Source organism: Lissotriton helveticus, chromosome 8 (assembly GCF_964261635.1).
Source record: "Lissotriton helveticus chromosome 8, aLisHel1.1, whole genome shotgun sequence".
In the NCBI taxonomy this organism is placed as follows: Eukaryota; Metazoa; Chordata; class Amphibia; order Caudata; family Salamandridae; genus Lissotriton; species Lissotriton helveticus.
The window spans coordinates 1453754744-1454043101 of NC_136069.1; positions in this window are offsets into that span (position 1 = coordinate 1453754744).

Genomic DNA, 288358 nt, shown 5'->3' on the forward strand with positions numbered 1-288358 from the left:
GGGACATGAGGAAGAGGCGAAGGTAACTGATGTGAAATCTGTAGAAACGCTTACACCCACTGTTGCTGGTGAGAAAAGGGAAAACACTCAAGAGAAAGCGTTATTAGCTGCAGAAGCCCGCAGGTTACACGTAGATGAGTCCCAAGGAGACTTTAGGTCAAATGCTTATGCTAAACTCTTATATGAATACGTGGATGCCATGGAGGTTAAGGACTGTTACGTCTGCATGCAGTTGCCGGCGTCTGTAGATGAAGGCATTAGATATCATCACCTCCCGCTGACATATGGCATTACATGTAGCTTATTGCTTAGTATATTTTATGGGAGAGATAGTTTTGAATACTATTTCTCCAATTATGATTCAGTGTTGCCAGAAGTCCCAAATTATAAGCAGATGAACAAATGGGACTACTGGAAAAGTGAAGACAGATTGGCCAAGTTCTTCATTCCTTGGATTACCTTAGATACTTCACATGCCCGTAGAAATAACCTGACATGCAAAGTGTCAGAAGTCGAGAAGAAGTTCATAGGGCAGGTGGATGATCGTTACAGGAGACAAAAGATTTTGAAAAAATCAGGACAATGGAAAACAGATTGGACCGAGGAAGAGAAGGCACACAAGAGAAAGGGTAGTAGTGGTCCAATAGCTTTAGATAAGACGCAGAGAGGAAAGCTATGTCTTCACCGAGCCAAAACGTATTACGAAAATGTATACGTGGGAGAAGTCAGCTGTGAACATGCTTTCAATATAGAGTACTATACTAAAGATTTCCTGAAGGGAATGCAAGTGATTCCAAATGTGTATTTTGTATGTGGAAGAAATGCCTACGTGAGACTACCTGACAACTGGTATGGATCATGTTACCTAGCAATTGTCTTCCCCAAAATATATCATGCACAAGACTTAGAGATCATCGAGGGCAAGACATCATCGAGGGGAAGGAGAGATATAGGAGATGCAGAAATGGTTGGAGATGTCTTTGGAGCTGTGTTCCCTCTTTTGGGACTAATCCTTAATGATGTTAAAATTAGACGACTGGCAACAGTCGTCGACAGGTTGTCTGCCAGCACTGCTCAGTCCTTAATGCTGGTAGAAGGAGAGATGCAATCGATAAGGGCTATGGTTCTTCAGAACCGTCTTGCGTTAGACGTCCTACTAGCAAAAGAGGGCGGAGTCTGTAAGGCTTTGAAGGTCCAGGAATGTTGTACTTATATTCCAGACAATTCAAAGCCCCTTGAGAAAGTTATTAGGAACATAACTGATATTCACAAGGAGATCGAAGACTTGAGTAGAGAAAATGTCTGGGAAAAGGTGGGCCACGGAATGAGTGAAGTTGGAGGGTGGATCTCCACCCTAGGCAAAAGCTTTGTGTGGTATATACTAAAACCTATCATCATAATATTGATCTGTGGGATCATATTGTGGGGATTGGTGAGGGTATTCAAATGGTACAGAGCAAAAAGGTCAGAAAGGGCCCAAAGAGAGCAGCTGCAGAGATTGGCTGCCATACAAGATAATCAGTACAGGAGTCTGAGGGCTCTGGAAGCGCAGAGACAAGTTATGCTAGCAATAACTGCAGTTTAAATGTTAGTGATGACCCCGAGAGGTCATCAAAGGGGGGAACTGAGAGAGCGCAAACTGACCTAAATGTATGAGTGCATCACACTTACCCGTAGTAAGCACAAATCATGAGGAGAAATGCCATGAGTGCTAGTAGTATCTGCAATTATATTCTGAATGTATAGCTAATGTAGAGATTTAAGTAGAAGTGGAACTAATACAGAAATGTGTGACACTATATGATTTTATTAGATGTGATTATTCCTGAATCCATGTCGTGTAGCTGTTAAAATGTAAGATGGCATGTGGTTAAACGCAGAATGTGGTAGGCCTCAGGGCCAGAGCTAGAAGGGAAGGTGTTTCTTTTCACGACATAGATTGCACTAATGTTTTGGTCATTGCATTAATGGGCCATGATTTATAGATGTGTTTACTGAATAATAGAATAAGAGTATTAACATGCTTTAATTAATGAAGAAGTTGAATGCTATAATTATTATGAGAAATGCTGTAGGCCTGAAATGTTTTAACATTGATTTACACGTACTGGTCTGGGCCGAGAAATGTTGCGAAACTTTTTGGAAGTCTATGAGAGTTGGGATCTTGGCTGCAGATGTCTGTCTGCAAGAGAGAAGGGGGGATCCAATTATAAATAATATGAATAGAGGTCTGTTCAGAAGACGGCCCAGACATGGAGGAGGGTTCCGGAATGTTTTAAGGGGTATCAGCGGGCCGGAGAAGAGTCTGAGAAGCAAGGTCAACTCCAACGTATGAGGCCCAATACAAAGCAGCATGGAAAAAGCCAGAAGCTACACCACGTGAGGGGCGTCTCACGAGGGGCGTCTCAAATTTTGTTGACTGTTTTGTATTAGGGACAGCACCCCTGGGTGGAGTTAGAGCAGATGCCTGAGGACCCTTTAGAGAGCGGATGGGTAGGCAGAGAGGGGTCATGACTGGAGAACTATAGGTTTTCACCAAGAGACTAAGAGTGAGTGACTTCCCTTGGGGGTCATTCACTGCTGACACCTTTTGTTAGGTTGAGACTTGGTTAAGTAGGGATACCATCTAGAGCAGGGTAGGGACAGCCTAACCTGTGTGTTTTTCCTCCAACTTAAATGAAGGAGAGATCTCAATATGCGTCAATGCTGATAGCTTTATTATTCTTAGAACTTGTGCTGGTAATTTCCGTTGCTCGTCTGAGGGCTTTCAGAGAGCACATGTATGTAGTTGGACCTGTGTATCTCGTGAATCTCATTCTGAGATGCCTGTATTTGCAGCTTATCCTAACCTTACAATAAACTTTTGAAAGCTAGAAGTTGTTTGTGATCCTTTGGAGCGGAGTCCTTTATTGGGTGAACTAACTTGGTAAGAGATGCACTTTCTTCCCTCAATGACAGGCAACAAAGGTTCAGTCGACCAGATCGAGGTTTAGATCAATAGTGATAAGGTATCGATCAAAATCTCGCCCTTCCACTAGGATGCTTGTTTCCAGTCCAGGGAGGACCTGGCCTTGGAGTTTGGGCTGGACTGTTCCCATTGGGTGCAGTGTCAAGATTGATTTGCATATGACTTGGTCCAAACTGGAATGGCATGGTGAGCGAGGACCTGGCCTTGCAGTTTGTGCTGAACTGTTCCTATTGGGTGCAGTGTCAAAACTGATTTGCATATGGCTGGGTCCAAACTGTAATGGCATGATGAGCAAAATAACTATGGATTTAGGCCCAGATCTCTGTACTGGGGAGAATGTATGACATTGCATTTGTCACCCCGAGTGGAACGGGGATGCCAGACGTGGGACCCGTCCTCTCCATGCCACTGGAGTCAAGCTATCCTGGCTGATGAGGGTTGAAAGTCTGAAACCGGTCCTAGGATGCTTGTTTCCAGTCCAGGGAGGACCTGGCAGTTCGGCTGGACAGTTCCCATTGGGCGCCGGGTCAAGACTGATTTGCATCAGGCTGGGTACAAACTGGAATGGCATGGTGAGCAAAAAAATGATGGATTTAGGCCCAGATCTCTTTACTGGGGTGAATGTATGACATTGTTCTGCAGTCTGTCCATCAATTGTTCTTTTTGCATTTGTCACCCCGAGTGGGACAGGTATGCCCAGACGTGGGTCCTGTGCTCTCCATGCCGCTGGAGTCAAGCTTTCCTGGCTGATGAGGGCTGAAAGCCCAAAATCGGTCCTAGGATGCTTGTTTCCAGTCCATGGAGGACCTGGATTGGTAGTTTGGGCTGGCCTGTTCCCATTGGGCGCAGGGTCAAGACTGATTTGCATATGTCTGGGTCCAAACTGGAATGGCGTGGTGAGCCAAAAAACAATGGATTCAGGCCCAGATCTCTGTCCTGGGGGGAATGTATGACATTGTTCTGCATTCTGTACATTAATTGTTCTGTTTTCCTATCCCGAATCTGCACGCTACACAGATCCAAATAATACCTAGCTCATAACATTTTAGAGACCTTAACAGACAGCCAGACAAAGCCTTCAAATGAACATCTCACATGTTTACAGTTTTTCAGCGGATACAACTACTCATAAGTGTTTATTTATTTATTTTATTTTATTTATTTGAAAGGTTTTATGTAGCGTGAACATGACCCAAAAGGGTATCAGAGCGCTGTATATAAAGTATGTAAGATGAAAAAGTAAAGGTAGTACATTAATACATGTAGGTAGGGGAGCAGTGACGCGAGAAAGAACAAATCAGGCAAAATTAATGAACAAAACATTACAAAAGCATCAATGACCGTTAGAAGAAGCAACTGTAGCTCAGTAACTCCAGGACTATCTTTGCAGGTAACTGTTCAGGAGCAACCCTTTGAGTTCTTTTTTGAATGTGACAATCGAGGTGTTGGATCTAATTTTAGGAGGAAGCGCGTGCCAAATTCTTGGAGCAAGACCAGAGAAGGCTCTGTTACAAGTTCTTTTCTTGTTGAATTTTGAAAGTTGTCAGCAGTAGGTTGTTAGAATTTCTAAGGGTTCAATTCAAGCCGGATAGTTCAACTTTTTTTGCCAGGTAAACTGGAGTGTTGTAATGAAGTGCTTTGTGTGTTAAGCAGGCTATCTTGAGAGCAATCCTTTCTTTGAAGGGGAGCAAATTGAGTTGAATTAGGTCTGGTGTGATGTGCTCAACTTTTATTGAGTCCATGATGAATCTGGCAGCCAAGTTCAAAGTAACCTTTAAAGGGGCCAGTCTAGAATTGGGAAGGCCAGCTAGGGTTGCAATTCCGTAGACTAAACGAGAGATAACTAGGGATTGGACTGCAAGCTGTTGTCAGGAGGTATGAAGGGTTTTGATTTTCCTTAATGTGCTGAGTTGGTGATTAGCTCCTCTAGTTGTTGTGCTGGTTTGGTCTTCCATATTCAGGTGTTTATCCAGAGTTATGTCTAATGATCTAGCGGAGTTCACTATAGTGGAGTGCAACTGAGGGCCGTTAGTTGTTTGAACCATTCCTGGATGGGTGTAGGAAGATTGTGTGCGGAAATCAGGAGGAATTCGTTTTTTATAGTATTTAACATAAGGTGATGTTGAGTTAACCAGTGTTGACTTTTCACAAGGGCTGAGTTAAGAGTTTTGATGTCATCAGGTGTAGAAATGTTCATTTACAATTGAGTATATTCTGCAGACATGTGGTAGTGTCCAGAGGTACAGTATTCTGGTGAGATGCTCCATGAACAGGTTGAAGAGCGTGGGTGATATAGCTGATCCTTAGGGCACCCCAATTGAGACTGGGGTAGTCTTAAAAAGGGAGTGGTGAACTTTAATTCTATGAGTTCTATTATGTAGGAACAATGAACACCAATTTAAGACAGGGCTTAGTAACCCCATCCTTTTTTTCAAGAAGATCAATCAAGTTGTCATGTTTGACTGTGTCGAACGTCGAGGAAAGATCAAGGAGTAGAAGAAGGCAACTTTCATTTTGGTCCAGTAGTCTCAATGTGTCCTCCACGATATGTGTAGGGCAGTTTCAGTAATGTGTCCCGTTCTGAAGCCTGATTGATATTGGTCGAATAGTTGGAATTGTTCGATGTGATTATATAGTTGTGTGAGAACTCATTTCTAAAGAAGCTTGGCTAAAGTCGTTATCCTGGAGCTAGATCTGAAGTTGTTAGGGAACCTTAAATCTGCATATGGGGGGGCGGAGCTAGCTCGCGACCAAGATGGCCGCTTGAGCCGAGAGCTCCGATAGCCCATCACACTATCCGTTTACTATCCTGCAGCTGTGACACATTTGCTCCGTGAAATGGTGACTCGTGAGCCCCTGAGGTCCCGTGGAGCTGACTACAAGGAGAGCGACTCCCCTACCTGCCTCCTAGACGAAGCCACAGCCCATTGCTGCTCACAGGCTGGCTGTGCCCCAGACGCTGACGTCATGCGGGGCCTGCTTTGGCCCGATGGCCTCCTTCCTCCTACCCCGCCTGGACATCGCGGCGATCCCTTTGCGACGGCCACGTAGCGACGACACTGGCCTGACGTTTTGGTGCACTGGTCACCCCTGTCCGTGCTCGCTGCACTGCTGTGCCCCTGATGATTGACGGAGGCAGGGCGGCTGCCCGAGGGAGACTGCGGAACGGCCATGCAATAGATTGGGACATGGCGCCTGGGGGAAAGCGTGGGCCGCGCTCTCTTGAATATCCCCGGGACTCCTAGAGAGAAGCTGTTGAGTGGGCTCCGAAGGATTTTGAGGCCCGCTCGAAAGCCCTGCTGATTTTCTCCGGGGCGGCCCGGCGAGAGAGGCTCCCCCGCCCCCCCTCCCTTCCCAGATCTGCGGCCTTCTGCGGTCCCCTGGCAGGGGCCTGCTCTTTGTGGCGAGACCGGTCTGGCGCTACTAGACCTTTACTGCCTCCATCCATATTTACAGGCCGCAGGTGCCCCTGGTGGGCGGCAGCGGCGGGACTGACTACTTAAGGGGTGGGACTGGTCAGCCTGGCGATAACTTGAGGCCCGGTGCTCCGCGGAGTGCGGAGGCCATGCCCACTGGAGTACCTGCCGAACACATGAAGCGACGCCGGTGAGTGAGCCTCAGGGATCATTGAGACCTGCTGGGGGCCCTGCGACTTTCTCCCATAGTGAACGGGCCCGTGTAGCGCCTCCCTCCTCTCTGGAACTGCTGGTCCTGACAGGCCCCCTGCCGAGCACTGCATGTTGCCCTGCACCCCTTCAACCGTGGTGCCTCCCAGGAAGAGGAAGGAAGAGGTGTGGCGCCGCGGCCAGGGCGACTGATGCTGGAATCTGGGGACTGCGGTTCGATCCCCGGCTCCGGCGGCAGGTTAGCCCAGCACCATGTGACTCTGGGCAATAGCTCGCTTAATCTTCCCGACGGCCCCCAGCGCCTAGAGACCCTTACGGGTGATTGTGCGCTTTACAAATGTGGACTTTACTTTACTTTCCCACAACCAGCTTGGTACATGCTTAGGGGGGGGTGCGAGACCGCGCACTGCCCTGCGACCCCCCCACAGACTTCTGCAGACTAGGCGAGTTGTCCGCGGGTTGACAAAGTGAGGTACGGTTAGTGTAGACAGATATTACAACTCCTGTGCTGCTTGCCAGGAGTGCGGTGAAGTTCCTACAGCGCGCAAGATACTATACATAAATGTAGACGGGTTGGTGGGAGATGACTGCTCTTTGAGGTCCTTTGGTACTTTCATACTGGACGCTGCTGGTAGATCCCTCTGGAGCGAGCCTCCCCTCACCCCGGGCGGCCAGCCAAATTCTACAGGAGGAGGACGGTGCGAGCCCTACCGTTGAGGCGCTGTCCTGCAGAATACATATTGTGAAGCTCGCTGGTGCCGCCATTTTGAGGCATCTGCCGTCACATCACTGTGTGGACGCGCTATTACACAGTGACTGAAATCAGCCCTGGCCTGTGCCAGATGGCCTTGCAGTTTCCCCTGTAGTTGCTTCGGCTGTGACGGGCCGTACGCCACGCTGAAATCTCAACGCGCGAGTGGACATTCGCTCGTGGGGGGCCGGCACGCGAAGCTAAGATGGGACGAGTGGATAGAACACCATCCAAACTGTCGTTCGACCTGAAGCGGTCGAAGCCTGGCGAATCCACCACTGAGGATGGCATCGGTGAACAGGAACAAGTCATGGAAGACCAACGCCAGGACATCTGCTGCCTCTTGTTGGCAATGGAGAAGAACCTCCAAAACGGGATATCCTCTTTAGGCACCAAGATGGACGCCCTAACTTATAGAATGGACCGCATGGCCGAAAGACTGGACAAGCATGCGGAAAGGCTAGACATGTCGGAGCGCATACTGGCAGAAGTGGAGTAAGCACAAACTGTCCTCGATACTGAACTCAAACAGCTGGGTAGGGTACTCCAGGTCTTACAGGATAAAATAGAGGATCTGGAGGCTCGCTCCAAGCGCTGTAATCTCCGCATCACGGGCCTGCTGGAATTTACTCCTACAGGGAACATGGAGGTCCTCATAGAAAAGCTTCTGAAAACCCTACTGGGCGACTCCTCCTTTTCAAGTATGTTTGTAGTGGAGAGGGCACACCGCTCTCTTGGCAGAACAGTGACGGGCGCATCCCCAAGACCGATCATAGCGAAACTGCTAAACTACAGGGATCGGGATGCTGCACTCAAATTAGCCCGCGCGAAACAACCGCTGCGATTCGAGAGGTTGACGATCTCACTGTTCCCAGACTTCACAGTCAAAGTTCAGGAGGCGCGGCGCTTGTTTGCCCCCATGAAGAGACAACTCTGCAAACTGGGAGCAGATTATGCTATGTTATACCACGCGAAACTGAGAGTAAACCGGCAGGGGCGCTAACAAATTTTGACTGACCCGAAGGCCTTACATAAAGTGTTGAAAGATTGGATGAAAGAGAAACAACATGGGGACACTAACTGTTGAGTATAGCCTGTTGTTACTGGGGAAAAGGAATTGTTTTTGTTGGTACTGTGTTTGGGGCGGGACCCACAAATCCCTTATGGCTGGTCCTTCCTGTTGCCTCGCCTAGTGTGTGATTGCCTTACTTGCATTGCGGGGGGGGGGGGGGTCGCGAGTCTAGTCCCTCATAGGGAGGGGAATACATTGAGGAGACTTCCATAAAATATCTTGCCTCAGCATTAACTTGACGTGTGGACAGGGATGAAGACTGATCCGCTATGCTTACCTTGTTATCAGCTATTCCTGGGTTAGTTTAGAACTGAGGTCCAATATTCGTCCACGTCTCTTGGGGTCTCATTGAGTTGTGCTCTCCTACACTACCTCACAGCTGAGACAATTCCTAAATGGCGGGGTATGGAGCGTGACCCTTATAGGTCAAACACCATTATTGCTGTGCAAGCTACATCCACCCCTGCATGAACCACACCTGGGATGTGTTTTATTGTTTGGGAATGGGCGGGTTTTCTATTTGGGAGGGAGGGATGGTACCACAGCCAAGTTGGGGTTGGGCAGGCATGGGAGGGGGTGGGGGGGGGGGGGGGGAAATGGGTTTGACTTGTGAATTGCCGCAATGCTCACTAACACTGATTGTCTCTATGTGCTGCAGTATTGTGGGATTATTGTTACAAAGTGCAAGCCACTACGAATCTGGCCGGACACGAGTGGGGGGTGGACACCTGTTGGGAATGTTTTTGGATGTATCCCTTGTTGCATTATTTATGCTGTGCAGCTTTGGCGTGACATGGTCCTGATGAGAATATCCTTGTTTCCTCTCAACTACATACTCTTATATGTTAGATACACCAGTGTTTAATCCTGATAGCACTCTTGACTCGCTGGTCCTACTTACTTGGAACGTGCGCGGCCTTAATGACCACCGGAAGGTCTGAAAGATTTTAAGCTCCCTTTACACGCATAACATCGACTTGGCCCTCCTGCAGGAGACTCACCTTCACCCGGACAACCCCATTTTGCGCGCGAAAGGCCTGCTGGGCAATGTCCACACTGCAGGCTTCACTTCCCACGCTAAGGGGGGTCATGACGTGGGTGAACCCGAAGACATCGATAATACTGACACCCTTGGAAATGGACAGAGAAGGTTAGATTTGTCCTATCTAAATGCTGTGGGAAGGGACTACAACTTTCCCTTTTAAATGTCTACGGCCCTAACTATGATCATCCAGACTTCTATACTAACCTGACGACTTTGACCCAACCATACGCTCAAGATCATATCTTGTGGGAAGGGGATTTTAATTTTACCAGACATCCTGGTATGGATAGGTCAGATGGCCCAGACAGATGCCCCTCAGCCTCAGCCAGAGTGGTGGAGACGTCCCTGCTGAGGTTAGACATTTGTGACGTAGGGCGGCATAGACACACACGCCAGGATGGCTACATGCACTACTCTACACACAACAATATTCACACGAGAATAAACGACTGGTTTGCCTCACGACACCTACTTCAACATATTCGCACATTCACGATCCATCCCTGCACCTACTCTGATCATTTGCCACTATTGCTAACCCTTACTTCCCCTAAGAAACAGTTCCCCCCATTTTTATGGCGCTTTCCGCCATACTCTCTCCTCGACATTGTTTTTAAGGAGGAACTTGCCATGTCCATTGAGATGTTTTTCGAGACACACGCTGGATCTGTGGACTCCTCTCAGACTGACTGGGAGGCTTTTTACGTATATATCAAGGGGGTAACTATTTCCAAGCATGCAGCGGTTCTAAAGTCGACACACAGTAGAATAGCGGCTTTGGAGCACAAAATGAAGGACCTTGAGTCCTCTCACGTGACGGACCGGAGTGAGGAACTTACACAAGAACTAGCGCAGACACTCCGGGAATATCATGAGGAAGCTGATGCAGAATTAAAGCACCTCGGGAAATATGCCACCGCCCAAACTTATGGCGAGGGCGAACGGCCGGGGACGGTTCTCGCACAAATCCTTAAGCAACGCAGGGACAGAACTACGATACCAAACATTAAACCGCAACCGGGAGATCCCCCGCTCACGGAGGCCCAGGTGGCGAGAAGTTCTGAAAATATTATGCAGAACTCTATTCCTCCCGCGGCTCCAGCTAAGACGAACGTATACTAGACTATCTGACCCACATTGAACTCCCATGGTTATCCAACTTGCACTGTGAGTGCCTGATGCGCCCGATCGAGTGGGAAGAAGTAGTCCTGGCCTTCTCAGAGATGAGAGCGGGGAGCGCACCGGGGAGTGCCGGTCTTACTGTCACCTTCTATAAGGCGTTCCAGGACCTCCCACTCCCGCACTTACTCACATTGTTTGAGGATATATGCAGCGATCCTTGTAGAAAATCTTTGCGAAGCTGCTTGCCAATTGTCTCAGCCCACTTGTCACCACTTTGGTGGCACCGGAGCAGGCTGGCTTTGTACCTAGTCATAACTTAACTTATAATCTGAGCACTGTTTTTGCTGCTATGCAGCATACCCGTCAGGAGGTCCCTTCAATTGCGGTCTTTTTGGACATGGAAAAGGCCTTCAACTATGTTGAGTGACTTTTTATGAGACAGGTCCTTGGCTGAATGGGAGTAGGGGCGGTCTTCCTACAACTTCTTGCGACACTATATTCCTGCCCCACTGCCCGCATCCGGATCGGATCCCTGGTCACTGACCCCATACAAGTTTGCAGAGGTACGAGACAGGGCTGCCTTCTCTCCCCAATATTATATGCCCTGACGGCAGAACCTCTAGTCTGCACCTTACGGGAATATCAAGGGCAGAGGGGCATACAGTTTCCGAACTACCGTTTAATTGTATCTACGTATGCGGACGACACACTTCTCTACGACAGAGAGCCTGAGACCAACCTCCCTCCGGTTCTGCGTGAGGTGGTCCTGTTTGGTTCCCTCTCAGGTATAAACGTCAACTGGAACAAGTCCATTATGTTCCCCCTCACCCCAGCCATGGTTCGCTTTGAACTGGAATACCCCCTGCAATGGACCACAGAAGCAATGCGATACTTAGGTATCCGGTTACACGCCGGCTCAGAGGTCGTCCTGAGGGAGAGTTATGGAGTCGCCATCTCCAGACTGGAGGATGATGTCGACAGATGGATCAGTCTCCCGATATCATTGATGGGCAGAGTATCCCTTATGAAAATGATTGTCTTACCCCGCTTCCTCTTCCTCTTTACGAACATTCCCATGGTCCTGTCCAAAACATTCTTTCAGCGTCTGCACTCACTAATGGTCCGTCTGGACTGGGCGGGCAAACAGCCACGCGTTGCCTGGAAGATATTGATGTTGCCATACATGATGGGGGGCCTCGGAGCCCCCAATTTGGAATTATACTATAGAGCTGCCCAATGCTCTCATGCATTTCACTGGATGCACGTACCCTCTGACATACCGCACATACAGATTGAGACCATAGTTGCCGACCCCAGGCCTCTTCCAGCCCTGCTGTTCTCACCTTGTGACAGCCGCTCTGGCATATTGGACTCTCTAAACTCGGTCACACACGCTTGGCATTACATACTAGACACTCAAGTCGGTAATATACTATATGCTCCAATGTCTTGATTGGTGCCACTGGCTTGCTCCGTGTAGGGACAGGGGTGTCATAATTGCATTGCAGACACTAAACATACATACCATACGAGACCACTTTACAGACGGCATCGCCCGTTCCTGGGGGTATGTTGCAGAGGGGGATGAAGTACAGCCGCTCCTTGCGAAATTCCAATTTCACAGAGTTAGACACGCTCTCAGGGATCTACTTGGGGAAGATATGGCAGAACCCCGAGAGGTCTCGGCCCTGACCGCTATTATTAAAGCACAGTCACCCGCCAAATTAATATCTAGAATATATCGCACCACACTGTCTGTCAGGGAAGGCGAATACACCAAACCACGACTGGCGTGGCAGCGGGACTTACAGGTAGAACTGATAGATGACAAGTGGTTCTACTGCTGCTTGAGTACCAAACGAATCTCGCTCAATGGACGACATAGATTAGTCCACTTTAAATTCCTAAACAGGGTTTACTATACGCCGGAACGCTTATATCGATATGGACTGCGCGAGGGACCTCAGTGCGGAAGATGCGGTGAGCTAATCACTGATTTCTTCCGTGTAGCCTGGGTCTGCCCGGGGGTTGCCCACTTCTGGGGAGATGTATTTGCCGAAATTAACCGCAATACAGATTTGGCGTTATCTCCAGACCCGGTACTAGCTCTATTGGGGTATTCTAAACCACTTCCTAAGCCACACAGACGTCTTGTGGACATGTTATTCCTCTTAGCTAAGAGATGCATGGCACTCTGCTGGCTATGAGGGCCGACACCTACATTAGCGCAGTGGTCCAGAGACATGCTGTACTGCTGCACTCAAACGGAAAATTACAGCGAGTTACTACCACCTCGCAACAGATCCAAAAACTTCTTGACCACATATATGACCAGGAGACCCCACCCTGATGACCCCTGACCATGATGACACTACCCCCCCATGACGACTAGTCACAACGATCAAGACCCTAACTCATAAAGAGACCCTCATTTTTTTTATACTGACCAAATATTCTTTCAGACTCCTCCCCACTTGGGTAATGAAATGGCGGATAACAGGCTCTGTATCATTTTGTGGGCGGGACCACTCAAGTGCCTGATGTACTATATGATTTAAAACTTTCTTTTATAGTGTTTAACTACAATTTATGATCATTGAACCGCTACATGAAGATGATGTATCATGCACCATGTCAATGTCTTTATTTCATTGTCTTGTTTTGTTTTCCTGTTTTAAAATCTCAATAAACATAATAAAAATAAATCTGCATTTGGCATTTTTGAAGGGGCGACTTGAGCCATCTTGAGGCAATCCAGAATTAGACCTTGCAGAAGAGATTCATGGACAATTTTAGACCAGAGTGGGAGCATGGAGGACATGAGTTCTTTGAAGAGATTGGTGGGTAGCGGATCATTGAAATGATTTGATAGTTTTAATGAAGTTACAATTTTGAATAGCTCAACATCATCTAAAAAGGTGTACCACGATGCCTGTTTTTTTGGAGAGTAATATAGAGAGCCAGAAGAAGGGGAGGGTAGCGGAGAGGTGGTGAACTGGGACATACTGTGCACATTAGGTGAGATTCTAAGTAACTCTAATTCGATCTTTCTTATCTTTCCAAAGAAGTGGGCAGAAAACTCCTCTCTGCAAAGAGTTTCATAATTCGATGAATAATGTTGAGTTGGTGAGTGGCTTCCTTGCCGTTTGATGATTCAGAACAGTTTTTTTGGCCTATTTTTGGCTTGGTCGAGTTGTGACCTAATGTGAGCAGTTTTAGCACTCCGGATGTTTGTTATAGGTACTTATTGTTGTCCTCAGCTGCTTCAGGTTAGTTAAGGATGGCTAGTTTCTCCAAGAAGTCTCCTCCAACCTTAGCTTGCGTCTTTCTTCATTAAGGGAGCAGTTGAATGCAGATGGATGGTTTGCTGGGTATTTTTTTGAGTTGGAGCAATGGAGTTGAGTATATTAGGTGAGGTCGTCCAGATTAGTCAGGTTGGGAGGAAGAGGAAGTATGTTATTACTGATGCAGGTAAGATCATTTAAATTAATGTTCTTCAAGTCTCTGGACCATTGTTTGACCTTATGAGGTTCTCCTTGTCTAATCACTACCCTTTCCAAAATTAGAAATGAGATTAGATAATGATCCGACCAATCACATAGTGATATGACATCCAATTGAATAATGTTACCTCTTGCAATGATTAAGTTGAGGGTGGAACCCTTGATGATGGTAGGTTCATTGCAGGCCTGGGTGAAGTTTAGGTCAGAGAGGAAGGCCTGGAAGGTGCACATTAAGGGGTCATTTGTTGTCATTCCAGTGTAAATTGAAATCGCCAAGGACGATGTGTTGGTCAATCTCCAATATTTATTCTACGAAGAGGAGATTATCACCGGAGGAGTCATAGGTCGTGTGGAGTATACACACTAAATTGTCAGTGTTCCAAATCTGAGTGCGTAGGTGCTCACAGGTGGACATCGATCAATTTTAGTGTGTCTTAAGGTGAGCATTGATCGAAAGATGCAAGCTATACCTCCTCATACTTTACAAGGCCTTCTAATCTGATTATGTCATACTCCCGGGGGAACTAGAATGTCTAGTATTGGTGAGAAGGTTTCATTAAGCCATGTTTTGATTAAAATTATCAGGTTATTATTACACACCTTGAGCCAGGAGTCAACATACAATCTCGCTGCCATTTAGAGAACTTGTAACTCACATGGTTTCTATTTAACAAGGTGTCCCTTCCTGCACAAAAGCAATCCTGAATGCAATGCAGGCATCCTTGCACCATGGCGCAAGGGTGCACGCGTTGGCGCTAGGCAGCCAAAAGGGTGGCCAGTGCAGAAGAAAAGGCAGAAATGCGCCGTATTGCCTTAAATATGGTTCATTCCTGCTCGTTCCCTGTCACACAGTGCAACACAGCAAGGTGAATTGCTGTGTCACACTGCATGACTTTTTCACAAATAGGCCCCCTGGTACTTTCATGGGCCATTAGCACAAGTTTGTCTTGGTGAACTGGAGAGGGAACATTTTAAAGCAGAACTTAATTTAGGCATTGCTGCAAAATCATAAGTCACTAAGGGCAGAAAAACTGCTTGTCATTACTGATAATTCTTGATTGTAATGGATGCTGAGTTGAAAAGCAAGGCTACACAATCAGCTTGAAATCAGGGTAGGGAAAAAGCCATAAAGGTCTTCCAGAAGAAAGGATCCTGAAGAAATACTGCCACAGAAAAAGAGGGACAAAAGTCAGGGACAAAAAGACAACTGAGAGGGTGAAGAACGTGATAAAAAATCAGGAGAACAACTATATTGCAATGTTTCCTTCTTTAGCCCAAGGCTCCTTACAAATGCTTTAGACAGAAAAGTATATCACAGGAAAAAAAGGCTGGCACTATTATGAATTGGGAACTTAAGACATGAAACAAAGGAGAGGCAACCATTTTGGAAAGGCAGAGATCTATGGGGCAGATTTACAAGCCCCTTGCGCCGCCAGTGCATCACGTTGCGTGATGCACCGGTGGCACAGCCTGCTACGTGATATTTACAAGAACAGGTAAAGTCACCCTGCATGACTTAACCTGTGCTTGTAAATATCGCCCCTGTTCACGCAACACATTGCGTGCTAAGGGCGTGACATGGGTGTTGCTGTGGGTGATCCCATGCAACACTCATGTCCACTGATGCATTTCCAGATTTAGAGAAATCATAAATCTGCAAATGCATCAGAATGCTACGCCATCCTAGGGGTAGTGTAGCGAGGTGCAATGAGAATAAATGTTTTCATTTCTTCTCGTTTTTTTCCTCTTTAAATGCATGCTGCATTCTACAGCACACATTGGAAGAGGAAATCAGCACAATTGATTTTTTTGTGCAGGATGGTGTCCCTTCCAGCACAAAAACAATCTCCCCATGACGCAGGCAACCTTGCATCATGGTGCAAGGGTTCCTGCGCCAGCGTGTGGCAGCAGTTTGTGCGCCAGTGCAGGGGGAAGCACAGAGATACGACATATTGTTGTAAATATGTTGCATTCCTGTGCTTCAAAACTAACACAGCGCTGCATAGCAAAATGACTTGCTGCACCGCGCTGCGTTAGTTCCTTGTAGATCTGCCTCTTTGTATATATGTATGTATATATTATTTCTATAGTGTGAACCTAGCCAAAAGGCAATGGTGTGAAATACATTGTCAAAGGCAAGCTCAGAACCAGCAAATAGGAGAAGAAGCTGAGTTATGGACAATAAATGCATTTTGATGTACTGATCTTTAAAGATGTAAGTCTCCAACTGTTTCCTAAATTGGAGCTGCGTTGGAGCAGTCCTGATGAATACTAGGATGTTGTTCCCGATCCTGGGTGCCTAGATGGAAAAGGCCTGTTGTGTTGTTGTTTTTTTTGTTTTACAATTCTTCGTCTGCCTTCTGATGGTGCCATGGATTTGGGTGGGCCAAGAACCACCAGAGACAGTGGGCTTGTCTGCAAGATGAGCAACGGTGCTGGTTGTGATGGCTTTTTAAATTATGCAGCTAGGTTTGAGGATGGTGTGGGCTGGCAAGCAACCCCAATTGAGTTCCATGAGGATGAAGGTGATGTGATCATATTTCTACAGGCCCTGGATGAGACATTCAACTGCATGCAGGATGCCCCTAAGGGGTGCCAGTGTGCAGTCTGGTATGCTATGAAGTAGGGCATTACCACAACAGCAATGCTAAGGTACAATGACTTGGACAGCAGTTCTCAAGTTACTTTTGGGAAGAAAAGGTTTGACCTTCTTTAGAAGAGAGAGATGGTCTTTGTTTTTTTGGCAATGTGTTCCTTGAGGGAGAAGTTGGTGTCCAGGGTAAATTCAGGTGATTTGGTTTTCAGTGAGAGCTGGGATTCAAGGCCATTAAGGTTCATGTAATTGAACCTGATTTGTACCTTATCTGTACCTTGTTTGTTGTTCTTTGCAAATAATAGGAATTCTTTAATGAATGGGTTGAGATTCAGGTAGATGCTGGACATCCAGGTCTGGATGATGTGCAAGTAGTGTTTGAGGATTTGATTGTCTGAAGCTGAGGAGATTGTCAAGTAGAGTTGTGTTTTATCAGCATATTGGTGACTCTTGATGCTATTATCTGTGAGTAGAGAACTAGATGTAGAACTAGTCATGCCTACTTTTCCATGTGAATAGCATAGCATAAATGGATGAGGTGGTATACAAGCATTTGAATGTGTCATTACGTACAAAAGAGATATATAATATTTGGATAACAAACATAGCGGACCGGGAATCAGCAGGACATTGCACAATATACAGTTATTGATCATTAGGTGATTGTGCTAACAAACAAACAAACATATAATATACTCCTTCGACTCACAATGGGTATGAAGTATATGAATAATATAGGAGACCCGAGGCCAACTAAGCTTTACACTACATACAGTTATTGAGCATTAGGAGGCTGTCGTAGTTATCTTACATATAATAATCTCATACATTCCACCGGAGGTAGGCAATGATATGCGGATCGTACAGGTGACTCGGTGTCAGCCTAGAATTAAGATTTAGGACGTGAATTTGTTCATTAGTAGTATTTTTACTTCTTTTTTGAATGCGGTAAAGGAAGAGATTCCACGCACCACTGGATGTAAGGAGTTCCAAATCTTTGGTGCAATCCCTGAGAAAGCTCTGCAGCCAGTTCTCTTCTTATGAAAGGATTGAGGTTTCAGAAGGAAAGTACTCGCACTTCGAAGTTGTCAGCAACCTACAACCTTTTTAGCTTTAGGGCTAAGTAACTGGGTGTATTGTTATGTATTGCTTTGTGGGTCATGCAGGCCCTCTTATCTTTTTTGACCCGCACAGAAGTGCACAAAAATGTAAATTCAAGACATTCATTTGGTGTACTAGCTAACGTCTGGCAAATCAAACATTCTTGAGGATCTGTGCATGAAAAACATTTGAGGGGGTGAAAAAAGTGGTGTTTTCCCAAATTAGCTCCCATGGGAAATTCCGCTCATTTGCACAGCAAAAACAGCTGAAGAGATTTACACCAAACCTGGAATGAAAATAGAGCTTTTTCTCAGAAAGTTGCTTTAATTGATTTTGTATGAATCCTTTCAGTAATTTCTGCAATATAAGTTTAAAAAAAGGTGCTGGGTGGGCTTAAAGGTGTTCACACTTTTGTAGATTTCTGGCATATTAGTCCTCAGAAGTTAAAATAATTAGGGCCTTATTTAGAGTTGGGCAGATGAGTTATACCATCACAAATATGGTGGATATCCCATCGGCCATATTATAAGTGCTACGGAATAAAATGCACTTGTAGGAAGGCAGACGAGATATCAGCCATGTTTGTGAATGAGTAACCTGTCTGGCAAACTCTAAATAAGGTCCTCAGTCTGTGACCATCCACAGACTAATATTCAAATAAGGGTCTCCAAACTGATTGAGCTCCTGCAAACCTTTTGAGAGCCAAGGATACAAATTAGAGGCCACAGACTATGAATTGACTGTCCTCAAGTGGAAGAGCCATCGGGTGGCCATAATTACAGGGCGTGTGTCAATGTCCTGGGTTCCGTTTACCATCATCCATCGACACAGGAATTGACATCACTGGATTTCTCATCACCCGTCTGCACATGAAGTAACATCCCTAGTTTCCAGCCAAGAGTTTCGTTAAAAGGAGCAAAGGAGGAGGTGAAATTTCCATGATTCATCTGCAAAAAAAGTGACGTCTCTAGATTTCCTATTATCCATCGGCACAGAAATGACATCACTGGATTTCCCATCATCCATCTGCACAGGAAGTTACATCACTGGTTTCCCGCCAAAACTGTCTTCAAAAAAGAAGTCAACCAAGAGGAGTTTTTTGCACAATCCATGTGCACAGGAAGAGACATCACTGTATTTCCCATCACCCATCTGCACAGGAAGTGATTCTCTGGATTGCCTATCATCCATCTTCACAGGAATGTGACATAACTCCTATCCCATCCCAGGACCAACTTAATGGCTGCCAGAGCATGAATGCGCAGCAGAGGTGCGCAGTGTGCCCTCCGCTGGTGCCAAGAAGAACAGCCAAAGGCAGACCTGTTTGCGCCTGGTCTGCTCCCAGCTACAGGAATCCTGGTCCTCCACCTTCCCACTGTTATCATGCTGCTACCCTCTGCGCCCTCAACTCTGACTGCTACTCCACACGCTGCTGCCTCGCTGCACCACACAACACAGGGGGGCATTCTCCTGTACTTCCTGCACATTTTTATGCTCTGACCCAGACATAACACTCACTGCAACAACAGTACCCAACACCCCACTCTCTCACACTGACACAGTTCTGCAATCACCCACACAACACTCCACACTTGTATACATGCTCCTCAACATCTGTTCACTCACCAAACATGCCACAGAGAACTGGGACCTGCTGCACGGAAAATGCCCCTGACTTGCTATTCCTCACATACCTGGGTGAACCCTACTTCAGCACCTGACATCACCACAGACATTCCCTGGCTACAAGATTGCCTGGCAAGAAAAACTTCACAAGCTTGGGGGCAGAATTGCCATCATCCACAAGAACACTATCAGTTGCAACACATTCATGAACATGCCATCTTCCAACATGCAACACCTTTTGTTCAAGCGCCACATCACAGCCAACTTCACCCTAAGTGGCACTTTCATCTACAGACCACCAGGACTGGTCACCACTTCACCAGCGCCATCAATGACTTTCTCGCATCACTCACCCTCAATGCTAGCAATTTCATCCTTCTCGGACATCTGAACTTCTACCTGGAAGACCACACCAATCCCAACTCAGGAGCACTCATTGAAGGCCTTGGAAGCCTGATCCTCAACCAACGAGTGAAGGAATCTATCCATGTCGCTGGACACTTCCTAAACCCTATTTTCACCAACATAAGCAACATCCGAGTTGACAAGCCCACACCAGTCCCCTGGACAGACCATACCTTTGTCAAAATCAGCCTCCCGTCCAATGCACTTGCACCACCACCAGACCAGCCACCTTGAACTGGAGCAGAATCAATGACAAGGACTGGCACACCACTCTCAACTCCTACTGACCCGGGCACAGCAATAACCTCTCCAAAACCATCAAACATTTCAACATTTAGATCACAGCTTGCACCAACTCCCTGCCCCCTACCCCCCCTCAAACATGGCAATACCACAAGATCCAGACCCCAGGCCAGTTGCCAGCTCAGACTGATGAAATGCCACTGCAAACAACTGGAGCACAAATGGAGAATGAGCCAAGGCAATGCAGACAGGAGCATGTTCATATCCGCCCTACAACCCTACAACCAAATGATCCAGACCCCAAACGTGCCACTCTGGCAGATATCATTGATACCAGCATCAACAGAAGCAAAGAAATCTTTGCCATTTTGAAGGATTTCCCCTCTCCATCAGACACCTCCTCCTTGCAGGACCTCTGCAACCATCTCAATTCTTCAGCAACAAAATCACCACCATATACAGCAACTTCAAGTCACAACCAAACTCAACAGACCTCTCCAAACACCTTCCAATCGTATCCAAAGAACCAGTGTTAACTACATGGCCCATTATCACCCCAGAAGAAACGGCCACCATCACTAAGTCCTTCCACTCAGGAGCCGCATCGGACACCTGTCCCCACCATGACTATTCCAGGGGACTGCAACCCATCAGGGCCATGTTTGTACCCGTTCTGAATACATCCACCTCTTCTGCAACCTTCCCAGATGATTAGAAGCATGCAGCTGTCCTGCCATTGCTGAAGAAACCCTTTGCGGACCCTTCAGTGTTTACCAACTACAGGCCGATCTCCCTGCTACCATTTTGGGCCAAGGTGTTAGAGAAAATCATCAACAGACACCTCACCGAATACCTCAATGACCACCAACTACTTGAGACCACTGAGTCTGGTTTCAGACCCATCTAAAGTATGGAAACTGCACTAATCACTGCCGCAGATGAGATCCGCATGACTATGGAGAGAGGAGACATGTCATAATTCTCTGTAGCATTTGACCCAGTCTCCCACCCCATCCTCATCCAATGCCTACACAATATTGGAATCTAAGGACACGCACTCTAATTGATCTGCTCCTTTCTGACTGGAAGAAGTCAGTCAGTTGGCCTGGCACTGTACACCTCATATGCCTGTGACCTGATCTGCAGAGTTCCACAGGGATCCTCCCTGAGCCAGACCCTCTTCAACGAATCCAGGGTCCCTCTAACTGGCATCATCCACTCTCATAATATCGCCTCACCTATGCCACTGACATGCAACTCATTCTTTCCCTCATGGGCAAGTCCCCCAGTAGCCAGATCAAATTCAATGCCTACATGATTGAAATCGCCCACTGTATGAAGACCGTCTTTCTAAAGTTGAACACCAACAAGACCAAAATCATGATCTTCTGCAAGAGCACATCACTGTGAGACTCCACCTGGTGGCCAACAGAGTTAGGACCAAGACCCACCCCCACAACCCATGCCAAGGACCTTGGCATCATCATCAATAGCAAACTCAACATGACTGCTCAAATCAATGCTGTCACCACCTCATGCTTCCATACCCTGAGCTATAGGTAAGCCAGCCCTTCTGCAGGCCTTACAGTCCTAAGGCAGAGTGCACAATATCCTATATGTGGAGAAATCTGTATGAGCAGATATGATGCTAAAATATCTAAGTCCATTCGTGGATCTTGTAAGTGTACAGGGAAGCCAAAAAGAGTACATGGGCTAGACACCGGTCAATACAAGTTCCCCAGCACCATGATGGCTTCACTGTACTCAGGGATGTTTGGTATCAAACATTTTGTTTTAATAGATCTTCACTGATGGCAGTGTTGGATTTATTAATAAATGCACACAGGGGACACCTTATAGGGTCCCCTGAAAACCTCCCAAAGACTAGTCTTAGCCAGTATGAGACCAAAAGATATGTTTCTGACCTCATGGGGTGAGAGCCTGGGCTCTGAGAGGCCAGGAACAAAGCCTGCTGTGGGTGGAGGTGCTTCACACCTCCTCCAAGGCGGAATGGAATTCCTAGGCAGGAAGGTTCAAATGCGATGCCCGCTTTGACCTGCAATCTAGGCTTCTCTAGATAGTGGATAATGCCAACCTGCCAATCCTGCTCCACATTGGATGGGAGCACAGGCGGAAAAATTAGTTGGATTAGGAGGTGGGGCCGCATTCAGCCTGCATCAGCCCTAAGGTGGGGCAGGTGATGTGGACCCCAATTTTCAGTTTTCAGTTTCCTCCATCTTGTTTGAGAGGGAATTGCCCACTCCACGAAAGGAAGTGGTCATTGGCTACTACCTGTCTCCCCCTATAACATCCCTAAATGTAGTATTTAGGTGTCACTCCTGGACCCTGGACTTTAGATTCGATGTACCTAAAAAGACAACGGACAAAGAATAGCTGCTGAACTGAGAACCGAGTACCTGCTGCAGAATTTGGGGACGAAACCCTGGCTGCTGCCTCAAGGACTTGAAGTAGAGAAACTACTACCCTACAGTCCCCAGAACACAGATTCCGGTTTACTGACTTGCTGCTCCCTGGCAACTCCGACGCAGCACTCAAGCAAAATCAAGTACACCTGCTCTGGAGGGCCAGGTCTATCCCCCACTGAGTGAGAGGACACCTGGACCTACCAGAGCCGTGCCTTTGCAATACCTAAGGTACTGGACCACCTGCAACTGACACCGAGACAAAGGGTCCAATCCAGACTCCAACTGCCCAGGAAGCAAGCACCCATCGAAGGATGTTGAGACCCCTATTACCCACTTTGTGAGTGGCCCAGCTGCCCAGAAATCATTCCTGCACCCTGCCTGACCCTATCTGTGAAGATCGCTTTGAAGCACAGAGCCCGGCGGACCTATCAGCTCTGCACCCACCCCACCTGGCCTGGATACCCATGAACCAGCTGTGCTCCTTTGGTCCTGAGGTCCTTGCTATGCTGTACCTCATTTGGTGTCCCCAAGACCTTTAAGTCCTTTGGTTCAGCCTGTTTTTAGGGGGCCCACTTCTTCGAAGCACTCCAGCTACTAACGACCTCAGGACCCTTACCGCCGCCAAATCCAGGATGCTCCTGATGATCTGCTGGTATACCATTGGATCTTGGCCTGCTGCTACCCTAGGGACTGCTCACTAAGATATCGCAAACTGCCATTGCAGGCTGCATGTCTTGGTGCAGAGAATACTAAAGAGTCTACATGACGCACATCCCTGTGTTCCACGACCATGGATCCTGCATGAGCTATAGGTAAGCCAGCACTTCTGCAGGCCTTACAGTCCTAAGGCAGAGTGCACAATATCCTATATGTGGAGTTATCTGTATGAGCAGATATGATGCTAAAATATCTAAGTCCATTCGTGGATCTTGTAAGTGCACAGGAAAGCCAAAAAGAGTACATGGGCTAGACGCCTGTCAATACAAGTTCCCCAGCACCATGATGGCTTCACTGTACTCAGGGATTTTTGGTATCAAACATTTTGTTTTAATAGATCCTCACTGATGGCAGTTTTGGATTTATTAATAAATGCACACAGGGGACACCTTATAGGGTCCCCTGAAAACCTCCCAAAGACTAGTCTTAGCCAGTATGAGACCGAAAGATATGTTTCTGACCTCATGGGGTGAGAGCCTGGGCTCTGAGAGGCCAGGAACAAAGCCTGCTGTGGGTGGAGGTGCTTCACACCTCCTCCAAGGCAGAATGGAATTCCAAGGCAGGAAGGTTCAAATGCGATGCCCGCTTTGACATGCAAACTAGGCTTCTCTAGATAGTGGATAATGCCAACCTGCCAATCCTGCTCCACATTGGATGGGAGCACAGGCGGAAAAATTAGTTGGATTAGGAGGTGGGGCCGCATTCAGCCTGCATCAGCCCTAAGGTGGGGCAGGTGATGTGGACCCCAATTTTCAGTTTTCAGTTTCCTCCATCTTGTTTGAGAGGGAATTGCCCACTCCACGAAAGGAAGTGGTCATTGGCTACTACCTGTCTCCCCCTGAAACATCCCTAAATGTAGTATTTAGGTGTCACTCCTGGACCCTGGACTTTAGATTCGATGTACCTAAAAAGACAACGGACAAAGAATAGCTGCTGACCTGAGAACCGAGTACCTGCTGCAGAATTTGTGGACGAAACCCTGGCTGCTGCCTCAAGGACTTGAAGTAGAGGAACTACTCCCCTACAGTCCCCAGAACACAGATTCCGGTTTACTGACGTGCTGCTCCCTGGCAACTCCGACGCAGCACTCAAGCAAAATCAAGTACACCTGCTCTGGAGGGCCTGGTCTATCCCCCACTGAGTGAGAGGACACCTGGACCTACCAGAGCCGTGCCTTTGCAATACCTAAGGTACTGGACCACCTGCAACTGACACAGAGACAAAGGGTCCAATCCAGACTCCAACTACCCAGGAAGCAAGCCCCCATTGAAGGATGTTGAGACCCCTGATACCCACTTTGTGAGTGGCCCAGCTGCCCAGAAATCATTCCTGCACCCTGCCTGACCCTATCTGTGAAGATCGCTTTGAAGCACAGAGCCCGGCGGACCTATCAGCTCTGCACCCACCCCACCTGGCCTGGATACCCATGAACCAGCTGTGCTACTTTGGTCCTGAGGTCCTTGCTATGCTGTACCTCATTTGGTGTCCCCAAGACCTTTAAGTCCTTTGGTTCAGCCTGTTTTTAGGGGGCCCACTTCTTCGAAGCACTCCAGCTACTAACGACCTCAGCACCCTTACCGCCGCCAAATCCAGGATGCTCCTGATGATCTGCTGGTATACCATTGGATCTTGGCCTGCTGCTACCCTAAACTCTGAAGTTGAACCCCTAGAATCGATTGTATGATTTTACATGCATCTGTGAATTATTTTCAGAACTTTGCAAATTCATAACTTAACCTGTGAACAAAGTTCTTGGTCTTAAAAACTATATAACAATCATTGTTATTTTTGCAGATTGTTCTCGGATTTATTCTTGATTGTGTCTTTCATTTATTGCCTCTGTGTGTACAACAAATGCTTAGCACTACCCACTGATAAGCCTAAGTGCTTGCCCACCCAACCACAAATAGCGTTAGTATTATCTACTTGTGCCCTGTGTACCAATTTGGGACCCAATGAACTCTCTGCACAGTGTACTTCGTTTTAGTACACTATGAGGAGAGCCAGCTTCCTACACAGGATTAATAAAAAACTCACCAGAAGGCTGCAGACCATTCAGAACATGAGACCAGAATTACTCTCAACCACCCATGCCGCATTCACATCACACCACACCTGATGGAGCTCCACTGGCTTCCCATTCACAAACAAGCACAATTCAATCACTTACCCACACTTTCAGGGTACTACATAACACTGGACCAGCAGAACTATTCAATTGCCTCTGCTTTCATAAACCTTCCAGACACTTCCACTTGTCCGGACTCCTAATTGCACAAATCCCACACATACAGAAAAACAGATCTGGTGGTCTAGTTTTCCTACATCGCTCCTAACGCATGGACCGACCTTCCGTTACACATAAGAGCACCTCCTCACTTCTTGAATTCTGCAAGATGATGAAGGCCTGCCTTTTTGAGTCATCCCACTAGGCCTTAGTCTTGCCTAGATTCGCAATTACTTAGCAGCAGGATACCCCCCCAGGTGATCGTAATAACAAAAGATAGCATAACATAACATAACATACCATAACATAACAAAAAAAAAGAAAAACCTGTTGGCTACATAACACGGCAGGCAAGGGAGATCCTGACCCTCAGATTAAAGTGACAACAGCCTTAATAGCCATCACCAAAAATAAAAAATAAAACAATAAACAACTTCTTGAGAGCGTAGTACACAGACCATTTTGATGCCCATAGACTACGAATGCAGGCATAAAAACAAGGCATCAATCTGAAAACCCTAAGATAGCTCTGGTAGTTGGTAACTAGTTCACATTCTACCAGATCCATCTTAGAACTTTAAAGTCACAGGCCTAGTATTCTTTTTTTTTATATTTCTTTTTATTAAAAATAAACAAAGAAAACAGCAAGGTATCAATAAATTACACAAAGCAAATTGACTGTACAAGGGCGGACCATCAGTACATAAACAACAGTATAAAACGGATATGATTGGGGGGGGAGGGTGAGAGGAAGAAGGAAAAGGAGGCTTCAAATATAATATTTAGTCAAGATTAGGGGGAAAGCGGGAGATCAAGTACAACTGTTTCAGGTGGCACACATATATCTCTATAGCGATTCCAGGGGGCCCAGATTTTATGCCACTTTCGGGGACGACCTCGAGCCACATATACAGTCTTTTCCCTGAACATACACCAGTCCATGCCATCCATCCAACCCTCAATAGTAGGAGGCCGCTGGGATCCCCACAATTGTGCAATATTTTGTTTAGCAATCATTGTTCCCAAGGTCACCCATTGCGTTTGGGCTACATTATGATCAGTGGGCTCCCAAACATTCAACAGGCAACGCCTGGCTTCAGGCAAAAGTGCCACGCCCGTAACTTCCTGAAGCACCTTGTGGACCCTGCACCAATAGTCGGCTACTTTCCCACACTCCCAGATGATGTGCATAAATGTGGCCAACTGGCCACAACCCCGCCTACACAGACCCTCCTCCGAAAAACCCATCTGAACCAAGCGGGGACCCGTGACATACACTCTGTGTAGTATTTTGAGTTGGACCAATCTCAGCGGAGCTGGAATCGCGACCTCCTTTGGGGAGGAGATCGCGGACTGCCAATCTTCATCATCAAGTTCAAGACCGTCACGGGTCCACTGTTCTCGCAGGTGCATCAGAAGGTCTCCTCTATGGTTAATCAGTTTTTTATACACTAGGGAGATGGTTCTATGTGGTATATAACCATCCAGAACACGGTCCTCCAGCGGGGCAGACTCAGGTATCTCTACCCCCCTAGGGAAGACCGAATCGAGCGCATGACGGATCTGTGCATAACGGAAGTACTCCGTTCCTCCCAGCTTGAACTCGGCCTGCAGGGCTACAAAGGACTTCACTTGCCCCTTAACCCAGAGATCACCCACCCTGGAGATACCAATGAGGTCCCACCTGTCAAATCCCTTCGTGTTCCACAGTTTACCAAGCCGATCTGATCCAAAAAGCGGGGTCGCTAAGGTCAAACGATCTTTCCACCCCAACGCGCTGGTGGCGTCCTGCCAAACCCGCACAGCTGTCCGCGTCGGCCCCGTCAGAGACCTCAATACCGATTTGGAATATAACGCCCTATAGTAATTACCTCCAGGGAGCAACCACCTATCCATAGCAAAAACTGGGTTTGGCCCGGGGCAATACGTACCGTGGTTGATGACCCCCAACTGCGACGCCCAATAGTACCTTTTAATATCGGGAAGAGCAATGCCCCCGTCGTACCAGGGGAGCGTCAATTTGGCGAGTGCAATCCGGGGCCTACCATCCCACAGCAATTTCCTCTGTAGACCCTCAACTACACGGAAGTAGCTACCAGGAACAAAATCAAGGGTATTCTGCAGGGCGTACAAAAAACGAGGAAGGGACATCATCTTAAAAAGGGCCGCACGTCCGAGTAACGAAAGTGGAAGTTTCCGCCAATTCGCCACGTCTCGCCTCAACCGCACCAAAGGGGGAAGGAGATTTTTCTCATACCGGATCATGGGGTCCATTGAAATAAAAATACCAAGATATTTAAACCCCTGCTGTGCGAGCTGGATAGGACAGCCACGAAGCAAAACCGGTACATCACCACTGAGTACATAAAGAGAAGATTTCGCCCAGTTGATAATCAGACCAGGGGCCCGATGTAGGTAGTACTTATTTACCGATTTTTAATTACCGAATTTTACCGATTCGGTAATTAAGAATCGGTAAATAAGAAGGGGGGGTATGTAGGAACATCCAGATGTTCCATTTACCGAATCGGTAAATATCTGTATTTACCGATTCGGTAAATACCGACCGGTAATGCTCCATTCATTCCTATGGGCTTTGAAGCCCATAGGAATGAATGGGGCGATACCGGTCGGTATTTACCAAATCGGTAAATACCGATTTTGACAAGGGTGCAGGGGGTGTCACTTTGACACCCTCTAGCACCCCCAAAAAAGGTTCGGGGGCCATGTGGCAGGCATACCTGCCCTAAGGGCAGGTCTGCCTGTCATATGGCACAGGTGTGCATGCACACATGTGCATGCACACCTGAATCGGTATTTTAACATCAAATTGAATTTGATGCTAAAATACAGAATCGGTAAGGCTTGTGGGACTCAGAAGAGTCCCACCTACATACCAAATTTACCTAATCGGTAGAATTACCGATTCGGTATTTTACAGAATCGGTAAATTTACCGATCGGTAAATTTACCGATTCTGTAAAATATGTGTCCCTACATACCAAAGCTCAAATACCGGTCGGTAACGGCCGAAAATACCGATTTTCGGCCGTTACCGACCGACCTACATCGGGCCCCAGATTTCTTACCAAAGGAAATCAAAACGTCGCATAACACTATCAGGGACTTTCTGGGGGAGGTCATGTACAAAAGGATGTCATCCGGATACAAGGAGATACGATCTTCGTGTTCCGGGGACCAATAAATACCCTTTATAGAGGGTTCCCAACGGATCCACGCAGCTAGGGTTCAAGCGCCAGCGCAAACAGGAGCGGAGACAGCAGGCAACCCTGACGGGTACCTCGCCCAAGACTAAACGTTGCAGAAACGCGGCCATTTACCACTTCCTGAGCGAGGGGATCCGCGTAAAGAAGTCGCACCCAGCCAATAAACTCCGAGCCTTAACCAAATTTAGTCAGCACCGCCCATAAATACGGCCATTCCACAGTATCAAACGCCATAGTGGCGTCTAAAGATGCCAAAATGGCCGATTCACGCAGCGTCGCCGCCCTAGCGATAACACCATGCAGCCGCCGAAGATTCAATGCCGTATTCCGGTGCGGGATAAAACCAGATTGATCCGGATGAACTAGATCGCCGATGACCGTGATTAATCTATTAGCTAACAACTTAGCAAGAATTTTTGGCTCGGCGTTTAACAATGAAATTGGCCGGTACGAAACACATTTATTCCGTGGCTTCCCCTCTTTATGTATAACAACTATGGTAGCCAAACGCTGATCCCGGGGGAGAAACCCACCATCGCGGGACTCCATGAACATGTCCCTTAAATACGGGGCAATCTTGTCTGGCTGAAGCTTGCATAACTCAATTGGCAAACCATTGGGGCCCATTGTTTTACCCGAACGTAAGGAACGCATAGCTAACGCTATTTCATCCGCCGTGAACGCCGAGTCCATTAGATCCCTATCTTCCTCAGAAAGACTTGGAAGGGCTATATCTCGAAGCAGTAAACGAGAATCCTTCTCCAGTCTATCGGCCAAAGAGGAGTACACGGTGTGAAAATGATTGGCGAAGCACATCACTATCTCCTAGGGTTCGGTAACTAGGGCCCCATCCTCCGTCTCAATCTCTGGCACCACACGACTTGCTCTATCTTTTCTATCCAACCAAGCTATCAATTTACCAGCCTTATCTCCAACATCATAGATACACCCCTGTTGCTCCCGGCTAAGAGCCTTCGCTGCATCCGACACCAATGACTTATATTCAAGCTGCTTCAACTGCAGAACATGCAGTTTCGAGTGGGTCACCTCCTGCTCCAAAGCCAATTCCAAATCTGTTATTTCCGTCTCTATCTTAACCACTTCCTCCTCTCTCTGCTTCTTAACTACAGCGATCAATGACAGGGCCTGACCCCTCAGGACGGTCTTAAAAGCCTCCCATAGAGAGACCGCGGAAGAAACCGAGCATTCATTCTCTCGGAAATAATGATCCAGAGCCTTCACAAGCTCACTACGAATTTTAGGGCTACGAAGATACCAAGGGTTAATCGGGGCAACCCGACCCTCGGCACCCGGGACTAAGTTCAATCGGAGCCATAGTGGGGAGTGATCAGAAATCCCCTGAGCCATATGACGGACCTCTGCAACATCAAACGCCTGTGCAGCCGGTACTAACACATAATCAATCCTGGAGAGACTACCATGGGCTCCTGAGTGAAAAGTATACTGCCGCTGAGTGGAATGAAGCAATCGCCAAATATCCACCAGACCCAACGCATCAATAAAATCAGGCAGCCAACTATGCATCCCCTTGACGTCTGAAGACTGGGTTTTCTTAAAACCCAGCGGCGCGTTAGGGACACGCCCAAAGTCTTCGGGTTCTTCTGTCTTGGCAAACAGAGACACGGAATACTTCTAGGTGGCGTCAGAGATCAAATTTATTAGCTGCAGCTAGTAACAGTAATCTCAGCAATACAACACAGTGTACAACTCAAGAAACTGTTCAATTTTCATAGAGCAAGACATCACCTTTTATACACCATATTCTCATTACAAATGTACACCCACTGCGCAAAATTCTGACCAATAGGACACATTTTCTAACTGAGTATCACATTAACAAAAAACCCAATTTACAATAACCCAACTCAAAAGTTAATTATTAGGACTGTCCCAAATTCAATTTCCACAAGCCGGACAAACCCATAATTGAAAGCACTACCCATGTAATGAAAAGTAGTAAGGAAAGAAACAATTCAGATGCTGATTAGGATAAGATATGTGCAAGGAAACTAAAAGTTAACGATATCCTGAACATTGATTGGCAATTTTAGACAAGAATCAAACTTAAGGGAAATTGGTTTTGCGAGGTCAGTTTCAGGTGAAGAGGTCAGTTTCTCTGCAATTCACTCACAAGTCAGAAAAGGGCCTGTTAATGCATACATGAATAATGAGGCCCATGCAACTTTGTTCGTTCGGTTTCCTCCACGGCCTACGTGAGGGCAACACAAAAATGGCGTCACGAACAACTCAAACAAAATGGAGTCTGGTTCGAAATCACGGAACCTCACGTCCCTGGGCGGATGTCTATCAAGCCTACCTGAAACCACTGCATTAAAGTCCCCACCTAAGATCAGGGACACAGCCGGGAGATCAACCAACACCCGCCCCAGATCAGCTAAAGTAGTCGACTGTAAGCCTGAAGGAACATAAATAGAAACCACGGTACTAGTACGACCCTCCCACCACCCCGAAATCGCCACATAGTGTCCCCTATCATCAATGACAGTGGATTCCACCTCAAGCGGGAGAGCATTTTTAACAAGGATCCCAACTCCACGAGATCCAGAGGAGAACCCAGCATGGGCAACCAGACGATACCCCTTCCTGTTCATGTCGTGACACGTATGCCCCACCAAGTGAGTCTCCTGAAGGAGAACAATATCGGGGGATTGGTGTTTCAGGAGCTGTAGTACCACCCCACGCTTAATCTTGTCCCCCATTCCATTGACATTCCAGCTCATCAACCTCAATCCCTTACCCCCCATCATAAAAGAAAAAGAAGATCCAACCACAAGCTGGGTCCAATGCTTCGATGAAAATGTCCTGCAGTATAGCACCTTGCAAAAACAACAAACATAACATCCACACCCCCATCCGCCCACCCCCAAACAACCCATTACAACACCCCCACCCTGCACCCCTGCGTATGACTAAAAAGCCACCCCAACTTGCAGTGTGCCTGTCGCCCCACACCCAACTAAACTACGAGAAGTAAGGCTGAGGAGGAATAAACCCCAACGATATCCCCGCAACCCCCGTGCAAAAGAAAACTGGCAGTAATAAGTCAAATCCAGAACCACCGTATTAAAAGTCCTTTCGTAGTCCCCGGAGACCTGGAAGATGGTGCTCATTCCTGCTCTTCAGGTCCTCCCCCCGCTCCACCAGGCTGACTCTCAGGATCCTGTCGGACCGGCAGGGTGTCCAACCAAACAGCCACCACTTCAGGCTTATCAAAAAAGTACACCCTTTTGTTATATTCAATCCTCAATTTGGCAGGAAAGAGCATGGCATACTTAAGGTCCATCTCGCGAAGTCTCCTTTTCACACCCAGAAAACTGAGCCGCTGTTTCTGGACCATCTGTGTGAAGTCCGGGTAAAAACTGATGGAGGAGTTTTCAAACTTCAGGGGACCACCCGCACGCGAGGACTGAAGGATAGCGTCTCTGTCCCGAAAGTTGAAAATCCGTGCTATCAGAGGCCGCGGCGGGGCTCCCACTTTTGGTTTTCCACCCAGGATTCTATGGGCCCATTCCACCATGAAAAACTTGCTCAGTCCCTTAGGTGCTAAATGATTGATGATAAGGTCCTCAACAAAAAGGTCAGTAGCTTGCTCCTCTGCCTTTTCCGGAACGCCAATAATACGGATGTTGTTTCGCCGGGCCCGTCCTTCAAAATCCTCCAGGCGACGAACAACCATGTCATTAGAGGCCCCAAGAGTACGGACTTTAGTTTGTAACTCAACAACGTTGTCCGTAAGGCTCAATGCTTTAATATCCAGCGATTTAACCCTTTCATTGGTTTTTGTGAGGTCCGTGCGGTCAAATTCACATCAATCGCCACCGTATCCAACTTGTGGACAAGAGTCTCCATTTGCTTCCCGAGGGAGGACTGGATACCATCTATGGCGGCCATCACATCCTGCAGCGTCGGCTCCACCACCAGGGTCGACAAACTCTTCGCCTCCTCCAGCAACCTACCGGTTCCGCTGGGCGACCCCCGAACCTGAGCATAACGATCCATGACGTTGGTTTGGGTATAGCTGCCCCTTCTGGTATTCTTCACCCTCTGCTTGTCTCCCTCAGTTTTGCCCGTCATGTCGGGACAGTAGCGAACAATAGCCCAGGTAAAAGCGAGAGGAGAGGAGATACAGCAGACCAAACAGGGAGAAAAGAACAAATTCCACACAGAGGGACTGCCAACCAGGGCGATAAAGCGGCAGGGGGGCCGAGAGAGCGAAAGTCAGTGGGGCTTCGCAAGTCCGGAGGCCACAGCGATAACCAAAAACAAAAGTGAAACTGAGCTAGACCGGGGCTCTTCGCTGCCCCAAGCCGTTGTTGTTCAATTATGCCCCGGGCACCATGTCAACTCGGGCGCCGGGCATCCAGGAGATGAAGGCCGCAAACTTCTCAGCCCCACAACTCCGGCCTCCGGGGTCCGATCGGGACGGCGGAAACGATTTCAGGATCACCGGTGGTTCATCCGCACAAAGATGTCAAATGCAAACAGGATAAGTTACAGGATATATTCGGGAGGTTACGAGGGTCTCGGGAGCCCCTTGCTCACGGGGCCATCTTGGTTGCGCGCAAAGCTCCTCCCCGGGCCTAGTATTCTTGACTGCCACTAAGAACACCATTTTGGTTGTGTTGAGTCTACAGCCTTAAGAAACAAGCATGCAGACTATCTGGACATTTAGGGGATGATTTAAAAGAAAAAAAACAACCACATAAAAATGCCTCTTTAGTAACCCCGGGTGGAGACCTCCGCTCCGCCGACGGAGTGTGCTGATATTTGGCTTTTCTGCGTTCTGCGGAGAAGGCAAGTCTCCACACAGTCCACAGTGGAGCGGAGTTGGCCAGCCCCTGCATCCACCCCTATTACAAGTAAGTAAACATGAAAAGTGCTAGTTTCTTAGCAAAAAGTAGTAGAAGCACCATTTGCAGATAGGAAAGAGACAATAGAGGGAGCATCAGCAAGAAGTAGCAATTGGAAAAAGAACAAGAATTGGAAATGCAATCGGTCTCGTGTTTGCTTGAGTTAGAGCTTTTGGCATAGTAAATCGCGATGTATTTTACCTATGTGTTATGTATTGTATGTACGTGGTGTGTAGATGGGGTTTGGATTGGATTAGTTAGTTGCAGAATTGTGTGGTGTGGAGTGGATGTATGTAGTGGAATTATGTGGCATAATGTGGATGTGATGTGGAATTCTGTGGATAGTAGTTATGTGGTATTGAGTGTACTGGAATTATGTGGCATGGAATTGTGTGTTATGTAGTGTAATTATGTGAATTGTTTTTTTGTGTTGTAGAGTGGTATGTAGTGGACTTTAATTATGTGGTGGGCTGTTGAATTTTGTGGCCTGATGTGGTTTGGTCTTGAATTATGTGGTGTGGATTGAAAATGTATGAAGTTGAAATGTGTGGTATGGAACTGTGTTGACAGCTTTGCCTTTTTGGTGATGGAAAAAAACAAATAAGTAGGAGCTAAGTTCCAGATGTGTGTTTGTGGGTGTTTTTAAAAATTAGAAAATGTGAAATAAGTGTGTTTTGGGGTGAAAACGAGTCTTCAGGTAATTACACACAATCCATATAGTACAAATGTACTGCAACATGCAGCAATGGTGGTAATAACCAAGGAATACTGAGCAAGAAGCCAGGCTCTGGTCTGTTTTTCGGCCAAAAATTGAAAGGATTTTGCAATGCCCCTATTAAAGAAACAATACGACCACTAGTCCTGCACTTTTGTTCCTTTCTCAAACAAAACATTATCTCTCCTGTTATTTGGTAGACCTCTACTGTTATGAATTACAGGTAGATTTATTATCAAAAGATGAGAGTCTGGGACTAGACAGTGGCACGATGTCGCTGAATGCAACTTCTTCTTTGTAAATGCGGGCAGGGATACTGGTTTAAATCCATGTGTCCAGACCCAAAGATTTACATATTGATGCAAAAAACATACAGTGCACTAACAGTTGGCAAACACACTGCCAGTTTGGGCGCTTCGATAAAACATTATTGGAGCATTAAATGATTCTGAATTGAAAGCTGCCAACAGGGAGGCCCAATGTAACTGGCAACTGAAAGATATGTTAGTGGGAGTCCTTAGGATGATGGACTACTGTACTTGAATGTCAAAGGTGCCAATACATTCACATACAAGCTACTGTTGTACATGGGTGTGCTATAAAGTTGCCACAAGTTGGCGTTCTAGTAGCCAAATACATAAAATAAAATAGAACAATAACATCCTCAAAGTGTGTGTGCATGCATGTATACAGGGGGGCAAGATAACGAGTTTTCAGAGAATTGGGATTACAATCAATGCAGACTAAAACACAGTAAAAACAAAGAAGGTCTCAAGAGTGTGGAATGGAATTCCTTCAATTAAGGTGGTAAATAGTGCGCACAAGGCTAAGTTAAACGTAATGAATCATTCCCACTTACACTATTAAGTGCTACCTGAACTCCTTCTCAAAAAGTCCCTGTGTCATGTGATCCGTTGCAGTCTCTTTGCCTTCTATTCTTGCCTTGGAATCACAAGCAGCTAATTTAGCGTGACAGAGCAGCAAAAGTGAAAGCTTTCTCAGCTCCCAGCAAAGAGGAGTGGGGCGATGCTCCTCTGCCTTAGTGGAGTAGCTGCCACTAGACTCCTCTCACCCAGAAAACAGCTTTAGGCTTGTCACAGACCTCAGTTCAGTACAAAAACTAATGCCTTATTTTGGGGAGAAACTTTCGATGCACCCTTGTTTTAACTGTTTTCTATTAAAAAAAGAAAAACTACGATAAACAGAAATTGAAAAAACTGGCGGATATGCCTCAATGGCTCATGTTAGCATTCACCACAGAGGCCGGAAGTGCGTGTCGTGATGTCACCACCATTGTTCACCTTGCCTGATGCATGGACACGCTTCACAGTACTGACATGGACAATGGAAGGGGAGTGAAAGGGAGCGTGCGCCGCAATGTCGGCTTCATTGTTCAGCTTGCCTGAGGCATGGGAGGGGAGCGGGTAATTTACAACTTGAAAAGCATGAGGAAGGGGAGGGGCTAAAGGCAAGTGCAACAATGGGTAAATGAAAAGTGGGATGCATGGCGGCACTTGGAGCTATGAGCAGGAGCCGGGAACATGAGCAGGAACATAATAAATCAATCTGAGGTAAAAGAAAATGTAGTGCACAGCACTAACATATATGGCTGATCATGAAATAATCCATGTAACAGGGGCCGTATCCACGGCGTGACCAAAACAGCAAAAGGAGGGACAAATGTAAGCTATTCAACAATGAAAACAAAGGAATTTGAAAAAGCACGTGAAGGAACCAATAAAAAGCGATGGGCGTGCTGAATGCCCATATAGGAGATACAGTATGTCTCAAGAGATAGCAAATGCGCTTCCAAGGTGAGACCTAAAAATGTTGTAGTCAGGAGAGGGAGATCAGCCCTAACATCTTCTGGACATGTCTTGAAAAAGAGGCGGATGATGTAGAATTCTTAGAAGAGGCCTCTGGCAAGCTCTGACACAAAGTAATTATTCGCCCAGCATGAGTGCAAAAAAACCAACTAAACACTCATGGAATGATGTCCTAACTCTGCAATTTAAACCTAAGTTGGGGACAAAAGGGCATTATCCATTTGGTATCTCCACCATTCGTCAGCATCTAAAAACCAAACATAAAAAGGAGTACATTTGGTGGCAGAAAGAGAGGGCACCACATGGCAAAGAATGCTAATAAATATTCAAAAAAACGGAAATGTAAATGTAGAGGTACTTGTATAGTGCACGACTACCCAGAGGCCTCTCGGCGCTTGTACGAATACCGCTTAGGAACCCTTCTGGCCTTTCCCTGTGAAGTGCCCACTCCTGGGCACCCCCAAGGTGAAGCCAGGCATCCTAGCGTTTTTGGGGCCGTTGTGGAGATTAAGCAATATATTGCCCAGAGTTGCAGAGTGGGACTTATGATTAGAATAGGCACTGAGGCGAGAATTATCAGGTCTGAGGAAATTGAGCCCAAGACCCGCCGAGGCGGGAATTAAACCCTGGTCCTGGGCCAGACTTCTGCATCAGGTCTGCCGCTCTAACCATTGAGCCACACTTCTCCACAAAAGAGTATACTAGCCCACACCTTCAAGTCTATACACTTTATTGCATGGAGTGCAGAGAGCATATCTGTTGTGGGGAACAAAACAAGTAGGTAGGTAACGAGAAATTTGAGGAACACTTCCAGAACTTCCAAAGGTAGAGAAGTTTAAAAGTGACTATTTGTCACTACTGTTGAGAAAAAAAGTAAAAAAACAAAAAAACACAAAAGAAATTAAACACAAAACCAATGTCAGGTTACATATATGTGTACCCACTGAAAGCCTCTGTCATCCCTGAATACCTACGAGGTGGGCAAGGTGGAAAATAGTAAGAATCTGGGAAAAACATGGGAAAGGAGTGAGAGAGAGAAATACCAGACTGGATCGCACGCTTTGACCATCGAATCATCTCAGTAAAGATCTGGCGCAACTCTATATTGATATGATGGAGACAGGTTTATTCAACTGTGGCATAGAAAGCAGAGGACAACAGGTAAGAAAGGGATACAATTCTGTTTGAACATTCATGATACAGGAACATTTTGAAGACTTACAAGTTTTAGCAGTGGGCTTTGCTTTGAATAGCCTGGACTCTAGCTGAGAGTCCTAGGATGCCACTACACATTCAGAAGCTAGGAGACAAGGAGGAAAGGAAGCACACAACACAGCAACAAGGAAGATGGGAGATCTAATTGCAGCAATTGAGGAAAACTATAAGGCAGTGAAAGAACAAATGTGACAGACTGGAAACCAGTGCAAACTTGTATGGAAGTGAAAACCCACAACAGCCCATGACACATTGCGAGTCAAAGGCTGTGAGCTACAGAAGGTCTTAAGTACTTCTCTACCACTAGTAACCTAGAAGTGATCCAAAATCATGAAGTGAGTGTTGGACCCGCGTAGCTTTGAGGTCTAAACGACCAATTGTTAAACTATGCCCCACAAGCACCATGAATGCCCTTGAGCCCCGAGAAGGACTGACCATGGTTTTACAGATTTGAACTGTGTTTTTTTCACGTTATGAACCAAGCTAAGAAATCAGGTATACACTTTGCATTCTAGAATCTGAAAGTGTTTAAGACTGATACCAAAGTATACCTATTTAATAGTGTTAGTTAATGGAATGTTCATTTTAGAAGATCACAAATGATCAAGAAGATCCACCATCCTCGTCTCACCAGTTTTAAGGGTAAAAAGGGAATCTCAAGGTAAAGAAATAGTGAAAGTAAAAGGTGAGGCAGTGAAAGATATCGTAGGCAAACTGCTAGTGTATTAATTTTAAATATTTCTTTTTTGCTTACAGTTAGGCTAAAGACCTCTCGGCCATCAGTGACTTGAACCAGAGTGCAGCTAGGAGGGAGATGCACAACAGACTTTCTCAACTTACAAAGATGATTTCTCTGTCTCTCTGTTATCCCATTCCCCTTTCCCTTGCTAGGTCTCCTGGGTTTACTGCGTAGTTTAAAATTCACTAGTGGACACTAGCAACTTAGAGTGGAATTGGGAGCCAGCATCTCGAGGATCGAGCTTGGTCCCACAGGATCAAGTGCTGTACAGGTTAGTGCTAAAGGTTTGACAGAATAGTAAGGCCACATACAAAATATATGTCTGAGCAAGATGGAACTCCAAGGCATTACTTTAGCTGACTTTGCTAACAGGTAATAAATCTTAAGAAAGAGATTCCTGTGGTTTGTATCAATTTTAAGTCTGCTGCTACGCGCTGGCAAAGGCACATACCCTGGCGAAAGCCTTAGTGAGAGACAACTACTTCAGATGGGTTAATCCACAGAAAGGGCTAAACTCACATTCAGATTCACCTCCTCAAGCCTTGGCATGTGCCCTTTCCCACCAAGCACCCCAGCCCAACTGAGGCAGCTACTAGAGCCAATCCTTTTCCCAAAATCTCAGATCTGAATTGCCAACTGTCCTTACCTATATTGTTCCAGCATGCCAGACGCTGTCACCTTGGAGACCTGCTTTTGATATGTGTATAGCCTGGAACAAGATTTACACTCTATCCCCCAGATTTTCAATGATCAAGGAGAGCTTACTGAATGTTGCTAGAACTATGAAGCTTTCCAAGGTTTCAGCCCATCTCTTGGGGTGAGCTCATCCAGATTAACCTGCTCTTCACAAAGAAAATAGATCTTTACCCAGGGTTCTTGTTGGGTTCTCTTTGATTGTTTGTGTTACTGTACTGGATGCCTAAAAGGCATCAGTCTCTACCACTTAGAGTTCAAGGACCTGAACTAAGCTCCCATTCCATCAGCTGATGGCAAAATAGGCCATGATCAGCCACTTCTGAACAATGCCCGTCGATCTCATAGGGAATCGGACACTTTACCCCACACACTTTTACTCTGTGTGACATTACCCCGCAGTTTTTGAACCGCAAAATGTTTGACAACGCAGGGCTTTATAACGCAGTCTATTACCTGCCTGCCTCTGATAAGACACAATCCTGAAGCGGTGTGGCACACTACAGCTCAACACCATCTACGGTGTAAAGCTTCATCAGAAGGACTTGGGCCCCTGAGAGATGCTGAGTAGTTGACATTTCTGCTACTGATCCACCTGGGTGGGCATGTAGATGGCTATGTAGGGCATAAGTGCAAAAGTCTTAAAACTCCTTGGAAGCGCGAACAGCTGGTATTGCATCGCAGTCATTGTCAACTTAAGCTTGGGTACAGGTTACCCCGTTATAACACACGCAGCGTATCGAGGATCTCGTGCCTCATCACAGCTCTCTCCCCCCTTTCAGGCCTCTCATCACTCAGATTAATTCCAACCTTGAAGCACAGCGGGAGCGAGGCTTTGATCTCCTTGAGCGCCGAGCGTGGTAAGCATACCTCAAGACCGTGGTCTTCGTTCCTTATCATGTCCTTCGATCTTCGTTGGCCCTCACGTACTGCCTATCTGTCTTTCAGCATTCACGCCTAGCCAGCGCCACTTCATACCTATGCCTATACAGATCATATTCACGGAAAAAGTTGGGGTTGAGACTCTGTTCTTCCCCACAACCTTATCCCGGTAAGACCGTTTCGTTACAATCAAAGTTCTGCGAATCTGGGTGGCCTTGCCATCCATTAATTGAATTACTCTAATTGATGTACGCTTATCTTATCTCACTTAAACTTTCACTTAACCTTGCTCATGAGTTCAGACTAAGCGACTTGAAACCAACCACGTTGGGTCCCCAGCATGTGGTGTGCCACCCACCTGTTTCATACAACTTACATTGTTGTAACCTCGAGATTTTAAGTAGCCGCCTCTCCACAACTCTAACCTCTCTATTACTTCTTTCTCCCCTTACCTTCCCTCTCCTTCCCTTCCCTCCTCTCCCCTTCGACCTCTTACCCCTCTCCCCTACCTTATACAGGCAACCTCTCAGGCATTCTGATTCACTAGTCCTGATGATGATCCCATAACCATTGTTGGGGAACGAAAAGTCGTTGACAACCACATCTTAACTCTAACCATTATTTATAATTTATGCGGAGTACAAGAAGGTCCTTTTATTGTGACTATTGTTATTTCTTGCATCACTAAAAAGTCACTTTGGAGTTACATGCCTGAGGTCAGGAAAACTGTTGATTTCCAGAAACCCCGTCCCTTCCTACTTACTTTATGTTACTGTGTTTTTTCCATGTTTATTGTTTCAGTGAAATACATCATAATACTTTCCATTTGGATAGTAATAGACCCAATCCTGATTGAAGTTTTGTGGGTATGCTTATGTATTTTTCATGAAATGGACCGCTGTCTCTAATAATACATTCTTTCCACAAGAGCATAAGAAGATGGTGAATAAATAGCCACTTTCAGATGATTTATATGATGTGATAGAATAAAACTTTCATTTGTGGTGAATTGAAGTGTGTGCCATTGTCTTTCACTAACTCTTTGGAAGAGCCCTCAGTGTTGAAGACCGTGATAGTTGGGGCTGTGGTACACTCAAAATAGACCCATTTAGAGTAGCAGTCAATCAGTACTAACATGTATTTGTCAACAGATAACAGTTCAAAAGGTCCTGTAAATTCTAAAGCCACCGTACACCAAGCATGTACGAGTAGTAGCACAAAATACAGAGGGTTGTGACTTGTCTTTCAATGCTTGTCAGATAAAAGACAAGTGTTACAATTGTCTATCCATTTTGATACCTGATTTTCCATTGAAGGCCACCAAAAATGTTATTTTTAATTTCTTGAAGTTCCACCCACTCCCAGATGACCTTCATGAGCAGCTTCAAAGAGCATCTCATAAACAGACACCGGTGGTAAGGAAACTTAAGCACACATAAGAATGCCTTTCACAATGAATAGCTCATTGGCTACCTGAGCATATGTGTTAAGAGGTGAAGGTAAGGCGCTTTCCTTAGGCTAATCTTGTTTATTTTACAAAATTCACAGCTGTGCACAGTACCTCATATTTTTCCATCTCAACTAATCAGTCCTTATACTGTTCAATGCCAAAGGATTCTACCACAGCTTCTACTGTTGCCACTACACACTCTATGTCGTCTGAATCTTCACCCTGAGAGTGCGCTTGTATGGGTAATCTTGAGAGACAATCAGCTCTAATAATTCGTCCCCCAGAAATGTATTCAATGGTAAAGTTACATTCTTGCAAACATGACAAGAGTCTTACCAACCTTGCAGAGGCTTTGCCAGGGCAAATACTTTTGAGTAAATAGAAAAAGGGTTTATGATAAATAAAGATCTCAATGTTGGTCCCCCATAAAACTGTTTTGAATCTTTCTGTGGCCCAGGAACAGGCACACGCCTCCCTTTCCATTGTGCTGTAGTGAACCTCAGCCTGCTTCATACTCCTTAACGCAAAAGCAATGGTATTTTCTTTACCTGCCATCCACTGAGATAAAACTGCACCTAAGCCATCCTGGCTGGCTTCCACAGTGACAAAACATTTCTGACCAGCTGAGAAGGTTGAAACACCAGGTGCACAAACAATCAACTCTTTGACCTTTTGTTACATTTTGTTATTATTCCTTTCTATGTATTATTTGTTTTACTTTAAAATACTGTGCATGTACTGTTGTTAGTGTTCTGGCGATTTGGAGATTGTTGATGTAATGCTTAGGCTGGTCATTACAATACCATCTCTCACTCAAAGTGGCAGTGGCCTAAGTTTGTGCGCTACAGGAATGGCATTCTATTTAAGTCAGACCAAATGTTCGAATTTGTTAATATTTCTCTACAATTGTGTTAAAACCATCACCAAGTCCATCATTTAGGAGACACACATGCATCATTCACTTGTACGGGTTTGTTTGACCCAGGAACAAGTTTTAGGCCCATCTTTGCCAGATCCTGCCACCCAACTATATTTTTTCCTTTTACCGCTTTATATACTTAGTTTTTATGTGTTTTCCTAAACACGTAAACACCTACAAAGAGTATCCCAACGTGGTAATTTCCTGATCCCTATACACTTTGGGTAGGTTATCTGTGGGTTGTAGGGGTATGTTTGACAAATGTTGGGTGTATGATACATCTGAAATTATGGTAATGGGGACTCCAGAATCCGCCTTCATGTTCAGTGCTAAATTGGCGACTTTGACTTCACAAATGGTCCTTTAAACTTTATAGTCATTTGTGAATACACTTCAACTGTAAGCACCATCTTAGTTAAATCATACATACCATTTTGCACACAACCTTCATCAATATCTATATTGCTTACTTGAATTACATTCTTTCCCCCTCCACCGACTCTTTGAAAATGTCCTATCTTATGACATTTGTTACACTATTTGCAATGTGCAGGACATGTTGGACTATTGCTCAAGTGTGATCGTGAACCAAACCTAAAGCATGCTGCACCCTTCTTATTCTGAAAAGACTTGGTAGATTTGTCTTTAAAAGAAAATTCATTAATGGACGGTGTGTTATGCACAAAGTCAACAGAAGTGAAATTAGGGGTATCACTAGCAATGCACTAGCTCGAAATGATGGCACCTTCAATGCCTTCTGCTATGTCCACCAATTCAGAAAGTGATGGATCTTTAAGGCCAAGAAGCCATTCTTGTATCTTTTTCAAGGAAAAACCATAAACAAATTGGTCCCATATAACTATCCAGGTACAGACCAAAATTGCAAGTTGATGCCAAATTTCGCAAAGTCGAAATATATTCTTCAACAGTTTCATCTTGGATCTGTTTTCCACCTGAACAAGCTGTATCTTTCCAACAAAACACTGGGTTGTTCCATAAATGTAGTACTCAGTATCTTAACAGCTTCAGTGTAAACATCCCCGTCATCAAATTCACCTGACGGAGGATTCATAAGCGGAAACTTGTTAAAAGTGTGTAGCTCCTCTTGACCAAAGTGGCTAAAAAGTAGGTCAAGCTTTCTCTTAGGAGCAAACTTCAATAAGAAAGTTCTCAAACTAACAAAGCCATCCTTTTCAAAGAACCAGTGGTTTGTTAAAGAAAGCCAGAAATGGTGTTAAATGCACTTATTATTGTGAAGCTGCCATAATGCTAATAAAAATGATGTAAATCAAAAATATTAATGATAGGAAAGAACCTACCCAGCATTGGGAGTCCTGGATGTTGAAACTCTTTAGAGGTTTGGTGAAGAAAATAGTTTGTGCGTCAAAACAGTGAGCATTTCCTCTGAATGCCAAACGATATCTGTGTAAGGAAAGATTCCCAATGGGAATGAATTGGAGCGAAGCCCAATCCAAGATGGGCTTTGCCCCATGTAGCATAGTAAAGTCACTACACCATGTGACCATCAGGTGACTGAATAACTAATCAAATGCTGCTTGATTTCATATAACGTGATCCTGCGCTTGTACATAGTAGCATTTTTGCGATGTACGCCTGCAGAGTAGGTTCCTTTGAGCCACAAATCGGATGCTCCTAAGTTTCTCAAGTGTTGCCAAGCCGATCAATAGGCATGCCTGCACCTCCCATAGTGATCTGACTTCCCAGAATGATCCAGCCTGCCAGAGCGATCCGTAGCTGTTAGATCTGGGGGTCTCTAGTTGGCAGAGGTAGGCACTAATGTCCAAATAGGTACCCTTGCTTCTTGTCGAGGGTAAGGGGGATACACTCTTTAGATAACCCCTGCTCACCCCCTTGGTAGCTTGGCACAAGCAGACAGGCTTATCAAAGGCAATGTGTAAAGTATTTGTACCAACACTCACAGTAACACTGTGAAAACACCACAAATGAACTCCACACCAGTTTAGAAAAATAAAGTATTTTTATCTAAACTACACAAGACCAAAACGAAAAAAAATCCAACATACACAGTTCAAGAATATGATTTTAAAAGAGTTCTAAGGTTGCATCAAAATAATCCACAGTTGTGTCAAAATAAACCACAGTTGCGTCACTTTCAGCCCAAAGTACCTGTATATGCGACAAAAGTTCCTAGCTGCAACTGAAGCGTCGAAAAACAAGCGATGCGTCACTCTTGAGACCCTGGGGAGGCGATGCGACAACCCCGCTGCATGCAGCGGGCATGTTCTGACAAGTCCGGGCTGTATGGGGAGCGATGCGATACCTTGTGTTGGATTCCGGCGCGCAGCTTCTTCGGTAGGATGCGTCTCTTACAGGCACAATGCGACGATCTTCGGGGCGGCAACAATCTTCGGTGCAGCGGCAAAGCGCGGCGCAGCGTTGATCCTCTGCTGCCACGGCCCCTCGATGCGCTTGCGCTGGACTCTGCAACAATGTTTGTAGTGACGTGATGTGGTCCGCAAGCAAGCGGCGCGACGATTTCTCACAGTGACGACAGGCTCTGCGACGATACTCACAGCAACAGGAATATTCCCGCACCGGGACGATGCGCTCCGCAGGCGAATGATGCATCGGCTCTTGCAGCGGCAATAGGCGCTGCAACGATCTTCGCGGCGACGGGAATTCTCATGCACCGTCGACGATGCTCTCCGGAAGCGAGCGATCCGTGCAAATTGTAGATCTTTTTCTTTTCTTCTTGTCCAGCGCCCCAAACAGCAGGAAACAACCTCCAAAGGCCCCACAAATGGATCAAGCACTTTAGGCACGTCAGACCTCACACAGCAGAGTTCAGGGGGGAATCTGGGGTTGAAGTCCTTCTGTTCCTGGGACTTCTTAATAGGAGGCCAGCTCTCCTCAGGCCCCTGGAGATCTCTTCAAGCAAGAGGGACGGGTCAGTCCTTCTTCTTCAGTCTTCCAGCTTTCTCCTTGGCAGAGGTTCCTTCTTGATTCCAGGATGATCTAATTTTCAGAAGTCTGAGTAGCCCTTTTATACCCATTTTTTCTTTGTACTCTGAGGGCAGAGAGGCCTTGGCTTGGTCCAAACCAGTTCTGGTCAGTCCTGGAGCACTTTGTTTACTTGACTTCTTCCTTCCTTTGAGAGAGAGGGGCAGGGTAGTCAGCCACCCAGCAGGAGGTGGAGCCAGCATTGTGGAATGCAGGCACAGCCCTATTCAGGGCCAGGTGCTATCCCCTCCCAGGGTGCAAGATGCAGATAAAGCTATTCAGCTGACTCATTCAGCCTCTGGGAGCCACCCCAGCCCCTGTCCGTCAAAAACCAGGCAGTCAATTCGCAAACAGGCCAAGGCACACAGAAAGGTTAGACAAGAAAACAGCTCCTTTTTAAAGGTGCTGTTTTCAAACACAGGATTTAAAAAACATGCTTCCTAAAATATGTGTTATTAAATTCTGAGTTCAGGGATACCAGACTTTAATTTTCTATCTTGCTCCTATGGGAAGATATGCAGGTAAACATTATACACAGCATCCCCCAATATAGCCTAAGTGCAAGATAGCCTATCCATAGTGAAAAACGAAATCAGCAGTATTTCACTATCAGAGCATATCACCTACATTAGTACACGCTCTACATATCACATACACTGCACCCTGCCCAGGGGGGTACCTTGGGCCTTCCATAGGGGTGTCCAATGTGCACAGAAAGGGATGGGTTAGGCCTGGCCAGTGGGGACATTGGTCAGGTCAGTATCCCAGTTAGGAACTTCACACAGGCACTGCGGTGGCAGGCCTGAGACACCATTTTAAGGCCACTCATGTGGGTGGCACAATCAATGCTGCAGGCCCACTAGTAGCATTTGAATAACCAGCCCTGGCACACTCAGTGCACTTTATAAGGGACCTACGGGTAAACCAAATATGCCAATCATGGATAACCAATTACAATAACAATTTACCCAGGGAGCACTTGCCCTTTGACACTGATCAGCACTGGCAAAGTGCCCAAAGCATCTAAACCAGAAAAAACGAATCCAGCCTGAGTCAAAAAATACAGGAGGTAGGGGCAAAAGTCAGGGGAAATCACACCAAAGATGCCAGGTCTAACAGTAGCCATCTGCCTGATCAGCGTTGAGCAGTGAAGAAGTAAACAGCAGGGGAGCCAATACACAAAAAAGTGCCAAAATCCAAGGACGCATGGTGGTGGCTCCAATACGAAGTCTTCTGTAGGCAAATGTGAAGGAGTATGTATTCAATCAAGAAATAACTTTTAAAAGGTTTTATTCACATCATATGCAGGAGCCCACATCCGGAGGATCCTCATCCTGTGACTTCCAGCAGCAACAACTTGGCAGAAGAGTTTGGAACTCACAAGGCGAGAAGGTGAACATGGGCGAACAACTCAAGCAGTAACAATTCTACATTACTTAAGCAATAACAATTATACACAACATAAAAACAAGACTACGTGACTATGCACATGAGGTCCTCGCACACATTTTGATCAGTTCTGTGTAACACACATGCAGGCTAGGACATGTAATGACATCGCAGTCTTGTTATGGCTTGATATCGTGTGGCTGAGTGCCATTTCTCCCTCTAAGAAGTTGAGCACTGACCGCTAGGGGTTGAGTTAGCATCGAGGAGTCTAGCTCATTACCACAATGTCTATGTTGAGTGAGTTTTCCAGTGTTGAGTGAAATGAGGCCACAGGCTCCTTTCTTGGTGGAGCCTTTGCATGTTTAAGGTTTAACTTTCCTACTGTGTCCCCCTCAGAAACTCAAAGGCTTTGTTTTCTTGGAGCTGCTTGATGGGACTTGGGAATATTAGTTGTCACTAGTTATGGTCAGAACTATGGCAGAATCTGATCACTTTTCAACCCATGACTTTCATTCTTGTATAATAAACTCTTTAGGGATTGAGACCCAGTCAGTGCCTATCCACCTGAAGAAGCAGGAGTTGCGAAACTCCATCATGTGTGCTTTGGGACACCACAGGCTCATGAATAGAGCTGAGAACTATGGGTCTGAAGCCCGGGCCTACCAGAAGTCTGACTAGGGCCTGTTAGAGCTTCAATCCTGCAGGAGCTAGGGGTTCCTTTCCAGGCCCAGGGGACCACACCAGGGATCAAACTGGAGCTCAGGCTGGGAGCTAGTCAGAGCTTTCTACTTCTCCTAAGTAGAGGAAGCAAACCTGGGCCTGCAGAAGTATATCATTTGTAGCTTGGGACACCAACCATTGGGGCCTAGATCCCCTTCCCAGTGCTCTGGGCTTGGACTGTATATCTACAGCAGCTTGCACTGGTGCATGTAAACAGTATAGCTGTTCACCCTGCACGAGCTGGGAACGCCACTCTGTGCCTGTGGAATCCTATTGTGGACACTTTGGGATACCACAGGCTGGAGAATCAGCCAAAGAATGTGGGGTTGCTTGTCGGGCATGCTGAAGGCTTGACTGCGACAAAGGCAGAGCTTCCCACCCTGCTTTAAGAGGAGACGCCTTCTAGGGCTTGCAGAAGACCTCAGTGTATCCCGGGTAACTTGTAACTCCAACGGTCCATGCCCACTCTCAGAGCCTGCTGCAACCTTGGCTGGAAATCGGCCAGAACTTCTCAGTAGTTCTGAGTAATGGAAACCATCCCAGGTCTGTGGAAGTGTGATACTATGGAGCGTCAAGAGTTGGTGCCTGGAGCCCAAAGACAGAGTTCAGGTCCTTGGCTTGATATAGCTATGACCTTGACCTGCCAGAGCGATATGCAGGTCCCGGAGAGCCCTCGCTCTGCCTGCAGAACACTTCACTGGGTATGGAAGGATGCATGTTGCTGGTGGAAGAGCCTGGCTGTCCCTATGGACTCTAAAGTCAGCCTTCTCGAATGTCTCTAGGCTGGTTGAAGAATCTACTAGGTGCAGCAGTACATCTCTTCCCGGACGACAAATGTCTTGGGTACATGGGGCGGTGAGCTATTGAGTGGTGGCATCCAACCTCACAGTGTGCTGGGTGTAAGGAAAATAAAAAAACAGCCCTCATTGGGATTTCCTTGACAGCCTGGAATTCTGAATCCCTACCATGAATCCCATGTTCTTATTATATACAACATGCGTAGTGTAGACCCACCCTCTCTGCTCGACCTGCTGCTAGATGCCCTTGCAATCTACCCAAATTATATGCATGCTTTAAATAATTCAGGAAAGAATGTAATTTCTTTATCCCCGAATCTCCCTTATAAGTTACTGTCATTACTCGGGGACCATAACTCCGATTACATATATTCCTTTCTGTTTGCTGCTGCAGCACTGGTCTGTGGAGTCAAGCTGCTTGATTGGGGTGAGCTGTCAAATACTTGAGCTAAATCTAATCCAACCACACTCTGGCTATGTTCATGGCAGTGGAAGAAGTTACATTACCACTATTTTTCGACTTTGTACTGCAACTTATATTCAGAGACTTTTCCCTCCAAAAATGTCTCTTGATTGCCACCTCTTGAGCCCTTCCAACATGCTGGGTTTCATGGTTGCCACAAATCAGATAGTAAGGTTAGGATGGCGCAAGAATTAAAAAAACACTTTGGCAAAGTGAAAATGTCGCACGTTTAAAATGCACTAGCTGACATGCTGCATGTGCTACTTTTTGCTGCCTACACTCAAAGGTATTGGCAAAAAAAGATGATTTTGCCTGTGCTGTACACCATTTCCAAAAAAGGAAAAATGGCTAAAACGACCACCGCACATGCATTCATCACCACACGCACATCTATGCGTCATGACACTATGGTAGCCATTTTTAGAAGTTTATTTTTAAGTTTTAATTTACTGTTGCAAGTTGTCCAACTTAGAGCAGCAAATTAAAAAGTATAGTGTCGAAATGTATTTAAGTGCCTAACATGATGACTCATAAATGTGCATGCTCGCAACTCATGTGCAGTCTTTTTTCACTTTTAATTTGCAGTTGATGACACTACATAACAAAATATACAGTGTGTCAAAGCAAAGGTGGGAAGTAACTGATTAGCCGAGGTGGAACAGGTGAGCAGGCAGGGTGGGGAAGACCGAAGAGACTAGAGAAGAAAAGAAAATTGAGCTGGGAGAAAAAAGTTAGTGAGACAGGATGGGGGTGGTTTAAGAAGCACTGGTTCAGGGGAAGGACATCTGTCAAGTTTAAAGCAAACAAATGATATAGGCAACTAAGCCAACCAATCATGAGCAATAGCTGACTCAAAGCCCACTTTAAGTATTGTATTGTACACTACAGTTCTTTCGACATCAGAGAGCTAAAGCTGTCTGCATGCCAGACCTAATTATTCTGTTGGGAATACAAAAGAAGATGCGGTTTAAAGATCTAGAGTGTTTGCATTCAAAGCTGTTCTGAGAGGGATGGTTCTGAGGAAATCTTTTGGGCTAGAAGCCTTTGTGGCACAGAAGCTAAAAGAGATTCATGATTGTATATTTTTTAGTTGCAAATCAAGACCAGTGAAGTTTCTCTCTCCAGCTGACAGAGAGAAAACTATGAATCTGCCCAGATTGGAGGGAAGAAAATCTGATAAAATTCTTATTAGGATCCCACGTTTTTATATGATATAGTTGTGCAGTGCTTGGGGTGATAAGCAGTGGCTGCCTGCTAACAGGGCACACAAAATGAAGCTAGAGGAGAGATCCATGGATGGAGCATACACTAAAACAGGTGGAGAATTGGTATCTCTTACAGAAATGTATACATTGTTCAAACATGAGCATCATAGCCTTATTCTAAACAACCTTTCTTTAAAACATTACATGTGCTGCTAGTGAACAAAATGCAGATTAATCCAGGTGTCAAATGTGGAGATGTGCAGTGAAGGTGCAGTGCAGGAACTACTATGTGTGATTTAAACTTCACAGTGCACACTGCACATCATTTGTGTAACATTTGATCGAATTTCTGAAAGATCAGTTCCTTCATTCTAAAACAAAGGGCCTGATTCCTTAAACAATTAGTAAATTTCCATCTGTAGGTTTGCTTGAACTTTTGGGTGTAGACTTATGAATGTTTAGAATTTATAAAGGAAAATGAATGCCCGGTACATCCATGCCAAGGCAGGTCGGCATGCACAGTTGCACAATATGTATAACTGTGCATGTGAAAATGCACTCTCACTGATGCAATCATACTTACAGTTTTCATTGAATTGCCAGGGAGAAGCCTCGTGTCCTAGATCCCAAGTTATTTTGAGCTTGATTCCTGTCAACCTCTAGGCTGGAGAGTGATTTACACCTACCTTCATGGCAGTACAACTTGGACATGTCCAAGGCGTAAAGAAGCTGAGAATAATTTACCTTTGTGGATGTTCTCAAAGTTGAAAAGGCATCCAATCCCACTTCCCGCCTCAAGGTGAAGATTTACTTGTGCGTATTAGATCACCAGACTGGGACATTTTAAACATGAGTAAATCCTTTGAGTGCACATTAGTTTTTGTGAATTTCAAAAGTGAATTGGCACTCGTAAGTCAAGGTATTTGCATATGTGAACTCAACAAACTTGCTCAAATAGCTCTGTGAAGGAGGCACAACAGGTATTATAGCTTCTTCATTCACAAACCAGGCACTGTAACTTTCTGACAATGGCTGGTGGTAGCTATTTTTAAAGAGTAATTGATCCATCGCAAACTACTATCCCTTTCTACAACCTGTTCGGGCACAAACAATAAGTGAGTAATAATGAAATAACTTTTGTGCAGTGCCAGACTGCGAACCAAAAGCAGTCCTCTCTAAAATGTTCAATCATCCAAGCCCACTTCTTTACCGCTCCTCTGTCCATCCATCTGTTGTGTGATGGAACAACGCATGCCTCAAAAACGCATGCCTGAACCATGCTGTGTCAACTACGACTGCGTCTTTACCATGCATGCCTTTACAATGCAATTTTGTGGTAAAAGGACATGTATGGTAAAGATCATACCTCTGTCCCTCTGCCCTGAGCCCTAAAATGTGACCCTCTTGCTGTGTATTCTACCCGACCCAGCCTTATAAACTACCCCGATCCCCTAGCCTGAGCCCTAAAACCTGACCCCCAGCCCAAAAAACGATTCCAACCTCAGTACCCCCACCCTGATCCCTTAAAACTTCCCCAGCCCTACACACTGCCACTTTTCTCTGCTGCTCTGAGCCCTTAACATGGCAACCTAGCCCTGAAAACAGCCCCTTTCCAGACCCATGCCCTGAGCCCTAAAACTCAGTCCCCTATAAATTACTCCAGTCCCGGTACCCCCGCCCTAAGCCCTTACAAATTCCCCCTAGCCCTAAAATATGTCTCTTTCCTGCCCGCCCTGAGACATAAAAACTGCCCCATAGCCCTGAAAACTGCCCATTTCCCACAATTAAACTCAGCCCCCTAAATACTACTCCGACCCCAGCCCTCCTCCCTGAGCCTTAAGGCCTACCCCCAACCTCCACCCGGCCCCAGCCCAACTTACCTAGCTGTGTCCTGGTCTGTCCTGCCAGCCGCAAGCCTTCTGGTTTTCTCCCATCTGCTGACAGCTAGAACGCTGACTGCCTTAACATTTCAAATGCGTGATTAAGCCATATGCGTGGGTAAGGCAAGCGTTGTTCAGCTTGCGAGGAAATAGCATACGTGCTTATGGCCGCGTTGTTAAGGCCATTTCCCCCATCCATGATCTTTCTTTTTACTTCTCTCTTCCCTTTCTGTGTGACCCCCCTCGAGCCTCTCTCTCTTTTGAATTTTGCTCTCTGTCCTTCCTTCCCCTTTCTCTCTGCTCATGCACCCGCTATACCCGCTGCATAAACCCTGTAGACCTGAAGATAGTGACACAGGTGCCAGCGGTGGCTGTGCCCAACAACTGCCTCCAGTGGGCCCAGCCCCTACTCCACTCCCACCCCATGCCTGATGAGATGAATATCATGTCATGCATGGCTTCCCTCGTGGTTCTGAGGGACATCATATAGAACTTGAACTTTGCTCTCTTTGTCTATTCGATGTCACACCTGGGTAACAAACATTCCCATTACTCACAGTTACCCATCTATAAGTCTATATGTTATCCATGGCTCTCCTAAAGAGACATTATCTTGAATGACTGAATTCTAAATCCAGTAATTCACTGCTATGATGTAGCAATGGTGTGTAATAGAACTTGTTAACCATTGGTGCAAGGTCATACATTAATTTTAGGCTACTGTGGTTGGACTCTCCGAGACCCTGTCAAAGTAGCACTGGACAGCAGAGAAAAGAGCTTCTGTATGGAAGGGAAATGAAACACAGAGTGGTGGGTGTGGGTTGCAGGCCATGTATTTCTTTTTCTTTTCTCTGCTAATCCTGCACATGCCTCTACTATACTGGTGGTACATAATATTATTTGAAGTGCATCCAGGTGGCACTTTATTACGTTTCAATATGTCAGCTCCCATCTACCTTACTACAACCTCATTCATGACAAAGGAAAACAGGTACTCTGCTGGACCCCCGTGGAGTGGGGATGACCAAATAGGGTGGGAGGTTCTGACAGTTCTTCCTCCCCAGCTGCCTAGGAAAGAGGTCGAAAAGTACAATTGCACTTATTCACTGGTCATATTGTAATCAGAATAACTCTGGCCACAAGCTGTTGAGTCTCACAAAAATCTGGGGCAGCTGAACCAGTTTACATCTTTCAACACATCCATTCAATAGGGTCTGTTGTAGGGACCAAGGCAACCATTACCATTCCTTCCAAGCTTTCTGATCTCATATGGTGGCTTTCACTCACACTTCTACTTCCTAATTCCAAGGGCTCCCACAATTCCTACCCAACCATTACATCATTTTGTCCCCTTCCCAGGCACCATACACACATTGTAAAAAGTACCTACTGTGTATTCAACAAGCACTCATTCTGACCTGATTGGTAAGCTAAGCAGGGAACCGGACTCCACCTATGCTCTCAACATAGGATTCTGTGTCTCACCTTGGCATCTAGGGTTGTCAAGCAGAGGGTCAGTCAATCTCTAGTCACCATGACAGATCAAGTGTCAAGGACAATTCTGTCTCATGTTTTCAGTTGAGTCTGAAAGTGCTTTCAGCAATTATTATTAGTCTGTGAATTACAGAGAAAAATGGCAGTAGTATCTCCCATACATGAAATATAGAGGCATGATAATCTAAAAGCTGGCAAAGCTCAAATAAGTACAGTGCTACACCGGGTTTTAGAACAATCACAGGAAAACATTCTCCCCAATAGAACAAACAGGTGGCTGGCTGAGCTCATGAGAATTGGTAGCTGACCTTCACGAACTCCAAACATGCATATAGTTTAAGTAGTAGTTTAGTTTAGCTGAGTAAGCTGATTTTCAAACTTTTGGATCTAGAGGGCCAGGATGCACCACTTTCAAGGTTCACAGATGGGCACTTTCTATAGGCTAAGTTAGCATGAGAATGAAAACCTGGAAGTAGAAGGTTAGTTACACTAACACAGCAATGTCCTAGTTGCATATAGCACAGTCTTTCCCCTTTGTCCATGGCAAAGTCCAGCTTATAGTGGATAATGGACTTTTTTAGATCAAGAAAACACAGCATACATCGCTGTCGTATCCACTGTCCAGACTGAGATACATAGCTGGGGAAAATGTCCTCAAAAAGTTCACAAGAGTGTATGACAAGTGGAAGAAGATAAATAAAGGCAAAAGGAGAACTTTCTTGAACACCACTTTATCCAAAACTGTTGAGACTCTTTTTGTCAATATTTTTTCTTAATTGTTTACTGATCAGTCAGCTTTTGTCTCACAGAGCCCTCCCAGTCATACAATGATCAATATCATCTTAAATATTTTTGAATTCCTTCTTGGAAAATCCTGTGAGGCTCATTTATTGGGCTGACCAATAGCACTCTTTATATTCAGGAAGGGAAATGTCCCCAATAGTTTTACATATCTCAAGTAACTTAATTAAAAGCTTAGGAAATCTGTACCTGTATTTGGACACCATCATTAGGATAGCTTGTGAAAAGAAAACACAAACCCCTCAACATGCCAAAAAACTTCCTGGCCCATCCTAAACTGAAGATCCTGCAACAAAAACAAAAGTCTGGGCAAGATGTTAACTTTTATAATGTTTATACTAGCCACACAAGATAAGAAAATAGTATTCAGATCATGAGTTCTGCCCTTATATAGCAAGCATGAGAGAGTAGTTGTATACAGTGCCAAATCTGAAGCCATCATTTTATCACCCTGTGCATAAGGTTTAGTTAAAGATGAATATGGGCCTTCTTGCTAGTGGCCATTGTCTGTTTTTGGCATTTTACACTATTTACTTCCAAAATGGGGTCATTTAGACCCTGTCCCATACTCAGATGTACCTGTGCTGTTTGTTCCCCATTGTTGTCTAGTTCAGCAGATGACATGTACTCTGCGGTGCACTTTTTACAGTTATCAAGTTGCCCAGGTGTTATGTCCTGTGCTATGCACTTTTCAATGTTTTCTGTGTGGCAGGTGCCATGTATTCTGCCATGCACTTTTCACTGTTTTCTAGCTGGGAAGGTTGCATATCCTCTGCTGTGCATTTTATTTAGACATGCTATGTACTTTAGTTTGAGTGCACTGTTTAAAGATGTGTTTACCTAAGTGCTAATGCAAACAGGTGGTGCTGATTAGTAAAAAACCCTTGTTTCCTGCTGACCTGATATGATTGCTTGATATCCTTGTCTGTTGTTTATTTGTTTATGTGTTCAGCTCTCTAGCCATCTAATTGAAGGCCTCCTTGTTGCTAAATGACATCTCATGTGTATTTACGTTATGCGACCCACTGAGTTATCCTTGTAGTGCGCAAGCCTCGGTTAGCAAGTTGGACTCCATTTTGTATTTCGCAATCCCCATTAGGCTGTGTCCGAACTAGGCCCTGTTATTCATTTTGCTTGCCTCAGCCGAAGACTATATTTAGTTAATATTTTCTCTTCTGTTCAATGTTGCCTTCTGACTTACTAATGAATAGGCCATTCCGCTGTTGCACACCTATCCATGTGTGTAGCTCTGCTCCCACGTTAGGAGACGCTGAGACACAGCACGGCAACCTTGAAACTATGATAGTGTGTACCCCTCTTGCAGGTGGTAGCACATCCTTCTGTGCCTCCTTTGTTCACGTTCAGCCTAAGCTGGTAACTTTCCACTCTGGGCTTGGTTGGGGGTTCCTGGAAGAATGTTTACTTGTTGCAGGCTGTTGGGGGGGGCCAGTCTCTCGGCAGACATCTTAGGGTGCAGGTCAGATTAAACTCCTCTGCAGAGTATTGCTAATAAATGCCTGTTTGTATTCTCTACTGTCTGACCGACTCTTCATTACTTGGGAAGGCATAGTAGGTGGTTCTCAGTAAACCGGGTGGCTCCTAAAGGCCACTTCCTTCCGTTGGCACCTGAACAGGGACCCCGCAAGGTGACCTGACTCACCCATACACGGGTTGCAGGGTCGTGGTGGTGTCTGGTCGGTCGGGCAGAACGGGGATCCCCACATGATAAGAGTCCGGTTCTCTTGGCTGCCCCGCGCGTCTGATCGGGCGACTCCTCGTCTCGTGGTAACCGGCTGGGGTCCTGAGAAGGCGAAACCTTGGAGTTGACCGTTTGGTCTGAAGGTTCGGCAATGGAGAATAATTTGACTTGACCTGAGTGCACTAGGTGAGTGATTTGATTCTTGGAAAAATGGCACCATTCTTGAACAGCACAAGCCTACGGGCTGTGTCCTGGTACAGTCTCCGGACTGTCTTGGTTTGAACTTGGTGGATTTGCGGACCCTTAAAAGACACAGAGTGTTTGTGATCAATCTGCCAAGCCAACTGGAAATTCAGCTTACTCTTGAAAAGGTCTGGGGCTGAAGCCGGTCTTCTTGAACTTGGTAAAGTCTCTGGACTGTAGGGTGTGGTCCTCGAACCGTTTTTGATTTGGTCCTCAAACCCTTTTGCTGGTTGGGGTTATATTTGTCCATTGGGGACAGCACATGTGTCTTATGTTAAGATGCCTTCTCTAGTAAATTAGGATGTTTTGGATGTCGGTGTTGTTCTACTGAGGCTCGACTAGAAGAGAGCCAGCTGCACCTCCGAAGCGTACCCCAAATTTTGATGTATACGTCAAGCACGGTATTGGCCCTATTATGTTTAGCACGTTGTGAAATAAATATACGAGGGACAATGGTGACTTACAGTGGCCGCTTACTGGCTCATTTGATGAAAAAAAATGGAATTTCTTGCAGGACAAATTATTTGCCAAAAAGAGCAGGCAGTAGATGTTTGATTCTTTAAGAGCATGGCAGAAGGGAGCACAGCAACGACGTATGAGAGCAGAGAAGGAGGCCCGGAAGAGACAGACGCAAACGATAATGCAGAAAGCAGTGGCCTATGACAGAGAAAAGATAGAGAAAGGCATAAAATGTGCAGAAAGGAAGTTTTGATTGCAGAATGAAAAATGTTATGTTGCGAGAGAGGAAGATGTTTTTGTTGAGGAGTTATTAGATTCTCGTCCCCTACCTCCTTATGCCCCGGAACGGATGAACCCAACAGTTCCGACGTCCCAGTCTTTGGCCACTAGTGCCGCCCTCTCTAGTGTTTCTGTTTCTAGCCCCACTGCCTCAGCTACGGCCCGCTTGCTTTTCCTATAATTACATAAGCACAGAGGTGGGAGACGTTAGCTCTCCTGTCCTGTCTACTGGCTCTGTATCTGCTGCAACACCCCCCTTTATCCCTACCGTACAGTCTCCATTACCGTTGATACCTGTCTCTTCATCTGCTCTTTCCCCCTTAAGTGTGACACCTCAAACATTGCAAAATGGTGAGACGTCTATGCGTGTGATGCATTACGCGAACTAGGCAGCAGCGCGAGACCGCATGGAGAAAATGTTGGTGCGTTCTGCTGTGGGTGATGAGGAAAAGCAAATGGTGGCAAATCAAGCAGCTCAGTGGGCTCAGAACACGATCTATAGTTTGGAAGATGTGTGGAGTGTGATGACAGATTATGAGCCCTTCATGCAGCAGCATGCCCTTAAGCATATGTCGGCCACACTGATAGGACTGTGGGAACAGTGTTTTCAGGGTATTGCACCAGAGATTATCTATGACTTATGGGATAGGGTATATGCTACAGATATGGCCTCCAACAAAGTTTTTAGTAATGTAACGACGTTGATGGGTTATCAGGGCAGATTGCTCCAAAAGATTCCGACGATAGTGAAACAGTGTCCCATGAGGGAAGTCCATCCCATTTACCATTCTGAAATACCAGAACTGCGCGACTCGATGAATACTGTGATTAGACCACAAGTCGATGCTCTGTTTTAGGAACAGTGCATTTATACTCCTTGGAAGAGGAGTGAGGCAATATCCCTTAAGGCTCAGTTGCCGGACCCTTGCAAAAATCCGACTGCATACTACAAAGAGTTGACAGAAGTGGCCTCCTCCACGGTGATGACTTTAGCTGATATTGAGTTGTTCTTTGGTCTGTTGGTACCGGTAGACATATGGAGGCAAGTGCATACACAGGATCATGTAGTGGAATTTGGTGGAACATGGGATCCGAATAAGGCATGGGACAAGAAATGCAAACCCGGCGAGAGGCTGAAGGCAGAGTTATTAGCGCTGCTGGGTCGCATTATTACTTACATGCATTCCCTTATCCCGCCGAGACGAGTGGACTGGGACAGGTTGACTGCATGTCGTCAGAAGAAGGAAGAGAGTGTATCTGATTTTTTTTACTAGGTTTGAAGGGGTGTTTCTAGACTTTAGTGGTCAGGATCTGTCTTTGGAGGGTGGTGTCTGATTGTTTGTCAGCAGGTTTTTTAATAACTTAATCCCTGAGATTGCAACAAGGTTACAGGCTTCTGAAAGTACTTGGAGCACCTCCTCCCCATCGGTAATATTGAGTATGACACAGTACTATGAGCCTAGGGAGAATGAGGAGAATGAGAAAGTGGAGAAAAAAGTCAAAGGAATTAAAGACGAAGGGAAACGGAAGAGGCAGAGGTTCGGGTTTGGCCCAGCGGGTACCCGGGCTAATAGGGGTGGTGCTTTGGGTGCGCCTATTGGGCTCAACCAATGTGCATATTGTAATCAGGAGGGACATTGGTTGAATGAGTGTCTGGAGTACTTGCAGAAAGGTGAGGTCCAGAGAGGTCAGGTTTTAGAGGACGTGGAAGAGGAGGAGGAGTCCGAGGGGCGATGCAGTCAGACAATACATTGTATACTCAACAGAGCGGGAACTATTTTGACGACCCCCAAGGACGGTAGTACTATCATGATGACTATGACATGGATGAAGTGATTGGGATGTCCAACAGCTAGGACAGCCAGGGACAGAGCGAGGGACCAGTTCTGTAACCTGTAGATCAACACGGACCCTATGTCACTGCGGATCTGCAAGGCACAGCTAAGACATTCTTGATTGACACGGGTACCATGAACAGCTCTGTTTCTCGTTCACTGGTCCAAGGAGAAGCTCTGTCTGGCCAAAATAATTAAGTGTGGTCAAATTTTGCGAATTCGCAAAAAAAATCCGCGAAATCGCGGATTTTTGGGCAATTGCACTTTACTCGACTGGAGTACTTTCTAATCACTAAGTGCTACCTCGTTGGGTAAATGTATCGTGCTTTTCCTACACTACAGCTGCTTAAAGGCCCAGAAGAGTTGTCTCCAGTGACCCCGTGTGTCTGTAACTTTGCCACCACGCCCATAGGTGCAGAGGTCCCTCGAGAGAGCTGTCCATCACAGTGGGGGAAAGGGCGGGAAGGGGTTGCATAGCCTAGTGTGTGTGGGGCCGGGCTTCTGTGCGAGTTCACATGCCTCTTGTTTATAAAGGGTCAGAGTCCGATCAGAGCAGCAGATGAGGAGAAAGCAGTAAGTGCTACCTCGTTGGGTAAATGTATCGTGCTTTTCCTACACTACAGCTGCATAAAGGCCCAGAAGAGTGGCACCTGCTTTATTTCCCTGTAAGTTCTTCCTGCTGAGGTTTAATTTTAGTGACAGGAGCCTCGTTGCCTAATTGTAACTATTCTCTGACCCTGCCTCCAGGGTCAGAGCAGGGTCAGAGAATAGTTGCAAGTAGGCAACGAGGCGCCGCTCAGGATGCACTTACAGTGTTAGAGCAGGTGTCCAAGTTGAAGTTAATTTCTTTGTAACCATTTTGTAAATGGTTACAAAGAAATTAACTTCAACTTTGGCACCTGCTTTAACCCTGTAAGTGCTTCCTGAGCAAAATGCGTCCCGCTCGCGGATTCGCGGATTTTGCTGCAATTTCGCGCGATTTGCGGATCGCGAAATTGCAGAAAATCTGCAAAATCAGCGAGCGGAACGAATTTTACGCCCACACTTAAAAATAATGTGTTGGTAGGGTTTTCTGGCATGCCGGCTGTTAGCCCCATTTCTAAACCTCTTGCTTTGACTATTGGCTTCTTTACAGTTGATTCGCCATTTTGTTAACATCAAATTGTGGGGAGCATTTGATGGGATTGGATTTATTAAAAAGTTTACATGCAACAAAATTTTGTTCTCCAGAGGGCGTATACAGGACTATTGGACCAAAAGTGGCCCACGCAAAACAGTGCTTCGCGAAAGATGCCCCCTTCCCCGCTGAGTTTCAGAATGTGCCAAGCACATTGTGGGTTGTAGGAGACACGCATGTTGGGTTGCTCCAGATCTCACCGGTCTCTATCCAGATAAAGGACAACGCCAAATTGCCACGTATCCCCCAGTACAAGATATCGCAGGCAGGACAAAAGGCCTTGTTGCAAATAATACAGAATCTGATTGGGTCTGGTGAGGTTGAGGAAACAGTGGCGAATGTGTGTAATAGCCGTATTCTTCTTATTCTTAAGAAGGCTCCCATGGATTCTTCTGATGCTCATCCTGATGTTTATCGCTTTGTAATAGACCTTAGAGAGTTTAACAAGATAGTGATTCCCCAGTATCCTGTAGTTCCAGACATTACCATGATTTTGACAATGATTACCCCCTTAGCGAAATTCTTCTCTGTGATTGATTTGAAAAATGCTTTCTTCAGCATACAAATCCATACAGATAGCAGATATCTGTTTGGATTTGCAATAGCCTGCCAGAGCTTTAGATTCTGTCATGCTCCCAAAGCCTACACTACACAGAAAGCCCTAGTATCTATAGTCAAGCTTTAAAAACACAACTGCTTTCTTTGGAACTTCCCCCAGGTAATGTGCTCTTGCAGTACATTGACGACCGTATTGTGGCTTCCGATACTGAGGATGGTTGTAAAGATGCCACAGTTAAACTGCTGTTGCATTTAGCACACCATGGAAACATGGTGTCTCTTTTCCAATTTTAATATTGTCGACCTACAAGGTCACCTACTGTCGAAGGAGGGTTGCAGACTAACACTAGAACGCGTAGCTGCTATCACTAATATGCCTGTTCCTAAGACCCAATGCGAGGTGCGTGCCTTAATTGGTACAACCTTGTATTGTCATCACAGGATCCACAATTATCTCTTACTAACAAAACCCCTACTTTACCTGACCACCAAATAAGTGCATGAACCCCTCCCGTGAACATCTACATGCCAGCAAGCTTTTGAGCAATTAAAGGTTGCACTTTGCTCTGTTCCTGTGCTTGGTACTCCTGATTACCAGAAGCTTGTTGTGCTCTATGTACATGAGGCAGATGGTTGTGCCCTTTCTGTTATAACACAGGGTTTCGGTGGTAAGCAGAGACCCTGCGCTTGCTTCTCTGCTATTCTTGATAACATTCCGAGAGCTCTCCTGAGCTGCCTAAGAGCTGCCGGAGTGGTGGCAGTTTCTATCAGGTAATCGGCAGGGCTCATCCTTGATACTGACCTTACAGTAATGGTACCCCATGCTGTGGGTGCGCTTTTGAATAAGACAAAAACACAGCACCTTACTAGTGCACATCTGACTGGATATGAGTTGACCTTGTTTGCCCTGCACATTGCCATCAAATGATGTGTTCCTCTGAACCCAGCCACGTTACTACCCCTCCCTGGGAAGAAAAGGACAATGATGTCCATGATTGTTTATTTTGGACTGATGAAGAAACGAAGGGACGGGTAGACCTGACTGATGTTCCCTTACCTGACCCCCAAGGGGAACAATATTTGATGGCTCTTGTTTCAAACTACCAGTTGGCAACGCTGTCCTTGGGTTCCAAGCCTTGTTGCATGCAACAAGAATAAGCAGGACATCTTTACTTGGAAACTGGGTTTCTGCAGCACTTCTTGGAACTCCGTCCCTTCGAGATAGCTTCCAATAATCTGGAACCCTAGAACCTGATCAGCCAGTGCCGCCGTGCCCTCATTGCCTTGATTACGACTTTCTTTTCCCCGTTACACAGGTATCAGGTTAGTACACTCTCTCTCTCTCCATTTCTCTCTCTCTCTCTCTCTCTCTGTCACACACTCTTTCTTCAGCCTCTCCCCCCAGTGTTAGTCACCAATGAACTAATGCTAAGGATTAACCCCAAGGAGAAGTGTTGGAAGATCTCTGCTTCTTCAGAAGTTCTGGAAATTCAGGTAAGTGGCCCTTGGAGTGACATCCTGGTAGGCTATACTCCATTCCATCAGGACAGTGGACTGATGTATTCAAGGTTCCTGCCAGAAATACAGTCCACCATACTGAGAGATCTCTGCTTGTCTGGTGGAGTTCTTCGTGCCTTCCTAGGAGCTACCTTAATGCCAACTCCTCTGAAGGTACTAAAAGTTTCCTGAGCTGCTGCCATGTTTTATATGCACATGCGAAAGAGATAAGAAACAAGTGGATAGGCAAACTAAACCCCTCATTTTATATAATGATGTTTTTTTGCGATGACTGTCAGAGATTTTTTGGAGTCAGCCTTGGATTTTGACAACCGGAGTCAGCCTTGGATTTTCACAACCGAAAGTGGTTGTTAGCTTGTGCTGTGCAGTTTATGGAATGACGTGACGTAACCGAGGGTGCAGAAGTTTTATGTGCAATATCAGGAACCACTGAGATCTTCTCCCATTATTTTTCTAAAGTTTGTCTCGAGTAGTTAACTTCAGCAATAAACCTTAGGAACTTTGATGAAAAGACTCCACAAATGGAGCAGTTGTTTTACATATAGTCCAACATCCCTCCTCATGAATTGCTGTAAAAAATATAGAACCACTTAGCTGTAAAGAGTAAGAGTAAAGAGTAAGATCCCTACTCTACACAACATCATATGGCAGTGCAAGGAGTGGCAGAGACTACTATACATCAACTATAGTTGACAGTATCTACAGTGACAGCCTCTGGCATATACTGAGAGTTTATGGCAAACTGCAGCAAATAGTCTTTTTAATCAGGAGATTCTATGATAGTTTTATCTACAAAGTGGGTGATGGTGAGTATAGCTTTGGCGTCAAGACAGGTGTGAAACAGGTTTTCATAATTTCATTGTTGCTCTTCAACCTAGGCATCAACTCGGTGATGAGACGCACAACAGAAGACCAAGCCAAAGGTATCAGATGGACTTTATTTTCTACCATGACTATGTGGGTGACATAGCCTTTGTTGGAGATGGCCCTTTTTGCAGGGTAATCCCTAAACCTTCTGCCTTCCCCTTGGATTCTTCCTGACCTATTTTTGTTGGTTTTATGACTCTGGGCACTTTACCACTGCTGATCAGTGCTAAAGTGCACATGCTCTCCCTGTGTAAATAGGTCTGTGAAATGGTATATCCCTAATTGGATTATTTGGTTTACCTGTTAGTCCCTAATAGTGTGGCCTGTGTGTGCCCAGGGCTGGTAACCCAAATGCTGCTGGTGGGCCTGCAGTGCTGGTTTGCGTCACCCACAGAAGCAGCTTGCAAAGTGTACCTCAGAACTGCCACTGCAGTGTCTGCGTGCAGTCCAGAACTGCCATCTTGGCTGTGAAGTGCCCACACTTCCCAGCCCCTGAACCTTCCCTTGGCATCATGTCAGTCCCCCCCTATGGTAGGTGCATTGTGTGTGTAAGGTAGGACATGGCTTGGTATGTGTAGCATGTCCTGGTAGTGAATTACCCTCCATTTTGTTTTTCACTGCTGCAAGGCTACCTGTTCTCCATAGGCTAGAATGGGCAGACTGGCTATTACATCTTATAGTCCTATCGGACTCAGGGAACATGGTAGAAATTCGAGTTTAGTATGTCTGAACTCAGAATAATAAAATACATCTTTTTGTAAAGTTGGTTTTAATATTCTGTGTTTGAAAATACCACTTTTAGAAAGTAGGTAGTTTCTTGCCTAAGCCTTCCAGTGTGCTCTGCTGTTATGTGTATTGGCTGTCTGGGTTTAGAGGGGCAAGGCAGGCTGAGTCAGACCTGGGTTGAATAGAGATATCTGCATTGAGTACTGGGGAGGAGTAGCTCCTAGACCTGAATAGGGCTGTGCCTGGCAAGGTGAACGCTGGTTCCACCTCCTACTGAGCATCTGATGGCAGACCCAATCTTTCTGAAAGGAAGGATACAGCCTGGTAAACAAAGTGCTACAGGCCTGAGCAGAACTGGTTCTGGCTGGGTTCAGTGATTAGAGACTTTTGAGAACAAAGACTTTTGGGGTATAAATATCTGTGCCCAAACTCCTGATTTTTGTATTGCCCCTGGATGTCAAGAAGAACCTCTGTCTGTTTCACTGAAGGAATCTGCAGGAGAGGACTGTCATTGTGCTTGTGTGTATTTCTTGGATTGGCCTACAGTAGTTCCCCTTGGACTTGGAAGAAGAGGGAAAAAGACTTTTGAGAGAACTTTTATTTTGCTAAGCAATCACCCAAGGGCTAGAAGAGAGCTAGCCTCCTGCTGGAGTCACAGGCACATCTGACTCCCCCACCAGCCTCCTGATTCCTGCCACTGAGGATTTCTATCTGCAGATGAGGCCCCTGTGAGTTCCAGGGCCTTTAGTTCTACTACAGAGAAGAGAGTGCTGAAATCATCACTAACGCCCGTTTGCGAGCCGCTGCAGCTGAAGAGCATAAGAAAAATCATCACGCTGCTGCCGCTCGCAAACCAAAGATCATCGCATCGCACGCTTGCGGGCCACAAAGTGCTTGCTAACCCCAGAGATCATCGCATCGCACGTTTGCGGGCTTTTCGAAGGCTCGCTAACCCCGGATCATCGCATCGAGATCATCGCATCACGACATCGCAGAGTGGCCGCAGTGCGTCCGTTATTTTCCTCGCATCGCACCCGGATCGTCGCCTCCTCGTGGGTCACCATTTTCTTTCACCGCAACCAGGTCGCTCACGCAACCGGACAAGCGAAACACCCTCCCTTGCGGCAAGGATTCAACGAATTGCCGGCCTAGCGTGGGGAAAATCATCGTTACAGCCCATTTGCGACATTTTGACTGTTTTGCTACGAAATCCAGGTACTTTGTAAGTTGAAGGGTCACTGAGACCCTGCTTTGAACTGAACCCCTATTTGAACACTTTGAACTCTTTTTCCAGCTTTTCAAGAGTCCCCCATTTTTCAGTATTGTGGCTTTTTACCGTTATTGGTCTTGTGGTAAGTCTATATATAAAGATACTTATTTTTTTATAACTACTTGTGTGGTGTCCCTTTGTACTGTCCTTCACTGTATTACTGTGTATGATCATAAATGCTTTACACACTGCCTCTGAGATAAGCCTAGCTGTTCGTGCTACGTTACCACAGGGTTGAGCAGGGGTTATCAAAGGGTGTAGCCCCTTTACTCTGACTTAGGAAGAAGGGTCCCTACTTGGACTGTGGCCAGCCACTGCCAACTAGAGACCCCTATTTCTAACATCCTTGCTCTTTCACACACATCAGCATATGCAGGAAAAGATGTCTTTCCCAACATTTATGCACAGAAAGTGTGCCTGAAAATGAACTCAAAGAAATCAGAAGAAGGCAACTCAACATCCCAAACTCTTCACCAATCAAGGTGGATGGAGAGATCTAGCCATAACTGAAGAGGTCACCTACCTAGGCAGTGATGATGGAGCGACAGGCTGTGACATCAAGAGCAGACTGAACAAGGCCAGTAATACCTTCAGGATACTGATCAATGTGTGGAGGCCATCTCAGTACATCATCAACACACAGTAAAGGCTTTACCAGAGATGGATTCTTTCCACATTCTTGTATGAATCAGAATGCTGGTTCATGATGAAAAGTGACATCATAAACTGTCAGCCTTCTGTACCAGTAACCTGAGAACAATCTCCAACTAAGAACTGCTGGGCAGATGTGAGCAAGTGAGCATGGGCACCATTGGTATGAGAAAAAGATGGATATGGATAGGACACACCATTAGGAAAACAACAAGACTCCATCTAAAAAAACAGCTCTCCACCTGATCCCAGAAGTCAAATGGAAGAGAAGCAGGCCAAAGAACACCTGGAGCTGAACTGTGGAAACCAAAATAAAGACCCTGAACCACAGTTAGGGCACCTTACAGAAACTTGCCTGAGACAAACCGAAGTGCAGGTCATTCATTGCTGTCACAAGTCGAGATAACAAGCTGTCAGTAAATACTAAACCATACGTCTTCTCGCCAAAATGTCCAGCACTAGGAAAGTTGAGATGCAAATAAAGCACCTTTTTATTTAGCCCTTGAGTTGGAAGTAATTGTTTTTTGTGAATGAAAATCCTTCCAAAATTGTGCTTTCATGGTGTTCTTTGTGAATCCATCTTTCAAAAGAGTTAAGAAATTTTCCAAGTCGAATACACTCATATTTGTTACAAAAGGAAATTAGGTGCTCGTATTTGATCTTTTTCAGGTTCCAGTTGTCTTGGTTTGTGCATAATTTGATACTGAAATCTAGACAAAAAACAACCATCTGGCATGTTGAGTTACTACACCACATATTAAACACAACAGATTTGTAAGTCTGTCCATGCGGTCAGGGGGTACAGGGCCCATCGGATAATGCCACCAGTGTGAGAAAGCCTCTTGCCATATGTGGTGTAGTTCTGTTCATTTGATGACAATGAGTGACAAAAAATCTGCTGTATGCACTAAGCATGGGCGGATTTTGCGGATTCGCAATCCGCGAATTTGCGGATTTGCGTATTTGCGGATTGCGAAAATCCGCAAATTCCGCGAATTCTCGCGGATTTGCGTATTTTTTTGGGGGGGTGTGTTCGCACGGGTTTCTGCAAGTTCGCGAGGGTTTTGTACAATTTCGCAAATTGCGAACTTACTTGTCGGGTCGCCAGTTTTGCGAACTTGTTGTTTCTACGTGCCCAGCCTGTTTGCAAGGCTTTCTTCATCACTGCCACCCTCTGTCACCACTGGCACTCTCTTTGGTCACCCATGCCACCCTCTGGCTCACCCATGTCACCCTCTGTGTCATCACAGCACCCTCTGGTTCACCAGTGTACATTATTGGGGCAAAGCAAAGCACTGCCATCCTCTCTCAACACTGGCACTCTGGTTCACCCATGCCACCCTCTGGCTGGCACACCCATGCCACCCTCGGTGTCATCACAACACCCTCTGATTGACCAGTGAGTGTACATTATTGAGGCAAAGCAAAGCACACCTGCTAAGTGCTTTAAGTTATGCAAACCGCAACACCTGCCCTGCCTCAACTGACATTAATGAAGGCTGGCACCTGCTTGTCTGCTCTCTTTCCTTTTTGTTGCATTGTAAATTTTTTTTAACAGGATGCAATGGCATACTTGTAACTATTCTGTGACTGTCAGAGCAGGGTCACACAATAGTTGCAAGTAGGCAACCGGATTCTGGAGGGCCCATTCAGGAAGCACTACAGGGAAATGGTTACAAATGATGAGCTCGAACTTTTGCACCTGCTCGTTGGTTTTGCTTTTGCAAAACTCGTTTTTCGGTAATTTCGCCCTATTCGCGAGGCGCGACGTCGTGCGAAATCGATCGTGTAAGCCGCGAACTCGTGCGAGTTACCCCAAGGTTGAGTACGGGCGCCGCCATTTTGTTTGCGTGACGTATTTCCGTTTCCGCCCGCTATGTGTAATCTCGCGCGATGAGCGCCTTGCGAATACAAGTTCCCCTTGTAATTTTTGTACTTTCGCGAGTGCGAGATTGTTGCTGCCCGCGCCGCGGGCCGCGAGCAGTGCGAACACAAGCAAAAAATCTGCTTCGCGCGGATTTGCGTATTCTCGCCACATCCGCGAGAGTTCGCGGATTGCGGATTTTCCGAAAATACGAAAAATCCGCGAGCGTAACGGATTTTACGCCCATGCTTAGTATGCACTGCTTCTATAGTATGGGTCTCTGTGAAATTAAGGCCCCGGGTCAAGTGAAGATTCATCATCTGCCAAGGGGATGGGCAGACTGTGATCTGCATGTTTAAGAATGGAAACCGTAGAAAATGCTGTTTTTAATTGCTCAAATGCCTTTGAGCCCTTTAGGTCCACATTGGAATGATATATTCATGTTGCTTAATTGGACTATGGATGTCTGTGGTGAAAAAGGCTCCATAAACAGTGCACAAAAATTAGTGAAACTCAAACCTCTATGCACTTCTTTCACAATAAATGGATAAAGCCATTCCACTACTGCAGAAACCTTCTCTGGATTCATACTTATACCTTTTTAACTTCAGTATGAGGTGAAGAAAAGCCACCCATTGTGTTTCAAAGCTGCATTTATGTAACTGAACATACCAGGAATTAAACCACATTTGGCATAAAACTTCTCAGCCTCAAATTATGTTTATGTGCTTCTAGTTCTTAAGAAAAAACATCGTAATGTTATTTAGTCTGATATATGAAAAAAAAGAAAAAATAACTTGCCTCTTTACTGCTTCCGCGCCACGTCTGTCCTCCGTCGTCCCTCCTCAGGCTGGAACCGGAAGCACCCCCAGGCTCCCCTAAGCCAATCACAATGCTGAAATACAGAGTTGTGATTGATCTGAGCGCTGTGGTTCGGCACTCACACAGGCAGCAGGAGTGTGGGCATGTTCTACACCCAGGCTGCAATGCAGCCCGAGTAGAGAACATGCAAAGTGTGCATTAATTTTTTCAAAAATGACGGACAAACAATCTTGCATACTTACAGAGTGTACTCACCACTACCCCTGCTCTTCTGTCATCGGAGCATCACCGCACTGCCTTGCAAAGCTGCCCAGCAGGACAAAATAAAATTATAACATGGTTATTATCATTTTATTTTTTCTTTATTTCACTGCTGCAAAGCAGTGCGGTGACGCTTCTCCCCCTTCACAGAGGAGCCACCACTGCGCCTGGCCATGAAAGCCTTCTGACTGACCTTCAAAGGAAGGTTAGAACAGGTCCTCAAGGACAATACAGCCACCATGTGGCACTATAATAATCAGTTGCAACTGGATCTTATGCTAGGAGTCCCTAAACCTCTAGAGGTAATTGGTCTAGCAGAAGATCTTTCTGGTAACCAACCACCTAGCAACGCACCTGAATGTCAGAGAACATGAGCTGGAAAGATGTTTGCTGGTGGACCACAAACGGCCTTTCTATCCGAGATGAGGCAGGACACCTTCGATAAGTTGTGCATGCCCTGTCCATGGTCGAGAATGTGCAGTGTCAAAGCATTGCACACTGAAGTTCCCTCCAAGAAACTCATTAGAAGATGCATTTTGTCAGAGATTGGACACAAGCTTTGTTTTCACATGCCTGTCGCTACTTCTCCTGTCTCAGATTCAGAACTGACCAGGCCAACTTCATTGTAATAGACCTGTAGCGAGCCAGAGAGTACTCAGAGCTCCTGAGCAGGAGTATTTACTTTCTTATCCAGCTACCTCTTTGGGAGAACCTCCTGTCTCAGCAACAGGGGAGATTTTGCCTTTGAATCTCCACAGTCTACACCTCAGTGCATGGATACAGTTAAATTATTTTGACTTGTCGTCTGAAGTGTTGAATGTCATCCCTACAGCCAAACACTCATCAGCAAAATCCATCTATGCCTGGCAATGGAAAAAGTTTGTGGCCTGGTGTCAGTCATCAAGACCCTCTACAGGCTAGACTTTCTGATGTTTTGCTCTTTATTTTGTCATTGGCTCAGTACGACCTTGCAGTGGTCACTGTTAAAGGCTACCTGCAGGGGTATAACACAAGCCCCTATGACGCAGGGAGCCCCCCAACATCTCAGGCCCCTCCCAACCTCTCAGGGCCCCCCTAACCTTTCAAGGGGCCTCCATTCAGTCCAAGGCCAATGAATAACTGTGAGATAAGGGAGACTAAGGGGCATCTCTTCACATTCTGCATGGGGGTCCTAACATTTGTGTTACCCCACTGGCTACTTGTCAACTCTTTAGGCCTTTTCAAGTATGCCAGATCAACCCTTTCTTTTTCACTCACCTTTTGTGATGCCTCACAAGTTTTTTTCCAAAGCCATTAATCAAGCCTTCGTCTGATCTAAACCAGTCCTGACATTACTTCTGTGCATACCATTCCAGCCTTTATACAATTGCTTGATACAGATGCTGATAATCAAAAAAGTATTTGTTTTTGCCACCACTTCTACACTCTGCATGAGTGCTCTCACTGCATCCTCATTACACCACCTTCTTACCGGACCAATTGGTTCTGAGTTCTATCTTTGTGTCAAATGTGGTAGTACCCTTTCATATTGATCATTCAATTAGCCTGATGTTGTTTTCCGCTTCACCGCTCCCCTTGAAAGTGATGGCGAGGCTCTACTGGCCTTACCTTAAAATAACCCTGAGTTTCTACATTGATCATGTGATATGAGAGACCATTGTATGAATGATCAGCTGTGGCTAGATAAAGTATCCACATGAAAGACGTGTTACCAAAGGTAACTTGTTCGACTCCAGGGAACTTTTTGGGTGGCACCATTGTAGAAGGTGAATTTCCACAACTCTGATACAGGGTGGATTATTTTGCCTGATCTGTAATGGATGTGCTAGAGGTGGTCTTACTAGACTCACCTGTAATTTGTGAGTTCAATAAATTCGTCTTGGCTCGCCGAAAGGTTTATAAATCTTTCCTAATTTATTTAATGGCATGTGCCACATTTGCAGCAGATTGGGATCAGACCTCATGCCAGTAGCCTGCTGTATGGCAGAGCGTGATGAAAATCGGCTTCTCTGTCTACAATGTGGTTCTGCTCAAAAAAAGTTTAAAAGTGTAAGCGGAATTTAATTCTGGAGTGAAGGGGAGAGAGAAGTGAGAGAAAAAAGACAGCCAGTACAATACATTCTCTACAACCACAACTTCTCTGCTTACCTTGACCTTTACCAGCCTAGTAGTCTCAGTGCCCCAGCTACCTTAGGTCCATTGATTCATTATCGTTCCCTACTACCTCCAGGTTTGAACTCATGTACTCGCAGAGTTCTTAAAATCCCTAGATAACTGTGTCTTCATCTCCCCTTAGAACATATCCTGGGATGGAAACTTCCCCCTAAATTAGCCATCTTTGGCTCCATGTCACCCGCCATAGGTTATTATGCTGGAGCAGGAAGTTATCAAAGCAATCAAGAAAGTAGTTGTCTCTACTTGCAGTTAAAGTGATAATGATCCCTCTCTCCAGCTATGTTTTGTGAGACATGAGAAGAGAATTTGAAAAACAGATGAGCACATCCTTTCAGGCATCTTAGTGACTCACAGCTAGGTAGAAATGTATTCCAGCAAGGAAAAACCAAATTATGCCTCAGATTTGGGGACAGAAGACACTGCAGGGGGCAGCATTAACATTGCTTAATTTCTAGCCAGCCGAATCCAGAAATACATCAGAACCAGGAGGTCCAGGCAGACATGTGTAGTGGTCTTACACAACATCATTAAGCACCATCCATTCAATCTGCTACTACCCTTCAACGTTCTCTCATTGTACAGGCATGTTGGAGAACTCAGTTCTTGCTCTCCTAACCAATGAGTAAATCACCAATAAGGTCAACATTCTGAACGCGGTCTACTGTACACCTGGATGTACATCCACAGTCAGACTGACCGTAGCATGTTCCTGTATCAGGAGAACTTGCTGAAAAGGCTGCAGAAGCACATGAACTAGGAACATCCCCATATGTTTGATCCTAGCCAACTGTGTCCCTCATTCCTTCAATCTGAACAACAGTCAAGTATCCACTAGAGCTTAAAGTATAGAAGAGCCACCTCTTCCACCCCAAGGAGGGCCCTATGCTCAATTTGTGTTCCCACTTCAAAAGTCCAAGTAAATACTGTGCACCAAGACGCAGGCCACCCAAACAGTGATCTTCAAATCTACTCACTGGTCATCCACCCAAAGGGCTTCACTTGGATGCGACATGGTGCTGATGGCTCCTCTTCCTGTGCAGGGTTATATATGTTGGTCATGGTGGTTCCTGTCAAGGTACAAAAGTTTGAAGGATGATCGCCAACAGCTTTGACGTCCCTCCACCAAATTTAACAAAGTTTTTGTTTTTCAATGTTTGTTAATATAAAACAAAAAGGTAATGACCCTCCATGCCCAGGGAGATTTATACCTGGGCGTGGGGTTAACTCTCCGTTTTTTTCAGGATTTCACTGGACGGTTTTACCTAGTGGTGACGGACAGAAAAAAAGGACAGCATAATGTTCACCCTAATTAGGGCGAGGGGGTGTAATGCCATTCCTCCAGTGTCCCCCACCCCGTCAGTCCATCGGAGAAAGCTTTTCATTGAAGGAGCTAACTCTGACTCTGTCCATGGAAAGTTTGCGGTCATACTGACCCTAAATAGAGCAGGCGGACCATCAGTTTGGCGGACAAGGTACTCTGCTGTGTTTGCAACAGAGTATTATGTCCCTAAACCATACATCAGCCCCCTAATCAGGAGGTTATGCCTTGGGGGGTTCGTACTTATATTAAAAAATCCAAAATAGTCACTAGACTGTCACATGCCACATGGACACATGCAGGTTTTTTACTTCTTCAGGCTATTTCTGAACCGATGCTTCCATTAGCCAAAGCAGAGCGCAGGCTTAGGGTGCCACCTACCGTTGACTCTGAATTACTGCAAAAGTCCAAACTAATTGCATTTCATTTTTTCATGCCGGAGGAACACTCCCGAAGATAACTGGAACTTTTACATTCAAACCCAACACCAGAACATAGCTCATGGCGAAATCTCAAGGTTGTGACACTTTGTAGGAATGCAAGAGAAGAGGGGGGCGACACATACAGGCGAGGGAAGTCAGACACTGGTACGAAAGCTGCTGGTCATATACAAATATAGAATTTTGCAAACATGTGGGGGCATATTATCAAGCAGCGAGTTAACATTTTCGCCGGTTTAGCGGCAGAAAACTGCAGCTAAAGCGGCGATAATGGGCTTGATAATATGCCCTGTAGAATTCCAATAGAAGCCCATGTTCACACCAGAACATGGGTTTCTATTGGAATTCTCAAGGCATATTATCAAGCCCATTATCGCCGCTTTAGCAGCAGTTTTCTGCCGCTAAACCGGCGATAATTTTTAACGCCATTCTTGATAATATGCCCCCACATTCTTACTTTTACCTACGTTTTATGAAGTTAATATATGTTTGTAAAAGGTGTACCTCTATTTGGTACTTGTAGATTTGCTGCCTCCTAAATATCGCTGTGCTAATGCGTGAGGGGATCTAAGTAAACTATCTGGTTGTGTACGTTTAATTTCCAAAATGCCCATCACCCCACTTCACACGAGATACATTTTCTTCTATGACGGGGTCTCTATGTGTTATCCTTAAATTCAGCTGAGCCTGGTTTGCTTGTGGTCGAAATGTGCCTTACATATAAGCCCTATGTCTTGTGTTGGAGTGAGATGAAGACATTTTTCTACCTGACAAACAGCAAGCAAGCTATGGCTTCGGGAGATGGGGGTGTGCACTGAGTTGAAAAGTAATAAGTAACGTCCCGTCGCGATCTGTAGCAAGTAAGAGTTGCATAATCAATAAATGAGAGCAATTACAACAGGTTGTTCCATAAATATTTATGTCGAAACACATTATTTGCAAATGACGAGGGAAAAAAATAGTTTGGATGGGTTACCATTTCTGATCACTGTTCTTAGCACATATGTTTTTAAACACTTGTAATATTTACATAGAACTCTACTAGTGTATTTTGTGGCGCCACACATACCCCGTGGTCACTTCAGATTGCTTTTGAACGCATAATACAATGAATGACAGATACAAATCGACAGGGAGTTGAAATAAAGTGGGTCATACCTTTATACTTGGCGTCAATGGAATGAGTTGAATGCCCCCTCCCCCATCATTGTTTCTCTAGAACCAGATTCATTGCACTTATCACATCCTGGGACACAGTGAAAGGGAAAAACACAAATGCATATGGGCCTCAGAGTCGGTCAAGGTTGCACTTGGCTGGGATGAGAGTGGCATGTCATTACTGCAACATTTCTTTTCTAGGTTCATTATGTGACCGTTTGCTCGAATTCAAAGGGTGTTTTAAACAGGGCCCATTTAAGAGGTTCTAACACAAAAGCTCTCTTGAAAGAATTTTCTGAAAGAAATCAATGGTATTCAGTAGGTACAAACCATGCATTCCATAGATATATCATTGGGAGAGCCATGTGAACCTCGGTGGGCGTTTTGTCCAGGAGTTGCAAGGTCTGAGGTTTCTTAACACAACACACGTCATACTGGATATTATCATTCTGCGACTTATGATGGCAAGAAGATTCCCTATTGGTTTGGCTGGACATAAAGTCTTCTAATTTCTGACATCAACTGGACACATTGCAAGGGATGAAATCACCTACAATTTTGGCTATAGCAAGGTTTGAAACATCATGACTGTGGAATGAAGGGTAGGCACCAAAGATCAGCATGGGGGTCATTAGGAAAGGATTAGAACAATCCCTTACCCAATTACAACACTGTCTTGGTGCACATATGTGTGGGGCAGAAAATCTTGTGGTGTGCCAACATCTAAGCCTGATTTTGATGCGGGCCATCCCACAACACTGCCATGCAGCGGCACAGATGACTGGGCCCCGTTATTGGCGCATTAGTGGCATTTCAGACACACTGCGATCTCGGCTCGGAGGTGGCAAAAGGCAGATGGACGTCCCTAACAGCCTGGGGAGCTAGGCGGACGGAGGGAACTGTCACAGGACCCTACCAGCTATGAGCTATGCGGTGACCCGCTGTGCACGAGCTGGGGGCCTGGGACACGGAGCGGTACGCTGCCTTACTGTCTTTGGCAATGGAGCTCTGCTGACGGAAGCCTCCCTTGGGTTATGGGAGGGGGGAGGCCTCGGGAGACGTGGAGTCACTGACGTGCCCCAATAGACAGAGGAAGCTGCCCCTCCAGCCCCTGCTGGGCATGCTGATTTTGGGCCGGGAACGAGCGTCAGATGAGGCCCGCCGGTGCCTTATGCAGCCGGGGGTTCCCGCCCTGTGGTTTCACCCCAGGGCCTGGGGCGCTTCACCAGGGAGAAGGCTGGGCCAGATTCATGCTGCAGTGAGTGATATCCTCCCGAGGGAGCGGGCAGCTGTGCCTTGTCACTGTGGGGTCGGAGCTGCCCATGGGCCCTCAGAGGCCGCACTCCCTGGACATATGCCCTACAATGCTTACCACTCTGACACCGGGGAAGGCCTCTCCTTGTTGTTTGTCTACCCCCAAGTGCCCATGGATTGTTTTCCCTGCGGGGCCCTGAGTGGGATGGGATGGGGCCCCGGCCCTGGGTACTCCCGCCCATGGCACAATGGTGTACTCCCAGCACAGGAGCCCACGCCAAGTTGGGGAAAGGTGTGCGGGGTGTGGAGCATGCACTCCGAGACAGAGACCCCCTATGTTGAGGGCCTGAAACTGCAGTAGGCCCCAAGAGATATCGTTTATACGCTGCCTCCCCCTTCCCCGCCCCCTTGCTCTGGTGCATGGCCTGGAGGACTGGGGCAGATTGCACCTGGGGGTCTGGTGAAAACTGCTTACATCATCAGACAGAGTTTGAAATGGTGCGTGGTGTTGGAGTGCCCCCTCTTCGTCAAAGATGACCAAGGAGAAAGACCCGAAACCCATCAGACAGGGAGAAATGGATAAATACACTAGGGTGGTCACCCTGCAGGAGTAGTCTAATTGACTACAGAGGTGGAATTCATTCCCCTTTTTAATCAACAAGGTATGTGAGCTCACACTATGCAGTAAGCATTCTTCTCAGATATACAGGGGCCTCATTCCCCATTTCCTAACAAGGTATGTGAGCTTACAACATGCGATAAGCATTTTTCTCAGGTATAATCTCTCAAGTATAAATATGACCCCCCATAACTCAGAAATCAGAACTTTATGTAAATATAAGTCAAGTGCCTGCAAGTATTGTTTTTGTGTTAACCTTATTGCAAGTATGGCCTAAAAAAGTGATATCCTAATGTTACCAACTAGAGAAATAAAATGCAAAAGAATGATGTATTATAAGATGTATGTATCTAATTGTATTTTTCTTTTTAAATAGAACTTTGGTCCTGATGAAGGTGTTATTATACAAACCGAAACGCTGCGTCGACAACTTGTTTTTAATTGTTCTTTATGTGAATTGACACATTTTTAATTCTTTTTGTATGGCACTTTACTTTTGTATTTATTAATGCATTGTATGTAATAAATTGTAAAATTTTCATATCGATTTATTTTATTCTTTATATGCTTGCACTTATTTTTTGAAATGTGGTTGCCAATTTGTTGATATTTTGAGTTATGAGGGGATATATAAAATAGGTTTTTCCCTTAGGGAAACATTGGGACTTCTCCCTCTTGATTACACCCTGCAGGAGCCACTCAGCCCATATCGGAGGCGGCCACTATACTTCAAGCCATACAAGCAACTAGGCAAGCACTTGAAAACAAAATCAGCGAGGTGGGCTCTGAGGTTACGTTGCTGAGGCAGGGCCTTCGGAATGTCTTGGAACGAGTTACGAGATGGAGTCCCGGGTCTCGGAGGTGGAGGACTCGGTCAAAAACTTACAAAAAGCAGTGGCGGAGCTCCGCAGCTCAAATGGTGACCTGCAGTGGGTCGTGGACGACGCAGAAAACAGGGTACGCAGAAACAATCTCCACTTTATGGGATTTCCGGAGTGGGTAGAGGGAGCGGACCTGCCTGCGTTCTTGACCAATTGGCTAAAAAGCATTATCCTACCTGAACACTCCTCTACCTGTTTCATTCTTGAATGGGCACACCGGGTGCTGAATGCTAAGCCTTCTCCTAGTGCTCCCCCAAGGCCATCATTGCAAAAATCCTCAATTTAATGGATTGGGACATGTTCCTGCGTGAGGCATGCAGGATGGGGGAAATAAGACATGAGAACTCTAAGATCATTATTTTTCCAGACTACAGCAGAGAAGTGTAGAAACAGAGAAAGACTTTTGATTCAGCCAAAGCCAAACCAAGGTTACTGTAAATTCAATACATGCTGTTATTCCCTGCAAACTTGAAGGTTACCTAAAAGGGCTAGGCGTAGTTCTTCCAGACCCTGGAGGAGGTGTGGGCTTGGATTGAGGCCAATCCTTCGCCCCCGGAGGGGCAGACCTGGGGAGATGGCACACTTCGGAATGCCGGATCAATAGACAAACATCGTAGGACCGGGAGAAGTAGAATCGGATCAAAGAGAGCTGGCCCGGCGACGCCCTACTAACTCAGGAGACCTAACAAAAAAACAGAAAAGCAGGCAGATTAGTTGGAGAGCATTGAGGCTACAGATGGCTGTGAAACGGACATGTCTAGCCAACGCGTCACACAGGTGGACTCGGAAGACAAGAGAGACTCCTCCATGGAATTGAATACCCACCCCCTGGTGGCGGAGCGTAGGATGGCCATCCTTCACCAACGGGAGATAAATGACTCTCCAGATTCAACTTGCCCAAACTTTTTTATTTGGCCCTTTTCTCCAGTTGGGGCCTAACAAACCTCAACATTACAGCGTTGTGACCTGTAGCCCACCGTGCCTGGCAGTATTACCAAGAACGGAGCTGAAGCAGAGCATGCCAAGGTCTTTTTTCTTCTAAAAGTCTCGCAAAGGAGGAGGGTGTAGGGTACTGTTTTCTTCAATTTTTTTGGGGGGTGGGGTGGGTGACAGACCTTTCTGTCTTTTCCTACACAAGGTTGTTGTTTTGCCATGGGATTGAATGTAGTGGAAAGGGTTAGGAGGGTGGGGTGGGGGACTGGGAGGTAGGAAGGGATCATTAATTTACATGTATATGTTCTTCGCACTGGACCAAGCGTTGCCACTTGTTTACCCTGGGGGACCCACACTGAAAGGGGCGTCCCTCCGATATTGCGACACCCATGTTCCCACACGTAGAAGACCAAACCGTCATGGTCCTAACTTGGAAAGTTAATGGCCTAAGAGACAGGATTAAACATGGGCTGTTCACCCAATATGTAAAGCGCCTATGCCCAGACATAGTTCTACTACAAGTAACACACAAAATGGGCACACAATGTAAGTTTCTTGGGAGGGCACAATATGCACTATTAGTTTTGTTGGGGCAGAAAACCAGAGCCTCTAATCTCACCTGGAAAGTTAATGCCTGGGACCTACTAAAGGACATAATCCTAAATAAACTTCCGACTGACACTGAAATATTCTGTCAGGAAAACCAGGGCACAGTGGACTCTGAGGTCATACTTTGGGAGACATACAAAACGGTATTGTGGGACATGGTACAAAACCGGATATCATGGGGGAAGAAGAAAGAGTGGGAGCACATAGAATGGATAGAATGTCAACTACTAACCCTAGAGTGGAATGTCTTAGATATACCTGACCCACTGATTGCCCAACAAATGGAAGCTCTAAGGTGTGAGTATGGTGAACTGGCTCAAGAAGAAGCAAGGAAGCAGCGGCTAGCAACACTACATCGCTTATATGGGGTTGGGGACAAGGGCGTGAAATTATTGGCCCGGCGCAGCAAAAAGGAAACCGATGCTAGATGGGTTGATTCCATTGTAGATGATCGGGGGCGACGCACAATACAGACTAACAGATACTGCCCACATTTGCCCAACACTTTGCAGACTTTTAGGACTGGAAAACGCTTAGTACCACCAACGAAATCAACAATTACCTCATAGATACCACTACCCCTAGGCTAGAAGAAGATATCCAGACGCTAGAGAATGATATAACACTGGCAGAGCTTGGGGATGCAATAAATAGGCTAAGACCTGGTAAAACTCCAGGACCGAATGTACTCCCCGCTGAATTTTCAAAAAAATGCAACAATCTCCTCGGCCCCCACCTCCTGGCTCTATATAGGGATGCCTACACAGAGGGGATTCTCCCAGCTAATCTCTGCACTGCCACAATAGTGGTCATCCACAAGAAGGGTAAACCCAGTGACAAATGCGACTCATACCGCCAATCTCCCTCCTGAATATGGAGGTTAAAATCCTCGTGACAATACTAGCCGTGCAGTTGCTGAGAGTCATAACAACCCTTATTCACTGCGACCAATCTGTTTTTTATGTCAGGCCGGGCGACTCAGTGGAACCTCCGAAGAGCTCACAACTGGGTGATGGCTGTCAGGAAGGATGTATGACGGTACAACGCGTACCGTTACAACGCGTACCTTTACGACGCAGGTTTAACAACGCAAGTTGGGGGCGCTGGATAGTGAATAGTTTCATTTACTATTCCAACTCCAGTCCCCGTGGATAGTAGGGAAGGTGTTGGATAGTAAATTAAACTATCCCCTATCCTAGAGCGCCCTCCAGCGAAAGTCGTTGTAACTACTTTCGTTGTAAATCCTGTGTTGTAACGGTACCGCGTTGTAACAGTTCCGTTGTAAAGAATGTTTCCCGTCAGGAACCTAACTACCCTGCATGCCTTTCTGGTGTTAGACGCCGAGAAGGTCTTTGACACTGTGCACTGTGCATTCCTGGAAGCCGTCCTCATTAAATTCGGCTTCGGTCTGAAGTGGGTGGCACTTTTATACACGGAACCGAGAACAGCAGTAAGGGTCAATGGTAGGCTTTCAACTGAGTTCCCAATCTCCGGGGGAACCAGGCAGGGATGCCCCCTGTCCCCACTGCTATTCGCACTGGTGATAGAACCCCTTGCCTGCATAATTAGACGTCACTCAATAGTAGATGGTTTCCGGAATACACCAGACGATGGGAAGATGAAAGAATTTCGCTATATGCGGACGGCATCCTTCTGTTTATTACTAGCATTGCAACTACGATACTGCTGTGGAATATGGCCGATGCTCGTGGTATAAAATTAACTACCATAAGTCCATACTATAAAGCTCAATGCAAGATATGGATTGGCCTCCGGTACCAGGAGATCTATGTATTGCCACGGAGGGATTTCAATATCTTGGGATTTTTCTCACCCCTCACCCTATAACATGTCGCATGCACGATATACACCAGGTTCTCTCAAACTTCAAGCAGGATGCCGACAGATGGAGAGAACTGCCACTCACCATATTGGGCCGGACAGCAATGTACAAAATTATTTCACTACCCCAATTCCTATATTTGTTACAGAATACAAATCACCACCTCCTTCTATCAATATTCAGCTGAAATGCCACCCTAGAATTGCACTATAGTCTTTACAACGCAATCCGTACAATGGGGGACTTGCACTTCCAGATATAGAGGCATACTACTGGGCAGCCCACTTTACCCTCCATAAATGACTGGATACTTACTCCTGGGGACCACCCCACCTACAGACTGGAAAGGGAAATACTCACTCATTAAACATTCACACACTATCTATATGGAGGAAATGGAATCCACACACTAATTCCCGCAGCTAGAGTCACCATAGAAGTGTGGAATAGAGCCAATAGGGTGATGGGCTAGGCACAAAACATAACCAGGTCCACCCCTCTGTGGAAGGGAAATTGGTTTAAAGAATTGAATACGCTCCAGTGATTCGAAACATGGGACCTGTCTGGGAGCTCCACGGTGGGAGATATAACGGCCAAAGGTAATCTCAAAACCTTTTCCGCCCTCCAGGTGGAATTCCAACTTCATGCCTCCCAATTTTTTAAATATGCCCGGCTAAGCCATGCTTGGGGTGCAAAAGGGATAGAGGCCTCTGAACTCTCCAAGTTTGCACCACTTGAAGGGAGATTACTCCATGAGGAACTAAGGACAAAGGCAGTCTCTGTCACTTACACAACCTTAAATAATAATATGCCTGACACTCTGGGCAAATTGAGGGGGGCATGGGAAGGAGATTTGTGGAAATGGAGGACACAGACTGAGAGGGGGCCCTGATGCACCCCAAAGAGGTCTTGATCAAAGCTAGGCTCCGCCTGATTCAATTCAAAATTCTCCACCTGGTCTACTATGACAGAGACAAATTGCACAAAATGGGACACGCCGAGTCTCCTCAGTACCTGCGTTGTCGGATAGGACTAGATCATTTTCTCCACATGGTCTTGGAGTGTCCACATATAGGGGCCTACTGGCAGATGATAATTGCTGAGTTGAGCTCAATCCAGGGAATCTCCCTCCCACTAGACACTAGATTCATCCTTTTAGGGATCCCAGGCGACGTAGATGTTCCCCGACCCCAACTTCTTTTTAGTGCACTGGGCCTGGTGGTGGCTAAGCAAGATATTGCACATCACTGGGGCGCACAAGAAATCCCTACATTACAAGAATGGATAGAGGGTATTGGTCTGTACATGGCAGCAGAGAGGGTGACATACTAAAGTAGAGGTTGCCTCCAAAAATTCAAGAGAATCTGGGGTAGTTAGATGAGGTACTATGGCCAAGGCCTTTGTGTTGGAGATACTCAATCCACTACAACTGAGATATCGGACCAATAGAAACTTGCTGAACCCTGGAGAGGGGGACTCGGAGTGAAGTGTGGGAAGCAGCCCCACAGTGATGTGTACCGGGGTCACAGATGTAACTTTGCCTGTACTCTAATTTGTGTCACTCTGATGATCACCAGAAGTGGGAGTCACCAGGTGATTGTATATGGCCCAAGTGCAATTTTGTTGTTGCAGTTATGTCAATGTTTTAGAGCTGATGCAACAAAAAATTTTAAAAAATTATATATATATATATATATATATAAAAAGTTTCATCTTAAAAAGTATAGCGCAGTTGGAGGTACCAATACAAAATCTACACTGAATGGAATGATATTGATGCAAACTATATGTAGGATGCAATATTTATGTAAGACAATAATTTTGTATATGCAACTGGCAAATAAGAGCTATCGCCAATGTCAATGCTGTAACGTAGGGAGTGAAGCTCAATGTATTGTTAGAACTCTCTTGGATCCTTGCCTGATACTTCTGAAGTATGGTGGCTTTGATGGGATGATGAGATTAGCTAGCTAGATCTTTTCTTTATGTTGCTCTTCATTTCAGGGGAGGGATGATCATACTCTATTTCAAAGGTCCTGGCATTGAGTCCTATTGACACACAAGGACTCCCTGGTGATGGGACAATATGTTGGGAACATTTTTTATCTGGAGATTAAAAGAAATGCTGTATGTCAGTGCCTACCAAAAATACAGGTGGGTAGATGTCAGTCTCACACTAAACGGGAACGAGTTCTGGCACGCGGGAACCAGAACAGAAAAAAGTGGTCCTCAAGTGGGTTTGATCAAACATTGGTATCTATGTAGGACCAGAGTATTTAATCAATTTTATAGCCTGCTTAAGCTGGGGTGCAACATTTCATAAAAACAGAGCCCCCCTGTGATATATGCAGAAGAGCAATGCATAAAACCTAGAAAGGACCCTCTGAGGTGACAGGGAGTCACTGCACATTTTTACCAACTTCAGAGGTTTGATCACACTTCAAAAGGATTCAAACAAGTCTAACAGCAAGTTTTGAATATATTGAAGTCCTCTAACTAAGCGGATGGGAGAGCAGGATACTATCAATTGCCATCGCCGAAGCATAAAAATATTCACATATTATGGATTGGAATGGTCGCTTCAGATTTGTGGCCTTACTCAAAAACTGGAAATAAGTCTTGAGGCAAAAAGTGTTGCAGGGGCTTACAAATAATGACGGAAGCTTTGATTTTTGTTTCATAATTCTGTCTTCTTCTACAGGAAGGAGGGATTTGTTTTTGTAATCACGTTATCTATAATTTTTAACAGTAATTTAAACACACATAATGGCAGTTCACTCCAAGACAAAGTGCAGCTCACATATGTGGTTGGAGGTAAAAACGATAATACCACACTCCCTTTCAACCCAGCACACCCGCGTCAGTAAAAATGAACAGACATAATAAAATGCAGAATTGGTGGACATGAACCTTGGGATCGAGTGAGACTTAAGAAGAAAGACATCATCAATGTTTCTGAGGTGATTAGCAGAGTCAGAGTCCAAGATGACAAAAATACCGGAGGGCCATAAGATCTTAGACATTGTCAAATGGGAGCTCCCCATAACATTGGAGTTGTTTGAAGTGAGTAGTGAAGGGGCACCAGGTTTTGTCATATTGAGCAACTCCATCATGTGCCAGAGCAGTAAGCTTTTCCATCACGTAAATTGACCACACTGTACACCACCTGTAAGTTGAGAGCAGGCGCCTGAGGTTTTTTCCACAATGAGCAATACATCTGTGCAGCTGAGAGAAGGTGAGAAAACAGTTTCCCAAGGGGAGTCAAGGTGGAGTATTGTCTCTGGGCCCCTGGGCTGCAAGCAAGATAAGGAGTGGGTCGTTTGGCAGCAGAGTACAGGTAATGTCTCTTATTGTTCAAAGGATTACCTCCCAGAAATGTTGGATGTGTGGGCAGGACCACCATGTATGTAAGAAAGCCCCTCTGTCAGTGCAGCCCTTCCAGGTCATGCCCGGACTGCCGAATATCTTATGAAGATGTGAGGTACCGTGGTTTTCGGGACCGGACTCCATTTTGTTTGCGTTGTTCATAACGCCATTTTGTGTTGCCCTCACGTAGGCCGTGGAGGTAACCGAACGAACAAAGTTGCATGGGCTTCATTGTTCATGTATGCATTAAACAGGCCCTTTTCTGACTTGTGAGTGAACTGCAGGACGCTGACCTCTTCCCCTGAAACTGACCCTTCACGAAGCCAATTTCTCTGGCTGATCGCTGTCTGAGATTGCCAATCAATGTTCAGGACCTCGTTAACTTTTAGTTTCCTTGCACATATCTTATCCTAATCAGCATCTGAATTGTTTCTTTCCTTACGACTTTTCATTACATGGGTTGTGCTTTTCAATTATAAATATGTCCGGCTTGCAAAGATTGAATTTGGGACAGTCCTAAATAATTAACGTTTGGGTTGGGTTACTGTAAAATGGGTTTTTGTTAATTGATACTCAGTTAGAAAATGTGTCCTATTGGTCAGCATTTTGCGCAGTGGGTGTACATTTATAATGAGAATATTGTGTATAAAAGGTGATGTCTTGCTCTATGAAATTTGAACAGTTTCTTGAGTTGTACACCATGTTGTATTGCTGAGATTACTGTTACTAGCTGCAGCTAATAAATTCGATCTTTGACGCCACCTAGAAGTATTCCGTGTCTCTGTTTGTCAAGACAGGAGAACCCGAAGACTTTGGGCGTGTCCCTGGCGCCGCTGGGTTCTAAAACCCGGTTCTTCAGTTGGCGCCCAATGTGGGGCGACTTCAGCGGTACCGGTCCAAGCCCGAGGATCGTGAGGAGCCACGTGAGGAAATTCTGGAGGAAGGCCGCCACTTCATTGACCCCTGCATGTCGACGTGGACCGAAGGTCTTTTTTTGCGAGGCTTCCCGCTTTCCAACGGCTACGAAGGACTGCTGCCCTGACTGACGCCCTGTCTTGGACCCTTGATTGATCCTTTGTAAAGCAAGACGATAGACGGTCTTCTGGTGGCATGACAGATATTTGGTTAAGTATAAGTGGGTCGCTCCCACGACTTTGTTTTGGTTCTTGGTTTTGATTTGATTTTTGCAAAAATCGAAGCCGAGGGGCTCTTATATTTACGAGTGTATCAATAGTTGATAACCCCTTGAAGTTTGAAGCTAGATTAGTGAGCTATAAGATGCCTGGTCTTAGCAAAATTGGGAAATGGTTTAGTTGTGGTTGCAACAGGGATTCCCGATTGGAGGATTCTTGTCCGATACCTCCGGTTGGAACTCCGACTTATGAGCTCTATTCAAAACACGGAGTGGGTCCTATCACTTATAATGAAGTGTGGGTCCGCTATACAAGGAAAGATGGTGTTTTACGATGGCCCCAACATGGTAGTTTTGAAGTAAATGTTTTAGATGATCTGGAAGTTGCGCTATTTAAGAAGAAAGCCCAGCCGGCACTGTTTGACTCTTTCTGCCTTTGGCGAAAGGAAGCCAAACAGCGAGAAATTAAGCAAGCAAAGAGAGATAGAAAAGATAAGAATATGTCAGTACTACAAGCTGCTAGGCAGTTTAAGTCAGATGAGGAAGATCGAGTGTGTGAAGTTTTAGATAGACAGCGTTGCATGGCTATAGATAAATGTAATCCGGTCTTGCCGTTTTCTCCTCCGAAAGTGACGGAAGACCCTGAAAAAGATCCTTTGATGTCTCATTTACTGCCACCCCCTTATGTGCAGGGTGCTACTGGCCTCCATTACCCCCGGTTGTTCTACCCTTTGTTGTTCAACCTCCTGCTGTTGTTCAGCCACCCGCTGCTCCACAGATGGTTTTGCTTCCTATTGCGCAACCCATTCTAGGGTCGCAAGCTTTGCTTCCAGCTTTGCCTCAAACTCCTTTGCCTTCTGCTTCTGCATCTCAGACTCCTACTGCTCTTGTTCCTACTTTGTCTCAAGATTTTAACTTTCCTGTTTTTACGCCTACTTCTTCCCCTTCTGCTCGAAAACGAATGACAGAAACTGTTGTTAATCTGTTGTCTCCATTGTTTGGGCCACTGAGTATGACCCCTGTTTCGGAACGTAAGCAGAGTTGTAGTCAGCTTCCTAGTTACGAAGAGCAAGCAGTTTTGGATCTGTTGGCTCATAGATGGATTTTAAATGCTTCCACGCAACCTGGGCTTCATCCTGAACCCCTCCCTCTCGATGCCCAGACAAGTCAACGCCATCTCCTCATCGTGCTTCAACACCCTGCGTATGCTTCGCAAGATCTTCCGCTGGATCCCGACCGAGACCAGGAAGACTGTCACCCAGACACTCGTCACCAGCCGACTGGACTACGGAAACGCCCTCTACGCCGGAACCACAGCCAAGCTACAGAAAAGACTCCAGCGCATCCAGAACGCCTCCGCCCGACTCATCCTGGATGTCCCCCGACGCAGCCACATCTCCAGCCACCTGAGGAACCTGCACTGGCTCCCCGTCGACAAGAGGATCACGTTCTGGCTCCTCACCCACGCACACAAGTCTCTCCACGACCTGGGCCCCAAGTACCTCAACGACCGCCTGACCTTCTACACGCCCACCCGCCAGCTACGGTCCACCAGCCCCGCCCTCGCAGCCGTACCACGCATCCGAAGAGCCACCGCCGGAGGAAGATCCTTCTCTTACCTGGCTGCCAAGACTTGGAACTCCCTCCCCATCCACCTTCGGCTGACCCAGGACCATCTCGCCTTCAGGAAACAACTCAAGACCTGGCTGTTCGAGCAGTAGCATACCCCTCCCCCCAAGCGCCTTGAGACCCTCCCGGGTGAGTAGTGCGCTATACAAATGGCATGATTGATTGATTGATTGAGTTTGCCAGCAGTTATGGATGTTTTCTTTCAGTGGGAGCCGCCTAAGCAAAGGTATGTTTTTGATGTAATGTGTGCTTTTCTGCGGCAGGAATGGGAAGATAATGAGTTGGGTACGATTCTGCAGGAAGTGCTTGATGTTCAGTCAGAGTTTGCTAAAGGGACGATAGTGGAATCTGATGTTACTGATGCTGTAGAGACGATACTTGCCTTCAGAACTAGACTCCCGTCTCAGCCATTGTACGAACCTATTCCTTCTGTTAGGAGGAAAGTGAAGCAGTATCCTATGAGAGAAGTTCCCCCTGTATGGAGAGAGGCAGTTGCTGCTAATGTTAATCAGGGTATTCAGGCTGTAGAGGCCCATTTTCAGCGAGTGTGGGTACATGTCCCTTGGAAGAGAGCAGAGGTCTTGGCTCTTAATCAGACCTTACCTGACCCTCGTAAGAATCCTGTTGGTTATTACAAGGAGTTGTCCCAGACAGTTGAAGTGTGTATTATGAATTTAGCTGACATCGATATGTTGATGGGTAATGTAGTTCCTCAACCCTTGTGGGCGAAGATTCGTCATGAGAATCATGCGGCAGAATTAGGAGATATGTGGGCTAATATTGTTGCTGCAGATGGTCGACAGGTTGGAGGTGCCAAACCTGAGCCTTTAGTTGCAGAATTACCTGTTAGGATTATTAATCTAATGAAAACTATGATGCCTGCTTTACGAGTGAATTGGGACAAGTTAGCAGCATGCAAACAAAAGAAAGACGAGAGTGTGTTTGATTTCTTCACGAGGTTTGAAGAAACGTTTATCGATCATAGTGGTCAGGACATGAGTACGGAAGGTGGTCAAAGGTTGTTCGTGGACAAATTTGTCTTTAATTTGCTTCCCGAACTTTCCAATAAGTTAAAGGACTCTGAGAGTTCATGGGCTGTTTCTTCGTCGGCCCAGATATTGGCTACTGCACAATATTATGAGAATAGGGATAAAGATGAGAAGGATAAAGCAGAGAAGAAAACTAAAGATTTAAAGATGAAGGTTCTTTTGCAGCAAGCGTATCCGCCTCGTTAGAATCAGCCTCAGTTTCAGCAACCTCCACAGTTTCAGTGATTGTTACAGAAACCTGAGCCTTATGCTCCGCGATTCTTTCCTGGTCCTAATCAGTGTGCTTATTGCAGAGAGGAAGGTCATTTTAAGAATAGTTGCCCGGCTTTGTTACAGCGTGCAAATGGCGTATCTGGTCAGAGAGGTCGTGGTGGTTTCCAGCAAGCTCCTAGGGGTAGGGGACGTTTTGTGTTACCCCAGAATGAGCGTTCCTCTTCCCTTCAGAATTCTGCGAATTAATTTGACAGACAGAATGTTCCGAGTGGTCAGTCTGCACAGTACTATGTTGAGGATTATTATGTCGAGAGTGAGAGTGCTGGTTATAATGATAGTTAGGACAGCCATGGGCAAAGAGAGGGAGTAGTGTCAGTTCCAGTAGACCAGAGTGGACCTTATGTTGAAGTGACTACATTAGGTGTGGTACAACCTTTTCTTTTGGATACTGGTGCGACACAGAGTTCTATTATGCACTCTAAATTTCCTGGCGCACCTTTGTCTGGCTTGACCAATGTTTCTGTTGGATTTTCAGGCGCCCCAGTTTGTAACCCGATTTCTAATCCTTTGCCCCTTTCTATTGGCCCTTGTGACTTGGAAGCTCCTCTTATTTTGACGACTGGTTGTAATGAGAATCTGTTGGGTTTGGACTTGCTGAAAAGATTGTATGCGACATTACATTGTTCTCCTTCGGGAGTACATCTTACCCTTGGCAAGAAAGTGATTTCTCCGATGTATGTGTCTAAGGATTGTCTTCCACTGGAATTGCGTTCTCTTCCTGATACACTTTGGGCTACAGGTCCTAATGATGTTGGTCTTTTGCAGATTCCACCTTATGTTGTCACCCTCAAATCGAATGCTAGGCTACCTCGTATCCCACAGTATAAAATATCTAGTGATGGCGAGAGAGCTCTATTAGCGATTGTCTATGATCTGGTTGAGAAGGGTGTAGTTGAGGAAACGAGAGGTAATGTGTGTAACAGTCCGGTTTTGCCTGTCCTTAAGCGTACTGATGCTTCTCAGCCACCTGTGTACCGGTTTCTGATTGACCTTCGAGAGGTAAACAAGATTGTGGTGCCACAGTTTCCTGTTGTCCCTGATATCACTGCTTTGTTGACTCTGATTCCTGCTTCGGCAGCCTGGTTTTCTGTTATCGACCTGAAGAATGCTTTCTTTAGCATTCCGATTGCTGATGAGAGTAGGGATATTTTTGGCTTCTCTTTAGGAGGACGAAGCTTCCGGTTTAAGAGAGCTCCCCAAGGTTATTGTGAAAGTCCCTCCATTTATAGTCAGGCGTTGAAAACTCAGCTTGATAGCTTTGTGTTGCCTACTGGTGCTACTCTTATCCAGTAAGTTGATGGTCTGTTGGTTGCCGCTGATGACGAAGAGATTTGTAAAGAGGCTACTCTTTCTTTGTTACGACATTTGTCAAATGAGTGTACCATCCACACAGAGAGAAGTGCGTGCTTTCTTAGGTATCACCTCGTATTGTAGACAATGGATCCCTAATTTTTCCCTGCTAGCGAAACCTCTGTTGGTGCTGACTCTTAAAGATACTCCGCATCCTCTCCCTTGGTCTGATGAGTGTCAGAAAAGTTTTTCTGAATTACGTGATGCATTATGTTCGGCTCCGGTATTGGGTACTCCTGACTACAGTAAACCTTTCACGTTGTACGTTCACGAGAGAGAAGGTTGTGCATTGTCAGTGTTGACTCAACAGTTTGGAGACAAGCAACGCCCATGTGCGTATTTTTCAGCTACGTTAGATCCAGTAGCTAAAGCGTTGCCGAGCTGTTTGAGAGCTACAGCAGCAGCGGCTGTTTCTATCCGACAGTCTGCTGGTTTGGTATTGGATAATACGTTGATGTGATGGTCCCACATGCAGTGGATACCTTATTGAACAGGACCAAGACACAGCACATTACTAGTGCACGTCTGTCAGGTTATGAGTTGACTCTTTTGGCTAGCCATATTCACATTAAAAGATGTAATGTATTGAATCCAGCTACGTTGTTGCCGATTTCTGTAGAGTCAGATGCTCAAGAACAGCATGATTGTTTTCTTCGTACAGAGGAAGAAACGAAAGCTAGAGTTGACCTAAAAGATACTCCTCTTGAAAATGTTGATGGTACTTTATGGTTAGATGGTTCGTGTTTTAAGCTTCCGAGTGGTGAAACGACTGCAGCATATGCCGTCACAACTTTACATACAGTTGTTGAGACAGCACGCATAGCACAGAATTCTGCGCAAGCAGCAGAGTTGATTGCATTGACACGAGCGTGTGTGTTGTCAGAAGGAAGGAAAGCGAGTGAATGTGTATACCGATAGTCAGTATGCGTTTGGTGTTGCCCATAGTTTTGGACGTTTGTGGAGAGAGAGAGGATTCCTTACTTCCCATGATGCGAAAATTCAGCATGGGCAGTTAGTGAATGAACTTTTGGAATCTCTTACTCTCCCAAAGCAGATTGCAATCGTGAAGTGTAGTGCGCATAAGAAAGTTGTGGACGATGTAGGTCGAGGGAATGCGTTTGCGGATGAGGTTGCGAAGGAAACGGCGAGAGACATGATGAGCCATATGTATGTGGCAGGTCCTGCAAGATGGGTTGTGGAAAGTGGAATGTGTGAAGACACAATAGAAAGTGTGAAGATGATTCAGGCTGAAGCTACGGAAAAAGTGTTGTATAGCTCCTATATATCCTTATATCGTGTTAAGTTAGCATAGGTACATTTGAGATTTAAACGCCATTTTTCCTTTCTTGCAACTTCTGCACACGACCCTTAATTGTTGACTTAGCTTTCAACCTAGTGGTTTGCCGTGGTGTATGTGAGAATAATATGTTATTGCTCTGATATCAGTTTTGTTTGTTAAACCATGTCTGCACGGAGAGTGCTGAAGTTTCAGGAGCAACACGATATGGAATTGTTATGAGGTCTGATCTCCACGCCTTCATAGTCATAACACAAGTGCAGCCTTTGCCAACTTGGGCTTGAGGCGGGATTGATATTGCTTTGCACGAGAATTGTTAACACACTTGATGCGGTGCACATGCAGAGAGAGCTGGTGTATGCTGATGTGATTCCTTCATGCTAGGACACTAAGGTATGGGCCCGCCCTAAAACAACCCAAAGAGACCTTCTTAGCTAATAATATAATATATGTGTTAGGGAGGGTGAGATATAAGTGTTGTTAACTCTTATTCATTACAGCATGTTAACATGCTGTCACCATTCGCTTTTTATGTCTTAGTAACTATGCTGATAATTTTGATACTGATAATAAGTATACTTGTATTATCTAAGATACTGCGCCTGAGAAGACGGCATTAGTAAATAAACATTTCAAATGCACATGTGTCTTCTTTACTCCATGTTCTGGTTTGTAATGATAATATAACGAAAGAGTGTTCATGAGTCCCACGTACCCTGAGGTACTGTAAGTTCATGTTCTGGTTTGTCTAAACATTGGGAGTTTGATATGTCCAATGAGACACTGTAGCTAGCTCGGTAAGGGGTGAGTTGGTTGCTAAGGTAAGTTTTGGGACACCCTAATTTGCCGAGGTTCCACTCCTCTGTGCACAGTTCTGTGTGAGTACAGAAACCCTGCAACATGGCGCCCAACGGTTTCGGTGGTCTTATATCATGACACTCGATTAGTTTATCGTTCATGCCTTAACCCCTTCACATCCGTTTCCGGAAAACGGGGTGTCGGTGAAACCTACCTATTTTTTGAAATAGGTCTTTATTCAAGCTTGATTCTTTCTCAAACGGTTTCTTTGAATTACTACCCAGTTGTGCTACAAAGTATTCTTTGTGTGTTCTTGTTTCCAGTGTTGACATGGCGGCGGTGGCTATTGCGCAGCATAGTCGCGTAGCGGTACGCAATCATCTTCAGACGTACCAAGTCCCAGTAGATGGGATGGCTGTGATTTTCGTGGTATGTGCAGATCCGGCGTTTCCTTACGAGTTGTTTTACTCTTGGGCTACGTTTCCGGCTGTGGACGCTAATTCTGGTTTGTTCCACTCCTACACCGCCTCGGATGTCCCGGCTGAATATACGCCGTACAGGGCATTGGAAATACCTATTGATCATTGGCAGCATCGAGTTTGGTTTGATGGCGCCCTCCCCCACTCTTTGTCCGCTGCGAGGTTAGGTCCACTCTCAATTCCAGGTACAAATTGGCCTGCGTTGGGTGGCTTTACCCCGCACCCGAATCACGGGGCTTGTACCCTGGCAGAAATTCGCAGGCTACATGTAGTTTCCATTTCCGTGATTCGTGCTTTAGTGCAATACATCGGTCGACATCTTCCTGGTGGTCCCCAGGGGGGTGCGGCCGCTCCCATGGAACGAGGCGGAATGCGTCTCAATCCAGTGATGGTTAGTTCGGTTTTTGGTGCGCGTCCTGTTGACAACGATGACTTCCCATTCTGGCTAGCAGAGAAGTTTGATCAACTGGAGGCGGTTTTTCCGAATTCTACTCCTGCTGATAAACATAGAATGTTAACGATTACTCTACCAAAGGATATTACTCCTGAACTTGCTGATTGTGAAAGCTGGGGAAAAACATTTGCGGCAGTTTATACGAGGTGCTTCGGCACCCCGTCTATGAATGCCCTGCCTGAAATCATTAGACGTGTTCAGAATGATCACGGTCCAGAGGCAGCGGTTGAATTGGGTATGCGCCTGTGTGGTTCTTTTGAGATTGTAAGTGATCTCATTCTCTCCAATGTTAGAGGAGATGCAGTTAACTTTCAGGTGTCGAATGCTTTGGCTGCTCTGCCCGATGCCGACAAACCCCGCCAGTTAGCAAAGATTGTGGTGGCCGCTTATAAGACAATTGGCCGCACAAGTAGAGGTCTGAAATATTTTCCAGTGAAGGATAAAAAACAACCTCAGGGACAATCTGCAGTGACAGATGTCCAGCCCAAGTCCAAAAAACAGAATTGGCCTAAAAAACAGACACAGGGGAAGCAGACTAGGCAAACTCAGGATTCTGTTCCTGCAATACAAGCTCCTGCGCCGGCAGACAGAGTTTATGATTTGCGCGATCGCGCGATGATTAAATCACCTGATCGTTTTCAGGGTTCTGATCAACGCTCTCCTCGTTCCTTTCAGGAAACATCGGCCCAGAAGACCGGTGGTGGAGGAGGGGGTGGACGTGGACGTGGTGGCCAGCAAGGACGTGGTCAGTCCCGCCAGACAGACGGCGCAGTGAAGCAGGAGGATTCTACGCCTAAGCGTCCGCAGTTTGCGAAGAAGAAGGTCGCGGCCTTAACAGCGCATAGATATGCCACAGATAGTGAGAACGCGGCTTCGGAATCTGACGTGGGCTCTGACCTTGCTGGACAGCGTGGCGGAGATTACCATAGTCAGAGAGGCGCTCCGTCCACTACTGAGGGTGACAGCGACTGAAGTTTTTGTTGTTATAGAAACAGCCGATACGAGATTGGCTCCCCCTGAAAGACTTTTTGAAATTGTCCTGTTAATTGAAGGTGACATACAGCGTACTGTCAGAGGGGTATTTTGGGAGAACCTTTCGTCTACGTACGACATTTTGCTTTCCGAGGCTGACTGGCCCCCACCTTTTGTGCTCGCAGCGCCGCGAGGGGAGGAGGTAATCCTTCCCAGTTTCGCGCACACTGTCTCAACTGAGCATGCGCAGCATTTTGCAGAAGAGTGGGCTCGTGCTCTTGCACCGGCTCTCTACCGCAACCAATGTGGTTGGGACAAATTGTCCCCATGCCACGAAATTCCTTTGCGGTCTGAGCCGCAGCCTCAGCCTCAATATCCCATACGGCGTGAAGCTAAAGCGGCCGTCGCAGAAATCCTTGAACAATTGGAATATCAGGGAGTTATTGAAACGTGTGTGTCACCAATGAATAATCCCCTTTTTACTGTGACCAAACCTGACGGATCATATCGTTTGGTATTGGATTACCGGCATTTGAACTCGCATTGCCGTAACTGTGCAGTACAGAATACTCACGGCTCTGCCCTAGTGGATAGTCTAGTGCGTAGGCGTTTCAAGACAACGCTTGACATTTCCAATGGTTTTTATGCCCACAGACTGGATGGCTTTAGCTCCCAATGGACAAGTTTTACGTCCGCTGGTGTGCAAAAATGCTTCCGGCGACTCCCAATGGGCTACAAAAATAGTCCTGGGGTCTTCACCTCCAGAATAGTCACACTATTGGAGGGAATCGATCCGGATGCATGTTCTTATGTGGATGATATTTATCTCACAGACGACGAAATTTGGATGCATCTGTGTCGAGTGAATTCCATAGTTTGTACCTTTGCAGACATGGGTTACAAATTTAATTTTGCAAAATCGCACATTGCAGAACACACAGTGTTGTTTTTGGGCTATGAGCTCAACAATGAAGGTAGAGGTTTGGCTCCTCACTTCTTAGAGAAGTGCGCACAATTGCGCGCTCCAACAACACTGAAAAAATTACAATCTTTACTGGGCTTTTTGAATTTCGGCAGAACTTACATTCCGGATTATGCCCAGCGTATCAAGCCTTTGTATGCTTTGATACAACCAACTTTCTCAAAATCATGCTGGCTGCCTGAGCATTCAGCCATTTTGCAATCCTTGCAGGCTGATCTGCTCGCTTCTAAATATTTACTGACTCGTGATAACCACACCAACCTGGTAATAAGAATAATTCCTGGGACGGTGGGTTTCACATACCTCACTTTTAATGAAGGTGACACAGTACCTATTGCTTACAAGTCACACTTGTACACTTCGGCTGAGATGCGGTTTCCCACAGTGGAAAAGGTTTTAACTGCTGTACAGATGGCTATTCTCAAGGAACGAGCACTGTCTCAGGGGAAACGCATGCTAGTGGTAACACCCTGTCCTCACTTGGAGGCGGTCACGAAAGCCAGTGTACCGAATTCAAAGGCTTTGCACCCTCGGTGGATTCAGTGGGCAGCGTCATTGTCATCCACGGATGTCATGTTTATTTTTGACGCTTCCTTACGGTCGCAGGAGTACTTGCAGTATGAATTCGTTCATCCTGCTCCTCTGGCTATGCGACCTTTGGAGGACTTCCATTGCATCATTTACACTGATGGGTCGGCGCAGGTTGCGCATGGCTCTAAACATGCCTACGTTTCCGCATGCGCCATTGTGGTCGGTGCTATGTTGAATGATGAGTTCGTTTCCAGGGAAGTGCACACGTTGCCCCTGGGCGATTGCACCGCACAATTGGCAGAGCTTCGTGCTCTCTTACTAGCTTTGGAGTACGCAGATCCAAGTGTTACTACTCTAATTGTAAGTGATTCTTACTACTGTGTCCAATCTTACAATGAAAACTTGTTCTTTTGGATTCAAAATGATTTTCATGATTCCAAGGGTAGCACAATAAAACATAAAATGATCTGGGTTCGAGTGGCAGAGCTTAAGGCTATGTTGCCACTCGTTTATGTGATTCATACTCTCGGTCATCAGCGCGTAGGAGTTCACGCTGTTGGCAACTCGCTTGCTGATGAAGCAGCGAAATCAGCAGTATCTACATACTTAGTTGCAGCAGTTACTAGGTCTAAAACCAAGATTGATAGCGACATCTTGGCAGCGATTGCTGCCTCTGAGAAGGGAAGTAAACATCCTGCGGGATTCCCTTCGAAGTATAAATACCACTTAAGTCCCGAAAAGGTTCCTTTTGTGACAATTCCTGATGTTGGGGAACGGCTGATTCCCAACTCGGATCGCAGAACAGACTTGATTACAGCGGCTCATGAAGGTGTGGCGTCTGCGCATGCGGGCGTCTCAGCCACTGTAACGCAACTACAACAACGTTTCTGGTGGCGGGGACTGTACAAACAGACGCGTGATTATGTCCTTCTTTGTGACATATGCCAGCAGATTAAACCTTCAACTGCTACGCGTCCGCCACAGACTCAGTTGTACATTTCTAATAAACCACTAGGCTGTGTTTATTTAGATCACTGCGGTCCTTTTTCATCTGAATCTGTGTATAAGTACATCTTAGTAGCAGTTGACTCATGCACACGCTTTGTGTGGGTATGGCCACATCGCAGCGCTGATTCACGGACTGTCATTAGAGATTTGCGTATCTTTATAGGGATTTTTGCCTGTGGTACCTTCCATTCGGATCAGGGTCCGGCTTTCGCCTCTAAGGCGTATAAGGATGCCATGACTTCGATGGGGGTCCAAGTCAAGTTTTCGTCACCCTACAGACCTGAGGGTAATAGTGTAGTTGAACGAATGAACCGTGATTTAAAGCAATCTTTGACAGCCCGAGTTATAGGCACTGGCAGAAACTGGCTGGCTCACCTCTATGGCGTGCAGCGTGCTCTTAATAATCTCCCTAGAAGGTCTCTGGGTGGGCGGACCCCATACGAAATGCTCTTTGGCATCAAGATGTGTGTCCCTGACCTTGACGGTCTAGACTCTGTGGTTCGCGCCACTTCCTTTGACGCAGATGAACATTGCAATGTTTTACAGAATCTACAAAAGACCAGAGACAGTCTTGCAAAGGAACATTTGCCCTCCACATCGGATGATGCGTTGCAGATCCCGGTAGTTGGCTGGCTACCCCAAGTTGGAGAACTGGTTCGAGAGAAGATCGACAACAAGAAAGAGTTTGGTCCCTCCTATCGAGCTCCGGTCCCAGTGCTTGGAGTGAAGGGCACGAGAACAGTCATTTTACCACCACTTCCAGGTCGTAAGGAAAACAGGTTTATTTCTATTGACAATGTCAAGATACACAGAGTGGCCGATTCTTCTTAGCATGACACCAGCTGTTTCCTGTCCTTCCATTGTGAGAAATTCAATTATGCCCACTGCTTCTAATAATGAACCTGAGGTGGCCATCGAATTACCTGCTGTTTCCAGTCCATTATTAAATAATTTACCCGGAACTAACATTGATGAGACAGACTATACCTACCCCACTGATTTGACTATGCCTGACCTGCAAGCTCGTTTAGCCACGGAATCCAGATTTTCATTTGACTCTGCTTCCCTTGCCTCGAAAAAACCCTCTCAAATTGCGGTATATGCTAGCCTGTTTAAAAAACATTTTTTGATTCCTCCTTGGATATACATTTGGCTGGTCCTTTTTTCGGTTTACCTTTTTATGTCAATTGGTTTTGTGTTTTATTTTTTTCGGATTATGAATGGACACTATGTCGAGGAGAGAACTTGCATTACTCATTTAAATGGAACATTGGCCCCACTTTCCTCTTCACATTCTACACACAGATTAAAAAGAGACTTGACTTTGGTTAACATCACAGCATGGCCTGTTCTGGATGGAATCGCGTGGGATGCAGTTCGTTTTCAAATTCATGGCCCAACGGATGTCGTTAATGTTCCTAATGTACTAAGAGTTAATATGGGGGATGTGGTGAAACAAAACATTCGTTCTGATGATTGGGATGTTAATGCTGTGGAAAGTTTGTTTTCTGATTTGAAATACTATGCTGCTTTTGATGCTGAGGATTTATATTTAGAATCTGCTAATTATGGTGAATTGTTCTGTTACCAACATTATGGCAATCACTTCTTACACAAAACATCTTCCCGAAGGGATGCTGTTAATTTTACTCAGTGGGAACATTGCCCAGCTCCTACACAAGGGAGTTCAGAAACGTTTCTTAAAAAGTATACTTATTTCACTGACTTTAACCAGTCCAATCCCGAGTCCTTTTATTTTAAATTTCACAAACAGCCACTGTCCAAGGTTAGACTTACAGATACAAAATTGTTGTATTCGAAGGCCTTCCTAGATCAATTAGTTACTGGGGGCTATGAGTTATGGAAGGAAACAATAGACCTTAAATCGGTTTGGGGTTCAAGGGCCTGGCAGGTACGAGGCACTGAGGCTTTGCACCGTGCATGTCTCATCCCGAATCATATGTTGTTTTTAAATGAAACCATATCCCAGACCACATGCTTTGGATTGGCTACATCTAAAAGGTTAAACACCCCGTCTTTCCCGGAGTTGGAGGAATATGAGGATTGGAGTAATTTTACTCGATTGTCCATTAAAGACATACAGGCTCTGCTTCTTAATTCCTCCTTTAACATTTCCAGTATGAATCCCAAGGGTTGGCTGCTTTGGCACCGTAGTGCTGATTCTTGCCAAAAAAGATTTTTAAATATAACTGACGGTTTTAAGACTGTTAGATCTGATCCCCGGTTTGATTTGAGTCATACTGTCACCTCTTACTCTGTGGGCAAGTTGTGTCAAGCTTGGCTGAAACATTCAACTTTACCTGCGGTTAAGTATCACCTTTCCAAACTGAATGCAGACGTGGATTTGAATGATTTCATTAAGGGCCCAGCTAGTGGCAGGTCGAAACGGTGGTTATATGGGGTTTACAATGAAATTTGGAAACTCTCACAGATTGAGGCTGCTTCACGCCTTAGGGCTATTGATCAGGCGAATCTTGAGAAAGTGCTTGCAGTTGTTGACAATAGCATTAACGTGCTTTCCTCTAGAATTTACACATTAGATAATATTGTGTCGTCTGTTGTTGATATTGTGCATGATGAAGTGTCAGTATTATACCATGGTCAAAATCAATTACGGTCAATCATGCAGTTTGCATGGACACTTCAGACTCTGAAAATGGGTAAAGTTCCCTGGGGATACATGAACGTTTCCTCTTTATTTTCACCGTTTAATTTGACAGATAAACAACGCTTGCTTTCAATGCGTGATGCTTCCTTTTCTATGCTCCATATTGAAAGGTTGGAATCTTTACCTTTTTCTGTGGCAGAAGCCACTACTGCTACGTGGCTTATCCACGGTTTAATAACACTGCCTTTTGCTTTATATAAGTTTTCAAATTGTATGAAATATGTGCCAATAGGTCGTTTTGAACCCTTAGGTAGCGGTTTTCTTCATGAGGTCTGGTCACTCCCATACACATACAGATGTTTCAAGGATGAACAAGAAGTTTATCTAACAGGGGATGAGTGTACTGAGACGCCAGATCATTCTTTAATGTGCAGACACATACAGTTACACGGTTCATGTAACAAGGACCGACCGAATATGGCTTGCGTTTTACAGGGCACGCCAGTTCCTGCTATCATCCCCACGTTTAAATTGTTAGAGAATGGTAGTTATTTAATGCTCAATAATGAAAACTGTTGTGGTTTAATTAAAGGTATAGCTTTCATAGTAACAGTTAGTGAGCGAGTTATTTGCTGCAGAAATGTTCTTTATCCTCCCACACGTGAACATAGGGAGTCTTCCATTTGGCCACAGATACCGACCTTGGGAGCAGAATTCAGCGGCATGGCTAGAATAAGAGCTCTATTGTCCCAGAAAGAGGTGGCCTTGAGCTCGGCCCGTGAAACTTTCGTGCTTCACATTGCTAACACCCGTACGGAGGTTCAGGCTCTTTTAAACACTGATTTGCCTTTGCATTTCGGAGCCATGGTCCGTTCTATCTTTAACGCATCCTCCACAACGGGCCTAGCGCATTTTTTTAAAGTTGTTAGCGGTGGTCTCGTGACTTCCTTTGAGAAGATTTTTGGAGTCATCCCTGCCTTCTTCCGTTCTATTTTTTCGTCCTTATTTGGAGGGTTCCCGTTTTTACTTGCATTAGCGGCTGGCGCATTGGTGGTTTTCTGCCTTTTTAAATATGGATGCCCTTCCTGTGCAAGACCACGCTCAGCTGCTACTGACGCGGTTTCGCAACCGCATGCTTGATTATTATGGCACACTGCCGTTGGCGACTCTAAGCACGGCGTTTGGATTATCTTTTCGGTTCTCCTATTTCACCTGTGCCCAGCCTGTATTTCGCTGCCTGACCTGTGATTTCCTTTGGGCCATTGATTTGTGTCTCTGCGGACCAATATCTTCTGACGTCGATTTTGATCAACTGATGAGTCCTATCATTGCTCACGAGTTGGTTTGTTCTGACGAAAGGATTATGGCCTTGGCGGTGGCACATGGACTAATGGGTCCCTGGGATGTGTTGTCGGCAGCGCAAAATTTCTTGGAACGAAGTTTTCTTGAATACCCACCGAGCTGTCCTCTGATGGTTCTAGAGGATCCGGTGCTGGAAGATCACGTATGTTCCTTTCATCTTTTAAATTGGATGGCTGAACTGTTTTCGGATGAGGACAGTGACTTCCTCCTGGAGGCTGTTGCATCTTACTTTTCATATACAGTCTTATCATAGACACTGCCTCAAATTGACATGCTGATTGATAGCATTTCCTTGATTTTATTGACTTTTAGTCAAGACATTTTTTTTCTTGCCTATTGGCTTGAGCCACATTATACTTGTGGGCTATTTTTTAGCATTAGTTTTTATAATTGAATTTTTATTCATGCTCGTTTATAATTGGATTCTGCTCTCATGTGATGGCACTTCTGTTATCTTATTTAGTCCGTTCTCGGATCATGGGGGGGTGTTGTATAGCTCCTATATATCCTTATATCGTGTTAAGTTAGCATAGGTACATTTGAGATTTAAACGCCATTTTTCCTTTCTTGCAACTTCTGCACACGACCCTTAATTGTTGACTTAGCTTTCAACCTAGTGGTTTGCCGTGGTGTATGTGAGAATAATATGTTATTGCTCTGATATCAGTTTTGTTTGTTAAACCATGTCTGCACGGAGAGTGCTGAAGTTTCAGGAGCAACACGATATGGAATTGTTATGAGGTCTGATCTCCACGCCTTCATAGTCATAACACAAGTGCAGCCTTTGCCAACTTGGGCTTGAGGCGGGATTGATATTGCTTTGCACGAGAATTGTTAACACACTTGATGCGGTGCACATGCAGAGAGAGCTGGTGTATGCTGATGTGATTCCTTCATGCTAGGACACTAAGGTATGGGCCCGCCCTAAAACAACCCAAAGAGACCTTCTTAGCTAATAATATAATATATGTGTTAGGGAGGGTGAGATATAAGTGTTGTTAACTCTTATTCATTACAGCATGTTAACATGCTGTCACCATTCGCTTTTTATGTCTTAGTAACTATGCTGATAATTTTGATACTGATAATAAGTATACTTGTATTATCTAAGATACTGCGCCTGAGAAGACGGCATTAGTAAATAAACATTTCAAATGCACATGTGTCTTCTTTACTCCATGTTCTGGTTTGTAATGATAATATAACGAAAGAGTGTTCATGAGTCCCACGTACCCTGAGGTACTGTAAGTTCATGTTCTGGTTTGTCTAAACATTGGGAGTTTGATATGTCCAATGAGACACTGTAGCTAGCTCGGTAAGGGGTGAGTTGGTTGCTAAGGTAAGTTTTGGGACACCCTAATTTGCCGAGGTTCCACTCCTCTGTGCACAGTTCTGTGTGAGTACAGAAACCCTGCAACAAAGAAGTGAGTAGATGGAGAGAAAGTACGGGTATGCTGGATTCGACAGGTTGATGGGTTGAGTTGTCAGAACACCAGAGATGGTTGTTGCCTGATGCGTATGTGCTCCCAGTGGTTACTATGGCTCATGGAATGGCTCACATTAGTTCGAAGGGAATATGTAAGTTGTTGGCTCCAGTATGGCAGAATGCTGGAATTCCGAAATGTGCTGAGAATGTTGTGAAGCATTGCATGATTTGTCTGAAGTATAATCCTGGCAAGGGAACTCCAACTCCAGCTTGTCATTTTGCCCCTCCGACGTATCCATTTGAAGTGATTCAGCTAGATTACAATCACATGGAGAGATGCAACAATCTGAAGTATGTCCTTGTGGTTGTTTGCGCCTTTTCCAAATGGATAGAGGCCTACCCCCTAAAGGATAATACTGCCTTGTCTACAGCTAAGGTTTTGCTCAAAGAGTATTTCCCTAGATTTGGTTTGCCAAGAATTGTATGGTTGGACAATGGGAGTGAATTTGTGGGTCGAGTCATGAAGAAAGTGTGTATTGGATTAGGGATAAATCAGAAGTTCCACGCTGCGAATCACCCCCAGTCAGCAGGTCTTGTCGAATGCTATAACGGCACATTAAAGCTGAAACTCGCTAAAATTCAAGCGAGCACTGGTCTTAAATGGCCGGATGCCTTACCATTGGCTGTTTTGTCAACAAAGACGACAGTGCATTCTCGTGTGGGACTTAGCCCATACGAAATAGTTTTTGGTCGTCCAGCGAATGTTTGGGGTGTGCCTCGTCCTAAAAAATACAGTGACCTTGAGTACCCTATGTTGGTGGATTACTTACATGACTTGACTGCTAAATTACGTGTTCTCCACCAACAGGTCTATGACAGTTTGCCGACAGCAACTGCAGATCCAGGGCACACGATCCAACCTGGTGATTTTATCTTGACGAAGAATTTTCAGCGATCCAAGAATTTGGAGCCGAGATGGACTGGTCCCTATTTGGTATTGCTGGTCACCAGAACTGCTGTTAGAGTAGCTGGTAAAAAGAATTGGGTGCATGCCACCCATACTAAGAAAGTTCCTTTGCCCTTACCGTACGACAAGTGGGTGAGGGATGGAATAGCTGACTCAGAGTGCGAGAGGGTTCCTAAATTCGTGCCTTTTAGTGATGCTAATTTGACATGGACACGATCAGAACGCGAGGATGATGATGTTCTGCAAGCTGCTGTGCCTCCGTCTTTGAGAATCGACACGACGAATCTGGAACTCCTCTTTAAGGATCAGACTGTGCCTGGCAAAGAGCGCTACAATCTGAGATCGAAAAAGGACGTTTGAAATGGACAAATAAATCGGAATTTTTTTATGTAGTGAATTACACCTTGTCAGATCAAGAGACTTTTTTTTTTACTTTTACTTTTTCGAGTCACCATCCGGACTCAGCTGCAGGGTCACGGTATAAGTTCTTAAGGGGTGAGCAGCGTATTGACACAAGGTCTGTGGTTTAGGGTCGTTAGTACGATCTTGACGCACACTTAAGTGAAGAAGAAAAATTGCCGTGAGCAGCACGTTAGAGGATGGAGTCTTTTGAGTCCGACAAGGACATGTTATATGGGATTTTTGCTTCCCCCTACATACACAGCTGCTTTCAACTACCATAAGACAAGATATGGTAGAGGTGTTATCGATGCGAAAGACACTGCCGCACAAGAAGTTGGAGACTTCTTTAAGGGTTTCCTGCACTTTTGGGGACCTATGGCTAATGGTAGGACAATTCGTCAGCTTACGAGAGTGGTCGAGGCCACTAAAAATGAGACTGCAGGTGCCCTTAGCAATATTACAGCCGAGCTTCAAGCGGATCGCCTTATGACATTACAGAACCGCTTTGCTTTAGATATTATACTTGCAGTTAGAGGTGGAGTATGTAAATTGATCGGGTCTAGTTGCTGCGTTTTCATACCAGATAACGCCCCGACAGTGTACCAAGCCATCTTGAGGTTACATAAGTCCGCTGAGTCTATACATGTAGACGAAGGGAATTGGTCATTGAGGTGATGGTTTTGGGAACTACTGTCCAAATGGGGATGGAAGATTCTGATGTTCCTTGGTATGACTTTAGCGATCCTTTTCTCGTGTTGCTTATGCATCCAGTGTGGTCCCGTCATTTGTAGTCTTTGTGCTACAATCTGTGTGAGAAGACCAGTCCCGAGAGAAGCGAAGGATAATAAGATGATGTTACAGCAACACCTTGATGACCTGATGAGAATAGATATAGACCTGGATTCAGATTGACGTGAGTTTAGGTCATTGCCTATGTAATGGCAAAAGGAGGGGCTGAGGTTCCGTGGTTTTCGGAACCAGACTCCATTTTGTTTGCGTTGTTCATAACGCCATTTTGTGTTGCCCTCACGTAGGCCGTGGAGGTAACCGAACGAACAAAGTTGCATGGGCCTCATTGTTCATGTATGCATTAAACAGGCCCTTTTCTGACTTGTGAGTGAACTGCAGGACGCTGACCTCTTCACCTGAAACTGACCCTTCACGAAGCCAATTTCTCTAGCTGATCGTTGTCTGAGATTACCAATCAATGTTCAGGACCTCGTTAACTTTTAGTTTCCTTGCACATATCTTATCCTAATCAGCATCTGAATTGTTTCTTTCCTTACGACTTTTCATTACATGGGTTGTGCTTTTCAATTATAAATTTGTCCGGCTTGCAAAGATTGAATTTGGGACAGTCCTAATAATTAAGTTTTGGGTTGGGATACTGTAAATTGGGTTTTTGTTAATGTGATACTCAGTTAGAAAATGTGTCCTATTGGTCAGAATTTTGCGCAGTGGGTGTACATTTATAATGAGAATATTGTGTATAAAAGGTGATATCTTGCTCTATGAAATTTGAACAGTTTCTTGAGTCGTACACCGTGTTGTATTGCTGAGATTACTGTTACTAGCTGCAGCTAATAAATTCGATCTCCTACGCCACCTAGAAGTATTCCGTGTCTCTGTTTGCCAAGACAGGAGAACCCGAAGACTTTGGGCGTGTCCCTGGCGCCGCTGGCTTCTAAAACCCGGTTCTTCAGATGGACTGGGGTAAGGTACCAGCAGGTTAACAATTTGTAAGCATTTTCCTTATATCGCATACAAATAGAGGATTTGGCTGCTCTCTGCCGCATGGCTTTCCATGAATCTTCTGATATTTCCACATCCAACTCCCTTTCCCACTGGGTTACATAGGCATCCTATTTAAGTGTAGCTAGATCTAATATTTAATTATAAAGACAAGAGATGCCCCTGCGTCCGAAGTATGTAATAGATTTTCAATAGGTGATTCCTCCCCATATAGCGCCCTCCTAGCGCTGTCACGACCTGCCCAATGTAGAGCATGTGTAAGCCTGTATGCATCATACATAGTCAGGGCGAAGGACTCAACCAACTCCTTCCTCGTTCGCAACTCATCCCTTTTGTAAAACTCTCCCAAGCTGGGGGGCCGACCTTTGCCCCACCAAGGGAACCCTGGGTCCGACCTACTCAGTGGAAAATTTGGGTTGGTAGACAAAGGGGTAAGAAAAAATAGATAAGATAGAAAATTCCATTTACAACAAATTGTGTGCCAATACATCAGGAGTGTGTTAGATATTTGTAGTAGAGGTGGGGAACATGGCCAAGCTCTCTCCCGAAGCCACAGGAGATCCTTGAGTGGAATGGGTGAGAATACGTGCTCCACTTGCCTCCCAGGCTTGCCCTTAGGGTCCAGGTTCCAGTCCAATGAAGGGCAGAGATAAGCCGCCTGGAGGCATGTAGATATGTCGGGAAAGCTCAAGCCCCCATATTGGGGAGACTTCAGCAGAGAGGCTTGCGCCACCCTTAGATGTTTGGGCTGCCAGACAAAGCGAAGCATCTTAAGTCTAAGTAATTGCTGGGTGGTATGGGAAATAGTCAGTGGGAGAGTCTGCACTGCATACAAGAGTCAAGGCAATATGTTCATTTTGAGGCTATTTAATCAGCTGAGCCAAGAAACGTCTAATGCTTTCCACCTATAAAGGCCCTTGAAAAGGGCCGTAAGCAAATGAGGAATATTTCAGTCGAATATTGCCCAGGTGTTACTAGGTAAATGGATCCCTATATAGCAGCGAGAGGACTCAATAAAGCCTGCCCGCTGAATAGGATCCCGTAACTGGCCCTGCTGGTCAGCCACAACAAGCCCCTCGGATTTGGAGTACTTAATTTGAAACTCAGATGCTGAAGCTAAATGGTCCAATTCCACTTGGAACGCTGGAAGAATAGTTTCTGGCTCAAAACAAAGGATGTCATTCGCAAAGAGAGCCAGCTTGTGCTGCCTGTTCCGCACCTTCACACCATGAATGTTAGGTTTATTCTTTATTCAGGTCACCATGGGTTGCATAGTCAAGGCAAATATCAGTGGAGACGAGGGACAGACATGCCTCGTCCCCTTCAAAAATGGCATATCGGCATTGTATTCCCAACTGACCTTAATTTTGGTGATGGTTTGTGTATAGAGTGCTAAAATGAATGCCTTCATCTTAGGGCCCAATTGAGTGTAATCTAGCACCCTCGACAGAAACTGCCAGTCTACTCTGTCGAAGGTCTTCTCAGGGTGTAAGGAGAGAAGAGCAATCATTTGTTTCCAGCGCTCTGCTACTACCATGAGGGCGACAGCTAATCTGATATTGCCATTTGCAGTCTATGTTTAAAAGCCAGATTGTTGTGGGGCAATGAGGTAAGGCCAAACTTGGTGTAGCAAGGACACTAGCATTGAGGTGAATATTTTAACATCACAATTTCACAGTGCTATCGGTCTATATGAAAGGCATAGCTATGTATTTTATCTGGTTTCATGAGGAGAACATTGAAGGAACCCCACATAGTATCAGTTACCACTCCTGACTCCCTAAAAAGTTAAAGACCTTTTCCAGGGGCTTCAGTAGAAGTGAGGTGTTAACCTTGTAGAAAGAGGTGGGGAAGCCTTCCAGGCCTGGTTCTTTCCTGCGACGTAGAACATTGATGGCCACTATGGAAACTCAAATCAGTCGCCAAATCGGGTAGTATATAGCATTGGAGATACTAGTCTTTTGAGACAACCATGGAGGTCCTGTGCCCGAAATAGGGTAGCATAATACTGTTTAAAGGCAGAAAGGATCCCCGGGGGATCGGAGTACTAATTGCCATCCTCATCCACTATCTTTTGGACATAATTGCGTGATGCCAACGTTCTACTTTTATAAGCCAAATGCCTATCCGCCTTATTTTCCTTTTCATTGTAGGTTTGATTTATGTACAATAATTTCTTAGCGACCTCCTTCATTTGAAGGTGTTCTAATTCCTCCGTAACTTGTGGAGTTCTCTCAGGGAACGAGCTGACACCCTCATTTATGTGTGGCCTCAGATCTTAAGATTTGGGGTTTGATCTCTTGTTTACGTTGCTTACCTAGGTGCTCAAAGGTTACTGTATGGCATATAAGCTCATTTCAAAATATCGCCTTAGCTGCATCCCTTAGATTAGAGGAGGAACCCTCACCATTATCATTTTCGCTAAAATGATGATCATTAATGTCCGGGATTCGGTTTCTCAAGGTTGGGTCTCTCAGTGCCACTTCATTCACTGCCAATGGTTTTGACAAGGGATCATCTGTGCTCATCTTCTACCAGCTCAGCACTAGGTCAGAGAAGGACCTAATGTCTATGGAAGTATCTGCTATCTAAGGTAGGAGGGAACGGAACACCAAAGGGTAATATATACGTGAGTTTGTTTTGTGGAGGTGGGAGTATAATACATAATCCCTTTCACCCCCGAAGATGGTGGCACCATACATCTACTAGTGTTAAATCAAACATACCCTGAGTGAGGGAGGTAGGGGGGCGCGAGTCGCGATCGTGCAGGTGAGACCAATCAAGGCCCGCGTCCGAAGGGACATTAAAGTCACCACCTAGAACCAGATTACCCCTCGCATAGTGCGAGATCCTGGAGAAGAGGTCTGTATAGTAGGATTGTTTATCTTGGTTGTGGTCTTAACCCCTTCGACGCTCATGACGAGCTGGGCTCGTCATGAGGTAGCCTCCCAGCACGCTCATGACGAGCCCAGCTCGTCATGAATAATGGGTTTTTAAAAAACTCAGCGCAGGAAGGGAAAATGTGCCGCGAGGATGTGGTTAAACAGAAAATGTAGACAACTGAGCTCCACCCAAAGATCCTCTAATGCCCACCATTCTGCCTCCCCCAGCCAAGAAGTTTGTCCTCAACCCAGATGGTTAAATATCTTCACAGTAGAATAGCCACACCTCTTGTCTTGACTTGCATGAGAAAGAGGAGTGGAACTGCACTGTATAACAGTATGAGTGAAGGCTTTTATGATTGGCACCAAGGAGATGGGTCTCTAGGACAGAGTTCTTCAAACTGTGGGGCTCGCCCCCAAGGGGGCTGTGAAACCATCCTAGGGGGGGCGCGCACTCCACTTTAATTTGACCTTTGTTCCCTGTCGCAAGTCAAGGGAGGAGGGAGGGGAAATCGACGGGGCACAAAGTGCCCATGCTTTTATTATGCTCACCGTCCCTGGAGGGGGTTAATTCATTCCGCTTCAGATGCAATGAGGAGGCAGAAAGTCTCCTCTGCTAAATCTGAAGGTAAACGAACAGACAGGCCTGTTCCTTTGCATTTGATATTATAGTAGAGAAGACATCCTGCCTCTCACTGCAGCTGAAGCATTTCAGCTCTATGAATTAACCCCCTCCTGGGAGGGTTAGCGCTTCCCAGAAAGGAGACAAAGTTTCATTTATTGTTTGCAGGTAAACAATTCAGGGTACTGCTTCTGTTGCAAGTGTTAAATCTTGTGTTTAATGGTGACATGTATGCATTGAATGAAACAATGAAAAGATTGTTTTTCATTTATAATTGCACTCCCTGTATGAATTGTTTAAAAATAACAGTAGCAGATGCAAACAATGAAGTAAAATGTGAGAGTTTTAAGAAAGAAGTGAATCAGAAGGAGTCTACACGTGTAAAGCTGGTTAAAAATGTAACACTAAAAATCGAGAGTAGTTAAGTAAAATGGTTCGTAGTTTTATCACTGTACAAAAAGTATTGTTAAAGCTTATACAGAATGCACTTGGAATGTCAATCAAGCACTGTGGTATATTTTTAATGTTTTATGTGTGTTTTAATGAGACTATTTCTATATAGTTGCTAAACTACGAAAAACGCAGTAAAAAAATTGTATGCGGACTCCTCACAAGTGATATTTTGTGGCTTTGCTCTGTTGCCACTGCAGTAAGCAAGCTAAAATCTCTTATTACTTGTTAAGTTTTTGACTAAACACTGAGTAGGTGGGAAAAAAAATACACAGACAGGCGCGCAAAATGCCAGCCAGCAAGCCATGCGTTCTTTTAAATAGACTGCAAATTGCTTGTCTGTAAATAAAGAAGCATGTTCCTTTTTATTATCAGCCATAGATTATTCAGGCAGCCCTAGAACACAAGTAAAAGTTATTTCAACTTATATTTGCTGTTCAAAGTATGCATGGACAAGTACTAACAAAACAGCTTTAGGGGATTGCTTATTTTTGTACCACCTGGGACATCAAAATAATGAGCTGGCAACCCTAATCACATGACTTGGAGTTTGTTGCAGGATCACCACATTATTTATCTCCTACACCCTGATCCCTGGTTACTGCCATATTAGCAATAGTTTAACACATTTGAAACCCTACGCTGCCCTCAATAACATTCTGAGTTACTTCAAGTGTCTGGGAATGCACCTTGCATTCAGACAACTCGCTTCTCATTCTCGCCCTTCCCTTTCACACTCACCCGGCACTCACACTGATCCCCATGCATTCACACCATTCACCCACTTACCCTGCACTCAGTGATCACTCTGCACTCACAATGCACTTGCACTGTTCACCCTGTACCTCAGCCTTGCCTTTCAGCTCGTCCTATTTATGTGAGATTGGGTTCTCAGCACTTGTGGTATTAAAGACTATGGGGCAGATTTACAAGTGCCCTGAGCCACCAGTGCGTTACTTTTTGTGACATTCTGGTGGCACAGGGGGCCCCTCCATATTTACAAGGACGGGAAAAGCCACCCTGCGTGACTTTTCCTCTCCTTGTAAATACAGACCCTTCACACACAGCACTTTGTGTGTAAGGGTTGTTCCATGGGTATTGCTGTGGGTGTTCCCACGCAACACCCATGGAACAAGACACATCTCCAGATTTACGAGGAATCGTAAATCTGGAAATGAGTCTGAATGCTACGCCACCCTAAGGGTGGCTTAGCGAGGCGCAACGAGGAGAAATGTTTAAATTTTTCCTCGTTTTTCCCTCTTTCAATACATGCTGCATTCTACAGCATGCATTGAAAGAGGGAAATGCCTGTAGTGATTGTTTATGTGCAGGAAGGTGCCCCTTCCTGCACAAAACAATCTCCCCACGATGCAGGCATCCTTGCACCATGGTGCACCATGGTGCAAGGATGCCTACACCAAAACAAACAAGATGATGGACAGAATGTTGCACAATGGCAAAACATTCACCCCCAGTCACAGATCTGGGTTTAATCCATCGGTATTTTGCTCACCAAGCCACCCCAGTTCAGACATGGCCATATGCAAATCAGCATTGACCCTGTGCCTCATGGGAACAGTTCAGCAAGAACTGCCAAGCCATGTCTTCCCTAGACCGGAATCAAGCATCCTAGGACCGGTTTCTGGCTATCAGCCGTCTTCAGCCAGGTCCGGTTCAGGGAAGACATGGCTTGGCAGTTCGGTCTGGACTGTTCCCATAAGGCACAGGGTCAAGACTGATTTGCATATGGCCATGTCTGAACTGGGGTGGCTTGGTGAGCAAAACAACGATGGATTAAACCCAGATCTGTGACTAGGGGTGAATGTTTTGCCATTGTGCAACATTCCGTCCATCATTTTGTGTGTTTTGCAAGGATGCCTACGCCAGCGCATGGCTGCAGTTTGTGCGCCAGCGCAGGGGGAAGCACATAGATGTGTCATATTCTTGTAAATATGTCGCATCCCTGTGCTTGAAAGTGCTGCAGCGTGGTGCAGCCAAAGGGCTTGCGGTGCCACGCTGCGGCACTTCCTTGTAAATCTGCCCCTGGATGTGGAGCACAACCTGAAGATGGCAGTAGCAAAACTCCATCCACAGATTGACCGTCTGTGGTGAAAAACTGCCACACCCGTCAGATTTATGTTGGTGGTGTTATCAATCAATGTCATGTGTAAAACAAACCATTCTAGTAAAAACAATTTGCCCACATTTGATCTAGGAAAATGGTGGTTTGAGCTATGTAATAATCTGTCATTTCAGCACACCCACTCACAAACCTGCACTTAACTAAACACTCTTATTATGTTGAAGATTATATGCTGGATATGGTCCAGGATATGCGCGCGACGGTCAATTATGTAGTGTACCAGATTGCAGAAATTCCTGTCAGGTTTTGGGGGGCCCAACAACTAAAAAAATCGAGCTGGGGGGGGCTCAACCTACAAAAGTTCGAAGACCTCTGCTCTAGGAGCAACACCACATCTACCTTCTTCTGATGGAGCCACTGCAATAGGGCGCAACACTTATTCAGGGAATTCATGTACATTAAGAGAGAGTGTCATCGGGTATAGCAGATGGATGAAGAGGGCCTGGACATGTGCTTCAAGATCAGCTGGGAGGATCATTATCACAAAGCCCCTTATTCTGATATTGTTTAGCCTGTAAAGATTTTCAAGGTCATCAATCTTTTTGAGCAACTCAATCTGAATGGTTTCAAATTTTTTGATTTGTGCTGTGCAGTCCACATTTTCCTGGACCTGCTTTGCAACAGTAGTTTTCACTTTCTTGTGATGAGATTCAGTCCGTCTGAATGACTGTTTGAGGTTACTGAGCACTCTGGTAAAGTCCTGTTGTAGGGAGTTCATATCTTTACGAAACTCCTGAAGAAGCATCTGGATATCCTCCTTTGTCGCTGGGGGCAGGAGCTCAATCCCACCACCTGAAGCTGAATATGGAGAGGACAGTCCGACTGCCTGGGAGTTAGGGACTTCAGGATGTTGTAACATGTCCTGGATGAAGGATTTGCGAAGAGCCTTGGATTTGGGTCAGGGGTCACGGCGTACAGCGGGATGGTGATGGTGAATAAAGTAGGAGGGGCCAAGCCTGAAGGGGGAATACACCTGCACTGGGGATGACCTGCATGTGTGACAACTATACCTAACAACAAATACATCTAAATAAAAACAGAACATGAACCAAACATTGATATAGAACAACAATGAAAGGACTCATGAGAGGGGCCTCTCTCAGGGGTTAATTTTCTAGGATAGAATAACATTTAGTCTTATTAATGCTCAGAAATTCAACAAAGTAAGGGAGACTGACACCTGGTACCCAGAGACAAAGCCCTGATCCCCATGAAGCAGAGCGAAGGAATGAGTTCAGCATCCAGCATGACTAGGACTTAGAGCTATAAAAGGCTGTCTACGGGACGGGCTCTTCCTCTGAAGCTGGTTGACAGTCCCTGTACGTTTGTCGTTGTTGCTTGTGGGCCTTTCTCTGGGATGAGGGCATCCTATGGAAGTGCCAGACAGCCCCTTGGTCTTCTAGGCTCAGGTTATCTGCGTTCTGCCGGAGGTCGACATCTGAGCGTGGCACCAGGCGCAGCGCTTTGTGAGCCCCCTGAGGTGTTCATGTCATATATTTTTTGCCATTGTAGGTGAAAAAGAGTAGGTGAAAGGAGAAGCCCCAGCAATATGGCGTTTTTTTACTCTGGAGATTTTGGGTCACCTCTTTAAATGTGCGACATCTTGCAAGGATGTGAACTAATACATTTTGATAAAGAGATAGAGTTTCCTCGAAAACCTATTGATCTTGCTGGTGTGCAGCCTGAAGAATCTTTTCCCTGACATGATAGTATTGAACTTGCATAAGGACGTCTGGGAGAAGATTCTGCTGTTGTTGATAAGTTCTATAAACCTGACTTTGATCTAGTAGAGGTGGAGTGTCATCGGGTATAGCAGATGGATGAAGAGGGCCTGGACATGTGCTTCAAGATCAGCTGGGAGGATCATTATCACAAAGCCCCTTATTCTGATATTGTTTAGCCTGTAAAGATTTTCAAGGTCATCAATCTTTTTGAGCAACTCAATATGAATGGTTTCAAATTTTTTGATTTGTGCTGTGCAGTCCACATTTTCCTGGACCTGCTTTGCAACAGTAGTTTTCACTTTCTTGTGATGAGATTCAGTCCGTCTGAATGACTGTTTGAGGTTACTGAGCACTCTGGTAAAGTCCTGTTGTAGGGAGTTCATATCTTTACGAAACTCCTGAAGAAGCATCTGGATATCCTCCTTTGTCGCTGGGGGCAGGAGCTCAATCCCACCACCTGAAGCTGAATATGGAGAGGACAGTCCGACTGCCTGGGAGTTAGGGACTTCAGGATGTTGTAACATGTCCTGGATGAAGGATTTGCGAAGAGCCTTGGATTTGGCTGCAGCCATTGTCCACACAAGAGCCACCACAGCGGGGCCAGAAGCGCAGATCCGATGATGGGCGGTGCTGTGAGTTGTTCCCAAACCAGTGCAGCCCTGCAGACAGACCACACAGATGTTCAAAGACATTAGGCCACTATGATGCACCCCCAGGCCTTGGGACCCAGGAATGATTGCATGGGGCACCCAGGGCTCAGCGACATCCACAGAGGACCCCAGGGGCATAAACCAATCCGCTGGCACCCCCTGGGCCCCTCAACCTGGGGCCTTGGAGAGCTGCCAGCTATTGAGGATGGCAGCAGAAACACACACCACAATGGGGCTCTATGTCTGTTAGGTCCTGAGCCCCCTTATTCCTCAATGTGAGACCTGCCAGGGTAGCCAGTACACTAGATGCCCCCTTCTCACTTGCTGCTAACGATGACGTGCAGAGGAAGGGGGTGTCACAGTTGGCGTGAATAGAGACCAAGTCGGGGTGTCCTGCTGGTCGGTTCACTTCACCCAGGGCCCACCAGGCCGCCTCTAGACTTGGACGCCTCATGATCATGAGTCCATCAGCATCCAGACCCTTGCTCAGGCCTTAAGCTGCGGACAAGCTGCATGGTACCCATGCACTGGGGGGCTGGTGCCAGTGCACCCGCATTATCATGGCCACACCCTGATAATTCATGAAGTCCCTCTCCATCCCCTGTAGCCCCACTGAGGCAGGCACCTTCTCGGGGGCTCCTCTCTTCACCTTCTGGCGAGGGGGGAATGTTGTGGGAGGCAAAGTCTGGCCATCCGGGGACCAGCCCGCTGCCTTCATCACCTCCTCTGGTGGCGCCCAGATGGCCTCTGCTCAGACAAGAAACTTGTGCGAGGAAAAAGCCACCTGCCGCAGGCCGCCCAACGCCACTCAGTTGGCCTGTTGTCCTTGTCACCGCAGGACCACCTCTTCATGCTGACCCTGCATTGCTGCCCCTGCTGGAAGCCCCAGGATCTACCAGCATCTCTCCTCACTCCTTTTTGAACACTACCTGAGAAGTTGCAAAACAGCCTAAAGCCCACCTCAGGACATGGCGGCCACCATCTTGATCAGCAATAAAACTGCCGATTTAGCCCAACTGCCATTACCAAACTTCCTGTACATAAACAATTCTAAAATGACATTCTATTGTGATGTATTCCTATAGGTTCTGTATCGATCCCCCTATTCCTGACCCTGTTCTGGTTAACAAGTTAACTAGCAGCCATCCCATGATGCAGAAACCGTTATCTGATGAAGCCACACCACGGCACAGGAACGTGTTATCTGATTAGGTCATAACGCTTGCCATCTAATTAGACAAGCAATATTCCTCCAGCCCCTGATAAGGCATACGGAGTTCTCAAAACAAATCAAACCTATGACAACCTGGGAAAAACCCTGCGGCCATTGTTTTGATTTCACCGAGAACTTCAGCAAAAGAATGTGCTAACGACCAGCTCGTATGACATCCTTATTGACGTATCTATGTCCATCCTTACGTCAATCTCGGCACCTTACAGGTATAAATATTACCGGTATTGCCTTAAGCAAACACACGCGGTGGTGACGAGATCGGAGCAGCCAGACTTGCAGAAGCCCAGAGCAGAGCAGACCCCGCTGGCGCAGCCCCGCCTTCCTGACGCGCTGAGAACGAGACGCTGCTTTCTCCTGCCGAGAAATCCAGCTCCGGCGCTTCCGGGTAGCCCTCGCAGGCAGCCTGGAATATCGAGACCAGAGACGAGAGATACCATCCCTCATTCATCCTAGATTCCAGGTACAGAACTGAATAACCCCTTGCAGAGAATTCTTGAGTCAGTCACTTGGCAAAACAAACTTAACTTAAACTGCTACTTTCTATTCCCGCCCACGTATTAGGCTTAGGTCAGGTACACTGGGGTAGGCGTAGTTAGAAGCACCAGTTGAGTACGATTAGTCAAATGTATATATGTATGTATCTATTTTATCCATTTTAAACCACCTTATGGCTTAGAAACCATATAAATGTTTTTACAGTATTATTTTATACTTCTGCTTTTATTGTATGCACTTTACTTAACCATAAGTATTGCGATAATATCGATCCATTTCTCTTGTATGAGAAAAGAGACTGATCAATAAATACCATCTTTTATTGAACACGCCCGTCTCTTCCTTTTCTCTACAATCTGGTGAAACTAAGAATGCACGTACTGACTGAGTAAAATAAGTTGTCTTTTGTTTTCACACGACTCTAGAGATACACTCTTGATTAGGGGAGAGCAAAGTTGTCATGTTCTATGGTTGTCAGAAACTAAATCCCTTCTTGTCTATCCAGGGATGTTCAACTCCTCCTTGCCTATTCGAGAAAGTTTCTAGTGAACTCTGAGCTAGCTGGCAAACCCAAAACTTTAAGTCTAATATCGACAGTAGAAGACCTAGTTAACGTCTGGTCTAGGCCTATACTATTGAAGGTATTATTCCAATGCGCAGAGCCTATTGGGATAATAGGAACTACACTACATGGCGCCCAAACGTTTGGAAAGGCGATAAAACTAACGCAAGACATCAGTCGTGCTTTTTCACACAGAACCCCTTTTTTCCCATAATACTCCAATGACGTCTGGAGTGGGTGAAAGGTCATATCCGCCAAACCTCGCAGGAGGAAACTCCTATGTATGGTTCTTGGTTTAGTCAACGTTGAAGGATACACTGTTCCAAAATATTGTGCATCTAATCTTTGTTTCCATAAGAAACCTGATCTGCAAACAAACGGAATAACCTTCTGGACAGTACAATGTCAGACAGTGAAGGAGAAAGAGAGGCAGCTAGAATAGCAGCTGAACTCGTAGCAGCTGATAATGCTATGCAAGAAACAGACCCGGGTATAATACTCATCCCGGTCAACGTAAGAAAATCTATAACTTTAAAACTTATAGAAAATGGACTGACACCTAGAGGTGGCACAGTCATATTCGTAATTGAGGCACACGAATATCGGCAGACAGAGGTATTCTATTCATGGATACACTTTCCAGCAGCAAACGCTGTAACAAAGCACTTCCACTATTACAAAACAGAGGATCCTCCTAATGAGTACACTCCTTTCGAGGAGGTGGAAGTACCACTTAAATTTCAAGAGCACCTGCTCTTGTTTAATGGCGCCCTAAAACATAATAATCACATCACCAGGCTCGGTCCATTAGGTAGACCAGGAGCAACGTGGCCGGTCCTAGCCGGATACACACCACATCCAGACATCGAAAGAATGTCTGCAGCAGATCTTTTAGTACAACTAAAACAATTAATAAAATTACATAGACAATTAGTCCAATATGTAATGCGGACTTCAACAATCCAACCAGCAATTAAAATTCCACAGCTGACCCCTCATCAGGGGAACACAAATAAAATTACACCACAGAACATACAATCCTGCCTAGGTAAAGTACCAGCTAAAAGGGAACAAATACCATTCTGGTTAGCACAAAAAATCACCCAAATAGAGGCGGTGTTTCCAGACACCACCCCGTTGGAAAAACACAGGATTCTGACTATCTGTCTTCCAATGGGAATCGCACCACACGTGGAGGACTGTGACACTTGGGGTACAGTCTTTGCTTCCATTTACACAAAAACGCATGGTGTTCCATCCATCTCGGTAATACCAGATGTGCTAAAACAAATTCAAGATGAATACGGTCCAGAACCCGCTTTAACTCTTGGTATGAAATTACTGAAAGACTTCAAGCAGGTCTCGGCTATATTACTAGCCAATATAAAGGGAGAAGCAGCAAACGTGGCGATCCGCCAAAGGTTAAAAGAAACAGATATAGCAGACCAACCAGCTGAAATTGCCAGAATTATAGAAAAATCCTATGAGGAACTAGGTAGAGATAGTTTAGGTGGAATACCAGTAAAACCCCGACTGATTGAAAGTCCTGAAAAAGTATTTTTTAATATTAATTTAACATCACAAAAAAAGAGCTGGGATGGAAACAAACAATCCAATGCTAAAGAAAAGAAATTCCAGTCCAGAGGAAGGTCTCCTCGGCCGAGAGAAATATCTCCAAACCAAGGACACAGGTCTCCCCAAAGTGAGCCCTCTGGGAAAAGATACAACCTTAGAAATAGGGATAATATAAAGAAGCCTGATAGATATCAAGAAATTGATACACGCCCCCTCTCAATCTTTTCAGACTTCCTCGCAGAAATCGGAAAGAAGAGGACGATCAGAACAAAGAGAAGAGCACGTCAAGTCCAAAGACAAGGAACCTGCTCATCTAAAAAAGAAATTACAATTTCCAAAAAAGAAGGTAGCCAGCATTAAAGTAATTAACAATGCCGAGAATACTGAGGACACAACTGAAAAACGGAGAATGGGCTCAGACAATGCTAGACAGCGCAGCAGAAGTGAGCATAGCTCGCAAAGTCCTTATGAATCATCTGGAGACAGTGGACACGAATGAATACCTTCAAGTGGAAACTGCGGACACCAGAGTTAGCAAACCTCACAAAATATATGAAATAACTTTACGTATAGAAGGGGATAAGACTAGAAAAATAAGGGGACTATTTTGGGATAATATCTCCAAGGGCTATGACATCCTTCTAGCTGAAAAAAACTGGCCACCAGAGTTTGTCAGGGACTGCCCTCATGGCGAAGAAATAATTATGCCTGCCTTCTCAAATCATATCCCAATTCATAAAAAATACACACTTGCTAGAAAGTGGGCAGTAGCTCAAGCTCCTGCTTTATATAAAAATCATGTAGGATGGGATGAGGACTCTCCTCCTCACAAAATCCAGTTAAAATCACAACCTACTGCACAAAGACAGTACCCAATTAAGCAAGAAGCTAAAAAACAGGTAAAAGAAATCCTAGATCAACTTGAATACCAGGGGTGATTGAAACTTGCACCTCACAAATGAACAACCCTTTGTTTCCGGTCTCCAAACCAGACAATTCATATCGTCTAGTTTTGGATTACAGACACCTTAACTCATGTTGCAAAACTTTTGCAGTGCAAAACTCGCATAGTGCTGCACTAATGAATAACATAGTGCGCAAAAAATACAAAACAACATTAGACATCTCTAATGGATTCTTTTGTCAAAATATAGCACCAGAGAGCAGATACTTGTCCGCGTTCTCAATAAATGGCGCTCAAAAACAATTCTGTCGGTTACCCCAGGGGTACAAGAACAGCCCAGGATAATTCTCAGCGAGAGTAACAGAGTTACTACAAACATATGATGACGAAGCATTATCTTATGTCGACGACATATACCTAACAGATGATGACTTGGATACTCACTTGAAGAGAGTGAACACCATAATACTTGGGTTCGCAGCAGAGGGTTACAAATTCAACTTTAAAAAATCTCGAATTGCCCATCTAACAGTCCTGTTCTTAGGATATGAATTATCAAGTGAAGGCAAAAGCCTGGCAGACAATTTCCTAGAGAAATGTGCCGTACTCCAAGCACCTAGAACACTAAAAAACCTACAGTCAATTCTAGGCTTCCTAAATTTCGGAAGAACATACATTGCAAATTACGCAGAAAGGGTCAAGCCCCTTTATGATGTAATAAAACCAGATTTTAAAAGAACCAATTGGACTCAAATACACACAGAAATTTTGAGATCCTTACAAACAGACATGTTAATAAAAACAAAATTAGAAACACGTGATAACACACGCAATCTTGTGATTCGAGTCATCCCAGGAAGATGCGGATTCACATACCTGACCTCTAATGAGGGAGAAAAGGTACCAATTGCATTCAAATCACACTTGTACACTAAAGCTGAAATGAAATTTAGCCCAACGGAAAAAATTCTAACTGCAACACAGACAGCTATAGCGAAAGAACGAGCCCTGGCACAAGGTAAACGAATAATAATCGTAACACCGATACCAGCCCTAGAGGCTGTAACAAAAGCAAGCATTCCAAATGCTAAAGCGCTCCATCTGAGATGGATACAATGGGCTAATTCTCTTGCTGCAACAGACGTGGTATACGAATTTGATCCCAACTTAAAAACACAAGAATTTCTCCAATACGAATTCGAATGTCCTCCGCCGACCGAAATTCTGCCTCTAGAACATTACGGCTGTATAATATATACAGACGGATCAGCACAACCCGCAGTGGGGGGTAAACAAGCTTACAGTGCTGCGTGCGCGATTGTTAAAGGTCGCTGGCACGAAGGGAAATTTAAACCAGCTATCACTAAAACACAATCTCTAGGAGATTGTACAGCTCAGCGAGCTGAACTACTGGCATTCAAGATGGCGCTTGAAAATACTGATCAAGAATTCCCCACACTCATAGTGTGCGATTCGTATTATTGCGTTCAGTCTTACAATGAATACTTGCAGATCTGGCTTCAGAATGGTTTTAAGGATGCAAAAGGAGGCACAATCAAGCATAAAATGCTCAGGGAACAAGTAGTTCTTTTACAAAAAGAACTACCAAAGACTCACGTGATACATACACTGAGTCATCAGCGTGATGGCGTTCACGTTGCAGGGAATTCATTGGCTGATGAGGCCGCGAAGGCAGCTGTGCAAACGGCTTCCGTAGCTGCCATCACACGGTCAAAAACAAAAATAGACAGCGAAATATTACAGGCTGTCAGTGCTACAGAAAAGGATTCGATAGAAACACTCCCGAAAGGCTTTCCAGTAAAATACTCATACACAACTGATGCAAACAATGTTCCTTTTGCTCGAATCCCTGGAGTGGGGGATAGGGCAATTCCAAACACGGAACATAGGTTAGGACTAATCATAGCCGCACACGAAGGGCTTGCTTCTGTACATGCTGGCGTCTCAGCCACAGTATCATTATTAAAACAGAGATACTGGTGGCCACAAATGAGAAGACAAACATGGAACTATGTTCTAGAATGTGAAATATGTCAGAGAATGAAAGTATCAACGGTGAGACGACCAGCACAGACGCCCCTTCTAATCTCAGATAAACCATTAGCCTGTGTTTATCTGGACCACTGTGGACCCTTACAAAGGGATGGTAACTATAAATACATCCTGGTCGCAGTGGATTCATGCACGAGATTCATATGGATGTGGCCCCAGCGATCGGCTGACGCCAGAACTGTTATAAAAGATTTGCGAGTCTTTATCGGCACATACGCAATTGGCATGCTGCATTCTGACCAGGGTCCTGCTTTTAGCTCTCGAGCTTATAAGGAGGCCATGACCAGCATGGGCATTGCATTGCGGTACTCTTGTCCATTTCATCCCGAGGGAAACGGAATCGTAGAAAGAAAAAACCGTGACATAAAGCAATCTATAACAGCAAAGGTATTAGGTTCGGGAGCTGGGTGGGTCAAACATCTAATAAGTGTCCAACGTAGTCTAAACAACCTGCCAAGAAATTCTCTGAAGGGATTCAGTCAGTACGAATTATTGTTTGGAACTAGGATGTTAGTCTTAGATCTTGACAGTCAGACTTCAGTGGTGAAGGAAAAATGCTTTGATATCAAAGATCGTTTGGCTATTTTGCAGGACTTAAACAAAACAAGAAAAGACCTGAGCAACATAAAGTTGAAACAGCAGCCAACAACCACTGAAGAACCACCACCTGTCCCAGCAAGACCTGTCTGGATTCCAAAAGTCGGGGATCTAGTCAGAGAAAAGATCGCGGTAAAGAAGGAATTTGGGTCTTCTTACAGAAAAGCAGTTCCTGTCTTGTCTATCAACGGGACAAGATAAGTTGTACTACCGCCGCTTGCTGGTAAAAAGGAGAACCGAGTTGTATCCATCGACCTGGTAAAACCACAATCATGTGGCCGATAACAAACAGTAGGCCAAGTGGACTCCCGATAAGTAGTAGAACACCAAGGTTTGCTACCAATACAGAGGTCCTAACTAAGAGGCTAATCACATTCGAAACGCCTACAGAAGAACAACAAGGACTGTGCAACAATGCAATGGAACTTAAACCTCTGAAAACCCAAATAAAAACATTTAGTAAAGACACACCAACCTACAATGAAGTAACAAACGAATATGCAAGAAACAGTAATCCTGAAGCAATTGGAACAATTGACAGAACTGCATCCGGCTACTTCATAAACTTCGATGATTCCTCTGAAGACCTCAGTGAATCAAAGACACAGCCATCAACAAAAACCTTTAAAGATAAAGCTAAGGAACTTTTGAAACAACTGAAAGAAACCTATCTGATTTCTCCATGGATTGAATTTTGGGTGGCCTTTGGTGCATTTATCCTCATACTTTGGCTCATCATGGTACTAACTTTGGGACGCTTCATTGAGGGAAAATATGCTAAAATGGACACAGCAAGTCAGAAAATCAACTTGATCCTCAAACCACACACATCTTCACACGTCGAGAAAAGAGAACTTTCTTCAGTCAACTTCACAGCCAATCCTATACCGGGTGGGGTAGCATGGGACAATACTGACTACGAAATTTATGGTCCGGTTGAAATCCTGAAATATCCACACCAAATCAAGATCTCATTGAGTGACTTTGTAAAACCAAGCTCATTTGCTGATGATTGGGACTTTGAAAGTATAAATAATATGATGTCTGACCTAGTGATGTCTGCTAAATTTACCAAACATGATTATTTGCAGGGTTCGACTAATTATGATAGTATGTACTGTTACAACCACTATGGTAACCATTTTCTACATAAATCGGCACAACCTAGAAATGTTTTAAATTATAATCAATGGGAACATTGTGCAACCCCTCCAAAAGGAAGCTCAAGAACCTTTTATGACAAATATTCATACTTTTCAGGGTTCAACACAAGTAATGCTGAAACATTTTATTTCAAATTGTCAAATAAGACAGGGACAAAGACCATGATAACAAACACGAAATTGATATATTCAGACTCATTTTTTGAACAAATGATTACTTTTAGTTTTGATTATTGGGACAAAAATGTTGAAGTAAAAAGTGTTTGGGGTACAAAAGAATGGCAAGTACAAGGTATAGAATCATTGTTTAGAGCCTGCATGATCCCAGAACAAATTATATTTTTAAATGACACTGTTCAACAAACCACCTGTCTTGGCTTAGCCAAAATCAAAGACTTAAATAAACCGTCTATTCCAAAGCCAACTATGAACAGCAATAGCTCTACAGATGAAGAGATAGACGTAAACTATGTATTAAACCAAAACAGAACACATCCTGATTGGAAACAATGGTTGATCTTGCCCACAGATACTAATAACTGTCAAGATAGATTCCTGAACAAAACACAGGGGTTCACATTGACCAGGCCAGACCCTAGATATTCCCAAAGACAACACCCAGGGATAATAACCACCTACAGTGTGGGCAAAATATGCCTTCAATGGCTACAAACTTCCACACTGACAGAAATTAAGCAACACCTAACTTTACTTACTGATGGTGCTGACTTGCGTGATTTCATTATGGGACCGCGCAACCAGCGTCAAAAATGCTTCATAGCAGCCTCTGTATATGCAGCTTACAACGAGGCCTGGAAGGTTACTCAAATTGAGACAGCAGAAAGTATACGGGAAATTGACCGTATTAATTTGGAAAAATCACTTTCTGTAGTGGACAATGGGTTAACGACTCTGTCCTCCAGAATTTTTTCTTTGGACAGCATTGTGTCTTCAGCAATCGACATAATATCGCAAGACTTACTGTTGTTACAACACGGTCAGTCTCAATTGCGTTCTATTGTACAGCTTGGCTGGACGTTACAAAATCTGCGTTCAGGCTATGTGCCTTGGCGTTTAATCAACACAACGTCACTATTCAATATCTTTAACCTTACTGATAAACAAATCAGTATGGCACAGAAGGGTGCTGATTATACAATCCTGAGCATTGAGAAACTCGAGAGATTACCAGTGACAATGTCAGAACGACCTGTCAGTGAATGGATAATACATGGGATAATTAATATTCCAATATCAACCTTCAGGTTTCAATACTGCCAAAAATATATACAGGCTGGCATGTACGAAAAATTGGGAAAAGGGTACATTAAGACAACATGGAACTTGCCCTATTCACATGCATGTGTCAGTAATAAAGGACAGAAAGTGTTTCTTAGTGGCAATAAGTGTGCGATGTCACTAAGCGGTACACTTCTGTGTAACGGAATTAGTTTGCATGGAGCCTGTGAAGGGAACTCAAATAACCTTTCATGTCACCAGCTAGGCGCACCTGCAACAGAGATAGAACCATTCTTTAAAAGACTCTATAACGGGAGTTACATTCTAATTGTGGATCGCAGATGTTGTAGTCTTCTGCCCGGGATTCCTTATCTCATAACTACGACTGCGAAGGTCATGTGCTGTGGACGCTTATTGTTCCCCAGCTCCTTTCCAGACAGGGAGGCAAGGGCATGGCCTAACTTGAAAATTACTTCTATTCGAATAGATACTTTAAGCAGAATGAAAACAGTGCTTCTTCAGACGCCGACCAGACTCACGTCATCAAAAGAAACGTATGATCTCCTAGTCGCAAGGACGACTGCAGAGATTCACTCATTGTTATCAACTAATTCCCCCATACATTTCGCAGAAATCCTGAATGAAATCTTAAATATTTCTGATACCAGTGGAGTCTCAAAAGTATTTAAGACAGTATTTTCAATGGCATTAACACCATTCAAAGCCATACTGGGTATTTTTCCAGACTTCGTCCATTCGATTTTTGGCGGACTTCCCCTCATTTTGGGACTAATTGCAGGAATCCTATTCTTAGTCCTTATATTTCGTTATGGCAAACCATGTCACAGACAAAACACCTGCGACAAGGGAAGAAACAATCCGAGCCATTGGATACCGGGACCGGATATCAAAAATCCTGGGACTTTCCCGGCTTAGAGACCTGAACATGACTTGGTTTCTTTCATTTCGACCAATGTGGCATCGATGTGTTTTACCTGTATTAAGGTGCTTGCTGTGCGGAGAAGAATGCGTGTTGGACACCTGTCTGACGCTACAATCGGATGCGCCTATGGATGCAGAAACATTGTTGGGTCCGATAACGGCTCATGCTTTGTGCTGCCCTCAACGGCTACCAATCCTGATGACGGCATTCGTGGAAACTTCACCACTACGATTAAGGGGTAGTGAAGTTCAAGATGAAAGCAGCATCGATCAGGTACGACCTTCTGTCAGCAATACTAATCAAAACGTCAATGGAGACAATCATGCGCACGAATGCATGGTTACACCTTTTTCCGAGTTAGTGGAACTCTCCCAGGAAGCTGTTGACAGCTTTTTCGACAGTCTAAATGATATGATGTTCTCACCAGAGCAGAAATAGAGACTTTTGAGCAAGCTAGCACACGGCGTTCCCAACACCCTGAATTTGGCCTTCAACTTTAATGATAAAATTACATGAACAATTTCCCCTCCAGTTCACGGACAGCAATTTTTCAGCAGCCCCAAAATATTTTTACGATTTTTCGGGACACTTATCTTCTGCTTAAAGTAAGAACTGTTCTTAGAGAACTAAATTTCTATTTTTAGAAACTTTATAGACATTAGCTGCCCGCTGGTATGTTCATAATTATTTTATTCTGTGATGGAATGGTCTCGAACCTTTTTCTTCTGTATTATAGAGCCATTTCATGTGTAATTCTCATATTCGATTACTAGTAATGTATACATGCGTGATTAATTTAGCATTAGTCTACTGCTTAAGTGCATATAGTTCATATGGCTATTTTATTTTTTCGTATATTACATAATTTCGAAATGCATTATATGTATTTTGGGGTGGTAAGGTATACACGATACTCTACAGTATGTTTTACTATGCCTAGATTCGTAAACATGGCCATAGTTAGCGTGGAGTGGGTGTGATGTATTCCTATAGGTTCTGTATCGATCCCCCTATTCCTGACCCTGTTCTGGTTAACAAGTTAACTAGCAGCCATCCCATGATGCAGAAACCGTTATCTGATGAAGCCACACCACGGCACAGGAACGTGTTATCTGATTAGGTCATAACGCTTGCCATCTAATTAGACAAGCAATATTCCTCCAGCCCCTGATAAGGCATACGGAGTTCTCAAAACAAATCAAACCTATGACAACCTGGGAAAAACCCTGCGGCCATTGTTTTGATTTCACCGAGAACTTCAGCAAAAGAATGTGCTAACGACCAGCTCGTATGACATCCTTATTGACGTATCTATGTCCATCCTTACGTCAATCTCGGCACCTTACAGGTATAAATATTACCGGTATTGCCTTAAGCAAACACACGCGGTGGTGACGAGATCGGAGCAGCCAGACTTGCCGAAGCCCAGAGCAGAGCAGACCCCGCTGGCGCAGCCCCGCCTTCCTGACGCGCTGAGAACGAGACGCTGCTTTCTCCTGCCGAGAAATCCAGCTCCGGCGCTTCCGGGTAGCCCTCGCAGGTAGCCTGGAATATCGAGACCAGAGACGAGAGATACCATCCCTCATTCATCCTAGATTCCAGGTACAGAACTGAATAACCCCTTGCAGAGAATTCTTGAGTCAGTCACTTGGCAAAACAAACTTAACTTAAACTGCTACTTTCTATTCCCGCCCACGTATTAGGCTTAGGTCAGGTACACTGGGGTAGGCGTAGTTAGAAGCACCAGTTGAGTACGATTAGTCAAATGTATATATGTATGTATCTATTTTATCCATTTTAAACCACCTTATGGCTTAGAAACCATATAAATGTTTTTACAGTATTATTTTATACTTCTGCTTTTATTGTATGCACTTTACTTAACCATAAGTATTGCGATAATATCGATCCATTTCTCTTGTATGAGAAAAGAGACTGATCAATAAATACCATCTTTTATTGAACACGCCCGTCTCTTCCTTTTCTCTACAATCTGGTGAAACTAAGAATGCACGTACTGACTGAGTAAAATAAGTTGTCTTTTGTTTTCACACGACTCTAGAGATACACTCTTGATTAGGGGAGAGCAAAGTTGTCATGTTCTATGGTTGTCAGAAACTAAATCCCTTCTTGTCTATCCAGGGAGGTTCAACTCCTCCTTGCCTATTCGAGAAAGTTTCTAGTGAACTCTGAGCTAGCTGGCAAACCCAAAACTTTAAGTCTAATATCGACAGTAGAAGACCTAGTTAACGTCTGGTCTAGGCCTATACTATTGAAGGTATTATTCCAATGCGCAGAGCCTATTGGGATAATAGGAACTACACTACACTATCATTTTTATGCAGCACACATGAAAGTGACAAAATGGCATTTTTATAAAAAAAAGATTGTTTATGTACAGGAAGGAACACCTTCCTGTACATAAATAAACCATGTCATTTTGCTTTTTCCATGTGTGGCTGCATAAGGCGAGAGGAGAAATAATGCATTTTGCTTTGCTTCGTCAACTTAAGACAAGGTTTTCCCTGGTCTTAATTTTGGCGCTGCCTCCTATGTACGCCACCCTTGTACATAGGGGGCAGCAAAATTAATAGGAGCTGCTGTGGAACGCCCACCGCAACACCCACTGCCCACCCCTATCACTCTAAACATAGAGTGAAAGGAGGCCTTACGTACAAGGAGCTTTAAGCCACTACATAAGGTGCAACCCCTATCACCACCCCTATCACCACCACAACGTTGGTAAAACTGACATTGTGGTGGCAAAAGGGGCTTGTACATATGCCCCAAAATGTCTTAAATATATTGCTTGATTGCAGGAGGAGTCTGTGGCACAGCCAAAGCTCCTGACGTTGGAACTGGGAAACCAGGTTCGAGTATCCACGTTGGTTCCACATTCTGTGGTTCTGGGCAAATCATTTAACCTCCCTATGCCTAAAAAATATATATGTAACTGGTGCTCATGTGCTCATGTGAAGCACTCTGACACCTTTGGGGCTAGACTGTGCTACATCAAAGTGCAAAAAATGGATGCTGCAGACAGTCAAGTGATGTAGTGTGCCTTTCTAGCTCTCTTGATTAGGTAACGGTATATCATCAAATATTTTATCTAGTGCCCTACTCGTATTTGATCTATTTTTTGCCATTGATGTTTCAAATTGTAGTGTGACCCTTTAATGTTAGCTAGAATTGCTGTTTTTGGGTAGTGTTTTTGTGATGAGTAAGGTCATGCCAAATGTTCATGTGCTGCTTAAGTTTAAGCAGGTTCTCTGATGATTTGAATGTTATTATGGGTTCTAAGATGTCATATATCTTGGAAACCTAAAGGGAGATCAGTGGCTGTCAGTCCAAATTTGAGTTTGCAGATCCAGATCAATTCTCTTGAAATTGCGGTAGAAGATAATATTTAGTGTATGCCTCCTCTTTATGATTGGGTGCTTGCATATTGTGGTTGATCCCCTGTAAGTGAGGCTGATAGGGGATTATATGGGTGCCTTTTCTGTCCTATTTGCAATAGAATGTTCAGGAAGAATGTTTCCGAGTGAGACGCAATGGTGGGATTTATTCTGGGTAAACTGAGTTTTAGACTTAGCATTGTATGTTTGCAGTGCTTATAAGTGTCAGGGTCCTGACCATAAGACCACTGCAGCTTGCACCAGCCATGCCCCCTGTTATCGCTTCCAAAACAACTACTAACCGTCTCTCTCACCTGCAAATGCGACAGTTCAGATCATTCCAGCCCCCCAAACCTAAAGCAATAAGTAAGGAGCCAGATATGAGTAATTTTCAATGTATGTTGTATGCATAAACAACATTTTTTAATGCTCTCACCTGCTGGGAGCAGACTTTGTGTTTGCTCCTATTTAGTGCAATTCACTTACAACGTACAATAAAAAAAAAAACACTGAAATTCACCAGTTTTAAATTTAACTCAAGTTACTATAACTTGTGCCCTCACCATGTACTGATTTTGACCTCACAAATTACAACACTCATGACATGTTCTGACATCATTGATAACATAAATGATGACAACTAAAATGGCATAATTGATGACATGAATGATGAGTGGGTATATAAATGGATAATTATAGCACCCTAGGTATAAAGCAACAGAGCTCCTTACAGCCCTGGATGGAAGGGGGAAGTATGAAGGTGGTGGTTGGCAAGGGAATGAGTGTTTGATGAGGGGGTCTTCAGTTTTTCCTGGTGCTTGCCTGGTCAGGGCCCAGAGGGAGTCCCAGAGCTTTATAGAAGTGCTGTGCAAGGCCCAGCATCTTGAGGATGTTTCCAATGTTGCACCTGTTTCATCGCTTGAACTCCCCCCACCCCCTAGAGCAAGTGTCTCCAATGAGTAGGTCATGAGCTACCAGTAGCTATTCATCTACCAGCATGTAGCTCTTGTGTGGTCACCCCAGCAAATTAATGTTGAAACTTTTGCTGGGTTGAATTAATATAGGTAGTGGAAAACTAAGGGCATATTTGAGACGAAAATGTGTGTATTTTCAAAACTCATAAGCTGATGTTTGGGGAAATATGGTTGCACTTTAAAAATGTATTTAAAGCTATTGAGTTATAAATCATGTGGTATTGGAGAGACATATTACTCCTAGTATTACCTTGGGGTGTTACTGGGATTACAGCTATGGCTGTGATGTATTACCCATGTAGAGGAATATTAAATTGATAATTATTTTTTTTACTTTACTGCTGGCAACCCTGAAGGATGTGATGTGATCACTGCTGAAAATCTTAGATGGGGTTAGGAACTATAAAATACACTAATATTAGTGGCTTAGGGTGATTTTCATTGAACATAAGTAGCTCTTATTACAGAAAAGGTTGGGGACACCTGGCGCTTAATATGAGTTGCCAATAAGGTGGGGCTTTCAAGTTTACAACTTTGTAGCTGCGACATTGAAGGTGATGAACAAATAGGTACTCCTGTGAAATGCATACAAATTGCATTATTTGTGAATACCTGCATTTGAATATAAAACCTTTGCAAGTAGCTAATTTTGACGTGGAAACCTTTCATTAATTACAGAGGGTAAATAACACAAGCATTGAACACTGTAGCCAAAAGTAGATTTTATAGAAGTGAACCCCAAAACAGCAAGCGTAATCTTTTTCGTGCCATCTAACAAGCCCTTCAGGTTGTAAGTCGATTGAAGAAAAAAAAGCTGCTGTGTTCGCATCCTTCTCGGGTATTAAACCTTGCTATTTTCTTAGTTACTGAAAATATGAGGTCGGTCCTATTTCTCTAATCAATAATACTATTTTCTTTTTTCCCACTCAGCGACTAGTACAATAATAAGATCATAATTGTGTTTTGCATTGATCTTTTTTCTTCAAATATATGTGGGAATTTGTTTGATTGTGGCAATGCCAATTTTTTTTTTATGAGATGTTGCGTTTTAGATCAAATGAAATACCAATATGAATACTAAATAAAATTGGTAATTTCTGCTAATATCCTAAAATGTAATGACCTGGCGACCAAGAAGTTTGCATCAATATGCTAAAAAATGTACAATATGTTTGAAATACCCTGTTTGCTTTTGAATTAAGTATGAAGCATTGCAATTTAGGAGGTGTATTTTATCTCTTTTTGTAACAAAAATTTAGAGATCGTGAAATGTATGCATTATCAGCTAAACCTAGTGTTTATTGAGATTCGACTGACCAGTGATCTGTGCCTTGTATTCAGGAGGTGCAGTGCCTCCTTCACAAATTCCTCTATTTCCAGGTTAGATATGGTATGACGTTTAACTCTCACGGTTTATCTTCATCATTGACAAACAGACAGATTATAACACTAACAATGACCTTTACCCGAACTTTCATGGGGCCAAATGACCAGCACTAGAGTTGTAATAGTCAGTCTAACAGATCAAGTGCATGGCATTTCAAGGTAATGGTCTTTGTCGATGTAATCACCTGTAATGGTTGACGATCTAATGACGATGTAATGTATTGGCGGTGTAATGAGCTGTATCCTCACTGACGGTATAATACCTCAATATCATGGATTTACTGTCATCTTAAAATAGTATCTGTTGGAAATGATAATCTTTTGTGTGGCATTTTCTTTGCCTTTCACTTGCTGAACCTGTTTTTGTTGGCCGTATGTCTCTGTGTACTTCACTCCTGCTAACCACTCGTAAAGCACCTGGTAAATTTTACAAATACCTAATTGCCACATTTAATTTACCCATACATCCCTACTACAAGTACCCAAGGCCTGTAAATTAAATGCTACCAGCGGGCTGCAGCGCTTATTGTGCCACCCACTAAAGTAGTCCTGTAAAACCTGTCTCCAGTATTGCCAGAGTCGCCGGAGTGGGCAGTGTTAAACTGCCATTCTGACATAGCAAGACAAAACTTTTGCCAGGCTTAAAACCTTGCTTTTTAATGCTTATGATCCCTCCTACGGTAGGCCCTTTATGCCCATAAAGCAGGCTGCATGGCATTTAAAAAGTAAAGCATGTATCGTTGAAATTGTACATGCCCTGACAGTGGAAAAAACAAGTAATTTTTTCACTGTGGTAAGGCTGACTCTCCCAATTTGAAGGACACTAGGTTACACTTTAACAACGTATAGTGCTTAATTTCAATTTGGGAGCAACTGGAAAAATAGTTCAAAGACTCATTTTAACAATAATTTAAAATCCAACTTAATGGTGAAGTTGATTTTTATATTACTATTTTGAAAATGAAAATGTTAGAATGTTGTCATTTTCTTGCCTAAGCCAAAAAGGGCCTTTCTGCCAGTGTCCAGTGTCACCTGACTGCTGATGGATCCCGCATGCTAAGATGTGGATTGCTCTCAGAAGTGGATAGAGGGCTTCAAGGTGAAGAGGTGTTTTCTTCATTGAGCAGGATGGCCTGGTGGGCCTTGCCTAGCTCCTTCCTGACTTTTAAAGGTGCCTACTCTGTCACTAGCAGATGTAACTCAGTCCTAGACCTGGCTCCCTATTGTCTTGTTAGTAAGCTTGGCTCCACCCCAGTGGGAAGGGGAGCTGTCCAGGAACTGGCTGCTTCACCTCTGGGAGGGCTCAGGGAGCTTTGACCTGGGGAAAAACGGTTCTGCCATGTTGGATTTAGTTAGAGAGGGGCACTGTGGGATAGTTTATAGTAAAAAATGGGAAGGGCTGCAAACATTGGTAGGGTCACCGTTGGAAACTTTTACCAATCCATATTGATTAGGGAAGGGCCAGGAGTTTTCGTCACAGGCTTGCACTGAACATAAATGCCACATCCCCAGTACCCTGCTCAGAACACTCCTGATTCTGTGAAGATTAGAAAGACTGGCCTGCTGTCTGAAACTAAAGGAAGACTAAACCTGCTTGCTTTGAACCCAGGCATGCAGCAGTGACTCCAAAGGTCAGTTGACTGATCTCCTGTCTGAACTACAGGGACACAGCACACTTATAGAGTCTCTTGTGCTGCAACAGCCCAGCTGACCAGTACCAACAGGACCTGACCTGGACCCTGCTGTTGGCCTTTGTTGGAGTAAGCCCTAAGCCCCAAGTCATGTACCCCAGCTGCTGGTCCCTTGGCTGGTGTTAGAATGCACTCCCCCAGTCTCAAACCTGCAAATTCTGGGACTTAGAAACTTTTTGACACCTTTCTGCTCAGCAAACCTTCTGAGACTGGAACCACCATTAAAGCCACAGCCGTTGATATTGAATTATTGGTTGGCCTTTGATTGCTTGTTTGCCCTGCTGAAGGAGATCTAGCTTCCAGAAAGGTTTCTAAGTCTGAACGTAGAAACCTTCATCTGGACCAGTCGGAGCAACAGCACATCAACGTTGAGGCCTTCCTGGGCACAGACTTTGGTCTTCACCCACTTGGAGCTTTCTTGAATCTAGCTTGTAGCATGCCCTGCCAACAACTTGTCGACAACCACTTTTTCTCCATAAAAGTTTCTAAGTCAGAAGATAAACTTTCAATCAAGATGGACCTGGTACCTGTATTGTTCTCTTGTGCGATTGAGGTCAGCCTTAACTTTTGACTTGGACCAGGTCTACCATGACCATATAACAGTGGTTTACGTTTTGTGCTTTTTGGCGCCTTTTTTAAATCAAACTTTAAAAATTCATATTTCCGGTACAAGATATTGGATTTTATTTATCACAAATTACTCTAGTTCAGTTGTTATTAATGTGTTTACTTCTGTGAACCATCACTTAATCATTATTGGAAACTGGGGAACCCCACTGAATCATTAATGAAATGCAGGGACCCCCACTGAGTCATTACTGGAAGCTAGGGACCCGGGCTTAAGCATTTTTGATGATTTGAACCGCAAAATAATTTTTTAAAATACAGAAACAAGCATTCATCAAACAAATACACACATGATAAAATATTGTATTTAATTCACAAACAAATATATAAAAAAATAAAATGATAATGCGAAGGTTGAAGCTTTTCTAAAATCAGTTAAGACCACTCATAGTACATATTCTGTTTGATGCACTTGCACTGCTCCCACAAATCAATCTGAGGTTACCAACTTAATTTTTAGCTTCCAATTTCAAATTACTAGAAATTTTCAGAATTCATTAACACAGGTTAAGAACTACTGCTCTAGTTTATTAGTTGGTTTGAGGTTTTTCTTGTATTGTGTTTTCAATGTATTACTCTTTGAGTACTGCTTACAAAATGTACACATTGCATCTAAGTTAAGCCTGACTGCTATGTGCAAAGCTACCAGATGGTTAATCTCAGGTTTATTTAGTGACTTCAGTGACAAGGATTGTGATTATCATTTGAGTGGCTTTTCACTGTCATGCACTCCCCGTGTCCCAACTGCAGAGACGACACTGGAGCTGCTGCTGGACCTACTATCTCTCTCTGAGCCGCACAAGCTCAAGGGACCAAACTGCTTAGATCATGCACGACCCCTGAGGTGACAGGGGGTTGGGCTAAAATAGGAATAGAGAGACTTGTGGTGCTGGATCTGGATCTGCCCAGCTGCTGTGCAACACTGCATAACATGATTTGTCCCTTCTGAGACTTTCTGTGTTTGTGAGGTAATTGTGTACTGGGTCAGAACCTCTGATTTAGAAAAGACCCAATACACCATAACCATACTTTGACATTAGTAACATACATTTACAGGTTTCATCAGCCACACCGCATGAGAGTAAAACAACCAAGATCATAGATTGGAGTTTCTGGCACTCCCAGGAATCGACTGAAAATACAGATTGTGGTTACTTGCACTCCCAAATATCAAACTCGAAACACAGGTTGGAATTACTGACTCTCCCACGGATTAAACTTGGAACAAAGATTGAAGTTACAGACGCTCCCAAGGATCAATCTCGGAACACAGGTTTGAATTACTGACACTCCCAAGGATTCACCTTGGACCACAGATAGGTACAAGGTTCATGCATATATCAAACTCTCTAAAGTGCTTTGTCTAGGCACTACTGTTCATCAGAGTAACACTGAGCTAGAGTCTTTAGGTCTTGTGCAATACCAGTACAAGTGCCAAGTTTGCAAGAGAGGTCTGGAGCATGAACACATCAGAAGCGCTGGAGGAAATCACAGAGAGGGCAGGGAAGAAAGGTCTATAGTGCCTGAAGAGGCTGATACTCGGTCCTGCCTACTACTATAAGAGGATTAGTGGTCACTAACCTGATATCAAGTACTTAGCCTAGTTCTTCCACTTGTCAGAAGTTCGTAAAAGGTCACAAGGCTTTTTACTCAGAGAGTTGCAGTTGAACAGGAGTAGCTGTGCAGAAGGGAATGATGCAGGAGGTGAAGGGAGATGGAGTCACGGGAACCACCGGTCCAACTTGGACTTAAAGGAGACTGGAGTGTTCCTCGGTTCCGGCTGGATACTTCAGGTGAGTGGGAAGGGTGAAGCTTGTTCCACAGGGAGCGAGGTTAAGCCACGACTCATGGTTGTGCTTGGTTATTTATCCTCTTCTTTTTTAAAAATTTTTAAAAATTTTATTTAAAAGATTTTTTTACACATATTCCAAACCAGTGTTACAGCACACTTAATCAAAACATATTTCCGCACTTTCCAGACAGCAAAGTAAACCTCTTGGCACAAGAGAAAAGGAAAAGAAAAAACACAAAAGAAAAGTAAGCATGAAAGTGCACCCTTAGAAAATGCATTTTTTGTATTAGTACAGTTTCCCTTTCCAGTTCCTAAGACCCCTCTATTACCTTGGAGGCCCTTACCGTTAAACAGCAGCAAAAGCTAAATAACAAAGTTAAACAGCTAGAGGAAAGCTAAAACGCAGAAGAGTTACCCCTAAAAGCCTATAGGAAAGGATCCGGTCTCAGTGCCAGCGTTCATCCCTCTTTAACATTGTACTATAGGGCTCCAAATTTTGCCTCCCAAGGCTTTGGCTCTGCGACCTTTCCTGTCATATATTGCTTTCTCTAGATTATATGTAGAGAGCAGCCTGGCAATCCAGGTTTGAAAAGTTGGAGGAGCTCTGTCTAGCCAGGCCTTTGCTATGCAAATACGATATACTGCCATGGCCATAAACACAAACTCTGTAAGGGGCCCCTCTATGCCTCCCGACACCCCCAGGATTATTAATTCAGGTGACATTGCCACCCTAACCCCCAGCGAAACATCCATAAACTTCTCAATTGCAGTAATAAAGGAGTACAGTTGTGGGCATCCTGCAAAAATGTGAATAATATCTGCATTATTTGAGTCACATCGCGGGCAGGTTATGCCCGAGGTGCCACCCCATTGTGCTATTCTAGCAGGAGTATGGTACAGGGAGTACAGTGTCTTGTAATGTTGTGCTTGCAGAGCCGCTGAGCATAAAACAGTGCGTCCCAAATCCAGGGAATTCTGGAATCCCTCATGAGGTGTACCTATTTTCTCTGCCCACTTTGTGGCATACTTTCCCCTATCATCAATTTTGAGTGCGTACAATTCCGCGTATAACTGACGAATTGAACAGTTCCGGCTGCCCTCTACATAATCCAGTATTCGGCATTGGCCAAATCCCAATGCCCCCCCTGTTTATTGGCAAAAAAGCTTCTCACCTGTAGATACTTAAAAAAGATCCTACTGCTTAGGTTAAATTTTGTTTGTAGCTCTTGAAACTGTAGCATGCCCCCCTGGTCACACAGATCCCCAACTTTCTTAATGCCTTTATTCACCCATTTCATCATAACAGCATCCCTGAAAATGTCCCCCGGTAGTGAGGCATTTGTAGAGAATCGGGTATACCTGTTATATCTCCCAATCCCTAGTTTTTTGGTGAATGCCTTCCAGATATTATATGCTGCTTTTAGCATCTTGAACCTTGTGTGCTTGAAGTAACTGAAGTCAATTGTGTTTAAAAAACAATTCTCTGCATCCCCACCCAACAGTGCCCTATATACATTCGTGAATGCAGGTCTGTCGCCCGAGTAGTCATTACCTCCGCCCCCTATCAGTCCCTGAAAATACTGAAAGCTGCCGCCCAATAATAGACCCTGAAGTCTGGGGACCCCAGCCGCCTTTTTCTCTGGGGAGAGTAATATGCCGATACGCTCTCCTAGTTTTCCCTTGTGCCCAGATAAGCCTATTCAGTATCAGTTCTAGTTTGTTGAACCATACATGGTCAAAAAATAACGGAATAGCTCTGAAGATGTATAGAAATTTAGGCAAGGTAATCATTTTGATGACGTTCATACGTCCCACAAGAGTTAAATGTAAATTATGTATTCTTTCTGTGTTCTTCTTGACTTTTGTTATTAGTGGCTCCATATTTACCTCTACCAGCCTATCCAGGTCTGAAGTTACCTTTATCCCTAAATACACTGCCACAGGAACCACCCTCACATCCTGGTATGCTGTAAAGTTGTTTTGTACAATCTGCGTCTTCCCCTTGTTAATCGAGTAGCCCGAAATTGCCCCGAAGTCCTTTGCCTTCTGCTCAATTTCCACAATGGCTCTACCTGGATCTGGGGTAATAATAGCCACGTCATCCGCGTAGGCAAACACTTTGTATTCCCTACTGTGCAGCTTGACTGGGAGGATGTTATTATTACCAGCTAGCCTTCGTAGTATTGGGTCCAGGTACAGCACAAACAACAGAGGTGAGGCGGGGCACCCCTGCCTTGTCCCCCGCTTTATCTGTACTTTGTCTGTGTAGCCTTTGTTAATTTTAACCCTTACGGTTGGCTCTGTATATAGGGCCTTGTTTGCTCTAATGAGGCCTCTACCGATGCCAAACCATTCCATGACCTTCCAGAGATAGTTTCAGGAGACCCTGTCGAAGGCCTTTTCCGCATCCACGAATACAGCCACGACAGGATCTCCTGAAACTTCCACTGCATCCAGAAGGGTTATCATTTGCCTCGTATGCTGCGTGGTCCCTTTCCCTGGGATAAACCCATGTTGCGTACTGCTAACCAAGCTCTCAATGACCCTCCCTAATCTTTTTTTTTCAGAATTATTTTTTATTTTTATTGAAAGATCGCAAGAAAGACGCAGCACTCCGAACACCGGAGGAGCTGCGAGCATATAAGCAATATTCACTGAAAGGCAATCTAGGCAATAGTTTAACGGACTACAATTACCCCAGCCCTCCCACTTCCCTGCCCCCAAACCAACTTTCCCCTCCCGGGTCCCACCCTACCCCCCTGCACGATGTCCACACATTCCTAAAAAAAAAAGATCAGTTATGAAACATTCAATGTATACTCTCCCTCACCCAGGATCTAAGCGCATCTGTCCTGCATCCATATCATGCTGCGCTGGCGGCTCCAGCCACAGTCCTCTGTATTCAGCCCATCTCCTCCATATTTTATACACTGGACGCTCCAACCCCATGCAGTAATCTAAACCTTTTTTCCATACTCCCATGGGGGGGGTCCTGGGGTCCTTCCAGGCTCGAGCCACATCCCTCTTAGCTACTGTAAGGCCAAGTAGCAGCAAATGCCGTTTACAAACGTTACCACCCACTTGTTCCATAACATGGAGAAGGCCCAACTGTGGCGTACGGGGAAGCTCCCAACCCAATACTTCAGACAAACAGTCCCAAACACCTATCCAGAACCCTTCCAGTGCACCACATGACCATACCGTATGTATAAAATTGCCCACCTCTCGACCACACCTCAGGTATTCAGAGGACGCAATCAGGCCAGCTCGCCATAGCCTCTCCCTAGTATAGTAAGCTCTATGCAAATATTTGAATTGGATAAATCATAGGCGTACAGCAATGGCCGCTCCCCTAGGGGCTGCAAGGGCTTCTCTTCAATCCTCCTCTTCCATCCCACCCACATCCCCCTCCCACGCGGTCCGCAGCTTAGCTAGCGAAGGGGAGCAATGTGTAACTAACGACTGGTAGATGAGGAATATCTTCTTATCTTCCAATTCTCCCATGAATACCTTAGGCTCCAGGGGGCTGAACTCGGGCAAGGAGTCCAGGCCCTCTAGAGCGGAGGAGCTGGCATGTCGGAACTGTAGATATTGAAAGAACTGGGTCCGGGGCATATCATAGTCGTCCCTTAGCTCTTGGAACGATTTAAGGCCGTTCATAACATGGCCCAACGCCGATATTCCTATCGCGTCCCAGCCACGGAACCCCTGCAGGGACACCAGAGCTGGCAACCGACCATTCTGCCACAATGGGGTTTCCTCCGTCAGTCTATTCCACCATCCCATGTGGCGTAGTGCCTGTCGCCAAATCTGGAAGACTACCTGAGTAACAACTGGGAGCCTCTTCCTCTTCCCAGCCGAATACAATATAGTGTGCAGGGTATCTGGTTCCATTAGGTACCTCTCAAGGGAGTAGGCTGGGTCTCCCCGGTCTCCATACCACCACTCGTTCAATATCAATAGGTGAGACGCCTGATAGTAGGACAAGACATCTGACGATGCCAGTCCACCGCAATAGGTGGAGAGGAAGCAGGTACGGAGCGCCACTCTCACCGCACCTCCCGCCCAGAGGAACCGGCCCAACGCTGAGCTGACCTGACAAAACCACTGCGGCGAGATAGGATAGGGGTGGTTCTGCAGTTGGTACAGCAGACGCGGGAGGGCCACCATTTTGAAAATGGCCGAGCGAAAATATTCAAATGCATACGGGACCATGTTTTCATCTCCGACCGGACCCGGTCCCAAACAGGAACGATATTACGCTCCCAAGAGACCACAGGTAAGTCCGTCAGGAATACCCCAAGATACTTGAGGCCCCCCGCCGCCTCCTGCAACGCCGATGCCCAGAGTCCCAGCGCTGTGCGATCTCCCAGTGTCCACAGCGTGGATTTCCGCAAATTTAGATGGAGCCCCGACACTTCCCCGAACATCCGCATTATTTCCAGGACCCTCGGCCCTGACCTATTTAGTTCCGTGAGGAAGAAAAGAACATCGTCAGCATATAGCGCGATTCTGTCTGACGGGCCCGCCACCCATTGTAAGCCTCGCATTTGTGCGTCTATTCGTACCCATGCCGCTAATGGCTCCATGGCCAGGGCGAACAGATAGGGCGAGAGGGGGCACCCCTGTCGAGTGCCCCGTCCGATAGGAAAGGCGCTGGACACAGCCCCAGCCACTCTCACAGAGGCCGTCAGGTCGGTATATAGCAACTTCAAGTACGATAGAAATTGGGGCCCAAGGTTCAGGCGAGGCAGGAGCGCAAGTAGGTAGACCCAACTCAATGAGTCAAATGCCCTATCTATGTCGGCCAGTAGAAGTGCCGCCTGGGTTCCCGTGGCACGCATCTCCACCGCCACCTGTGCACGCCTAATATTGTGTCTCGTCGCCCTATGAGGCACAAATCCCGCTTGGTCCGGGTGGACCAGGTCAGCAATATAAGGAAGCAGACGATTGGCAAGTGCTTTGGCCAATATCTTCGCCTCAACATTCAAAAGTGATATGGGTCTATATGATTTGTGGTTTTCGGGGGGCCTCCCAGGCTTACAGAAGACTACGATTTCGGCGTGTCTCCAATCCACCGATAAGCTGCCACAGTCCCTGGCCTCCTCCAACGCTCTCTTATAATACGCCCCCAGCTGAAGATGATATTTCCTAAAGAATTCGCATGGGAACCCGTCCCAGCATTCAGTTCCCCAAGGGCCGTACCCAGTTCCTCAGCTGACAGGGGGAGTTCAAGACGATCCCATCCCTCCTCCGAAATTGCCCGTGGCGGTAGGTCTGCAAGGAATTTGTCGATGGCCTCTGCTGGGAGGGATTCCCGAGGAGCATACTGGGACGCATAGTATCGCGCAAAACTATCTGCTAGTTCCTCAGGGGCCGACAAGGAATCTCCGGTCACATCCCGAAGGGCCGGCAGGGCCTGCGCCTGGAAAGTGCCCTGGCAGAGCCTATACAGCATCGTGCCGGACTTATCACCCCATTGGTATATTCTACTCTGTGTAGCCAACCACACCTGCCGTGACTCCTCGAGGAGTAAAGACGCATAAGCCTGCTGCGTCAGTAGTAGCTGTCCTACGTCACTGTCATCTCCCGTCGCAGTGCATCGCTCCTCCAAGTAACGGACCCGATCCGCCGCTTCCTCCAGGCCCTCCCTACGTGCCCTACGGGCCGCCGCACACCAGGCAATATCTACTTCTCGGAGTGTGAGCTTCAGAGCCTCCCAGAGGGTCATGTCGTCCGCCCCCGACCCATCGTTGTCCTCCCAGTTATGGGCTATGGCCTCCCTCATTTGAGTCTGGTAATCGTCTTGTTGTAGATGCCATGTGGAGAGACGCCATCGGAACGGCTGCCGCCTCCTGTCCAGGAGAAGGTCAACAGTAATCGGGGAATGATCGGAAAGGCCTCGCGGCTATATAGACGTCGAGTCCTCCCTCCCTATCTGAGCGTGTGGAACAAATATGTAATTTAGTCTTGAGAACGATTTATGTACCGCCGAAACATAGGTATATTCCCGGCTATGTGTGTGCTGATAACGCCATGTATCCACCCAGCCCATCCCTCTCACCATTTCACTCAGTTTAGTGGGGGTGTCTGCCGCTCGCTCACTCCCGGGCCTATGGCGATCCATCCGGCTATTCATAACATCATCCCAGTCACCCACGATCACAGCCATCACGTCCGGGATCTCAGCCCATATAGTAAACAGTTTTTCAACCAGAGACCACTGCAGCGGGGGCGGGGCATACACACTTCCAAAGACTACAGGTTCATCCCCAAGCATTCCTTTGACAAATACATACCTGCCCTGAGCATCCACCCATTGTGTCGAGTGGACATAGGGCACCCTGCGGTGTACCAAAACAGCCACCCCCCGGGAGCCCCTCGCAAACCCGGCATGATACACCTGTTGGTATCCATATCGCTGCAGGCTAAGGGTTTTAGTGCCTAGGAGAGGCGTCTCCTGCAAAAGCAGAATATCTGCTCTTTCTTTCTTCCCCTGCCGCAGAATTGCGCCCCTCTTTATTTTATCAAGCATACCCCTTACATTCCAGCTCACAATTCGCAGCGACGCTTGGGCCCGGGATCTCCAACCGCCATCTAAGGGTCGAAAAACCAATTGCCTGGGTGTCAGGGACTGTACACGTATACATGTCCCCTCCCTAATCTTTGTGCCAATGCTTTAGAGAAAATATTTGCGTCCGCATTCATTAGCGTAATTGGCCTATAGGACCCTGGTTCTAGGGGAGGTTTATCTTTCTTTAGTATAACTATAATGTCTGTCCCCGCCCATGAATGCGGAACAGACAGCCCTAGTTGTGCCTGTCTTAAGGTCTCGTGCAGATCCTTGCCCAGCGTGGCCCAAAAGGTTTTGTAGAATTCTACCGGAATTTGGTCCGGGCCTGTAGCTTTCCCCGAGGGGAGTTTGTTCACAGCCAACCCTAGTTCCTGCAAAGTAGAGGGAAGGTCTAGCTCCTCTTTCCCCTCTTCTTCTAGTACTGAGTGTGGTATTCCCTCAAGGTATTCCATAGTTTCTGTGTCTAAATTCAGGAGCGTCTGATCATACAACGTTGAGTAGAACCCTCTGAAAACCTCCCTCACATCTTCTATCTTATTCACCGCCCCTCCCTTTCCGTCCGTAATTTCCTTTATTTCTCCTGCTGCCAGATTTTGCCTCATGCGGATTGCCCAAAGGTGACCTACCCGCTTGCTATACTCATAGCATTTTTCTTTCTTAGATAGATAATTACTAGCCGCTTTCCTGACTATGCATTCGCTTGCCTCTGCTTTGGTTATTTCGATTTTTAATGGTATGTCAACCAAGGGACCTTGTCTGGCTACGGCCCTTATCAAAAGTTCTTCTAAAGCTACCGGTTCTTTAAACATTCTTTCAATCTTGATCCGTTCCTGTCTGTTTCTATACAGCGTGTAGCTCAGGGTTACCCCCCTAATTACAGCCTTGAATGCATCCCAAGCGATGCCCGAGGGGGCTGTTCCCCTATTAGTCTCCCAAAAAAAAGCTATCCACTCGTGCATGTGCTTAATATATTCCTCGTCCCTTAGAAGACCCCTCTCAAAAGTCCAAGATACCTCCTTTCTCCTTCTATCTCCCAGTGACAGTGTTAAAACTAGTGGATTATGATCTGACAAGATCCTTGGCAGCCTTTCCAACTGGCTACTACCTACCAAAGAGCTGGAAATAAAAAAATAGTCTAGACTGACCATGATCTTATGCGGGGCCGAGTAATACGTGCTGCCCGAACCTACCGGGTTACCCTGGGCCCACATATCCACTAATGCATTGTGTTGTGCTAAGTTACATATAGCTTGGCATGTCCTTTTCTTTCGTCCCACATAAGACCGGCACCCCATTGTGCCTAACCCAACCAACCCATTAATATTGAAATCCCTGCAGCAGATCACTGGTTCTGGCCATAGAGGTAGCTCAGTATCTAAAAATTCAAAAATATCTGGCTCGTCGTCCGTGGAGCCATAAACAGAGACAATTGTACAGGTTCCAGCCATCGTTTCCCCCTCCACCATTACCCACCTACCCCACAGGTCTTCTTTTTTCCTTTTAACCTTAACCCCTCCCTTCCTGGCTAACATGGCCACCACTCTTGTTTTAATCCCCTGCCTTGTGTGTGCGAGTACCTCGAAGCCTAGTTGTTCCAGCAATTATTTATTGTTCCCCTCAATGTGAGTCTCCTGAAGATATATTATGGCCAGCTTTAGCATTCTCAGCATGGCAGCCACCTTCTGCCTTTTACCTCCATCATTGAGGCCGCAGATATTAATAGAGGCAATCTTTAACGCCATCTGTGTTTGCTAGATGTTCCCTTCTTTACAACAAACTTTTCTCTTATCTTCCCTAATGTGCCTAACGAAAAAGTGTAACGCTGTGTCCTGTTGATTTGTGCTGTACCTACCATGCTACCACCACAAAACCCCCTCTCCCCCCTGCCCTGCCCCCCAGGACCCCCTCCCTCCCACTGACACCCCTCCCACCCTTCTACGGGCAAATAGGTCAAGCATGACCTATGTGTGACTGCTATGGGTCGTAGTTGTCGCGTCCCTCTCCTTCCCTTATCCTTCAAGGATTTGCTGTGATATCCCTATGGGCCCTCCCTTATTGCTGGTGGTCCTTTTCCTCTGTTCGCCTGTCCTCCTCCCTGCTCTCTTAGTTCCTCTAGAAACTGCCTTGCCTTGATTTCTGAGAAGAACATCCTAACCTGGCCTCTAGTGATAACCTTTAGTCTAGCAGGGAACAGGAGATATGCTTCTGAGCCTTAACCTTGGAAGGGTGCAATTAATTGCCTAAGTTTCCACCTTCTTTCCACCGTCACGTGGCAGAAATCGGGCCTTCAAAAAAGGTGGACCCATCGTGTGATTTTTTTAGAGTCTGGTCTGGCCTTGTCCATAATCTCTTGCCTTGCCAGGAAATTACCCACAAAGACCAACATAGCCCTAGGCAGGCTGTCTTGATTGCCATCCCTTCTCTTTTTAAGTGTGAGTGAAAACCTATGCGCCCTTTGGATCTCGGTCTCCCACTGCCACTGTGACTCGGGGAAAGCTCCCTTTAATAGCTTAATCACATACCCTCTTGCGTCCTGCCCTTCCACCCCCTCGGCAAGTCCTAGAAGTCTGACATTATTACGCTTTTGGCGTTTTTCAAAATCCTCAATCTTCCATTGAAGATCTTCTACCACTTTCTCTTGATCCGACTTGAAGGACTGCCACTCCACCATATCGTCCTCAAGTCTGCCAGTTCTTTCCTCCACGTGCGTCACCCTGTCCGCCACTTCTTCGTACATTTTATTCATCTTCCTGAGTGATGCTTGTATCTTCTTAGTGGCCTGCCTAGCTCTCGGACTTTCAGCTCTGGCTTCCCCCTGCGTTTGTTATAGCGTGTTAAACAATAAATCCATCGTGGCATTCTGAGGGGGTACCTCACCGGTGTTTCCTGCCATTACGACTGCCGTGGAGTTGCTTTCCTGATATACTTTTGATGTCGCGGAATAGTCCCACAGTAACTTTTTGTTCGTACTGGAAGGAGAGCATGCCACTTGACATCTTGTATTGGATTTCCTTCTCTTTTGGGTGCTTTTACCCCCTGAGCCACTAGAACTTAAGTCGGAGTCTGAGCTGACCCCTGTGGTGCCTTCACCTTACCGTTCGCCGGCTGCTCGGCTGCCGCGTTCCCTGGACCAGCCTTCGAGACCTGGTGTTGCTTGGCACCCGCGTCGCTAGCGTCCTCGAGGACGGCTTCTCCTGGGTCGACGTGCTCCAGAGCTGCCTGCTTTGGTTGTATTTTGGCTGCCGCTGCTCAGTGTTGTTGAGGGGGCGTCAGGCACATTACCGGTGCCCGCCCCGCCTGCCGGTGCTATCTTCGTTTTGGGCCACATTGTCTCTATAGGAGTCCCATAGCGGAACTCCAACGTTGGGGGCATTATTCTAAAAAGGGGAGCCCCAGGGAGAAGCCATTTTTTCCCACAGCTCGTCCACTGCACAGTGGAGTGCACCATTGGGGGCAAGTGGGTGCAGGAGTCCCCCGAGTAGGGCCCCCTCAGTAGTGCCTGTGCAGATTGTTTTAAGGGCATAGTCACTCTTAAGTCCCAGAGTGGGGCTTGGGGCCATTTGATATTTAAGGGTCCCCAACTAAGGCTAAGGAGGCACGCTGGTGTCCATGTTCCCTACCACAGCTGCCCAGCACTTAGTAGGCAGCTGGCACATTTAGGCTTGAGTGTTTTGCGCACCTTTGCTTTCGCTAGTGCGCGGCCAGCCCGGACATGCTGGACTAAGGGCATTTGAGCCCCAGGGAAGGCCAGTTGGCCAGGGGTCAGGACCTAATGTGATTTTGGCGCAAGGTGATTGCCTCCTGTGTGTATGCTGATAATTGCCTAATGTGATTTATGCGTCAAGTGCAATGCCTTTATGTCTGTGATACCTCTAAATGTGTTTTATGGTTAGGAGGTTGTTTTGCCTAGTATGGTTTACGCTAGCGAGTTTTTGTTTACCTGCGTGATCTATGCCTATGGTGATTAGTATTGCGTAGTGTGTACCTGCCCTTTTACCAGTGGTTACTGGTTGTGTTCTACAATTGTTATTTTGTGCTTCAGTTATTACATGTGCAAAATCTACTGTTTCTACTAAGTGCTGATTCTGACAGTGGCCCACGTGGCCCTGTCATGTGTAAATAATCCCCTGTAAATACTGCCCAGTGCCAGTTGGCAGAGTGTAATTGTGTGATTATGATCTAATGTGTTTATGGTATTACAAAGGCTATTTTTATATATAACTTTGTGCGGAGTTCCTTTTTGTGGTGTGCCTAGTGTGTTGCTGCTGTGTGTGTTGTGCAAACGCTTTACACATTGCCTCCGGGATAAGCCTGACTGCTCGTGCCATGCTGCCAAGGGGGTGAGCAGGGGTTATCTTGGCGTGTAACTCCCTTGCCCTGACTAGAGTGGTTGTTTCTGCCTGGCTTTGGCGCAAGCCTTAGCCAACCAGAAATCCCATTTCTAACAACCCTGCTCGAGTGGGAACAGTCCAGCCCAAAGTGCCAAGCCAGGTTGTCTCTGAACCAGATCACAAACAAACGAGGACCAGCTTTGACCTAGTTGTGGGCTCGTATTGGGTGTGTGAGGGTCAAACCCCAAACTTGCTTGCGCTAACCATATTCAATAAAAGGAAAGACTGGAAGTGGTCATTAAATGTTAATATACTTGGCGAAAAGATTCACATCTCTGGAGAGGCGTACACTACATATCTAAATGCAAACCACAAATCCCATTAGGCGGTTGACATCTCACATTTTTGAGAAATGGGCTATGAATAGTAGAGATTTTAAATATTGGAGGCACGCTGAAGGTATATTAGTTCTATAGAAATGGACCGGTGTTCTAGAATGGTCAGATATAACATATTTGTCTTGTCTTTCTTTAGATATCATCTGTGACCCACAGACATTAATGCTCAGAGCTCCCCTTTCCACATGCATATGGTTGACTGTGAATGAGGAGAAGTGTGGTAACATACTTTCCTCCCAGTGGATCCACACCTCATCTTTCTTGCTATCTGATAGCATCCTGTAAAGCCTTTTGCCATTTTCCAGACTTTACGATGTTATGCCAGCATGCAATCATTGGAAACAATATTCTAATTAAAGTAAATAAATAGAGTGGCCTCAGTTGGTCTGAACCTCTGGACTTCAATGTGCATGGAAAGGCCAAAAGTAAATGTTATGCTTTCAGTATCCAAGGTTCTTTCTAAGAAAAGTAAAGGAGCAAGACATCTGGAAGTCCCCTCTCTCGTCTTGTGGGGATCCTAGTGATTACGGAATGCAGAAGCATAAGATGCAAAAATTAAGGGGAACTCTCAGGGAAAAAGATGAAATGATGAGAACGGCACAGCCACTGTTCTAGTTCTAAACTTTTATCTCTGCCAAGACAAAGAAGTCCTGACAATCAACTGAGCAGATGTGTATGTCCACAAGAGACTTCGCACATATGAGTCCAAGGGTGAGGGTGAAGTAGGTGGAGCAGAGAGACAAGCCATGATCTTCATGTCCAAGGTACTAGAGAATCCTGTCCTATGCCTTAGTAGTACTCTGCAGTATGTTAGGTGTTGTGAGTTGCATGAGAAAAAGTAGACCCTTTGTTGTTAGCCAAACATACGATAAACCCTGAAGTATATTTAGGGGTTAGGGTTGTTAGACCTCAAGATATGGCAGGGTTTTCCTGGTGTTAATTTTGACGCTGCCTCCTATGTACTCCACCCTTGTACATAGGGTGCATCATCAAATACAATGGGTGTTGCGGTGGAACGCCCACCAGAGGACCCACTTCACTCCCCTTTTACGCTAACTATAACGTGAAAAGGAGCCTTATTTACAAGGCAGCGTTAAGCCACGTTAAGTGTCTTAACACTGGCTTGTAAATAAGGCACAGCCCTTATGGCCACCACAATGTCAGTAAAAGTGACGTTGTGGTGGCGAAAGGGGTTTGTACATATGCCCTTGTGTTTCCTAAGGAGATGTGTGTTGTTGATATTTGTATGGAGGATTATGAAAAACTGACTGGTAGGTGGCTGTCAGAAGTAAGTTATTCTTCTTGATCGTATGGTATATGATGAGAGCGATAGGAACGGATAGAGAGAAGAATAGAGAGAAGGCAGGTCACTCAAGAGGAGAATGGGAGTGGGGTGTTTGGGGATGAAGGTATAGGGGTGGCGGAGTGTGGGTAGGGAGTGGGTGGAGGGAGTATGGGGAAGGGATTGGCAGAGACTATGGGTATGTAGTCTGAATAAAAGTGTCTAACTTGGGCCAAATATTGTCGTTTTTCCTAGAGTTAGTCTTTAGAAATGTATTTAAGCAGTAATCTGCCCCTCTGGAGAATTGTATCCATTCCAACTAGGTGTGTGGGCTTAGTTTGTAAAGGTTTTTCCATTCGGAAAGAATGACTTTGAGACCAGTTGTTACAAGAGAGATGGAGGTTAGGGTTGGTGTCCATGTCAAGCTCAGAATTTGTGGTATGTTTTTCCTGATTTCGGGCCAGATGTTTTTAGAATAGGTGCATTCTAATAGCATATGCCCTAGGTCCTTTTACGCAGCTCCTGCATTTGTTGGAGTTACAGAGCTCTAGTTTAAATAGTTTAGCAGGGGTCCAGTGGATCATATGCACCACCCAGTATTTACTCTTAGCTAAAGAGGATGTGATATTGTTAGAGGTGAAATTCGTCCAGATAAGTGAGCAGTTCAGTACAGTGTCTGCATCTTTTTTAGCTTCTTCTAGGTTAATAATTCCTCTATTAAATTTAGCTGGTTGTCAACTTGATCTCTGACATCATCCATTTCATATTCTTTCGGCTTCCATTTGACAATTCTCCTTTATACTTACACCCACATTTTAGAAATATACATTCAAAAATTTGAACTGGAAAGGCAAGATAATTGCACACATCTATACAATTATTACAGGTGTAATTATGAGTTAGAGCATACCTCCTTCGAAATTATCAAACCATTCACAAGTCTTACTAAACCCTTTTCCTATCTCACTAACCCAGGACCTACTGATTATCATTGCACACATAGCAATTCAGAGTTAATCTGTGTTATAGCACCAGCTATGTTTGAAACAAACACATCTACAAGTGTAGACAACTGTCTAATCTTCACATCATTCTTAGGTCCATGTTTCACTCTCTTCAAACCAACACCCTCATTTGCTCCATTCACATGATAAACTCAACAAAACACTAAGGCAAGGTGATAACACCTGAAGACACCTGAAGACTGCAATCACGCTGGGCGCTGTTTGATCGCGCTCCTCTTTTTAAAGCCTCCCGTTTTTCGATTTAATTTATTTTAGGTTTCTTAAACCCTGCTTTTACTGGACAGCTTCTAGGGCCCCTTACCTGCACTTTAATAGTTTTTCACCGCATTTGGCGGGTCCGGTTCCCGGTTCTGGGTGGTGGGCTAGGAACGGCTGCCATCTTGGAGTGGGGTGAATGCCACGAAGTGCATTAGTGAGCAGTGTAGTGCTCCGGATGTCCACAGGGACTACTATTTAAGGCGAGCACTCGAGGGATAATCCCTTTTGATAACACCTGAAGACACCTGAAGACTGCAATCACGCTGGGCGCTGTTTGATCGCGCTCCTCTTTTTAAAGCCTCCCGTTTTTCGATTTAATTTATTTTAGGTTTCTTAAACCCTGCTTTTACTGGACAGCTTCTAGGGCCCCTTACCTGCACTTTAATAGTTTTTCACCGCATTTGGCGGGTCCGGTTCCCGGTTCTGGGTGGTGGGCTAGGAACGGCCGCCATCTTGGAGTGGGGTGAATGCCACGAAGTGCATTAGTGAGCAGTGTAGTGCTCCGGATGTCCACAGGGACTACTATTTAAGGCGAGCACTCGAGGGATAATCCCTTTTGATAACACCTGAAGACACCTGAAGACTGCAATCACGCTGGGCGCTGTTTGATCGGGCTCCTCTTTTTAAAGCCTCCCGTTTTTCGATTTAATTTATTTTAGGTTTCTTAAACCCTGCTTTTACTGGACAGCTTCTAGGGCCCCTTACCTGCACTTTAATAGTTTTTCACCGCATTTGGCGGGTCCGGTTCCCGGTTCTGGGTGGTGGGCTAGGAACGGCCGCCATCTTGGAGTGAGGTGAATGCCACGAAGTGCATTAGTGAGCAGTGTAGTGCTCCGGATGTCCACAGGGACTACTATTTAAAGCTCGCTTCCCCGCGTAGCGGTGACGCGTAGCGGTCGCGCCTTCCCTGCGTCTGAGTCGTGCCAGAGTCCTGCCCGATTGCACCCGTCAGCATCCCGGAGGCGGTCCGGGAGGCGGTCGATCTGGACTAGGGGCGACGGGCTTACATCGTCGCAACTATGGTGAGTTATACCTCTGCGCAACTTCGGTCGCTTAATACGGTGACTTATGGCTGTTTTAAGGTTTTCCCCCGGGCGTTATAGAGGTAAAAGCATATGCCCTGGGTGTGGTTGGTCGAAAAACGCTGGTCCACGGCCACCTCCCCATCGGAAGGTGGTTTCGGTGAAGCATCTGTGTATGCTATTGAACACCAGATCTGTGCGTAGGCATGCTCAGGAGCTCTCAGACCTCCTGACCCTGGAAAAACCGATTTGTCTGATGCTCACAGAGACCTGGCTGGGAGCTTCCTCCAACCCGGATATTGCCTCGGCTATCCCGTCAGATTATAGCATCTATAGGCAGGACCGGCAGGTAGGAAGGGGGGGTGGTGTTGCCATTGTGGTGAATAACTCTGTTGCGTGCTCTATTATGCCCACTGAGGTCATTAAAGGGTGTGAGTCCCTTGCCTTCTCTTTAGCTTTGGCGCCGCATCAGTCAGTGAAAGGTTTGTTAGTCTATAGACCCCCGGGTCCAGCAGGCTCGTTCTTTGATGAACTTCAGTCTGCTATGGCATCGATAGCCATGAGAGCTGACCATTGCATTCTGGCTGGCGACTTTAACTTTCACATGGATGATGCCCTGGACTCAGACGTGATTAAACTAGCGGATATCACGACCCCCTTGGGCTTAGCCCCTTTTCTTTTTGAACCTACGCACGACAAAGGCCATATCTTGGACCAGGTCTTTTCCTCTTCCCCCATAGAGGTGACAGCATTTCTGCCGGTGCTCTGGACTGACCATCGCCTGGTACAGTTCTATATACCGGTTAATGAGAGACCCCGGAGCAATGCCCCTAAGCAGCTTGGTTCAGAGACAAGGGCGCTGCACCAGGTGACTCCTGAACTGTTGTCTAAAACACTGCATGACCATCCGTGCCCGCTGACGGGAGATCTGGATAGTGACCTGGAATCCTTGCAGGACTGGCTTGAGGAGAGGCTAAATGACCTGGCCCCGGTTAGGCCTCCTCGATTATTATCTAAGCGGGTTTCTGCCCCGTGGTTTACGGGTGCACTGCTTGCTTCTCGCAGGCAGTGCAAGGTGGCTGAAAGGACTTGGCGAGCCCAGTACAATCCAGAAGCCAAGCTCGAATATAGAACTATGGTCAAAGCTTACCATCGAGCGATTCTGGTTGAGAAGAAAATCTATTTTGCCAGGAGGATCGAGGATGCCTCGAACTCCTGTAAAGAGATCTTCTCGATCGTTAGGGAATACATCACCCCACGGTCGAACGTGGCCCAGTCCGTTCCCATTCAGAAGTGGGCCTCGGATCTGGCTTGTTTCTTTACCGCGAAGATCATGACAATACAGGAGTCGTTTCCACCGCGGCCGGCGGCTGTCCTGCCTGGCCCCGTTGTTGGCTCTGTTCCTTCGATTTCTTCGGGACCTGTCCTGTCAGACTTCCCGCCTTTATCCATGGCCTCTTCTTTGGCTCTGCTGGCCAATCTCAAATCTGGGTCGATCCATGCCCGGCCAAATTTTTGGCGAGGATGGCGGAGGTAGTTAACCCGCTGGTCAACCCTCTCCTGAATCGTTCCCTTAGCCTAGGTGAGGTCCCTCTGGCATGGAAGCGGGCCATGGTCATCCCTTTGATTAAGAAGCCCGGTCTAGCTCCTGAGGTCTTGGCTAATTATAGGCCGAATTCTCTTCTTCCGGCTTTAGCCAAGACCCTGGAGAAGCATGTTCACAGAGTGCTTTCCAACTTTCTGGAATCCAACGACCTGCTTCACTCCACTCAGTCGGGCTTTCGCCCTAATCTGAGTACGGAGACGGCGTTGCTGGAGGTTTCTGAGGCCATCAAGGAGATGCTAGATCTGGGTGGTAGAGCGATGTTGATCATGCTCGATCTGTCGGCGGCCTTCGACACCGTCCCCCATGAGGGTCTCCTCATCAGACTTCATGAGATCGGTCTGAGGGGGACGGTGTTTAGATGGTTTGCATCTTTTCTAGCTGGTCGCCGACAGTCGGTCTGGGTTTCCTCGGCTTCCGCCGAGATGCCGCCATTGGGAGTCGGAGTCCCGCAGGGTTTTGTATTGAGCCCGACTCTGTTTAACATCTTTATGACCCCTCTGGCGGCTCTGGCGGAGTCCTATGGTGCCCAGATCGTATCCTACGCGGATGACACCCAGCTGCTCTTCACCTGCCGGAAAGGGGAGGATTTTGACGGAGAGAGTATCCGTGAGTGCCTTGGGGCTGTTTTCAAATGGCTCCAACTGAACAGCCTCAAGTGCAACTCTGATAAGTCGGAGATACTCTTCTTCAGCTGTCAATCCGACCCGGACTGGCAGATGTGGTGGCCGGCGGACATGTCTCCCCCCGAGCCAATCTTCGCAGGTTGCGAAGAATCTGGGGGTCAAAATTGACAATGGCCTGACCCTCAGATCTCAGATTCTCACCCTTACAGGCACATGCTTTGGACTTCTCCGCATGCTGCGGAAGTTTTTTCCGCTGCTTTCAGAGGATCACAGGAGGATCACGGTGCAGGCCTTGATTGGGTCAAGATTGGACTATGCTAACATCTTATATCTTGGCCTGCCCGAATACCTCCTGCAGCGGATGCAGGTGGTCCAAAATGCGGCGGCCCGCGCCATTTCTGGTCTGCACAGGCAAGCGCATGTGTCTGGCCTGTTACAGGCACTTCACTGGCTGCCTATCCGACAGCGGATAGTTTTTAAAACCTTGACTCTTGCCCATAAGGCCTTTTATTCCACCGGGGCTAAATATCTGCAGAGGAGGTTTAAGCAATACTGTCCGTCGCGATCTTTGAGATCAGAATCGCAGCTTCTCGCCATTGTTCCTCGTGTGAGGAGGGCCCGACTGGGAGGTCGTTCCTTTATGCTTCGGGCTCCTCAGCTTTGGAACTCTTTGCCCTTCGCGTTACGAAGCAACTCCAACATGCTATCCTTTAGAAAAGGCCTAAAAACCTGGCTGTTTGCCTCGTAGATTTTAAATTCCCTTCTGTTCCCTTCTTTATTCTTTGTGTGTTATGTTTGCTTTCAGGATGTTAATAAAGCGCCGGGACACTCTCTGAGTAGCCGTGCGCTATAAAAGCCACAAAATAACATAACATAACATAACATAACAAGGTAACAGGAACCCACTCAGTGATGTGACAGGTCGAAATTAGCAGTCTTATAGTCTCCGAATTGGTTCTTCACCAACCAGGAAATCACCATGACAACATAATTTCTTTCCACTCACTCCCACCATCACATTTAACTGACCCTATTCCTGTAGGTTCACAATACACCATGCATAACTCAACATTTCTCTCATGCTCAATTCTCAATCTTGGATGCAAATTCGAAAATAAAAAAATGTCTTCAGCCTTAATCTGCTCTCTTGTGTTCTTCTCATATTTCCCAACTCTCCTAATTGTCACTGTTCTCTCGCCATTTTCTCTACCAAGCACACATTCTTCTGCACGTAAACCACATAAATATTCCTGTTTAGCCTTATTAATAATGTGGTTAAGGGGGGAGGAACTTCGCGCGCGCCCAAGATGGTCGCGTGAGCACAGGGCTCCCGGACCCTCGCCACCTCCACCGACTATCCTGTACTTTATCCTGGTTCGGACGACGGGTGTTTATTGGCACAGTTCTACTGCTCATTTATTTGTTTCAGCGAACTTTTTTGGACTTCGGGGTCCAGAGCTACAGACTGTCGCAGTTTTCTGGCCTGCTCCATGGTGACGCCCCGCGCTATCTTGTCTCGCTTGCCGTCCAGTAAGTGAACAACAACGGATTGCCAGACTTGCGTGGGCTGGCGACCGCTTTTGGTTTCGATTCCCGTCCGGAGCTCAACCTGACTTTGTCAGCTCCGTGGACGGCCGGACGCTCCTACACCCTTGGTCTCTCCGCTCCTGCTGCCGATCTGGAGCGGCTTCCAGATCTGAGACTGGCACCACTTTCGCCCTTTTGGTCCTGCATTTGCCACCGCAGTCACCATTTTTACCCGCCAACAGGCGACCCGTACGGGTCCAGAATCCAAGATGGCCACCAAGCCTGAGGGTGGGAAGCGCGGGCCTAAACCGGGCGTTCGAGGGAGTGCTCTGCAAACGAACATTATGGACCGGTACACTCTAGCTAAAGGATCGCCGGGAGCAGCAGCTAAACCCTCGACGACAATGCCGGAGGACTCATCGATTGAGGACGAGCCCTCGCTGCGAGATCTCATGGGCGCCATCACCGGTATGAAGGCCTCATTGGGGCAACAATATGAGGCCTTGACTCTCAAACTGGATACTGTGTCGATTGATGTCAATCTCATCAGGGCGGATTTGGCGAAGACAAACGAAAAGGTCAAATCCCTGGATCTTAAGACCTCTAGCCTGGTCACCGACGTCTCTGACTTACAGGCTGAAGTCGGGAATCTGAGGAAAGCTAATGATTATTACTCTGGGCGCCTAGAGGACTATGAAAGCCGGGCCAGGCGCAATAACATCCGCCTGATTGGGGTCCCGGAATCATCGACTGCTGCCTCGACGGACTTATTGGTGGAAGACCTGGTGCTGAATCATTTGGCGCCCAAGGGCCTCAACAAGTTTTTCGCTGTCGAGCGTGCACATAGGATCCCCGGCGGCACACCTAAATCGGGTGCTAACCCTCGACCCATCATTGCGAGGATCTTTCATTTCCGGGACAGAGACGCTATCCTGCAGGCTTCGCGGCAGTCTGGTCCCATTGCCTTTGAGAACTCTACTGTCAGCTTCTATCCGGACTTTACTCAACAGGTCCAGAAACAGAGGCTGGGGTTTCAAGGGGTCAAGAAGAGACTCCGGAAAAGATCTATGAAGTATGCCATGCTCTTCCCGGCCCGTTTGCGGGTGGTTCATAGGGACCGTACTTTTTTCTTCGACCATCCTGGGGTCGTGAGTGACTGGCTTGACACGCTGCCTACGGATCATGAACCTTTTGAGGACTCTGGCAAGTCGGATCGGGCGGAAGGTGGCCCGACGGAGCAGGAGTAGATGTTGACTTTGACCCCGTACCCTTCCCGTTGGCTTTGAACTGTGCTATGCTGTGTCATTAAGGTTTGCAAGTAATAGTCTTTTTGGGGGTGGGTGGGGGGCGAACGGGTCCTTTCTCCTCCTGGGTTTTCTTTTCGTAGATTAGTTGGGTGGTTGGGCGACAGGCACACTGCAAGTTTATGGGGCTCTTTGGTCTTCAGCAGGGGTGCGGGGTGGGGGGTATAGTTGTTTTGACATTGTTGGGGGGACTGGGTTGTTGGTTTGAATTTTATTGTTACTTGCAAGGCGAAGGAAAGGCGCACTCCTGTTTTTTGCAGTTGCTCTGGGTGTGGGGCGGGGGAGGGGCTGAACTCGGGGATGGGGGGTAGGGGACTTCGGATATTGTGTTGGAACGTGAACGGGTTGGGGGATGGGATCAAGAGGAGGGTGGTGTTGCAATTGCTGAAACGTTTGACTCCAGATGTTGTCTTACTGCAGGAGACTCATTTGCTCGGCAACAAGTGCTACGCTTTGAATAGGCATGGTTATCGCCTTGTGGCGCACTCGGGTTTCACTTCGGGCTCCAGGGGGGCGGGCATTCTGGTTCGGACCTCCCTCCCCTTGGCCATTGATGATGTCATACTGGATGATAAGGGACGATACGCCGCCATTGTGGGGCGCTGGGAGGGGAAGGTTCTTATTCTGATTTCTGTGTACGTGCCCCCGGGCCTCCAAGCCACCACATTTGCTGATCTGAGTGGACTTATCCTGGGTCTCCCCGAGGGTCTGCTTTTGGTTGGGGGTGACTTTAATGCGGTGGTCTCGGGGATGCGTGATCGTCACCCTCCCAGGGAACTGCCGAAGGCCCAGACTTGGTTGAGTGACTTCCTGGAGACGCTGGGGCTCACTGATTGCTGGCGGTTGCTTCACCCGGGACAGTTGCAATATACCTATCATTCTGGTGCTCATGGTAGTCTCTCGAGGTTAGATCACATATTACTGCCCTCGGCCCATGCATCCCTCATACGGGAAGTTAAACATCTGGCACGGGGTATCTCGGACCATTCTCCGCTTTGGCTGGTGGTTGATGCACGGCAGGGTTCGGCGGGCCGAGTGGCTCCGATCAACCCCTGGTATTTGAAGGACCCCAGGGTCAGGGCTGAGCTGGTTAAAGCACACGATTGTTATTTTGCGGAAAATGTGGGCTCTGTTTCCTCCCCTAGTTTACTTTGGGAAGCTTACAAAACTGTCATCCGTGGCCAGGCCCTCTCATTGATTGGTAGTATGAAGTTGGCCAACCGTGCTGAGATGGTTCGACTTGAGGGGGAGGTCACGGCCCTGGAGGAGTGCTTGGAATCTGGGGTTACCGCTGAGGGGTTACATCTACTGGAGTTGAAACAACATGAATACAGAGCTCTGGTCACTGAAGCTGCTAAGGAAATGGGAAGGGAACAGCAGGGCCGCCTGTATGATGTGGGTGATAAGGCTGGGAAACTACTTGCTTGGCTGGATAAGAGGGAGAATGCAAGTCGTGTCATCCCTGTGATTGTTGCGGAGAATGGAGAGTGTTGTACAGACCCTGCTGATATTGTTGCATGTTTTGCCGATTATTTCCGCGAGGTGTACTCCCAGGTGTCTGACCGATCAGAGCAGGACTCCCACCTGCTATTGCGTGATATTGCACTTCCCCGATTGTCTGATATTGATAGAGATGCTCTGGATGCTCCGCCTGTTGTGGACGAGATTGCCGCTGCTGTCCGTTCGGTCCGATCCGGTAAAGGCCTCGGGCCCTAATGGGCTCCCCATTGAGCTATATAAACTGCGCCCGGATTCGCTAGCTCCTCATCTGCGCTCTATGTTTCTTGAGTCTTTGGAGGTGGGTTCTCTCCCGCCAGACCAGAGACTGGCCACTATTGTTGTCATCCACAAGGATGGTAAACCTCGGGATCGCTGTGCCTCTTTTAGACCCATTTCGTTGATTAATGCGGAGCCTAAAATCTTGGCCAGGCTGCTGGCGACACGTTTGGCGACCGTCATTGGGGACCTGGTCCACCCTGATCAATCCGGCTTTATACCGCATCGCAACACGGCGCTTAACCTCCGAAGGTTGCATGGCGTCCTGGCACGGGCCGAGACGCTACGTGAGCCCGCCATCTTGGCGTCCTTGGACGCTACGATGGCGTTTGATACAATAGAATGGCCGTATTTGTGGGCGGTTCTTGCTAAGTTTGGTCTCGGTCCGGAGTTCGTTCGGTGGGTCAAATTGCTTTACGCCAGTCCCATGGCTCAGGTGGTGGTCAATGGTCGGGTCTCTGCGCCCTTTGCACTGAGCAGAGGGACGCGACAGGGCTGTCCCCTGTCCCCCTTGTTGTTTGCTCTCGCCTTGGAACCGCTGGCGGCCTGGTTGAGGTGGGAGCCGTCCCTGAAGGGCATTAGATGGAATTCGGAGTTTGAGGACCGTGTATCTCTCTACGCTGATGATATTCTGCTGTATCTTACATCACCCCGTAAATCCCTCATTGTGCTGTTTGATGTCTTAACGTCCTTTCGCAAAAACTCGGGTCTTGTCATCAACTGGTCGAAGTCCTGTGTATACGTCCTGTCGGGTGCCGCCCCCCTTCTGCCAAGTGGTTGTCCTATCGCGATTGTGAAAGATGGATTTAAATACCTAGGCATTTTTATTACACTGAACCCTGAACTGCGGTTTGACCGTAACTTGTTGCCCCCTCTTCAGCGCCTTCGGGCAGATGTTGTCGCTTGGGGGCAACTTCCTCTCTCTCCCCTGGGTAGAGCAGCATTGTTTAAGATGATGTCACTGCCCCGCTTCCTCTACGCATTGCAAAACACACTTGACGTTGTCCCGGCTACATACTTCCGTGAGGTTGAGAGTTTACAGAGACAACTGGTGTGGGGGGGTAGGCCCCGGATCGCCATTGCTAAATTGTCGCTCCCGTGGTACGTCGGTGGAATTGCTTTGCCTGATATCCGTCACTATTATTGGGCGTCTCAACTGGGGGCAATAAATCATTGCATGTATGGCCCTTTGCCGAATCCGGCCTTCGAGATGGACAAATGGTTGTTACCGGGGGTGACTACAATAGAGCCCTCTACTCGAAACTCACCCCTCGAAATGTGACGGGCCCCACTAGGGCGGCCGTCTAGGTGTGGCGACAAGCTTCCATGGCGCTTGGGTGGACTGATAAATTGACTCGTGCCACCCCCCTGTACGCGTCTGATAGACTTGGCTCACTCTGGCAGTCACAGGGGTTTGATAGGTGGGACTTGATTGGTATCAGCATGTGCAATTTTAGTTCGTGTATTGAACATCATCTACGCCATCTTGCAGACCCACGTACGAGCATACACGACAGACATTTTAGGTACCATGGTCTCCCTGTTCACGATCGCCCGTCAGCACACTTCACTGACCATGCAAGCCTTCCCCGCGCACCCTGGCTGCCCCCGCACTCGCATGCACAAGTCATGAACCCTCCCCTCCCATGACTCTGTCCCAGGGAATCGCACCCCGCGCCTGACCAACACCTCCTTTCCGTCCATGAATACCCCTCCTTTGATGACCCCTTCCTCTGAGCCTGAACGTCAGCACTGACTGCTGGTCATCCCTTAGCCTGAGGATACAGTTTATTGCCCATTACCGTATGCACTCGCCTCTCCTGAAAGAGGCCACTATTGATCATGACATCCCCACCCCCGGAGATTCGATCAGGCGCACACATTCCAAAGAGATCGGCAGAACACTCAGCTGCGTGATAGCCCCTCCCAATCATATGAGGGGAAAGGGTCTCTACTGTTGTCATGTGTTGGAATGGGCTGGAACTGGGGGGTGTCGGGGATATCGTTCTGATGTCATTCTCATGCTCTACAATGTCCCTGTTGTAATAAAGGACGTTCACATGTCTTAAACCAGTGTATAAAAGACCAGGTCTCAGAGAGGTTGAGAGAGCACCTCGAGACGATACCTTGTTGTCCGATCTGACGTGTTCTACTCCGTCGGAATAAAACTTGTTTCCTGTCTTCCAGTCTCCAGCGCCTGCCTCTTTATTGAATAACTTCATATGGTATTAGAGGCGTTTTACGCCGGGCAAATTTAACTTAGGAAACAACTACTGAAATCGCCTGACCATTGTAAATTGATCTTTATCAATTGGCGCCCAACGTGGGGCCCATCAGCGACACGTGGATCCAGTGGGAGAGTTCCCGACGACAGAGTGAACGACTGCAACGATCGGAAGAGCTCCTGTCCGATAGACCCTCGTCTGACAGCCGATCATCTGAACTTCACTGATTCCGAGCAGACCTCTCCCGAGTGATCTACGGTCCTGACTGGGAACCACCAGGAGTGCCGCGATAGCAACAGAGAATAGAGGACGATCGGGCGCTGGAAGCGGAAGACGAGAAACTGTCCATGCGGTCCGGGTAAGGTCGTGACACACGACAAATTGCGAAATTGATTGATTGATTGTTTGAAAATACTAGTATTACCTATTGATTGCTTCTGGGAGATTCTCTATTTGCAAACAAACACAGAATCGCCATACTCTGTTTAGTCTTTGCAGATAGTGAAGGGTAGGCAACGCAAAACTTTAACACGTCGTGCCTATTTTTTTCTCCCCATTGATTGATTGATTGAATCGAGCATTGAATTGTTCGAAGTTGGTTCTCTTAGGAATCTTCTCTGCCTGCAAACGGGGAAGAATAGGAATATTCTCTCTCCCTTTGCAGAGAGTGAAGGGTAGGTAACGCAAACCTTTAACACGTCGTACCTATTTCGTTCCTCATTGATTGATTGTTTGCCCAAACATTGACTGTTTGGAATTGGTTCTTTCTGGAGGTATTCTCTGTTTGCAAACAGCGTAGAATAGAATATTCTGTCCAGTCTTTGCAAATAGTGAAAAGATAGGTAGTGCAGGCTTTTGCCCCCCATTGTAATCCGTCATGCCTATCTTCTCCCCATTGGCTCATAGTTGGGTCAACCCGGACCGCTTATTAGAGATGAACCATCCAGCTCCACTGGAGGGCACCCCTAATAAGGACATGTTTACTAAGCAAGGACTAGTCGCTATAGCTTATAGTAAGTTATGGCATAAATATACAAAAAGGGATCCTAAAAACCAGTGGCCACTGATAGGTTCTTTTGATGAAAATAAAATAAAAACACTAGAAGCAGCTGTAAAAATAAATAAGGTAACGCCCACTATGCTCGTTAGTATTGGCATGTGGCGCAAAGAAGCAGACCATCGCAGGAAAAGAGAGGAAGTAAAAACAGTGAAAGAATTACGAAAAGCAGCCCATCTAGCCGCAAAAGAACTAGATGAAGAAATAAGAAGAAGAGAGAAAGTTAAACAAACGCAAGAATCAGGACTGACAGGTCAATGCCCTGTCAGGACCACCGCTGCGCTCTACCCGGAGATTCCCTCCAAACAGCGAGCAAATGACGAGTTACTGCTCGGTCCTCCAATTATCTACATGCCTCCTCCTTATGCTCCCAGCCAACCTCTAACACAACACTCACCAGTTCAAAATGCAGGTGTGAGTAACCCTAGCGCTAGTGCCCCGGCTCTTACGGCCTTCGCACCAACCGCGTTGGTAACAACAGCAGATGAGCATGAGATCAGCAGGCATCTAACAGCCAGACCAAACAGGTTGAGCAAAGATGAGCGGGATGGAATCGACCAAATAGCAAAAACCCTGGTAGAACGAAAGGAGAGCGAAGAATATACGATGAATATGCACAACTCGCATGCCGGTAGTCACAGACGGCATTTTATTTTACGGTTCAGCTACCACACCCTGAACGCGTATGAGGATAGGTACCAGACTAAGGGTCCTGCTAAAGTGACGGCTCTATATAGAAGGGTTGATGTTGGAGATGGGGCTGAAAGTGATGTGACGGACCTCTTCATGCAAACGCTTGAGGTCTTCCGCCACCTCGCGGAACAGAAACCACAGGTCAAGATCACAGTCCCTGAGACAATTGAGCCCTCATTAGAAACAGCCAACACCATGATGCCTATCAGAGAAGCCGCCCCCTATTGGGTTCCCCCAAGAGGTCAGGGAACAAACGATGATATCAACCATGCAGATGCCAAAGGGAGGGTTGTGTACAACTAGGTTTACCAACCATGGGATCGGCAAGATATTTTAACTTTTAGACAAACCCTGCCCGATTTAAGAAAGAACCCTACAGCATTCTATACCGAATTAGGCACAGCCTTGGGCTCAACCATAATGACTCTAGCAGACGGGTTGTGTCTGCCGGCTGATGTGTGGAAGCAAATCCGGAGAGCCGACCACACAGATCTGTTCGGACACACCTGGACAAAACTCGATGAACTAGATAGGCAGCGAGAGCCCGGAAAGAAACCTGTAAAAGACATATTGGAACTCCCCGACAAAATAGTGCAGAAACTAAAAACGTTGATCCCAGAAAACAAGGTAGACTGGTCGATAGTCACGGCCTGCCGCCAGAAACCTCAGGAGGACGTATCAGAATACTTCTCACGATTTGAAACAGTGTTCTCCGACTACAGTGGCCAAGACATGACCACTGCAACCGGACAACACCTATTCGTGCAGAACTACGTAAAGGGGCTATCGCAAGAGGTCTCCCAAAAGTTACAGACTAGCGAAAGTAGTTGGGGAGCCTCTAAACCTGCAGCTATGCTTCAGATGGCTCAGTATTACGAACACCAAAAGAACGAGAACGAAAGGGCAACTGAGAAAAAGAAAAAGGACCTAAAGGAACGAGTAATGATTGCACAACTACAGGGAGTGACCACAGGGAGGGAACGGTATAGGGGAAACTACCAGTCAAATGCCCCTAGGAATTCGACCCCTAGAGACCGCAACCCCACCCCTGGCGCTCCACGAACCGACCTTGATGAGAACCAATGCGCATTTTGTAAAGAATTTGGACATTGGAAGTCTCAATGCCTAGCCCTTCGGGAACTGATTAAAAATAAAGAGACAAGGGACATGGCAAATGGCCCCAAAACTGGAGGGCAGGGACGAGGACAGACCCACGACACCACCAATGACCGATCTGGTAGACCAAACACATTTGACCGCCCCCGACAGAATCAGTGCCAACAGTCCGATGGCTACAATGATCACGACTCTGCATAGGACTGCCAGGGGCAAGGGAGGGATCCAGTCGAGCTCTGTGTTGACCAGCAAGGTCCTTATGTCACTGCTAAGGTCCTGGGTACAAAGTCTCCATTTTTGGTAGACACTGGAGCGACACGTAGTGTGTTATCAAAACGACTGATTCCAAGGGCACCCTTGTCTGGCTCACACATTACCTCGATAGGTTTCGACGGGACGCCCTCCACTAATCCCCTGTCTGTACCTCTCTCCTTTGACCTCGGAAACAATCCTACTGACACAACGTTTCTGCTCTCCTCCAACTCCCCTGACGCTATTATGGGTATTGATTTACTGAAACATTTCCGAGCTACTATTAGGTGTTCCCCGGAAGGAGTCCGAGTTATCCTGTACGACAACCCGAACATGTCCGGACCCTACCCCGCACGACATATGTACACTTTAACAGATGCTGACCTATCCTTGCTCGATTCGCTACCCCTGCACCTATGGGCCAGAAACGACTCGGATGTAGGACGAATGATGATCGATCCTGTACACATAACTGTTCGACCAGATGCAATACTCCCGAAACTCCCACAGTACCGGATATCGCCCGAAGGGGAGAAGGCATTGGTAGCGATTATTCAGTCCTTGGTAAATGCAGGAGTGGTAGAGAAAGTGGTTAGTAATGTCTGCAATAGTCCTATCCTACCCATTGTTAAGAAGCAAGGTGAGGGGGATGAGAAAGCGTACCGCTTCATCATCGACCTGCGAGAAGTCAACAAAGTGGTGGTGCCACAGTACCCCGTAGTCTCAGACATCGCCACCATTCTGACCCTCATCCCGTCCACTGCCACCACCTTCACCGTTATAGATCTTAAAAATGCATTTTTCTCTATCCCCATCCATCCAGACAGCCGTTATCTCTTCGGCTTCACTTTAAAAAACCGTTCATACCGATTTTGTAGAGCTCCCCAGGGCTACACTGAAAGTCCCAGCATTTACAGCCAGGCCCTAAAAAGGCAGCTGGACGCCGTCCAGCTACCAGATGGAGTGGTGTTGATCCAATATGTCGATGATATCCTTTTGGCGGCCGACACCACTCCACTTGCAATCACAGCCACTATCCAACTCTTGCACTTTCTCGCGGAGAATGGCCACAAAGTCTCCAAAAAGAAACTGCAGTTCTGTCAGTCCCAAGTAACATACCTAGGTCATCTCCTGTCCAAAGAAGGGAGAAAACTTACACCCGACCGAATCCAAACCATCCTAGACACCCCTATTCCAAAAACACAGAAGCAAGTCCGTTCATTAGTAGGCCTTACTTCTTTCTGCCGACAATGGCTACCAAATTTCAGTCTCATTATAAAACCCCTACTTTCCCTGTTGGCCAAAGATGTTCCGTTCCCACTCCCGTGGACCCCCAAATGCCAAGCATCCTTTAAGGAGTTGCGAGATGCCCTTTGCTCGGCACCCGTTCTAGGAACACCAGATTACTCCAAGCCCTTCTCCCTCTACACTCACGAAAGGGAGGGATGCGCATTGTCCGTTCTAACCCAGCCCATCGGCACCAAACAGCGCCCTTGTGCCTACTTCTCTGCCACTCTTGATCCAGTCGCCAGAGCTCTACCAGCCTGCCTTCGAGCAGTAGCCGCTGCTGCTGTCTCTATCCGACAGAGTGAGGGAATTGTACTTTCGAACTCTCTCACAGTATTAGTACCCCATGCAGTTGACACACTTTTGAACCAGACAAGGACTCAACATCTGACTAGTGCACGACTGACAGGATACGAATTGACTTTGCTTGCGCCCCACATCACTCTGAAGAGATGCACGACATTAAATCCTGCTACACTGTTACCCTTGCCCGAAAACGACCCCGATGTGCCCCCTATACACGACTGCGTGACTCTTACAGACGAGCAGACTAGGAGTAGAATTGACCTCCGAGACGTTGCTTTCACAGATCCTGACGGAGAACTATGGGTAGATGGCTCTTGCATCAAAATCCCAGACGGCACCACTTCTGCTGCCTATGCGGTAACGACTGCTCGAACAATAGTTGAAACTGCTTGCATCACACAACGATCCGCACAGGCAGCAGAACTAATTGCCCTCACACGAGCATGTATCATAGCAGCAGGAACCACGGCGAACATTTACACGGACAGCCAGTACGCCTTCGGGGTAGTTCATCATTTTGGGATCCTGTGGAGGGAAAGGGGATTCCTGACGTCCCATGGTACACCCATCCTTCACGGAGATTTAGTCTCCGCCCTGATTGAAGCAGTCCTTCTCCCCACACGATTAGCAGTGATCAAATGTCAGGCACACAAGAAGGCGACAGATTTAGTTGGACAGGGAAACGCACTAGCCGACATCACTGCCCGAACCACAGCTGAGAATAGGGCCACGACACGCATGTATGTGACCAGGTCACAAGCAGAAAAATGGACCAACGCTAGGGAAACGATCAGGGATATCCAATCGACCAGCACACCACACGAACTGACTGAGTGGGCACGGGTGGGTTTAAGGGACGATGAAGGCTGCTGGCAGACAAAGGACACAAGCAAATGGTTGCTGCCTGATGCATACTTGATCCCCATACTGACAATGGCACATTCCCCTGCACACATAGGTTCTGCCCCCATGATCGAACTCATTTCCAAAGTCTGGCACAACGGCAAGATCCCCGACTCAGCCAAACGCCTAGTCCAACAGTGCCTTATCTGCTTACAACACAACCCCGGGAAAGGAACTGTGGTACCCCGGGGAGGGTTTGGGATCCCCGACCATCCCTTTGAGGTCCTCCAGATGGATTACATCCAATTAGAGAGGTGCCAAGGCTTGAAGTACGTATTAGTCATTGTATGTGCCTTCAGCAAATGGGTGGAAGCCTATCCGACCCGTGATAACACTGCCATGACTACTGCCAAAGTACTACTGAAGGAGTTTTTCCCTCGCTACGGCCTTTGTCGAATTTTATGGAGCGACAATGGCCCCCACTTCATAGCTGAAGTTATCCAACTTATCCTGAAGGGGTTGGGGGTCAAACAAAGGTTCCATGCGGTCTTCCACCCCCAATCCGCTGGCCTGGTTGAACGACACATAGCTACACTGAAACTGAAACTGTCAAAAATAGTGGCCACCACAGGACTCAAGTGGCCAGATGCCCTTCCACTGGCATTGCTATCGATGCGCTCCACCCCCACTAAGCATCACTTGACCCCCTACGAAGTTGTGTTTGGACGGCCTATGAACCTCTGGACTGCCCCCAAACCAACCTCCATTCATGACGGCCCCGACGTCCTGCTGTCAGATTATTTGTACAAGTTAACCAAGACATTGTCTGTCATTCATCAACAGGTGCAACAGGCCATCCCCGATACTTCCAGGGGTCCCGGTCACAATATCCAACCGGGAGACTATATCTTGATCCGGAACTTTCAACGAGCGAAGAGTCTGGAACCCCGGTGGACGGGCCCCTGGCAAGTACTGATCACCACTCGGACGGCTCTTCGAGTGGAGGGGAAAAAGAACTGGCTGCATGCGCACCACTGCAAGAAGATTTCCTCGACCCTGGCCACGACAGACAACATCAGCACCCAGGAAGAGCTCCTGAACAAAGACCGACCATCACTGAACTGCTATCCTGATACCGAGGCACTTGAACTTGCAAAACACTCTGATCCCACTGTGCCATCTCGAGAAGGGTATTTCCTGCGTCGAAAGGAGGGAGCTTCGGCTAAGTAGGCCACTGACTAAGTTAAAAATCTCAGAACGGTGACCCAAAGCAACCAAGGGTTACCTGGAGAGAAGCTAAACTAAGTCTGTGGTTCTGCCCACTACCGAGCACCTTGAAAATGAAGATGATGGAAGCGCCAGATAAGAAGATGATGGAAGCACCAGATAAGAAGACGTCGGAAGCAACAGGAAATACCCACTACAGGAACCCAAAGACTGACAATTTGCACAAATCAAAGACAATCGCCTTCTTCATTGTCTTCCTCTTTTGCCTCCTCCTCATGACTTCCTTCTGGATCCTGGAGAAAAGCACACCCGCTCGCCAAATGTTGCCAACCACTGTCCAGCCAACCACCGTGAAAGAGCACCACCTGATCACCCTTTCACCTCAGCTTCGAGAAAGGCGTAGGGAATTCTGGAACAATTCCTTTGTACAACTGTTGCACCAGCACAACCTTGCTGCAAATGCCACAAACTGCTGGATCTGTGGGTTGCTCCCACATGCTACCGGACACTCCATCCCCTTTATTCCTTCACCTTTCTCAGTTCACGGCTCTTGCCTCGCCTGGTTGATCCTCATGCAAGAAAGCCACAAGGACAACGCCGCTTCTGGTCAGACAGTGTCGCACTTCTACTATGGGTTCTGGCTGAACAACACAGGAAAGCCCTTTTGTCCCGCAATTTCATGTTCAACCTTCCTTACGAACATCCCTGCCAAAGAAAGGGTTGAAATGCAGGTGCTCCACAATCCAGCCAGATCCACCTTCTCCCACCTGCGGAAACAAACGGCTGCCACCCTGACTGCAGCCCTGTCTGTCATCAATGTCACAGGACTCGTATGCCTCGAAGGACAAGGGACGCAGCTGGTGGGTCACAGTTCTTGCCGCATCACCAAAACATTGGTCTCAGCTGACCCCCCTTCCTTTGTTGCTTCCCCGAATATGTACTTTGTTTGTGGCACCAAAGCTTACACGTGGCTCCCAAAAGGCTGGAAGGGTACGTGCTACATCGCCTTCATTCTTCCTCCCACGTATGTGGCTCCAGCCAACCACCACCGGCAAAAGCGCGCTGGAGATGTTGAACAAGCCGACTCCACCGGAGCACAGTTCCTGGATGCAGCAAAGGGACATGTTCCTCTGTGGGGACCAATGGCCAATAGCCGCGCAATCCGACACCTAACTCAGGCATTAGAAACAACCATTAATATCACCGCTGGCATCCTCGCCAACAACACGGCTGAACTTCAGGCAGTCCGCCTGGTGGCTCTTCAAAACCGTCTTGTTCTAGATGTGGTTCTGGCCGACCGTGGAGGTGCATGCCGTATCATCGGCTCCAGCTGTTGCACCTACGTACCAGATAACTCACCTTTAGTCTACAAAGCAATCGAACACCTCCACAGACTGTCCTCGGAGGTTCACCAGGAACAGGAAGGATGGTCGCTTGGAGGCTGGTTCTGGGACACTTTAAAGAACTGGGGATGGAGACTGTTCACGTTTTTACTAATACCAATCATGATACTATGTGGGTGTTGTTTAGGTATTCAATGTTTACCATCTTTATGTGCACTCGTTTCCAACTGTATGTGCCCGAAGACTTTGAACTGTAAACCTGAGCACATGAGTCCCCTATACGAGGTAGAGGTACGTGGTCTCATGGGGATCGATCCGAACTGACAAGCTGGCGAGACATGTTAAAGGGAGGACTGTGGAATTTTAGTTTGTGTATTGAACATCATCTATGCCATCTTGCAGACCCACGTACGAGCATACACGACAGCCATTTTAGGTACCATGGTCTCCCTGTTCACGATCGCCCGTCAGCACACTTCACTGACCATGCAAGCCTTCCCCGCGCGCCCTGGCTGCCCCCGCACTCGCATGCACAAGTCATGAACCCTCCCCTCCCATGACTCTGTCCCAGGGAATCGCACCCCGCACCTGACCAACACCTCCTTTCCGTCCATGAATACCCCTCCTTTGATGACCCCTTCCTCTGAGCCTGAACGTCAGCACTGACTGCTGGTCATCCCTTAGCCTGAGGATACAGTTTATTGCCCATTACCGTATGCACTCGCCTCTCCTGAAAGAGGCCACTATTGATCATGACATCCCCACCCCCGGAGATTCGATCAGGCGCACACATTCCAAAGAGATCGGCAGAACACTCAGCTGCGTGATAGCCCCTCCCAATCATATGAGGGGAAAGGGTCTCTACTGTTGTCATGTGTTGGAATGGGCTGGAACTGGGGGGTGTCGGGGATATCGTTCTGATGTCATTCTCATGCTCTACAATGTCCCTGTTGTAATAAAGGACGTTCACATGTCTTAAACCAGTGTATAAAAGACCAGGTCTCAGAGAGGTTGAGAGAGCACCTCGAGACGATACCTTGTTGTCCGATCTGACGTGTTCTACTCCGTCGGAATAAAACTTGTTTCCTGTCTTCCAGTCTCCAGCGCCTGCCTCTTTATTGAATAACTTCGTATGGTATTAGAGGCGTTTTACGCCGGGCAAATTTAACTTAGGAAACAACTACTGAAATCGCCTGACCATTGTAAATTGATCTTTATCAAGCAGGATTGATGGTGTTTGGACTAAGGGGAGAATGAATACGTTTGAGGAATTGAAAACCGAGTACGCTTTGAGCAATCGCGAATTTTTTTCTCTATGCGCAGATCCGCCACGCGGTGCTCTCGGTCTTCCCTTCGGGTGTGGAGATTCCGGAGTCGTCCCCGCTTGAGGACAGGGTACTGGACGGACACGTTCCTGATAGTACGATTTCGCTTATCTATAAAAAATGAATCAACTCCAGGTCCGATCTCCTGTTTCGCCTTAGAGAGGTCTGGATTGTTGATGGGCTGGAGCTGGACGATGAGGACTGGCAGGCGGCGATCTCCTCCCCTAAGGAGGTGGCCATCCAGGCGCGCCTTAGATTCGTGCAACTTAAAATCCTGCATAGAGTGTATGTAACTGGTCCCCGTTTGGTACACATGGGCTTTTCTGTGGATGGTTTGTGTCGGCGTGGATGTGGTCTCCTGGGCACCTTTTTACATATCATCTGGGAGTGCCCTGAGATAGTGCGATTCTGGACCCGTGTGCACGAGGTGATGAGTGAAGTTACGGGGGTGCGATCGATGCCGGAGGCTAGGAGATGCTTGCTGAATGTATGGGAACCGAATGATTACTCCGTATCGCAGCTTCGGTGGGCGACCCTGGGCAATATGATTGCCAAAAGAGACATTGCGCAACTGTGGGGCGCTCAGGGACCGCCCGGGATTCGGAGATGGAAACAAAACATGGACTGGTGCATGTTCAGGGAAAAAACTGTATATATTTCTCGGGGTACCCCCCGAAAATGGTGGAAGATATGGACTCAGTGGAACACTTACCGTGGCGATATATGTGCCCCTCCTCTTCCTGACCCAGATGTTGCACCTACGTCCCCGTAACCCGAGGGTTCCTCCACATACTACTGTATACTGGTTGCATTTTGTTTCTTCTGCCCCCCCCCCATGTGAGACTCTTCTCGATAGAACGAACGCTCATTGGATTGTCCTTCCCGCTCACACACCATGTACTGCAACGTTGTGTATACTGCTGTCTCTTTTTCTTCACTCCTTGCAAGTTGTTTGTGTTTGTGTTATAAAAATCAATAAAAAGTTTTCAACAAAAAAAAGAATAATAAATAATGTGGTTAAGTTGTGCAACTGTATTCAGAAATTTACCATATTCTACACCATTGCTAGCACCTACAGGGACCTGCGGTTTCTCAATTGAAAGGTTGAAATCAGACAGACAAAGTGACAAAATCTAATTTTTATGAAAAATACTAACAACCACAGTGCTAGAAAGACCACAAAACATCAAAGGTTATAGAAAGGTTTCACCTGCAAAAGAGGGGAGAACAGTACACAAAAAAAGTCCTTGACCCATGACATTCCCACACTCATCCAACATTTTATTATAAATGTTATCATGAAATCCACTAACTAAATGTTCCCTATTTGTCGCTGTGTTAGAACTGATATTATTATGTACTTTAGTTAATTCAAATTTTGTGAGCATATTTCCCATCGGAGAAATAAGGCACAACAATGAGTCTACTAAAACTGTTGGTGTCATTATTAAGAAGTTTAAGCCAATAATTTTGCAGCATTTTCTATTAAGATCAAGAACAAAAAAACATGTGAAACTCCCAAAAATAAAAGCCAAAGATTAATTAGAAACAGTAAACTTTCCTTCCTTTCTTCTTTTTATCGAAGTAACCATTCAAAATCAAAATCAAAAATAGACTTACACTTTTTCTATAGCTCTTTGATTCAGTTCATTTGGGTGATTCTCCAGACTATTTCTTTCTGAATTTCTTTTTTCAAAGTTCAGACTGATTTCACACTTGTCTATCTTTTCTCTAAAGTTCAAGGTGGTTCTTTCTTCTTCCAGTCCATTTCTGAAAATGAATTAGCAACAGTTTATTGTACTGTGCACCTCTGTATCTGATTCTTCTTTTTCAGTCATAGATACTAGATAAACCCATTCAGGTGAAGCATACAATCTGTTCGGAATTCTCTTTCTGGATGGTCTTTTACAACTGATGACTCACCGTCACTGTTTTCAGAGTCGATTTTCAATTAATTAAGCCTCTTCTTTGATTTGCTTTAGTCTATCATTCTGCCAGTGCTTTCTTTTGCAGGTTCTCTTAACTGCTTTATTGTTTTAACCTATGTATCTTCACTACATTAACAGCTAAGTTGTCTCCGCTCACCAATGGACTAGAACTTTTATCAGCATCAGCAAATTGACTCACTGTGAACTGTTTTCTTCTTTTTGGGTTTCTTCAAACTGAAATTTTCAACTGGACTCTTTCACTGGTCAGATCAGAGGCTATTTCCTCTTGCAGCTGCTCGTGACTTCTTCAATCTGACCCCCGATTTGAAACTGGCCTCTTCTAGTGGTATCTACACCATGATCTTCAATTGTATCGGCAATTACTACACCAAAATCACCAGTTTCAACAGTTTCTCCTTCCCCATTTGGATTCATGCTGCAAACTTGAGCTTGAATCTGTGAATCAGTAGCTGTTGTCTCCACTTTATAAGCTGCCGCTTTCATTCTACTCTTGTGAACAGCGTGGATCCACTGCAGGACTCTAGTCAACTTCACAGCAGTGCTAGCCGCAAACAAGATTCAGAATGGCCCTCTCCAGCTTTCTCCTAACAATTCTTGTGCATGTGTTTCTTGATGAGAACACAATTCCCTGGGTTCAACAAGTGGTGCTTTCTCAATATTGTTGCCAAATTCACCAGTTAACACCTTCTGTGCTCATGACGAGCCCAGCTCGTCATGAGCCACGGCGCTCCGGTGCTCATGACGAGCTGAGCTCTTTATGACCGTTGGAACGCTCGCACGCTGGGCTGATTCCCCAGCTGTGCTGAGTGTTCCATTAAACGGGCGCGGTCATGACGAGCTCAGCTCGTCATGAGCACCGGAGCGCCGTGGCTCATGATGAGCTGAGCTCGTCATGAGCACCGGAGCGCCGTGGCTCATGACGAGCTGTGCTCGTCATGAGCACAGAAGCAAGTGAGGGTGATGGAATATAGGCCAGTCACATTGCTCTGCCCATCAGAACTTCATGGGCTGGTGAGCCAGGCTTTTTATCGGTGTTACTTGTAATACTTAGCAGAACAGGAGGAATTACATCTGCCCTTTTCAAGCAAATGGAAGCACACACTTGTCCAGCTTGATTTTAATGATTCAGTTCATCCTCTTGACTATGCCAGATTATCGAGGACCTTAACTACAATGGAACCTTTGGTCAGCTTGGAGAGCTGTTCGAATCAATTTCCAAATCTAAGTTTTAAAATGGGAGCCATCATCAGCATCAATAGAAGTTGAGAAGCTAAAATGGGCTATTAATTCCCTCAAGAAAAGCTTCGCAACTGTGAGGCTATCTATCCAATCTCTGGGTGGAGTATGCCACAACCCATTTAGAGAATTAGCAATCATGAGAATGTGCTTAAGGCCTTTGTAAACTGGCATCTAAATGAATTCTGCTTGAAGTCTTGTAAACTGGGCGTCCATTTGTTTATCTATTTGAAGGTTTTATATAGCACTGGCTAGACCCAGAGTTATCAGAGTGCTTTGGAAGACATAGCACTGCTAAAGATATTCAAGATTGACATACTATGTCCAGAAGGAATAAAAACAGTGCAACATTATATATGTATATAAAAAAAAGTAACAAATAATACAACATTATCCATCCGAGGCATTAGTGATAGATTAAAGGCTGAACGGGGTCAGGTGATCGTATTGAATGGTCCTGTTGTTGTAGCAAGCTCAGGGGCGGAGGGGGGATTGAAGTATTCATTCAGTAATAGGGTTTTGGGATTCTGTTTCAAACAAGTATTAGAAGGATTACAGCAGGTCTTTAAGAAGTGAGTTCCATATTAATGGAGCGTTACCTGAGAAAGAGCGTTTCTGGGATTTTTCTTTTTCAGTTTGGGAAGAATGAGAAGGAGTGAGTTGAGGCTTCTTAGAGCCCAATTTCTACCCACTCTAAATAGTTTGTTTTTTAAATATTCAGGGTTTACAGATGGAAGGGCTTCATGGGTAATACAAGCTGTTTTGAAGATGCATCTTCCTTCTACTGGGAGACAGTTGAAACTCTTGAGAGCAGGTGAGATGTGGTCAAATCACAATTATTTTGTTCAAAAAAGGCCATGAATTATGGGACTGAAACGCATCAACCATATAACAGAAGTCCATGTCAAATAGGATAAAGAAAATATATAGTTCCTCACCGCTGCTGCAATCCCAGTAGGAAGAGTATCCAATAATGAATTATGTAGTATTGTTGATGAAATACTATAGGTGGATCTGTCCCGCTAGAGCCTTTTTACTTTGCATGATCCTTTTGCTTGTACTGGCATCCCTGACCTATATTAAGGCGAGTCATCATTGAATAATTATCTCTCTTAGTCTACCACATTCTTGCTGGAGATTATTTACCTCCTACTTTAGGGTTGCTAGACCTCTTGCCTCATTCCCTCCTTTAAGCACCCTCTCTCAAATTGCTTCTCTGGTCCACACTAAGGTAAACCTTTGTCTCCATCTCTGGGGCTCACCTCAGGGCACTAAGACACTCCTGGATTATGGTGGGTCTGAATGAGCGGTCTGGTGACTCAATCATCGTTTCATTTTCACTCTGTGATTTTTGTGACAGGAAGAGCTTCTCCGGACTCATAGGCGTTGTTATGTTGGTGCTCCTTTTGGTACCGACTGCCTCCGTCATAGAGCTTGTGTGGCTGTTTGGACTACATCAGTCAACATCCTGTTCATGGGTTTCATCTTTGAGCGGTGGACAGAGGTCAGAATCCTTCTCCTCCAGTCCCTCTCTGCTTGCTCTCTCCTTGTTTCCTGGAGGCCGGAGAAAACAGTCCATCCTCGATTTTCATGTACCACTTCCCTTCCTCTTCCTGTCTGTCCTCTCTCTATTTGCTCTCCCCTTCCCAACTCACATCTTTCCTCTCTTTTTCTAGGTGCTGTGGTGCATTGGATGTAGCAGGGACGGGGTTGTACGGCAAAACAACGCAGGCTTTTACCCCGCATGCCATTACAATGCAGTTTTTACAACACAAGTCGTTACAACGACTTGCGTTGGGGGGCGCTGGATAGTGGAATAGTTTAATTTTCTATTCCAACTCCAGCCCACGTTGACAGTAAGCATGGGTGGATTTTGCGAATTGGCAATCCGCGAAATTGCGTATTTACGGATTCGCAATCCGCAAAATCCGCGAACTTGCGGATTTTTTTTTTTTTTTGTGTTCGCAAGGATTTCTGCCAGTTCGCGAGGATTTTGTACCAGTTCGAAAACGCGAACTTACTTTTCGGGTAGCAACGGTCGCGAACATGTTGTTTCTACATCTGGTTCATCACAGCACCCTCTGTTTCACCACTGCCACCCTCTGTTTCACCACTGCCACCCTCTGGCTCACCCATGCCACCCTCTGGCTCACCCATGCCACCCTCTAGTTCATCACTGTAGATTATGGGTGGAAAAGCACACCTGCCCTGCCTCAACTGACATAAATGAATTAGGGGCTGATTAATGTGTTACTGAATTTGAACTTCCTGGCTGGAACCTGCTTCCTTATCTGTAATTGCTTTCTCTGAGCCTGCTGTGAGGGTCAGAGCAGGGTCATAGAATAGCTGCAAGTAGGCAACTGAACTCTGGAGGGGCCCCTCAGGAAGCACTACAGGGAATGGTTACTTATGATAAGATTGAACTTTTGCACCTGCTGAGTGCTTTCAGTGTTGCAAAAATCCAAATATCCAGCAGCATCCCCAAAAAGTAATCCTTCCAGGTCAAGATCCCTGGCACCTGCTTCCTTATCTGTAATTGCTTTCTGTTGCAGTGTAATTTTTTTAACAGGACCTTTGTTGTATACTTGTAGCTATTCTCTGAGCCTGCTGTGAGGGTCAGAGCAGGGTAATAGAATAGTTGCAAGTAGGCAACTGAACTCTGGAGGGGCCCCTCAGGAAGCACTACAGGGAATGGTTACTAATGATGAGTTTGAACTTTTGCACCTGCTGAGTGCTTCCAGGTCAAGATCCAAATCAAAGTGACCAGCCCATGAAGAAAGCACTGAGAGGAGCCTGCTGGACAGGAACAGGATGTTGGAGACTGTGGGGCACTTCCTTCCTCCCACCCCCCCCCCCCAAATGGACTCCTTGCAAAAAAAAAGTGCAGGCAAATGTCAACCTGAGGAGTTATTCTAATAAAAATCATAATTTTCAAGGTTTATGCTGCCTGCTGGTGAATTTCTTGTGCGAAATTGCAAATTTTGCAATCTCGCAATTGCGAGATTGTTGCTGCTCGCCGCATCTACGTTTTCGCGAGTGTTTACTCCCGCGAAATTGTATAGTATTCTAGTTGGCAAGTGCGACCCAGCAAAAAAATCCGCTTCGCACGGATTTATGAATTTTCGGTAAGTTCGCGAGAGTTCGCGGATTGCGAATTTACCAAAATCCGCAAAATCCGCGAGCGGAACGGATTTTACGCCCATGCTTAGTTGACAGTAGGGAAGGTGTTGGATAGAAAATTAAACTATTCCCTATCCTACAGCGCCCTCCAGCGCAAGTCGTTGTAAAGACTTGCGTTGTAATAGCAGCGTTGTAATAGCAGTGCGGGGTAATGCCCGCGTTGTTATGGATGTTTCCCGTGGACGGCGACTGAATTCTCCATTTGCAGGTAAGAATGGGATTTTTCTGTAACACATTTCCTCCTCTAATTTCATCTGCTCAGGGAGACTACTTAAAGGCAATCGTGCTAAGAAATCCGCATCATCCTGTTTTTTTACTTCCTGGTGTTTAATCTCAAAATTATTGGGCTGTAGAGAAAGGAACACCTAAGAATCCGGTGATTAAGCCTTTGTTCTGGGCCATCCAGGTTATTGGGCTATGGTCAAAGCCTACTTTAGAGGTGTCTGTCTGTCAAATGAAAGGCTTGCCAACGTTGAGTGACTGTGAAATAAGTTGAAAGGCATGTTTTGAGCATCTTGTTCACTGGGGTTCCCTAACTCTGCTGTTGTGCATGGGAAGTGTGGATGGCAACTGAACTTGACGCATGGAAGTAAGTACAGGGTAGTTGTGTTGCAGAGGGCTAAAGATTAAATAAAAAGAGTGACAGTGAAACCTGCTTTCGACTTCTGTGTTTGGCAGAGTTAAACTACCTGCTAGTGTCTGGTGTGCCAAACTAGTATACTGCTTTATATTTTAAGTGCCATAATAAAACATGAAATCCACTATAAAATTATAGCTTATGCTTACATTTAATTGTTCTTACAGTAGTAGAGTAAGTGCTTCTAAGGGGAAGATTTCCAACTATGTATCAGGAGGGACTCATCAGAAGGGTGTGTCAGGCCACATTGGGCTTGCACGCCCTATAATGAGCATCCCAGTACACTAATATAAGGCCAGAGAGAGTGTAGTGTGAGACAAGCGGAGAGTGGATCAACGCTGGCTCACCTGTCTGAAGGGATTTGTTGTGACCCAGAAATTTACCACAGAGGACATGGAGTACAGGCATTGCATTCCAAAACTGCCAAATGGAATAAACCCGCCCACGTCTGTTGTCATTCTTAAGCAGCAAAGGAACTTTTTTAGAGAAAAACTGACCTGTTCCTCATGACACATTATACATCATGTTTTTGCGGCAACATCATTTCTGTTACAGGACTGAGTGGGTAAAATTATTTAGAGTCAAAATTCTGTTTCAAATTCACTCTAGGTGATTTGCCCTGGTCAGAAAACCTTGCTTTAGTCACATTACTTGAGCCAGATACTCTTACCGTTGTTCTCATCTTAATTATTGAAATAAATCGTATTTTCTTTTCATCTGTGACACATTGGATAGCTGTAAGAAGAGCGAAACGGAGAAGAAAAGAGAAGGGAAAATGTGAGGGGCGCAACTTGGTGAGAAAAACAAGACAGTGAAGGAAAAGAGGAAGAATAATGGGATAAGAAAGAAGGGCAGCTTAAGAAAGACCTCGGGAGCAGTGAGAGAAAGAAAAAGGAAAAGGGTGAGGAACAATGGGATGTTGAAACAATGGCTGTTCAAAAGTAATGGAGAAATGACAGACAAAGGAGGAAGAAAGCAAATTGATGAAATAGAGAGGGTACAAGAGGGTGTCTATAGGTGGCTCTTTTGTTTCGGAAGGGGTGGCTTTACACAAAGTCTCAGGAGATAGAGAGAAATGTTGTTGATCTCACAAGATTTAAGGTTGCCATCTTGATGTCATCCCATGTGATCTGCAAAAAGAACATAAAATAATGAGACCACGATAGGATCAGGCTCCCACTTTAGCCCTGAGACATGCATTCAAAAATGTCTGCTGCAGGGATGTGTTTTTTTCTTTTCACCGTATGTGTGAAATAAAGGCTTGAATGTGATAAAAGGTGTGATTATTGTGCTTTTAAAATGTCTCTCAAGCAAAGCACTGCATAGGAAGCAGAACGTTTCGCCAGTCAATAGCATGATGGGAAAGATGTTTACTCTCCTGAAGTCCGCTACGTTATTATTTGAATGGTAGAGTAGTGATTGAATCTCTGGCAGCCAGCTGCGCTGCCGGTCCGGACTTGAAAATGTGGAAACAAAAGAATGGAATAAATAATAATTTCATTGAATTTGACGGGGTAGACAATGTAAACGCATCTTGATGCTCCAGTTGGGGAACCAAGCAGGTGGATTATTCAATCTTTCAACTACTGAAAAATAATCAAAAACACGACCCACCACCGATCAGGAGTAACTGAAAAGTGACGGCGTGCTGCTCGGATGCTTACAGCTGAAAGCAAAGTGTGCCTGAGAATCGTTCCGATTCAGGAAGACGATTCAGTGCTTTCTCATGATGTTTGTGTTTTTACTTTTGCCTTTTCCCCTCTCTCACCCTTCTAAGGTAAGTGCCGTATTTTATGTATGTTTTGGCTGGCATAGTCTTCATCGCTTGTTCCTTCACCTCCATCTTCAAGGTGCAAATGGTAATAATTAATATTCTCTATTGATAAATGGAGATTGTTGGTGGTGAACACTAGTCAAAGGGGGCTATTTGGCATTTTTTTCTGTTCAAATGGACTAGGCTGATCAGTATTAAAAAAAGAATGCAGTTTTTTAATCTGTATAATAACCCTGATAGGCTGCCCCGGGACACCAAAGGTGGCCACCTACGAGGGCGGCCACCCTTAGTGCCATAGGATGGCACGGACCCCTGAGCGGTCTAGTGGTTGGGGGGACCAGTGGTCCCCCTGTGATGTCACTTCCGGTCAGGGGGGGGAGGGGTTGTAGGGCTATATAGCCCAGGGGGCGAGGGTCAAGCGCCCTCTTTGTCCCTGGCCGCTGCTCGCGTGATCCTCGCTCTCCCCTGCCCGGACCCCGAGCGGGTGCTGCCCGTTGCTGTTTTTGCAAGAAAGCTTTAAACTATGGCTTCTTCATCTTGGGCAACTATGCATTTCAACTGTAGTAGTGAAGTGCTCCTTTTCTAAATTACAGGGAGGCAATTGGCACAGCGCTATATACCAGGCAATATTCAGCACTTTACATGAACAAGCTGGATAGCACTGCAGATCAGTGGGCCGTCAGACGCCTCACATTAACTGCTGCATCCTGGCCCACGCTGAGACGATCACGAGTCGCACCACAGCTTTGCCAGTTTCCTTTACTCTGGCCCTTTGGCACCAGGGGGATGCATTATCAGGTTGCACAGAATTTTGGGCCTGCATTAGCCACGCACATACCTCCTCCAAGCCGATCCCACTGAGACCTCTCAGCTCTGCCTCCACTTTGGATCAGGCTGTTACAGCATGCCTCTAACTTGTAATTCATGGGGCACATGTTGGCACTCAGTTGGCCATGTAGCGTTTGGTTTGGCTGGTTTTACGTGAGGGGTTTGTTAGGGGCCAGGCAATTCTGACAGCTAAAATCAACAAACGGGTTGTCACGCAGTGGAGGGCCCGTGGCTAGGTGTTCGAGTAAGCTTTCACCTAGATAGTATCTACTTAGTTGTTTTCAGGTACTATAGTAAGGATTCCTTTGACAGTGTGCACATGCCAGGACGTAAGAGCGAGGAAGGATTAGTTCTCTTAGTGGACAACTTATATATACAGTTGTATAGGCGGCTTGTTACAAGCTTCATAGGGTCCATTGAAGGCCAGGCACAGGGGGGTGTCTTGTACGAGTGTCAAACATGAGGAGATCCTCTACACAGGGTTTTATGCCGACAACAGAACGCAGTTGGCAGACATAGTTGAGAGATGATGGTCTTACAATTAGGTTCTCATGGGTTGGAAGTTACATGTCTTTCCAGGGAGGCTACCATGCGAGGAGTTGGTTAGCCTACAGTAGGGTCGGCGGCAGGGAAATGAGCCGCCTGGCGTGACCGGGAGGGTGAATAGGTCCCCAGTAGGTCTAAGTAAGGGTGTAAGGCCACATGCTAGACAAGGAACAGTCGGGGGTGGCACACTTGATGGACACTTGCAAAGCTCAGCTGGCAACTATTTGTGAAGTTCATGGACATCACTGGCTCAGTTCCCTGTCCGGAGGGCGGCAAAAGGGAGAAGGAACTTTGATTGCGTGCCAGCTTGGCGGGGCTGAGGAAGAGAGCAGACTTGTCCTCGCATGAACTAAAGGAGGCCGGTGATTGCAATTGTAGTGCAATAGGTCCTTCGCGCCAATGAGAGGTGGATAGTGTCGCCCGACAACTTGGGAGTAGCCGGAAGCATAGGAGAACTTGTTTCATCAGGCTCGGCTGCTACTTGCCAAATGCACTGTGTGCTTTGATGTAGACGGGGTTCATTTACCCGAAGTTGATATGACGATCTTGGGTTGATATAGCGGAAAGCACTAGGAGCAGCAGGTTGTACTAATAGGAAGCCAGTAGGTGGGGGGACTCTGGGGTGGCGGCGGCCACACCCAGAGCCATGGCGGAGTTACAGGGCGATCCAATGCAGAAAGGTACAGAGGGGTACCCTCTACAGGAGCACCGGTGGGTGCGAGAGCAGAATTATCCCCCAGGGAGATCCACGCTGTGATGGATCCTGGAGGACCGACGGCGCCCCGTTAGTCCTTCGGGCGGTTGTAGACCTGAGCAACCGGGGGTTGTCAACGCTCCGCCCCCCCCCGAGGGGGGAGGGGCGTGAGTAAAGGGCGGACGAGAGGTTTGCCGGGGGAGGGGTTAGACCTTCCCCCCAAAACTGACAACGCCCCCGCGGTTAACACCCCGGGGGGTTATGGCTCATCAGGTGGGCGGGTCGCGAGAGGCGGCCTGCTCTGGATCGACCCGTAAGATAACCCAACATGTTGGCATAATGGATGTGCTAATAAAGCTGCAACAACTTTCTCCATCAACTTGTGTTGTGTCGGTCATTGGTGGAGGGGTGTGTTGTATGAAGAAAGGTCTGGGTCTGGGCCGATATTGCCACTATGATAGGCTGCCCCGGGACACCAAAGGTGGCCACCTACGAGGGCGGCCATCCTTAGTGCCATAGGATGGCACGGACCCCTGAGCGGTCTAGTGGTTGGGGGGACCAGTGGTCCCCCTGTGATGTCACTTCCGGTCAGGGGGGGGAGGGGTTGTAGGGCTATATAGCCCAGGGGGCGAGGGTCAAGCGCCCTCTTTGTCCCTGGCCGCTGCTCGCGTGATCCTCGCCCTCCCCTGCCCGGACTCTGAGCGGGTGCTGGCCGTTGCTGTTTTTCCCTCCCATCCGCTTACCCTGCTTTCGGGCAGTAAGTGGGGGGGGTTTGTTATTAATATTACTGTCTTTTGTGTTGCAGGCGGAGTTACAGGGCGATCCAATGCAGAAAGGTACAGAGGGGTACCCTCTACAGGAGCACCGGTGGGTGCGAGAGCAGAATTATCCACCAGGGAGATCCACGCTGTGATGGATCCTGGAGGACCGACGGCGCCCCGTTAGTCCTTCGGGCGGTTGTAGACCTGAGCAACCGGGGGTTGCCAACGCTCCGCCCCCCCGAGGGGGGAGGGGCGTGAGTAAAGGGCGGACGAGAGGTTCGCCGGGGGAGGGGTTAGACCTTCCCCCCCCCAAAACTGACAACGCCCCCGCGGTTAACACCCCGGGGGGTTATGGCTCATCAGGTGGGCGGGTCGCGAGAGGCGGCCTGCTCTGGATCGACCCGTAAGATAACCCAACATGTTGGCATAATGGATGTGCTAATAAAGCTGCAACAACTTTCTCCATCAACTTGTGTTGTGTCGGTCATTGGTGGAGGGGTGTGTTGTATGAAGAAAGGTCTGGGTCTGGGCCGATATTGGCACTATGGGTGTAGTGGGCGTAGTGTGGCTACGCGAAGCGCCACGGAGTTTAAAACAAACTCTGCACACTCCACATAGCTGCGCTACGTGCCACCCGCCTCCAACCCGCCCTATTAACAATTAATATACAAGATTAAAAAACAAAATATTAAGTATTAAAACACCTTACCTGAGCTGCGGCTTCCCCGGGTTGCCCTCTTCCTCCATCGCTACTTCTTGATGACAACTGCGCATGCGCGGGCGCTCACGCATGCGCATTTCTTGGATCACTGGAACACCATAGATACAGTATCCATTTTGTGTATAAAGTGTTTGCATTTTAGAAATTTATGGACTGGCCAGGGAAAAATGTAGGTCAACACACATTGTATGGTCAAGCGCTTAGCTGCAAGATGTAAGGGACAACACCCACAGAAAGGAACTCCTGATTTCCCGGTATTTCTTCTGAGGTTCCTTGTAAGAACAATGGTGGCTCTGCTTAACTCCAGCACTTGTTCAGGCTTTTCTTCTTCCTCGGTTGGCCTTGTGCACATCTGCTGCTTCACAAGGTGGCAGAGACTCAATCAGTGGCATGACGTATAATGATGGGGCCCGCCCACAGAATGTGAAGAGGGGCCCCTGAGTCTCCCATATCTCATAGATATTTATTGGCCTTTGGTCGGAATAGGGCCCCCTGAAGTGTTGCGGGACCCCTTGCAGCTCAGGAGCTTGTGATACGCCCCTGGGCTCAACGTACTCGGGCCTGCGGTACATGAGGTTTTAGAGTTTGGCACTTTTCCGTGTTTATATATAATTGTAGAAACAAGAGGGCAGATTTATGAAGGCCTTGCGCCGCCGGTGCGTCACTTTTTCCCATTTTAAAAATGGCGCACCGGCGGCGCAAGGTCTTCATAAATAAGGCCCAAGGTAGCAACTTAAGTGAGTAAAAAGACAACAGTACTCCAAGCAACAAGGGATCAACTTAAGTTAGAAAAGATGACAGTACTCGATGCAACAAGGTAGCAACTTAAGTCTGGGAAGACGACACTACATCAGGTATGTGGTAAATAATGTATTAAAGATAACTACGGTGCTGCAGCAACAATTAACAGGTACCAACCATCGCAACCATCACATAGTGTGACAATAAATATGAGCTTTCATGCACTCTAGTCAAGGACGTAATTTCGGGGTTACTAGAGTTCGCAACTGCGACCTCTGGCTTCCCTTCTGCAACCCCTTCCACTGGCTTTGCAACCCCTGTCCTCAAGGGTGGTAAGGACAATGTCAAAAACAAAAGTTAAACAAGGCTTTTTTACATTCTGTGTCCCTCATCTATCTTGCAGATCCCAGTAAAAGTATGTCAGGGTGAAATACAGGAGAGATAAAGAGAAAGTAGAGGGGAACGAAAATAAGGAGACGGGAGGAGAAATAACAAGAAGAAGAGTAGGAAGAGGACTTTACAGAGAGGTACGGGTAGAGACAAAGCTAAGTGTATGGGTTTGTGTGAGAAAGACAAAACGTGGGAATAAAGAGACATACGAGTGGTGTCAGGTGCGAGAACTGTATAGACAGGCATGAAAGAGAGCGAGGTGAGACATGTGAGTGCAACATGTGATAGACACATAGACAGTTGTCAAAGAGACAGCCGAGAGTCGGACAGAGGGAAAGACCAGTGAGAGGAGATGTCAGTATGGGAGTGTGATATATATTGAGACAGATAAGAAAGAGATAAGACAGGTGCAGGGGAGGCTCCTCCATTGGATCAGAGTGTCGCCTCACTTACGTGCCCCTTAAAGCCCAGGGATAAAAAATAAAATGGTAATTGATTACCATTTTATTTTTTAACATTGCATCCTAAACCATGCGTCAGGACGGGGCAGGGCCTGCTGAGTAAGCACGGAGGAGGGGTGGGCAGAGGGTTGACTTTGCACTTGTTTAAAGTGCGCATGTGTCTTTCTCCGGGCGTCTTGAGACAGCCAGCCACACATGCTCACTTCAAACTTCTCAACCCACCTGTCTTAAGACAACTAGGTTGAGAACAAGGGCAGGCATCCAGTGCCCTCGGGAGTGCCGAGAGAGGCCACTCCCACCAATTAGGGCACTGCTCACGTGCTGGTTATTAGCACATGAGCAGGCCTGGATTGGTCGAGGGAGTTTGCTAGGGCTTGCTCTGCAGTCCCAGCAGACGAGGTTGGAGTGAGCAGGACGTCGCTGTCAGGATCCAGTAAGTGATTTTTTTTTTAAATCTTTTGTTCGGTGAGAAACCGATAGCTGAAAAGAGGGTAACCACATGTCGATTCATTTGAAGGAGTGATGTCACTGGGGTAAATTAACGTGAAGTCACTACCGCTGGCATTTTAGTGAATCAATGTCTGTGACTCTAGAACACACAGAAAGAGAGCGTAGCAAGATACAATGACATCAAAAGACAGCTTCCCCTTTAAGAATACACAAGAAATACAACATAACAGGCAAAGTGATGGCAGGGCAAGCTCTCTTATCCATGCATTCATCCCACTGCGACGTGTTGTTTGCTGGTCCACGCCCAGGAAGGAAATATGCGCGGATTGATTGCATCTATGGAATGCTGTAGGTAAGATCTTACTATGAGTGGAGTTAAGGTTATTTGCTCCTACTCTTTCTTGCCCTCTCTGAGCTTTGAGTTTGGAGCTGGACCGAGTGTTGATGAAGTGGAGCCAGATCATCGCCAATTTCGGTCCAAGTTGGTTTGTAAAAATAGCCAATGTGGCGAGGGTCTTTGAAGCATTTCAGTATGTGTTAGACCTGGCATTCTTGAAATGATTTCCCTCTAACATTTTGCTTTCAGACCTCTTTTTTTTTGCTGACATAGTTTTTTCTCGCCTTAGGGCTCTGTGCACTTTACCACTGCTAACCAGTGCAAAAGTGCTTGTGCCCTTTCCATAAAACATGGTAATATTGGCACGTACTCAAGTGGCATAATTTATTCTCTTATAAGTCTCCAGTAAATTGCACTAAATGTACCCAGGGCCTGTAAATTAAATACTACTATTGTGCCTGCAGCACTGATTGTGCTACCCACATAGGTAGCCCTTTAAACATGTCTCAGGCCTGCCATATCAGAACTAGTTTAAACCACCCTTTCGACCTGGCAAAATAAACCATTTGCCAGGCCCAACCCTTCCTTTTTTAAACATATAAGTCACCCCTGGTTTAGGCCCTGGACAACCCATAGGGCAGGGTGTAATGTATTTAAAAAGCAGGAATGTACTTTTAAATGTTACTGGACCTGACAGTGAAAAACTCTTGAATTCGTTTTTCACTACGGCAACTTCTCTATCTCTCTTAGGATAACATTGGGATTACCTTATTACATTTTAGTAGTGTAATTTCTAAGTAGAAAGATATACCTGGTTTAAGTTTTATGGATCTGGGTACCTAATTTAAAATCCTAATTTATGCTGAAGTCAGATTCTGAAATGCCACTTTTAGAATGTTCTAGGCAAACAAATGATGGACGGAATGCTAAATAAATTAAACATTCAGCCCACTAAAGAGATCTGGGCTAAATCCGTCAATCTTTTGCTCACCATGCCATCCCAGTTTAGACCCAGCCATATCCAAATCAATCTTAGCCCTGCTCCTTAGGGGAACAGTCCAGTCCAAACTGTCAAACCAGATCCTTCCTGGACCGTAAACAAGCATCTTGGGACTGGTTTCGGGGTTTAACCCTCATCAGCTAGGCCAGCTTGAATGTAGTGGCACAGTGAGCAAGGGACCCATGTCTGGGCAAGCTGGGTGGCAGGGTGAGCAAAAGAACAATGGATTTAACCTAGATCTGTGACTGGCGGTGAATGTTTGATTTGTTCAGCATTCCGTCCATCATCTTTTTGTTTTGCTATTGTCACCCTAAGTGGGAAGGGAATGCCCAGGTGTGGGTCCTGTGCTCACTGTGCCACTAGATTCAAGCTAGCCTGGCTGATATGGGGTAATAGTACTACTTGTACCCAGGCCATGCGCCATCATGGTTGACCTGAACTTGTCAGGTGTAATCAGATATCTCCAATTGGTGTTTTGTTCTTTTTAGGGTGATTTTCACTTTAAACTTTAAAATTCAGTATCTCCACTTCTACTAATGGGGGGCCTGATTCACATAAGTAATCTGAGACAAAAAGACGTAAAGTTAGGATTTTAAGACCAAACCTTAAGTTTAACTGAGATAAAATCCTAACTTTCCCGCTTTCAGTATTCACAAAATGCATTTAGGAGTAGTAAAGTTAGAATTCCTAACTTTACTACTCCTAAATGCCCTTTGTGAATACAGAAAGTTGTAAAGTTAGGATTTTAAGACCAAAACTTACGTTTAACTGAGACAAAATCCTAACTTTATGTCTTTCGGTATTCCCAATGTGCATTTAGGATTAGTAAAGTGAGGAATCCTAACTTTACTGCTCCTACATGCACTTTGTGAATACCGAAAGTCATAAAGTTAGGATTTTGTCTCAGATTACTTTTGTGAATTGAGCCTGGGATTTTATCATTTTGGTTTTGTTATTAACTCTATTTCTCCAACTTGGAATGGGATCCTTTTTTAGGCCGAGGTACAGCTCGCAAGCGCTATCTACAAGACTTGCTGTAATCAATGATCCAATTTTTGTCTGCCTGCTACTTACCATTGGCTCACTCCACTGTCCTTCTTCTTTGCTGCCTCCGAATTCGTTGGCTTTGCTGATATGTCACTTGTCTTCAGGCTGAGGCACACCAGTAAAGTGCAGTTTCCTTACTCTGTTGTGTCAGCTGTTGTGAGGGAGGACACTTTTTAAAAAAGGTTTTACATTCCACCGTCACTTGTCAATGTTTGTTTTATTTTCAGGCCACATTTTCATTTTCTAAGCAGACCTGCACCCCTGCACTTTAGCAGTAGCTGCCACACACACCACTCGCAGATGCTGCTTGCTTTTTACTTTCAGCACGCAATGCATGCTTTCACTTTCATTTTGCAAGCAGCCCGGTACCCCAATGCTTTAGCAGTGGCCGTCGCACACACCACTCACAGACACTCCTTTAACAATGGAGGCTGCTTCTTGTGTTGGAGGATTGGCAGACGTTTATAGAGCTTCAGTGACAGTGGTGTTTGTCCAGCAAGTTGAGGACAGAAAAAACTGCACCACTGAGCAAACTTTTCTTGGTGGGGAAATGGTAGTATGTTTATCTAGGGACCTGTATCGATACTCCTATTCCTGACCCTTGTCCGGTTATAAATCACTAATATCCATATAACGGCACAGAAACCCCTTTTCATAAATTAGTCATAGCGCATGCTGTCACATTAAGCAAGCACTATTCCTCCAGCCCCCTAGAAAGCACACCGAGTTCTTAAACAAATCCAAGCCTCAGCAAACCTGGGAAATCCCCGCCTGCTATGTTTTGATTTAGTCCGAGAACTCCTGTAAAGCACTGCAAGAACAATCAGTTCTTAGTGACATCTCTATTGACGTCTTATGTCCATCCTTACGTCAAACCCAGCACCTCTCAGGTATAAATATACCAACGCTGCCCTAAGTAAACACACAGTGGTGATGAACCTGGAGCAGTGACTACTTGCCGCAGAGCCCAGCTGATGCGAGAGCCCACGGACGCTGCCCATCCCCTTTTGACGCGCTGAGGAAGACGCTGCCTTTCCTCTTGCCGAGGAATCCAGCCTCCAGCGTTTCCAGCTTGCCCTCGCGGGTAACTGGGATACCGAGTCCTGAGAAAGAGATACCAGCTCTCCTGCCTTCTAAATCCGAGGTACTAAACTGACTAACCCCTTACAGAGAATTCTTGAGTCAGATTCTTGGCAAAACAAACTTAACTTAAACTGCTACTTACTTACTCCCTCCCATGTATTAGGCTTAGGTCAGGTACACCGGGGTAGGCGTAGTTAGAAGCACCAGTTGAGTACGATTAGTCAATGTATATATGTATGTATATCTTTTATCCATTTTAAAGTATCATATGGCTAAGAAACCATATCAATGCTTTTACAGTATTATTTTATAATCCTGCTTTTACTGTATGCACTTTACTTAACTATAAGTATTGCAATTGTAGCGATTCATTTCTCTTGTATGAGAAAAGAGACTGATCAATAAATAACACCTTTTATTGAAAACGCCCTTCTCTTCTTTTCTCTACAATCTGGTGAAACTAAGTATGCACGTATTGACTGAGTAAAATAGCTGTCTTTTGTTTTCACACGACTCTAGAGATATACTCTTGATCAGGGAGAGCAAAGTTGTCATGTTCTATGGTTGTCAGAAACTAAATCCCTTCTTGTCTATCCAGGGAGGTTAAACTCCTCCACGCCTATTCGAGAAAGTTTCTAGTGAACTCTGAGCTAGCTGGCACACAAAACTTAAGTCTAATATCGTCAGTAGAAGACCTAGTTAACCTCTGTCCTACGTCTATACTATTGAAGATAATATTCCAATGCGCAGAGCCTATTGGGATAATAGGAACTACACTACAAAATGTTTTACATGCACACTTTTTAGGTCTCAGCTAAGCGCGCGGAAGTGCGTTCTCGCCGAGAACCTTTTGTTGCCGTGTCTGCTTTCCAGGAGACAATCCTGGCCGCGCGCAGGCGATTAGAAACTGGCACGCGCACAAGTACGAGTGCTGCGCGAAGCTCCCACACAACACACGCATGCGCATACACAGAAACACACACACAAGCGCACGCACATACATACAGAACCCCCCCCACGCATACACACACACGCGCACACACACACGAGTGCACCGCCCCTCGCCCCTCCTTTTAAACTTACTGTGGCAATCTGGGGGACTCTGCTCTCAGCATGCGGCAGGGGCAGGCAGCGGGCATGTGCCTCGTGCCCCCTCCGCAGAGTTAACGCTGCGGCTCTTGGCAGCTCCTTTCCCGGGGTTCCCTCTTGGTCAAGGGAGCCCGCAACACTTGCGCAACCTCCTGTTGTCGGCCCCGGGGCTCTCCACCGCTCACAGGAGCCCCGGGCCGCGAGACGCATTTCCTCCGCCTGCCTCCTCTTCCGGTCCGGACGCGGCCCCGCCCCCGTCACAGGCGACCTTGCCTGACTTCCGGTGCGGCCGCGGCGGAATTCCGGGGGCAGTAAGTTATTTTTTTAATGTGCTCAAATGTGAGTTACCAAATTGCTATTACCCTAAAGTGTTTACATTATACATATGGGCATATAATTAACGTCTACTCTGAAAGGATAGATGGTCGAGTGGTTAATGTACCGACTGCCAGTTCATATCACAGCTTGCTCATTTAATTTAACGGTGTGATCCTGGGCAACTCACGTAATCTCCTTCTTCCACAGTTCCTTTACTTTCTAGGGCTCGGCATGACAATGTCATTTATTTATGTTTTCAAAACAAAAACATAAATAAAAATGTCATAAGCAATGCCAATGGCTCTAATTTAAACAATGCCGAGACCATTGCATTGTAAATGCTTGTTTTTATTCTACGTATGTCTTCCCTCTTTCTGACAATGCATATCATTTGCGGGTAAGGCCCTGTCTCTAGGACCCCATGCTTTATCTGTGTGGTGTGATGGCTGCTGGGGCTGGTGAGATAGACCAGGAATCGTATCCTGAGGTGCTCCCTTGCCATAAGATTCTGGGTCGCGGGTGGAGAAGGATGCTGTCTTTTTAGACATGCCCTCTGACCACCACATACATCTTTTCTTGAGTTTGCATACAAATCTTAAAATCTTTCTTCAGGCAGCCCCAGTGTTAGGCGCCCCTATCTTGTTTGGGCCAAGTGTTGTCTCTGTTGCCTCAGAGCAGAACTAGTCCCCGTCACCGGAGCAAACGTTTGGTGCCAACCTCTCCCCCACACTTCTCTCTTTCTGAAACTGGCTTGAATTAGTGAAGAGTTTTGATGCAGTTTTGACCCTTGGTAAACAGAGCCGGTCCGCGCCCCCCCCTCTTTATAACCCCCTCCCCACCTACGGAAACTGGGCTTAAATTAGTTAACAGGTGTGATGCAGTTTCGATTCTTGGCACAATTGGTCAGCCCATATTCACAGGGCCTGACTGGCCAAAGCGGGGACCGGGCGTTTCCCCAGTACGCCGCTAGGGTGGGGGCCGGTTCTGGGCCCCTAATGGGCCGTTATTGTCACCGGGAGTTGGCAAGTATCGGCCCCCCTGTAACAAAATTGGCCAAAACCGGCAAACTGCTCAGCTGCACTCCCCTTCACACCGGGGGGGGGGGGGGGAATGGGGGTCTGCTGACCAGTTTGCCAGGGCCGGTTTCTGTTCCCAGTCGGGCCTCTGCACATTCACCACTGTGCAGTTCTCCATTATTTGGTGGGGATGCTGAGAAAGTGGAAATGATTGATAGGGTGAAATATTTCCCTCCTTGCCCTTTTACAAACCTTTATTTTCCGTTATGGAAGCTTTTATTAGAAGACGCAAAGGAGAACAATAAGTTAAATCTGTTTACTTCTCTTGAAAGAGTACAGCTAAAAAAATCGAACGGCGGGATCAGCAGAGTTTAGAAAGGCGAAAGCACTTCCCCAGGTCTAGGTGAGGCTGCTTATATTTTCTATGACTGCCACTGTGACGCTTTTACTAAATATGCCCTCTCGTGAGAGGACACAATAATTTCGTTATCAGATAGATTCGGCAATCTGGATTTGTAATTTCGCTTTGGTGGAGCAGAAAAGAGGCTGTGCACTGAAATCGCCTTTGTGTTTTCATGCCAGCTCTTTGAACATTCAAGTGTGCATGTGTATTAAATGATGGAAATATGCCTTGTTTTTTTCTTCGATTACCCAACACTGACAAGTACAGCATGCACATGTAAACAACCTGCTCACTACAAGCTCACGAAGACACACTAAAGCTCCTCCTCTGACATTCCGCTTGCACTCAACCTAGTACACTTCATCGCGCACTCACAGTCACACCTCTCACACTACACTCAAATAGACATACCTCTCATCCTGCAACCATATAGGCACATCTCTGACCCTGCGCTCAACAAGGCACAATGCCCAACAGGCATTCACATGGGCATGAGGTTTCCCCTGCACTAATACAGGCACAATGTTCACCCATGCATTCACACAGGCCAAATGCTCACTCTGCACTCAAACAGGTGCTATGTACACCCAGGCATTTGCACCGGCACAATGCTACACTTAGAGACAACCTCTCACCCAGCACTTCTAGAAACACTGCTCACCCTGAACTCAGACAGGGGCACTCAGCAATCCTGTACTCATACACGCATATTACACTCCTTTTACTCACAGAGGCATAGCCTTGTTTAGGCACACTGCTCACCCTGCATTTATTCAGGCACTCAGCTCAACCAGGACTCATACAGGAGCACTAAACACAACACACCTCTTCTATTGGAGTTGAAGCACTGCTCACAGGAGGGTGGGAGGTGCGCTACAGAGGTAGGTGACAGCTGCAACGTAGAGCTCGCTGGCTTGTCGGCCAACAAGTACAGGGCTGAGACCATGGTACAGAGCAGTACAGTGTATGTTAGGGGCTACTTGATCAGATCCTGGGGTCATACGGATTCTAAACTCTGAAGACCACATGAAGCCCACAGGTTGCTTGCCTATAAGGAGGTGGGGAATATGGGATGGGCTGACGGCACCAGAACAGAACAGGTTTGGTGGCAGCTCAGACAGCATATCAGATGGATAGACACTGTTTTAACTAGTTTCAGGGTGGTAGGAAGACAGAAAAAAGAATCAAAAGTTTTTCACACCCCATACAGGCTGCTCCCGCAGCACGGCAGTAGCTTGACAATAGCATTTGATTCCACATAATTCAACACAGCCCACATAATTCAGCGCCAAAAATTCCACACCATGCCACACAATTCCACTCATGTCATTCAACGCTACACTGTTCCGTTCCAAAGTATTCAATTCCACACAAATCCATTCCACACCACATAATTCCACACCAAACCACATAATTCCACAACACAATTCCACTACGTACCACATATGTCCAAATCACAACACATAATTCAACATCATACCACAAAAATTAACATCACATTACATATTTAAACTCCTCTAAATAACACTCCACAACACAATACAATTGAATATAATTACACTCTATGACTCACAATTCCACTCCACATAATTCCAATACACCCCAAAACACATAATTAATATACACATAATACCATTGCATACCATGTCCCATAATTCCACTACACAAATACACTCCACAACACACAATTCCATTCCACAACTAGCAATTCCAATCCAAACCACATAATTCCAATACACACCAGATGCATCCAATCCATCTCCATTATACATAAATAAGGGACATTTACATTTACAACGCCAATAGCTACAACTCTTTTTCTTTTTTTAACACCCAAACACATAGATCTGGAGCTTAGTTCCTATCTATTTGTTTTTCATTACCAAAAAGGCAAAACTACAGGCACAGTTCCACCCACACCATTTAACTCCACATATTTCCAATCCTCACCACACAATTCAACACCAAACCACATAAAACAACTCAAAAACACATTTACACAACACATCATATACAGCCAATCCACACCACACACTTCCACCTCATGCCACAAAATTAAACGGCATACCTCATAATTAAACTCCAACATATCACTCCACAACACAAAATACTATTCCACATAATTACACACCATAACACTCAATCACACTTTCCATAATTCCAGTACATTCAATACCACATAATTATTATCCACATATTTCCACAGCACACTGTGCCCTATAATTCCACTCTACAAATCAACCCCACACGATTCCACGCCACACAATTCCACAACTAACGAATCCAATCCAACCCACATAATTCCACTACACACCACATACATACACTACATAACACATACATAAAATACATTGCCATTTACAATGCCAATAGCCCTATCTCAAACAAATGCGAGACCTATTGCATTTCTAATGCTTATTGTGTGGTGGTTTCACTGTTTTACTGTTTGAAATGCAGCACTATAATTTACCCTTTGCCTCTAAATTAAGCCTGAGATCTCAGGGCCAAGCTATCAGGGGGTTGAGCACAGCTTAATTTGGAGGTTCCTTGTGCCTTACCCTGATGGGATTGTGGTTTCCTGTTGGCCAGGGTTTACACCCCAATCAACCAGTAACTCAATTTCTTTTTTTTTTTTTTTATTTCTTTTTTTTCTTTCTTTTTTTTTTTTCTTTTTGTGTCCTCATATATACCACCAGAATATATGTGCTATAGGTGGGCCCCACTGTTGCCTCTTACACTGTTGTTTTGCTTCGAGTCCGCCCTGGAAACAGTATCATGGCAGACAGGGGTCCCCAGAGGTAGGCTGCTTTCCTTATCCTACTCCTCCAGGCCTATTTTAGGCGCCCTAGGCCTGAAAGAGGACAGGACCGACACAACCTCTGGCATAATCACAGGACCGCTCACCTATTTATCCAGACCATCAGTTTAGACCAGACATTCACAGAGTTTGCACTAGTGCCAGCCAAATCCATTTTACATACTTCCATTATATATTTCAAACATGCTGCAAATCTCGGAGGAGACACCGACTTCCACTCCATACAAATTTGTCTCCTTGCAATAGCCATTATGTAAAAAATAAACTGAGTATCCACACTATTAATATTGTAGTCTTTCAGCAGACCAAAAAAAATAAGTTGGCGAGAACAAATAAGGGTTATTGAAAGTACATCACCCACAAAGTCCAAAACCGCTTTCCAATATTCTTGAATAAGTGGGCATTCTGAAAAAATATGAATATCATCAGCAGCATTATAGTTACAACGTGGACAGTAATAGTTGTTTCGTGTGATCTTATGCAGCTTGGCCGGAGTCCAATAAACTCTATAAGCCGTAAACAAGTGGTTACGTCTTAAATTGGCTGGTTTAATTAACCTCTGAGAAAGAAAAAAGGAATCTAGCCAACCTTTACTGACCACTTCGGGGGTCTCAGATATACAATTTCCCCACAACTTTATTATCTCGGAATGCAGATTACTCTCCTTTTCCTTAATCATCAAATTATACCAAAATGAAAGCTCTTTAACCCATTTCCCCACTCTACCAATTGCATCAAGAATATCAGTGTCATTCTCCCTTTGCATATTTTGACTGGACCACCAGGCGGATAATTGGTAATATTTAAACCTTGTCACCTGTCCGTCTGTGAGTTGTGCTAAAGTGTTCCAACTTACAAGGCCCAAATCTGCCCAGAGATCCCCCCATCTTTTTAACCCAGCTGTTTTCAAGGGTTGTGACAATTGGTCCTGGAGACATTGTGGGGTGCCAGGAGAGTCCCATATCGGGCAGTGTGTATGGTAATAAGGAATAGCGAGTATTTTCCTGATGAACCCCCAGTTTTTTAGTGCAGTCTGTAAAATTTTTTGTCGAATTTTTTTAAAAAATTTCTGGTCTCCAAACTTAAATAAGAAATAATCGTGGTCATAAGGTAAATCAATTAATAAAGCTTGAAATAGGCGCCCCTGTGATGATGCATCTAGCTCGTTTGCAAGAAGCCTGAAGTTTTTAAAGTGAAATGCATGACAGTAAGACAAAAGATCAGGGAGGGCGAGCCCTCCTATTTTAAGACCCCTCCTCAGTTTCTTCCATGCAATTCTTGTTGACTTACAGGCCCATATAAACGAACCAATTTTACCCTGTAGAGTGTTTATGTCTTTCAGTGAGAATGATAGGGGTATGCTGTTAAATAAAAATGTCAATTTTGGGAGGATTGTCATCTTGATAAGGTTAACCCTGCCGTATATATTTAGTGGCAAATTCCCCCATCTTATTAAGGTTTTATTAATATCCTTAACCACCTTCTGCCAGCTGAGTGATGTGATATCTTTTATTGATTGAGTTAGATGGATTCCCAAGTACCTCATACTTTGTTTTGCGCCCGCTATATGTGTGTTGTTATTCCATCCCATAATCTCCGTTTTCTCCTTATTTATCTGGTATCCAGACAATCTCCCAAATTCTTCCGATAACAGAAATAGCCTTGGAATAGCCGCCGAGTGATCCGAGGTATATAGAAGGAGATCATCTGCGTACAAAGCCACTTTCAGTGGCATATTTCCAAGCTGAAAGGGTTGAATAACGTTATCCTCTCTAATCCCACAAACAAAGGGCTCCATATAAACATCAAACAAAAGGGGAGACAGAGGGCAACCCTGCCTGGTACCTCGGGATATGTCGAACCACTCAGATAAAATTCCATTGACTAAGACCCTTGCCCTTGGATTATGGTATAAAGATTTAACTGCCTCTATGAACGTTTGGGGGAACCCAAAAGCCGCCATTGTCGCCCATAGGTACTTCCAATTTACCTGATCAAAGGCCTTGGCCGCATCTATGGCAACCAGGGCCAGGGGAAGATTTTTAACGTTAGCATAGTCAATGGCCCCTATTGCTTGAAATGTTAGTTCGTTTAACTGTCTTCCTGGGATAAAGCCTCTCTGGTCCGGGTGAATTATAGATTTTATGACCTTCGATAGTCTAGTGGCTAGAATACCGGAATAGATCTTCATATCCGTGTTCAACAATGAGATAGGTCTATAGGACTCTATTCTTTTTAAGTCTTTATTTGGTTTTGGTATTAGCGTTATTGTGGCTTCTCCCCAAGAAGAAGGCGTGGAATAACCATGAATCAGTAAAAGGTTAAAGAGTTCACGTAATGGCGCAGTAAGTTGCTCTTTGTTATCCGAGTATATCTCCACTGGCAGCCCATCTGACCCTGCAGCTTTCCCTTTTTTCATTTTCTTTAATTGACCTAAGATTTCCCCTTCTGTTATCTCGCTTACCAAATACACTTTATCAATGTCAGACATTTGCGGCAGATGCTTTATTGCCAACCAGGATTCTAAGTCTTCCCCCTTAGGGTCTTTGTCTTCTGTATAAAGACTCCTCATGAATGCCCTTGCTTCTTCTCTTATCTCTAGATCTATTTCTATCCGATCCCCTGTCTGTCTATGTAGTAATGCTTTAATATTATTTCTGGTTCTCTCTTCTCTAGCTTTCCAGGCGAGAAGGGCTCCGCACTTTTCTCCATACTCAAAGTTTTTTAATCGACTAGACTCCCATTTTTCTTTGAGAATTCTCTCTTCAGACACTTTTAACTGGAGCTGTAAATCAAAAAGTTCCTTCTCTAACAAATGTACTCTGCTAGAGTTCTTTAAAACGGCATTTTGTAGTTCAAGATCTTTTCTTGTTATTGCTGCCAGGTCTTCCCTTCTTTTTATTTTTATGCTCTTTCTCTTATGATGCATTAGGGAGCTCAAAACACCTCTCAAGTAGGCCTTGTATGTTTCCCATACTACCTGGGGGGAGGAGGATCCTAAGTTTGTTATAAAGAATTCTAGTGATTTATCTCTAACCTCTACTTTTATCTGATTATCTAGTAAAAGTGATCTCTCCAATGTCCATCTTGGTTTTAATGGGGTTATATTTAATTCGATTGCAAGTTCCAAAACAGCATGATCTGATAATCCTGTAGGCGTGAAGGAAAGATAATTGATATCAGTGAGAAGGTGTTGATCAACTAAAAAATGGTCTATTCTAGAATAGTTCTTATATTTTTTACTATAAAAAGTGAAGCCAAGTTGGGAATTGTACTTTTTCCTCCAGACGTCTACCAGGGTAAAATCTTTCATAATGGCATCTAAAGTGGCGAGTGACTTTGTGGGGGCCTGGTATTTCGCCCTGGAGGTTCTATCTAATTTTTGATCAAAAACCAGGTTAAAATCTCCACCTAAAATTAGAGGACCAGTTGTTGTGAATAATGCTAGTTCCAGTTTAGACAGCGGGGCTGGGTTGTCCTCATTTGGGCCATAGTATACTGCAATTGTATATGGGATGGTTAAAATATATACTTCTGCGATTAGCCATCTTCCCGATTGATCTGTCTGAAAACTTCTCAAGCTAATCCCTCTGTTTGCTCGGATTATAATAGAAACTCCCCTTGTAGTGCCCAATTGCCTGGAACTTAATATATCTTGAACCCACCTGAACTTCTTAAAGAGAGAATCACATATCGCTGCTTCTAAATGTGTTTCCTGTAGCAATATAATTTGAGCATCTGAATTTCTTAAAAATTCACAAATTCTACTCTGTTTTGTTTTTTCACCTATACCGTTAATGTTCCATGACAGGACCTTAAGCTTGTATGAATTAATCATAAGTCTAGTAAATACTTGTACCCACCCATCTCTTTGTACATTGAACACTTACTTATATATGAGGACTTTTTTTCCCCTTTTTCCTGACTCCCCCCCTCCCATTGAACCCCTCCCCCCTGAGGAACCCCCCCTACATACCTGGCGATGACTTCGCCTTTCGGAGCAACCAAAAAGAACCCATGACCAGTTTACTGTATTTCAGCGAGACAAAGTAAGTCACTAATAAATCATCGTGTCCCCCCGTTTTATCATACAGTCTGCATATTCAACAATTTATTTCTCAAATTCCCCTCCACCATTCCCCTTTTTTTTTTTTTTTTCCAATTTATTTTCAATTTATTATTATTTTCTTCCTTGAATTAAACATCTTTTCTGTCCGTTTCTATAGCTCCTGCTCGCTCTTTATTCGATCTAAGAGATTGTCAACCTCCTCTGGCTGTGTAAAACTGTATGTCTTATTTTTCCACATGATCCTGAGCATAGCCGGGAATCTCATCTGGACATGTGCTCCCAGTGACCTTAGATCTGGCATCCTAGTACCCAGTTCCCATTGTCTTTGTGCGGTTCTTGCACCAATATCAGACCTGATGAGGTAAGAGCTGGACTTATATCGTAAGTCTGTTTTCGCAAGGGATCTCCCTAAAATAAGTTCCTTGACATTATATGTCTGAAAATTTACCAGTATTTTCCTGGGTGTTTTCCTGTCCATACGCCTCTTATAAGGGTCTCTGTGCACCCTCTGAATCTCTGCCTCTAAATCTATGTCTGGGCGGTCTTTTAAAACACCATCTCTGAGGAGTTTACAAACAAATCCCTTTAAGTCCTCCAACTCTTCCCCTTCTGGTATTTTCAAGATCCTTAAATTGTTCCTCCTGGCTTGGGTCTCCAGCCGCTCAAGGTCCATAGCCAATGATTTGTTCTGGGTTTTAAGATGTTCTATGTCCTTTTGGTTCTCGTGTACAGTTTTATTCAAAGCAGCAGCCCCTATTTCAAGATTCCCTGTACGCAGAGTGACCTCTTCCAATTTAGATTCTAGCACATCAAATCTGTCCTTTATTGTTTTTTGATTGGCCTCCGATATTTCAAATTTCAACATCATATCACTTCTCAGGGATCTAAAAAGATCCCCTAGTCGATCACTCTCACGCTCACTTGAGTCCACAGAACTCCTCCTTGTTTCTAAGTTTACTCGGGCAGTATCTGAAAGACTTTCATTGCTTGTATCTACACTCCTGAACTCCTCGCCTGGGTCCTTAGGACTGCTTGAAACAGGTTTGGCCATTGCAGCCTGACTCTTGGGCCTAGTGTCGGGGTTTTCCCCCACTTCATCTGCAGGAGGTACTTTGTTTAGATTTTCAGAAACACCCGCTCTTTCCTCAGAGTTTTCCGCATTTTCCATATTTCCCAAGTTTTCTAGAGCTTCGTACCGATTTCTTGAGGGTGTAATGCCAATGTCCCCCTCCAACTGCACTGACGAGCGCTTAGCCTGATCCAGGACCTTGAAAAAAGATTTTAGGGATGGAGTGCTTTTCACTATTTGGCCCTCATGGGGTTTTCCTTTAGGTTTTTTGACTAGTGTAACCCTTTTCTTTCTGCTCTTGCAGGGGGTTAATGGCATAGGTCGCTCCCTTTCTTCAAACTCTAATGCCCCTTTCTCTTTTAGTTCCACCCTCGATCTCAGCTGATACCTATTTCTTTTTATCGGAAGAGTGTCTCCCTGCGTTGCCTGTGTTGAGCTAATATTAATTGGCTTAAAGTGCTTAGCTATAGCAGCTTGCGTCGCTTTTTTCCCTCCTGGCTCAGAATACTTCAATAGTACCGACTCTTGTTCTGGAGCTTCAAAGTTCTTATATGGTGTGGGACCAGGCAGCGTTTGATCCATGCAACCCCGCCTCCCAATACTGGGTCCGTGGGTCACTTCCACCTTACTCCCCCTCTCCTCACCCCCAATCGATAAAGAATAAAGCCTCTCTCTCGTGGAGTCCGGTTTGACTACCTGTTGTAACTGTTGCATCACCAAACTACCAAAATTAAGTTTGAAGAGGGCGGAGCGAAATCTGCTCCATAAGTCTCGTCGCCGTTCTTCCAGCGTGGATATTGATGAGTACAAGTCCCTATTGCCCTATTGCTATCTCAACAAACCAGCAAGCCTCAGTCGAAAAATGCTGTAGAGCGATATTGGCTCATATCTCATGTCTCAAAACAGTATATTTTACACCTTCTGGGACTTACTTTTCACCCCTCGTATATTCCACCTTACCGCCGGTTGCTGAACATTGCTGAACATTAATCTCCGTTTTCTTTATATCGCTGCCTGCCAATTTGGAAGACACAAGTAAAAGCTGCCTTGCTGACCGGTTTCCTCTGTAGCCTCTGCTAAGGGCGGGCGGCGCTCTCCGGTGGAGGCTTTCACTCGCCGAACACAGCTGAACAGCTGATTAGCAGGTCCTAGTGCCGCCTGCTGCTGCGCCTCATTGTCGGGTAAATCTTCAATAATCCTCGGGGAATCCTCGGGGAAAGGGAACACGAGATGCCGGGTTTAGCTAAAAAATCATTCAATAGTCGTGGGGGGAGAAATGCCTCTACCACTCACCTAGACGAGGGGAGGCTTGAGTTCTCTCGCATCTCTTTAACGCGCTTCGTTCTTTTCGGTCATCAGGACGCTTTGGCGCTACCGCGACCGGCTCTCAGCCCGCCGCCATGTTCCTCTTTTCAGTAACTCAATTTCTATCAGTATCCCAACTCCTTTTAGGCACCCATGCATTCACCTCAGAGACTAAGATGCTTTCTAAAAACAGACACTATGTAGCAGGTGAATCACAGGAGTAGGTGGTAGGAATTTACTTGCTACATTTGTCTGCTATAGTTACAGCTCGAAAACGTCTAAGGAATTAACTCGTCCTGCATATGCGCCCAGAACTGCATACAATGTACTCTGTTTCACTCTGCAGAAACCTTTCTCTGTTACAGCCTCATATCTCCGTTTCAAAAAATGAAAGCAACAAGCTGTAACAAAGTTCAGCCACTCATAAATAAAGGATGAAGAATTATTGGAGCTGTGAGTGCTGGAGGCTTGCTGATTTCTAGACAAAGTTTGGGACGAAGGTAGAGGTGGGCAAGTCACCAAATTAACAAGGAAAGCCGAGCCAACTGTGGTTTCTGGCTACAAGAGCCGGTGCACGAGCCAAACCTTGACAATATTTGGCATGATAATCATGCAGAAAAGATCATTTTAAATATGATACAGTGTCTTCCAAAGTTAAAACAATGTGGGGGATATTTGCAAAAATACGATGCACCCCTGGTTTTCTGGCGCTAAAAAAGCTGCCTAGCGCCAGTGCAGGCACCCTTACGCCATGTTGCAAGGGTTCCTGCGCTGCAGGGGTGATTGTTTATGTGCAGGACGGGGCACCAAATAAACAATCTTTACATGTGATTTGCTGTTTCTATTTGTGCTGCATAGCACACTTGGACAGAGCATTATACGAGAAGAAATAAAACATTTCCACTCGTATTTTCTACTCTTATTTTGTCTCTGCCCCATACCTTGTAAATATGCGGCAGCATCAAAGGGCAATGGGTGTTGCAGTGTACGCCCACAGCAACACCCATTGCCCGCACCTTTGCTGACATTAGTGAAACCCTCGGTCCGAGGCCTGTTCTCTCCCCCCCAGCTCCACTGTACTGGGCTGCGCTCGAGCCCCACTCCGGTAGGGTTCAATACTGGTCTCTGCCGCTTCTGGCACCCCTGCCCTGTGATTGCATTTTTATTTATTTGTTGTATTCTTGCTCTGCGTTCTGCATTGTGTTGCTCTAATCCTTGCCTTGTGTTTTGATTGTTGAATTCCTTGCCCTGTGTTTACATTACCTGTTGTATTCTTGCCCCAGGTGGTTCAGTGCCCTCTGTTTATTTTCCCGTATTGTGTTTTCCCCCTCGCCTCTCTCGCCCATCTCCCCTCTCAGCCCCCTCACTGTTTTTCCCGCTGTTTCCCGCCCCCGCTCCCGCCTCCCAGCTGCTCGTCCCTCCCCCTCCCCTACTTATGGTGACCACTACAGGGAGCGCGATCTAGACCCCAGACCCTCGGTCCAAGGCCTGCTCTCTCCTCCACAGCTCCGCTGTACCGTGCTGCACTCAAGCCCCACTCCGGTAGGGTTCAATACTGCTCTCTGTCACTTCTGGCACCCCTGCCCTGTGATTGCATTTTTATTTCTTTGTTGTATTCTTGCTCCGGGTTCTGCATTGTGTTGCTGTAATCCTTGCCCTGTGTTTTGATTGTTGAATTCCTTGCCCTGTGTTTACATTACCTGTTGTATTCTTGCCCCAGGTGGTTCTGTGCCTTCTGTTTATTCTCCTGTATTGTGTTTTCCCCCCACGCCGCTCTCGCCCATCTCCCCTCTCAGCCCCCTCACTGTCTTTCCTGCTGTTTCCCGCCCCCGCTCCCGCCTCCCAGCTGCTCTTCCTTCCCACCTCTCCTCATATGGAGGCCGTGCAGGGGCCGTGCCGCTGGCGCGCCGAAGGCGCGCCTAAGGCAAGCCCGTCTGCGGCCGTCCGCGCCTAGATCACGACCAGCGCCAAGACCCCTGGCCCCCGCAAGCACCACGACACCCGCATCTGCTACCACTACAGTGCCCTCCACGCACTCAACGCCGGACGATCATGCACCTGCTTCCTGGCTGCCCCGAAGCACACCCAAGGACCCTTCTCCTGCTGGTACTGCAGCTTCACCATCATCCGGCCCGCCAACCCACCTACCAAAGAACCCAACTACCTCAGATGCCTCCTTCTCAACACCTGCTCCGCTCGCAAACACGTCGTGGAACTCTGGGACCTACTGGACTCCAACACCCCAGACGTTGCCTTCCTGACGGAGAGCTGGCTGAACCCCTACTCGGCACCTGACATCGCCATAGCCATCCTGTAGGGCTATAAGATCACCCGCAGGGATCGCACCAATGTAGCAGGAGGGGGGAATCGCCATTGTCCACAGGAACACTCTCAAAGTCTCAACCAACACCGACGACACCCTCAGCACCGCTGAACATCCGCACTTCCAGATTCACACCGATCCCAACACCACCCTCAGAGGAACCCTCGGCTACAGATCCCCTGGACCCTGAGCACAGTTCAGCGACTCCATCACTGACCTCGTCAGCACACACGCCCTCGCCTCCACGGACTACATCCTCCTCGGGGCCTGAACTTCCACCTCGAGAACAACAACAACACCAACTCCATCACCCTGATCGCCAACCTCGTCAACCTCGGACTCAGACAACTTGCCACTACACCCACCCACTCTGCCGGTTACACGCTTGACTCCATCTTCTCCGCAAGCTCCCACGTCTCCTTCAACCACACCACCTAGCTCCACTGGACCGATCACCGCTGCATCCACTTCACCTTCTGGAAACCCACCACGCACCACCGCACCCAACAGATGCTGCGCTGCTGCTAGAGCAAAGTCACCGAAGACCAGCTTTCCACCATCCTCACCCGGAACCCACCCGCAGACCCGACCGACCCGACACCGCCGCTCGCAACCTCAGACAGTGGATAAACGACTGCGCCAACACCCTCGCCCGCTCAAGAAACCCTCCAACACCCACACCAGCATGAAAGCCAGCTGGTTCACCGAAGATCTCCAGGCCTCCAAGCGAACCTGCCGAAAACTCGAAAAAAAACTGGATCCGTGAATGAACTCCGGAAAGCTACACAGCCCACAAGAACGCCACCCGCAGACACCACCACCTCATCAGATCTTCCAAGACCGCCTAGACAACAACAGACACAACAGCAAAGAGCTCTTCAACATTGTGAAGGAACTCTCCAACCCCAGCTCAAACACCAACGACATCCCACCTTCACAAGATCTATGCGACTCGCTGGCCACTTCCTTCCATCGCAAGATCGCAGACATCCACAACAGCTTCAATGCCGTCCCCACCCCGGCAACCACTGAGACCCCCGCTCTCACGACCACCACCTGCACCAAGCGCCTGCTCGCCTGGACCAACATCAACAACAACGACACCATCAAGATCATGAACACCGTCCATCCAGATCCCCGGAAGACCCCTGCACACACCACATCTTCAACAAAGCCAGCAGCACCATCGCACCCCATCTCCGGAAAACCATCAACATCTCCTTCGAGACAGTGACCTTCCCGGAGAACTGGAAGCACACAGTTATCAACACCTTACTCAAGCAACCCAAGGCGGATCACAAGGACCTTAAGAACTTCCGACCCATCTCCCTGCTCCCATTCCCGGCAAAGGCCATCGAAAAGGCCGTCAACAAACAACTGACCAGCTTCCTCGAGGAGAACAACATCCTGGACCCGTCCCAGTCTGGGTTCCGCAGCAACCACAGCACCAAAACTGCCTTCATTGCCGCCACCGATGATATCAGGACCCTGCTAGACAACGGAGAAACCGCGGCCCTCATCCTCCTGGACCTGTCAGCCGCCTTCGACACGGTCTGCCACCGCACACTACAAACACGCCTCCACGACGCTGGGATCCAAGAGAAGGCCCTGGCATGGACCACCTCCTTGCTCTCTGGCAGAACACAGAGCGTCCGCCTCCCCCCCTTCCGCTCCGAAGCCACCGGGATCATCTGTGGTGTACCCCAAGGCTCATCCCCCAGCCCAACATTGTTCAACGTCTACATGGCACCGCTCGCCCACGTCGCACAACGGCACAACCTCAACATCATCTCCTACGCTGACGACACCCAGTTGATCCTCTCCCTCACCAAGGACCCCCACACCGCCAAAACCAACCTCCACGAAGGAATGAAGCTCGTCGCCGACTGGATGAGGAACAGCCGACTGAAGCTGAACTCGAACAAGACGGAGGGGTCAACCTCGACTCTACCCTCTCCATGACGAAGCAGGCCAACGCTGTCTCCTCCTTCTGCTTCAACACCCTCCGCAAGCTTCGCTGGATCTTCAAGCGGATCCCCACCGAAACGAGAAAGATGGTCACCCAGGCCCTCGACAGCAGTAGACTGGACTACGGAATCACACTCTATGCAGGAGCCCTGGCCAAACTCCTGAAATGGCTCCAACGCATCCAGAATGCCTCCGCAAGCCCGATCCTCGACATCCCCCGCCATAGCCACATCACATCCCACCTGAGAGACCTGCATTGGCTCCCTGTCGACAAGAGGATATCCTTCAAACTCCTCACCCCCGCACACAAGGCACTCCACAACACAGGACCAGCGTACCTCAACAGTCAACTCAGCCTCTACACACCCACCCGCCAGCCCCGCTCCGCAGACCGCGCCCTCGCCAACATCCCCCGCATCCGAAGAGTTACCGCCGGCGCCAGATCATTCTACCACCTCGCTGCCAAGACATGAAACAGCCTCCCCATCTGCATACGGCAGACCGAAGACCTTCTGACCTTCAGAAGACTTCTCAAGACATGGCTCTTTGAACAGTAGCAGCCTCCCCCCCTAGCGTCTTAAGACCCTCACGGGTATGTAGTGCGCTTTACAAATGCTATGATTGATTGATTGATTGAAGATGCGCATCAATTGTGGACCCCATATGTGGCCTAGATTCCTATTATAGATAAACAACATTATAAGCTATAAAATCAAACACAACAGGTTTTTGTAAAGCACACATGTTAAACTCACATATTTGAAGGTGCTCGCATGAGGGACAATGAACAAAAAGGAGGCCCGGTGAAATAATGTATTCACCTAAGATCACACAATTTGGTTAAGCAGGGAAGCTGGGATTGAATCTTGGATTTTCCAATTTAACACTGTGCAATTTATCCACTAGATGTGGGTATCTTTCTTTGACACCAAAGGTTAATGCATTGTTCTTTATTCATGGAGGAAGAAATTACAGCGTGGGTGATTAGGAATAATTCACATAATGTTTTGTGCAGTTTCACATTGCGCACAGGGCCGGACTCGCTGTAGCGGGCACGGGGCATTTCCTGGGTGGGCCACCAGGGTGGGGGCCAGTTTTTAAACCCTGGGGGGGGGGGGGCGTTTTTGTTACCGGGGGCGGGTGTGCAATATCAGCCCTCATCAACAAAAAGCGGCACAAAGCTATCCGCTAGCATCCCCCATGAGCTCTTTGCCAGGGCCTGTTTTGGTTCCCAGTCCGGCCCTGATTGCACACAGGCCACTAGCTCAAGCCTAGCAAATGTTTTCAATGGCTCCCTAACCTGCAGATGCAGGGAACTGTTGTTAATTGATGAGGCGGAGGCAAGATGGTAAAGTTTTCGGAAGAATTATTTTTTAAATGAGAAGCCCACAACCAGCTAGAGTCCTTTCTCATGGATTTCCAGTGTCAACTGCCATTTGGGTTAACAAGGATTCCAAGAAACTAACGCTACTGGAGTGTGTTTTGTGCCTCAGTACATAGCAAACAATGAACAAGCAGTTACAAAAGAGTCTCACGCGTAGTGTGAGCTACACACAAGAATGAAATAAACCATTACATATTGGTATCACACCCTTCCCCTAATTTACAAAAATAAACAAAAGCAAACAGTCATTGGAAAAGCAAAATACATTAATTTACATAGAAATCCTAAAAGCGGCTAGGCATGGACACACTACATGAACTCAAAGCAGAACTTAAGCATGTTGTGGTGGTGTGTTATGACGGGGGCGATAGCAATACATCAGAAACAGCACAAAGTAAAACAATTTGGTGATGCATTGTTGTCAACACTCACCGGTTAATGAGGCATGGAACAGGAGCAAGAAGTAGCACTGGATGGTGACCTGAACCTGTGCCGTGAAGTACTAGCACTTATTGAAATGCTGTCCTGTGACTTAAGCCTTGAAGAACCATCAAGAGCATTGTCATTACTAATAACATCACTGACATTCCGCTTTGTATCCTTCCATTTTTTTCTGCTGGCATGGGGGTAAGTCTAACCATACACCTTCTGCTCCACCAAACCTTTTCAGAAATTAGTACAGACGCTTTTGATAATTTTACCACTTGTACTGGTGCCCGTGAATTTGGATTCTCCCCTTCTGAATTTAGTGTTTTTTTAGGAGGATCTAGTCTCCCACTTTAAAGGAGACCTCTTTAACATGGTGTTTGTCATCACATTTTTCCTTAGCACAAGACTGTAGTGCAATCACTTTGTTGGTGGTGGCATCCTCAGAATCTTGCAGACACAGAGTGGGCATGATGGATTCCCTTTTTAACTCTACCATCCAATCCAGAACAGGCATGGTCTTCGGGTCTCCTCTGTGCAGCAGCTTAAACAAAAACATACTAGGGGTACTGGGTAAAAAGATAAGACCAAACTTTTGTAGTAAACTGAGTAAACATTTCGTTTAGTTGCAAGAACAATCTGGATTCCTTTCTTGAGGAATCTGTTCATCATCTCAACTGAGCCATTCAAGGTGGGAGAGCATAGGGCAACTTGTAAGTGTTTGATGTGATGCAAGTTTAGGAAACCTTTCATTTGAGGTAAAATGGGTACTAATATCTGTGACAAGTTCTTTGGATGTACCTTCAATTGCAAAAATCTTGTGTAGGACTTCAATAACATCATTTGTGTTTGGCATTGGTGTGAATTCAAAGTGAAATATCTAGATAAGTAATCTACTAACACCAGCATGCAGCTCTTGTGCATAAGAAGAAGTTCAAAGGGGCCAGCAATGTCCAATACAAGTTTTGTCCAAACATTGGAAGGCAAAGGGGCCATGTGAATAGTCATTTCCATAGTTTTTGAATGCTTGCTTGAAAGCAAACAGGTGCTACACATGTCAATATATTTGGAAACGTGGGTGTTCTGGATGACCACCAATACCATTGTTTTGGTACTTTGCAAGTAGAACTAATAGCCCAATTCCCAGAATGAGTTTCTGTGCTACTCGAATGGAGATGGAGGGCAGATATACATCATATCACAATAAAATACCCTTTTCGACTGACAATTCATTGGCAACTTGAATCAAAGGGCTTAATGCAGGTTCCACATTTTTCTCTTTGGGCCAGCCTTGCTTCATATATTTATAAACGAATAGGAAGATGGCATTATGTCTGGTGCTTTGAGCCACTGGGGATAATTAACAATACCTTTGTGTTCACTCATAGAAGCCACAACACATTCTACTTCATCAGCAGTGATATCAGAACAGCCATCAACAGGCATTCTAGACATTATTATTATAAAAAACTTTTGTAAAGCGCGTAGTCACCCTGAGGTATCCCAGCGCTGAGGAACCCTACACCAGTGGGGGCTGGGGGTGAAAAAGAAGGAGATACTGATAAAACAGAAAAACAAAAAGCTGTAATAGACAGAGGCAAGTATTGAATCAGGGGGGGTTTGAGTTTATGGGAACAGGTGGGTTTTGAGTCGTTTCCTGAATCTCAGGTAGTTCGGTTCTGACATGCAGTCAGCCATGAAATTCTTGCTCCCAGGTATGTATTTGACTGTGAAGCAAAACTCTTGCAACTGTGAAGCAGACCTACCAGTCTAGCAGAAGCTTTACCAGTGTCATTGACATTAATTTGAAGTAACAGTGGTTTGTGATCAGTGGAGACATCAAATCCCCGGGCGTAATTTTGATTACCCTGTAATAATACAATTAATTGCAGTAAATCCCGGTTGGTCTTTTACGTGGAAATACTGATAATTATGCAAATACTCCTGCTTGTGTAATTATGAGTAATTTGGGGAAGATATCATACCATGAGAGCACCTTTAGCATTTGCTATTCATGTTCTACTGCATTTAGTGCTATTTCTTAGTGCAAAATGAAGCCTCTCACCCATTTTGGTCACAAGGATGCATTTCAAAGGAAACTCGTACCTCAAGAGCAAATTTAGAGGAACGCCTCAAGAGCAAATTAAGAGGAACGCGAGTGGCTGCTTGTGACCCTATTTGTGCTCTGTTGCATTTTCTGCAACAAAATAGCGCTAAACTCCGAATGCTGTTTCTTGTGTAATTGCGCAGAATTCTCTGGAAATTCCCTGTGATTACGCTACACTGAATTATGCAAGTAATGCTCACCACTAGTGTGTACCTGACAGGAAGGTTTTACATTTCTCTACATGCAAGTGCTTCCCGATCAATAGTGATGTAACTAGATTCAGGTTATTTGAGAGAGCATGAAGCAAAAATTATGGCACACTCTTTACTGTATACAAATTGGGACAGAACAGCTCCAAGCCCAATTGACTGGCCTTAACAGTCATAAAACATTTGTAACCAGCCATTAAAGGTGTTAGGGCAGGGCAAGAGATTAATGAGTTGTTACATTTTAATAAGCCTCATCAACATGATCTGATGAAAAATACTTTTCTCTCTTTTCGAATAGGTTGTACAGAGGCTGTACAATAAAAGCATAGCATTTGGCGATGCAGTGCGCGCAACGATATTCGTTTTTATTTATTTTTATGTTTACTTACCTGTATTTGGCCATATTCCGTAGTTTACTACCCTCCACCCTGCCCCTCCCCCTCCCAACATCACCGCCAGGCAGCACTCCCACCACCGACCGTTACTGCTTCTGTAGATGCTGTGAAAGTGGCAAATTCTTTTGCACTTAACACAGCATTTGCTTTGAGTTGTACAATTGGGATTATTACCAATGTGATGCATAAAACCACACCTAAAACATGTAGTGTAGTATTAAATGCTTGTGAAGCATTTTACCATCTCTGTTTTTCACAGAAATTACATCAATAGTATTGACAGCATTTACCACTGTGGCAGAAGGCATTGCATTGGTTTCATGAGTGATGTGCCTAAAGAAAATAACGGAACATTCTTTGCTCTTTGGAATGCCTATGACTTCTGTAAGAGTGGGATCTCTGCAAGCTGAAAGTCTCTCTTGAATTTTTGTGAAAAAGAACAATAGAAAAATTGGTCTGGAATGTACACATCAAAAGCAATTCCAAAATTGTGTGTAGAAGCTAAAATGTACTCCAGTACAGTTTCTTCTGGGCTCTGCCTTCTTTTAATGAAATTGAAAAATTCCGAAAGAATACTGGGTTCTTCCGAAAATTTGCTTTGAAGTCTGACAAGGACTTTTGTAAATTTGTCCCCATTGCCAGATAATCTAGGTTGAGAAATCACACAACAGCAACAGTGAGATTGTCAAAAATGTGTTGCCTCTCTTGACCAAGTATGCTGAAAAGCAATGCTGCTTTGCACTACGTTCAAAATCTTCACCATGCATGGCAACCAGAAATGTGTTGAAGGCATGTATACATGACTTCCACTTCATGGGTGATTTCCTAAAATGCTGTAAGAATGATGTGATTTGTGCTCCGTGATGAGAGTAATACATGATAAAGTTTTTTTTAAAAAGTGGGCAGAGCAGAAGCTGTCAATATACACAGGTACCTTTAGATCCAGAGCAATGATACCTGTGGTAAGAAGCCCAGTCCAATATGGCCAACAATGAAGATAGCCTGTGTGTAGAAAGCTAGCTCAATCCAAGATGGCAGACATTGCAACAGTGTGATGAGTTGTGGTATCTTGAACTCAGCCCAATCCAAGATGGCTAGCAGTAACATGGCATGTGAGTGACCCAAATAGTGGTTTGAGCGTAGCCCTAATAGCCCAATAACTCAAACCATTAGTTCATCCAAATGCAGCGGGGAAATAGACCAAATAGCCCAAATCTGCCCAAAGAGTTTTCAGTTTATTCAGGCACAAGAATAATACAAGGCTCTGGCAATGCTAATGACCAGCTTTGAGCTTCCCTGGAAACATGACACGGAGACAGTGCACAGTCAGTAGAGAATGAGAATTGTAGCATTCATCACCAAATGTGAAGTGATGAGGTGGAGATTAACAGGTAATCTCTGAAGGTTTATTCTTGAAATGAGGAGCCCATGACCAGCTATAGTCCTTCTTCATTGATGTCCTGAGTCAACTGCCATATTGGCCAACAAGGATTCCATGAAGAAAACTCTGTTGGAGTGTTGAATGTGAATCAGAACATTAAAAGCAATAAACAGCAATAACAAAGGGATGTGGTGTGTAACACTTGCTACACATAAGAATGAAATAAACCATTAGACATTGTTACAGCTGTGCCTAGGCAAAGATCTACGGCAAGAGATATTCTTTTTTTTTTCTCAACCCCGGTCTGGCGACTGTCTCAGAATTCAAAAATTGCATGAATTCCCAGCTTAGTCTACTCTCCAGTTCTAGCTTAATGAAGACATATTAGCTATAATCACAATCTTCTAAACCTCTTTACAAGGGGAATGTTCCTGAGAGGTACCCTATGCCAGCATGCTTTCTCCATCCCATTCATAAGAACTCTAGACTTAAAGCCACAATCAAGGGTTACTTTCAAAAGCTTCAGTGCTAATCGATCAAGGCTGAAACTATCTCAAAGAAAGGGAACACATATCTAACCCAAACAAATAATTCTGGATATACAGCCCCTCCAATCTTTTGACATTGTGGTATCATCTGTGACAAAAACTCATTCCAGTAATTGTAGTACTCTACACTTTGAAGGTTTGTCTGGAAATCATGAACTACTATTAGAAATTATGAGACATTAATAACTGTTGTACCAGGCATTAAAGCAGCCAAATTAAGGTTGGTCTGATATAAATCACTTGGACCAAGCACCAGCCCATATATTAGCAAAGAAACTCTGCTAAACCTGTTACAGTACCACAGGAATACAGAAAACAAAAGACCTTTTCATCACCATCCCATTACAATGACAAGCCCATTCTGTGATGCCATCACTAAAGCTGTGATGCATTGTGAAAGCTGGCACATAATCTTATCTTGACAATGAAAACATAAATGTGACGTCTAGAAAAACGACAATGAAACTGAGAAATGTTCAAATACCAGCACCGTAAAAGTGTGCTTGACTAGGTAGAAACTGTAGAATTATTAAAATAGTGAATTTAAGATGTTTAGTTACTGATTAACATATCATTAACAAAGATGTCATGAAAAACTACTGAGAAACTTAGCATTTCTATTGATTTCATCTAAGAATGTCATAACAAACTTGCCATTGGTTCAATTTGTGTATGCAAAGAGTTACAAGTTTGAAATTTTCTGAATAAGTGGCTAACATTACAAAGAACATTTATGAATAGAAACAATTATATTTTAATGATTTTGTGAAGTAGTTTACATGTTGCTACTTTTTAGTTGAATATTTCTGTGTGACAATCACTGACACAATTACAAAATGCACATATAATATGCGTGATTTATTCTGCTATGCTTGAATATAATTTGGAGTTGTTTCACTATATAAGAGAGGTTAACTTTAAAGTGCAGCTAAATAGATTTTTTCCTTAGTCTGCATTATTTCATTGCCTTGTGCAATGGCATTTTGAAACGTTTCTTCAAATGTTTTTTTATTTGTTCTTGTTCATGCAACATTTTTTAAGTGACTACAGACTTTCTTACACCCCTTTGTATATGAATGGTTGGAACTTGAACTTTGAACTATAGTCCTGGAGAGCAACAAAGCAAATAAGCTCTTTGTTGACTAAGCTGTGAGGACGGAATTGACAGTTGATTCTCATGATGTGAATGGGAAAATATGTTAGAGTATCAATTTGTACCTGAAAAACAGAAGAATTATCACATGATGATCAGACCATTGTGGACTGACCATTGATGTCATAATGACAAATATGAACTATTTAAGTTGCATTACTTAGGAGAAGGAGGCTAAATTTAAGCTCAAGCAACCCTCCATTTCACTTTCTTTGCCTTTATCCCACCTGCCAGACTTACTTTTATGCCCATTGCCTTTTGCTGATGAACTTGCCTGTTGGAAGATTTGAAGCACTACAACAGAGAAAGGTCCATTGGAGGACCATCGTCTCTGAGGTGAAGTTTTGAATCTGAATAAAAATCCTACTCGCATGAGTCCAGTAGGAGTGTTAAAGTTACGTTTAAAATGTATTGCTTCGGGGGGCGTGGCCAAGATGGCGTGCTAGGAGGACGCATCCTTCCGAGCTCCCGAGACCCCGGACCCTGCGTGCCGCCTGTCGCCGCTGATCTCCCCCGGATCAGGCGGAGCCCGGCGCCCGACGAGCACGGAAGAGCAGCGGAGCGGTCAGTGAGACCCCGGCGCCCTCCGGGACGTTGCAGCGGTGTGCCAGGCGTCCCCTGGCGGAGCGGCCTGTTGCCGGGCCGGGACCCCGGCCGGACCTCCCGGCGGTGCCAGCCGACGATCGGCTCCGGGACCCCAACGGCACCTCCGAGACACCCAAGGGGGCAGCACCCACGCGACCTGTGATTTCTGGAGGCGGCGGAGGGACGCGTCGCAGCGGGCCGGCGGCCTGCCAACCGAGCTGCAGTGTGCCAACCCCCGGGGACCGCAACTACGCGACCCCGGGGATTCAGTGACGGACGAGGCCTACCCTGAGGCCTGCAATCTGGGAGCACGTCACGGCGCCTCACTTTGTAGGAGGGATTGGCGCAACGGGCTGTCCGCGCGCCGCGGCGCCCTGGGCTGCCCGGGCGGGGGACCTTGGCGCTGTCCCCCCCCCCTCCCGGGGACCATCGGAGGGCCTATAGAGACAAGGCGGAGCCCGGCCCAGAGACTTTGCGCAAGACAGAGCCCACCCTCCTTCACCACACCTCACTCCGGTACCGGGCCGGAGCCCCCGGAAGCAGTCACTTGAGGTACAGGGGCTGTGGGCCTGGGAACCACGTGGCGCGGCGCACCGATTGCGGTGAGGGCACCTGCCTATTGAGACGCGGATTGGTGTCGCGGTGGGAGACTGCCCGGGCCCGTTTGGGCGGACTACGCTCCTGTGGGCGCTGCAGAACCAGCATAGCGGCGAGGCCCACCTACCTTCCTCCCCGACCGCACTCTTCTTCGCACTATCTCGGGGGTTATACTCCACGACTGGGACGATCGCTGCCACCCATCTTTGGGGGACGACGAGGGGGTGGACCAGCGGCGGTGATCGCACCGCGGAACACCGTGACAAGGAGCGCAGACGTGCGCATCTCAACCCGCCCCACCCGGGTCCTTCGCGGTGCCCCCTGTGCCGCGGTCCAGTCCTGTCGCGACGATGTCGGGCAACCGAGGTAGTAAGAAAGGTGAACGCACCCTGCCTGACATGCTGAGCAGGGCAGCCCCCCCCGACAGGACAGGAACCAGCCCGTCCCGAGCCCCCCGTCCGGCTCTCGAGGGGCTGAGGGAGGGGAACCCCCGGTGACTCGATCGTTTCTGGAGTCGTTGTTCAGCACTCTTCGGGAGGACTTCCAGGCATTGAAGCAGGAGGTGGCGGGAGAGGTCAGGGAGATGCGGCGGGAAGTCGATTCCCTGGGGGAGCGGGTGACCGTTGTGGAGGAATCCAGTCAAGCCTGAGATGAAGAGATCACGCACCTGCAGCAGGAAGTACTGCGCCTCAGGGACCAGCAGATCGACCTCCAGGCCCACGCTGAAGATCTCGAGAACAGGTCCAGGCGCAACAACATCAGGGTTCGCGGCGTTCCTTCTGGAGAGGAAGGGGAAGACGTGGCTGCGTACCTGGGCGACATGTTCCGCGACATTCTGGAGGAGCCTAGAGACTTCCAAGTGAGGATCGACAGAGCGCACAGAGTGGGGCCGCGGCGCCGGGCCTCCGCGCCCGCTCCTGATATCCTGGCCTTCCTGCCGGACTTCCCCTTGAAGGAGCGAATCCTACGCGAGGCTCGACGTCGGCAGCCGCTCACCTTCCGGAACCATCCAGTGGCGCTGTTTCAAGATTTGTCGACGATCACCCTTCAAAAGCGGAAATCCTTCAAGATAGCCACGGATTTTTTGAGAGAACACGGCACACAATATTCCTGGGGCCACCCCTTTCGGCTCATCTTCCGCTGGAACGGCACCCTGCATCAGCTCCGGTCCCTTCAGGACACCTGTGAAGTGTTGGGGATCACAGCTACAGACGCCGACACCCCTGCTCCGCCCGGGCGGCGCGCCACTAGAGATGGGTGGCAAACTGTCCGCCGGCGCCAGGCCTCTGCTTTGCCCGCGCGACCGGCTTCACCGGCGGCCAGGGCTGAGAGAGATGACGCGATACTGGCGGTTACCGGTGCCACATCGCCAAGTGACACAGCCCTGACGGCCTGAGCACACTCCGGGGGGAGATCCTGATGGCCTCATCTTCATAGCAGGTGCGGGGGTTCCGGGGGGGAGGGGGTGGCGGGGGGGTGCTGGAGGTGGCTGGACGTCCACACGAATACTCTACCACAGACTTGTCCACTAGGGACTGGACTGGGACAATGTTCTTCATTCCAGGGGAGTTGGATTGTTGGGGATGTTGGGGTACAGGGTGGGGTACGGGTGGGAGAGAGTTGGGGTTGGAAGGGGGGGCTCGGGGAAGCCGCAAGTCCAGCAGTTTGAGGGGGAGAGGTCGAGTGTTGGTTTGGTTGGGGGTTCATTGGGGGGACTTTGGGGTTTTGTGCTGGGCTGTCATGCTCTATTGCTCCTCCTCCTGTTGCTTCGCGCCAAGTGCGCTAGGTTGTAGTTCCGGGGCTGCTGGCCTCTTGCCTTTGTTTGGCCTTCTGCCGTTGCTCCTCACGATGTTCCTTGCCGACACTGCTTCATTGATCGCTGCCCTAGTGTCGCCTATTCATGGCCCTTAAGGTAGTCACACTCAACGTGAAGGGGCTGAACAACCCGGTTAAGCGTAGGGCGATCCTCTCCCTCCTGGAGAATACTCAGGCGGACATCTGCCTTTTACAGGAGACTCACCTTTTGACACGAGATTGCATTAGAATGAGGTCATCGAAGTTCCCAACCCAGTTTTTCTCTTCAGGGTCCACTAAAACAGCGGGGGTTGCTATCCTGGTCTCTAGTAAATTCAGGGGAGAGGTCTTGCATAAAGTAGCGGAACAAAAGGGGAGGCTCCTGGCTTACAGAGTCAAATTGGGGGGTTTGTTATTCACAGTGGGTTCTGTTTATAGCCCGAATGACCGCCAGGATACATTTTTACACTCAGCCCTCGAACACATTACAACTACACCCGACAGACACATACTCATCGGGGGGGATTTGAATATGGTCTTTGATTCACTCCTGGACAGATCTGCACAGCGCCGCCCACACACCGGGGAGTTCTCGCGACTGATTCACTCCCGCCTTAGCGAGCTCGACATACACGACCTTTGGAGACGTCTACACCCCGCTACCCGGGCCTATTCTTACTACTCCCACGCGCACAGGACATATGCAAGACTGGATCACATTCTAGTTACAGGGCCTATGGCCGCGCTGGCGACGGCTTCCGACATAGGGGTGCTCTCTTTGTCGGATCACGCCCCGGTGTCGGGTTCCTTTCAGCTTCCGCCGTTGTCGCCCTCTCGGGGGGTTTGGCGCCTCAGGGACACGCTGCTACACAAACCGGCGGTGGTGCAGAGGATCCGCGACGCGATATCTGAATACCGGTCCCATAATGATAATGGGGACACGTCTCGTGCGACGCAATGGGCTGCCTTGAAGGCGGTGCTCCGCGGGGAGTTCATTTCCATCTCGTCGGCGGAGAATAGGGACCGACAGCAGAAACGGGATGAGCTTACGACACAGGTACGGGAGCTGGAGCAGATGCATCAGAGAACGGGGGCACCCAGGGTTTGGAGGCAGCTTAAAGCGACGCGGAAATTGCTCTCCGCGCTCGATATGGACAGGGCGGAGTATGCGGCGCTCCGCTTGAAGCATGCATACTACTCTGGGGGCGACGGATGCGGCCGACTCCTGGCTAACAAGCTTCGGGTGAAACATCAGCGTATGCGGGTTACGGAGCTCTCCACTCCGAGCGGTGTGAAGGCAACGGAGGACCCTCAAATTGCAGAGGGATTCCGCCGATTCTACGCCGACTTATACACAGGCGAGCCTCCGTCGTCGCTCGCGGAGACTGCATATCTGGACTCGATTGACCTCCCTTCTCTCACCCCGGAGCAGGCGGAGTACCTGGAACGGGACATTCGCCCGGAGGAGGTGATTGCGGCTATCTCCCGGCTTAAACTCGGGAAGGCCCCAGGGCCCGACGGCTACTCCCCGCTTTTTTACAAGACGTTCTGTCAGGACCTGGTCCCCCTGTTGACGAGGCTCTTTAATTCTTTCGCGGAGCCGGGTGCCATTCCTCCGGACTTGCTCTGGGCGACGGTGTCGGTTATTCCCAAGCCGGGGAAAGATAGGTCCGAGTGCGGCTCCTACCGGCCGATCTCGTTGCTGAACGTGGATCTCAAGCTCTATACGGGGATCCTGGCGTCTCGCCTGGCACAATACCTGCCGGGACTTGTGGACCCGGACCAGGCGGGGTTTATCCCCGGCCGGCAGACGGTGGACAATACTAAGCGGGTGGTGCACGCCCTAGAGAAGGCCTCCTGCGTCCCTGGGGAACGCATGCTCTTATCAGTCGACGCGGAAAAGGCGTTCGACCGAGTGCGCTGGTCTTACCTTGACGGTGTACTTCGCAAAGCGGGGATAGGGGAGAAATTCCGCACGCTTGTCTTTAACTGTTACAAACACCCGACCGCGGTGGTGCGGGTTAACGGGCACAGCTCCGACCGCTTTGCGATTGAACGGGGGACCAGGCAGGGATGCCCTTTGTCCCCACTTCTCTTCGCTCTTTATATGGAGCCGTTTGCCCAGAGAGTCCGACAGAACGCAAGGGTGACTGGCATCCGAATGGGAGGCTATATCCACACCATCAGCCTGTACGCGGATGACGTGATCCTTCTACTTGAAGATCCAAAAGAGGCACTCCCGGCCTGCATTGCCGAGCTGGACGCCTTCGCCGAAGTAGCGGGCTTTAAAATGAACATGAGGAAATCGTCGGCCCTAGACCTCTCGCTGTCTAACGCGACGCGCCTCGAGTTGCAGGGGCGCTTTCCCATGAGTTGGTCTAAGGACCTAATCCCGTACTTGGGTGTCCTGCTGGCGCCCTCCCTCCCCGCTATGGTGGCGGCGAACTATGCGGCGTTGGGCAGAAAGATGAAGGAGGAGTTGTCCCGCTGGAGCAAGGGCACGTTGTCGCTGCTGGGTCGGGTGGCCGCTGTCAAGATGACTCTTCTGCCACAGGTCCTGTACTTGTTTCGAGCGCTACCGCTTCAGCCACCGAAGGGGTGGCTCCGTCAGGCACAAGCAGATATAGCACGTTTTGTCTGGCAGGGTCGCAAACCCAGGCTTAGGAGAGCCTTGTCTACTCTGGCTCCAGAGTCGGGCGGCCTCGGCATCCCCGATCTCCAAAAGTACTTTCAAGCGGCGCAACTGCGGTTCTTTGTGGAGTGGAGCGAATGGGAATCTGACAGGCACTGGCTTTTTCAAGACCAAGCGGTGGCGGGCAGAACTCTGCAAGAGATACCCTTCATGCGCAGGGCACATAGGCCCCCTAACCTCTACGCGTCCCTGGTTACCCGGGTCCCGCTTAGAGTGTGGGACGCGGTGAATGTCACGCGGGAACTTACTTCCTTCCCGTCGCCGCTTACGCCGCTGATCGGAAATCCTGATTTTCAGCCTGGGATGGAGCCTGGCGCATTCGCACGCTGGCAGGCGGCCAGGTGTAGCGCTCTGTTTCACATGTATGGCCCAGAGGGGATAGTGTCGTTCCAGGACCTCAAGAGGGATTACCACTTGCCTGAGACCGAGCGTATGCGCTATTTGCAGGTCCGCCACTGGGCGCTGCAGCCGCAGGTATGGGTACTGGCGGACCGGAAACTTACGCCTTACGAGTTGTGGTTGGCGACCCGCTCTTCAGATGCCAAGCTCGTCTCGGACCTCTACAAACTTTTGCAGCCCCCTGCCTTTCACATCCATAACCCTGGGAGGGAGAGATGGGAACGCGAACTAGGGAGGGTACTGAGCCATAAGGAATGGGACGACATATCTTATCGCGCACGTCACTCAGCTTATCACACTGGGCTCACTGAGACCTTCACTAAAATTACTACATATTGGTACTATACACCTCAGCGACTACACGACATGAACCATGGTCTTCCCGACACCTGCTGGCGAGAGTGCGGACAGACTGGTACCCTCACACATATTTTATGGGACTGTCCATCGCTAGATCTGTACTGGAAAGAAGTCCTAGATGAAATCGACCACTGTTTTGACATTGAACTGCCTCGCCTACCGGCTTATGTTTTATTAGGGCTGCCCAATGGGTTGATGTACCCCCTGAGATCCAGGAAGGGTAGGCAGATAGCAATTGCATTGGGCTCAGCGATCCAGAACATACTCATATATTGGCGCACCACTACCATTCCCGACACTACTGGTTGGCTACACAGGCTGTAGCATGTTCTAGGTATGGAGAAGCTGTCCCTTATGGTGGCAGGGGAAGTTGATAGGTTTGTGGAGCTGTGGCAACCCTTCGTCACTCTATTGCAGTCGGAATTCAAGGAGATTACTTGCCCCAGATACCTCAGGCTCATGCGGCTGACATCCTTGGCCACTCCGCATTCTTAGTCGCCCCTGGGGGATCTCTGTGGGACAGGAGGCGGATCCGTTGAACTGTTAACAAGGGCACATGACTTTGGCTCGGTACACCGTTATGGGGGGGGGAGGGGACTCTGGGGAGGGCGGGAGGGGCAGTTCTGTTGGGGGGAGTTTTGTTTTTTTGGAGTCAGTCGTCATTGCTTCTTCGTCCAACATATGTTCCTTCCACTTGCTCTGAATGTACCATTTGCATATCTGAAGGCGCTCAGGATGTGGGGACTCACCATGGCCTCTTTGTGACGACCAGTTTTTGTTGTATGTACTGTTTTATACTTATGCAATAAAATGCTTTAAACCTAAAATGTATTGCTTCTGCTGCAACAGCTGTGGACTCGATATTGAATTTGTTAATAACGCTCCTAACTAAAGTTGAATACGCACTGTTTTTTACCAGAAGGTACAGCTTGCCTTTAGTACTTCATTGCTCTAGGCCAAAGGCTGTGGTAAAACAGTAAGACATAGTAAAAGATCTATTGAGCATTCTTTATCTAAGGCCGAGAATACATAAAAAGGACTAGACTCTGGAAAGACTTCTCTTGAAAATCTAGAAGCTAAGCAGAAAGACTTTCCAACAAGAAGTCTTCAAATAAAATTACAGAGCAAGCCATAACTAAAAGCAAAGCCATTCAAGAAACAGGTAAAGAGGGAAGATAACAGCAAGTAGCCTTGACTGTAGCAGGGGTTACGCAACCTTTCTCTATAGATGACTTTCCAGTCCCCTGCAATGGAAATGTTTTACATGATTGTGATAAGGCACCCTCAGACTCTCTTAGCTCAACATCAGCAGTATCAGCCTACCAGAAATTGCTTTAAACCTAACACACAAACTACATTCACTGTAGCATATCACCAAGAGTCAACTAAGGGTCAAGTCATACAAATGTTGAACTCAGTATTAGAGGTGGAATACTATAATCCACAGATGTTTTAAGGCAGGAGCAGATTAAACAATTGGCCAGAGCCCCCACCTTCCAAGGGGACCTCTGGCAATGTAATTGGAAAAGGCAACATTTCTGTCATAACAATGTTCCCAACAAAAAAGCAGTTTATTTTTCTATTTTGACATTAGAGCATGCTTAAAAGATCTTACTCCTGATTTACTAAGGGTTTGGGCTATGGCAAGGTCTCACAAAGTGATGCAAAGCAGTGCAGACTCTTGCAACAATACATACTTTCCAGCGCAAAAAAAATCTATCTATCTCAACCTGATTCATTAAGGTTCTCTCTACCTCACCCCCTCTTCTAAGTTAGAACTCTTTATCTCTGTATAAACCTCACCTCTTCTTCTCTATTTCACGTCTCTCAACTTTCTCTTTTTTTGCTCTACACCATATTATCTTTCTACCCTTCACCCCTCTCTCTGTCTTTCTCTTTTCCCTATTTCTATGTTTACCTGACCCAGTTTTCTACACCTCTTCCTGATTATCTCTCTTTCTACCTTGCATCCCTTTGTTTGTCCTCATCTCTGTGTGTGTACCTGTTGCTGGCTTTCTCTCGCTCTAATTCAGCTATTTTTACTTGCACAGGTAGGATCCATAACCAAAGACCAATAGACCTGACACCGATCCCTAGTTCATCTCGAGAAACAACTAACTGCCCAAACTACCAAAGCAATGGATACAATAGGACGGGGTGGCAAAAAATTCAAATCACAGTTTGAATGCTTCTTAAGTCCAAATGAGTGGGTTGAGCACTCTGCTAAACTCTACTCAGATGATAATAATGATGACGTCTCACGCGCTGTAATCCCGATTTTCTCTTTTAGTAGTCACTTACCTAGGGACAAGCCAACAAAATCTTACTTTACTATGGAAGAGACAAAATTAGCTATAGAGATTATCAAGTGTTGCAAAAAGCTGGGGCCAGATACATTTTCAGGGATTTATTGCGGCATGATCTATCAATCTGCACACATATAAAAAGGGGAAACATGACAAGTCAGGGGAAGAGAAATCAGTAGAAAATTATGAGATTTTAACAAATGAAATGGCTACAGTCTGTAAACGAGTGCATTATTTTTCACTGTTTCCTTAAGAATTTAATTAGTGAGGGGGTTATATTTGTGATTACAAGTATTCTGCAACTAACGTTACAATTTCAAGCAGCATGTGCATATGTATTATTTTAATAGTATGCACTAGTCCACTGAAAATCAAACAAATTACTAGTAAGATGTAAACGCAAGAGGTGTGGCGCAGCGGCCAGGGCGACTGACTCAGGAACCGGGGTACTCACGGTTCGATCTCCGGTACTGGCGGCAGATCAGCCTAGCACCATGTGACTCTGGGCAATAGCACGCTTAATCTTCACGACGGCCCCCAGTGCCTTGACACTCTTGGGTAATTGTATGTGCTTTATAAATACTGGACATTTACATTTTGAGCTAGTTAGACACTGAATTTCACAAAAATGTTCTTTCAATAAAATAAATGCAGCTCCAAACTTAAAAAGGAAATGGTTTTTATCAAGGCCAGCTTTTAATTATTTTGGTAAAAAGTGGTTGGTGGACATCAGGAAGCTTGACCTTTATGCTGTTTTTCCATGTCCTTATTATGGTAGGTTTAGAATATATTTCAATATTGACTGGGATCAATGGGCTTGAATGAACCAAAAGGGGGTAATAGATTTAAAGTTGTTCCAAACAGGGGGCACAAAAAGATTTATTACATGGGGCCTGACTCACAAACCTTTAAGATGTCACTGCCTTAAAAAAGCTAAGGTTGAAACCACAACATTGTTGAGCACTAAGATTTAGCAGGTAGATGAAATGTTTATGTGGGTCGAAAACGGATTGGGAACAGAAGACCAAAAAGTCTAGGATTTTGAATATAAGCCATATTCTGGCACACCAAAATTAGTAAGCTTAACAAATACATCAAGTGGGTATGAGAATAATGTGATGAACTTAAAAACAGGGCAAGAGGGCCTAACCTCAGATTCATAGCCATTCCAAGAACCACAAGACAGGAACATCTGTGGCAGAGACAATGGAAACTTGAATTAAGTTGCACTTTATTCTTGACTTTCAGGGGAATCTAAAAATAATGAGAGCATATTCACAGAAACAATACTCCACCTAGTGATCCAAACAAGATCTTTTGATAAAGACAGCAAATTCAGTTTCCAGATTTTCTAGGATAAGTTGGTGGAAGCAAGTCACAGGAGACAGGAACTGAAGAAACGTATCTCCTAGTTTCAAAAACAAAAACCCTAAGGCCATATTGTTTCAACAAACAAACCTAATTAAAATTATTGATGGAAAAACTGCTATTATTTCACAAAGTCCATTCATAGCTACTGAAAAACACCTAGCAAACTACACCCTAGCCCATAGAAATGAATGGGTAGGTATTCCTTATTAACGAATCTCAATTTGGGATTCGTTAGTAAGGAATTTTAAGGAATCGCTAATATTTTAGCGATTCCTACCTACATTCAATTTAGCGAGTCCTTAATAGAGATTTGGTAAAAATCGCTATTAAGGACTCGCTAAATTGAATTTACTTACATCTGGCCCTTAGTACACAAATTTAGTGTACTCATGATTCGCTGCCAGGATTTGTAAGGCATTTACCTGTTTTCCACTGATTCATTGCCTTTTTAATAACGTATGAAGAACCATATCCTCTGTATTATAATACTCAGCAAGGTCAGAAAATGGTACTACCAATTTATACCTGCCTTTCCATAAATGTCTAGCAAGGCTGTTTGTCCTCTGAGATATATTACAGCAAAGGGTCAAAATAATTTCTGTTCACATCCCCCAGACAATGAGAAAGTATGGTAAACTCCCTATCTGCTGTGAATTGCTCCATATCAATTGCAGTAATATACTTGTTTTAAACCCATTAACTGTTTTTGAGTTTCTCCTGGAGGCTTAATAATGCATGGGGGAGATTAAAAGCCATTCCCTTCAAAACTACACAGTGGAGGAGAATAATACAAAAAATCTGCAATGCAGGTAACAGTGGTATAGATAAGAATATTGTAAGAAGCAACTAGAGGAATGTACACTGTTAGTGAACCTAATACAAATAGCCTGGTTTGAAAGTTCTAGCTATCAACACTTCAATATGGATTAATAAGAACGTGGATGCCTTCATGTGTTTACATCGCAGCTTGCACACAATTCCAGTAAACTTGTAATATGCATGCACACATCAGAAAGGCTAGGTTGAGCATATTAACTGAAGACACAAACTTAAGACACTTTTGGTTGTCGATTCACAAAGGGCCCATGCACATGTGGTGGGGGCCTTGCAGTCATGGCGGGGGGCAGGGGCCCGCAATGTGTGACTGCAGTACCGAGGCCCCACCATAACTGTGGAGCCTCTGCCACGAGTGTGAAGGCCCTTTGTGTATCGGGCCCTCGAATTGTACATTTCACATGTATTTGAGTAAGCCATGCGAATGCACTCTGCTGTACCTGTAGTGGCCTACAAATAGTAAATAAACCACAGCAGTAGAAGTTGACATGCCATAGCAAACATGGCCGGACTGAGAATGCAAACCAGCCCTGGCAAACAAGTCGGACATGCTCAGGGGGATTAGGGGGAAAGACTTCTGCTGCTTTTGTAGCACTGCTCCAAAACTAGCCCCCAGTAACAAAAAAATGACTGCCCACCCGTCCAAAACCAACCCCTACGCTTCCGGCCCACATGGAAAAATCCCAGCTCTGTTAGCGAAGGAGCAAACATAGTCAAAGCTCAATATGATCACCACTTAATAACCAGGCTTGGAACGGAAGCCACCCTTGTCATCAGGGAGTGGTACACACACCTATTGATGCTGCGGCCTTGAGTTCCAACCAAAATTTATAGTGCATGATTCCTTTCTAGAAGACTTAGCTGCCATGTCTGGTTGCATGGTGCCCCTTCGCAGACTTGCACACAACCGGTCTCTGTGTCAGCTCCAGAGGAGCCAAAGACATGATGATTCATGCAAAGAGAGTTTTGTTGAAGATCAGGGAGTGTTGGCAGCGGATGCGCTTATCAATGAGCTGAAATGCAATAATCCATCTACAGGTCAAACCCCTTCTGATCAGGGACGAGACTGACTAGGTTCAGGTAGAACACCCCATAGGCATATAAATGAAGGTTGTGGTGCATAGGTGACCAGTTTGACACCTTTTTTATGATGTAGCCATTCAAAGTGGCTAACAACCTTTTTAAAATGATATATGAAAAAATGATGAACATAGTATGTGTAATGCTGTGCAAAGAAAAAGAAGCAAGAGGCCTGGAAGCAATGTGCTGCTGCTGGGCTGTTACTGACTGGGCACTATTAAGACCTGTCAAGTTTGCTCATTGATTCCCTGAGACAAGGACAATTCTTCCAAGTAGCCAAAAACCATATGGATGGATTTTTGCATAGTGTCAGCCTGGACTTAATGGTACACGTGAAAGTTGTCAAGTGTCTCCTTAAGATACTCCCAATTGGAAGGAAACCCCAACGAGCGAAAAACCTCCTTGTCAATCTTTCAGCTCTTAATATAAAATGGAGATCAGTTTAGAAGTGGACAAGCAAGGCACCAAACTGTCCCTGACAGAAGGGCAGAGAAAAGATGAAGCCAGGCCATTCAATACAAGGCCCGGAGCAATTATGAATGCAAGAAAAACATCAGGGACAAAAATCGTAGCAAATGGGCAAGGAGTGCAACAAAAACAGGGGAAGGAATGTGTTGTGAGACGTCCATCATCTATGAATCCCTCCCTTTACATGGAAACAGGAGCTGGCATTGTTTGAGAAGATTCAACTTCATCTTGTGTTTAAAAGCTATCTTGCAAAGGGTACTTCATAAGGCTAATCCATGCTTCTTTCTTCCACACACAACATATGTAAGTACTGCAAAAAAGAAACACCAGGTTTGACATCTTTAGTCTAATGCAGAACTCTGCAGTCCAGCTACCGCTTTTCCTGCTTGATTCTCCTCACATGTCAGAGCACTGCTAATGGTGAGCAGGGAAACACTGGTGAGGTCTAAGGAGCAAGGATAGCTATCCATGTGCTGAGCACAAAGTCCTGTGATGTGCTTCCTTAATGCACAATAAGCACATTGACTTTCCCTACATGCTCACTGCTTCAAGTAAGCTTGAAACATAGATGTACCAGTAGTTTTATGTTTATTAAGGTGCCACTGAAAAAACATTGAACCAGCGAGACAGCATGATCAAAAGGCGCATCATCCCAAGACCTCTCACTAAATAACATTTCCAGTGAATTAGGAATTGATGACAAACTCCAAACATCTGAGAATGATTGATTTTTGGACTTCCTAATCTGATTCTCCCTGAACCATAATTGGGGAAGTTTACGACAGAAGCCGATGCTACAGATCAGAAACTTAGAAGAATGAAAGACAGAATTAATCTTGAAATAATGACATAACCCCTAGCACAAAGCCACAGGATTGATCTGATGAATCATGACAAGTGGACCAAAATATTGTGGTCGACAGTTCACTGTCAGTGAATGAACAGGAAAAAATTAGAAGACTATTAAACTTAACCGCAAGAACAAAAATAGTAGTCAGCAAATCCCTTTGTGTTGAGTTTAGAGCAGTGTGAATCTTCATAAAATAATTGTATATGTTTCAATAACTGAACTAAATGCCTCAGGAGCCAAACGATCAATATGAGCAGGAGGAAAAACTCGTGGGTAAAAATATTACTTACAGAAAAAAAGTTCAAACCTTGATAGAATTATAAGTTGCATTGTTATAGGAAAATTCCACTGTCTGTAAATGAGCCCGATTCTCTTGAGTTTCATTACAGTAGCATCACAGATCTTGTTTCAGGCATTGATTGGTTTGCTTTGTTTGCACATTAGACTGGGGAGGATAACCTGAGGCAAGAGCTTGAGCAGTTTCTAATTTTTTGCACAGTATTCCAAATATATTGGGTTCCTCCATTATAAATAATGGTATGAGACACGCCACCAAAGTTAAAAATGTCAATCAAAAACAGTAAGCCATTTTTTTTGCTGAGGGTAACTTAGGTAAAGGAGAAAATGGGCCATATTTAAAAAGGTATCTACTGTAACTCTTACTACCTGAAATGCTTCAGAGTGAAAGAACTGTTATAAAACGTGTATTTGTCATGTGACAGGGTCAGGGGCACTGATAATACCTGTAAATATCGAAAAGGTTTGGACTGTGTGTTGCTCACACATAGGGCAGGATAGAACATAGTATTAAACAGCAGAATGACCAACAGGCGAACAAAAAGCTTGCAAAACAGTCCGAGCTAATCCTAACTCCTTGATGACCAGAAATAACTGAATCATGGCACATTTTAATTACATCTATGTGCAGATCTTTGTTGAAACAAAAATGGCATGTTGATTGAAATAAAACATATTACATTGAACTGAAAGAGTCTTAGACTGAAGATATGCTCATTCCTTACAATACATTAGTACCTTTAGCAGGGGCGATTTCTCTACGAGGGTGTAAGGGTGATGACCCCTGTACTTACTGCCCCCAGCCATCTATTAAATGTTAAAAATTTGTGTTTTGGGTGCGCAGTGGTGGTGCGTTTAATTGTCTTGTGGGTGCCTTATCTTCCTGAGTTAGAACGGTCAGGGGTGGGGCTTTGCAGACTCAGGCAGGTCACTCCTGCTCAAGTGCAGTGAAGTGCGCATGTCAGGTTGGTTGGCTACCTTTCACTGTCCTGCCCGACATGCGCACTTGAAAAGATCACTCGTTGTACCTGCAGTTAGTGAGCTGGGGATGGTGGGATCAAAGCTGCAGATCACAGGTGCAACCCACCTAAAGAGAATTGTCTATGACTGCTCTAACCAATCCTGGACCTGCTCTCACGCTGTTTCAAACATAACCAGCAATGGAGCAGCACCCGGGTTGGCTCAGGATGTGCAGGTACTCTGCACTGAACAAGAGTAAGACGGGGTGGGAGTCTCAGGTTAGTGTCACAGAATATGGCCAATCACCAATTAGCTTTATTACAAAGCCATGCCGTGATTGGCCATTTTCTGTCTCTTGCACTCTTCCCTCTTCATGCCTATTGCCATTAACAGTACTGCGCACAGGGTAGTGAAAGAAATATTCTCTCCTGACCTTGCTCCAACCGTAGCCCTCATTCACCAGCATCTGATGCTGATTACTTGGCTGGCTGTTGTTCCCTCATCCTGAATGCACTGTCTGCACTCGTGGTGGTGGCAAATAATAAAAGGGAAAGTAAATAGAAGTACAAAAGCCTTTGGATGTGTTTTTTTTCTTCCTCCGACCCTTGTTTTAAAGTTATTTTCTCTTAGTACATAATATGCTCATGGTGCTAAGAACCCAATCTGATCCCATGATAAAAAGAGGTGGCATGGCTCTGACGTATGTTTGGTCTCGTGGAAAGCTAGCTAGTGGGGTTGTGTTGTTGCCGCACCTTGTGCACGTGGTGTGCAAGCCGTGCCGTGTTGTATGATCAACAATATTCACCTAGCTTTCTGTATCACGTGACGTGTTTCTGCGACGCTAGGCTTGAGTTCCAAAATGTCCTATTTCTATATTGCATTTGATGCAGAAAGCATAATGAAAGCGTTAATTGCGTGTGCATTCAAGCACAGAGGTACACCGTGTTCCGTTCACAATTGACTTTTTGCAAAATGTTTCTGTGGCTCCCGTTCTACATTTCAGGCTCATGCTCTGCAAAAAATGCACAATGTCTCAGTATGCACAATTAAGACATCACAAGCAACTGCTTTTTTTAACTTAAAGGATACGACCAGGAAATCGCGCTGCCCATTGCCATTTCGTTTTTCCCCCTCAAAACGGACACCTTGACTCAGGGCCGGCTCTAGGCTCATGGTGGCCCTGGGCAGGAAGCGTAGGTAGGGGGCCCGGAAGAGGGGGTCCGGGCGGGGCGGAGCGCGCAGGCCAGTAAAGAGGGGAGGGGGTCAGGGTGTTTAGAAGTGGAACAGAGCCGGAGGCCGCCAAATCCCTGCCACTGGGGCCGCCACGCAAATATGTATCCATCCTCAGAGGATTAACATATTAAGGATATATATTGGCGTGGTGGACCCTGGGGTTTGGTGGCCCTGTGCAGGTGCACAGCTTGCACATGCCTAAAGCCGGCCCTGCTTGACTTCAGCAGAGTCACTGTGACCGTGAATGACAAACACACAGACGCCAAATACGAGTTGATGTAACTGAATCGTCCTTTACATTGTACAAGCTCTAGATCAACTTGCTCCAGTGATGTAAACAGTTTCAGACAATTTTCTGATGAATAGCCTCCTGTCTTGTCTCAATTTTTGGGGCTGAGTTCAAGCGTTTTGCTCTTTTTAAGACAGTACGGAAATTTTATTTTACAGCTACAAACTTGCAAACCAGGCCTGCGTCATGTGGTGACAGGTGCTGGTGCTTCACTGGAGGTCAGGAGCTATAAATAAAAGCACTTTCCTAATTCAGCTAGCTTCCGCAGAGTCTGTAGATGTGCCACAAAGGATATAATAAAGGGTGTTTGTCACAGTGGTCCTTAAGTAGATTGTCCCTCCGGGAAACCCTTTCACCTGGGTCAGGACTGTGATGTAAAACAGCGAGAGGGGAATTGTTAAAACTGGGGATCTCTAGTTGGCAGAGGTGGGTGCCTTTGACTAAATAGGGACCCTTGCTTCTAGTCAGGGAAAGGGTTTTACACTCCTGGATAACCCATGCTCACCCCCTTGGTAGCTTGGCACAAGCAGACAGGCTTATCTCAGAGGCAGCGTGTTAAGCATTTGTGAACACATACAGAAATACAGTGAAAACACTACAGATGGACACCACACAGGTTTTATAAAAATAAGTATTCTTTATATAGACTTAACACAAGACCACAAATGACAAAAATCCACAATACTGTATTTGAAAATACGACTTTAAGATGGTAGAGGTAATTAAAAAATAGGTTATTCACTTAAAAGCAATCTTTAGCAACAGATAACCCCAACTGGAGTTTTCATGACGTCAAGGTCAAGAAAATCCCAAAGTACGGTGCTGACCACGAGGTGCGCGGAGTCGGGCACGGAGTCAAAACAGACCCACAAAGAACAGTACCTTAGAAAAGCGAAAACAAAGAAAGCTCATGGCGTCAGGGAAATGCGGTGTCGGTTCCTTGCTTCGGGGGAGGGGGGGCAATGCGTCGGGTCCTCAATGCTTGCGCAAAGTAGGGGAGGCGTTGGTTCCTTACCGGAGAGGAGGTGACATCACGATGGCGCTGAAACCACGGTTCCGTACGATGTCACAATGTCGATGGATTCTTGACCACCCATGTCGAAGATCGGCTCTGCGATGATGTTGGCTTCAGAGTCGATGCGGCAAAGCAGCAGGCGTCGGGCCTACGTCGCAAATTGGAGCAGTGCTCACGGCTTATGGCAGATTACGATGTCGCTCGCTGGCGTCGATGTGGCACGGCGGCCGACGTCTGGTCTACGTTGTAAGTCAGAGCAGCGCTCACGGCTTTGATGCAGAGTACTTGCGTTGCACGCTGGTGTTGCAATTTCCTTCTGTAGCAGTTAATCAATCAATCAATCAATAAGTGGATTTGTAAAGCGCACTACTTACCCGCTAGGGTCTCAAGGTGCTGGGGGGGGGGGGCGCTGCTGCTAGTGGTGTGGTTCTGAAAATCTGGACCCTGTTGTTATCCCAATATCGAGGTCCAATACCCGTGTCACAAAATATCAACGTACCATGACGATTTTGGTGTCCATGAACCGATAATGATTAGGACATCATTCCTATGTATTTGCGTCACAATCGAGGGTTGCCAACACCCCTAAATCGTAGTTTCCGTCCCAATCCCTTAGACTCCATTTTGTGAACGGCATCCATCTTACGTCTTGCCCTCATGTTAAGTCAATTAAAGGTCGAGCTTGATCCAAAGGGACACGTCCACCTTCCCTGACTTCCCCCTGACCTGTCCCAACTGACTCCATGGCCTTAAGCCAAACCTGTTTGGGCAGCTCCTCGCCCAGTGGCCGAATACGATAGCATCAATGCATAACATTCCACAAACCATTCACTACATACAGACCATGCTTTCTGCAAACATGCACCTGTCCACGTTCCTTGTTTATGGCCAGTTTTATGACTAGGAGGTGCCCTTCTTTATTGAGGTTTCATCGATATCTGATGGGAGTCCCGGGCCTAACTGGGTAATCTATCACGAACTGGACATCTAAAATGTGGGCTTGCTTACATGACTCCGCACGTTGTATTATTGCAGAAATATGTTTATAGCCATATCATAAACTCAAGAATTCTTGCTCGAAGCCATTATATGTGTATATAAGGAGAAGGCTGGTTCTGTAAAGACGAACACGAACAGTCTCCTGAGAATACATGACCCGTGTTTGTCATGCTTCTAGGACACGTGTTACTTGGTAGCTACCAATAAAACTTGATCTCTGACTGCGACTAGAAGACTCATTGTTTCTGTGGTCCGGAACAAGGGAGAACTCAGAGGTCTTCGGGTGTTATCCCCTGGCACCACTGGGTTCCTAAAAACCCGGCACCTCAGTTGGCGCCCAACTCGGGGCGATATCAAGCGGCGACGGTCCAAGCCAGATGTTCGTGAGGAGCTTCGTGTGAAAATTCCGGAGGACGGCCAGCCACTTCAGCGACCCCTGTATGTCGACGTGGTTCCGAAGGTCTTTGCTGCGAGGTTCCCCGCGTCCCGACGGCTACGAAGGACTGCTGCCCTGACTATCGCCTTGTTTTGGACCCAGTGATCCTTGGTAGAGCGAAACGATAGACGAGTCTTCTAGCGACGTCACCGATCTTCAAATACTTCAGTTAAGTATAAGTGGAGCTTCTCCCAGTCCTTAGTTTGTCCTTAGTTTTTGGTATCCTTGAGATACGACTTGATTTGGTACTTGCAAGCCCCAAAGCCGAAGACTCGTGTTTTCACGAGAAATATCGTAATAGATAAACCTTTGAAGTTTGAAGCTAGACTAGTGAGCGACGATACCTGGTTTTAGCAGACTTGGAAACTTGTTTTGTCTTGGTTATAATAAGGACTCCCGATTAGAGGATTCTTGCCCGTTTCCTCCAATTGGAACTCCAACGTATGAGCTCTATGTAAAACATGGCGTAGGTCCTATCACATATAATGAAGTGTGGATAAAATACACCCGTAAGGATGGTGTTTTAAAATGGCCCCAATATGGTAGTTTCGACCCAGAAGTTTTAGATAACCTAGAGGTCAAACTGTTCAAGAAGAAAGCCCGACCGGCGATGTTTGACTCTTTCCGCTTATGGCGTAAAGAGGCCAAACAGAAGGAAATTAAATTAGAAAAGAAGAATAAGAGGGAAAGAGGTATTTCAGTAATGCAAGCCGCGATAAAATTTAAAGACAACGAAGAGGATCGAATAAGTGAGCAGTTGCACAGGCAACGTAAAATGGCAATAGATAAATGCTATCCTGTTTTACCATCTCTTCAGCAAGAGACAGTAAAAGAGCGTGAAAAAGATCCATTAATGGCTCATTTGCTAAGTTCAGTTTGGTAAAGGTCTATAGTCAAGTAGGAATGCACATTTATACACAACAAATTATTGTAATCACCATAAGAACCCAGTAAACAAACTGATTACCCACAAGTGCAATTCTATTAAATTGTATACTTTTATTTAGTCAAGTGAAATTCTATTTTCTATTATTTCAAAATTATACTTTATATACATATATCTCTGTTTTTTCCCATTATCTGATTGAGTTTGTTTTAACAGTGATTTATAGTGATTTATAGGTCATAAATTTTGTACATTAAAACTATTTACAAACAAGTCTATGTGTTATGCTTGTTTGTAAATAGTTCTGGTAGCTGTTATACCAGCTCCTCTACAGCACTCACCAGCTACTCTTCAGCTGGCTTCTATTTCTCTAGTGCAGCCTCCTCAAGGCTCACCAATCACATCTACTTCTCCTACTGTTCCTTCTACAACTTCGCCTAGCGCACCTTCTGTTTCTTCTGATACTAGTTCTGCGAATGCTTCTATTTCTGCTTTGCGTGACTCTGTTCTGCCACCAGTTATTCCTCCGCCTTCACCTTTCGTCTGCCATAAAATGGCCAGCATTATTACTAACATTCTTTCACCACTGTTTCGGTCGCCTAAAACGACCCCTAATACGGGACAAAGACAGTTACGAAGCCAAATGCCTGATTATCAAGAGAGGGAATCCCTGAATAAGTTAGCACGGAATTGGGCTCTGGATACAGCCAGATATGATGTAGAGTCCGTCATGAACGTTTTCCGTCAATGGGATGAACCGACGCAAAGATATGTTTTTGAACAGATGTGTGTTTTTCTGTGTGAGGATTTGGAAGATAATGGTCAAGAGAGCAACGCTCGAGAGTTGTGTAATGTATGATTTAAATTTGGGAAAGGCATGATTATAGGTCCCGATGTCGACAAAGCAGTTGAGGTATTATTATCATATCGAAGTACAGGTGGTAACTCTGGGTCATCGTCTGAATATGGTACGTCTAGTAGGAAAAGAGCGAGACAGTACCATGAGAGAGGTTCCTCCAGTTTGGAGGGAAGGTGATGCGAATGCTAATCCACCAATTCTGCCCCATTTCCAGCGTGTATGGGTACATGTCCCATGGAAAAGATCGGAAGTATTAGCACTCAAGCAGTCACTACCTGACCCTCGTAAGAACCCAACTGGGTATTATAAGGAGTTATCGCAAACTGCAAGCTCATGTATAATGAATTTAGCGGATGTAGACATGTTATTTGGGAACGTTGTTCCACATCCTTTATGGAGCAAGATACGTCATACGGATCACGATCAGGAACTAGGTGACTCGTGGGCGAACATTGCGACCACAGATGCTAGACAAATCGGTGGTTTTAAACCTGAGCCGTTAATAGCCGAACTTCCAGGTAGAATTATAGCGTACATGAAGACAATAATGCCTGAAGTACGCGTAAATTGGGACAAGCTATCAGCGTGCAAGCAAAAGAAAGATGAGAATGTGTCTGACTTTTTCACGAGATTTGAGGAAACTTTCACCGACCACAGTGGTCAAGATATGGCTACCGAGGGTGGCCAAAGATTGTTTGTGGATAAGTTCGTACATAATTTGCTCCCTGAACTATGTAATAAACTAAAAGACTCTGAGAGTGCTTGGGCTGTCTCTACGTCAGCGCAGATTTTAGCTACGGCCCAGTACTATGAAAATAGGCGTAGGGACGAGCTAGACAAGGCAGATAAAAAGACGAAAGATTTGAAAACTAAGGTTCTCCTCCAGCAGGCCCATCCGCCTCGCACGGCTAGTCAGCCCGACTATCAACCACGACAGCAGTATTCGAGGAATGCGCAAGGTAACGAGTTTTCCCATCAGCGTCCTACATATGGCCCGAATCAATGTGCGTATTGCAAGGAAGAGGGTCATTTTAAAGGTAATTGTCCGGCTCTTGCGCGACGTTTAAACGGTGCTCAAGGTGTAAGGGGAAGAGGTGTTCAGCATGCCCCTAGAGGTAGAGGCCGTGGAAATTTCACTCAGAATACAACTTCTTTTCCGCCTCAGAAATCCATGAATAGCTTTGACCAACAGAATAATTCACCGCCTAAGTCAGCTCAGTACTATGCTGATGACTATTACGCCGAACACGAGAATGAGGGTAATGATTGCTAGGACAGCCATGGACAAAGAGAGGGAGTTGTTTCAGTTCCGGTAGATCAGAATGGACCTTATGTCGAGGTGATTACCTCAGGAGTGTCAGAGCCATTTCAGCTGGATACTGGTGCTACAAAAAGTTCTATTATGCACTCGAAAATTCCTGGCGCACCTTTGTCTGGCGAAATGAATGTCTCAGTAGGTTTCTCTGGCGCCCCTGTTAGAAACCCGATCTCTAGTCCTATATCCCTTTCTGTTGGCCCATGCGAATTAGAAGCACCCCTCATTTTGACAACAGGTTGTGGTGAAAATTTGTTAGGTTTGGATTTACTAAAAAGGTTATATGCGACCTTGTACTGTTCTCCCTCGGGAGTACAACTTACTTTAGGTAAGAAGGTCATTTCTTCGATGTATTTGTCAAAGGAAAATATTCCAACTGAATTATTGTCACTTCCTGATATACTTTGGGCTAATGGTTCTAATGATGTAGGTCGTTTGGAGATAACACCATATGTCATAACTTTGAAAGCCGACGTTAGGTTGCCACGTATTCCCCAATACAAAATATCTAGCGAATGCGAAAAAGCATTGTTGAAAATTGTTTATGATTTGATTGATAAAGACGTCATCGAAGAAACGACAGGAAATGTCTGTAACAGTCCGGTTTCGCCCGTCTTAAAACGCACTGATCCTTTACAACCGCCTACATACAGACTCGTGATCGACCTCAGAGAAGTGAACAAGGTAGTTATTCCACAGTTTCCAGTCGTCCCCGACATTACTGCTTTATTGACAATGATTCCAGCTTCAGCAAATTGGTTCTCGGTGATTGACCTGAAGAACGCTTTCTTCAGCATCCCGATTGCTGAGGAAAGTAGAGACATTTTCGGCTTCAATTTAGGAGGACGAAGCTTCCGCTTCAAGTGCGCTCCTCAAGGCTACTGCGAAAGCCCATCAATATTCAGTCAGGCCCTGAAAACACAACTGGACACGATTATTCTACCAGATGGTTCGACTCTGATTCAGTATGTCGACGATCTGCTGATCGCCGCAGACACTGAGGAAATTTGCAAGCGAGCTACATTGTCATTATTACGTCACTTATGTGACATGAAGCACAAAGTATCCCTTTCCAAACTACAATTTTGCCGACAAGAAGTAACCTACTTAGGTCACATCTTGTCGAAGGAGGGAAGGAGACTGACACCAGAAAGAATACAGGCAATTGCAGAACTGAGTGCTCCAAGGACACTGAGAGAAGTTCGAGCCTTTTTGGGCATTACATCGTACTGTAGACAATGGATACCGAATTTCTCACTACTAGCTAAACCCTTGCTGGCACTACTCCGTAAAGATACGCCCAATCCTATGCCCTGGTCTGAAGATTGTCAGACAAGTTTCCACAAGTTGCGTGATGCATTGTATTCGGCTCCTGTGTTGGGAAACCCCAACTACAGTAAGCCTTTCACATTATATGTCAATGAGAAGGAAGGCTGTGCATTATCAGTCTTAACACAACACTTTGGGGACAAACAGCGCCCATGCGCGTATTTTTCGGCAACTCTAGATCCTGTGGCTAAGGCACTACCAAGTTGTCTGAGAGCCACCGCCGCAGCAGCTGTCTGCATTCGACAGTCTGCTGGATTAGTCATGAATAATACTCTGATTGTTATGGTTCCACATGCAGTAGACATTTTACTAAACAGGACAAAGACACAACACCTTACTAGCGCTCGACTATCCAGTTACGAACTTACACTGCTAGCAAGTCACATACACATAAAGAGGTGTGATACACTCAACCCTGCTACACTATTACCCATCCCGACAGAAACAGACACAGACAAGATTGATAAACATGACTGCTGCTTCAAGACAGAAGAAGAGACAAAAGGGAGAGTAGACTTACAGGACACTCCCCTTCCTGAATGCAACGATACTTTATGGGTTGATGGTTCATGTTTCAAGTTACCGAATGGTGATACGACTGCCGCATATGCCGTAACAACATTACACACCATTATAGAGACCGCACGTATTTCCCACAACTCTGCACAAGCTGCGGAAATTATTGCACTTACCAGAGCATGCGTGTTAGCAAAAGGAAAGTGAGTGAATGTGTACACTGACAGCCAATACGCCTTTGGCGTGGCTCACAGTTTTGGGAGATTATGGCGTGAACGTGGGTTCCTTACATCACATGGTGCAAAGATACAACATGGTCAGCTAGTTAATGAGCTCCTTGAATCACTGACCATGCACTACAAGTTGCCATTATAAAATGCAGTGCACACAAGAAAATTCAAGATGATGTTGGCCGCGGGAATGCATTTGCAGACGAGGTGGCGAAAGAGACCGCAAGGAACTCGATGAGTCGAATGTATGTAACGGGTCCCGCTAGATGTATTGCTGATGTGGGAATGTGTGAGGACACCATTGAAAGCGTGAAATCTATACAAGCTGAGGCAACTGAGAATGAGTTGAATGAGTGGAGAGAAAGTAAGGGTAGATTGGATGCGAATGGTTGTTGGGTCGAATTATCGGAACACCAGCGATGGCTACTACCTAATGCATACGTACTTGCAGTAGTAACAATGGCTCACGGCATGGCACACATCAGTTCGAAAGGAATATGTAAGCTATTGGCCCCAGTATTGCAGAACAGCAATATCTCAAAATATGCAGGAAATGTGGTCAGAAACTGTATGATATGCCTGAAACACAATCCCGGTAAAGGAACTCCAACTCCAGCTGGTCATTTTGCGCCTCCTACGTATCCGTTCGAGGTTTTGCAGCTCGATTTCATCCACATGGAGAGGTGCAACAATCTAAAGTATGTGCTCGTTGTTGTTTGCGCCTTTTCAAGGTGGGTGGAAGCGTACCCCCTTAAAGACAATACCGCTTTGACAACTGCCAAAGCTCTTGTCAAAGAGTTCTTCCCGAGATTCGGTATGCCTAGAATTGTCTGGAGTGATAATGGAAGTGAATTCATAGGACGAGTGATGAAGAGAGTGTGTGAGTGTCTAGGCATACACCAGAAATTCCACGCTGCAAATCACCCCCAATCAGCTGGATTAGTAGAGTGCTACAATGGCACATTGAAACTCAAGCTAGCCAAGATCCAAGCCAGCACGGGTCTTAAATGGCCTGACGCCTTGCCCCTAGCACTCTTGTCAACTAGGATGACTGTCCATTCCAGATTAGGTCTTAGCCCTCACGAGATAGTGTTTGGCCGCCCAGCCAACGTCTGGGGCGTGCCAAGACCGAAGGAACTCAGTGACATAGAACACCCCGTACTGCTTGATTATTTGTGTGAATTGACAGCTAAATTGCGTGTTTTACACCAACAGGTTCACAGTTCCTCTCCGCCAGCCTCTGACGATCCAGGTCACACCATCGAACCCGGCACGTGGGTCTTGGTGCGGAACTTCCAGCGCACCAGCAACGGACAGCCGAGGTGGACCGGACCATATTTGGTGCTTCTTTCCACGAGGTCAGTGGTTCGGGTGGACGGCAAAAAGAACTGGGTACATGGGACCCATTGCAAACGGGTCCCTCTGCCCCTTCCATACGACCGGTGGGTCGATAAAGGACTTGCCAACTCTGAGACTGAATCCGTACCTCGTTTCATCCCTTTCAGCGATGCACGTTTAAAAGAGACTGGTACCGAAAAGGAGAGTGATCGTATTTTGCAAGGACTTGTGTCACCGTCTATGCAGTTGGACACTACCGAACCTGAGCCATTGTTTAAAGACCACACCGTACCTGAGAAGCGACGGTACGACCTGAGATCTAGCCCCAGAGACTAATAAAACTTGATCTAATGTGATTTCCCTTTTTTCCCCCCAAGAACTATTTTTGATCTTTCAGCTCTCTCGTCCCAGGGAACTAGCTCATTTTTGATTTTCGAACCGCCATCCGGTTCCGCTGCTAGGGTCGCGGTTGAAGTGTAGGGAGTGCAACCAAGGAAGTTTTAGGTCCACGGTTCTGGTTGGTCCGAGGGAGTCACCCCGGACTGAACGGAGCGCACTCCCTGGCAGAATCAACCTACCACCGCGGGCAGCAAGTAGAGGATGGAGTTTCCAAGGGTAGAGAGACCTGTCAAACCTACGAACTTTGAAAAACAATTGTGTACTATACTGACCAAGAGAAGATTTTTAATAATATGTGTTCTAATGCTGTGTAGCACTGTGATGCTTTTGATTGGTTATGCTCTATTCGTATTTCGAGTTTCCCTATTCTCAAATGACACTCTGCCAACGCCTCCTCCCACTCTCTCCCCACACTGTTTTCACCCTCTACCTGAACACGAGTCTGCCAGAAGACTCGAATTTGTAAATAACTCTTTCATCCAACTCCTACACCAACACCAGTCTATAATGAACACATCCAACTGTTGGATATGCGGACTCATGCCGCACACAACTGATAAGGGTATCCCATACTTCATCCTGCCATTTAGTTATTATAGTTCTCTGTGGGCTTTTCAGACCATGTTCCTATTCGCCCTAGAACCATACCCGACCCGTTCCACTGAGAGCGATTCCAGTAACAAGGCACTAATAGCAGGGATAAGAAATATGAGTAGGGATATCGACACATATCTGACTATCCCCAAAGATGAACTGACTCCATACACTCGTTGGAACGTAACCAAACATGGCGTTTACCTGATCAAGAGCCAAGCAGCAAAGAAATCCCGCCCAGTTTGGATAGTGCCCCACCGAGGTCACTTATGTTTACAAGGTATTGGTAGGGATCCCACAGCACAGTTAGGAAAGAGCATTTGCGCAGAAACATATGTGTTCGCTTCCCGTACTTCCCCTATACTCTTAGCAGCCAAAGGCACGTATTTCGTCTGCCACGACCAAGCCTATACATGGTTACCCCCTGACTTCTCAGGCACGTGTTTCATCTCATTTCTGCTGCCTCCCACCTACACGGCCCGAGCAGATTACCATCGGACAAGGACAGCTAGAGGTGTCGTGAGTAAAGACGACACCGCGGGTCAGGAATTCGCTGACTTCGCAAAAAGGTTTTCTGCCATTTTGGGGGCCTATGGTGAACAGCAGGAATATTCGCCAGTTAGCAAGGATAGTTGAATCCGCCGTGACTACGACGGCCGGAGCACTTGGCAATTTGACAACCGAGCTTCAGTCGGATCGACTTATGACCCTTCAGAACCGAATTGCCCTTGATATCATACTCGCCGATCGTGGTGGTGTGTGTAGAGTCATCCAATCCAGTTGTTGCATATTCATCCCTGATAATGCGCCGACAGTATACCAGGCCATCTCTAAACTACATGAAATATCTGGTTCCCTTCACGTTGAGAAAGGGGATTGGTCCTTGCTAGGGTGGTTCTGGGAACTGATCACCGGCTGGGGATGGAAAGCACTGATCTTCATTGGGATGATCTTAACACTTCTGTTTATGTTCTGCCTGTGTGTACAGTGTGCTCCTGCACTCTGTGGCCTCTGTGCTACTTCATGTGTACGGAAGCCTGTGTCAAGGGACGAACTGAGCAACAGAATGATGTTACAGCAGCATCTCCACGAATTCCTTCATACAGATTTGGACTCGGATTAACATGAGTTATTGCCTTACATAAGGGCAAAAGGAGGGTCTGTGGTTCTGAAAATCTGGACCCTGTTGTTATCCCAATATCGAGGTCCAATACCCGTGTCACAAAATATCAACGTACCATGACGATTTTGGTGTCCATGAACCGATAATGATTAGGACATCATTCCTATGTATTTGCGTCACAATCGAGGGTTGCCAACACCCCTAAATCGTAGTTTCCGTCCCAATCCCTTAGACTCCATTTTGTGAACGGCATCCATCTTACGTCTTGCCCTCATGTTAAGTCAATTAAAGGTCGAGCTTGATCCAAAGGGACACGTCCACCTTCCCTGACTTCCCCCTGACCTGTCCCAACTGACTCCATGGCCTTAAGCCAAACCTGTTTGGGCAGCTCCTCGCCCAGTGGCCGAATACGATAGCATCAATGCATAACATTCCACAAACCATTCACTACATACAGACCATGCTTTCTGCAAACATGCACCTGTCCACGTTCCTTGTTTATGGCCAGTTTTATGACTAGGAGGTGCCCTTCTTTATTGAGGTTTCATCGATATCTGATGGGAGTCCCGGGCCTAACTGGGTAATCTATCACGAACTGGACATCGAAAATGTGGGCTTGCTTACATGACTCCGCACGTTGTATTATTGCAGAAATATGTTTATAGCCATATCATAAACTCAAGAATTCTTGCTCGAAGCCATTATATGTGTATATAAGGAGAAGGCTGGTTCTGTAAAGACGAACACGAACAGTCTCCTGAGAATACATGACCCGTGTTTGTCATGCTTCTAGGACACGTGTTACTTGGTAGCTACCAATAAAACTTGATCTCTGACTGCGACTAGAAGACTCATTGTTTCTGTGGTCCGGAACAAGGGAGAACTCAGAGGTCTTCGGGTGTTATCCCCTGGCACCACCGGGTTCCTAAAAACCCAGCACCTCAGTGGTCGAAGAGCCAGGTCTTGAGCAGTCTCCTGAAGGCCGGGAGGTCTGCGGTCTGTCGAAGGTGGAGGGCGATCCACGTCTTGGCGGCGCGGTGGGAGAAGGATCTGCCCCCGGAAGTGGTTCTGTGGATGGGCGGGACGGCGGCCAGGGACAGGACGGCGGAGCGGAGTTTCCTATTGGGTACGTAGAAGGAGAGTCTATTGTTGAGATAGGCTGGGCCGGTCTTGTGGAGTGCTTTGTGTGCGTGGATCATGAGTTTGAAAGTGATTCTTTTGTCGACGGGGAGCCAGTGCAGGTCTCTCAGGTGTGGGGTGATGTGGTCTCGGCATTAGAACAGCAAGTTCCAGGTGCAGGCAAACAGAAGGGGTGAAGTCTTTTGTATCCCTGAGACTTCAGACATGAGGCAAGCTCAAATTCAAGCCCTTGGGGAAATATATACTGCAAGATGATGAAAGTTCCTTAAAAGTTCTTTCTTCTTTCCTTGGCAATAAAGAAACCACTGCAGGCCAACCCAGCAAAACGCACACTGGCAGAGGGGAAGTCCAAACTCCTGCAGCTTCCTTGGTTCTTCTCCTTGGCAAAGGTTTGTCTTGTTTTCCCAGAAATGATCTAAAGTCCTGGGGCCTGGGCCCCAATATTTATACTGCAAAATCCTTTGTCCTCTGAAGGCATAGGGTCCCTACCTAGTCTAAAACAGTTCTGTGGAGTCCTGGAGCACCTTGTTTACAGGACTCATTCTTTCCTTTGTCAGGGTGGGCCAAGGTCCTTAGACACACAGCAGGAGATGGAGCTAGCATTGTGGAAGGCAGGCACAGCCCTGTTCAGGACCAGGTGCTACTCCTCCCACCACTCTACATGCAGATAGGTCTATTCAGCAGTGTGCGGACTCACCCTGTCTCCTGGAGCCTCCCCAGCCCCGTCACTCACAAACCAGACATGCAATACACAAGCTATCAGAGGCAGGCTGGATGGTTAGGTAAGAAAATACCTACTTTCTAAAAGTAGTATTTTCAAACACAGAATGTTAAAACCAACTTTACTAAAAGATGTATGTTATCATCCTGAGTTCATACATGTTCCCTGGATCAGTTAGGGTTATAAGATGTTATAATCAAACTGCCCATTCTGGCCTATGGGGACAAGTAGCCTTGCAAAAGTGAAAAACGAAAATGGCTGTAATTCACTATTAGGACATGCCACACACATCAGAGCATGTCCTACCTTTTACATACAATGCACCCTGCCCTAGGGCCCACCTTAGTAGTGTCCGATTTGTAGAAAAGGGAAGGTTTAGGGACTAGTAAGTGGGTGCACTTACCAAGTCAACATGGCAGTACTAGACTGCACACAGGCTCTGCAGTGGCAGGCCTGAGACACAATTTACAAGCTGCTTCTGCTGGTGGCACAATCAGTGCTGCAAACCCACCAGCAGCATTTGGTTTACAGGCCCTGGGCACACATGGTGCACTGTACTAAAGTCTGACAAGTAAATCAAACAAGCCAATCATGGAGTCACTAATCAATACATCAATTTAACATAGGGAGCACTTTCACTGTAGCACTGAATAGCAGTGGCACAGTACCCAAAGCATCTAAACCAGCAAAACATATCAAAAACAGTGGAGGCAATCAGTGAAAAATGGAAGGGAGACTCACGCCAATGGTACCATGTCTAACAGGAATTATAACTATGTAATAAAAAAATCCCACAAGTTCACGTCCTACTTGACAATGGGTAATAAGGGACCTTTGATGGTGGTACAAAACCAAAAGAAATTCTGGCAGTGATTGGCGGTGGTGATACAACCTAAACTTTCTTAAGTCATATAAACGGTCTCGAATACATTTTGGAATCCACTTCCCCATCCCCGGGGTGGATCAACCACTTAGTGGGTTACTGGACTGTGGGGCTATAATACGGGGCATTTGGTCAGGTAGCAATTATCAGTTAACATAGTCATGGAGTATCCCAAATATCCAGAGGCAATTTCAGAGGGGACTCCAACTCTTTTTTTCCCCGGAGGCCCCATAGAGGGGTGGTCTGTCCTGGCACGGTCAACATGGAACATATTTCATTCAGGTCGATGTGGGGCAGTTTATTGTGTGTTTTAATTTTTAAAGACTGCATATTCACAATTACTCTGTAAACCTTTTTGCTTTCTCAAATTTCATTAAAATGCACCATTTGCCAATTTTTTTTCCTTTGGGAAATACAACACACCCTTTTGTCAGTTGGGTTTGCGCAGGACACGACTCTCTCCAACTTTTACAACCCACCTCTTTCAAAGCTCACCAGCGGCCACTGTACTTCAGCCATCTTTACTCTGTCTAAGAAGGACTGAACAGTTCTAAACACCTGATGAGCACGAATCACAGAGGAATCAAAAGTGAGCAATGACTTAGGATAATGACAATATAGAACATCAGTCAAATCAAATCAAATCAAATCAAATCCACTTTATTTGATTATTTTAAAATCATAAAAGTATGCTATTCAATCACATGATGATATCAGAATTAATTAATACAAAAAGAATAAAAATTAATTTACACAAAATGTACATTTCATGTATACAAAATACACAGTGGTGTCGAATTATTAAATATTCATAGAAGCTTACAAATTGCACATGATAGTCGGCAAATCAATGCAGATTTAGAAACAACAGAATTAACTTTATGTGCGTTCTCAATTAGTTGGTGGTATCAATTACAGTTTGAGATAATACATGATCCGAGGATGTTTGCCCCAATGATCTGTTCTTCTTATTGCGGATGGATGCTACCAGGAAGTTTGCTTGCTACCCCAAACATGACGACAGGGGATTCCATTAATTGGAGGTAGAGTAATGCAGGTTTTACCTGCGAGAACCCCCTATCTTTTAAAAACTTTTTCCTGCCTCCCATATAAAATGGGCAAAAAAACACAAAGTGCATCGTGTCCTGATATGAATGGTCATCACACTTGCAAGGAGTGGCGTCCTCTGGTTTGCACCACCCGCTAAAAATTCCCAATACCAAATGCGACCGGTTAAAACGAAATTTTGTAATCAGCCATCGATGGAAAGGTTTAGTGACAATTGTCAAGTACGGTTGAATGGATATATTTATTTATTTTTATTTTTTTAGAGCGCGTAGTCACCCGGAGGTATCCCAGCGCTAGACAATCCTATCTCCTGAGTACAGTGGGACAAAGAAGGGAACAAGGGAAAAAGGACCAGGAGGGTGGAGCGCAGGAACAAGATAAGGGCCAAGGGTGATTCACTGTGGGAAAAGGTGGGTTTTGAGCTGTTTCCTGAAGCGGAGATATTGCGGTTCGAGGCGGAGGATTCGGGGAAGTGTGTTCCAAAGTCGTGCGGTCTGGACTGAGAAACGCCTTCCTCCGGACCGGGCTCTCTTGAATTTGGGGGCAACAATGAGATTTTCTGTGTCAGAACGAAGGGGTCTTGAAGATTTGTAAGGTGTGATAAACTTCCTGAGAACAGGGGGGCCTTGATTTCGTCGTAGCTTGTAGGCCAGACACAGGGCCTTGAATTTGACCCGCTCTCTTATGGGAAGCCAGTGGAGGAGTTTTAAGGCCGGTTTGGCCGATGCTCTGGCAGGGGTATTTGTGAGAATCCGGGCCGCGGTATTCTGGATTCTCTGAAGTTTGTTCAGAGTCGCCTCTGGGGCGCCCAGGTATATCGCGTTGCTATAATCGAGCCTCGAGATTATTAGGCCTTGAATAAGCAACTTTTGGGAGTTGGTGGGCAGGAGGGGCAGGACTTTCCTCAATGATTTCAGAAGTCCAAAGCAGGTCCCGGCCACTTTCTTTGCCTGCACAGTGAACGAGAGGTCGGTATCAAGCCACACTCCCAGACTCTTTACTGCCTCTCTGGGTTCGGGAAGAGGGCCCAGACAAGCTGGCCAGATGTTCGGGGACAATGTGAACCCTTGTGGGCCAAGGAGCAGAACCTCAGTTTTTGACCCATTTAGTTTTAGGGCAGAGGTGTTCATCCAGAGATGGACCTGCGCCAGGCAATTGAATAGGTCTGCTGGTTGTTGTTTGGGGTGGGATAATGACACCACCAATTGTGTGTCGTCAGCGTAACTGACGACACTCACTCCGAAAGGAATGATGACCTCCTCCAATGTGGACATATAGATATTAAATAATGTGGGGCTCAGGGAGGAGCCCTGAGGCACGCCACATTGGAGGGGAATTTCGGAGGAGCGGGCGTTGTTTTCCCAAATTTGGTAGGTCCGTTGAGCCAGGAAAGAAGTAAGCCAGGCTAATGCGGAGCCTTCTACACCGGCTCCCTTGAGTCTTTTAATAAGGAGTCGGTGGTCGACGGTATCGAAGGCTGCGCTTAGGTCGAGGAGGATCACTGCCACTGATCCTCCTCCGTCCAGTAGCGTTCTGGCCTCCTCAACCGCTGCTAGGAGGGCGGTGTCTGTGCCCTGCCCTGGGCGAAAGCCCGTCTGGGAGCTTTTTAGTATGTTATTAACTTCCAGGAACTGGGAGAGTTTTCTATTAACCAGTTTTTCAGCAATCTTGCTGATTCCTGGGAGTAGGGAGATGGGCCTATAGTTCGCCAGGTTTTCGGGATCGAGGGAAGGTTTTTTTAACAGAGCTTTCACGACCGCCGCCTTCCAGCTTAGGGGTACGACTCCCTGTTGGAGTGAGGTGTTAATCAGGTGGGTCACGGGAGGGATGATCGTAGGGGCAACCTTTTTAAGAATTCGGAGTGGGACGGGATCCTTGGGAGAGCCGCTTTTTATAGATGTTAACGTGTTTTCCACTTCTTCAGTCGTAACTTGGCCCCAAGAAGAAAGACGGCAGGGTGTTGAGGGTTGCAGGGGATCGTGTTCCCCGCACAGGGTCGCGGAGGGGATAGACTCGAGGATTTTTAGGATTTTCCCGTGAAAGAAATCCGCCAATTGTTGGCATTTGGTCTGGTCAGCTGTAGGGTCAATGAGATGTTTAGGTCCAGGCGCTGGGGTTTTCAGAAGGTCTTTTAGGATAGCATAGGATTCCTTACTGGAGGATACTGCTTTCTCTATTCTCTCCTGAAAGAACGCGGTTTTGGTTTTACGGATGGTGGTTTTGTAATTAAGGAGAGAAGCAGAATAAGTCTCTTTATTTGTTTCAGATTTGACTTTCCTCCAGGATCGTTCCGTCCTCTTGCACTCTTTGCGCAGGGCTTTGAGCTCTGGTGTGTACCATGGAGCCGAGGCTACTCTTTTGGGGTGTTTAAGGAAGGAGGTTTTAGGGATGAGTGCATCAAGAGAGGAGGTGATCCATTCATTGACCTGCTTATCAGCAATAGCAGGGTCGCTGGAGAGCTCAGGAGTGGACTCTGCTAAAGCAGTGGCCCATTCCTCAGGTGCAAGTTTATGCCACCGTCTGTCAATGGTCTGGATTTTAGGGGTTTGAGCGTTGGTGGGGGGTGTATCCCAAGAGATTGGCACAAGAAAGTGGTCCGTCCAGGGGAGGATCAGGGGAGGCTTAGTGGTGATGGCTGTCGTATTAGTGAGGACGGGATCCAATAGGTGTCCCTTCCCATGGGTGGGTTCATTGTTTACCAGACGGATATTGAATGACGACAGGTCTTGGAGAAGGTCAGCGGCTATCCGATCTGTAGGGTCTTTCAAGTGTAGGTTTAGATCGCCTAAAATGAGAAAATTGCCGACAGAAGATGCTAGTTGTGCGACTGATTCAATGAGGGCGTCAAGGAATTTTCCCGGGGGGCCCGGAGGGCGGTAGATCAATAACCCCGACAGGGAGTGAGCTGGGGAGGATTGGATGGAGAATTGGCAGCTTTCGCTGTCCTTAATTTGAGCATCAGTGATTCTACAAGTGAGATGCTCCTTAAAAATTATGGCTACCCCCCCTCCCCTCCCTTTAGGTCTGTGTAGGGCTTGACAGAGGTACCCAGAAGGCAAGGCCGTGACAATGTCCGAATCGGTGCTATCTGATAGCCACGTTTCGGTAAGAAAGAGCAAATCAAAGTCATGGTCTAGAATTAGCAAATTAGTTTCAGTTGCGTGTTTAGGGAGGGAGCGGCAGTTAAGAAGTCCAATCTTAATCCCGGGTTTTGTAGACGCAATAGAGGATGGAGCGCAAGGCGTACAGTAGTAGAAAGGTTTACCTTCGGTATGCGTATGGTAACAGGCCAAGATTGTTCTTGGTTGAAGGGCGCGGAGCATGTCTCCAGTATATACCACGCGCTCACATGGGATTTCCGGCAGCATTTCTGGGCCTGGGTCCGTCTGGGCCCGAACGGGCTCAGACGGGCTTGCCTTTGGCGCGCCTTCGTCGCGCTGACGGCGCGCCCGCTGCGCCCGTCCGCTGCGCGTACGTGGGGCGCACATGTTTATGTAGGGCAAGTGGGCGTGGCCGCTAGCGAGTGGGCGTGGGCAAAGTTGAAAGCACATCAGCTACACAAAAACAAACACTCCCGGCTGTGCCTCAGGAGGAATAGCGTTATCAGCGCCCTCGCAGATCAGAGCGCTTTAAATAGTGTTTGTGAAAGGGGGGGCGTGGCCTCGTAGTGTGCGTTTCCTACTCCGTGTGAGGATAATGGAGTTTCCTCAAAAAGCGGCGATTTCGCCTTTCCCAACGCTCGTTTTAGCGTCAGAAGCAGATCCCTGCACACAGCAGTCGTGTGACAGATAGGGGGTGAGTGCTAATTAAAATACAATTTTTCAAGTTAAAAACACATCAGCTACACAAAAACAAACACTCCCGGCTGTGCCTCAGGAGGAATAGCGTTATCAGCGCCCTCGCAGATCAGAGCGCTTTAAATAGTGTTTGTGAAAGGGGGGGCGTGGCCTCGTAGTGTGCGTTTCCTACTCCGTGTGAGGATAATGGAGTTTCCTCAAAAAGCGGCGATTTCGCCTTTCCCAACGCTCGTTTTAGCATCAGAAGCAGATCCCTGCACACAGCAGTCGTGTGACAGATAGGGGGTGAGTGCTAATTAAAATACAATTTTTCAAGTTAAAAACACATCAGCTACACAAAAACAAACACTCCCGGCTGTGCCTCAGGAGGAATAGCGTTATCAGCGCCCTCGCAGATCAGAGCGCTTTAAATAGTGTTTGTGAAAGGGGGGGCGTGGCCTCGTAGTGGGCGTTTCCTACTCCGTGTGAGGATAATGGAGTTTCCTCAAAAAGCGGCGATTTCGCCTTTCCCGACGCTCGTTTTAGCGTCAGAAGCAGATCCCTGCACACAGCAGTCGTGTGACAGATAGGGGGTGAGTGCTAATTAAAATACAATTTTTCAAGTTAAAAACACATCAGCTACACAAAAACAAACACTCCCGGCTGTGCCTCAGGAGGAATAGATATAGACAATATCAGCATATAATGGGACCTCACAGTTGGTTTACTTGTTTCTGTGACTTCACGATCCAGTTCTCTGGACCTTAAAAAGTTTGTTTTTACCCAGCTGATGTCAGCTTTAGTTAGACCTTCTGGGTTGGTGTAAATCTCTGGTCGTCCCAAATAATTAGATGTAAATTTAATGAAGGACAGCCATTGTATTTCCATCACTTTATCAAGTAACATACAGTCCCTGATGATTTTATGGTTCAGTGTGAGATTGGGGTTCAACCAGGTTCTGATCCATAGTAGGATGGGGGCCATGTTTAATATGTCAGAGATATATCCCATCCCAAGTTCCAGGTGTACTGCATATGTAGCAGTAGATTGGGGGAGACCTAATAGGGCTCGCAGGAATTTATTTTCTTCTCTCTGGATGAGAGCTGTATCTTTATAGCCCCATATTGCTGCCCCATACCTTGCAATGGCCATAGTTTTGGCTTTGTAGATGGACAGTATTGCCTCCCCTGGTTTGCCTCCCAGTCTCTTAGCAAATCCTAAAATAGCAGCCAAAGATCTTCTTACGGCTGCTACTTTATTCAAAACTTGGGGGACCCATGAGCCTACATCGTCGAACACGACCCCTAGGTACGTGAAGACTTTTACTCTAGATATTACTGAGTCATTACAAAAGGCGGTTTTTAAGCTATTCCTCCTATTCCCTAGTGACATGACATGCGATTTCTCAATGTTAATAACTAGGTCCAGTTTTTTCATAAACTCCCCAAAGGAGTTAAGGGGACGTTGTAAGCCGATGAGGGTCATTGCCAATAACACAGTGTTATCCGCGTATAGGAGTACAGGGATGGGCGTTCCTCCCATACGCGGAATATCAGCTGTTGCAGTTACCAAAACATCTTCAAGGGAGTTTATATATAATGTAAATAACATTGGGGCCAAAATGCACCCTTGGCGCAGCCCCCTACCACATTTGAACCCAGCCGTACATCTACCCTTCTGCGTCATCCTAATAGATGCAGTCAGGTCTCTATGCAATTTAGCCAAAAAATTCACCAGGGCCTGGTCAAGTCCTAGCTCCAGGAGCATTATCAACAGCTTTGACCTATTGACTAGGTCAAAGGCTGTGGATAAGTCCATAAAAGCCAGAAAGATTGAACCCTTAGCCGCAACCGTATATTTATTAATTATAAGATGTAAGTTTAGGCACTGGTCTTCGGTGCCTCTCCCGGCTCTAAAGCCGTATTGTGCGTTACTTAAGATGGCATTTTCAGTGGCCCAGGCTGTTATCCTGGCTAAAATTACTTTCCCCAATATTTTAATTGAGGAATCATTTAAAGAAATTGGCCTGTGGCATCTTGGGTCTCCCCTTTGTCCCTTTTTAAATACGGGGATTATAATGGAGCGGGACCGGGAGGCGGGGAAGGTGACAGGGGTAGAGCAGGCTGCTATGTTAAAAACAAGCATTTACAATGCAACGGTTTCGCCTTTGTAAAAATTAGAGGTATTGGCATTGTAAATGACCAATTTTTTATTTATGTGTTCGTTTTGAAAACAGATAAATAAATGGCATTGTCATTTACAATGCCAATAGCTTAATCTCTCGCAAATGCGAGACCTATTGCATTTGCACCCACACGCACACACACAGTAGCTGTGCATCCGCAGTCACTTCAGGGGCAGCTGTTGCCAGAAGCGCGCGCCGCCTCGGCTCTGGTTTGTTTCCACGTGTGCTTTGGGGCTCCATGTCCCTTTGTGCCTGAATAATAATTCCTTGGGGTCCCATACCCAGCGGAAGGGTTTTCCCACTTGTGGCGAGACAACCGCCTTTTACCCTGGGTGCAGCAGGTGCTGTGAGGAGAAAAGCACTCTGGCACGAGAGTCTTTCTCCCTGTAAACAATGGCTCCTTTCAGCGAATCTGCAAGGGATGCCGAGTCTCAGCCAGGCTGCTGCTCCAGGGTTTTTTGTGCGTGCTGGGGGGAGGGTGGCGGGTTGCTCACTCGCATTCATATTTATGGTCATACTCGTTATATCTCCCCGCTCCCTCTGTCTCTCCTGCGCTCTCTCCACCCATGTCCCGAGGACGAATCGTCCTACTTTTTGTATTCGAATTAGTGTGAGTGGTGATTTTCAGTGATACTACTATTTGATTTTAAAGGATTAGTGTGCATGTTTAATATTTTGGCATTTTTCCCTCTCGAGCCCTTCAGTGAAAGTTGTTTTCAAGCTCTTCCCGGAGTGCAAAAAAAACACACTCCAAAGCGTTCTAAACGTGAGTCGTTGTGGCTTTAATTCTTCAAGCTTGAGAGCTCAAGCGGCCTCTTCTCTGTGGCTAGGCAGTTCTCCTTCTTGAGGTTTCTCAGTTTGCAGCCAACATCTTTTCCTCTCCACGTCACCCACAAGCAGGGACCACCGGGTCCTTTTTATGGCAGCCCTTCGCCCATTGTTCGCCGTCAGTCCTTGTTTTGCTAATTGAGCGCCCTTCTTATGCTTTCTTCTGTGGAACTTTTTACAATTCGACCACAAGTTAAATGGGAAGCCGTATCGGAATGAGAAAGCCTCCGCCCAGCCCCTCGGAGAGGCTCATACATTCAGGGTCCGGCTGTGATTTATAGTGCATCATTTGTGACACCTCAAGCACCAGCCAACCACCCCGGTTATCGACTGCCCTTGGAATCTGGGGCCCGCTGCACGTTGTAAAGCCCTCCACGCCACGGACTTTACACACAACGCACGCTTTACGCACGGTCACATCGATGCTGTGGAATATCCCCTCAGACCAGCCCTAGTCGTAGATAGCGTATGCGGGTCTTATTTACTGTTGGCACAGATGGGAGCTGCTAACAGCCAGACAGATTATATAAAGTTCAGTGAAGTACAACCTAATAATATTGTTTGAAAATGGGCAAAAAAATTAGCAATACTTGTTGCATGATACTTAGTGAAATGTACATAAATATGCATCCAGCAAAACATTAATGAGAAAAACACGGGTTTCTTTGTTCCGGCTGTAATTAAAAAAGCAAAAAAGAGGGTCGCTAAATAACTCGCTTTCCTCTTTTAAACTGTGGAAGATGAAACAGTATTAGAGGCAAACTCAGTTTGCTCCATTCCTTTTGACAGCTCTGAAGCAGACAACATTCTAACCTTACAGAACACTTCGTAACCTTTTGTTTTACAAATATAAGAAAATGTTATATAAAAATAAACAAATCGAGAAAATCGCTCAAAAACTTGCGAAAAAATGTATCTATGAAATACCGATAAGGCAGAATTCTGCAACCCGCAAGGAAACCATAATGTAATCAATTTCTCCCACCGCCTCTCTTAAATCTGTATATTTAGTTGCTAAAACAACAAGTCAGGTCCCGGGCCGGCAGCCAATCACAGCGTGGCCCGGGACACGCGGCAACAAGGGGCGGGACTTAAAAAAAGACTCAGAAACGCCCACGATTTGCGTTCTGACCGGGAGAAAGTGATTGACTCTGATGTCTTCCAATGGCTAGCCTCCATTTATGGAGCTAGCCAATGGAAGACAGAGGCGGGACCAAAGCCCCATATGTAGGACATAAGATTTCGCCCTGGGCGGAGCACTGCTTACGCAGTGCTACGGCCAGGGCGAAACCTAAACATTTGTAAGAATTACTGACCAAAAGTTAGGGTTAGCTTTATACATGTCAGGTGGCACCCCATCTGGGCCGGGTGCTTTTTGTCCAGCCGTATCTGCTATTGCTTTCTGCACTTCCTTTATAGTGAATCTCGGGGAAGACACCAATGGCTCACTATTAAGTGGCACGTAAATAACAGGCTCTAGGTTACTCCCATATATGTTTTCAAAATGGTTTAGCCAATCCCTTTGTGTAATGTTAACTTCTAACGGGGCATTCTCCTTACCGTTGAACAATGGGGTGTTAACGGTTGACCAGAATTTGGAGCTATCCCTCAGGGTGGCTTTCTCATATAACGAGTCCCATGCCTCTTTTTTAACTTCGTTTTTACGTGTTTGCAAGATGGTTTTATATTTTTTCCTTAACAAGGATAATTCGTGCTTGTCTCTAGGATTCTTATTAAGTGCCTTCAGGAGCTCACTATGAGTTTTTGTGCATTTGTGATCAAACCATCCCTGCGCCGGTTTTACTTTCTGTTGTACCTTCACTGTAAGATCGTTTGAGACCTGGTGACAAATTGCTTCGTATGAGGTAATAACATCCCCACCATATCTAAGCGGATCACTGCAGGTATTAAGTTCTTTCCCGACCTTAGATCTGATTGTCTTAAAAAAGTCCTCAGGGGTGATTTTGTTCCATTTTAATCTCCTCCCCTGATCCTTTGTTACAACCTTAACTACAGTTCCTGTGGTCACTGCTTTTTTAAAACAAAGTAAGTTATTATCAAGTTCTAGCACCACTGGATTGTGATCACTAAAAATTGATTGTATAGCATTGTAAAAAAGAACTGAACTTAACAAGCCAGGAGACATAAACTTATAGTCTATAATGGTTTCTCTGTCCCTAGCACTATACGTGGCAACCCGTTCCTTCTTGTCAGCGAACCCTGGCTCGAACAGGTCTGTGTCTGAGAGCAGGTCTTCCAGGGCAGCCCTCTTTGCGCTGTGTTCAAAGTGTTGGTAAGATGTATGATCCGGGTAATTATAATCTCTATACTGGCAGTTTAAATCACATAAATGAATATTAAAATCACCCATCAAGATGAAGTGAGAAAAAGTGGTTTGGGCTTCCTTATATGTGATTAAAAATGTGGCTAATGATTGGAGGTGCTCATTTGGGTGCTCTCCCTGCATTGCATTATAAAAGTTAATATATAGGATTTTATTATTGTTAGGCAGGGTTACTTCAAGTACTAAGTAATTTGGGGAGGTAGTGTTAAGCACCTTCACTGTACCCTTTATAGCAACCGAGATCAGAAACATAAGCCCTCCTCTGTCTCTCCCTGACGTGGACATGCAGGCAGCTACAAAATACGAGGTGAACCCATTCACCCAGAAATTACCCTCCCTGTCCCATGTCTCTTGTATTGACATGACATCATACTGTCTCACAAATTCTAGCCATACTTTGTCTTCCCTCTTGGAGCGTAATCCTGCAATATTCCAGCTCATCAATTTTGCCGGTTTCCCTCTCCCCTCTTTGTTTAGGGGGTTACATTGAGACTGGTTCAATGATCTTACTTGGCAAGTCAGTCAATCAATATCTCCCAAATGTGATACGGGTGAAAACCTATTTGTTAATGCCAGTCCCTCCCTGGGCTCTGTTGTACTAGGGTTTTGTGGTTTTGGTAATAGGCCAGATTTTTGTGTTGCCCAACTGGTTAGGCAGACCGGATGTCTTACTGAATGTCTTACTGGTACTAGAGGACAGCCTACCCCTAGAAGGCTCCTAGGTGGCTCTGGCCGAGGGTAAAAGAAGCCAAGTGGTAGATCTCGCATCTCTCCCTCCTTAGCATCCATTTCCGTGGCATTCCAAAATAGACGTGTCGCCTCATAGGGTCTCTTGAAATTCACAATGAGGCAATCCCCCTTTAGATTTTTTTTGTGTTTCCCAACCATCCTACTCGTCTTCCCATATTTATACTGGCAGCAAGATTTTTACCCCCCGTACAGTTTTCATCACACCATGTCTTGATGTTTGTTAACAGTGTGTTCTGGGACTCCATCTCTCCCAGTTTCAATGGGGGTACATTTACTAATATAGCTACATAGGGTGTGGCCTCAGGGGGTAGATTAATGATGGGTTTGAGGCCCAACCCCCCGCTCTTATGGTGTGCCCTCCCCGTTGTTAAGGTGTCCTGAGGGGAGGGGGAGCTAAAATGAGCTGTACCCAGCACCTGGCCCGTAGGACCCTTATCTTGGCCAGTAGATACTATAGCACTATGATGCATTGGTGAGGAAGGAGAAATCAAAGGAATTGGTGGCGTGAATTCTCCTATCGCCTCCGGGGGCTGCATTTGCTGGGCTCGGGGTTTAATAATAGGGGGGTCATTTGGCAAAGGGGGATATCGATCGTTTAATGCTATAAATGCATTTATACGCTCACATTTTCTCGAAATTTCTGCTAAACATTGCTTTAAGGTCTCAATAATGTCATTAGATATCTGGGTCAGTGTCGTTTCCAGTTTTTCTGTGAGAATACTCTCAACCATGTCTCTCATAGAAGATTCAAAGTGTCTAGATGCAGAATGTCCTTTTTTCTGTTGATAAGTGATAGGCATTTTGTACCTTTTAGTCTGCCTCTTACCGCGTTTCTTAACTGTATTTGTGGCACCCCTTGAGGGTCCTTGCTCTGTTGAGATATTGACAGGAATATCATCCTCAGGGCATGGAGTGTTGGGAAGGGCCGGATGTAAGATGTCATTGCTGGGGTTAATTAGAATCCTGGGCTCCAATGGATAGTCTGCCTAAAGTTCAGGGGAGACCCCGATGTCTCTGTTGTAGAGTTTCCAGTCCCAGCTCCCGTTCGGTATTAGCAATTTCTTTACTTAGCTTACCCACAGCGGAAGTAAGGTAGGACATGATGTTAGCTGAAGTGGTGGATTTTCGTGGGACTTTAGCCTTAACACATCCTCCATTGATTGAAGTTTGTAATTTACGCTTACCCATGTTGAACGATACTCCTCAGAGGGGTGGGCCGTCCCGTCCCTTGTCAACCCCGGATGCCACAGACGGCCCGCCCTTTGCCCGGGCTTCGCCCGGCGCCGTCCACGCGCGTCCGCAACGCGGAGGAAGCTGTATGGATTTAAGCGCCTCCAGGCGCGCTGCAGAGGAAGTGGGCGGTGAAGCCCTCCCAAGGCAGGCTGGGAGCTGTAGTTTACCCCACTCCGCGGCCGAGCGATGTTACCAGCTCGGCGGCGGGGGCAACCACAGCGTCAGGACGCCAGAGGTGTTGTGCTGCCTGGTAGAGGATCGCGGTGAGCCGGTAAGCGTTACTGTCGCCCTTCGAACACTTCACGAGTGCGTGTTAACCCCCGCTCTTCCGTGGAAGCTGTATAGATTTAAGCGCCTCCAGGCGCGCTGCAGAGGAAGTGGGCGGGGCAGCCCTACCAAGGCAGGCTGGGAGCTGTAGTTTACCCCACTTCGCGGCCGAGCGATGTCACCAGCTCGGTGGCGGGGCCAACCACAGCGTCAGGACCCCAGAGGTGTGCTGCCTGGTAGAGGATCGCGGTTAGCCGGTAAGCGTTACTGTCGCCCTTCGAGCACTTCACGAGTGCGTGTCAACCCCCGCTCCTCCGTGGAAGCTGTATGGATTTAAGCGCCTCCAAGCGCGCTGCATAGGAAGTGGGCGGTGCAGCCCTCCCAAGGCAGGCTGGGACCTGTAGTTTACCCCACTCCGCGGCCGAGCGATGTCAACAGCTCTGCGGCGGGGGCAACCACAGCGTCAGGACCCCAGAGGTGTTGTGCTGCCTGGTAGAGGATCGCGGTGAGCCGGTAAGCGTTACTGTCGCCCTTCGAGCACTTCATGAGTGCGTGTCAACCCCCGCTCCTCCGTGGAAGCTGTATGGATTTAAGCGCCTCCAGGCGGGCTGCAGAGGAAGTGGGCGGTGCTGCCCTCCCAAGGCAGGCTGGGAGCTGTAGTTTACCCCACTCCGCAGCCGAGCGATGTCACCAGCTCGGCGGCGGGGGCAACCACAGCGTCAGGACCCCAAAGGTGTTGTGCTGCCTGGTAGAGGATCGCGGTGAGCCGGTAAGCGTTACTGTCGCCCTTCGAGCACTTCACGAGTGCGTGTCAACATCAGTCAAAAGCTTCATAAAACCAGAAAACCATTCTGTTTGGGAAAAATGCCAATCAAGCTTGATGACTATTCTGGAATTGAAGATTCTGATGCTCATTTCGAATTCCAAACAGTGCTTTAAAGACCATCAGAAGATATCCATCTGGTGCAAAGTATCCTCTTCACTATAAGCTCTATCAAAAATTAAATGATTCTGGTCACTCGGACAAAATGCGATACATATAAATTCTTCTCGTCCATTCGCATCATCTGGTTTTTGTAAAATTACTGACTTTATAGCTCTTCCAAAAATGTCTTTTTCCACCAAATGTTTTTTAGAAGTTGTAGTATGACATAACATTTGTGTTGAGTAAACATCCTTTTGGGCATATTGAATGCGTTTCAGCTTCATCATCCCAGCAAAAACCTCTTTTCATATTTTCCTTCTTTAGAATAGGAGTGATGATATTAGGCTATTTCTGCAAACCTCTTAATAAATTGATGATAAAAATGTGTGAATGCAAGACAACCTTGTGCCTCTTCTTGTAGTGGGCACACCAAATACCTGCCAAAGGGAAGATGCCTGCACCTCGGCTGCACCGAGCACCAGAACCCTTGCTCCTTCTCACTCAAACCCACAATCTATCACTCTGCCCAATAACTCATCAATCACAGTATTTCAGGTGAATGTGCCATTCCTCCACATAGCCTTATAGCATTGCTGCTTGCTTCCATTGCAAATGCTCCTTTCATGTCTGCTTCCCACCTAATCCCCCCCCACACACAGGTAGTCTTAATCACATTGCCATAATCACTCTCTGCTGCTACCTACTAATTATTTGCTCCCTCCACAAATATAGTATCAACATCTGGGAATTTATCACATAACACAAAGCAGATATAATCTTAATGATCAAAACTTGGATCAAATAACACTCTGCCTTAGATATTTATGTATTCCTGAGGATTGCACCATCTCCTGTCTTTTTAGAAGAAGCAGACAAGGAGGTGTGATAGCTATTATATATATCTCAGTTTTCCTGAGTCACTTCAAGCCTAAAAGGGATTAGCAGCACTGAAATCCTGATATTTACCATAAAAATTAACAGTCCCATTTCTCCGGTCCTTTACAGTCCTCATAGGGCCTCCTCTGAAGCCCTAGACCATATCCTTAATCTGATCAACTTTACTGTGATTGGTGGTTTCAATTACCACATTGACTCTGACTCTCTGGGCCAAATGCACACATTTTAGAACAAGCATTTGCAATGCAATAGGTCTCGCATTATTTAAGTTTGAGCTATTATTATTGTAAATGGCAATGTTTTTTGCTTTATGCTATAGTTTTCTTATGTACATAAAAAGCTACATATAAAGTATTTGTTGTTAAAATTATTTATGCTATAGTTTTCTTATGTACATAAAAAGCTACATATAAAGTATTTGTTGTTAAAATTATTTATGCAGTATTTAAAGGCAAGCATTACCGCCTTCGGGTAAAGTCCGCGCTATATAAAAATGCATAATGACATGAATAAAGAAATACCGCCTTCGGGTAAAGTCCGCGCTATATAAAAATGCAAAAATACATAAAAAAATAAATACCGCCTTCGGGTAAAGTCTGCGCTATATAAAAATGCATAATTAAATAAATAAACACATACCGCAAAACATCCTCGTTACTCTGCCGGCCTGCGACCAGGAAGTCAGGCAGGCCGGCGCGACACCCGGAAACAGGAAGTAGGAGGGCGGGAGCCTACCCCGCCTCCCACGGAAGAGCCGCGATTGGAGCCGTGTTGGGACCACCGGAGCAGGCAGGAGCCTACCCTGCGCCCCGGTGCCTAACGAGGGAAGACGAGTCCTGCAGCTGAGGAGAGCCGGTGAGTGCGTTGCTGAGCTGCTGCTGCGGGCGGGAGGGCGGGAGGGCGGGCGGGAGGGCGGGAGGGCGGGAGGGCGGGCGGGCGGCCGGGAGGGCGGGAGGCGGAGGGGCGGAGGGGCGGGAAAGCATGTACGGGCGGGCGGGGGCGGCCTGTGTATGTGTGTGTGCGCGTGTGTGCGTGCGTGTGTGTGTATGTGTCTTGGAGTGCGTGTGTGTGACTGTGGGATAGGGGGTGTGTGTGTGAGCGAGTCGATGTGCCTTTGCGCATGCGTGAATGTTGGTGCGCGTGCAAGCAGCTGAATCCAGGCCGGCAGAAGCGCGTGACAGTTTTGTATCCCTCATTCCCCGGTGTCAGATAGCTATAAGTCTCCAGCCTGACGCATCCTTCGGATGCGATCTCAGGCCGAGACCTAAAAAGCGGTTACCTAATTGCGATTTTCTGTGAATCCCAATTAGAAAATTGCTACTCCTAATGTATCAAAATTGTTGAGTTTCATTCAACAATTCATAGTGTGTCGCATGTCGACCTACCTCATGAATATTAATCAGGTAGGTCACAGTTTGAACCCATTAAGAATTGCAGCCATCACATGAATGGTGGCCTGCAGCAGACCACAAAGTCAGTGACTGTTTTTTTTAGAAGCAAACTTTGTTACAAAAAATAAATACAGCCTGTTTACCTTAAAGGAAAACAAGATGTAATTAAAAAAAAATTATTAAATTTATATTTCATTTTTTAAGAGTAGGCAGTGGTCCCTTCGACTTCTGCCTGCTCTTAAAAAATATTTGTTCCAACAGTCAGAAACCATTTACAAATGGTTACTATGACCCTTGAGGTGTTGGTACAGAATTGTGTGTTTTGTAACCGGAATTCGGTTGCAAAACGTTCAAACATAGCAATGCAATTTGTTATTTGGAAGGGACACCTACACATGCCCCTTCCAACTACCGAATCGCTAAACACAAATTGCTATTCTGTAACATATTACTAAATCACAATTTGTGCTTTGTACATAAAAAAAACAAAACTTTGCAATCAGAAACAGCCCAATTCTGCGAATCGGGCTGTTTGTGACTGCAAAAATGCTTTTTTGTTCATCTATCCCCAAAATTCCTAAACTTCCAGGACTGCTTAGCTGACTGCAACATCACACAAAGGGTTACAGCCCCTGCAGATACTGATGGACATATGATCAACCTAATTATGATCCACATTGACAACCAACATCCTTATACTTCTAACCTGGATGACTTATTATGCTATTCCTTTTGAATTTCTTATAGCTCTACTGTGCCAACTTACTTTTACAACGCCATCACCAGCAAACCCTGACACAAAACTAACTAGGAGAATTTTCCTACACTACTAACCCCAATCTCACAGACAGACATCACTAAAGATGTTAACAAATTCAATGCTTGGATTTTCACAACTATAAACACCCTCCTTCACCCCAGGAAGAGGAGTCATGTGCAAGTGTCCTTCTTCACCCTGGTACTCACCTGTTCTACTTATCTCGAAGATCACCACTATCAGGCTGACAACTATCAGGCTGTGTTTAGACTCCGCTACAATGCTGAATCTGCACTGTGAGCTAGAATAAAACAGTTCAGGGCTACTCCGGATGAATGGGGGTGAGCAGCCCTTATTCTGCTGGACCTCGCTGCAGCCTTTGACACTGTCCCATACCCTATGCTGATCTAGCACCTGCAGGAAGTAGAATGCCAGGACCTTGCCCTCAAATTGCTAACATTATTTCTGAGTAACATTTCGTAATCCAGCTTTCTTTCTAGTTTCTATTCAGCCTCATTCTCAGTCAACTGTGGAGTACTTTAAGGCTCTTCCATTAAGGTCTATATGGCCCCCCATGCACACAGTCTTTCGGTCTCTTCATAGAATCATTTGCTGAGGACACTCAGCTACTCTTTACCATTGAAGAAGATACCACTCCTTTTTTTGACTGATCCAAAAAACCACCTTCCGGCCAAAGCCACCTGCATGCATGAGAGTGATTAAAATTCAACTCCAATAAAACTGAACTCATTGCCTTTGGCAAAAGCAATCTAGTCACGCAATTCTCTCAAATTGACCACTGAACTGGGCACCACTCCAATGCCTGCGTCATCTCCTAAAAATCCACAATTCAAAATCTTTTGTGGACTTTCTTTTAAAAGATTGCTTCAATCTCTTGAACATGCCTTTGCCTGCTAAAATCCATCTGCAAAATCCTGTAACTGCTGCCTCGGAAACAAGGAAAATATTTTTTTATTCCCTCGTTACAGCCGGACTAGACAATGGAAACTTTTTCTAATTAGGTCTTCCTAAATGCACTATGTCCGTCTTCAGATGTTCCACAATGTGGCACCTAGAACCATTCTTAAACTTCCATGGCTCTTGCCCGTATCCATCAACTAAAAAACTTACATTGGCTCCCAGTCTATAAAAGTATTCCAATCAAAGTCCTGCTTATTGGACGAAGAGCACTTGTTAGATTGGATCACAAATATCTCCAACAAGGTTGGGAGAACTCTCAGATATGAAACACCTACTTAGTGTACTTAGAATCCGTGCATCAGGTAGGGTGGAAGACCCTTTGATTACCTGCGTTCCAAACTTTGGAATCCTTTACCCCTTAAAACTCGCAGTTCCACATCTGAAGCACTATTTGGCAAACATTTCAAAACCCTTTGGTTCAAGTTCTAACTTTGTAGCCTATGCCCAGTAGTGTAAGTAGTGAGGTTTTGCCCTGTATTGGGTAGCTGGTATGCTTTTACAGTCTTATTTCATTCATTGTTTTTCAGTAGTTGAGGAAGGCAATCCTAAAATAAGCTGATACTTGAGATTCGAATCTGTGGAAAGGTCTGCAGCATTCATTCTAAGTCGAAGAATCCTCAAATTGACAGTTTTAAGAATTACTAAACAATTAATGTTGGTTGAGTTTTCGTAACAACATTATCATGTGTTCTTCATATTCTACATGGGTCTTGAAAAAAAACTAATTATAATACAGATAGGGAAATAAGGACAGATAAAACACATCAGAAAATATTGAATCCATACAATGTTGAAAAATGGCAGGAGCATTTCACTGAAGAGCTTGATCCTTTTTAGGTACAAAACAAAACAGTAATTATTTATACCAAAGAAGAATCCTGATCTTTGGTGTAATGCTCCTGCCCTTTTTCAAAACTTTACGGATTCAATACTTCGGATGTTTTGTATCAGGTAATATTATATATTTTGGGGATTTGACAAGTGAATTTGGAGGATGGCTAAAATTACCCTTCGGGAACTCCAGTTCTGCCTGTCCTAGTCCACCAATTATGCAACATCACTGCAGTTAATAACTCTTGGAGTCGACCAGCAGACCGACGGACCTTCTGCCACGAACCTGGGGGCATCGGAGTGACCGGGGCATCTACCTGCCTCACTGACGCTTCCCCCCGCCGCCTGCTCCGTTGTACACCGGGAGCGGCCGCCGAGAGGGGGAGGCTTCGAACCACAAGCCCCAGCAGAACTTGGGAAGGTGACGCCCACAAACGCGCACGGAGGCGCTTTAAATCTGCGCGCTGCCTTCGGCCGAGTGGGTTGACCAGCAGACCGACGGACCTTCTGCCACGAACCTGGGGGCATCGGAGTGACCGGGGCATCTACCTGCCTCACTGACGCTTCCCCCCGCCGCCTGCTCCGTTGTACACCGGGAGCGGCCGCCGAGAGGGGGAGGCTTCAAACCACAAGCCCCAGCAGCACTTGGGAAGGTGACGCCCACAAACGCGCACGGAGGCGCTTTAAATCTGCGTGCTGCCTTCGGCCGAGTGGGTTGACCAGCAGACCGACGGACCTTCTGCCACGAACCTGGGGGCATCGGAGTGACCGGGGCATCTACCTGCCTCACTGACGCTTCCCCCCGCCGCCTGCTCCGTTGTACACCGGGAGCGGCCGCCGAGAGGGGGAGGCTTCGAACCACAAGCCCCAGCAGCACTTGGGAAGGTGACGCCCACAAACGCGCACGGAGGCGCTTTAAATCTGCGTGCTGCCTCCCGCCGCGCGGGACGAGACGGGCGGAGGGCGGGCCGTCTGTGGCCGTCCGGGGACGACGAGGGACGGGACGGGCCACCCCCTTGGCCCGAGCGGACGCTGAACAACTGAGCCAGGTATTGCACTTTGAGTTTCTGGAACTCTCAAATTCTATCGAAGCCCTATACAAAATACTTAGACTAACTTAACGGCGGCACAAAGAGGCCCACTAGAGAACCAAGCTGGGTAGCTATTCGTAAAATTGTGGGACTCCCAATTAATGCAGACTACCCAAACTAGTTTATTTTACTTTTAGTCACTAGAGTGATTTAGTGGGAGATTAAAAGGAAAAATGTCTAACCATCCCAACACACGTTCGGTTGTGAACAAAACTAACAAGAGAGAGACCCCTAAGCAAACACGAGTGGCAACGAACGAGTGTGCCCTCCCGAAGGGGAACAAACCTACAGCAATTGACTTAATGTTAAAAAAAGTCACGGGGGAAATAGAACGTATGGAACGGAGTTTATCCTCCTCACCCAACTTCAGTGTAATCACCCAAACACCCCCCAGAGACCCAACAATAGTAGAGAGTCCAATTATGCATGGTAACGTGACCCAATCAAACAATGACACCGAGGATGTCCCCTGTGCACAAACCCCGGGACAAGAAACTTCTGGGTGCAACGAAATTATCCATCAGGAAAAAAGGAAGCGACAGGGGAGGACCAAGGGACTGCAGAAACAAAGGAAAGTACCAGTAAGAGGCAATCCCTCAACATGTACACAAGAGTATATACTAGTAGAAAATCATTCCCAAGTAGAAACTATTCCACCGGGGTGGGTCGAGACAATAGTCGTAGATCTGTTGGAGGGTGAATTTTTACCTGCATAGCTATCCAAGGACACACCTATCACCTGCACGACATGACCCCTGTGTAGGCCCTGCTGTCTAGAAGTTACAGGCCTCAGTTACGTTGCCCTGAGCACTGCCATTTTCTCTTAGCTTAAGCAGAAGCAGAAAGCAGGTCTGACCCAAGCTTCACCCAGCTGCTCTTGTCTGCAAGGACCCGCACCCCACCAGGCCCCACCTCATTGTATATTTCCCACAAGCTGTAGAAGTCAAGTTCCTCAATAAATCTTGCAACATACCCCACGTCCCCCACCTAAGCCATGAATAGAATAAGGGAAGCTCGCACAGCAACTACGTCAAGCAAGATATCCGATAAACTAAGGATAATTGTGGCGAAATATTATCGCAACCTGCCTGATTGACACATGAATAGAACCCTTCGAAGCAACAATAACACATTTCTGATTAATGACAAACTTCCAGTCAGAATGGCAGGAACTCAGTCTAGGCTAACGTACGTGCCACACAATTACGAGAAGGTAGTCACATTTACACCAATGATTTGAAAGTCACCAGGCAGGGGCGTGAGAGGCGACAGAAGGATATGTGGTTCGAGGTGACGTGATATAGCGTGACCATAGGCCCCTCACCCCTGAACAATATAAAAGGCTGGTCCGCCAGATTATCGTTGAACTACTCCGCGTCTGCACTTGAGTGTCGGACAGGAGTTTTTCCCAGGGGTTACTCGAGATAGCCCTTGTTCCATGTACTTAGGCTATGCTCCTCCATTGTATACTTTGCTTTATAATACTTTTTCCTCTTTACATTTAAAGTTATATTTCGCTATTGAAATGTTATGTTTTCTCTGACATTGTTTTATGTCCGCAGCGTTTAGGGTGTTTAAATTTGTACTTTCAGGATATCATACATGCAGTGGTGAGTGAGTGTGCCCAATAATATGTGCTTAACCTTTTCTAAACCTTTTCTATGCAATCTGCCTCAGCTCAAAAGTGTACTTAAAGCAAAGCCTCTCTCATAGCAGCTCTAAACTGTACCTTGTAAAACTCAAACTGGCCCATGTGACTTTCAAGAGAATGCTGGGTACAGGGCCAAGTACTACGTGGTTTTTATGTTATCATTGATTATTTCTAGAAGCTGTGTCTTCAAATAAATTGTACAACTCTCAGGCTTCCGTCTCCAGTGGCTCATATATATGTTTTTTCCTGTTTTTAGAGCAAGCGTTCCAGGAGCACCGGTTACAAATTAAGGTGTGCCATTTCCCTTAGTTCTCTCTCACGGTCTCCCCAGCGCGGCTTCTGAGCGGCTGCTCTGAGTCCCCTGGCCCCTCCTGCCCCTAATTAATCATCCCCTCCGACATTTGGTGACCTCGACGTGATAATAAGGAGTTAAACTGACAGGATGCAGCTGGTTCCTAAGGAGGAAGTACTAAACTGCTAGACGATTCTGCGCAACCGTCCTGCTGGACCATTGTGAACTCTGCGCTGAGGGGTAAGCATACATATTATTGTGTCTGCCCGCCGCTGCGGTGTCTCTCTCTTGGGTGCGGCCGAATGGTGTTCAGTGTTGTAGTGCAGCAGTGCTTCTGCCAATGGTCCAGGCTTCCTGTCTGTTAACCTTGTTATATGATTCCACGCAGAGGAAGGGATTGTGTGCCATGTGGAGACTGAACCTGACAGTTAGGTGAATACTGAGATTCATGTGTTCCTCTTTGCTTTGTGAATAGTCGCATGTTATTGCTAAGCCTCGTGTAAATACAAAGAAGGATTGTGGTTGTCATCCTTATTTTTAGCTTTTTATTCAGCATTTATTCAGCGGTTAAAGGGAGCCCCTGTTGCATATAGAATACAGGGAAGGAGAGCCGCACGTGGCAGGTCTCTCAGCTTATGGTGGAGCCTCCTCTCACAGGGGGAGGGCCTTTGATACACCTACAATAGGGTGTCAAGGAAGAGTGAAGGTGAATTATACATCTTACTGCTTAAAGGGAACCTCTGAAGTTACAGGGAAGGAAGAGTTGCGTCTGGCATCTTTTCGATATATTCGTGCAAGTGATCCTCTGTTAGGAGCGACAGAGACGAGGAAATCTCTCATGTCAGTAGTCCATGAGAAAGAAGGAATTTCAGCAGGTCCGATTAGCTACCGTGACCTTTGATCTTTCCTTAATCTAGCGGTGATATCCCCTGCTGTATGTCCAGGGAAGAGTTCTGTGCGGGACTAGCAAGTTTATTTACTCATATTGTAGGCATTATATTTTTGCCAAGCTAAACGTGGTTTGTTAATTATTGTTGGTGCACCCCATATGTATAAGGAATATTCTAACACACTCTAGTGGCCATAGAGCGTGATTTTTGTAAAATAATTGTTGAAGTGTTTACATTTCACTTATGCTCTTATTAGATACCTGTTTAAACACAGACCTGCATGTTAGCACCTAGTGTTTAATGGTGAATGTATTTAGGTTCATAGAACAAGAACTCTTGTGTGATCCTTACTGTTTTCATGGTCTCTTTTGTTAGGAGTCACTGGCTGCCACAGAGGCTGACCATAGCAAAAGTATACTATTGATATATAAGTGCATTATGATCGTTTATCTTTCCTTGACTGATTATAAACTGTGAACATCGCATTTCTGTGTAACACTGGCCCCATACCAATATTATTGTTTAGGGAAGGGGCCCGTTAAGTAGAAACTGCTGCTAATATATTTTGTGGCCATCATCTGAAAACTGGGATATGTTTTAGCGAGATCCAATAACTAGGGAGATTGTAAATGTATTTTGGTGTATCCCATGTACGTTGATCTGCCACTGGCTAACTGAAGAAAGTCTATAAGCTACAGCATTTCAAGCGCCACGGCTGTCACACTGACATATTGTTTCCTTTTCTTCTTGCTGCTGCTCCCCTGTGTGCCCACCTGGCAATACAGGATTTCCCCTTCCCTCCACAAAGCACTGCAGGCTTTACGAGGGAAGTCTCAGGGAAGTGCTCTGCGTTATTTTATTTTTACTACAGATCGTTTGGACTAAATAAAATTTTTTCCTTTTTAACTGCATTCCACACAAATGAATAGGATACATAACTATAGGACATACAAAACTACACACGCCATACACGTGCAGATTTTTATGACATTACCAGGACTAGAGGTACCTGCTATTGTGACATCATTGTGGCCTCACAAACCTTTGCATAGCAAGGTTCTTGAGGCTTGTTTTGGTAACCATCCTACTGCCCTGGAATTCCCTGACAATTCCCCCGAAGGTATTTACAACGGCCCAGAAAAAGAAGAAATTAGAGAGGCATTTTATTCCATCATTACAGAAGCATTAGGTGATGAGCTTGTGGTAAACTGCCCCACTCCCGAAAACAACTGACAGGAGGTCAGCCAGATATCCGGTACATACATGAGCTATAGTGGACAACAAATAGTTGAGGTAGTTCTACACATATTAGACAATAAAATTGTATCAGTGCAGAACGTGGGCGAACAAACTCATAGAAAATATAACAGAAGCGAAATTTCCCTAATATCTAGAGCGTGGGACTTATTGGGAATCCCACTCACACAGGGTACTGAGATAAGGGCATCTACATTGCATCTAGTGAAAGTGTGCCTTCCAGTGCCAACGTATACATCCCTCACTGATAACACACAACTTACACTTCAGTCAGTAGGTAGTGTAGTAAGTAGCGAAAAGCCCTGATACTGCTCACCAGTGTTCACTCACACCGCCTTCTCCAAGCACCAGCTGCCCGGAGGGGCAGGGAGATTCACAGGATACCCTCACTCTACTAGGCTGTGAGCATCACGCCCACGAGTTGCATGACCAGCTGCAGCAGCAGCCATCACTAAGACTCACAGGACTGTTACAAAGACACCCTTCCACGACGCATTATCCAGAAATGTGGGCATATTCACAAAACAGCATTTTAAAAGGAGATTAGTTTCGCCACATTCACTGCTACAGATAGCCCACCTCAAAGAAAACTCGACTCTAGGAGATGAGCAGACAGCCCAGGCAAAACCCAAGACTACAGATCACAGTACACATAGTGAACGGCTGTATTGTTGCCCTTTCTGAAGGTACAGCAACATCCCCTGAGTCTGTCTCACCCCTGACATGTACAGTCATTTTGACACTAATCTCAGCCCTAGGAATTGACGTAACATCCTTGCAGCAGGTAAGGCTGACAATAACACCCGGTGGCGTTACACTCTTACCTCTGCTTACACTCAACACAGGAGAATAATGTCAACACCCACAGCACATCCACCAGCCTATGACGCAGATGACATTAATTTAGGACGAGGTATAAAGACTGACATAGAACTCTTATCAGATGTCCAGGCAGCCGTAGCCCATGACGATGCCTTAGCCCCAGACATCCCAGACAATTCACGAGATAGTACACCAGAGAGTACATCGGGTCAGCTATCCCAAAGCCCAGTACTGCAGGATGCAGCATCAGGAATGCCAGGTCAAATTGACACACTATTGATAGTAAAAATGAGACGTATCCAACTCTGCAGCCCCCAGCAGGAAGAAAACAAAGAGAGCCATGAGGCCTCCCACATGCCACTCCCCAGACTTGACCGCCCAGCACCTACATCCCTCACTGAGAATAACGATACTCCAAGAACAAGAACTAGACATTATGGCCCATTCCGATTCCCGAGCCACCAGCATTGCAACACACAGAGTCAGTATAATGAGTGGCAGCCCCTTAACACAGGTCCTAATAGAGAGGAAAAGAACCTGCTACAGTTCAATGATGTAAAGAGAGACAGCGAACAGTATCCCTCTGAGGTAGTAACTGAGGGAGACCTTAGCAGAAATAGGACAGAAAGTGACATATGCCAAAGAACAGGTAAAGAAGAAGAGGACATGTCACACAAACGGTACTCAAGAAGCCCCATAGAAAATACAGCAGCACTCCAGCAACTTGCATTATACCTAGCCAGTATAGGGGATAGAATGACTGAGCATATGGGTGCAAAGAAACGACCAGCACCAAATGAAGTAGCTAGCAGTATGGAGGAGGTAGAGCCACACAGTGGTGGAGTCCCAACTATCATGCCACAGCAAGGGCCATGGATAGACTTGCATCAGGAAGCACAAAGTGCAGCCCCACCACAGATCAACATGGCAGTCTCTCTCGCAGCCAACTTAAGTGTACCCCAAGCTCCGTATGCAGTAATTAATTATAACACTCAGGTGACACGACAACATACGCCTATACCTCAGGCATCACCTCTAGTAGTTACACCACATAGACCAATGACACCACAGCTAGAGCAAGACTATTTGGATCTGCCAAAATTGTTCGAACAGGCAGAAAAGAGGAGAAGGCAGAGAAGAAGAGAGATAGAATGTGTTACTATGTTAGGTAACGAACGGCGACCTGAGAACATCCCACAGGAATATGATGTATCAGGTACAACACGCCTGCGTACAGCAAGATCTAGAGAACTGAACAACATTGCCCTTTACAGGCCAAGACAGCCATTGACAAATGGCCTGACGCCAAATGAGATAGTGATACTTGGAGAAGGGAGTGACCTTTATGTCATTCCATTCTCAGATAACTTGGCAGACTGGACAAAGGCTAATGCATTTCAAGAGAATGTCTGGCCCCGAGAAGGATCATTTGAGCCAGAGCAAATGGCCACTGCTGAAGAATGTATCTTGCATGAAGCAGGAGATGATGATTGGAACTACACCTACATGCGCCAAGGCCTAAGGGTTTGGAAGAAATACGCACGCAGGTACGGTCACACAGGACTTACAGGGGAAAAGCACCAGCTGCCCCTGCCGTCCGAAGAGGTCAATGACCTCCCTATCTCAGTCACTTGGTCCCTAACGGACAAAGAAAAACTGAAGAGAGAACTCCCACCCCTCACAGAGGGTGCGGAAAAGTGGATACAAGCCTTTGAGAATGACACTTCAGGTGTGTCATTGGCTATGTGGGATATGAGACGTTTGCTCACATCCCTGATTGGAAAGGATGCAGAGGATATGTTTTCACGCATCGACACAAGGCTTTGCACCACTAATTCAGAATTAGAAGGTGATCCTTTCAATAAAATAAGATCAGCGCTATGGAACGAACTGCGCCAGAAGTTTCCAGATGTCTCAGACATTGGATATCTAATGTCACAAATAAGGCAATCAGCTATTGAGAACACAGCTGCGGAATTAGAACAGCAGAAAGTAAAGAAAAGAAAGACTCTTGATGATGCAGTTAGGCTAGCTTCACCAGTGAGTCAAGTGACTACTGTCACTAATGTTTCACAAAGTGCCTTAAATGTGCCAGGAGGTAAAAGACAGGTAACAACACATCAGATACAACAGGTACCTCAGCAACACATGCCTGTGTACAAAATGGTGTACCACAGGGAGCTACAGTACTGCCCCCCATCAATTCGGTTTCACAGGGCACCATCCAGCAGCACAAGGCTGGAGGCAATTCAAGTTAGGATGAGCCCACAGCCAACTCTAGTGTTTCCCTTATTGACATTAGAGAGGACCCCATTGTGAATGTCAGGATTAATAACATGTATAGTTTTTGATTGACACAGGTGCCACATTCTCCTGTATCAAGGAGGGGGCACTGCCCATCTCCAACAAGAGCGCAAAAACACTAGATTTCTCTGGGCCGATATTATGGGTCCCTTTCACAGAGTCAGTACAAATAGAAATAGGAGGTAAAAGTATTCAACAGCGTCTACTTTATACACCACAGTCCACATGGTCTGATGGCCAAATTAAATATGAGAATATGTTTCAATGAAAATGGCACAATGCCCTTTACGGTTCCCAAATGCACGCAGACTGTCAATTTTATGTTTGCATTTTCTATATAGAAATAGATAGTTATGTTATGTGAATGGTCACATATAATTCACACACACTGTAAATTTCACCTAATAATGCAAGACTGAGCAACTAAATAGAATGATTCACTCACACGCCCCAAAATTCAGCAGCAGCTGACACAGGCACAAGCCAGAGATAAAACGATGGAATGGAATGCACACTAGTTGCACCACACTTCTTTTCAGATAAATAAATATCACGAGTTACGAGATCATGTGCTGCTAGAGCATTTCATCCTTCTAAGTTGGATTCAGAGAATACCTTGAGTTGGAATACAATAAAGATCTGCTGTTTATTACAAATACACCATTGTGGGTGAACATGTGCATTACAAATAAGCCATCTTTATTTTATAATACAACACGTATATTTTGCATTTTGCAAATAGAGACAACACATGTTTTCAGATATTATAAAATGTAGACAAATTAATAGAGTTTCTTTTTATTTTTGGGCCATGTTCACAAGTATTTTTCTGGCCAGACTGCATATTCTGGGCGTAGAGCCAAAACAGGAAACAGGTTTCCTGTAGTTTGGAAGTGAACAAAGAGATTGATGAGAAAGGGAAATATATATGTATAAAAATACGTTGGTCTATGAAAATAAGCAAAAGAAAAGAGTGGCCTAAAAAAATACACAGTTTGGTAAAATAAATAGTAAGGAATATGTTTCCAGATATGCACCGCTGTGTACAGCTATTACTTCACACATGCCCAGTGCTAGGGAAAAGCAAATTAATGCAGAAACACAGTAGATTTCAATGTTAAAAGTACGAATGCAGGGAATAAGCAATGCTCAGCACTATGATTTTATTGCACAGCTGCACCTTAGGGAGATACAGGGAAGTGCCCCACCTGAAGGAAAAGAGCTGTGGAAGAAGAGGGGAGTACACAGGAATAAGATTTTATTTGTTTAAATTTTCGGAAAAAAAAGGATAGGAAGGCTTTTTACAAATAGCACTCACGCAGTTACACCTTCCTACACATGTCCCTCGTGATATCATGTCCACTACTTTGCAGACAGAGTGGTTCATTCCCAATGCACATGAACAGATACAACTCTGTACCTTCCTACTTCATGAGGTCATGTGTCACTGGGGATTACTGGATGCTGTTACAGTGACCCGCAGTGACAGTGACAGTCATTTTATTTTCATTTTTCATTTTTCAGGCACTGTGACAATGTTAGGGTAAGAGCCTTAACGGCCTGTTCAAGTCTCACCGGCTTGTCATTGACAGATCAATAGATGTGGTTATTCTCTCCGCAAGACTTAAAAAGAAGTCACTGGGCCCTCTTCTGATATTGTAAGCGATGAATTGTTCATTTATGTGCACTAATGCGTGCTCCAAAGTTCTTTTACATTCAGATATCAAAGACAAAGACAAGCGTCCTATCCATGATGAACTTCCGCCTATCTGCTTTGGGACACACATCTTTTTATGAAGCAGTTCGGAAGTGGAGAAACTCAATTCAATGAACACTTGTAAATGGACTTTTTGAGGTTCCACCCGTCACCGTCCAAAATCTGAGCATTGACAGCAAAGAAGACATCATGTGCCAGTTAACGATCCAAGATCAAGGAAGTGGAGATCGTATGATGGCCTACGGACTGAGACGCAGCAACAGAACAACCCTCCATGTCAAGCTTTCAATTAAAAAGATATGTACAGCTATTATTTTCTTTTTTATGTTTGTAGCTGTAGTAACAGCATTTCACTGGTTAGCAGTGCGATCAGAGAGAGAGAGAGGAGCTACTAGTAATATTAAATTTGTCACGACCACAGAGCTACCCATGCCTAAGACACTTCCTGATAACGAGCAAACTGGGAAAAGCACCAGTAGTAGCTATGACACCTCTGTGCCTGTCTTGACACCTTCTGTACCCCATGCTGACCCTACAGGAAGGGACTTGGCACTCGATATCATCTTGACCCCCACTGTGCCAGGTACACCAAGACGATCCCGTCGAAATAAAAGAAGTCTTAGACATAGACTGAGTGGCGAGATAGTGCCAGTTAGATATACATCGTGTATCCAACGTAAGCAAGAATAGGCTTTGCGAATTCCAGACTGGATCAGTAATCTCCAAAAGACAGTTGTTTACACCTCCGACCAGCACTCTATGCCTGATTCCCACTCCCAGCGCCCTAGTGATAGAGCAGAGGATAATGAGATTCACAACGTTCTATTAGACAACATGTGGTATAGACACATGAGGGAGGTTGGAAGAAAGGTCACAAATGAGTCTTGCCTTGTATATTCTCACATTCCACACGCTGTAGGCGCAGATAGATTGCTCTTTCCTAAATAAGAGTCCCAACACCCACATCCGAATGCCACTCACCTGAACATCACCAATGTAACCACACCCATGACACATGCCCTTGTCAGTGGAGACCTATTCTACACCTGAAGGCCAGCATTTATTTCAATATCAAATGGAATGGTCCACATGACTTGATATGTAGGGCAGCCTCCTTAGGTAGCACAACTGTAGGACAAGAGCACAAATATAATTTAAATGAGGAGATAGAGAGGGAGTGTGCTGAGATATGGGGTAGGGAAACTAGAGGATACACATCCAGTAATGGTACACCATACACACAGAAAAGAGCATACAAGCTAAAAGTCTCCTCTCCTTTGCTTCCTAGGTAATGGGACGGTACCTGTGGGCAGGAATGCCAATTGCAAGAGCACTAGATTTAATTCGGACATGAAGTACGGCACATCCATCCTCATTGGCATCTACGGATCTGCGGAGAAAATATGTATCTGCAGTTGCCTCCCCAATGGCAAGGACTTTGTTCTATCGTGACGATGCGGATAATGGCATCTCGTCGTCCCAGCAACGAACATTTCCCACATCCGCACACACCCAATGGCAGGTGATGTCACCCTGCCCCACCACCGACAAAGAGAAGTCAAAAAGTACTCCTCAGATGACACATTCCATGAGATTCCGGAAGATATCAACGATGCTGAACTTTACCTTGGGGGAGTTATCCCCATGTTCCAGACCAAAGACAATGCCCGATGGCTCCAAGTAACGAGATATGAACTGATGCAGCTTGTTAGCAACACCAGTGATGGGTTCAACGCCGTGAAAGAAGAACTACGACCTTTGAGACTCGTGGTCCTGGAACAACGCTATGTTTTAGACCAGTTAATTGCGATGACTAGTGGTGGATGCGCCAGGATGGGGAAGGTCGTTCTGCTGTGCCTTGATATTGGCCGATGATGCGGATAACAGAACACTTACAAAGGCCATTGGGGATTTGGACAATTTGGGACAACAGATGCCTGAGGATGGAAGTGCAAAAGCAGATGTTTTAAGTAATTGGTCCAATTTGGACTGGACGCCTTTATGGCTATCTGCAGTACTAAAATTTATAATGCCTATGTTATGTGTGATTGTAGTTGTGTATTTCGGAACACAGATTATGTTGCATTATGTCAGAAAAATAAGGTCTAAAAGAGTTGAGATGAACTACACAGATGTGAACACAGGTATGCACAGGGGACAAGGGGAAGATGTAGAGATAGCAGTGTTGAACATAGAGCGTACTGTCCCCGACCCTCACTTAGAGCAGGTTCCTTCTGAAAGTCAGTACCAGTCCCCAGTACATGGTGGCCCACCACTTCTCTCAGGGAGAGACTTGGTACGTCCCTATGAGACAATGTGTAAGAGACTAGGAGGACCAGGTGAGGATTTAGGGGCTACTTCTTTATAACTCGCCCTGGCCACTTCCCCCATCTCCAGCTAAGTATGCAGTTAGTATGATGTTCGAGATGTTGATTGGTTCAATAATTTGAACCAGAGGGGGGAATGTTGGAGGGTGAATTTTTACCTGCATAGCTATCCAAGGACACACCTATCACCTGCACGACATGACCCCTGTGTAGGCCCTGCTGTCTAGAAGTTACAGGCCTCAGTTACGTTGCCCTGAGCCCTGCCATTTTCTCTTAGCTTAAGCAGAAGCAGAAAGCAGGTCTGACCCAAGCTTCACCCAGCTGCTCTTGTCTGCAAGGACCCGCACCCCTACCAGGCCCCACCTCATTGTATATTTCCCACAAGCTGTAGAAGTCAAGTACCTCAATAAATCTTGCAACATACCCCACGTCCCCCACCTAAGCCATGAATAGAATAAGGGAAGCTCGCACAGCAACTACGTCAAGCAAGATATCCGATAAACTAAGGATAATTGTGGCGAAATATTATCGCAAACTGCCTGATTGACACATGAATAGAACCCTTCGAAGCAACAATAACACATTTCTGATTAATGACAAACTTCCAGTCAGAATGGCAGGAACTCAGTCTAGGCTAACGTACGTGCCACACAATTACGAGAAGGTAGTCACATTTACACCAATGATGGGAAAGTCACCAGGCAGGGGCGTGAGAGGCGACAGAAGGATATGTGGTTCGAGGTGACGTGATATAGCGTGACCATAGGCCCCTCACCCCTGAACAATATAAAAGGCTGGTCCGCCAGATTATCGTTGAACTACTCCGCGTCTGCACTTGAGTGTCGGACAGGAGTTTTTCCCAGGGGTTACTCGAGATAGCCCTTGTTCCCTGTACTTAGGCTATGCTCCTCCATTGTATACTTTGCTTTATAATACTTTTACCTCTTTACATTTAAAGTTATATTTCGCTATTGAAATGTTATGTTTTCTCTGACATTGTTTTATGTCCGCAGCGTTTAGGGTGTTTAAATTTGTACTTTCAGGATATCATACATGCAGTGGTGAGTGAGTGTGCCCAATAATATGTGCTTAACCTTTTCTAAACCTTTTCTATGCAATCTGCCTCAGCTCAAAAGTGTACTTAAAGCAAAGCCTCTCTCATAGCAGCTCTAAACTGTACCTTGTAAAACTCAAACTGGCCCATGTGACTTTCAAGAGAATGCTGGGTACAGGGCCAAGTACTACGTGGTTTTTATGTTATCATTGATTATTTCTAGAAGCTGTGTCTTCAAATAAATTGTACAACTCTCAGGCTTCCGTCTCCAGTGGCTCATATATATGTTTTTTCCTGTTTTTAGAGCAAGCGTTCCAGGAGCACCGGTTACAAATTAAGGTGTGCCATTTCCCTTAGTTCTCTCTCACGGTCTCCCCAGCGCGGCTTCTGAGCGGCTGCTCTGAGTCCCCTGGCCCCTCCTGCACCTAATTAATCATCCCCTCCGACAGATCTTAAAAAACATCTAGAATCCTTTATGGCGGCACAATTAAAGCCTATCATAAGCAAGGTGGACAAAATAATGTGTGAGCTCTCCAAACAAAGCAAGGCGTTAGAGAACACATTGGTAAAACCTACTGTTGGTGTAACTCAACCTATCGAGGTGGTCACTAATGATAATGTAAGTAAAAATAGAGTGCAAAATAACAACTGTGTCAGTCACACTCAACACACAATTGCCCAGATACACGAGGCCCCAAAAACTGACCAAAACCAAAGAGGGGGCTCTAATGACAAATCGAGGGGGGGGACACACTCACAGCACGAACCCCAAAAATACGGAAAAACCTCCTTTACAACCACTAATGCAATGGAGACAGGAAGACCGCCCCCAGAGGGACGAGAAATACGATCATTGTTATACAGACTCCGACCCCTTCTATACCACTAATAGTCCCGCCCCACATATAGATCTCCCCCCAGAGGCTAGCCCATTTGTAATAGTTTTTGCAGGGGCGCCAGAAATTAGGCCTACAGAGAGAGAATCACATCATCAATTACTCACCAAAATCTCCAAGTGGTTGAACATTCACAGACCACTAAATAATGGGGAAAGAGGAGAGATAGTGCACGTAAGAAGGGTAAATTGGATTGGTGGGAGAAATAAAGACATAAGAGGGGACTGCATAGTTGCAAATTTCAGGGATACCAGATTGGTTGACTACATCCTGAAGAATGCTAATAGGAATCAAACCAGCACAATTTGTGCACTCCCACTCGGGTATTTTTACCCAAGGAATCGGAACATTAATTGTGCAGATGATGAGGGCGGGTGGATCCTGGGAAGACCACAACGTACACATAGACCAAGACCAGTAAACCGTCCCGACCAGTCCTTTCCTCCTCGAGACTACTCTCAATGGAGAAACAGATTTGCCCCTATTCAATCACTCGAGGACATTGATTGACTCATCCCACTAGAAAATAACGCTGTATCAAGTCCAGCGACTAGTGGATGCTTAGGCTTAGAAGTAGGGGGTGAATGTGGGAGTGTGGAGAATACACAAACCGTGAGGCTAGAACAACATTTGAGCCAGGGGGACAACAATGTAAACATCAAAGATACACCAATAGTGGGGGAGGTTAGAACAAATGATGTTATCACAGTTAGTGGTAAAGAGAATAGGGATGGATTGACCGTCTTATCCTGGAATATCGCAGGCCTGGAAACCAAATTAAAAAGCAAGGAGTGGATAAAATTCATAAGGGGTTTTCATGTTATAGCGCTCCAAGAAACATGGGCACGAGATTCGGACCTTTGTCAATTGGAGGGCTATAAGTGTTTTTTTAGACCTGCCCAAGGGACGAACTCTGGGAGAGCAAAAGGAGGCCTAGTAACATACGTAGATTTAGACCTGAATGGCACCTGGTCACACCCAGACTGGAAGTCAGATAATACACAAGTAGTCTCACTACAACATCACGGGGAGAGGCTACTTTTCATAAATTTTTATAATTCTGGGCCGGTGGAGGGGAATTTTCCCGTATTAGCAGAGATGGAGAGTAGATTAAATGAGGAATTGGATTTAAGGATGAAGGGGCCAGAGCCAACTGTCCTGTTGATGAGGGACTTTAATTGTCATCTATGCCCCAAACTATTCCCTATATCTGCTGACTGGTCAGCCTGCCCCCTAGAAAAGGGCCCCCATTTTGCACACAATAAAGAGGGCACGGCTCTGATGAAGCTACTAGATAACTTTGCGCTCACCCATGTTATGGATTTAGCTGCACATAAAGCAGGGGAATCCCCAACACCCACATTCAAAGGGAAAGGTGGGGGGTCCATAATTGCATAATCCTCTTAAGAATCAGAAAGGAAGACACTCAGTGAAAAAGTAACATAAAGCAGCAGCAAGAGGCATTTGGTACCATCTTACTCTGTGCCCTGTCCCATTTCCTTTCAGGCCTTCAGCGCCAACTACTCAAATGCCAAGTTGGTGGTTTATGTAAAGAGATGCAGTTGAGATGAAATCCACAATGATCCTGTAAACGTTCAGGATTTCAGGTTAGTGTTTCAATCTAACAACTCTCACATTAATTTTCTCCCTGGCTCTTTTGCCACTACAAAAGTAGTTAGACAATAATATTCTGCTGTTCTTATCATTAGTAATTCATTTATCACATGCTACGAACTCTAGAACCATACTCATAATCATATATACATATCATGTGCAACATTATCTTGACTTGAGAACTCTTTCTGCTCCATCACAGGCTCAAACCCCAAGTTTCAATGAAACAATTCTTAATGTCTTTAGCAGGGCTCAAAGTCAAATGATCAAAATGGGTAAAAGTTTGTTTCTTAATATGACTATGACTTTCAGGATAATTTTGTGTATTCACAACTGCCTTCCAACCAACTCTCAAGAATGCAACCGTACTTTACATAATTATATCCTGAATCCAAGTAGCAAGGTCCTGACTGCAGCAACATAGTATCACGATTGCCTAGCAAGGAAAATTATACTTGATAATCCAAGATGGTCCTTCCATTTCTAAATAGTGTAAGATCTCAGGGGCATCTGGGAAATGTAGTTCATCATTGGGGCTCTGTCTCATTGTCCATTCTCCACACGTGAAGTGGCACATCAAACAATGCCGAGAACATATGAAAAACACAAGCCTTTCCTTAACTGAAATGAACTCAGCATGTGTGTGGGAATAATATTCCCAGCCCCCTTATCTGTAAGCAGTAAGCCATGCCTCCTGACAGTTACATAGGATGAGTATTGCTACTTTGTTCTTGGGCTGCAGATGTTCCCAATCTTACGTATGGGACGAATACACAGTAATTTGACTATAAAATGCAAACTTGACTTGTTATCCAACCCTGGATCGACGTGTTTCATTTCTTTAACAAAAAGGCACACTGAACAGGAATGCCACATTTTCCCCCAATGTTTTTGTCTTACAGTGAGTGACAAACAGTGCAATGAAACATTGAACATGGAGTATGCAGACTGTACCCCCGATTCTAACAGCTCCCACCAATCATCTGCATACATCTGAAACCACTCAAAACGTGAATTGCCCAAACACTCATGGCATCATGCCAACCCAAGTGGGTAATGATGCCCCCATGTTTGTCGCTTCCTATGCATGAATGTGGAACCTGAATGCCTTACAGACCTTGGGGTGTTCATAACAACAGAGCAACATTTACCGAGATCCAATAAACTGATAAGGTTCAAGGCATTAAGATCCTAAACATTGGAAAGAAAACAAAGGCTGGTAATTATTACTAGATGAGCTAATTTCCAGGTCTCTTTGTACAGTGTGACAAATTGGGAAACGCTGCAGCATGCAGGGCTGTTTCCTGATTGTGCGTTTGCAGTCTATCTGCCCTGACTGGGGATATGTAACAGATACATTCTTAGATACGTTGTCGAAATACCTATATTACTTAAAGAAGTGGCTTATGAGTACTGCCTGGACACCATCTCCATATTTATTAACTCTCTGATTATGTACTTAGTTATTTCAGCCAAGGTGGCTTGAAATTACCTGTCTGGACACCTTTCGTTTTTTTTGTATTGTCTCATTGCTTTTTAGTAATCTCTTTTCTGTCAAAGAAACTGTTGATGGTTTCTTTCTGGGGGCAAGTGGGTGAATGTATATACAGATAAAGTGCACATTTCCTGCCTGTCGCCTTCCTTTTGTGGGCTTTATTTATTGATCCAATTGTTTCTCTTTAATTGGCTTTCAGTTTGTTTTTACATTAATTTCCTGCCGCTGAATGTGGTCTTTCTTCAGTTGCCATGAGGCAAACCACGCGATCCATGAAAACGAGAAGAAAGTAAATTAAGGCTATTCTTGATGTACTGTTTTGTTCAATTAAAGAACAGAAATAAATCTGGCAACTCTATAGCGACTAGAGAACCACTGTAAGATGCAGAAGAGATAATAAATGTTGCAAATAAACACTAACAACTCTTGTTTCTATAAAACTGGATAGCTAACACAACACACACTGAACTGGTTTTGTGATATTACTTGTGGCATTAAAGATCTATGGTTCCCAATATGGACTGCCAACCCATTTTAAGCACTTCTTGTGCGAATAGGGTTGCCAGCTTTAATTAAAAAAGCCAACCATTGTGCTAATATAAACGGGGGTACACAGACTGCATCCTGGGAGTTGCCTAGAAAGGCAGCCCCGACCCTGACTGCTAAAGAGTAAAAAACGTTTGCCTTGGCACTATTACATGCAAAGTTATGATGGTGCGTGGTGCACACAACTTTTACTAAGGTATTATGAAAAAAGGCTTCTGGGTTGGGAATGTGGAACAAGCATCTGTGGTCATATTTATTGTGAGTCCTTTTGTTGTGGAGGTAATGTCTTCTGTTGTTTTTTGTGTTGTTGTGTTTTTGTGATGCATTTGTGACGTGATGTTTTGTATTGGGATTGTTGTGTTGCGTTCTGTTTTGACTGCTTTGTTGTGCTATGCCCCAATATGTTTTAAATGTGTTATGTTGCCTTGATAATGCTAGTGTGCTACGTTCTGTTGTTTTCTTCAGTGTGACACTAAGGGCCTCATTTCTGAGTAATTGGCGTAGGGCAGCACAGCAAGTCTTCTTGCTGCGCTGCCCTACTGCAATGTGAAAGGGCAGGAATGCACCATATTTTTGAAATACGGTGCATTCCTTTCCTTTCCAATGTTGGTGCACAATTTACTGCAGCGCCAAAAGAGGCACCCTTGGTGCAATAGTGTCTCCTTTGCAGGCAGGATTGTTATGAGCAGGAAGGGGCACATTTCTGCACAAAAACAATCCTGAGAGGTGTTTGACTTCAACTGCGAGGAAAAAAACAAAGAGAAATAAAAACATTTCTCCTCGTTACGCCTGGTCTGGGGCGGCGTAAGGTTTTATTGCTGCCCCAGGTTCATGTGATTAATTAAATACGGGGCACTGTCATAATACATGGGTGTTGGTTGGAAAACCAATGCAATGTCCATGGAACGCCTCCTTGATGCAAAGTGCCTTTTCATCGCCTCATAGATATGAGTGAGAGGTTTGCGCCACCGGGGCATCAACAATTGTGACGCTCAGACGGCGCAAGCCTCTCATACAAAAGCCCCTAACTGTTTCTACTTTTTCATCCAAATGAAGTACATGCCGTTGAAGTTTTCAGAGAATTATGTCTGCATTAATGTTGGGAAAGGGGAACATCAGAGAAAGTTGTTGCCATCCTCTGACTGATGCCACCTTCTGCTGATATGTGCATTGTGGATGAGAGTGTGAGGTGGTAGATTTTGCTTCTGAGTCTCCTTCCAGCTTTTAAACCCCGCTGTAGCTGACAGGTAAGTCAGCAAAGCTGCAGTGTCTCACTCTATGGTCCAGGCTTACTGCCTACGCATACTGGGGCCTACAAGTGTCATCACACAACTGGCCAGAATTCAAAGGATTTTGCACTCTGTTTGCATCACAAAAGTGATGCAAACTAGCGCACATTTTTTTGCTATTTATTCTCCTGAGCAAAATTTGTTTTGTGCTGGAAAGTTTCCTAAAAGTAACGCAAAGCACTGCTTTGCAATACTTAGCATCAATTAGGCATTACATGGGTTGTGTATGGGCATTCCCTTACAACCACTGCAAAACTCTTACTACTAACAATGCATCAAAAATTACCGCCACTTTAAAGCAGTCATTCACAGGAGAAATGTTTCATTTCTCCTTTCTTTTCAGACTTTGCATGTATGCTGCACTGTGCCACACACATACAAAGTTCTAAGACTTGTCTAGGCATAGTATTATGTTCTGGAAGAGATCCCTTCCAGTACAAATCCTATGTTAGACACACACACCCTTGCGCAAAGGTGTGTGTCTGGCGTTTGGCAGCAAAATTCAGAACTGGTACTCATGGGAACTGAAACTGGCCCAGGCAAACAGCTCGGCCAGCTAGGGAGAGGCAAGGAGAGTGCCATATCTCCGTGGATATGGCACTCTCTTGCTTCCTCCATGTCACATAATGCAGTGCAGCATGGTGACACTTTCATAAATCTTGTCAAAATTGTTTTTTCTTGCATGAGCAAAAGAATGATGTGAATAATGAGTTGGGAAGAGGATCAGTCTATGGCCTCGCTGGGATGAGTGCCTTCTTTTCATTAAAAAAAATGAAAAAGTCCAATACATGCCAGGCTAGCAAGCACTGGTGCTTATGCTTTTGTTCACACATGTAAGAACAAAGTTAGAAAGAAATTCAAGGCAATGTGTTTGCAGTACTGTGGGGCTGATTAATCAATCTTTCACACAGCACATGTCAGACCTCGGACATGTTTTAAGGGTCTGCTTAAGTGGGAGGCACAATGGGTGCTAAAGACCCAATAGTAAAACGAACAATAGATGGACAGAATGCATAGCAATGTCATACATTCACCCCAGTATAGAGAACTGAGCCTAAATCAATCGTTATTTTGCTCCCCATGCCATTCCAGTTTGAACCCAGCCATATGCAAATCAGTCTTGGCCCTGCTCCCAATGGAAACATTCAAGCCATAATTGTCAGGCCACATCCTCACTGGAATGGAAACACGCATCCTAGGACCAGTTTCAGGGTTTCACCCTTCATCAGCCAGGATAGCTTGACTCCAGTGCCAAGGAGAGCACAGGACCCACATTTGGGCATACCCGTCCCACTCTGGGTGACAAATGCAAAAAGAACAGCAGATGGACAGAATGCATAACAATGTCATACATTCACCCCAGTACAGAGATCTGGGCATAAATCCATCGTTTTTTGCTCCCTAGGCCATTCCAGTTTGAACCCAGCTTTATGCAAATCAGTCTTGACCCGGCGCCCAATGAGAACAGTCAAGTCATAACTGCCAAGCCACGTCCTCACTGAAATGGAAACAAGCATCCTAGGGCCGGTTTCAGGGTTTCACCCCTCATCGGCTAGGATAGCTTGACTCCAGTGGCATGGAGAGCACAGGACCCACATTTAGGCATACCCGTCCCACTCTGGGTGACAAATGCAAAAAGAACAACAGATGGACAGAATGCAGAACAATGTCATACATTCACCCCAGTACAGAGATGTGGGCCTACATCAATCGTTTTTGCCAGCCCAGTTCCTCCCTGGACTGGAAACAAGCAGCATAGGACCGGTTTTGGGGTATCACTCCTCGTCAGTCAGGATAGCTTGACTCCACTGGCATTGAGACCACGGGACCCACGTCTGGGTATACCCGTCTCACTCAGGGTGACAAATGTTCAAAGAACAATTGACAGGCAGAATGCAGGACAATGCCATACGTTCACCCCAATACAGGGATCTGGGCCTAAATACCTTGTTTTCCCAGTCTTGACACTGGCACAGGATCAAGACTGATTTGCATATGGCCAGGTCTTAACTGGGGTGGCATAGTGAGCAAAGAATGATGGATTTAACCCAGATCTCTTGACTGGGGGTGAATGTTTTGATTTGTTCTGCATTCCGTCCATCAATTGTGTGTCTTTTGGTTCCTCTCCCTAAGTGCACCGGGTATGGCCAGACCTGGGTACCGGGCTCACTGTGCCACTAGATTCAAGCTATCCAGGCTGATGAGGGTTGAAATCCCAAATTGGTCCATGGAGAACCTGGCTTGGCAGTTCTGGCTGGAAACTCTAAACTGGTCCTAGTATGCTTGTTTCTGGTCCAGAGAGGACCTTGCTTGGCAGTTCGGGGTGGAATGTTCCTATGAGACACAGGGTCAAGACTGATTTGCATCTGGCCAGGTCTAAATTGGGGGGGCATTGGAGCAAAAGAATGATGGATTTAACCCAGATGTCTTGACTTGGGGGTGAATGTTTTGATTTGTTCTGCAATCCGTCCATTAATTGTGTGTCTTTTGTTTGCAGGCCCAATAGTAGCATTTAATGTATAGAAACTGGGTTTATGGTACACCACATTACTAGGGACGTGTAAGTAAATTAAATATGTCAATCAGGGGTAAGCTAATGTTACCATATTTTAGAGAGTGAGCACCAGCACTTTAGCACTGGTTAGCAGTGGTGAAGTGCAAAGAGTGCAAAGACTAACAGACAAATTCAGCAAAACCTAGAATGGGTGAAGGCAAAACGTTTGGGACTGACCCTGCACAGAGAGTTAAGTCCGACATCTCTGATATTGATAGGTATGTTTAAAAGCAATCATTATTGTACATAAAGTATTGCAATATTTATAAAAAAATCATTGTCAGCACTATATTGTCAATAAAGCATTAAAATGTAATATAACATGTGTTTGTATTTTCAACATATTTACATCACAGAAAATGCAGCCATAGAATCACCCACTAGAAATGGTTGCACACCAAGGTTGTAGAACAAACATTCCAGCCTTAGGAGTGTTTAAACAAATCAGGAATATTTTCCCAGGTCACTCATTGTAAGACATGGGAGCCATAGAGTCTATATTTAAAAAGGTTAAGCAATGGGGCCTGCTGCCGTCCTGCAGCCCCCTGCAGCCCCCAAGCACCTTTTTGATACATGTTATTGGAGCCCCTGCCATCTTGGGGCCACCATATGCAGCAGAAAAATTAGCAAATGAGCCTCTTGCAAGATGTTAGTGGATGCTATTCCACCAGAGCTATGAATATTTTATGAGCAGCTCTCCCACTGCATTTGTGAGAGCCACAGTATGTTTTTTTGTTCCGCTGTTCATTAACCTATCCAGGGCAACCTTGCCCACTGGGCATCCTGGAGTAGGCAGGGCAATGGGGCAGCGTTGGAAGCCCATACTCCGGCTGGCCGCCAGCTCTCTGGCTCCTTCCTCAAACGAGAGTCTGCTATCCTCTGTTGGTACAGGTGGGAGCAGTGCTGCTTCCGGTCTTGGTCCATATGGCAGGAGCCCTTTACACCTTCACCTGCTTGTACCCATTGCTACAGCCATCGCGGTCCCATGTATATGGTCCTAGGACCTGGTACTTGACTTCAGGGCCTGGAGAGGGAGTCTTTTGTCCCTTTTAAAGATTATGCTGCCCCGGGGTACGGGTTCCCTGGGCCGAGAGAGAATCTGGGTAGGGGAGGCCCCAAACCTTCCTCTCCCCAAGGATTTAATTAATTTATGTTGGCCAACCCCCGGTCACTGTCCCACCCCAGGGGTAATTTTTTAAACAATAGCAGAGTCCCACGCAATCTGAGTGAGGGGTCAAAGGTCGAAACTTTACAGATGAACATCTCCGATTTCAATGATGTTGGGCGTGTTTTACTCTTGGTGGCACACTCTAGCTACCGGCGTCATTTAAGGCAGGCCTCACGACCCTCTACACTGTAGGCAGGTACTCTTTTGGGAAGTGGCTCGGCAGTCAGCAATACAGGCTGTGGCTCATGATCTACTGGCCCCCTGCCTTCCTCCTCTAGGGTCGGGTCCAGAGCTGGTCTGGGACTTGCACATCTCATCCCCTCACCTCGCCCTCATGCCCTTGCTTTCCCTCCCCCAAGGCCCGCTAAGGCTTGCAGCCTATGTCCAACAGCCCACTCATCCCCAACTTGCTCGGGCAGTGTGGTCACCCAGGAGTGACCTCTTGGTCTCCATTGGCATGGAAAAGGGGCAGAAAAATGCCATTGGAAAAGCAGCTTCAGGAGCACTGGAGCACCTGGGAGCTTAGAGCTGAGGTTCCTTAGCAGTTAGGGACCACGGCGCTGGACATAGTGCCCTGACACCTGAGTTGGCTCCGTGAGCGATCTGGGCCAGCTCAATCTCTTGGAGGCTTCTGGAGGTTTGTGGTAAGTGGTGGCGGCGAGGTTGGATGGTTGTCTAGTGGCACCACACAGGGTTGAGCCCGGCCCCATAGAAGTGGCCCGTTAGGCTGGTGTGAGGCTTGTGCGACTGGTGCGTGCTCCCCTCCTGCTCTCCCAATCCCTTGCCCCCTGGCACTTTCAGTACTTTCAGTACTCTCCTCCTGTTTTTGCCACTCTAAAAACGTCAAGAGAGCTAACGAGGTAGTACTTGTTTTATCACCGATGGATGACACCAAAACCTGCCTAACCGACCAAATAACCAACCAACAGTGGCAAAGTGTACCAGCACCCAATATATTCACTTACCACACTATATAACTATACGCCTGAATAAATCCATCACTCTTTGAGTACATCCACGGGGACAAAAGTCTGTAAATTCCCCTCCTTCAACAATTTCAGCTTTTACCTCAGATGAGAAAACTAGAGGAGCCGCAAATAGCTCATTGGAACAACCGCCATAGGAGCAGTGATAATCAGCTAAAAATACGGAAATACACTTCAGGCGATTGGAAAATACTACACAAGGTCTTCATATCCAGAAACGTGGAGGCAATGACCAAGAGGAAGGAATGGATAAGAAATTCTCTGGCAGCATTAAATATGGAGTAGGGCACACATTGCAAAAGCAAGGCTCAACAGGGAATGTCCCTCACTGCGCCTTTTGAGCCCGAGGTCGCTAATCTGGGTGAGCACTCAAGGAGAATAAAGCTATGCAGCAGGCAAACAGTCGCAGCATTACAGAATACTTTCCAAAAAAGGAACGGGCAAATCCCTTATTGGCAAGTCTGGACTTCATGCTGAATCCATCTACCAAGGGTTACTTTGTGGCAGAATGCTTAACTGGGCCTGACAACCCGAGCAAAGGAAGACGCTTTTGTTCATGCCCGAAGCTTGGGGAGTTAAGATTAATAATAGAACTATCCTCAACCTTACTTGATCTAACGGCTCTCAAAATGTGGAAAACGTGGAAAACAAATGAGTATGTAAGCATCGGTCCCACTTTCCTCACAATCAAGACCTATGAAGAGGGCCAATCATTGCTCAGGTCCACAACGTGTGAGAACATGAGGCAGGGGAAGGCCAGTTGCCCGTTGAGACAAGTCAAATGGAACATTCAGCCTCCAGTAGCACACTCAAAAAATGTAAATCCCCTGAAGGCACTATATCAGGAAAGGGAGCATCTACCCACTTAGAACTATCAGGACCCCCGCAAAAAGTTTTTGACCACTCATTGTTGGATCCTTCCCCCACTCAGGACAAGCTACTAAGGTCTATTAACTCTTCACTGAAGGCTGCCAGGAATGCTGTGACATAGCAGTCCAACAAACTTGAAGTTCAGATAGAAAGTAATGGCCCTCAGAATGGCCAAGAAAATTGGGGCGATAGACTAAAAGTGGCCACAAAAGACTGCCTTTGCCCAGAGATAGTTGTAAAATGGTCCACGCTACCTAATATCCTCTCAACACTGGTCTCCAACCTGAAAAAAGATAATCGCCCAAGAATACTGGGGGAGCAAACGGTGGAAAGAAGAAACCTGGTGCACAGGCGGTGATGACAGGTAAAAGACTAATGGAGTGTCACACAGAGGGGAGGCAGAGAATCGGAAAGCATATTCCATCAGAGGTGAGCCCTCAGCAAAACATATCAATGAGAGGCGTGGCCAAGATGGCGACGGAGTGAGACGTGTTGTTCGGTCCCTCCGGCGCCACTGCCTGCTTAGCCTTGTCAAGCCCCCCGGAGCGACACTATTTTGGCGCCCTTCCCTGCCGCTGTGAGCCCTGAGTCAGAGGAGCGCGATCCGGCGGCGGAATTTGCTTCCTGAACGGGTCGGTGCACCCGCGATCTGCCGCGAGCGCCGCGCCGAGGGTGGGCCCACGATCCCCGGCCTAAAGTTTGAAGATTGCCGGCATCGGCGGGAGACCTCGCGCCGGTGAGCCTCTGCTCGAGCGCTTTGCCCCCCCAGCGGGTGCAATCGGACTGTAGGAGCGCTGCGGACCGACCGCTGACCAGAGAGGTCCGGTTGCGGCGCCCTGCGGCGGAGGGCCATCGGCGCGGCAGCACTGCCCCTCCCCCATCGCCATCCAGGATACCGCCGCGGCGGGGGGACTGACCTGCGGCAGGGGCGCTCGGCGACACTGACCCAGCCCTGGAGACCAGCTGGGGGCCCCCGGGCTTGTGGTGGAGGTGAACGGCCTCTGTAGCGCGGACAGCGCTCGCTGGTGGACTGCGCCTCGTGGCCGAGTGGCGCCGGCCTACTAGTGTAGAGTGGCCTGGGGGCCGAAGAGCGACGGAGCCCGCTGGGCTGGCGGAAGGCGAGACCCGGTTGCGGGTGGCTAAGAGGGAACATTGTACCCGGATCCTTGGGGTGACTGGAGTCGACGGACGAGCCCCATTTGACCATCGTGCCCCGGGCTTGGCGCTCCTGGGACCCTCGGGGCCTGCTTGACAAAGCCCAACTATTGACTTACGGCTTACCCCAATCTGGGGTGTAATGGAGTAGCGCAAGGCCCGCACTGCGGTGAGAACGCTCTTTCAGCGAGGGTCCGGCCGTGCTCGTCGGCCTAGCACTTTATCAGGAGAGGGTGCTGGAGCGGAGTGGGGACTGGACGGAGCCACGCCATGTCTACCAAGCCGCGCAAGGAGAAGCCTGGCAAAGACGTACCCCCGCAAGCGGCGTCTCCCGGTCCCAGCGTCGCCCCAAAACCAAACGACGGGGAGGCCCCCGCCACTAAAGCATTTATGATGGAACTCTTTGCCTCCATTAAAGAAGACATCACTGAACTCCGTTCTCAGCTGGCCTCGGACCTACGGGAAGTGCGGAGAGATGTGGATGGCATCGGCGAACGGGTGGCTACACTGGAGGATCACGACCTGAGCGTGGCCAATGATGTGCACCAACTACAGCAAGAGGTAATCCGGCTCACCGAGCAGAACCTAGACCTCCAGGCCCACGCGGAAGATCTGGAGAACCGGTCACGTCGGAACAACATCCGCATCCGAGCGGTGCCCTGGGATGGGGAAGCAAGTGACCTGAAGGGATATGTTGAGGCACTCTTCTTGCAGATCCTGGGCGATGACGACCTCAGTGAGATCAAGATGGACAGGTACCACAGAGTCGGACTACCGAGACGTGGTGGGGGCCCTCCCCCCGATATACTGGTCTGTGTTCATGACTTCCAACTAAAGGAACGCATACTTCGGAAAGCCCGGGAAACTCCATCTTTACAGTTCCGGGGCCACCGCCCCCAGCTCTTCCAGGATTTGGCAGCATCGACGCTTCAGAAGAGGTGTGAGTTCCGCCCTGTGACCACCTACCTGCGTGACCAAAATGTATCTTACTCCTGGGGCCATCCCTTCCGCCTTATATTTAGATGGCAAAACAGACTAGTCCAGGTTCACTCCCTGCAGGCCACCAGGGACCTCCTAGGCTTGTATGACACTGTCCCTTCTCCCAGGGACGGGAGCTCCCCATCCAGGCGAAGACATTGCTCCCCTTCCTGGCACAGAGTGGGCCGGGACACAGATTCAAGGAGGCCTGATCGTACAACCAGCTTGCAGGAGAGGGGCGCGGCGGTTGCCTCTGTCGCCTCTGTAACAGTGCCACCATCCCAAGACAGCTCTGGGGCGGCTTGAGCCTTGAGACGGAGCTTGACGGCGCCGGAGGAGCTCTTCTTCATCAGGTACCGTGGGTAATTTTGTACTTTTAGGAAGACACCCCGGTCCGGCCCTCGGAGGGCACACCACATGGTGCCCCTTCCCCCGCCCCACGGGGGCAGATGCTGACGTCCACACATGGGGACTATTATGTTTGATGTTACTGTTTATTTTCCTTTCTTCCTTTGCTGCCTCTTGCAATTCAGTGGCGAGCCTCACAGCTCTTTGGGGGGGGGGGAGGGATCCGGGGGGATTTGTTGAGGGAGTAGGGAGGGGGGAACTTGGGAGGGGTGGTGGGGCTGAACTTGGGGGTGGTGGTGACCCGAATGAGTGGTTTGCAGTGTCTGTTGCTTTTGGACATGGGATATATATGCTCTTTGATAACTTAGTTCTAGGCCGTGGGGCTCACTATGCTTCTGGTACTGATGGTGTCGCCCTAGTAATGCTGATGGGACGACCACCGGTGAGGCCTGGAGATTGGAGTGGGGGGATGGTCAGGTGGGAGGCGTGGCATACTAGAGTGATGGGGTGTGCGGATAGGGAGCGGAGGGGGGCTTGGCTGCATGGTGTGGGGGGGGGAGCTGGGGCCCACTGTCAAGGTGTTAGAAGGGAGGTTGGAATTAATGGGTTGTTATGCCACTTAGTATTGGTACGTGGAATGTGAAAGGTCTGAACTCCCTGCAAAAGCGCCAGAAAATTTGGAAATACTTGAATGATCATCAACTAGATGTGGTGGGCCTCCAGGAGACCCATTTGGCGCGCAAGGATGAGCTTCGACTCCGGCACAGACACTTCCCCCTCATTTACAGGTCATCTGCCTCTACGAAACACAGGGGGGTGGCTCTTTTGTTCCGTGCTTCCCTTCACTTTCAGCCCACAGGGGTGTGTTGTGATAAAGAGGGCCGCTGGTTGATGGTCAAGGGTCAGCTATATGGTAGGCTGTGCACCTTTGTGGTGGTGTATGTTCCTAATACGGGACAATATAGCTTTCTCCAGGATCTGCTGCATAGAGTTGGGAACTTTGTTGAGGGGCACTTGTTTCTGCTAGGGGACTTCAATTTGGTTTGGAACAGGGAATTAGATAGCTCCCACACTCAAAGATCCGACACAGGTGTGTTTTCCACTGAAACGCAACAGCTTGTGGGTGAATTGGGTTTGAGTGATGGCTGGCGCTCCCTGCACCCCCAGTCCCGGGATTACACCTTCTTCTCCCATGTCCACCATTCCTATTCCCGCCTAGATCACGTCTTTTTGAGCCAAGCCCTCAGGGGAGATGTCCGCGACTCCAGCATTTTTCCGCTCTCCGTGTCTGATCATAGCTTGCTGGTCCTTGGGTTACACTGGTCGGCGAAAGGAGACTGACTACGTAAGTGGTACTTCCCAGCCGCGCTTGTCCGAGACGACACGTCCTGTAGGGAGCTGCGGAAGGCAATTCGGGACTTTTTGGCCCTTAGTCCTGTCTCTGATACGTCCGTATTCACTACCTGGGATGCATGCAAAGCTTCACTGCGAGGCACCTGCCTTGCTCTCAACGCGAACCTTAACAAACTGAGGAGGAAAGAGCGGGAAGAGTTAGAGGCAGAACTCGCTGCTTTGGAGCAGGCGCACAAATTGAACCCGTCCAGATTGAACCTTCGCCCGCTAACAGCTGTGAGGGGGAAACTAAAGGCCCACTACAATAATCGTGCAGAATTCACCCTGCTGAGGCTACGGCACCTCTCGTACTCGCAGGGGAACAAAGTGGGAAAGCATTTGGCCCGGCAACTCCGGGACAAGAGGGAGAGGGATTACATCGGGGGTATCCAAGATTCGACAGGTACCCTGCAACATCGGGATGAGGATAAGGCGGCCCTTTTTGGGCGCTTTTATGCCGCACTTTAAGCGGGGGATAACCTCGATCATGAGGCTCAGAGGAGGTATCTGGCCGATCTTTCCCTACCCCGGGTTTCTGGGGAGTGGAATGACCTCTTGGCTGCCCCCATCTCCAGAACAGAGGTGCTGGATGCTATTAAGGCCCTGAAACTTCATAAAGCACCGGGACCAGATGGCTACACCGCTCTTTTCTATCAGACGTTCGCGGCGGAGTTGTGCGACTATTTGGTCTCCCTCTTTAATGAAATGGCGGACTCCGGGAGAACTTCCGGATCTATGGCTGAAGCTGTAATCTCTGTCATTCCCAAATCAGGGAAGGACCCGTCCAAATGCTCCTCTAATCGCCCGATAGCCCTTCTCAATATTGATGCTAAGTTATACTCCTCTATCATTGCACGTAGACTCCAGGACTTACTGCCGGCCCTCATTCATCCGGACCAGTCTGGATTCATCAAAGGCCAGCAGACCCATGATAACATGAGAAGGATGATTCACCTGATAGAAAAGGCCGATAGGTTTCGCATACCGGCGGTACTGGTGGGCCTCGACGCGGAAAAGGCCTTCGACCGCATGGACTGGGGATTTATGTTCCACACCCTAGACGCCTTCGGCTTCTCGGCTAAGTTCATATCAATGATACGAGCAAACTACAGCGATCCCCGCTCTAGAGTAACAATCAATGGTCACCTGTCCGCCTTTTTCTCACATTCCCGCGGGACCAGACAGGGCTGTCCCCTCTCCCCCCTGCTCTTTGCGCTAAGCATTGAGCCGTTGGCGCTGGCGGTGAGGGAACATGAGCAGATCCGGGGTCTCCCCTTTACCGGTGAGCAGCATAAAATCTCCCTGTTTGCGGATGAAGTTTTGTTATCCGTTGGGGACCCGGCTCACTCACTCCCACACATCCAAGCAGTACTATCTTGCTTTGAAGGAGTGGCCGATTTCAAGGTCAATTTTGAAAAATCATATCCTCAATCTCACGCTTCCTCCTGCTGAGATGGAACGAGTGCGGCTACTTACACCTCTGCCGTGGGCGACCAACTCCATTTTATACCTGGGAGTTCGGCTGACACCCTCCATAGGGTCGCTGTTCTCCGCGAACTTCCCCCCGTTGCTGGCAGCGGTGCGGGCAGACTTGGATCGTTGGAAGCCAAAGTACATCTCGTGGCTGGGTAGAATCCATGCTCTAAAGATGGTCCTCCTCCCCAAATTTTTATACCTCTTCCAAGCTCTTCCGATTCCAATAGACGTAGACTTCTTCCGGCGCCTTAAAACCTTGATGCTGCGCTTCATCTGGCAGGGGGGGCGAGTGCGGTTCTCCTTCACTACTCTACGACGACCGCGGAAGGAGGGGGGGGTGGGCTTCCCCGATATGCACCTGTACTACAAAGCCGCGCAACTACGGGTTCTGGTGGAATGGTCCCAGCAACTCTCGGAAAAACACTGGCTACACATGGACAGGAGTGTCGCGGGGAGGTCAATTTGGGACCTGGCTTGGAATCCCAAGGTGGATAGGCCCAAGAACGCCTACATCAGTACGCCCACTGGCACCGTCCTAAAAGTCTGGGACACGGTCTCTAGTGATGATCGCTGGACTACGTTTCCATCCCCTTTTACACCTCTACACTTCAACCCGGCTTTTCCGCCGGCGATGCAGGAAGGCCCTTTTCAACTATGGAGAGAGGGAGGCTGTAGGGCCCTTACACACTTGTTCCACGGATCTGCCCTGCTCACTTTTACCAATTTTATGAGGGACTATGGGGTCCCGGCCTCTGAGCGGTTCCACCACATCCAGCTCCTCCACTGGGCTACCTCATCAGGGGTTGGTGACGCAGCCATGAGGCCTCCAACCCCGTTTGAGGCCTTCATTCTGCGGACCACCACCATGAGGGGTGCGATTTCCTTCCTGTATAATTTGCTGCTCACCACTGCTGTGGCTCCCCGTCCCCGCTACATGGGGCACTGGGAGGAACTTCTCGGGCGGGACATTACGGATACGGAGTGGTCGGGCCTCTGGCGGAACATTGCAGCGCACAATCACTAGGTGGATCTACGGGAGGCCCACCTTAAGACCCTTATGGATTGGTACTTGTACCCATCCAAGTTACATCGCATTTTCCCGGCCTCCTCAGACAGATGTTGGAGGGGCTGTGGTTTGCTGGGAGTCTTCCGCCACATCTGGTGGGACTGCCCGGTTATCCGCCCATACTGGGAAGAGATTCTATCCCATATCAAAGAAATTCTTGGCTACCCGATAGCTGACTCCATGGCCCATGTCCTGCTGGGTCTCCGTGACCCGGCTCTCGAACATCAAACAAGAGCGGACAAACAGATCTTGTGGCTCTGTCTCGGAGCTGCCAAACTCACCTTGGCTGCAGCCTGAAAGAAACCAGACGGCCCGGCAATATCCCTGTGGCACGCGCGACTGTGGAGATTACTGAGCGTGGAGCGAGTGGCGGACATCTTCCTGGGCAACTTCAAAAATGTCCTGTTTCGCTGGGGTCCTTTAGTCCGCTTTCTTTCGCGGGGCTTACCTTCGGCGGTCTGCCCGGCCACAGTTCGTGCTCTCCACCTTTTTCAGATCTAACCGTAGACCTATGAATGTAGGAATGACTGTCTTTGGTTGACACCACCACCAGGGGGGTGGGCAGGGAGGGGGGTTGGGTGGGGCAATTTGGTTACGTTAATTGTTGCGACGCCCACAGGGCACATGGAGGCCACGGAAATTTTCTCTTTTGTTTTGCACTGAGTCACTCGCCTTGGTTCCACTACCTTTTCTTTGCAGGGCTCTACCCCTCCGGGATTCTGGAGGGTAATTGACATCGAATGCTTGTAACTGATTTCTCAAACTGAACTGTGGTAACTCTCTATGATGCCTCGTTTATGCTTTATGCCTCTTCAAATGCCCCCTGCGTGGGAAGCAATGCGGGACTGTCGCTTGTCTTATTTTCTCTGTTTTTTCCGCAAAATAAAATATAAATAAAAAAAAAACATATCAATGAACAACCCCCCTCAGGGAGCAAGAGAGATTGTGCGATAATGATGAAGAAGGGGAAAGGCACCCTAACACCATGCTGCAGTCACAGAGAGGGAAAAACGCTTAATGAAATGTCAGAAGGTAATAAAAACCAACAAGTGAATAAAGGTGGTCCAAAGCTCTGAAAGGAACCATCAGTATCAAAAACCCTGACAACAAACACAGATATACCTACTAAGAACATATACACCATCTTCCTGTCAAATAGGGTATGAGAAATGGCCAACAGGTTGGTGAGGTGATATACTCTATGACCACAAACAAGATCACATATACAAAGGCCGTACAACAACAAATCAAACAAAGCAACACTTTTAACAATGTGTAAAGAGATGTCAGAATCTCACAAGAGGACCCAGCATGCAGCTACTAAGGATAAAAAATGCCAAGAAAAGCAGGAAGGCCCTCACACTGGCATAAATACCCAAGCCGCCAATATAGCGGCAATAGACAAAGCTTGGCGTCCACCATATGAGCTATTAGTGGACAACTCACACCTATCCAGAAATGGACAAAGTGGGGAATCACAACTCAGGGCTAGTGATAGCCAGATGTGTAATAAAGGAAATAAGGGGTCTCGCCTTCTAGAGATAAGCAAGGAGGTTGAAACCGGCAAGTCATCTGAGAGTCTCCAAAGGACCATATCTGAAAGGCCTGAAGAACATATGAT